The sequence below is a fragment of the Oncorhynchus mykiss genome, chromosome 8 (genome assembly GCF_013265735.2).
Source record: "Oncorhynchus mykiss isolate Arlee chromosome 8, USDA_OmykA_1.1, whole genome shotgun sequence".
NCBI lineage: Eukaryota > Metazoa > Chordata > Actinopteri > Salmoniformes > Salmonidae > Oncorhynchus > Oncorhynchus mykiss.
In genome coordinates, this window is record NC_048572.1 from 22,291,416 (window position 1) to 22,579,773 (window position 288,358).

At 42.6% G+C, this 288,358-nt stretch overlaps 11 protein-coding genes, 2 long non-coding RNA genes and 1 pseudogene across 21 annotated transcripts in view; 8 read left to right on the top strand and 6 right to left on the bottom strand.

The window, feature by feature from the left end:
• Window positions 1-848, top strand: part of LOC118965501 — a 3,978-nt gene extending 3,130 nt beyond the window's left edge. The window contains exon 3 of the long non-coding RNA XR_005052835.1: window positions 1-848. This exon is cut by the window's left edge and continues 338 nt beyond it. This is a non-coding gene — a long non-coding RNA (uncharacterized LOC118965501).
• Window positions 849-18,965: 18,117 nt separating this feature from the next.
• LOC110529612 (sterile alpha motif domain-containing protein 12) lies at window positions 18,966-24,190 on the bottom strand. 2 transcript variants are annotated; one of them, XM_021611968.2, is made up of 6 exons: window positions 24,059-24,190; window positions 23,387-23,430; window positions 22,576-22,628; window positions 21,874-22,018; window positions 21,144-21,281; window positions 18,966-20,353 (listed from the first exon to the last, which is right to left on the bottom strand). In XM_021611968.2, exons 4-6 carry the CDS (start codon window positions 21,992-21,994, stop codon window positions 20,337-20,339), a joined length of 276 nt encoding a protein of 91 aa, XP_021467643.1. In that variant the 5' UTR covers window positions 21,995-22,018; window positions 22,576-22,628; window positions 23,387-23,430; window positions 24,059-24,190; the 3' UTR covers window positions 18,966-20,336. The 2 variants fall into 2 exon arrangements, with proteins under 2 accessions (XP_021467643.1, XP_021467642.1); XM_021611967.2 differs by lacking the exon at window positions 22,576-22,628 and having other exon boundaries at window positions 24,059-24,187.
• Window positions 24,191-27,077: 2,887 nt separating this feature from the next.
• Window positions 27,078-111,610, top strand: LOC110529613 (scavenger receptor class A member 5). Its single transcript, XM_021611970.2, has 9 exons — window positions 27,078-27,371; window positions 30,053-30,171; window positions 36,418-36,549; window positions 82,904-83,578; window positions 85,265-85,345; window positions 86,024-86,131; window positions 90,680-90,745; window positions 102,056-102,244; window positions 108,401-111,610. The coding sequence occupies exons 2-9, from the start codon at window positions 30,060-30,062 to the stop codon at window positions 108,532-108,534; spliced, it is 1,497 nt and encodes a 498-aa protein (XP_021467645.1). The 5' UTR covers window positions 27,078-27,371; window positions 30,053-30,059; the 3' UTR covers window positions 108,535-111,610.
• Window positions 111,611-114,749: 3,139 nt separating this feature from the next.
• Window positions 114,750-118,442, top strand: LOC110529615 (lymphokine-activated killer T-cell-originated protein kinase homolog). Its single transcript, XM_021611972.2, has 7 exons — window positions 114,750-114,909; window positions 115,200-115,390; window positions 115,478-115,617; window positions 115,782-115,951; window positions 116,581-116,710; window positions 117,682-117,855; window positions 118,048-118,442. Exons 2-7 carry the CDS (start codon window positions 115,212-115,214, stop codon window positions 118,266-118,268), a joined length of 1,014 nt encoding a protein of 337 aa, XP_021467647.2. The 5' UTR covers window positions 114,750-114,909; window positions 115,200-115,211; the 3' UTR covers window positions 118,269-118,442.
• Window positions 118,443-118,588: 146 nt separating this feature from the next.
• LOC110529614 (N-acetyltransferase ESCO2) lies at window positions 118,589-124,989 on the bottom strand. Its single transcript, XM_021611971.2, has 11 exons — window positions 124,684-124,989; window positions 124,009-124,050; window positions 123,003-123,906; window positions 122,786-122,873; window positions 122,630-122,693; window positions 122,325-122,475; window positions 122,085-122,216; window positions 121,789-121,878; window positions 120,493-120,636; window positions 119,815-119,999; window positions 118,589-119,603 (listed from the first exon to the last, which is right to left on the bottom strand). The coding sequence occupies exons 1-11, from the start codon at window positions 124,827-124,829 to the stop codon at window positions 119,471-119,473; spliced, it is 2,079 nt and encodes a 692-aa protein (XP_021467646.2). The 5' UTR covers window positions 124,830-124,989; the 3' UTR covers window positions 118,589-119,470.
• A 7,933-nt stretch (window positions 124,990-132,922) lies between these two features.
• On the top strand, window positions 132,923-134,233 carry LOC110529616 (annotated as a pseudogene).
• Window positions 134,234-155,299: 21,066 nt separating this feature from the next.
• On the bottom strand, window positions 155,300-168,169 carry LOC110529617 (scavenger receptor class A member 3). The gene is made up of 8 exons (XM_021611973.2): window positions 167,995-168,169; window positions 167,750-167,859; window positions 163,454-163,489; window positions 163,125-163,169; window positions 162,455-162,574; window positions 159,230-159,310; window positions 157,724-158,767; window positions 155,300-156,660 (listed from the first exon to the last, which is right to left on the bottom strand). The coding sequence occupies exons 2-8, from the start codon at window positions 167,754-167,756 to the stop codon at window positions 156,215-156,217; spliced, it is 1,779 nt and encodes a 592-aa protein (XP_021467648.1). The 5' UTR covers window positions 167,757-167,859; window positions 167,995-168,169; the 3' UTR covers window positions 155,300-156,214.
• Window positions 168,170-182,549: 14,380 nt separating this feature from the next.
• On the top strand, window positions 182,550-187,141 carry LOC100136120 (clusterin-1; the record flags this gene model as incomplete). Its single annotated transcript, NM_001124418.1, is given in 9 exon segments — window positions 182,550-182,624; window positions 182,626-182,680; window positions 182,797-182,945; window positions 183,122-183,292; window positions 183,497-183,935; window positions 184,028-184,159; window positions 184,495-184,721; window positions 186,373-186,548; window positions 186,675-187,141. Coding segments are annotated over 9 exon segments (1,410 nt in total). The 3' UTR covers window positions 186,688-187,141.
• Window positions 187,142-190,364: 3,223 nt separating this feature from the next.
• On the bottom strand, window positions 190,365-205,003 carry LOC110529618 (ralBP1-associated Eps domain-containing protein 1). 4 transcript variants are annotated; one of them, XM_036985042.1, is made up of 19 exons: window positions 204,828-205,003; window positions 201,095-201,218; window positions 199,524-199,717; window positions 199,134-199,293; window positions 197,544-197,677; window positions 197,004-197,169; window positions 196,663-196,726; window positions 196,263-196,417; window positions 195,986-196,104; window positions 195,411-195,491; window positions 193,350-193,437; window positions 193,027-193,125; window positions 192,804-192,876; window positions 192,511-192,709; window positions 192,082-192,255; window positions 191,901-191,987; window positions 191,659-191,798; window positions 190,846-190,951; window positions 190,365-190,676 (listed from the first exon to the last, which is right to left on the bottom strand). In XM_036985042.1, the coding sequence occupies exons 1-19, from the start codon at window positions 204,885-204,887 to the stop codon at window positions 190,608-190,610; spliced, it is 2,292 nt and encodes a 763-aa protein (XP_036840937.1). In that variant the 5' UTR covers window positions 204,888-205,003; the 3' UTR covers window positions 190,365-190,607. The 4 variants fall into 4 exon arrangements, with proteins under 4 accessions (XP_036840937.1, XP_021467652.1, XP_021467650.1 ...); XM_021611975.2 differs by having other exon boundaries at window positions 190,366-190,676; window positions 197,613-197,677; window positions 204,038-204,947; XM_021611974.2 differs by having other exon boundaries at window positions 190,366-190,676; window positions 204,038-204,947.
• Window positions 205,004-205,029: 26 nt separating this feature from the next.
• LOC118965502 lies at window positions 205,030-206,857 on the top strand. The gene is made up of 2 exons (XR_005052836.1): window positions 205,030-206,343; window positions 206,435-206,857. It is a non-coding gene; the product is annotated as an uncharacterized LOC118965502 (long non-coding RNA).
• A 5,599-nt stretch (window positions 206,858-212,456) lies between these two features.
• LOC110531077 (costars family protein ABRACL-like) lies at window positions 212,457-214,947 on the top strand. The gene is made up of 2 exons (XM_021614353.2): window positions 212,457-212,517; window positions 214,190-214,947. Exons 1-2 carry the CDS (start codon window positions 212,457-212,459, stop codon window positions 214,420-214,422), a joined length of 294 nt encoding a protein of 97 aa, XP_021470028.2. The 3' UTR covers window positions 214,423-214,947.
• Window positions 214,948-215,428: 481 nt separating this feature from the next.
• On the top strand, window positions 215,429-220,614 carry LOC110529619 (headcase protein homolog). Of its 4 annotated transcripts, none has more exons than XM_021611978.2 (4): window positions 215,429-215,852; window positions 217,838-218,932; window positions 219,712-219,866; window positions 220,119-220,614. In XM_021611978.2, exons 1-4 carry the CDS (start codon window positions 215,693-215,695, stop codon window positions 220,281-220,283), a joined length of 1,575 nt encoding a protein of 524 aa, XP_021467653.1. In that variant the 5' UTR covers window positions 215,429-215,692; the 3' UTR covers window positions 220,284-220,614. The 4 variants fall into 4 exon arrangements, with proteins under 4 accessions (XP_021467653.1, XP_021467654.1, XP_036840938.1 ...); XM_021611979.2 differs by having other exon boundaries at window positions 215,430-215,852; window positions 217,841-218,932; XM_036985043.1 differs by lacking the exon at window positions 215,429-215,852 and adding an exon at window positions 215,875-216,225.
• Window positions 220,615-241,740: 21,126 nt separating this feature from the next.
• Window positions 241,741-270,914, bottom strand: txlnba (taxilin beta a). 2 transcript variants are annotated; one of them, XM_036985045.1, is made up of 10 exons: window positions 270,774-270,914; window positions 262,564-262,899; window positions 260,707-260,798; window positions 259,907-260,077; window positions 255,030-255,224; window positions 245,979-246,098; window positions 245,477-245,551; window positions 243,361-243,453; window positions 243,055-243,150; window positions 241,741-242,972 (listed from the first exon to the last, which is right to left on the bottom strand). In XM_036985045.1, exons 2-10 carry the CDS (start codon window positions 262,883-262,885, stop codon window positions 242,091-242,093), a joined length of 2,046 nt encoding a protein of 681 aa, XP_036840940.1. In that variant the 5' UTR covers window positions 262,886-262,899; window positions 270,774-270,914; the 3' UTR covers window positions 241,741-242,090. The 2 variants fall into 2 exon arrangements, with proteins under 2 accessions (XP_036840940.1, XP_021467655.1); XM_021611980.2 differs by lacking the exon at window positions 245,477-245,551 and adding an exon at window positions 245,590-245,664.
• A 12,790-nt stretch (window positions 270,915-283,704) lies between these two features.
• On the bottom strand, window positions 283,705-286,097 carry cited2 (Cbp/p300-interacting transactivator, with Glu/Asp-rich carboxy-terminal domain, 2). Its single transcript, XM_021611981.2, has 2 exons — window positions 285,862-286,097; window positions 283,705-285,576 (listed from the first exon to the last, which is right to left on the bottom strand). The coding sequence occupies exon 2, from the start codon at window positions 285,566-285,568 to the stop codon at window positions 284,840-284,842; it is 729 nt and encodes a 242-aa protein (XP_021467656.2). The 5' UTR covers window positions 285,569-285,576; window positions 285,862-286,097; the 3' UTR covers window positions 283,705-284,839.
• Window positions 286,098-288,358: the final 2,261 nt, after the last annotated feature.

Sequence of the window (288,358 nt, forward strand, 5' to 3'; positions counted from 1 at the left end):
TTGGATCCACTGTGGGAGTGTACATACAGTGCTGCTGCCTGATGAGAGAGCCGTGTGAAGCTTCCTTTCACTTGTGACAAAGTGCCCACTTTCATCCCTCCTTCACTCTACACGTGTGAGGCTTTTTAGCAGGTCCCACAACTTCATGAATGGTAATGCTGGGCAGGTCCTGCTTAATCAGGACGTGGGAGGCTGTAAGCGAGGCTGATTGGCAGTGAGATTCCCATAGGTGTGGGGACCCTAGCCTGTGGTCTACCTGCTGTTGCTTCCTGATTGCTTACTATATACTCTCAGTGGGACAGCGAGAACAACCTTCCCTGGAAACAGAGAGTCCTTCTGGCTTAACACCTGCCCTTGTTGCTGCTCATTTGATACAATCCAGTGAAATTGTGTTTACCAACAAGACAAGCAGGACTGAGAAAGAATATTAGTGCACACACAATTAATAGACACTAAATGTTTTAAATAGGCCTAAACATAGAATATATATGTTCATGGTTAATGGTTAAGAAATGTGCATGCAGGTACACTATATTTAAGACCAGAAAGAATTACAGTGCAACATGATTTCACAAATGCACTGCTTGAGTCTGAGGTTACTATTGAGGTTTTTACAGTCTTGAACATTTTGTTGTCAAGTAAACAATAATGGACCAATTGAGAATGTTGTTGTCTTGTCTCGCAGAGTATGACAGTGCAAAACCCATCTTTAATGGATGGGCAAAAGACTAGAATATTTTAGGACTGTAAGTCAAGACAGAGTGCCGATGTTTAAACTGAATTACATGTGGATTGAGTGGCCTTTTATCAATGCAGTTGTTCTGTTGAGATTCTTCTGGCAGTCTCCTGAGTTAACAGATTATTAAAAACAAAGTACTGTAGCAGCTTGGTTCCTGTGTGTCTGCCTGAGTCTTGACCACATACGTATCCCTCATGAAATATTGATCTGCCTGTCATCCATTCCTCCCAACTCTTTTCCTATTAGCTGTGTAAAAAAAGTTAAGAGTACACTTACGATTTGAGAGGGGTAGAGAGAGAGAGAGCGAGAGAGAGAGAGAGAGAGAGAGAGAGAGAGAGAGAGAGAGAGAGAGAGACAGAGAGCAGACAGAATGTTGATGAGATATGTTCCAGGAAAACAAGTCTTTGATTCATCAAGGCCTCCAGAGTTCTGGTGATAAATAACAGCTTCAAACTCAATACAAATATTTCCTTTATCCCTTTATCAAAACAACACTGGTTGACTCACTAATACACTATGTTAATATCATCTCTCGCTGGCTTCTTTTGTTAGAAATCACATCAGACCAGCTGAGTTCATGACTCCAACATGATTGGACTTTTCCATTTGAGAATGGTGAGCTCAGGAAGTAAGGTATCCAATTTCTGGTTGATCTGGGATGTCATTTACACTGGCTTTGACAAGTATCAGACTGGGCAAGAGTCAAGCTGCAACCTGTTCTTTTTCCCTCTGCAGGTGTGATATTGTCTTCTGATAGGGACCAACCCATACCCAGTGCCATGTTATTTGGGGAATTGTAAAAGAAGGTTCCACATAGTTTTTTGGTTCTTGAAAGGTGTGTGTATATAAATAATCAGTAATCAGGGATCACTCTCATTTGACTCAAACTAGATGGAAAATCAATGTTCTCAGTTACACTGTATGTATTTGTTGTTTTAATGATGCACCCAGATTGTCAACCACACATCATAAAATGACACAAATATCCAACAGCCGTTTGTGGCCAAATACAGTACCTACATCCTTTTGTTCGGATATACTTGATTAATGGATTTTTGAGTATTCACATCAGTGAAATAATGTACTGTTTTGTTTTAGGGCCATCTACTTGTATACAAAGTCATGATATTCACCATAATTAAGATTAAAAAAACAACTAGACTAAAAAGCTAGACACTCTTCATCCAGAGAGCTTCATATACTGTAAGTAGGGTAGCACTGGCAGCACAATATCCTATCAGGCAAAGGATAAGTCAGACATACCCCTTGTTGAAGTGAGGACACATACAGAGATAGGGCAATAGGCTATCTGAGGCTGGAGTGCAGATTACATGAACAGAAAAACAGAATTGTTTTGACATGACAAGCTGGTTGTAATGCCGCACTGTCACTTCTGTAGCGCTCTCCTGTAATTGACCTTCACAGTCAAACCCCAGATGGTCTGTGAGAGATGGAATGCATTATTACCCCCTGCCAGTCAATTTAGCACTTTGGAGACTGGTGTTTGATAGCACTAAAAACAACACATCCTTAGTCGCAACCACACGGATGCCATCAAAAACGGTATAATAGGCAAAGCAAGTAAACCATATGCTGAAATGAAGGTAAAAGTGACAGAAAACATGAAATGATGTGCTGCATTTGAATGGTGAAGTATACAAACAGTACATCCTCTATTCTGTTCTGAAAGGTAAACTACTCTAACGCAGAAAATAAGCATTTCTCTTCGCAGCTGTACTTTATTATCAGGAGTTAGAGTGTGTATGGATACGCTGAAGCTGTGAGCTTACTGCATTACAAGGAGCATCAGGGTACTTCTCGCCTCTGTTGTGCATAGCGTCCTGGTGCATTACAGCCATGGTGTAAATTGATTTCTCGTGTTGCCACCGCTGGTGCCAGTTGGGGAGAAGAAGCACCATGTCGAGTGACTCACAACATATTTGGGTCAATCAATATCAAGAGCAGGACCAGCTCAGAATACAGTCCCTAGAGTGGTGTCCTTTAGCTCTCCCAAGTAAATGTCAGCATACACCAGGGTGCATCACTCAGTCCAGGAAGTATCAGGTGGTGTAGTGAAAAATATCAACCATGAAGTAAACAAGACATTTCCATGCCTGATGATTCTAAATGTATCCCATTTTGTGGTGAATAGATAATTAACTTAAACACCTACAATCTGTGAGGAACCTACACTCTTGTCAACCGAAAACTCCCAAGACAGCAAAAGCTAAATCTTTGTTTTTTTGTATTTTTGCCAATATATTGCTTCATCTTTGTGCTATTGCCAGTTAAATATTGTTGTTCAGTGATTATTGATGATGGTGTGGTAGAAGATATGGTTACTGTAGCTATTGCATGCGTCGTTCAGAGATTTCATAATAAATTCCAAATTCACAGCTATAAAGGGGAGCTTCATATAGCTGCCACTCCAAATTAAATCAAGCACTGGTGAGTGTGTCAATTGAAAAGAAGGGTAACCTTCATCCTCAAACAGCAGGCTGCCATTAGAAACAGACACAGCATTCTCGTGAAATAATGACACTCATTCAATCTAATAAAATGAGAATCGCAGGACAGGGAAAGACAATGCCTTCTTCTAAGAGGTACAGGGGTATTGTCACGCTGGTATAAAGGATTTTGGAGACAGGCGCAGGAATACACAACAGGGGTTTTTAATACACCCAAAATAAACCTTGTTGAAAAACAATAAAACAATATACAGTTGAAGTCGGAAGTTTACATACACTTAGGTTGGAGTCATTAAAACTCGTTTTTCAACCACTCCACAAATTTATTGTTAACAAACTATAGTTTTGGCAAGTCGGTTAGGACATCTACTTTGTGCCTGACACAAGTCATTTTTCCAACAATTGCTTACAGACAGATTATTTCACTTATAATTCACTGTATCACAATTCCAGTGGGTCAGAAGTTTACATACACTAAGTTGACTGTCTTTAAACAGCTTGGAAAATTCCAGAAAATTATTTCATGGCTTTAGAAGCTTCTGAAAGGCTAATTGACATACTTTGAGTCAATTGGAGGTGTACCTGTGGATGTATTTCAAGGCATACTTTCAAACTCAGTGCCTCTTTGCTTGACAACATGGGAAAATCAAAAGAAATCAGCCAAGATCTCAGAAAAAATTGTAGAGTCTGGTTCATCCTTGGGAGCAATTTCCAAATGCCTGAAGGTTCTACGTTCATCTGTACAAACAATAGTACGCAAGTATAAACACCATGGGACCACGCAGCCGTCATACCGCTCAGGAAGGAGATGCTTTCTGTCTCCTAGAGATGAAGGTACTTTGGTGCAAAAAGTGCAAATCAATCCCAGACCAACAGCAGAGGACCTTGTGAAGATGCTGGAGGAAACGGGTACAAAAGTATCTAGATCCACAGTAAAATGAGTCCTATATCAACTTAACCTGAAAGGCTGCTCAGCAAGGAAGAAGCCACTGCTCCAAAACCGCCATAAAAAGCCATACTACGGTTGCACTTGGGGACAAATACTTTTTGGAGAAATGTCCTCTGGTCTGATGAAACAAAAATAGAACTGTTTGGCCATAATGATCATCGTTATGTTTGGAGGAAAAAGGGGGAGGCTTGGAAGCCGAAGAACACCATCCCAACCGTGAAGCACAGGGGTGGCAGCATCATGATGTGGGGATGCTTTGCTGCAGGAGGGACTGGTGCACTTCACAAAATAGATGGCATCACGAGGAAAGAAAATTATTGTGGATATATTGAAGCAACATCTCAAGACATCAGTCAGGAAGTTAAAGCTTGGTCGCAAATGGATCTTTTCAAATGGACAATGACCCCAAGCACACTTCCAAAGTTGTGGCAAAATGGCTTAAGGACAACAAAGTCAAGGTATTGGAGTGGCCATCACAAAGCCCTGACCTCAATCCCATAGAAAATTTGTGGGCAGAACTGGAAATGCGTGTGCGAGCAAGGAGGCCTACAAACCTGACTTGTTACACCAGCTCTGTCAAGAGGAATGGGCCAAAATTCACCCAACTTATTGTGGGAAGCTTGTGGAAGGCTACCTGAAATGTTTGACCCAAGTTAAACAATTTAAAGGCAATGCTACCAAATACTAATTGAGTGTATTTAAACCTGACCTACTGGGATTGTGATGAAAGAAATAAAAGCTGAAATAAATAATTCTCTCTACTATTATTCTGACATTTCACATTCTTAAAATAAAGTAGTGATCCTAACTGACCTAAGACAGGGAATTTTTACTAGGATTAAATGTCAGGAATTGTGAAAAACTGAGTTTAAATGTATTTGGCTAAGGTGTATGTAAACTTCCGACTACAACTGTATATAGCATGCATCATAACAGCTGCACCAACGCATAGGTACATCACCAACGGACATTGGAACAATAACCAACAAGACAGAGGGAACAGGGGGCACATATATAACATACTAATCAGGGGACATGGGAATCAGGTGTGTGTAATCAGACAAGAGTCGGGGGTTGATGATAATAAATCCCGTTCAGTGAAGATTAGAAAGACCTCCGGAACTGGTGAACAGAATGAGCATCAGTACCGCGGGGATCCGTGACATTGAGTTGGTTCAGATGAGGGTCGTCTCAGAGTGCTCAGCTTCAGATGGATGTTCTTCTCTCTTATCTCTGAAAGGCCCCTTCAGCACAACAACATATTTCAAATTAAACATATCTAGCAAGTGAAGAGGTCACAGTTTTTATTTTGTGATTTACTTCTTTCAAAGTGGTGGAAGTTCTGTTTAGTATGCAGGTTGACATTTATTGTCATGAGTCTTGCCCTAGAGACAGAACTGAATGATTTCCTCTTAGATAGTCCAGATGCATATTCAAAAGTGGCTATATTGTAGTTGGTCTTAATTTAAGATCAGGTTAGGCATTAAGGTTAGCAGTGTGGTTAAGGTTAGGGTTAAGGTTAGGTTTAAAATCAGATGTTATGACTTTGTGGCTGTTCCAGATAGTGACAGCCATGTAGAGTTGCCTCCAGAACAAGATTCATGACTGAAAAATGCTGACCTGCATTTAGAACCCCCTAAAGAAAAGTAATACATTGTTTGTTACCCCTGACTCAAACACACGACACAGCTCCCTTGGGCTTATGGTCTTATATGTAACCCAACTACTGTATTTAATGTTAATATAATATTCAAGGTCCAGTTACCGTTAGACTAGACGTGAATTTGGGAATGAACTGAGATCTGAAAATGTACAACTTTGTTCAATGGATGTGATGGATTAATATGAAGTTATTGACAACCACCAAACCAATAACTTAATAAATGAAGACTTCTATTTAAAGCATATAGGGAGTAAGCACTTTTCACAAGTCTATGAATTTATTGTGTGGTGTGGCCACACTTCATTAATAGTATTGAATGGCTACTGAACATGTTACAGGTATCACAGGTATCTTACTTTTAAAACACTGCCAGTATAGTGTGTCAATGAGTTCATCTTTGCGCAGACACGCGTTCTGTCAAGTTGAAAAACTGGGCCTGAAAAAACACAGCACCTTCTAAGCATTTAATTTTCTCTATTTTATACCCTGTTTAATGTGGTGCAGATCAATTATATGCTGCAGGTGTTCGGATAACAGAACCTTAATTATTTCTACTAACTGCCCTAGCATGATTATCTTTCATTGTTGACTTGGAGAGTAAGTCATCTGCGGCCCCTCTGATAATGATGTAAAAAGTCATAGGGAATTATAGTTGTAGTAATATCCAAAGATAATAATATCGAGACAGCAACAGGTCTGAAGAAGAATTCATATGACACGATAGGTGTAGATCTATGTTTTAAAAAGCTGGTCTGGTAATCTCGGTTGTTCAGATGAAGATGGTACTGTATGTTTGATCAAATTTAGGGAACTACCCTGTCAGAACATACCCACTGGGTACACACTGGTTGAATCAATGTTTCCATATCATTTAAAGCAAATGATGACGAACCAATGTGAAATAGACTTTGAAATGATGTCTGAGCCCAGAGGTATTCTGTTTGTGAACACAAATGCCATCTCCAAGGAGACATTTTCCATTTTTGAAATGAAGATACAGGATACTGTAGATATTTACTTTCAACGGTGCTTGTCAATTTCAATTGTGAAAATCATGCAGCCTACCATGCAGCTCTTTACACACTACAAGTTGTATGGTTGCCCAGCAGCATAGGAAGATGAAAGCTGTAGCCAGACAACTTCCATCTGGCCCCACCAGACAAGTCCACGGCACGTGTCTCTCTCCTGCTCAGTAAAAAGTACTGGGGCCAGCACAGAGCCCAGCGGTACCCCTGGCCAACACCCGTGATCCAGACACCCATCTCTCACACTCCCTGGGAGAACCTGGACACTGCCACAGCTCCACAGCTTCCAACACCTGGTCAAACTGCATGGCCTTTCTGCAGGGAGTCCCAGCCTGGATTTCCTGAAATGTTTATATTTATTCTGGGTTAAAGGACTGTCTTGAAATGTTTCCCAGAATTTTGTCATTGTACAGGCCTGTGCTGATTATCTGTGTTTCAATGTTCTTACTGCAGTGGGGAGTCAAGTTGATGGTTTTGTGCAGTAGGCTACTTATAATTGCATTGGATGCTGGTAACCACTGGGAAAACATATTTCCACATGCTCTTTATACATATTGTAGGCATGTATGTATTATGGATGAAGCAATAGCAGTTTCTCTCAAACATTTGACTGGGCTCTGACAAAATAGTGAAAAATCAGGTCAGAAAAACTTGAGCTCAACTTAACAGAAATGTTATATTTAGTGTATGAATCTAATAGTGGCTGCATCAAACATTGCCAGCTGGATGCTACTGAAAAAAGACTGTTGTATTAAGCAGAAATATTGAGAGTAAGAAAAGAGTGTGGCATTGAACCAAAGATATAGCTACAGATGTAGGATCTTCATTTGATCACTGATTTGTTGAAGAAAAATGTCCTGTACAGCAGGAAATGCAAACTTGTAGTGTATTCAACGTTTAAAAAGGCTTCTAAAGTTTGTAATTTCCACTTCTGAATGTCAGACTTGATTTGCCCTGACGCAAAATGTACCAACCCATAAAAAAATATCCATTATAATCCACATTATAATTCACCTTTCCTGTTGCTGCAGGATTATTTTCCGGCTGTAGCAAACTGGCTCAAATTAAGTTCCTACATCTATAAGTATTTATTCTTAGAATGTTTTAAGAGCCAGTGAGTCTTAAATTCCGAGAGTGGATTATTTTTTCAGTACAAAGGCCTTTTGTTCCAGATAACACTGAGAGCTGCTGATGCTAGCATAGCCCCTCATATCCTAACTGGAAGATGGAAAGTGATTTGTGTTGGGGTGGAGGACTCCCAATGTTTGATGCTGTGACACTTTTTATCTTCTTGCACAGGACTGTCAGGACATCAACATGGTTGTTTGTCAGACTGTTTTTACATGTGGAGATGACCTCTTACGACTCGATCCTAACCTAAGAAAATGTGCTGCACTAAATGTTGGTTCAAACCCAGTTTCAAATGCCTTACAGTGTATTACTTCTTTGTATCCCATTGTGATCACTCTGCTTTGATATGGACACTTATCAGTGGAAATGTTCTCATACTGAGTCATGAAAATTAAGACATAAGAATCAAGACTTCAAGAATCAAGACTTGGTTTTATTCACTGCATTAATCCAAGTAAAACATTTGGACACTTGACTTAAAACAGATGACCACTACATCTTGTGTTTTCTTAATTTCATGTTAACCAGACACTTGGTCCAAAGGGATGTCATCATTAACAGAAACGAGAGTTTCTGATCTCACATATCCCCTCAGAGCTCCAGTGGGATGATCACAGGAATTTCCAACAGGATATGCAAGATTATACTGGTATTATTACAGTCTGTTCACAAGGGTGATATGAGCAGGATCATTTAATCCATGTTCTGTATTCAATTTAAAGTACAACGCCCTATCTCTCACTCTATTTCTCTCTATCTCCTCTCTCTCTCTCTCTCCAGTGCAATCCCTCTTCACCAGTCGTGAATAGTTATCTTCATTCTGACAACTCAGCTTGAATTAAGCTCACCCATTCTCATCAGCATGCCCCCTCTTGACAAGGACATTAAGTGCTATATCCCTTGTATGACAGGTCTTGAGGATTGATTTTTATGCCCTATGAAGGCAGTATCTCTTTCATATCAGACAGGAGCTGATTCCAAAGTTCAATTTTCAGTAACAAGAGATACTGAGAGAAGATCATGTCTCAGACTGACAGAATCATTCCAGTGCTGTCAAGAAACTTATGGGAATGAAATTGAAATTCTCCCAAACACAAAACTACTCAAAAACTCAAGACATAGACAGACATTGGACCCAAAAATATAAGAATTTGAGAACTGTGACATCATCCAGACTATTTCTATCATCATTCAACAAGATATACAATTTTCTAAACATCTCCATAAAGATATTTGCTACTAAGGACCAGACCCTCTATACTAATTGTAAAATCATTGGAAAATAAAACACCCATATCACTGTATCACAGCATCAGGGCACCAATTACCTCCAACACTTTACAACTTGTCACCCTGTCACCGTACATTTTTCAAACCCTCCTTTCCCCAGTGCAAAATGTATAGCATATGATGTGCTTCATTGACCAACCCCTGTAAAATGTTTATGCAATGTCATGTGAATGGCACACTCATATATTTTTAAATGAGCTAGTTTGCAAACGAGAATCATTAAGGAGATATCCATATTATGCATTCAGGGAAGCAATGCCGAAAATATATAGCCAGACATATGTATGATGGGAAAGATTGATGATAAGACTTGATAGCGGAAGAGCTATAAATATTTAAAGATAAAGCCAAACAAATTCTATGTTCATGTTGCATGGCTTTGAACAGGTTGTATAGACATTATTTTATAAGATAGACTTTCTTTTATAAGAGTTTGCGAAATATATATCTTTACCAGAGGCTTTCGTTTTTCTTGATATAGACAGACACAGGACATGCCAAGCCAATGATAATTTAATATTTCTCTATCAGAACTTTTGCAAGGCTTTGCAACTATAAATTACTACAACCAAATGAGCCAAGGCATCGCTGCCCTGAAACCCTTTCTCCCACAAGCCACTGCAGCCACCTGCAGATGCTCTCACACAATCAGTTTGAACACAGCAAAGATAAATCAACTGCCAAAGATCCATTGATGTCAGGAAAATAAATTGCCCTTGCCTGCGTTTTCAGGGAAAACTAATTTTCCTCACCCCGGTAATAAAGTACACGGTAGTTTGGCCTCGCTGGAAGCTTGCCCATCAGACCCAGAGCTGTGTACCTCATTTGTCTTGACAAATGGATATATTCAATAACAGGCCGCGCTCTTTAACCTGGAGATAGTGTGCAGACTGCTGCTAGGTGCTCTCTATGCTAATAAAAGTACCAATGTCTTGTTTGATTGCTTCCTTCCATCGTCAATTATTTGCCCCTCTCCTTTCCTCTCACCTGGAGTGAAGGTTTGACTGAATGCATGGATGACTTGCCAATTACTCCACATTAATCACAGAGAACCCATCGAACCAATGGGGATATGGAGGCCATTCCGAATGTCTCCTGGAGTAACTTGATTGGCTCCCCACAGTAATTCAATCACCGTGCTGCCTTGCAGCAGGAATTCTATAAGAATTTGAAGAATCCTAATAAACACCAAATTAAGGAATAGGCGGTGGGCAGTAGCAAGCTGTCTGCTTTAGCTTTCAAGATGATCTATCTCTGTCGAGGGAGGAACTGGTTTTTACATATTGTGTATATGTATTTATTCTGAACACAGTTCCGTTTGTTGCCAATGCCAATTCTTGCAAATGTTTTCAAAATACTTACTTTTATGGTCGCTAGCTGGACAGACAAATACTGCCAGGTACTAAACTGTAAACGAATCAAAACTCATTACTATCCATGCTACCATCTCAGCTGATCACGTCTGCCAATCATGCTATCCAGTACCTAAGGTAGTAGACAGCTGGTAGACAGCTGGTGACTACAAATATCTATAGGACAAGTAGTGTAAAGCTAATTCAGTCATCAAGGCAGGACAGGACCAACTAATTTCCTTCTAACAAATAAGAAATGCCCCATTATCTTTGCCAATAGTTGGAGTAGGATGATTGCAGAGCACCCTGCCTCAGACTGCCAGGATGTTCATTTTCTAGCTCACAAACTACATTCCTTTGCTGATTTATTTTATTCATTTTTGCCTCTCAATTTTGTCTCACATGATCTAATCAGCTATGCTGTGTCCTGCTCCCAGAGATCAACCAAGTGCTATTCACCGAGCATGGGCTGATTCCCTCACCTGTGAGGAGAACCATGCTATTGCAGTGTGAACTAGCCCTGCTGTCACTGTTTAGACATTGGGACCACATATGCATTTGCCTGTTGTCTTTTCTTTGTGGATTTTGTCTTACACCGTCTAGTGCATTTTAAAGTTGAAAAACATCCACTACAGATAGACGGGCTTGTTTGAACATCTTTATTCATTGTCTCTCACTTTTGTCTTCCATGATCTTTTCACCAAGTCCTGCAGTTTGAACTAACTCTGCCGTCACTATTTAAACATGGAGACCACATACTGCCTGATGTCTTTTCTTTGTGGATTTTGTCTTACGAAGTCTAGTGCGGGGGGGGGGGGGGGGGGGGACACAATTACAAATCATTTGTAGACTGCAAACTGACTGCAAGAAAGGGAAAGTTGTACAACCTAGTCAGTTGTACAACTGAATGCCTTCAACTGAAATGTGTCTTCCTCTGAATCAGAGAGGTACGGGGGGCTGCCTAAGCACAAATAGATATAATAGATATAATATTTGACAAAAACATAATCATTTCAAACCTTGCTTATATTTGCATTAGATCATGTGTGCCCCATGTATTCCCATGCTTGGGAATAGATTTCCAAAATGATAATCACTTGGAGCTGACTTACTGGGAGGGTTTTACAATTTTTATGTCCAACAATTAAATTAAAAAATGTATATATTTATTTTTTTACCTGGGGGGCCAAATAAAACCACGCCAGGGCCTGCAGGCCGCCTATTGGCATTTTAGAGTTGAAGAACATCAACTACAGATACACGTGCTTGTTTGAGCATCTCTTTTTTTTTGTGTGTTTTTAAAAAATTTTATACCCCTTTTTCTCCCCAATTTTGTGGTATCCAATTGTTTAGTAGCTACTATCTTGTCTCTTCGCTACAACTCCCGTACGGGCTCGGGAGAGACGAAGGTTGAAAGTCATGCATCCTCCGATACACAACCCAACCAAGCCGCACTGCTTCTTAACACAGCGCCATCCAACCCGGAAGCCAGCCTCCTCAGTGTCGGAGGAAACACCGTGCACCTGGCAACCTTGGTTAGCGCGCACTGTGCCCGGCCCGCAAACAGGAGTCGCTGGTGCGCGATGAGACAAGGATTTCCCTACCGGCCAAACCCTCCCTAACCCTAACATACAACATTCATGTCTCAATTGTCTCAAGGCTTAAAAATCCTTCATTAAGCTGTCTCCTACCCTTCATCTACACTGATTGAAGTGGATTTAACAAGTGACATCAAGAAGGGATCATAGCTTTCACCTGGATTCACCTGGTCAGTATATGTCATGGAAAGAGCATGTTTAATACACTATGTGTATATCAATGTTGCAGTCCAGAAATGAGAGCATTACCATCTATGCCAAATGCCTGGGCCTCTGATGGAGACTGTAGAACCCATACTTTAGTATTCCCACTTCTCTCGTATAGGATCGAAAGGATTCCATCATGTTCACTCACCAATGTAGCTGACCGATGTAGTGCCTTAGCAGAATTCAATCTAACGCTTGTGCGGTCCAGAGACGAGAACTCTGTGAGTGAACATGGTGGAAACCTTTCGATCCTATACGAGAGAAGTGGGAATACTAAAGTATGGGTTAAATCCACTTCAATCAGTGTAGATGAAGGGTAGGAGACAGCTTAAGGAAGGATTTTTAAGCATTGAGACAATTGAGACATGAATGTTGTATGTGTGCCATTCATAGGATGAATGGGCAAGACAAAATATTTAAGTGCCTTTGAACAGGGTATGGTAGTAGGTGCCAGGTGCACCGGTTTGAGCGTGTCGAGCGTGTCAAGTTTTTCACACTAAACAGTTCCCTGTGGAACACTTTCGACACCTTGTAGAGGTGCCCCGACGAAACCACTTGCACACACAATGTCATATACGCTGTCTGCCATCTGCCCAGTACAGTTGAAACCGGGATTGTTGGCGATAGCATGGAAGGTATGCCCAAAGACAGTACAGTATGAAGATTGGCAGAAACTGCTTCTCCAATAGAAATCCCTGATCACACTCGTAGGAGATGTCATGGCGACGTTTGCTAAGCGCGGAAATACATTATCAGGTCAAATCGTAGTCTCGCACCAAACTGTGCATGTGCAGGGCTTCAAATCAAAGATGGGGCAGCAGCGTAGCCTAGTGGTTAGGGCATTGGACTAGTAACCGAATGGTTGCAAGGGCAAATCCTCAAGCTGACATGGTACAAATCTGTCATTCTGCCCCTGAACAAGGCAGTTAACACACTGTTCCTAAGCTGTCATTGAAAATAAGAATTTGTTCTTAACTGACATGCCTAGTTAAATACATTTTAAAAAGGCACAAATGAAAATGTGTCACTTTTACTAGGTTCGACTAATAACATGTTCATCTACTTAAGACATTAACTTGAATCCAGGTGGTGCCTTTAGATTTTAAGAAAATTAACAACTAAGGAAGAATTTTACATTTCTCTCATTGACTTCTCAAAACCCAAACCCCAGCCTGCTTTGTCTGTTTCAGAAGCGTTACCGGAAGTCTTGTGATGTTGTGCCTCTGGCTTTAGAAACTCTGTGGTATGCCTTTCATTTTCTAGGCAATTCAGGGCCAAATTAATTCAAAATGTGCAAGATGTAAATTCTCGGTAGGCCTACAGTATGGATGCATTGGCCTCGTTTATTTTTTCAGATGCAGTATCATACGTTCATATACTTTCTCTCATGTGGAGGACAGTAAGTAAATAAATAGAAGCATGTGAGTTCTGAAATGAGAGGATATTTGTTAATTTCACAATTAAATGAATTTACAATCTAATTCTACAGTCCTCAATGTACACATCTTGATTTCGTAAGCATGTACACTCATAGAAAATCGATTAAATATTATTTCCTATCTTGTTGCTCCAGAGTGACAGTTTGGGTGGAGTAAAACCTGTTACAGATGTAGAATCTTAATTTAATCACTCTTTTGTTGCTGCAAAATGTCCTGCATGGCAGGAAATTCAAACTTGTGAGTTTTAAAAAGGCTTCTAAAGTTAGTCATTTCCACTTTGAAATGTCAGACTTAATTTGCCCTAATGAAAAATGTATCAATCCTTACAAAAATGTCCATTAAATTTAACCCACGTAATAATTCACATTTCCTGTTGATGCAGGATTATTTTCCTACTGTAGCAAACTGGCTCAAATTAAGATCACACATCTGTATGGTGGTTGTTCTGTTATAATGCCACTGTCTCTCCACACCATAAACCATTGCTCCTTTGTCTCTGCTGGGAGAGCATTGTTAAAGCAGACACTCTCTCTGTATGTTAACACACACACACGAGCACTCACAGACATGCACGCACACACACACACACACACACACACACACACACACACACACACACACACACACACACACACACACACACACACACACACACACACACACGCACACACACACACACACACAGACTTTCCATCCATGGAACATTATGTATCTTTCTGGAAACAATACGATATGAAACCATCTTCCATCCACCAAATCAAGGAAGAGAACGGGAACTTGAACTTGACCTTACAGATGACTGGTGGGAGGAGGACATTCTTAGGCTTAGAATTCTTGCATAGAATTAATTTCACCAAGATGAAACTTGGTAAGTTTTTCCCAGACAGAAATGATACATGTGACAGATGCTCAGTGTCCACCGCTGACCACACTCATATGTTCTACTCATGCCCTAAGCTGTTGGAGTATTAATCATCCTTTTATTCTACTCTATCCAAAGTTCTCGATGTCGACCTGCAGCCTTCTCCTTTGATAGCTATATCTGGAGATCCAGCTGTGCTGCCCACTCTCAAAAGTAAAGCAGTTGTTTGTTGTAGTGTTTGCTTCACTCACAAATGTTTTATTTAATTGGAAATCCTCCAAACCAACCACATCATAATTGGAAATCATCATCCTGGTTGAAAGACCTACAGTAATGTATTTTCTTAATTTACAAAAATGAGAGGATGCACTGATAACTTTTTCTTGAGATGACAACCTTTCATTTCATTTTTTGACCACTCACGCCAACACGGAGAGGGAGGTATGTGATTTGTTTTTAGATTATTTTCAAATTGTTTGTGCTCTTTTTCTTTTGATTGTTTGTTTCTTGGTTGGTCTTGTTCTAATAAAAACAATAAAGCATTATACAGTTGAAGTTTACATACACCTTATTAACCAAATAGATTTAAACTCAGTTTTTCACAATTCCTGACATTTAATCCTAGAAAAAAATCCCTGTTTTAGGTCTGTTCAGATCACCACATTATTTTAATAATGTGAAATGTCAGAATAATACCAGAGGGAATGACTTATTTCAGCTTTTATTTCTTCCATCACATTCCCAGTGGGTCAGAAGTTTACATACGCTCAATTAGTATTTGGTAGCATTGCCTTTAAATTGTTTAACTTGGGTCGAACGTTTCGGGTAGCCTTCCACAAGCTTCCCACAATAGGTTGGGTGAATGTTGGCCTATTCCTCTTGACAGAGCTGGTTGAACTGAGTCAGGTTTGTAAGGCCTCCTTGCTCCCACACGCTTTTTCAGTTCTGCCCACACATTTTCTATATGATTGAGGTCAGGGCTTTGTGATGGACACTCCAATACCTTGACTTTGGTCCCCATATGCAGTTGCAAACCGTAGTCTGGATTTTTTATGGCGGTTTTGGAGCAGTGTCTTCTTCCTTGCTGAGCGACCTTTCAGGTTATGTCGACATATAGGACTCGTTTTACTGTGGATATAGATACTTTTGTACCTGTACTTACAGCATCTTCACAAAGTCCTTTGCTGTTGTTCTGGGATTGATTTGCACTTTTTTCGCACCAAAGTACCTTCATCTCTAGGAGACAGAACGCGTCTCCTTCCTGAGCGGTATGACGCCTGCGTGGTCCCATGGTGTTTATACGTGCGTACTATTGTTTGTACAGATGAACGCGGTACCTTCAATTATTTGGACATTTCTCCCAATTTTTTCTGAGGTCTTGGCTGATTTATTTTGATTTTCCCATGATGTCAAGCAAAGAGGCACTGAGTTTGAAGGTAGGCCTTGATATAGGTCCACAGATAGGCTAATTGACATAATTTTAGTCAATTTGAGGTGTATCAGAAGCTTCTAAAGCCATGACATCATTTTCTGGAATTTTCCAAGCTGTTTAAATGCACACTCAACTTACAATATGTAAACTTCTGACCCACTGGAATTGTGATACAGTGAATTATAAGTGAAATATTCTTTCCTTATTCAATTGTTGGAAAAATTACTTGTGTCATGCACAAAGTAGATGTCCTAACCGATTGGCAAAACTATTGTTTGTTAACAAGAAATTTGTGGAGTGGCTGAAAAAAAAGTTTTAATGACTCCAACCTAAGTGTATGTAAACTTCCGACTTCAACTGTATATTTGCACGTACAGTATGTCAATAATTGTAAATTGTTTCCCCTAAAATGTCCATTGAGAAAAAAATATTTGTGAAAATGATTTCACTCAGGCTCTATGGGTTGTTATCTTGTGATTGTATGGTGTGACTAACACATTGGTCACCAATGTCAGCATTATTTCTTTGCCTTAAAACACATTAGCAGGGAACAGATGAAATGAACCTAAATACAACAGCTTCCTGGCATGGCCTCTTCAACCTCAATATCACTTCCAGGACTGTTTCCACTGTTTATTCTCTCTAATCCAAAAAATGGATGCATCTCATGCCCTGCCACTAACTAATTTCTATATCAGAATGTATTGATCCTTTTCTTGCAGTTGCAGCTATGAATAATTTACAAGACAGTGACAAACACTCTGCAGTGGCGTCAGATGGATGCACTGCTGGTTGGCTATGGCTGGCGGTGGATAGGGATGGGATGTACTACCATTTCTATAAACGCAAACACAGCAAACAGGGAGCGAAGGGAAAAATGCATAGTTGTGCTGAAAGTGACGACGTTCAGCCCCTCACAGGCAGCAAATAATTTAATTGCAAGGGATATGTCATTACTTTGTCTGTGGTTTTTCCTCACACACTTTCAAAGACAAGGGAACTAATTGGTTCATTATTCTGAAAGGCGCCCTGTCATCCTTTCCCCATTCTAAAGTCTCCCCAACCCCTGGCTGCCTGTCTGTGTGACCGATAGGCATAAGTAGTGTCATTAGAGTAAGAGAAATGTCTGTCAGGTTGAGATTTAAGGCCCACCTCTTCGATGAACCTCCCCAGGTATCCCATTAGAAACGCATCTCTAAGGCGGTGTTGACCCAATGAAGTCATGATCAACACGCACAAAGACCTATAATGGCACTCCTCTGATAGTCTGTCCGTCTCAGTGGCAGAAGACAATTTGTGAGTTGTATGCTCTGCCGTGCAGCCGTGCAGAGCATACAGTACATCGCCTGAATTAAGATTGTTACCTGAGCAATAAGATCATGTCATAAATTTAAGATAGGAAATACATATCTTTGTAGCTGGATAATGAAGAATCAGTAAGTTATAACCCTTACTTGACACCTGGTTCGAGTAACCTTAAACGTTCAACTAAAATGAGAATCAGAAAGTCGTGAAAAGTTCAACCAACCCTTAATAATTAAGTAGTTGCTAAAAAGCTTCCCTCTTTTATCTGCTGCCTACATTAATGATTGATCCAGTGGTGCAGACAATAGACTGGAGATGCATTATGTCTTGGCAGAAGAAAGTATAGATTTTAGCCAACAGAGTGTCTATTAGATATGGAATATAACACAGACCAGAGACTCCACCACAGGAGGTTGGTGGCACCTTCATTTGATACGAGCCCGTGTGGTAATGGCTGGAGAGGAATCAGTGAAATGGTATCAAATACATCAAACACTTGGTTTCCTTGTGCTTGATGCCATTCCATTCGCTCCGTTCCAGCCATTATTATTAGCCGCCCTCCCCTCAGCAGCCTCCACTGGACTCCACGTTAACAAAACCCTGATTGCATTCTTGAACTGAAATTTGAGTAAAATATAAACAAGACAAAGAGGTTGCAGAAACCCCCCCTATAACTTGTTATTTTGGCCAGGAAATTTTACTGAGTCTAGTTACAATAAAACTGTTAATACCGAGAATGTATCTTGCTGTATGTTAGCTCCACTTAGCAGTCCATTGTAGTCCTTTCTCTTTGTTCAACCCATCATTTGTTGCATGCCAAACAACACAAAGTTTGGTTCCATGTTTCTTTTTTTCCCATCTCTTTGGGTCAAAGGCATGATTTGCTAACCTTTGGAATATTCGGGAAGCCCTCACTGTCATATATGATTAAGTGTCTCTCCCCGAGGTATATTTACATTTAACGTGAGTCAGCGCTTTCCTGATGCACCATCGCCCTGAATGGAGGAAATCAAATGCCATGCATCTCTGAGGGACATTAATCAGCCTGTCTAATTTGGTGTGCCCCCCACTGGGACTCTAGAGCCACAGGCTCAGCACTTGCTAATGTCCATGGAAGGTGAGGAAATGTAAACAGTCCTTTTATGGGGCACATCAGATTCAGCATGCCAGGCCTGGGCTGGGCTTTTCAGGAGCTGGATTACTGAACAAAGAAAAAAAAGCAATGTTCCCCTAGAGGTGTTACTTTCACTGAGCAATGTGTTTTTGCTTGCTTTCTGCTGTCCTCTGTTTTCTGGCTGCCCTTTAAAAGTAGGAGGAGATTTAAAGTTTGGGTTGTCTGACAAGTGTGTGTGGAAGTGGGATGATGTATCGTGACGAGTCATGTAATAGAGACAAATGGACATTGTCTGAGGGCACCAGTGTGTCTCTCAAGATTTAGGCCACTGGCTGATTCTACACATTGATTTTTATATAATTATCAGCGAAGACAATTATTTCAAATGAACAATGATCAGATTTGGTCTTTATTAGCAAATATGAGCTGTCAGGTCAGACTCATGCACTAAATAGGGTTCATCCACAGATTCACCCACTAAACACCCTCGTGACATTTCATCCTCATCTCTTCACTGGAGTAACTTGTTTCTCTCCTGTGTTCTAGGCTGGATAGCAAATGGATGTCTAAACATAGCGTTTCCTGTTTATGAAAACATTACACTATAATACAGGTATAGTGGTTTGGAGTTGAACTGCGTTGTATGCTTTGCTAAGGTACTGTTTGAGCTCAGATTTGACAGTCCTGCAGTTTTTCATGTGCATGTAGTGTCTAATGAAACGTGCAGAACCTTAGGGATGCACCAAAATACTTCAAACTGGAGCAAACAAACGTTATCATTATACAATGGACAGGACATTTACGTCTGGGGAGGAATTTCTCTGAGGAAGGAGGATTTGAAACATAAAAAGATTTTGTATTTGCAAACGTAGCCCTTTCATTTGCTCCACTTAATATGCAAAACTGTTATCTCTGAGCAATTTAAGCAAGCACATGATTACACAATGAACTGTTTATATGAATGTGTTCCCGGAGCAAATAAAATAGGATATATCTGCATAGAGTACATTCCTAGCTGGGTAGTCATACTGGAGGGATTCTATGCGTAGTTGTGTTCCATTTAAAGATTTGCTAGACATTGCATTGTATTTGACAGACAGAAAAACTGCTGACGTCTTACAAACATGAGGTGTGGAGCAACAAAAGCTAAATAAAGACGAGTTTCAGTCAGACACAACATTCCTACTCCAACATAAAACTATATAAGCAAATACATAAAACTTTAAAGCCATTTTGTCTCTGCCAGAAATTTCCCATTAAATGATCCTATTATGTTCCCTGTGTAGGGCCTAATAGGTTTGAGCAGCATTTGGGTTGTTATCTAAATTATGGCCATGTGTCCCTGCATTAAACTCAGGACTAATTTACTTACTCTCCATTCTAATTCACACAGGGTCTCCTGAGAGTAATATAACAGGCCATTAGCTAGCCAAATCACTGCTTGGTATGGGATTGCAACATTTAGTCCAGATGAGGGATGCACTGTATCCCCTGTTCAAGTGGGGAATGATGTTCTCCCTCTGCAATAGCTGCCACATAGTGTATTGAGTATTGTGAAAAATAAGACCACAAGAGCAGCGCAGAGCGAGGGGTAAGGGCTTGATTCACAGACGTGTCAGTAAAACTACAACCATGCCAAAACCAATCTGGCCGCCTTCTTCAGGTCAATGACTACTGAAAGCAAATGTATTTTTTCTTCTCTAGTCCTCCACACCGTAGATGGACTAAATAATGATATCTCAGACCTCTTCTTCTGTTATAGTCATGAAGAGAAACACTCTAGAGAACGAGAGATAAAAATACATTTGGTTAAAAATACATTTGAAATATGCAAGCATACGTACCACATTGAACGAAGACCATTGTGAATTTATTGTATCTATATTTTGAACTTGAACTTGTTTAATCTATAGCTATCTTGTATCCATGCCAAACAAAGCCAATTTAATTATTTTATTTTCAGTTCAGTTGAATAGTACTGTTCATCTGAGGTTTTCACCTCTCTCTCTTCTCATTCGATGCCAATCTATTCTTGGCAGGTGTCTCTAAGCTAGTCCTCTTGCTGAAATACATGTCTGTCAATCATGTTGGCTGATAATGCAACCTCCTGTGAGTGACTTTGGGTATATAGGCTACACTCTTCCAAAAAGGTTCCTAAAGGGTTCTTTAGCTGTCCCCATAGGATAACCTTTTTTGGTTCCACGGAGAACCCTTTTTGGTTTCATGTAGAACCTTTTTGCTTTCCATGTAGAATCCTCTGTGGAAAGGGTCCTACATGGAACTTAAAAGGTTTTTACCTGGAACCAAAAAGGGTTCTTCAAAGGGTTCTCCTATGGGGACAACCAAAGAAACATTTTAGGTCCTAGATAGCACCCTTTTTCTAAGAGTGTACAAGTGAACTCCTGAAGCCATCTAAGAGGACACAGTAGATGTCTGTCCCTTTCTGATGCAGTTTTAGATAATAAAGTAAAGTTAGGTTTTCACCAGAGAAGAAGTCGTTGATATTGGCTACAACTGAATTCCTGATGAAGTTTAAAAGGAGACGGTAGAATGGATGTTTGTTCCTCACCAGAGAAGATGTCGTTAAGGTTCTCAAGTTCCTCCTGGACCCTGAGGAGAAGGATGTCCAGTAGGATCTCCTGAAGATGCTCCACCTCCACCCCCATCCTCTCCAATTGGTGTTCACCCATCCTCAGCAGAGCTCGGCCTGGGGAGGGACAGAGCAAGAAGGCAAGAGAGGTGGTGAGGGGAGGCTACTAGAGAAGGAAGCAAAATGATGCCAGTCAAATAAGGCTGGGAGCATGGATTTCAAATTGAATGGATTTCATATTACATGATGAACTTGAATTATGGGTCAAATTCCATTCCTAAATTAACTTGAATTCAAATGGACTTAGCCCACGGTGGGCAAAACTTCTGTCCCAGGATTTAAGCCTAAGGACATAAGGTTTTATTACTCATACAACAGTTGTTTTTCTGCATGTTTTTGACAAGGATTTCCTGATGCAACATTACAACAGTACTGACTGCGAATGAGCTGTGTGGGTTGTAGAGGTTTGACAGTAACTGGGAAGATTAATATTCCAGGTCATTATGTGGGGTCCAGAACTCTCTGCAGGCATCCGTTACTTATACAGTACAGGGCTGAAGTAAGCCTGGGATAAAATATCATATATATTCACTTTAAAAATAATAATAATAGCAGTCTATTAATGATGACTGATGTACATGAATATACTGTAGGTTGTTTTGTACTAAGGCAAGATTTGGTAAGTAGAAGAGCTACTGAAGATAGCTACCGGATATGTCATGCTTGAAGATGGCCACTTGGAGGACACTCTTTTGGTTGGGGTACTGCTCCTTGACCCAGTCAAACACATCCACCACGGTCCAGAGGGAGACCCTTTTGGGGAGGCTCATTCTGGTGTTATTATCTGGGCTGCACTGTATATGTCAGGGAAGGAGAAAGTCAGAAGTATCTAGTATAAATCTGAGACTATGCATCCCTTACTTATATACATTTCTCAAAAAGTGGCAATGACAATTTGAAGTTGATTAATTATGCAATATCTTAGGGAAAAAAAGCAGAATACTGCAGTCGTTAATGTTATGAGATGGTTGCTTTTGTATGTCAAATTCATTATAGTACTATTTCCTCAGCCATTTCCCTGGGGCTAAGCCAGTAACTTTTATAGAGCTGCATCAATGTTTATTTGGCCTTTACATGCTGTGGGGCACTGTCTTGTTTTTGCCATGTTGGAAATATAGGAATGTTTTACTGATTTAATGAAGAGACTAATCTATGATGTTGGCAGGAACGAGCTCCCATATGAGTAATTACTGGACAGCCAGACGAGACAGTGAGAAACCTTTCATTAAGAGGACAGGAAAAGCAGGAAATCTCTCCACTTGTATATTAGTAAATATTCCACTTGTCTTTTCCTACTAGTGCTGTCTTTGCTGATAACTTAATTACTACAACTGATATATCGTTGTCTCACCCAGCTATCTTGAGATGAATGCTCTAAATGTAAGTTGTTCTGGATGAGAGCATCTGCAAAAAGACTCAAATGTAAATGCCTGTTTTTACTGCCTATGCAAAGAAAGCTGTAAACACTGTATGAAATGTTGCAGTAGGATCTGTTCCCAAGAGCTAGGGGCTGTGGGATTAGACTTTGACATCTGTACACAAACCACAACACAACATCATGTATAAAACATAATCTCATCAGAGAAACACCTTTATCAGTCTTGCTGCTTTCCAGAAGAATTGCATCACCATCTTCCTGATCAAACCCACATGAAACCACATACTCTGACCCAGTGCATTTCTGACTGGTGTGTGTAATTCAATGTTCTGCGTGATTCAAAGATGAAGTGGAGAGTATTCAATTCCTTACAATACATCCTGGATTAATCACATGACACTGGAGAGACGAGATCTAAGCTGTGAAAAAGATATCCTGTGCATATTGACCATTACTCCCTACCCCAAATCTCGGACCGGACGGACCGGACGGAGTATGAGGCAACAAGGTTTAGAGTAAATGTCACTGAAGTTTAAGACTCATACCGAATCAAATATTACATCAAAGTTTTAGCGTAAAGCGCTGCGAGACTAGAATGTTCTAGGAAAAAGGTTCAACAAACATTGTATGGTGCGTGGAATAAAGACAGAACGAGACAGCAAGATAAAAGGAAGGAAAATGAGAGGAAGTTGATTAATCTCTCTGAGAGGAGGTCATCAAAGTCAAGTGCATAGGTGCACCTTGCTCAGCTAATAAATCAAACTTGCCAAGTAATTTAACAAACCTTCAACAGCTGTTGTTTGCAGGCCTACTCATGTTTTGCTGGACCTGGGTAAACAATAAGTATATATCTTATGGTCAGAAACATGTGCCCAACGTGACAAATACACCATCTTGTGGTGATATATAATACCACAGAACATTCTAACTTCCCATATTCTAGTACTCATGGTCATTTCAATGACATTATACTGTATAATCTTTAAAATTCTACACAGGTATACATTGAATTAATGATATAACTTTATTCCAGGTATGGTTGTAATTTGTATTTATATTTTGCTGCACACCATACTGTATGCTAGTCAGTACGGTAATAGTAGCCTATGCCATTCACAGGAAGTGTACTGCACTGAGGGAAATCTGTTGATAAAGACAGACAAAGGGACAGAAAACTGTTGAAACTAATCGGTAGCCTATTCTATTGTAACTATGTATTTACTAGTACTACTACTATAAACTCTACTGTAAATGCTACCACGTCGCATTTGTAAGTAAGCCTAGCGCAGGTAAGGCACACTTTTGTAGTCATTGTTATTTCCTGCCTTCGTATTATTCACTTAACTTATATGCACTAGACTTGACATTCATGATAGTAAAAGTAACATTAATAGCTATTGTAGTGTTTAGTCAAGTACAGTTAATCGTTTTATCGGCAGTCATATCAGCCTCTTACCTGTCCCATTGTGCCCAACCCTTCCTGTCTCTGAGTCAGCCAAGCCAGCGTGCTGCCGTGGTTGTAGGCTGGGGCTGGTTCAGTGCACAGCTGGCTGGAGGAATAACCACTACTCGGGGGCTCCCTCGTGTGGAAGGAACTCTTCCTAAAAGGTGATCTTGGACCACAACCATTATCATCCAAATAAAATCAGATTTCATGCAGAGGGAATAAAGGTATTTCATGACGACCATGCTTCATTTAGGCTATGTATCTACTCGGCCTACAGAGTCATGTTTACAGCATAAGCCTAAAGACATTAACATTAGGTTATTTTATCTCTTTTGAGGGCTTTCAAAAAGAATAGTTCATTATTTTTCCTCAGAAAATATAGACCTATCCAGTTGCTATTTTAACATGTAAATCTTGGTGGGGCAAAAAAAAGAAGAAGTTTTTAATGCATGCCAGCAAACCCATTACACAACACAACACAACACTAAACAATACATTAATTGCACTATAACGTTGACAAACGGTGCTCATACACTGTTAGGGCCTACATAAAGCTGTCCCAACAGCAGAGTCCCAACAGCAATCCCAACACCTTACCACTGCTACGCTGGCTATCAGCAGAGCCTTGTCTGGCAGCCAAACAGTTAATTCAGCCTCATTTACTGCATTAAAAAAAACATAGCTGATATGGCTGATTTGCCAAAACAAATGTTGTTTCTACTGACAATTGAGATGTACTAACTATGGCATAAGGGGACGACGAGCAGGTAAGAGGCAATCCGTAATTTCGATTAAGACATTAATGAGCGAACTAGGACGGACATATTCAATATAGCTATTTGTTCAGCACTTTTGAAATGTACAGAAACAGAATTCAGAACATGGGCTGTTCTTACAGTGTTCTCCCTGTACACCAAGTCAGAACTGTAGGATAAATAAAGGGGCATATAAGCAGACAATGAAAGCTCTTACAATATTTGATGATTACATTTCTATAAAACAGGCTATAGTCTACATGTGCACCACCAAGTCAGAACTAGGCAATAAAAGAAAATCACGGCCGGTTGTGATACAGCCTGGAATTGAACCAGGGTCTGTAGTGACACCTCTAGCACTGAGATGCGGTACCTTAGACTGCTGCGCCACTCAAGAAAGGAAAGGGGACCCAATTATTAGGGTGAGGCACATGGGCTATTAACAGCTATTAACACATTATACACTTAGTATTACTTTCTTAGCTACAGTATACACATATCCCTGGCATATTACATCATTTATGCAGCAGCATAAAATACATTTTTGGACTCACGTTTTTGTGCTGTGCTCACTTCAAAAGGAAGGTGGCCGGTGGTCCTTTGTGGGCAAATTCTGTCATCAAACTTTGTCATCAAAGTCTGGAATTCTCTGGATTTATGGTGCTTTCAAAACAACTGGGAACTCTGAAAAAAACAAGGTTGAATCATGATGACGTCAGGGATCTTCAGGTCGGAGCTCTAGAGAGGCCCTAGTTCCAGACTTGCAATTCCGAGTTGGGTGACTGTTCAAAACATATTTTCCCAGTCAGAGCAATAAAAAAATCTGAGTTCCCAGTTGTCTTGAACTCACTGAAGTCAGATTTCCTAGCTCTGAGCTAACAGTTGTTTTGAGTGTGGCAGAAGTCATGCTGGATTGACACCTTGAACAATGTTGAATGTTTATTCTTGGACAAGAGACCCTTAAACCCAGACTTGGGACCACACACACACTCCACTGAATAGCAGACTAATGATTGCTTTGCAATGCTTGCAGTTAGCCACTGATTCCTTCCAAACCACTCATTGTTGAATTTACGATTTCCAACTTGTTGTGTAATCTTTATGTCCAATGGCCGATGAGCACCGATACGTTTTATCTATCATTTCTCTTCATTATTTCTCTTCATATGACAAGGATTAAAAAGGATTTGCCAGTAGATTGTCAACTTGATTCATGATGATGACTGCTAGCTTGCTAGCTAAGATTTTGAAAGTATGATGTTGACATGATCAGTCCAATCAAAGCTGCTGTAGATATAATGTGATATGATGTCATATTTATCTGTGGCCAATGACCTTGAGCCTTCTTGGATGGGCACTTCTAATGTAACTATGGCAGCACCCAAAGGGCTTGAATTTTCTATCTCTACCCTTAGATTTAAGGTAGTGTCCCCATGAGTGACAGAACACTGAGCCAATCACAGCACAACTGGAGAACATTACCAACACTTACGCTCCATATTTTCCTCTGGCTGCACCACCACCACAGAAAGGACTGATAGGTTGAAACACCTGCATTTTGAAGCAGCCTTACTCAAGAAAGCAAAAAAGAGACAAAGTTTGTATGCAACTTTGAAAAAAACAATGTTTGCAAACCGATATGTGACACTTATAAATGCCAAAATAACATGCAAAACAGCCCCCCCCCCCCCCCCCCCCCCCCCCTCCCCCAATAAAAAAAAAACGGTTTGGACACATACTGTGCTCATTCCAGGGTTTTTCTTAAATGTTTCTATTTTCTACATTATAGAATAATAGTGAAGACATCAATACTATGAAATAACGCGTATGGATCATATAGTAACCAAAAAAGTGTTAAACAAATCTAAATGTATTTGATATTTGAGATTCTTCAAAGTAGCCACCCTTTGCCTTGACGACAGCTTTGCAGACTTTTTTGTTGCTAGAAAGGTGGAGCGCGAAATGACGGGTCGCCACTGGACCTATCTATAATATATGTCGTTTATCAGGAATTAGTATAGGAGGGTAGTTTGGAGCTTGCAACCAAAGCATTTCACTGTTCGTGACATTACAACTTTGAACTAGTATTTATATAAGATCTGTAGAGATGGAATGCACCTTTTCTGTTATGTACCATGCTTAAATGCTCAGAGGAGGGCGTATTTGTTCAAAAATCTGTACAAGTTTTACCACGGTACATAATTTATACTGGACGCTGCCCTGCCCCAGGCGTATAAATACAGCAACTAGATACTATATATAGAATGAGGTAAGAATGCATCTAGTCAGAGTTGTCCAGGCAGGGGTATTAGCCACATCGTAGTCTCCATGCCTACACTACACTTTTAAAAAGGGATTAATTCACCCAAGCATCACAGACTGGCTGGTGCACGGATCTCCACGCTGCGCTTATCTAGCTACTGGGAGAGCGAAACTTGAGTGAACTGTTTTATGTTGAAAGGAAACGTTTATTGAGATGCCATTGGGAAAACATGCACCCTTTTTAAATTGAAATTAGAGATGAGACATTTGCATCTGTTATACTTTTTAGTCACAACTTTGACAAGGTGAGTGACAAACTTTTCCAAATGGTCCGTCAATTTGTGTAGTCTAGTTTTGTTACCTGTTGTGTGTTCATTTGAAGACATCAACAAAGTGAACCTGAAATGCATTTATCCCCGAAAACCTTTTACATTCACTTGATTATGTCCATAGATAAATCATGTTCAGTATTTTTGCATCATGACCTTGAAATTGCACTACAAAACGAGACAATTCTGTTGAATGAATTTTGAATTCCCACAAATAGAAATTAGATGGCCCCAAATAATGTAGCAATAATATAATTCAGATGCAATTATGGAGACGCTACAGTAGCGTCTCCATAATGACATCTGAATTATATTATGGCCATATTATTTTACACCTGTGCTCTGGTATCCAATTGAACCACAAACAAATGAGTCTGTTCCTTGTTGACTTAATGCCAAGAAAATGCATATCCGAAAGTTTTTGTTTTTATATTTCTCCACTCATGGGTGAAGTGTCCGCGCGTTTAATTAACTGGGAAATGGGTTAATTCCACACGGACGGATGGATACGGGATGTCTCTCTATAAAAGCTCCCGCTCATGTGAGACCTCTGAGACCACACCGCTGAGCTCTGCTGACATCGTGCACTCACTCCACAGAGAGGCCACTCAGCTGTGAGGTACGCGCTGGGCCATTGGACATTTTAATTGTTTTCTCTCCTTTAGATTCGGTCACCATCCGTGTGTGGACGTTCTCAGCGTGTCTAGTCTATGTCTATTCAGACCTTCCTGGTTGGCAGAGAGAAGGCAAACATTACTATGGCATAGTCAAAAATCACAGTGTGGGCTTTTTTTGTCACAATGATGGATGGAGGGCTTTATCCTCTCCCTTTGCCTTGAGACTTTATTTTTCATGATACACAAAGAAGTTTCTCATGGAGATTGGACATGCTCATGTGTTTGTTCCTGTATCTGAGGAGACATCACATGTCTCACTCATTGCCAGGTAGAGCAATACCATGGAAGACGTTTAAAGTAGCTTCCAATTCCAAAGGAAAGATGTCTGGAGCCTACCACTGCCCTGCCTCCATGGAAAAACACAGTGGTGTGTGAGAGATGGCAGGATGGCTTCCTGGGCATTGGAAGGGATGTACTTTCTCAGAAGTTTGCATTGGGTGACAATGATCAGCGGTGGTGATCACATACAGGTTTCCTAGCAGCCTGGTTCGGTAATAGCTGTGTCTGCCCGAAAATGTCAACTGACACTCCCGCTGCTTAATGAAAAAGTCCAGATTGAGCTCCTTTTAATGACTTGGTTCAACAGTCCCACATCCGTCTCTGTATTTCACATTATATTCTCTATTACACGGTTAATATTGACCTATTCCCAACTGATGTCCAAACTACACCGTTTTCTCAGGCATAGCATACTGTAAAGGCACTTTAATCCCACATCTAGGAGATTATTTGTTTTTTTTATAAGGGTCGAATTTCTTGCCTGCTGCTACAGGTTCATATTGTAAGGGGAGGGGTCCATAGGTCTGCCTGAGCTGTGGCCCAGGAATGTGGGGGAGCATCACTCTCTCTCTCACACAGCTGTTCAGCTAGGAATGTTTACTGTCAGCCATTTTATCTCTTTCTCACTCATAGACCACAGTCAGATTTATGGCACTAGATGGCAGCACAGGAGGTTTTGGATCCTCTATATACTTGTCATGGATTAATATAATTCAATCCATGCCACTTGCATTATTGTTAGAGGCTCTGCTGTTTGCTTTAAAGAGAAAAGTTCCGAGTTTGGTTTTGTATTCCATGCTGAGAAGATAATAAGGTAATAGATCGGTAAGAATACTTGTGGAGCTTTGCCCTCTTGAATAATGTGTAGTAGTCTGAGAGACAGGGATACAGTGCTTGACCTATGACCCTACCTCCACACTTCAACTTCAAGTTAATAATGAATGCCTCAACACTGACAGGCAGCAACATTAGTGGTCTGGGGATGATTTAAAACAGGATTTGAAATTGACACTCAGTCATGCCTCATAAGAAACAGATCAGATAGACTTAATATGATAAAAAAGACTGGGGAGAAATGCAGCTTGATGGAATGGGGGGGGGGGGGGGGGGGGCTTTGCTTTATATTTTGGGCTGTAATTATATGTGCCATAACAAATGTGCTATAACAAATTAACAAATACTTACATGCAAATACAGAACTCATATTGTTGTCTTTGTAAGAATATGTCGAAGATAAATACACAATGCAGAGACAAGAGTACGAGAATAGAACTAACGATCAATGGAAATGAGGTTGTATTCTGTAATAGGGAATTATTGATCAATGGTTCAGAGACATGGGAGGAATATGTCTTCTGAAATAGGATACTTGTTATTTGGTCATGGGCAGGTTTTATTGCAAGGAATTCTAATTGGTCAACCACAGGCTAGGACTGGGTTATAAAACTACATGCTGTTCCTTTGTTCTGTGGAGAGAGATTCACTGGAGAGAACCACAGGAGAGAATCACTGTGAGAGCATCACCAAGGACAGGGGAGAATGACCATCTAATTCCCCGTATGATTTGTCCTCTTTGAATAAACCTATTTTCCTCCCCCTGATTTGCTTTAGAGTTTGTGTTATTGAAAAATAACATACATTGCTAACATCTTACATATTGCTTTGGTCACATGAAAATAATCTGTTTTGTCCTCCCTACAGTTCCTGAATGGAGAATAAGGCCATGTACCTGAGTACATACGAAGAGAGGGAGAACGGATCCTTTTATGAGGAGGGCTACGATGGCAGAAACCTATCAAAGCTCAACCTGTGTGAAGACGGTAAAGGAGCCATTTCCCTTCTTGTCCTGTATAAATCCTTGCCCCTTGACCTTTCACACATTTGCCCAGGGGCTTATGGTCACCCTCACACATTCACACACACAGCATACTATCAGCACTTAGTGCTTTTTTCACCACCTGCTGGGTAAGGGAAATCTGTAGACCCCAGGAGTCAGATTTCTCTTTCCCTTTTCCTTATATTTGCAGTTACAAGCATACCTCTAAAAAGGCCATGACCAAATCGGCTCAAATCGTCTTTGAATTCTGCCATTGATGTAAGAACTAATTTTGTGCCTCCATATGTGATGTGCTCATATTTCAACTCATGGAGTGATGCAAGCAGAGTCCCTTTCACCCTACTTGGTCATGGCCTTTTTAGAGGATATGCTTGTAACTGCAAAGGTAAATATAGGAAATCTGAATATAGGGAGTCTGCCGAGTTCTCTCACTCAGCGAGCGGTCAATAAACACTAAGTGCTGATAGTATGTTGTGTGTGTGAGTGTGTGAGGGTCTTGGGCTTGGTCAGGTGCAGTTGAACAAATCAACTGTACAGTGTTCACAAGTTAGGACCTCCGGCATGCCACACTGGTGGGAAATGCTTATCCAGCCTTAACAGTGATATGGTACAAATTCAGTTGGCTTTTACTTGTCCAACTCAACTAATCTGTCCCTAAACTGCCAAGCATACTCACTGTAAACATTCAAGGATCCTGTTGCCATCACAAAACCTCTTAAAAAAAGCCCGGCTGAACATGCAGCCACATAATGCCACATTTACTTGTGTTCTTTGGTGTTCTGTCCAATGTATTACAGCGTCTATGTCTTAATGTTGCAGGAATTTTTAAAAGTAGAAGTTCTGTTCTGCTCCATGTCTATAAATATTCATTCTCTCATTGCCTGATGTCAGCTTGTGTTTAGACTTTATTGACCCCTACGAATGTCTAAGATAAGTAAATATTGTAATGTATATTGGCTATATCAGGGTGAATGGTAATGGGATACAGTGCCTTGCGAAAGTATTCGGCCCCCTTGAACTTTGCGACCTTTTGCCACATTTCAGGCTTCAAACATAAAGATATAAAACTGTAATTTTTTGTGAAGAATCAACAACAAGTGGGACACAATCATGAAGTGGAACGACATTTATTGGATATTTCAAACTTTTTTAACAAATCAAAAACTGAAAAATTGGGCGTGCAAAATTATTCAGCCCCCTTAAGTTAATACTTTGTAGCGCCACCTTTTGCTGCGATTACAGCTGTAAGTCGCTTGGGGTATGTCTCTATCAGTTTTGCACATCGAGAGACTGACATTTTTTCCCATTCCTCCTTGCAAAACAGCTCGTCCTCAGTGAGGTTGGATGGAGAGCATTTGTGAACAGCAGTTTTCAGTTCTTTCCACAGATTCTCGATTGGATTCAGGTCTGGACTTTGACTTGGCCATTCTAACACCTGGATATGTTTATTTTTGAACCATTCCATTGTAGATTTTGCTTTATGTTTTGGACCATTGTCTTGTTGGAAGACAAATCTCTGTCCCAGTCTCAGGTCTTTTGCAGACGCCATCAGGTTTTCTTCCAGAATGGTCCTGTATTTGGCTCCATCCATCTTCCCATCAATTTTAACCATCTTCCCTGTCCCTGCTGAAGAAAAGCAGGCCCAAGCCATGATGCTGCCACCACCATGTTTGACAGTGGGGATGGTGTGTTCAGCTGTGTTGCTTTTACGCCAAACATAACGTTTTGCATTGTTGCCAAAAAGTTCCATTTTGGTTTCACCTTCTTCCACATGTTTGGTGTGTCTCCCAGGTGGCTTGTGGCAAACTTTAAATGACACATTTTATGGATATCTTTAAGAAATGGCTTTCTTCTTGCCACTCTTCCATAAAGGCCAGATTTGTGCAATATACGACTGATTGTTGTCCTATGGACAGAGTCTCCCACCTCAGCTGTAGATCTCTGCAGTTCATCCAGAGTGATCATGGGCCTCTTGGCTGCATCTCTGATCAGTCTTCTCCTTGTATGAGCTGAAAGTTTAGAGGGACGGCCAGGTCTTGGTAGATTTGCAGTGGTCTGATACTCCTTCCATTTCAATATTATCACTTGCACAGTGCTCCTTGGGATGTTTAAAGCTTGGGAAATCTTTTTGTATCCAAATCCGGCTTTAAACTTCTTCACAACAGTATCTCGGACCTGCCTGGTGTGTTCCTTGTTCTTCATGATGCTCTCTGCGCTTTTGACGGACCTCTGAGACTATCACAGTGCAGGTGCATTTATACGGAGACTTGATTACACACAAGTGGATTGTATTTATCATCATTAGTCATTTAGGTCAACATTGGATCATTCAGAGATCCTCACTGAACTTCTGGAGAGAGTTTGCTGCACTGAAAGTAAAGGGGCTGAATAATTTTGCACGCCCAATTTTTCAGTTTTTGATTTGTTAAAAAAGTTTGAAATATCCAATAAATGTCGTTCCACTTCATGACTGTGTCCCACTTGTTGTTGATTCTTCACAAAAAAAATACAGTTTTATATCTTTATGTTTGAAGCCTGAAATGTGGCAAAAGGTCGCAAAGTTCAAGGGGCCGAATACTTTCGCAAGGCACTGTATATGATATACATGACGCCATACAAAGCACCAGCGTTTTTCTGTGGTAGGTTTATTTACATGAATTATTTTTCACAGGAAAACTAGTGTGATTTAGTAAGCAGACAAATTCAACTGAAAAATGTCAAATTACCCACCCTTTATGTGACATAACTTCCAAATGGAAATGTGTGCTTTAAGTCTTGCACTTTCACATTTTTTCACACTAACATTTGCATCCTGTAGCACAAACTAAAAAAAGTTCTGGGACAATGTAAAGTCCTTGGAGAATAAGAGCACCTCCTCCCAGCTGCCCACTGCCCTGAGGCTAGGAAACACTGTCACCACCGATAAATCCACTATAATTGAGAATTTCAATAAGCATTTTTCTACGGCTGGCCATGAATTCCACCTGGCTACCCCTACCCCGGTCAACAGCCCTGCACTCCCCACAGCAACTTGCCCAAGCCTCCCCATTTCTCCTTCACCCAAATCCAGATAGCTGATGTTCTGAAAGAGCTGCAAAATCTGGACCCCTACAAATCAGCCAGGATAGACAATCTGGACCCTCTCTATCTAAAATTATCTGCTGGAATTGTTGCAACCCCTATTACTATGCTGCTCACCCTCTCTTTCATATCGTCTGAGATTCCCAAAGATTGGAAAGCAGCCGCGGTCATCCCCCTTTTCAAAGGGGGAGACACTCTAGACCCAAACTGCTACAGACCTATATCTATCCTACCATGCCTTTCTAAGGTCTTCGAAAGCCAAGTTAACAAATAGATCACGACCAATTCGAATTCCACCGTACCTTCTCCGCTATTCAATCTGGTTTCAGAGTTGGTCATGGGTGCAACTCAGCAACGCTCAAGGTCCTAAACGATATCATTACTGCCATCGATAAGAGACAATACTGTGCAGCCATATTCAACGACCTGGCCAAGGCTTTCGACTCTGTCAATCATCACATTCTTATCGGCAGACTCAATAGCCTTGGTTTCTCAAATGATTGCCTCGCTTGATTCACCAACTACTTCTCTGATAGAGTTCAGTGTGTCAAATCGGAGGGCCTGTTGTCCAGACCTCTGGCAGTCTCTATGGGGGTGCCATAGGGTTCAATTCTCGGGCCGACTCTTTTCTCTGTATACATCAATGGTGTTGCTCTTGCTGCTGGTGATTCTCTGATCCACTTCTACACAGATGACACCATTCTGTATACTTCTGGCCCCTCCTTGGACACTGTGCTAACTAACCTCCAGACGAGCTTCAATGCCATACAACTCTCCTTCCGTGGCCTCCAACTGCTCTTAAATGCTAGTAAAACTAAATGCATGCTCTTCAACCAATCGCTGCCCGCACCTGCCCGCCCGTCCAGCACCACTACTCGGACGGTTCTTATTTAGAATATGTAGACAACTACAAATGCCTAGGGGTCTGGTTAGGCTGTAAATTCTCCTTCCAGACTCACATCAAACATATCCAATCCAAAATGAAATCTAGAATTGGCTTCCTATTTTACAACAAAGCATCCTTTACTCATGCTGCCAAACATACCCTCGTAAAACTGACGATCCTACCGGTCCTCGACTTCGGCGATGTCATTTACAAAATAGCCTCCGACACTCTAGTCAACAAATTGGATGCAGTCTACCACAGTGCCATCCGTTTTGTCACCAAAGCCCCATATACTACCCACCACTGCGACCTGTATGCTCTTGTTGCCTGGCCCTCACTTCATACTCGTCACCAAACTCACTGGCTCCAGGTCATCTATAAGTCTTTGCTAGGTAAAGCCCCGCCTTATCTCAGCTCACTGGTCACCATAGCAGCACCCATCCGTAGCATGTTCTCCAGCAGGTATATCTCACTGGTCATCCCCAAAGCCAATTCCTCCTTTCGCCGCCGTTCCTTACAGTTCTCTGCTGCCAATGACTGGAACAAACTGCAAAAATCACTGAAGCTGGAGACACATATCTCCCTCACTAGCTTTAAGCACCAGCTGTCAGAGCAGCTCACAGATCACTGCACCTGTACATAGCCAATCTGTAAATAGCCCATCCAACTACCTCATCCCCATACTGTATTTATTTATTTATCTTGCTCCTTTGCATCCCAGTATATCTACTTGCACACTCATCTTTTGCACATCTACCATTCCAGTGTTTAATTGCTATGTTGTAATTACTTCGCCACCATGGCTTATTTATTGCCTTACCTCCCTTATCTTACCTTATTTGCACACACTGTATATATACTTTTTCAAATGTATTATTGACTGTATGTTTGTTTATTCCATGTGTAACTCTGTGTTATTGTATGTGTCGAACTTCTTTGATTTATCTTGGCCAGGTCGCAGTTGTAAATGAGAACTTGTTCTCAACTGGCCTACCTGGTTAAATAAAGGTGAAATATATATATATATATATTTTTTTTAAAGGCACGAGGTCTACGTTTGCACTGCTTAAATATGTAATGACCTCTACATTTCTATACAGTCCATATATTTGAACAGTTCAAACAGCTCTGTTTTCTTTAGCCTTAAGAAATGGTGTACTTCTGCTAGAGCGGCCCTTCTGCAAGGTTGTTGTTCACACAGAATCCCAGCAGCCACAGCATATGTGCAGCACAGATCCATTGCATGTCTCTATGGACATGACATCACCTGTATTGGTACAATTGAAACCACCGTGCTGTAGGGCTGCAGAGCAGGCTCAAGACTGTTTATGGAAAATCGGTTGAGGGCCTTCTCTTCTAGAGACGTCTCCTCTGTGACTTCAGAGCTATATGCTCCACAGAGAGAAAGAGAGACAAGGAAGGATTGGGGGGGGGGGGGGACTACTCATTTTTAGTCTTGTGGCTGGGATTGCTTGCCAGGAGAACATAAATGAAAGTGTGTAAAACTTTCCCCTTGGTCTCTCTCAGGGCTTATGTCTCCTCCGAAATAAGACAATGTGCTTCATGACCTAATAGCATTAGACACTTTGGAATTTATATCAGATTCCTATTGGACTGAGATCTTCTTAGCCTGAATAATGATGTCTTCTGTCACCCTACTTCTGGGCCTATTTGACCAGCAACGACAGTTTAATCCAAATAACTTCCTCACAAGCAAATGACACATACAAAAACTCCCAACTAGAATGCCACAATGACAGTTTTATGTTTGACCTGGACAGTGTGTTAAGGGGTTAAATTACCGATTGTAGCTATTATTGCTCTGTATCTGTGTGGCAGCCCTGTGATGTACAGTACGGTGCAGCGGTGACCAATAGATCTCAGGCCAAATGCCAGACATGCAGACTTTGTTTTGACCCTCATGCTGACTACAATATCAGCCCAGTGAAGAATCAAGGCTGCCAACTCGCTACGTCAGTACTAATAGAACAATAATACAATCATTTGGGGGGATTTTTAGCACTCATAAAGTCTATGTTATGAGAGATGGCCGCAACAATGCAACAAGTCATTCAGTTGACAGTCAGGCATGCATTTTTATGTTGGACCTTTTCATCACTGCATAAGAATATTATCCTCATGACATTTTATCCTCATTTCATACAGCTTCTTTTATCCTCATGGCCCCTCAATTCAGACCCCCTCTAAGAGCCCTTGTATCCATCTTTGTCTTCCAATTCTAAAGAGATGTTTTCTTTTCAGCTGTTTCTGCCAAGAGGAGAAGAAAGCCAGACAATTGCTGCAGCCACCTGAACTCCCTGTCTGCCATCAAGTATGCCATCGTGTCTCTATACATCTTGGTACTCCTGAGCATCTTTGGCCTCTGTTTAGCAGGTAAGTCAAGTCACTTGAGTTACAAAGCATGTTATTGCCAAGCAAAGGGTTTATATACACAAACCACATCAGCTCTATCTGGCTGGTTGAGTGAAATAAGATAAATACCTTATTGGACACTGTCAGTGTTATTCCAGTTCCCAAGAGGTGGATATATTATGCTATTCTTTACATTTTTCTCTGTGAGATCAAATGTGATTGAACTCAACGACATACACTATCTGAAGCGGGTATTCTGGTTGACTTGAAGTGAAAAACAGAATGAGTTGAGATGTGTTCAGTCCTTAAGTTCTTCAACTGAAATTTCAAATTGTTAGTGCATCTGGTTTCACTTGAGAACTCTGGTCTTCAGCCGTTTGCAACGAATGACATCAGTGATCCCACAAGATTAAGAATGAATGGGAAAACCTATGGCTACTGCCACATTTTAAACAGTTAGTCTGTCTCAGGAAACACATAAGGATTGTGCTTTGCAATTGTACTTCACTTTAAACATAAGTGACTGCCTATTTCAGTTTATGGATTAAGAGACATTTTTGTTTTTTTGAGAAATTTGAGAAAAGCCATTTCTTTGTACATTTGGAGAGTGTAGCTTGAGACCAATGAAAGCAGTAGGAAAATCAGCTTTTAGTAAAATCAAACAGACTGTAGCTTTGATTGTCGACAATGGCATTGGCAAAGGCCTATAGAGTAGTTGTAACATTCTTGGAACAATACATTTTTCTTAAGTAACCAACCTTGACATATGACTAAGGTTACCTGAGACATACTGTAATCCTCATCTTTAAAAGTTATGGTGCTGAAAGATGGCTACACTTCCCTATGGTATTTCTCAGTCATGTACCTGCCTCAGTGCATTACTTATGTGACATTGTGGAGAGAGAGGCCATGTGGATGGATTTGGCATGCAGAGACTGACAGGAACCTGTTTCCAATACTCCACTGCCCCTGGAGGGACTCCGCCATGGCCATCTTGGCTCTCACAAGGTCCGTGTGTGTGTGTTGTGGTTGAGGAGAAACTGGACTCCCATCAACACGTTCAAGAGAGCTCGCCCACGGTGCTGCCTGGCGGCTGAGGCCCTTTCTTCCCACTCCTGGAAGTTGTGTCGTCAGGTAATGCAGTGCTGCAAGGTCTGTAGCCAACCCTGAGAAACAGTCATCAATCAGTCGTGACAGAGCTATGCCTAGAGCCTTTCCACCTCAGCTCCAGGCCTGGGTCTTTGTGTCTGGGGAGGGATGTCTATAATGTGACTTGCCCGGGTTAGAATCTATGCCCTGGTGACCTTTGGTGTATCAGACCTGGGAAACACCTTGGTGTTTTAGTTAGATGTGAGCAGCAGGACTAACATAAAGGGAAGTGATGTGGAGTCAATGTTTTGACAGGTCTTTCAAAACGAATAACCATTCTGGTTATCGTTGTGTATCGCTGGCTTTGTGACACATGGCCATAATACATTTAAAGCTAGAATCCTTAAAGCTGAAACGCACATGTTCGTTTGGGATATTACAACAAAGAAGTTACTGCAAACCAATGGCGTTCGGGGCCATTTAAGATGGAGGGAGGATGATAAATGTTTTATGAGTATAGCTTTTTTTTCTATTACAGCATATTGGATGACTGATTGGGATGACTCCATTCACCCAGTTGAATGTCACATCGATAGGTTTAGGTTACTACATGATACTGCTTATTCTCTGTCCCCAACGCCCTAGGCGACCAGTTTTGATAGCCTTCAGCCGCACCCTCATACTACTCCTTCTCTGTTCCGCGGGTGATGTGGAGGTAAACCCAGGCCCTGCATGTCCCCAGGCACCCTCATTTGTTGACTTCTGTGATCGAAAAAGCCTTGGTTTCATGCATGTCAACATCAGAAGCCTCCTCCCTAAGTGTGTCTTACTCACTGCTCTAGCACACTCTGCTAACCCTGATGTCCTTGCCGTGTCTGAATCCTGGCTCAGGAAGGCCACCAAAAATTCTGAGATTTCCATACCCAACTATAACATCTTCCGTCAAGATAGAACTGCCAAAGGGGGAGGAGTTGCAGTCTACTGCAGAGATAGCCTGCAAAGTAATGTCATACTTTCCAGGTCCATACCCAAACAGTTCGAACTACTAATTTTGAAAATTACTCTCTCCAGAAATAAGTCTCTCACTGTTGCCGCCTGCTACCGACCCCCCTAAGCTCCCAGCTGTGCCCTGGACACCATTTGTGAATTGATCGCCCCCCATCTAGCTTCAGAGTTTGTTCTGTTAGGTGACCTAAACTGGGATATGCTTAACACCCCGGCAGTCCTACAATCTAAGCTAGATGCCCTCAATCTCACTCAAATCATCAAGGAACCCACCAGGTACAACCCTAACTCTGTAAACAAGGGCACCCTCATTGACGTCATCCTGACCAACTGGCCCTCCAAATACACCTCTGCTGTCTACAACCAGGATCTCAGCGATCACTGCCTCATTGCCTGTATCCGCTACGGAGCCGCAGTCAAACGACCACCCCTCATCACTGTCAAACGCTCCCTAAAACACTTCTGTGAGCAGGCCTTTCTAATCGACCTGGCCCGGGTATCCTGGAAGGACATTGACCTCATCCCGTCAGTTGAGGATGCCTGGTCTTTCTTTAAAAGTAACTTCCTCACCATTTTAGATAAGCATGCTCCGTTCAAAAAATGCAGAACTAAGAACAGATATAGCCCCTGGTTCACTCCAGACCTGACTGCCCTCGACCAGCACAAAAACATCCTGTGGCGGACTGCACTAACATCGAATAGTCCCCGCGATATGCAACTGTTCAGGGAAGTCAGGAACCAATACACACAGTCAGTCAGGAAAGCTAAAGTCAACTTCTTCAGGCAGAAGTTTGCATCCTGTAGCTCCAACTCCAAAAAGTTCTGGGACACTGTGAAGTCCATGGAGAACAAGAGCACCTCCTCCCAGCTGCCCACTGCACTGAGGCTAGGTAACACGGTCACCACCGATAAATCCATGATTATCGAAAACTTCAACAAGCATTTCTCAACGGCTGGCCATGCCTTCCGCCTGGCTACTCCAACCTCGGCCAACAGCTCCCCCCCCCCCCCCGCAGCTACTCGCCCAGATGTTCTGAAAGAGCTGCAAAACCTGGACCCGTACAAATCAGCTGGGCTTGACAATCTGGACCCTCTATTCCTGAAACTTTCCGCCGCCATTGTCGCAACCCCTATTACCAGCCTGTTCAACCTCTCTTTCATATCGTCTGAGATCCCCAAGGATTGGAAAGCTGCCGCAGTCATCCCCCTCTTCAAAGGGGGCGACACCCTGGACCCAAACTGTTACAGACCTATATCCATCCTGCCCTGCCTATCTAAGGTCTTCGAAAGCCAAGTCAACAAACAGGTCACTGACCATCTTGAATCCCACCGTACCTTCTCCGCTGTGCAATCTGGTTTCCGAGCCGGTCACGGGTGTACCTCAGCCACGCTCAAGGTACTAAACGATATCATAACCGCCATCGATAAAAGACAGTACTGTGCAGCCGTCTTCATAGACCTTGCCAAGGCTTTCGACTCTGTCAATCACCGTATTCTTATCGGCAGACTCAGTAGCCTCGGTTTTTCGGATGACTGCCTTGCCTGGTTCACCAATTACTTTGCAGACAGAGTTCAGTGTGTCAAATCGGAGGGCATGCTGTCCGGTCCTCTGGCAGTCTCTATGGGGGTGCCACAGGGTTCAATTCTCGGGCCGACTCTTTTCTCTGTATATATCAATGATTTTTCTCATGCTGCGGGCGATTCCCTGATCCACCTCTACGCAGACGACACCATTCTATATACTTCCGGCCCGTCCTTGGACACTGTGCTATTTAACCTCCAAACGAGCTTCAATGCCATACAGCACTCCTTCCGTGGCCTCCAACTGCTCTTAAACGCTAGTAAAACCAAATGCATGCTTTTCAACCGTTCGCTGCCTGCACCCACACGCCTGACCAGCATCACCACCCTGGATGGTTCCGACCTTGAATATGTGGACATCTATAAGTACCTAGGTGTCTGGCTAGACTCTAAACTCTCCTTCCAGACCCATATCAAACATCTCCAATCGAAAATCAAATCAAGAGTCGGCTTTCTATTCCGCAACAAAGCCTCCTTCACTCACGCCGCCAAACTTACCCTAGTAAAACTGACTATCCTACCGATCCTCGACTTCGGCGATGTCATCTACAAAATTGCTTCCAACACTCTACTCAGCAAACTGGATGCAGTTTATCACAGTGCCATCCGTTTTGTCACTAAAGCACCTTATACCACCCACCACTGCGACTTGTATGCTCTAGTCGGCTGGCCCTCGCTACATATTCGTCGCCAGACCCACTGGCTCCAGGTCATCTACAAGTCCATGCTAGGTAAAGCTCCGCCTTATCTCAGTTCACTGGTTACGATGGCAACACCCATCCGTAGCACGCGCTCCAGCAGGTGTATCTCACTGATCATCCCTAAAGCCAACACCTCATTTGGCCGCCTTTCGTTCCAGTTCTCTGCTGCCTGTGACTGGAACGAATTGCAAAAATCGCTGAAGTTGGAGACTTTTATCTCCCTCACCAACTTCAAACATCTGCTATCTGAGCAGCTAACCGATCGCTGCAGCTGTACATAGTCTATTGGTAAATAGCCCACCCATTTTCACCTACCTCATCCCCATACTTGTTTTTATTTATTTATTTTTCTGCTCTTTTGCACACCAATATCTCTACCTGTACATAACCATCTGATCATTTATCACTCCAGTGTTAATCTGCATAATTGTAATTATTTGCCTACCTTCTCATGCCTTTTGCACACAATGTATATATAGACTCCCCTTTTTTCTACTGTGTTATTGACTTGTTAATTGTTTACTCCATGTGTAACTCTGTGTTGTCTGTTCACACTGCTATGCCTTATCTTGGCCAGGTCGCAGTTGCAAATGAGAACTTGTTCTCAACTAGCCTACCTGGTTAAATAAAGGTGAAATAAAATTTAAAAAAAAATAAATACAAACATTTTCCCTAAAGCCATCATGAGGTTGCTACAACCTAGCCTATGAATGGCGAAAAAAAACTTTCCAAGCCAAAACTTCATAAATGCTAAACACAGCCTACATTGTTGTCACCATATTAGCTAAAGTAACATCAACGTCAACATAGCTAATAGAACTAACACATTAGTACGTATACTATACTGATACGTATTATCTATTATCTATCATTTCTCTTCATTATTTCTCTTCATATGACAAGGAAGGATTTGCCAGTAGATTGGCGACTTGATTCATGATGATGACTGCTAGCTAAGACTTTAAAAGACTTTGAAAGCTACTGTACATATAACGTGATTTGACGTCATTTTATCTGTGGACAATGACCTTGAGCCTTCTTGGAAGGGCACTTGTAATATAACTCTATGGCAGGACCCAAAGTGCTTACATTTTGGATGTCTACCCTTACTAAGGCCTCAAGCTTGGCGATGACATAGTCTCCCCATGAGTGACAGAACATTGAGCCAATCACAGCGCAATGCTCCTATTTTCTGCTGGTTCGTCCCACCACCACAGAATGCACTGAACTAGGCTGAAACACCTGCATTTTCGAGCTGCCTTACTCAATTATATTTATTCTTTATATTGTTTGCAAACTAATATGTGACACGTACAGTGCCTTGCGAAAGTATCCGGCCCCCTTGAACTTTGCGACCTTTTGCCACATTTCAAGCTTCAAACATAAAGATATAAAACTGTATTTTTTGTAAAGAATCAACAACAAGTGGGACACAATCATGAAGTGGAACGACATTTATTGGATATTTCAAACTTTTTTAACAAATCAAAAACTGAAAAATTGGGCGTGCAAAATTATTCAGCCCCTTTACTTTCAGTGCATCAAACTCACTCCAGAAGTTCAGTGAGGATCTCTGAATGATCCAATGTTGACCTAAATGACTAATGATGATAAATACAATCCACCTGTGTGTAATCAAGTCTCCGCATAAATGCACCTGCACTGCGATAGTGTCAGAGGTCCGTTAAAAGCGCAGAGAGCATCATGAAGAGCAAGGAACACACCAGGCAGGTCCGAGATACTGTTGTGAAGAAGTTTAAAGCCGGATTTGGATACAAAAAGATTTCCCAAGCTTTAAACATCCCAAGGAGCACTGTGCAAGCGATAATATTGAAATGGAAGGAGTATCAGACCACTGCAAATCTACCAAGACCTGGCCGTCCCTCTAAACTTTCAGCTCATACAAGGAGAAGACTGATCAGAGATGCAGCCAAGAGGCCCATGATCACTCTGGATGAACTGCAGAGATCTACAGCTGAGGTGGGAGACTCTGTCCATAGGGCAACAATCAGTTGTATATTGCACAAATCTGGCCTTTATGGAAGAGTGGCAAGAAGAAAGCCATTTCTTAAAGATATCCATAAAAAGTGTAGTTTAAAGTTTGCCACAAGCCACCTGGGAGACACACCAAACATGTGGAAGAAGGTGCTCTGGTCAGATGAAACCAAAATTGAACTTTTTGGCAACAATGCAAAACGTTATGTTTGGCGTAAAAGCAACACAGCTGAACACACCATCCCCACTGTCAAACATGGTGGTGGCAGCATCATGGTTTGGGCCTGCTTTTCTTCAGCAGGGACAGGGAAGATGGTTAAAATTGATGGGAAGATGGATGGAGCCAAATACAGGACCATTCTGGAAGAAAACCTGATGGAGTCTGCAAAAGACCTGAGACTGGGACGGAGATTTGTCTTCCAACAAGACAATGATCCAGAACATAAAGCAAAATCTACAATGGAATGGTTCAAAAATAAACATATCCAGGTGTTAGAATGGCCAAGTCAAAGTCCAGACCTGAATCCAATCGAGAATCTGTGGAAAGAACTGAAAACTGCTGTTCACAAATGCTCTCCATCCAACCTCACTGAGCTCGAGCTGTTTTGCAAGGAGGAATGGGAAAAAATGTCAGTCTCTCGATGTGCAAACTGATAGAGACATACCCCAAGCGACTTACAGCTGTAATCACAGCAAAAGGTGGCGCTACAAAGTATTAACTTAAGGGGGCTGAATAATTTTGCACGCCCAATTTTTCAGTTTTTGATTTGTTAAAAAAGTTTGAAATATCCAATAAATGTCGTTCCACTTCATGATTGTGTCCCATTTGTTGTTGATTCTTCACAAAAAAATACAGTTTTATATCTTTATGTTTGAAGCCTGAAATGTGGCAAAAGGTCGCAAAGTTCAAGGGGGCCGAATACTTTCGCAAGGCACTGTATAATGCTAAAATAGCATGCAAAACAGTCAAAACAGGCAAGTCCACTCCCAAAAAGTATATATAAATATACAGTATATACGTATTTTTTGCTAAAAATGTGGGGCTCTGCCCCACCAGCCCTGAATGACAGGTCCCCACTGCACGCTCTATAGAACAGCAAAATATGTACTGCAAAAAATTATTGGATGCTCCTTTTTTCCGTTTTCATCAACAAAACAAAAACAATAACAAAGACACTGGAGGCAAACAGTGGCACTGTTTCCCCAAATGCGGAATCTTACTTTAAATCCAATTTAGAATTATACTGTTGTTGCCTAGAATGATTTGGAAAATTCTAGAGCATCTGAAAGGAATCAGGCTCTTGGTATTCATGGCTGAGAAATTATATCCTAGTGACCAATTTAAGATTAATAAAGTAATGTTTCACTGTTAGATTCTAGCTCTATAACCCAGAGATAACATGCAGTGTTGGTCAGTAAACCACACCTCAGCATTATTAGTAATGAGGGAAGTTCCCGGACACAGACTTAAGCCCTGTTGGGTTGGTGAACAGCGGGAATCTAGATGATTAACTCTTTGTGTAATCTCTACGGAATTTCACACATGCCTTTCCAACTCTTCCCATCAGGACCATAATAACTGAAGTTCTGTAGGTGGATATAGGTCTAGGCAAAGCCAAGGCATTACTGGAGCCAACATGCAATACCATTGACATAATTTGAAAAGGAAGACAAAATCATGGGAGACAAACACTGTCGTGGAGGTATTTAGAAATGTATGGTTTAGCATAAAGCTAATTTAAAAAGCAATCAAACAGAGCTTTCAAATAGTCCCTCTGAAATGAAACGTGGATCATTAGAGAGGGTGAATGAGACTAACATAACATAATGACTGCTGTGGAGGGGTACATTTCACAGGGACCCTGCCAAGTTTCCAGTGTGAACCAACACCCATCCATTTTTTAATCCACATTTGCTTTTCATTTGTGTTCATTTGTGAATATTTATGAGGTTTCGCTATATGACCTGGGCAGGGCTCTGCTTCAACCTCCTAGCCAGCACATTAAATATCCAGGCCTGACATCTGAACCTTTAATCCATGCTTTTAGATAGATAAGAGAGAGGGGTTATATCACTCCATATTTCAAGTCATTCCGATGTACTCGCTGACCCATGCTGAGAGATCACAGCCCTGTAAGGTCGGAGAAGGCACGGCATGAATACAGATCTGAACACTGTGCTCCCGTATCAAAGGATGTTCTCAAACTTTCCATAGACCGACTGTATTGGTACACCTCTGAATGGCTGTTGCAGCTGTTAAACAGTTGAACAGTTTACATACAATCAAAGTCATCTGCTACTTAGTAGCATTAGTATAACTACACATTACTCTGACAATCACAATAACTATCACCCTACTTCTCAGGAATTGAGATGGGATGGAAGAGCCGAGGACAGTAAGGAGGGAACAATGGAGAGAACAGAGAAAATAGAGATACAACAGTTAGATTAGCCTAAATCTCAGAAGCTGAGCAGAGCAGTGAATAAAAATAAAAGCTTTTTTTGTTTTGTTTTATGGCTACTCGGCACATGATGTTGAGAGTGTATGAGAAGTGAGTTACCCAGCTAGTGCTTAGTTTCCAGTTCAAAATGAACTCCCAGTGGGAACTCCCTGATTATGTCTGGCTCTCTCAGCTGCCTGATAGGGCTTAACAGTGTTTCAGAGTGTTCCAGTGAGTTTAACAAACTTTGGGATCCTTGCACTCAGTTATATAAATGCTGCTGTGTGCATGGAAAGCAATTGCACTTTTAATCCTCCATGTTTATGAGTACAATTCAAAGACTTGTTTGGCCAATGTTCCTAGATGTGAAGGAACCGGTGCAGTGAAGAGGAAAAAAATGTCAACCCAAAAGGAGTATGTCACTGAGAACATGTATTATTTTAATGAATCACTGTGCTCATTCCCACTGTCAATAACTAATAGTGAAGAGAGGCAGGTCCCTATTCTAGGTACATAACTAATGTGTAATTTTTTGAATCAGAATTTACTACTATTTCTATTTCAATAGCAAAACAAATTGCAGCTGCTTTAAAAAAAACTTGCTACAGGAGTCTGTATAAATGGACCCTATGACTCATAATCAAGTGGTGCCTAGTTAATCAACAAGCTATGTGAGCTATAACCCCTTTACAGTTGGTGGATGTTTCAAAACATGAAAACACCAGGATTTGCTGGAAACCAAAGTGGTTTATGGGTTATAAAATAACCACTCCCCAAACCTTTTCCTGCGTAGTCTTGTTCCAAATGCCTACAGGTCATTTCTACAAACAATATTAAACAAACCAGAGAAACCTGTTCATTGTTTTAAAGGCCGACTAGTAGCCTAGTCACAATGGACTTGGACACATACTGTACACATTATTTGGGTCATGATACATTAATTTCCAATGTATTTGAATGTACAGTATGTTGACTAATTTGAATGCATACAGAAACTGATAATATATATATATATATATATATATATATATATATATATATATATATATATATATATATACAGTATATTTGTGTTTTATTTCACCTTTATTTAACCAGGCAGGCCAATTGAGAACAAGTTCTCATTTACAACTGCGACCTGGCCAAGATAAAGCAAGGCAGTGAGACAAAAACAACGACACAGAGTTACACATAAACAAACGTACAGTCAATAATAAAGAAAAATAGAAAAAAATCTATGTACAGTGTGTGCAAATGTAGATGAGTAGGGAGGTAAGTAATAAATAGGCCATAGAGGTGAAATAATTACAATTTCGCATTAATACTGGAGTGATAAATGTGCAGATGAGGATGTGCAAATAGAGATATTGGGTTGCAAAAGATCAAGAGGGTAAGTAATAATATGGGGATGAGGTAGTTGGGTGTGCTATTTACAGATTGGCTGTGTACAGGTACAGTAAGCTGCTCTGACAGCTGATGCTTAAATTTAGAGAGGGAGATATAAGACTCCAGTATCAGTGATTTTTGCAATTCGTTCCAGTCATTGGAAGCAGAGAACTGGAAGGAAAGGTAGCCAAAGGAAGTGTTGGTTTTGGGGATGACCAGTGCAATATACTGCCAGAAGTCTGGACAACAGGCCCAACGATTTGATACACTGAACTCTATCTGAGAAGTAGTTGGTGAATGCGGTGATTGAGTCAAAAGCCTTGACCAGGTTGATGAAGATGGCTGCACAGTACTGTCTTTTATCAATGGCGGTTATGATATCGTTTAGGACCTTGAGTGTGGCTGAGGTGCACCCATGACCAGCTCGGAAACCAGATTGCATAGTGGAGAAGGTACGGTGGGATTTGAAATGGTCGGTGATCTGTTTGTTAACTTGGCTTTCGAAGATTTTAGAAGGCAGGGCAGGATGGATGTAGGTCTATAACAGTTTGGGTCTAGAGTGTCTCCCCCTTTAAAGAGGGGGATGACCACGGCAGCTTTCCAATCTTTGGGGATCACAGACAATACAAAAGAGAGGTTGAATAGGCTAGTAATAGGGGTTGCAACAACTTTGGCGGATAATTTTAGAAAGACAGGGTCCAGATTGTCTAGCCCAGCTGATTTGTAGGGATCCAGATTTTGAAGCTATTTCAGGACATCAGCTGCCTGGATTTGGGTGAAGGAGAAGCAGGGGGGAGCTTGGGCAAGTTTCTGCAGGGGGTGCTGAGATGTTGGCCGGGGTAGGGGTAGCCAAGTGGAAAGCATGACCAGCCGTGGAAAAATGCTTATTGAAATGATCGATTATCGTAGATTTATTGGTGGTGACAATGTTTCCTATCCTCAGTGCAGTGTGCAGCTGGGAGGAGGTCCTCTTATTCTCCATGGACTTTACAGTGTCCCAAAACCTTTTGGAATTAGTGCTACAGGAAGCAAATTTCTGTTTGAAAAAGCTAGCCTCAGCTTTCCTAACTGACTTGAGTATGTTGGTTCCTGACTTCCCTGAAAAGTTGAATATCGCGGGGGCTATTCGATGTTAATGCAGAACGCCACAGGATGTTTTTGTGCTGGTCAAGGGCAGTCAAGTCTGGGGTGAACCAAGGGCTATATCTGTTCTTAGTTCTTTATTTTTGGAATGGGGCATGCTTATTTAAGATGGCGATGAAAGAAAGCACTTTTGAAGAGCAACCAGTCATCCTCTACTGACGGGATGAGGTCAATATCCTTCCAGGACACCCGGGCCAGGTCGATTAGAAAGGCCTGCTCGCTGAAGTGTTTTAGGGAGCGTTTGATAGTGATGAGGGGTGGTCGTTTGACCGCGGACCCATTACTCAAGCAGGCAATGAGGCAGTGATCGCTGAGATCCTGGTTGAAGACAGCAGAGGTGTATTTAGAGGGCAAGTTGGTCAGGATGATATCTACGAGGGTGTCCATGGTTACGGATTTAGGGTTATACCTTGTAGGTTCCTTGATAATTTGTGTGAAATTGAGAGCATCTAGTTTAGATACTCATGTTTCAGCTGGGCAGCAGTGCAACTATTCTGCCCCTGCATCTGGAGTCCTTTATGGGAAATGTGTTTTGCATGGTGTCCAACAAACATTCCTATGAACAAGGAGATTGCCCAATACATCACCTTTCAGAGGAGCTGATTTCTAAATAGCATTGACACTTCATAGGTGTCCAGGACAGAAGAGGGGAAGGTTGACCAACACTGAAAAAGTAGACCTTTGAGAACGGTAGATAAAGTTGGAGAGTAGACCTAGGACTACCAAAAATATCTGTATTTTTTTTATTCCTGCCGCAACCATGATGCGAGTTTATGACATAATGGTAATGGCATTTCACTATAAACTGTGCCCTGCTAAAGTCCTCTTGATGTTTTGTTTACATAATTTCTATCTGTAATTTTGCCAACTACCACAGAATTTTTTTCCACATCCCATTTTTGGCTCAATGTGATAATGTACTCTATATAGTGTGTGTCAGGGCCTGCCTGGCATATGTCTGACATCTAAGAGATTTAAAAGAGCAGCATTTTAATGTTGAGCAGGCCCAGTTCCATGTGGAGATACTGAACCTCATCCATTTGGGTAAATAGATAGTCAGAGAGACACTCCTGAGAGAGAGCATTCAACAGGAAAACCTTTTTGCTCTGTCATGATGGCCTCACAGTCATTTCTATCCAGATGGTTATGTTGATGCATTAGTTGGAAATCCGTTGACTTGATTTAGTTCTACAGGCTCAACACCAGGTTAAGATGCTCTGAGGTTCAAATCTAATTGTATATGTCACATGCGCCGAATACAACAAGTGTAGACCTTACAGTGAAATGCTTAGTTACAAGCCCTTAACCAACAGTGCTTTAAGAAGTTAAGAAGAAACATATGTTAAGCAAAAACTACATAAGTTGAAAAATAGAAAATAAAAGTAACAAATAATTAAAGCGCAGCAATAAAATAACAATAGTGAGGCTATATACAGGGGGTACCACTACAGAGTCAATGTGCAGGGGCACCGGTTAGTCGGGGTAATTGAGGTCATACGTACATGAAGGTAGAGTTAAAGTGATCATGCACAGATAATAAACAGAGAGTAGCAGCAGCGTAAAAGAGGGGTCTGGGTAGCCCTTTGATTAGCTGTTCAGGAGTCTTATGGCTTGGGGGTAGAAGCTGTTAGGAAGCCTTTTTGGACCTAGACTTGATGCTCCGGTACCGCTTTCCGTGCGGTAGCAGAGAGAATAGTCTATGACTAGGGCGGCTGGCGTCTTTGACTATTTTTAGGGCCTTCCTCTGACACCGCCTGGTATAAAGGTCCTGGATGACAGGAAGCTTGGCCCCAGTGATGTACTGGGCCGTACGCACTACCCTCTGTAGTGGCCGAGCAGTTGCCATACCAGGCTGTAATGCTCTCGATGGTGCAGCTGTAAAACCTTTCGAAGATGTGAAAACCCATGCCAAATCTTTTCAGACTCCTGACAGGGAATAGGCTTTGTCGTGCCCTCTTCACGACTGTCTTAGTGTGTTTGGACCATGATGGTTTGTTGGTGATGTGGACATCAAGGAACTTGAAGCTCTCGACCCGCTTGATTACAGCCCATCAATGTGAATGGGGGAGTGTTTGGCCCTCCTTTTCCTGTATTCCACAATCGTCTCCTTTGTCTTGATCACGTTGAGGGAGAGGTTGTTGTCCTGCCACCACACGGCCACACAGGACTGAGCACGCACCCCTGAGGGGTCCCTGTGTTGAGGATCAGCGAGGCGGATATGTTGTTACCTACCCTTAGCACCTGGGGGTAACATGTCAGGAAGTCCAGGATCCAGTTGCAGAGGTAGGTGTTTAGTCCCAGGGTCCTTAGCTTAGTGATGAGCACTGAGGGCACTATGGTGTTGAATGCTAAGCTGTAGTCAATAAATAGCATTCTCACATAGGTGTTCCTTTTGTCCAGGTGGGAAAAGGCAGTGTGGAGTGCAATAGAGATTGCATCATCTGTGGATCTGTTGGTGTGGTATGAAAATTGGAGTGGCCAATCATGACCAGCCTTTCAAAGCGCTTCATGGCTCCAGACGTGTGTGCTACGGGTCAGTAGTCATTTCGGCCGGTTACCTTAGTGTTCTTGGGTACTGGGACTACGGTGGTCTGTTTGAAACATGTTGGTATTATAGATTTAGTCAGGGAGAGGTTGAAAATGTCAGTGAAGACACTTGCCAGTTGGTCAGCGCGTGCTCGGAGTACACGTCCTGGTAATCCATCTGGCCCTGCGGACTTGTGAATGTTGACCTGTTTAAAGGTCTTACTCACATCAGCTATGGAGAGTGTGATCACACAGTCATCCGGAAACAGCTGATCCTCTCATGCATGCTTCGGTGTTACTTGCCTCGAAGCGAGCATAGAAGTTATTTAGCTCGTCTGGTAGGCTCGTGTCACTGGGCAACTCGTAGCTGTGCTTCCCTTTGTAATCTGTAATAGTTTTCAAGCCCTGCCACATCTGACGAGTGCCGGAGCCGGTCTAGTATGATTCCATCTTAGTCCTGTATTGACGGTTTGCCTGTTTTGACGGTTTGTCGGAGGGCATAGCGGGATTTCTTATAAGCTTCCGGTGTTAGAGTCTCGCTCCTTGAAAGCTGCAGCTCTACCCTTTAGCTAAGTGCGGATGTTGCTTGTAATCCATGGGTTCTGGTTGGGGTATGTATGTATGGTCACTTTGAGGACGACGTCATCGATGCACTTATTGATGAAGCCAGTGACTGATGTGGTGTACTCCTCAATGCTATCGGAAGAATCCCGGAAAATATTCCAATCTGTGCTAGCAAAACAGTCCTGTAGCTTAGCATCTGCTTCATCTGACCACTTCTTTATTGACCGAGTCTCTGGTGTTTCCTGCTTTAGTTTTTGTATGCAAGCAGGAATCAGGAGGACAGATTTATGGTCAGATTTGCCAAATGGAGGGCGAGGGTTATTTTGTACACGTCTCTGTGTGTGGAGTAAAGGTAGTCTAGAGTTTTTTTCCTCTCTGGTTGCACATTTAACATGCTGGTAGAAATGAGGTAAAACGGATTTGAGTTTCCCTGCATTAAAGTCCCCGGCCACTGAGAGCGCAGCCTCTGGATGAGCGTTTTCCTGTTTTCTTATGGTCGTATACTGCTCATTTAGTGCTGTCTTAGTGCCAGCATTGGTTTGTGGTGGTATGTTGACAGCTACTAAAAGTACAGATGAAAACTCTCTTGGTAAATAGTGTGGTCTACAGCTTATCATGAGATACTCTACCTCAGGCGAGCAAAACCTTGAGACTTCCTTAGATTTCGTGCACCAGCTGTTGTTTGACAAATATACATGGACCGCCACCCCTTGTCTTACTAGAGGCCACTGTTTTATCCTGCCGAAAAAGCTTAAAACCCACCAGCTGAATGTTATTCATGTTGTCGTTCAACCACGACTCAGTGAAACATAAGATATGACAGTTTTCAATGTTGGTATGATATACTTGATCGTAGTTTGTCTATTTTATTATTGATTGATTGTACGTTCCCCAATAGGATCGATGGTAAAGGTAGATTACCCTCTTGGCTCCAAATCCTGACAAGGCCCCTGGATCTTTGTCCACAATACCTCCGTCTGTTTCTCCTGCGAATTACGGGGATGAGGGCCTTGTACTTGGATGAGGGCGTCTGAAGTAAATCCTTCCCGTCCGACAGTATGGGATGAGTAATCTCTGTCCTGATATCTAGAAGCTCTTTTCGGTCATACAGAAACATCATGTACAAAATAACCTACAAATAAGGCGAAAAAACATACACAATAGCACAATTGGTTACGGGATCTTAAAACGGCAGCCATTTCCTTTGGCGACATTATTCTTAATCAGGAATGTCCTCATGCAGTCAGACCTGAGCTGATATTGTTTTTATGTCTAAGCAGTTTTGAGAGATCAAGATCAAGCAGTTAGACATCAAGGCACCACTCATTGTCCATGTTTTATAGTCATAATGATCTGGTCTGTTTACTATACCATTGTTTAGCTCTCTGCTCTTCAAAATCAGAGTTGTGTTATATTTTCCTCCCTATTCTTGGACTTCAAAGCTTTTTACCCCTCTCCGCTATACTGTCTTTGTATGTTTGGATGGACACTTTTATCCTTCTGTTGAGTGTAAAGGACCTGATATAGATACAGACATCTACAGTAATGTAGGCTTAGGCTATTGCTAATCATTGGCATCCACAAACAATGTTTATAAATGCCCTCCAACCCCTGTGGATTAATAAATGTTATGTGGCATGATTCTCTACCCCAGGATTACGTTCCTGTACACAGTGCTGTACCTCTGTTTACCCTATACATTTTAGTAATGTTTTCCATTGTATGTAACCACTCAAATTTGTGCCAATTTTTGGTTCGTTGGAAGTGGGTTGTTGGAAAAGTTGAAGGCTACTGATTTTCAAGACCTAAAGACCTAACGATTTAGACCAATGAAACCGCCTGCCTCTTCTGTATGATGTATCAATAACTGCATTGAGGACGTTGTCCCCACAGGGACTGTATGTACACCACTGTTCAAAAGTTTGGGGTCATTTAGAAATATCCTTGTTTTTGAAAGAAAAGCAATTTTTTGGTACATTAAAATAACATCAACTTGATCAGAAATACAGTGTAGACATTGTTAATGTTGTAATTGACTATTGTAGCTGGAAACGGCAGATTTTTTATGGAATATCTACATAGGCGTACAGAGGCCCATTATCAGCAACCATCACTCCTGTGTTCCAATGGCACGTTGTGTTAGCTAATCCAGGTTTATGATTTTGAAAGGCTAATTGATCATTAGAAAACCCTTTTGCAATTATGTTAGCACAGCTGAAAACTGTTGTTCTGGTTAAAGAAGCAATAAAACTGGCTTTCTTTAGACTAGTTGAGTATCTGGAGAATCAGCATATGTGGGTTTGATAACAGGCTCAAAACGGCCATTAATAAAGAAATTTCTTCTGAAACTCGTCAGTCTATTCTTGTTCTGAGAAATGAAGGCTATTCTGTCCAAGAAATTGCTAAGAAACGGAAGATCTCGTACAATGCTGTGTACTCCTCCCTTCACATAACAGCGCAAACTGGCTCTAACCAGAATAGAAAGAGGAGTGGGGGGCCCCGGTGCACAACTGAGCAAGAGGACAAGTACATTAGAGTGTCTAGTTTGAGAAACAGACACCTCACAAGTCCTCAACTGGCAGCTTCATTAAATAGTACCCACAAAACACCAGTCTCAACGTCAACAGTGAAGAGGCGACTCCAGTATGCTGGCCGTTTCCAGCTACAATAGTCATTTACAACATTAACAATGTCTACACTGTATTTCTGATCAGTTTTGTGTTATTTTAATGGACAAAAAATGTGCTTTTCTTTCAAAAACAAGGATATTTCTAAGTGACCCCAAACTTTTGAACAGTGGTGCACATACTCCAACCAGAAGCCATGGACTACAAGCAACATTCACACTGAGCTAAAGGGTAGAGCTGCCGTTTTCAAGGACCGTGACTCTAACCCATAAGATTATAAGAAATCCCACAATACCCTCCGACGAACCATCATACAGGCAAAGCGTCAATACAGAACTAAGATCAAATCATACCACACAAGCTCCGACACTGCTCAGATGTGGCAGGGCCTGCAAACTTTTACAGACTACAAAGGGAAGCACAGCCGAGAGCTTCCCAGTGACACGAGCCTACCAGACGAGCTAAATAACTTCTATGATCACTTTGAGGCAAGTAACACTGAAGCATGCATGAGAGCATAAATGTTCCGGACGACTGTGTGATCACGCTCTTCGCAGCCGATGTGAGTAAGACCTTTAAACAGGTCAACATCGGTTGCATCACTGCCTGGTATGGAAACTGCTCGGCTTCCGACCGCAAGGCACTACAGAGGTTAGTGCGAACGGCTCAGTACATCACCGGGGCCAAGCTTCCTGCCATCCAGGACCTCTATACCAGGTGGTGTCAGAGTAAGGCCCTAATAATTGTCAAAGACTCCAGCCACCCTAGTCATAGACTGTTCTCTCTGCTACCACATGGCAAGCGGTACCGGAGCAACAAGTCTAGGTTCAAGAGGCTCCTAAATAGATTCTACCCTCAAGTCATAAGACTCCTGAACAGCTAATCAAATGGCTACCCAGACTATTTGCATTGCCCCCCCCCCCCCCCCCCCCCCACCTCTGGAACTCTGCTGCTACTCTCTATTATATCTATGCATAGTTACATTAATAACTCTACCTACATGTACATATTACCTCAATTACCTGGGTGCCTGTGTGCCCCCGCACATTGACTCTGTGCCAGTACCCCCTGTATATAGCCCCGCTATTGTTATTTACTGCTGCTCTTTAATCATTTGTTATTCTTATCTCTTACTTTTTGGGAGGTATTTTCTTAAAACTGCATTGTTGGTTAAGGGCTTGTAAGTAAGCATTTCACTGTATCTTAAAACTGCATTGTTGGTTAAGGGCTTGTAAGTAAGCATTTCGCTGTAAGGTTACCTGTTGTATTTGGCGTATGTTTTTGGCGCATGTGACAAATAACATTTAATTTGATTTGATGTTATGTATGCAGGATATGATCTGGTATGGGCACTGGGCGCTGGGGCTTTCTTGGCCAAGTGTGTGGAGTGCAAAAGAGTAAGTAAAACTGTAGATCACAGTTGCAAACCTCTCTCCTTACTCATAACCGCACTGCTGGCCAACAAAACCACCAACTGTCAGATTAAATGAAAATCTGTGGTCTGATGCGAACCTTGTAAATTTCCATTAACTGTGACCAGCTAGAAGGGCACAACTTAGGAGACATTCAAATCCAGTCAGAGTTCTTGGGGAAATAGTGAGAAGCTGAGCTTAGCATAATCACAAAAAAGTTATCTAGGACCATATTTGCATACTTCATATAACAGAGTACAAGATAAAAATTCACATGAATCAAGAACACGTGTCATACCTAGGTTATCCATAGAATAACTTTCTCAGTATGTAATTCAAACCACAAATCAAGCCACTCCTCGGAGCTCAAAGAGAACCTCAATAGTACTGCCACACCCAACTATTGGATTTATGTGCTCATTTGCAATTTATTTCTTATTTTTACGTGTTTATACTTGATATGTGTGAGAAGTGAACTTGCATATGTGCTTCATAAACAGTCCAAAGATGACAAAGATTTTCCGCAAACATGTGTAGCTTGGCAACAGAGTTAAAGCCTTGGCTGGAACCCTCTCTTGTCTCCAAGAGCCCCTTCTTGCCCGGTTTCCTTCAATTCTTCTCTGGAAAAGCCCCTTTAATGAAGTTCTAAGCTGATGTTGAAGTTCTAAGCTGACGTTCAGGCTCCTCTGCGCCCAACTCATTACAGACAGGGATTCATCTTTTGGGTACCTGTTGGAGAAGTCCTGCTCCCTATAGGCTCACTGGGAAGTTATGAATACATCCCCATTCAGACAAAGAGATAGTTAAACAGTGTGTCAATTAACATTTTAACCCTAATTGGTTTGGCCCGTTGCTGGACTGTGCACTTTGCAGCTACTAGCTGTTATAATGAGTTGTCCCCATGTGCTGAATTCATTCCACCCAGAGTGCTTTGTCATCTGTTCTATTGAAGATAGCCAGGGGTAAGTGATGAAAGAGCAGATAAGCTTAACTCTTTTTCCATATCTGGACTGGATTTGGTAAATGTTGATAATAACTTCCTTTCAATATAAAGTTAGGTTGGGAAGTGTTGATTGAATCTTAGTTTTTCTTTGGCTGTCGGTGGTCCCTCCTAACCGATCGGGACAAAACCCCTTCATGTCAAGAGGTTTAGAGGAAAGACACTATTCCACTTGACACCAAGTCGCAGCCAACTTTCAAGGACCCCAAGTAGTTCACAACAGACAAGTTTTTGAAAAATGTCAGGCGCTATTGCTCAGGCTCTGCCCGCCAAATAACCCAGCGGTGTTATTGATATAACTTTCCACAAATGACTACAGTGATTCTAGAAGTCTGCACACTCAGATGTCACAGCAGGCTTACAAAATGTAAATAAAAAAAAATATTTATTTTCTTTCACCTTTATTTAACCAGGTCAGTTGAGAACAAGTTCCCATTTACAACTGCAACCTGGCCATGATTAAAAAAAAGCAGTGAGACAAAAACAACAACAAACGTACAGTCAATAACACAAAAGAAAAGAAAATATAAAAATCTATGTCAAATCAACTCAAATCAAATCAAATTTTATTTGTCACATACACATGGTTAGCAGATGTTAATGCGAGTGTAGCGAAATGCTTGTGCTTCTAGTTCCGACAATGCAGTAATATGTACAGTGTGTGCAAATGTAGAAGAGTAGGGAAGTAGCAATAAACATTAAATAATTACAATTTAGCATTAAGTAGAGATACTGGGGTGAAAAAGAGCAAGAAGGTAAGTAATAATATGGGGATGAGGTAGTTGGGTGTGCTATTTACAGATTGACTGTGTACAGATGTACACAGTGATTGGTAACCTGCTCAGACAGCTGATGCTTAAACTTAGAGAGGGAGAAACAAGACTCCAGCTTCAGAGATTTTGCAATTTGTTCCAGCTATTGGCAGCAGAGAACTGGAAGGAATGGCAGCCAAAGAAAGTTTTGGCTTTGGGGATGACCAGTGAAATATACCTGCTGGAGTGCGTGCTATGGGTGGGTGTTGCTATGGTGACCAGTGAGCTGAGATAAGGCGGGGCTTTACCTAGCAAAGACTTATAGATGACCTGGAGCCAGTGGGGTTGGCGACGGATATATAGTGAGAGCCAGTCAATGAGAGCATACAGGTCGCAGTGGTGGGTAGTAAATGGGGCTTTGGTGACAAAACAGATGGCACTGTGATAGACTACATCCAGTTTGCTGAGTAGAGTGTTGGAGGCTATTTTGTAAATTACATCGCCGAAGTCAAGGATCGGTAAGATGGTCAGTTTTACGAGGGTATGTTATAGATTTATAGATTTAAGTAAAATTCCTCTGTCTAATTACTTTGTTTACTCGTGGTTCAAAGTTGTACACTTGTGGGACAGGCGGTAGGTAGCCTAGAGGTTAAGAGTGTTGGGCCAGTAACTGAAAAGTTGCTGGTTTGCATCTCTGAGCCGACTGGGTAAAAAAATCGGTTGATGTTCCTTTGTGTAAAGCACTTAACCATAATTGCTCCTGTAAGTCGCTCTGGATAAGATTGTCTGCTAAATGACTAAAATGTGATAAAGCTCTAGTGTTGACAGACCATGACTTAGAATATGCCTTCGCCCTCTGAATTTCAACATTAGTAGTACATAGATGGAAGGTTGGAAAAATTAAGGGATAAAAAATAAAGGGAACACTAAAATAACACATCCTAGATCTGAATGAATGGAATATTCTTAATAAATACTTTTTTCTTTACATAGTTGAATGTGCTGACAACAAAATCACACAAAAATGATCAATGGAAATCAAATTTATCAACCCATGGAGGTCTGGATTTGGAGTCACACTCAAAATTAAAGTGGAAAACCACACTACAGGCTGATCCAACTTTGATGTAATGTCCTTAAAACAAGTCAAAATGAGGCTCAGTAGTGTGTGTGGCCTCCACGTGCCTATATGACCTCCCTACAACGCCTGGGCATGCTCCTGATGAGGTGGCGGATGGTCTCCTAAGGGATCTCCTCCCAGACCTGGACTAAAGGATCCGCCAACTCGTGGACAGTCTGTGGTGCAACGTTGGTGGATGGAGCGAGACATGATGTCCCAGATGTGCTCAATTGGATTTAGGTCTGGGGAATGGGCGGGCCAGTCCATAGCATCAATGCCTTCCTCGTCGTTGTCGGTGATCAGGCCTACCACTGTTGTGTCGTCAGCAAACTTAATGATGGTGTTGGAGTCGTGCCTGGCCATACAGTCGTGGATGAACAGGGAGTACAGGAGGGGACTGAGCACGCAACCCTGGGGAGCTCCAGTGTTGAGGATCAGCGTGGCAGATGTGTTGCTACCTACCCTCACCACCTGGGGGCGGCCTGTCAGGAAGTCCAGGATCCAGTTGCAGTGGTAGGTGTTTAGTCCCAGGCTCCTTAGCTTGGTGATGAGCTTTGAGGGTACTATGGTGTTGAACGCTGAGCTGTAGTCAATGAACGACAATTCAACGGCTCAGACACAAGAGGTATGTGGCAGGGTCTACAGTCAAACACGGATTAAAAAAAGAAAAAAATCCCAGTCGCGGAACAGGATGTTTTGCTCCCAGACAGACTAAACAACTTCTTTGCTCGCTTTGAGGACAATACAGTGCCACTGACACGGCCCGCTACCAAAACCTGCGGACTCTCCTTCACTGCAGCCGACGTGAGTAAAACATTTAAACGTGTTAACCCTCGCAAGGCTGCAGGCCCAGACGGCATCCCCAGCCGCATCCTCAGAGCATGCGCAGACCAGCTGACTGGTGTGTTTACGGACATATTCAATCAATCCTTATCCCAGTCTGCTGTTCCCACATGCTTCAAGAGGGCCACCATTGTTCCTGTTCCCAAGAAAGCTAAGGTAACTGAGCTAAACGACTATCGCCCCGTAGCACTCACTTCCGTCATCATGAAGTGCTTTGAGAGACTAGTCAGGGACCATATCACCTCCACCTCCACCCTACCCGCCACCCTAGACCCACTCCAATTTGCTTACCGCCCCAATAGGTCCACAGACGACGCAATCGCAACGACACTGCACACTGCCCTAACCCATCTGGACAAGAGGAATACCTATGTGAGAATGCTGTTCATCGACTACAGCTCAGCATTTAACACAATAGTACCCTCCAAAGTACCCTCCATAGTACCCTCCCTGTGCAACTGGGTACTGGAATTCCTGACGGGCCGCCCCCAGGTGGTAAGGGTAGGTAACAACATCTCAACCCCGCTGATCCTCAACGCTGGGGCCCCACAAGGGTGCGTTCTGAGCCCTCTCCTGTACTCCCTGTTCACCCACGACTGCGTGGCCATGCACGCCTCCAACTCAATCATCAAGTTTGCAGACGACACTACAGTGGTAGGCTTGATTACCAACATTGATGAGACATCCTACAGGGAGGAGGTGAGGGCCCTCGGGGTGTGGTGTCAGGAAAATAACCTCACACTCAACGTCAATAAAACAAAGGAGATGATTGTGGACTTCAGGAAACAGCAGAGGGAGCACCCCCCTATCCACATCGATGAGACAGTAGTGGAGAGGTTAGAAAGCGTACACATCACGGACAAACTGAATTGGTCCACCCACACAGACAGCGTGGTGAAGAAGGCGCAGCAGCGCCTCTTCAACCTCAGGAGGCTGAAGAAATTTGGCTTGTCACCAAAAGCACTCACAAACTTTTACAGATGCACAATCGAGAGCATCCTGTCGGGCTGTGTCACTGCCTGGTACGGCAACTGCTCCGCACACAACCGTAAGGCTCTCCAGAGGGTAGTGAGGTCTGCACAACGCATCACCGGGGGCAAACTACCTGACCTCCAGGACACCTACACCACCCGATGTCACAGGAAGGCCATCAAGATCATCAAGGACAACAACCACCCAAACCATTGCCTGTTCACCCCGCTATCATCCAGAAGGCGAGGTCAGTACAGGTGCATCAAAGCAGGGACCGAGAGACTGAAAAACAGCTTCTATCTCAAGGCCATCAGACTATTAAACAGCCACCACTAACATTGAGTGACTGCTGCCATACATGTAAAAAATGTATCACTAGCCACTTTAAACAATGCCAGTTAATATAATGTTTACATACCCTACATTACTCATCTCATATGTATATACTGTACTCTATACCACCTACTGCATCTTGCCATCTTTATGTAATACATGTATCACTAGCCACTTGCATCATCTGTGGATCTGTTTGGGCGGTATGCAAATTGGAGTGGGTCTAGGGTTTCTGGGATAATGGTGTTGATGTGAGCCATTACCAACCTTTCAAAGCACTTCATGGCTACGGACGTGAGTGCTACGGGTCTGTAGTCATTTAGGCAGGTTGCCTTCGTGTTCTTGGGCACTGGGACTATTGTGGTCTGTTTAAAGCATGTTGGTATTACAGACTCAATCAGGGACATGTTGAAAATGTCAGTGAAGACACCTGCCAGTTGGTCAGCACATGCCCGGAGCACACGTCCTGGTAATCTGTCTGGCCCCGCAGCCGTGTGCATGTTGACCTGTTTAAAGGTCTTACTCACGTCGGCTATGGAGAGCGTGATCACACAGTCGTCCAGAACAGCTGATGCTCTCATGCATGCCTCAGTGTTGCTTGCCTCGAAGCGAGCATAGAAGTGATTTAGCTCGTCTGGTAGGCTCGTGTCACTGGGCAGCTTGCTGCTGGGCTTCCCTTTTTAGTCTGTAATAGTTTGCAAGCCCTGCCACATCCAACGAGCCTCGGAGCCGGTGTAGTATGATTCAATCTTAGCCCTGTATTGACACTTTGCCTGTTTGATGGTTTGTCGCAGGGCATAGCGGGATTTCTTGTAAGATTCCGGGTTAGAGTCCCACACCTTGAAAGTGGAAGCTCTACCCTTTAGCTCAGTGCGTATGTTGCCTGTAATCCATGGCTTCTGGTTGGGGTATGTACGTACAGCCACTGTGGGGACGACGTCCTCAATGCACTTATTGATAAAGCCAGTGACTGATGTGGTGTATTCCTCAACGTCATCGGAACAATCCCGTTTCAGTCTGTGATGGCAAAGTAGTCCTGTAGTTTAGCATCTGCTTCATCTGACCATTTTTTTATAGACCGAGTCACTGGTGCTTCCTGCTTTAATTTCTGCTTATAAGCAGGAATCAGGAGGATAGAGTTGTGGTCGGATTTACCAAATGGAGGGCGAGGGAGAGCTTTGTACGCGTCTCTGTGTGTAGAGTACAGGTGATCTAGATTTTTTTCTCCCTTTGGTTGCACATTTAACATGTTGATAGAGATTTGGTAGAACTGATTTAAGTTCCCTGCATTAAAGTCTCCGGCCACTAGGAGCGCTGCCTTTGGGTGAGTGGTTTCCTGTTTGCTTATTTCCTTATACAGCTGACTGAGTGCGGTCTTAGTGCCAGCATCTGTCTGGTGGTGGTAAATAAACAGCCACGAAAAGTATAGCTGAGAACTCTCTAGGCAAATAGTGTGGCCTGCAGTTTATCTCAATATACTCTACTTCAGGCGAGCAAAATCTAGAGACTGCACAGCGAAGAGCTGCTGACAAATGCAGGAAAGTGCTGTTTGAATGAATGCTTACAAGCCTGCTGCTGCCTACCACAAAGAAATACAAGCCTTAGGTCATTAATATGGTAAAATCGGGAAACTATCATTTTGAAACAAAACATTTATTATTTCAGTGAAATACGGAACCGTTCTGTATTTTATCTAACGGGTGGCATCCCTAAGTCTAAATATTGCTGTTACATTGCACAACCTTCAATGGTATGGCAAATTAATTACTGTCTTCACACAGTTCGCAACGAGCCAGGCGGCTCAAACTGCTGCATATACCCTGACTCTGCTTGCACAGAATGCAAGAGAAGTGACACAATTTCCCTAGTTAAAATAAATTAATGTAAGCAATTAATATGAACTAAATGCGCAGGTATAAAAATATATACTTGTGTATTGATTTTATGAAGGGCATTGATGTTTATGGTTAGGTACACATTGGTGCAACGGCAGTGCTTTTTTCGCGAATGCTCTTGTTAAATCACCCGTTTGACGAAGTAGGCTATGATTCAATGACAAATTTACAGGCACCGCATTGATTATATGCAACGCAGGACAATACAGTGGGACAAAAAAAGTATTTAGTCAGCCACCAATTATGCAAGTTCTCCCACTTAAAAAGATGAGAGAGGCCTGTAATTTTCATCATAGGTACACTTCAACTATGACAGACAAAATGAGAAAATCACATTGTAGGATTTTTTATGAATTTATTTGCAAATTATGGTGGAAAATAAGTATTTGGTCACCTACAAACAAGCAAGATATCTGGCTCTCACAGACCTGTAACTTCTTCTTTAAGAGGCTCCTCTGTCCTCCACTCGTTACCTGTATTAAAGGCACATGTTTGAACTTGTTATCAGTATAAAAAACACCTGTCCACAACCTCAAACAGTCACACTCCAAACTCCACTATGGCCAAGACCAAACAGCTGTCAAAGGACACCAGAAACAAAATTGTAGACCTGCATCAGGCTGGGAAGACTGAATCTGCAATAGGTAAGCAGCTTGGTTTGAAGAAATCAACTGTTGTAGCAATTATTAGGAAATGGAAGACATACAAGACCACTGATAATCTCCCTCGATCTGGGGCTCCACGCAAGGTCTCACCCCGTGGGGTCAAAATGATCACAAGAATGGTGAGCAAAAATCCCAGAACCACACAGGGGGACCTAGTGAATGACCTGCAGAGAGCTGGGACCAAAGTAACAAAGCCTACCATCAGTAACACACTACGCCGCCAGGGACTCAAATCCTGCAGTGCCAGACGTGTCCCCCTGCTTAAGCCCGTACATGTCCAGGCCCGCCTGAAGTTTGCTAGAGAGCATTTGGATGATCCAGAAGAAGATTGGGAGAATGTCATATGGTCAGATGAAACCAAAATATAACTTTTTGGTAAAAACTCAACTCGTCGTGTTTGGAGGACAAAGAATGCCGAGTTGCATCCAAATAACACCATACGTACTGTGAAGCATGGGGGTGAAAAAATCATGCTTTGGGGCTGTTTTTCTGCAAAGGGACCAGGATGACTGATCCGTGAAAAGGAAAGAATGAATGGGGCCATGTATCGTGAGATTTTTTTTTGTTGTTGAATTTTTACCCCTTTTTCTCCCCAATTTCGTGGTATCCAATTGTTGTAGTAGCTACTATCTTGTCTCATTGCTACAACTCCCGTACGGGCTCGGGAGAGACGAAGGCTGAATGTCATGCGTCCTCCGATACACAACCCAACCAGCCGTACTGCTTCTTAACACAGCGCGCATCCAACCTGGAAGCCTGCCGCACCAATGTGTCGGAGGCTACACCGTGCACCTGGCAACCTTGGCTAGCGCGCACTGCGCCCGGCCCGCCACAGGAGTCGCTGGTGCGCGATGAGACAAGGAGATCCCTACCGACCAATCCCTCCCTAACCCGGACGACGCTAGGCCAACTGTGCGTCGCCCCACAGACCTCCCGGTCGCGGCCGGTTACAGTTAATGAGCCTGGGCGCGAACCCAGGGACTCTGATGGCACAGCTGGCGCTGCAGTACAGCGCCCTTAACCACTGCGCCACCCGGGAGGCCCGTATCGTGAGATTTTGAGTGAAAACCTCCTTCCATCAGCATGGGCATTGAAGATGAAACGTGGCTGGGTCTTTCAGCATGACAATGATCCCAAACACACCGGCCGGGCAACGAAGGAGTGGCTTCGTAAGAAGCATTTCAAGGTCCTGGAGTGGCCTAGCCAGTCTTCAGATCTCAACCCCATAGAAAATCTTTGGAGGGAGTTGAAAGTCCGTGTTGCCCAGCAACAGCCCCAAAACATCACTGCTCTAGAGGAGATCTGCATGGAGGAATGGGCCAAAAAAACAGCAACAGTGTGTGAAAACCTTGTGAAGACTTACAGAAAACGTTTGATCTCTGTCATTGCCAACAAAGGGTATATAACAAAGTATTGAGATAAACTTTTGTTATTGACCAAATACTTATTTTCCACCATAATTGGCAGATAAATTCATTAAAAATCCTACAATGTGATTTTGTCTGTCATAGTTGAAGTGTACCTATGATAAAAATTACAGGCCTCTCTCATCTTTTTAAGTGGGAGAACTTGCACAATTGGTGGCTGACTAAATACTTTTTTGCCCCACTGTATATATATTATCAACCATGTGTAGTTAACTAGTGACTATGTTAAGATTGATTGTTTTTTTCATAAGATAAGTTGCTGGAGGAAACAGGTACAAAAGTATCTATATCCACAGTAAAACGAGTCCTATATCGACATCAGCTGAAAGGTTGCTCAGCAAGGAAGAAGCCACTGCTCCAAAACTGCCATAAAAAAGCCAGACTACAGTTTGCAACTGCACATGGGGACAAAGACCGTACTTTTTGGATAAATGTCCTCTGGCCTGATGAAATACAAATAGAACTGTTTGGCCATAATGACCAGTCGAAGAACACCATCCCGACCGTGAAGCACGGGGGTGGCAGCATCATGTTGTGGGGGTGCTTTGCTGCAGGAGGGTTTGGTGCACTTCACAAAATAGGTGGCATCATGAGGGAGGAAAATTATCTGGATATATTGAAGCAACATCTCAAGACATCAGTTAAAGTTAAAGCTTGGCCGGAAATGGGTCTTCCAAATGGACAATGACACCAAGCATACTTCCAAAGTGGTGGCAAAATGGCTTAAGGACAACAAAGTCAAGGTATTGGAGTGGCCATCTCAAAGCCCTGACCTCAATCCTATAGAGAATTTGTGGGCAGAACTGAAAAAGCTTGTGCGAGCAAGGAGGCCTAGAAATCTGGCTCAGTTACACCAGCTCTGTCAAGAGGAATGGGCCAAAATTCACCCAACGTATTGTGGGAAGCTTGTGGATGGCTACCCAAATCAATAAATGTATGTAGTGATAAAGTGACTACACATAGATAATAAACAGCGAGTAGCAGCAGTGTAAAAACAAAGGGTGGGGGGTGTCAATGTAAATGGCTTGGGTAATGTCTCCGGACTTGCACAAATTACCTTGTTATTTTTATTTTTTTTACCTTTATTTAACTAGGCAGTTAAGAACAAATTCTTATTTTCAATGACGGCTTAGGAACAGTGGGTTAACTGCCTGTTCAGGGGCTGAACGACAGATTTGTACCTTGTCAGCTCGGGGATTTGAACTTGCAACCTTCCGGTTAGTAGTCCAACGCTCTAACCACTAGTGGTTACCCTGCCGCCACAGTAAATTACTATCTTGTACCCCCGCACATTGACGGTACCGGTATCCCCTGTTTATAGCATCGTTATTGTTATTTTATTGTGTTACTTTCTTGAACTGCATTGTTGGTTAAGGGCTTGTAAGTAAGCGTTTCACTGTAACACCTGTTGTTATTGGCGCATGTGACAAATGAAATAGATTTGATTTAAATGCTTAAGGATACAACGTAAATCCCATGAGACTCTTTTCCTCACATCCCCACCACTGTTACTGCAGCCTGAGTACAAGTTAACGCACCGTTTCATATGTGCGTGACTCTGAGAGCCGAACACAAATTGAAATGGGTTCCAGGCTCGTCACAGTCTACACACTCTGACATGCTGAAAACAAGAGTGACTTGACACCCTGTGACAGCGCTCACTGCTGCTAGCCGTATTAACAGAAAGACAAGATGGTAATGTCTCAGTGTTTTTTAAATTTGCAACTCTAATAGTCCTCTCCGTGTGTCTTCTTGACCATGGCACTTTGGAGTGGACGCAGACTGAGTCAGCCCAGAGAGCCACCCTGTAAATGTCATGTCAGTATGTACTCCCCATGGCTCACATTGTTGTTTGAATTGGCAGAGCCTGGGTGAACCTGTATATTTTCCTTGGCTGTCGCTCAGAGCCCTATAAGAATCTGAGATCCCTTTGATTTGTGCGTGGGCTGCTTCTTGGCCAGTCTGTGACACTGTGGATGAAAGAGACGAGCTGGTCTGAGCAGGATCCAGGATGGACGTCTCTCTGCCCTCCACTCCCAGAGACAATGGTCCTATTGTGGGGTGGGTGTGATGGCTGAGCCCTGGGGCTGGGTGGGCCTCCTGGACCCAGCATGGGAGTGGAGGCCTGGGTGATAACGTAGTGGCACAGGATGCTACTGGGCTCTGGCCTGGTGTCTACTCAAACAGTCTGACACTGTGTCCTCATCAGGAAAGAAGACAGCTGTTGTGGGCCTACTGAGTGTCCCTGCCAAGGCATAGCTAGACCAGACCAGAGCTGGGTGGACAAAGTGTTTGATTCTCCCTAGAGAGGCCTCTAGTGATGTCAAAAATACCCAAGCCTATGAATGGGATTGGAACTAATCTGTGTGTCCGTCACTGGCTAGAGAGTACTTTCTAATATGCAGGAGAGAGACGATGATGGAGAAAGAGTTTCTCTGAGTTCGTAATGATTTCATCAGGCCGGCAATCATGTGTAAATCTGCTTCTTGTTAGCTAGACACTGTCAAAAACATACTCACATTCCAGTTCTTTCAATAAATGACTCATATAGGATAAAATTATGTTGACTCGATCTGAGTGTGATACTGCATAAAGTTTGTTTCATTAATGACAGAGCCTATGCAGAACCCAGAACCAGTCCGAGACAGAACAGCCAAATGTGAGGAGTGGGAGACTGTCAGGGCTGATAGGGCTTTACAAAGGCAACGACTGTCTGCAGCACAAAGACTCTCAGCGCCTGTCCTGCTCTGCCCTGCCCTGCACAGTGTCTGTCCCTGTTAGGGTGATTCTCTAAAATATATGCCTCTAAGCCCTAACCATACTTCTTTTACCTGGTCGTCTTTTAAGGTTCCCTTTATCTTAATCAATTCCATATTCTTTGACAGATGCCTGCAAATATTTGTGTCCTGCCTCTATACACATTCAGAGAGAGATGAGAGAAATTGATGTACAATACTATTTGCTTGAATTTTGTAGTGGTTGTCTTGCCTGTGTGTATTGCCAGTGGTACCCACTGAGAATTATCCCACTATGAATATATATCACATCCTCGGGGTATTTCTTATAAAAAGCTGATTGACAAAGACAGCCGAGGAATGCACTACAAATGATAATATTGGCAGTTTAATGATTCAATGAGATTTACTTCATCCATGAGAAGATTCCAGCTGCAGGAATGTAAACAGTTGTCCAGCTTCAACAGCCACAGCAATCACTCAAACAGCTTGTTCTCCACTGACATGAAGCAGACACACATAACTCAACATAACACAAGAAGCAACGTATCACTCGTCCTTGTGAACAATGCTTTGTAGGATATACTGTAGCTCAAACATCTAACTTTAACTGTATATATTGGATGGCTCCATAAGCGTGTTCTGATGTTGCAGTATGTAGAGTGTGGTCTAACAGTAACTGGTGTAGTATGTGAATTTGATTTTTTCCTTTAAACTCAGCAATAAAAGAAACGTTCTCTCACTGTCAACTGCGTTTATTTTCAGCAAACTTAACATGTGTAAATATTTGTATGAACATAACAAGATTCAACAACTGAGACATAAACTGAACAAGTTCCACAGCCATGTGACTAACAGAAATTGAATAATGTGTCCCTGAACAAAGGGGTTGGTGTCAAAATCAAAAGTAACAGTCAGTATCTGGTGTGGCCACCAGTTGTATTAAGTGCTGCAGTGCATATCCTCCATAAGGACTGCACCAGATTTGCCGGTTCTTGCTGTGAGATGTTACTCCACTCTTCCACCAAGGCACCTGCAAGTTCCCGGACATTTCTGGGGGGAATGGCCCTAGCCCTCACCTTCTGATCCAACAGGTCCCAGACGTGCTCAATGGGATTGAGATCCGGGCTCTTTGCTGGCCATGGCAGAACACTGACATTCCTGTCTTGCAGGAAATCATGCACAGAACGAGCAGTATGGCTGGTGGCATTGTCATGCTGGAGGGTCATGTCAGGATGAGCCTGCGTGAAGGGAACCACATGAGGGAGGAGGATGTCTTCCCTGGCACACACAGCATTGAGATTACCTGCAATAACAACAAGCTTAGTCCGATGATGCTGTGACAAATCAAATCAAATTTATTTCAATAGCCCTTCTTACATCAGCTGATATCTCAAAGTGCTGTACAGAAACCCAGCCTAAAACCCCAAACAGCAAGCAATGCAGGTGTAGAAGCACGGTGGCTAGGAAAAACTCCCTAGAAAGGCCAAAACCTAGGAATAAACCTAGAGAGGAACCAGGCTATGAGGGGTGGCCAGTCCTCTTCTGGCTGTGCCGGGTGGAGATTATAACAGAACATGGCCAAGATGTTCAAATGTTCATAAATGACCAACATGGTCAAATAATAATAATCACAGTAGTTGTTGAGGGTGCAGCAAGTCAGCACCTCAGCACCTCAGGAGTAAATGTCAGTTGGCTTTTCATAGCCGATCATTAAGAGTATCTCTATTAGAGGTCGACCGATTATGATTTTTCAACGCTGGTACCGATACCGATTATTGGAGGACCAAAAACGCCGATACCGATTAATCGGACAATTTTTATTTTATTTGTACTAATGACAATTACAACAATACTGAATTAACTCTTATTTGAACTTAATATAATACATCAATAAAACAGGACACGCTAGATAATATCATCAACCATGTGTAGTTAACTAGTGAGTATGATTGATCGTTTTTTATAAGATAAGTTTAATGCTAGCTAGCAACTTACCTTGGTTTACTGCATTCGCGTAACAGGCAGTCTCCTTGTGGAGTGCAACGAGAGAAAGGCAGGTCGTTATTGCGTTGGACTCGTTAACTGTAAGGTTGCAAGATTGGATCCCACGAGCTGACAAGGTGAAAATCTGTCGTTCTGCCCCTGAACAAGGCAGTTGAACCCACCGTTCCAAGACCATCATTGAAAATAAGAATGTGTTCTTAACTGACTTGCCTAGTTAAATAAAGGTATATAAAAAATTAAATAAAAAAAATAAATAGGCAAATTGGCGCCCAAAAATACTGATTTCCGAATTTTATGAAAACTTGAAATCGGCCCTAATTAATCGGCCATTCCGATTAATAAGTCGACCTCTAATCTCTACCGCTTATGCTGTCTAGAGAGTTGAAAACAGCAGGTCTGGGACAGGTAGCACGTCCGGTGAACAGGTCAGGTCAAGATCTCTGCCACGGCACAACCCAAGGGAGGGCGCCAACCCAGACAGGAAGATCACGTCAGTGACTCAACCCACTCAAGTGACGCACCCCTCCTAGGGACGGCATGGAAGAGCACCAGTAAGCCAGTGACTCAGCCCCTGTAATAGGGTTAGAGGCAGAGAATCCCAGTAGAGAGAGGGGAACCGGCCAGGCAGAGACAGCAAGGGCGGTTTGTTGCTCCAGAGCCTTTCCGTTCACCTTCACACTCCTGGGCCAGACTACACTCAATCATATGACCCACTGAAAAGATGAGTCTTCAGTAAAGACTTAAAGGTTGAGACCGAGTCTGCGTCTCTCACATGAGTAGGCAGACCATTCCATAAAAATGGAGCTCTATAGGAGAAAGCCCTGCCTCCAGCTGTTTGCTTAGAAATTCTAGGGACAGTTAGGAGGCCTGCGTCTTGTGACCGTAGCGTACGTGTAGGTATGTACGGCAGGACCAAATCGGAGAGATAGGTAGGAGCATGCCCATGGAATGCTTTGTAGGTTAGCAGTAAAACCTTGAAATCAGCCCTTGCCTTAACAGGACCGCTCCAGACCATGAGGGACCCTCCACCTCCAAATTGATCCCACTCCAGAGTACAGGCCTCGGTGGTCCTTCCACGATAAACGCGAATCCGACCATCACCCTGGTGACACAAAACCGCAACTCGTCAGTGAAGAGCACTTTTTGCCAGTCCTGTCTGGTCCAGCGGTGGTCGGTTTGTGCCCATAGGCAACGTTGTTGCCGGTGATGTGAGGACCTGGTGAGGACCTGCCTTGCAACAGGCCTGCAAGCCCTCAGTCCAGCCTCTCTCAGCCTGTTGCGGACAGTCTCTGCACTGATGGAGGGATTGTGCGATCCTGGTGTAACCAAGCTGTTGTTGTGGCCATCCTGTACCTGTTCCGCAGCTGTGATTTTAGGCTGTACCGATCCTGTGCAGGTGTTGTTACACATGGTCTGCCACTGCGAGGATGATCAGCTGTCCGTCCTGTCTCCCTGTAGCTCTGACTTAGGTGTCTCACTGTTCGGACATTGCAATTTATTGCCCTGGCCACATCTGCAGTCCTCATGGCTCCTTGCAGCATGCCTAAGGCACATTCACGCAGATGAGCAGGGACCCTGGGCATCTTTCTTTTGGTGTTTTTCAGAGTCAGTAGAAAGGCCTTTTTAGTGTCCTACGTTTTCATAACTGTGACCTTAATTGCCTACCGTCTGTAAGCTGTTAGTGTTACGGTGCGTGAATGAGGACCCAAAAGCGAATCAACTTAAACAGAGCTTCTTTAATTACCAAACATAGGTAGGCTCAGATGGACCGGCAGATTCCGACAGGACAGGACAAGGTTACAGCAAACATGACGACAGTCTGGTTCAGGCATGAATGACACAAACAAACAAGAATCCGACAAGGACAGGAGCAGAAACAGAGAGAGATATTGGGACCTAATCAGAGGGAAAAAAGGGAACAGGTGGGGAACGGGGTGAATGGGTAGTTAGAGGAGACAAGGGACAGCTGGGGGAAAGCGGGGGAGAAAAGGTAACCTAACACGACCAGCAGAGGGAGACAGGGTGAAGGGAAAGGACAGAGACAAGACAACATGACAGTACATGACAGTACCCCCCCACTCACCGAGCGCCTCCTGGCGCACTCGAGGAGGAAACCTGGCGGCAACGGAGGAAATCATCAATCAGCGCACGGTCCAGCACGTCCCGAGAGGGAACCCAACTCCTCTCCTCAGGACCGTACCCCTCCCAGTCAACTAGGTACTGATGACCACGGCCCCGAGGACGCATGTCCAAGATTTTACGGACCCTGTAGATAGGTGCGCCCTCGACAAGGATGGGGGGGGGGGGGGGGGGAAGACGAGCGGGGGCGCGAAGAACGGGCTTAACACAGGAGACATGGAAGACCGGGTGGACGCGACGAAGATATCGCGGAAGAAGAAGTCGCACTGCGACAGGATTAATGACCTGAGAGATACGGAATGGACCAATGAACCGCGGGGTCAACTTGCGAGAAGCCGTCTTAAGGGGAAGGTTCTGAGTGGAGAGCCAAACTCTCTGACCGCGACAATATCTAGGGCTCTTAGTTCTATGCTTATTAGCAGCTCTCACAGTCTGCGCCCTATAACGGCAAAGTGCAGACCTGACCCTCTTCCAGGTGCGCTCGCAACGTTGGACAAAATCCTGAGCGGAGGGGACGCTGGACTCGGCGAACTGAGATGAGAACAACGGAGGCTGGTACCCGAGGCTACTCTGAAAAGGAGATAGCCCGGTCGCAGACGAAGGAAGCGAGTTGTGGGCGTATTCTGCCCAGGGGAGCTGTTCTGACCAAGACGCAGGGTTGCGAAAAGAAAGACTGCGTAAGATGCGACCAATAGTCTGATTGGCCCGTTCTGCTTGACCGTTAGACTGGGGGTGAAAGCCGGAAGAGAGACTGACGAAAGCCCCAATCAAACGGCAAAACTCCCTCCAAAATTGAGACGTGAATTGCGGACCTCTGTCCGAAACGACGTCTGACGGAAGGCCATGAATTCTGAAAACATTCTCGATGATGATTTGTGCCGTCTCTTTAGCAGAAGGAAGCTTAGCAAGGGGAATGAAATGAGCCGCCTTAGAGAACCTATCGACAACCGTAAGAATAACAGTCTTCCCCGCTGACGAAGGCAGTCCGGTGACAAAATCTAAGGCGATGTGAGACCACGGTCGAGAGGGAATAGGAAGCGGCCTGAGACGGCCGGCAGGAGGAGAGTTACCGGACTTAGTCTGCGCGCAGACCGAGCAAGCAGCCACGAAACGACGCGTGTCATGCTCCCGGGTGGGCCACCAGAAACGCTGGCGAATGGAAGCAAGCGTACCCCGAACGCCAGGGTGGCCGGCTAACTTGGCAGAGTGAGCCCACTGAAGAACGGCCAGACGAGTAGGAACGGGAACGAAAAGAAGGTTCCTAGGACAAGCGCGCGGCGACGGAGTTTGAGTGAGTGCTTGCTTTACCTGCCTCTCAATTCCCCAGACAGTCAACCCGACAACACGCCCCTCAGGGAGAATCCCCTCGGGGTCAGTGGAGGCTACTGAAGAACTGAAGAGACGAGACAAAGCATCAGGCTTGGTGTTCTTAGAGCCCGGACGATAAGAAATCACGAACTCGAAACGAGCGAAAAACAGCGCCCAACGCGCCTGACGCGCATTAAGTCGTTTGGCAGAACGGATGTACTCAAGGTTCCTATGGTCAGTCCAAACGACAAAAGGAACGGTCGCCCCCTCCAACCACTGTCGCCATTCGCCTAGGGCTAACCGGATGGCGAGCAGTTCGCGGTTACCCACATCATAGTTACGTTCCGACGGCGACAGGCGATGAGAAAAATACGCGCATGGGTGGACCTTGTCGTCAGAGAGGGAGCGCTGAGAAAGGATGGCTCCCACTCCCACCTCTGACGCGTCAACCTCGACAACGAACTGTCTAGAGACGTCAGGTGTAACAAGGATAGGAGCGGATGTAAAACGATTCTTGAGGAGATCAAAAGCTCCCTGGGCGGAAACGGACCACTTAAAGCACGTCTTGACAGAAGTAAGGGCTGTGAGAGGAGCTGCCACCTGACCGAAATTACGGATGAAACGACGATAGAAGTTCGCGAAGCCGAGAAAGCGCTGCAGCTCGACGCGTGACTTAGGGACGGGCCAATCAATGACAGCTTGGACCTTAGCGGGATCCATCTTAATGCCTTCAGCGGAAATAACAGAACCGAGAAATGTGACGGAGGAGGCATGAAAAGTGCACTTCTCAGCCTTCACAAAAAGACAATTCTCTAAAAGGCGCTGGAGGACACGTCGAACGTGCTGAGCATGAATCTGGAGTGACGGTGAAAAAAATCAGGATATCGTCAAGGTAAACGAAAACAAAGATGTTCAGCATGTCTCTCAGGACATCATTGACTAATGCCTGAAAGACAGCTGGAGCGTTAGCGAGGCCGAAAGGAAGAACCCGGTATTCAAAGTGCCCTAACGGAGTGTTAAACGCCGTCTTCCACTCGTCCCCCTCCCTGATGCGCACGAGATGGTAAGCGTTACGAAGGTCCAACTTAGTGAAAAACCTGGCTCCCTGCAGGATCTCGAAGGCTGAAGACATAAGAGGAAGCGGATAACGATTCTTCACTGTTATGTCATTCAGCCCTCGATAATCTATGCAGGGGCGCAGAGACCCGTCCTTCTTCTTGACAAAAAAAAACCCCGCTCCGGCGGGAGAGGAGGAGGGGACTATGGTACCGGCGTCAAGAGCTACAGACAAATAATCCTCGAGAGCCTTACGTTCGGGAGCCGACAGAGAGTATAGTCTACCCCGGGGGGGGGTGGTTCCCGGAAGGAGATCAATACTACAATCATACGACCGGTGTGGAGGAAGAGAGGTGGCCCTGGACCGACTGAACACCGTGCGCAGATCGTGATATTCCTCCGGCACCCCTGTCAAATCACCAGGCTCCTCCTGTGAAGAAGAGACAGAGGAAACAGGAGGGATAGCAGACATTAAACATTTCACATGACAAGAGACGTTCCAGGAGAGGATAGAATTACTAGACCAATTAATGGAAGGATTATGACAAACTAGCCAGGGATGGCCCAAAACAACAGGTGTAAAAGGTGAACGAAAAATTAAAAAAGAAATGGTTTCACTATGATTACCAGAAACAGTGAGGGTTAAAGGTAGCGTCTCACGCTGAATCCTGGGGAGAGGACTACCATCCAGGGCGAACAAGGCCGTGGGCTCCTTTAACTGTCTGAGAGGAATGTCATGTTCCCGAGCCCAGGTCTCGTCCATAAAACAGCCCTCCGCCCCAGAGTCTATTAAGGCACTGCAGGAAGCTGACGAACCGGTCCAGCGTAGATGGACCGACAAGGTAGTGCAGGATCTTGAAGGAGAGACAGGAGTAGTAGCGCTCACCAGTAGCCCTCCGCTTACTGACGAGCTCTGGCCTTTTACTGGACATGAAGTGACAAAATGACCAGCGGAACCGCAATAGAGACAGAGGCGGTTGGTGATTCTCCGTTCCCTCTCCTCAGTCGAGATGCGGATACCTCCCAGCTGCATGGGCTCAGCACCCGAGCCGGCAGAGGAAGATGGTAGTGATGCGGAGAGGGAGGCGACGGAGAGCGCGAGCTCCTTTCCACGAGCTCGGTGACGAAGATCAACCCGTCGCTCAATGCGAATAGCGAGTTCAATCAAGGAATCCACACTGGAAGGAACCTCCCGGGAGAGAATCTCATCCTTTACCTCTGCGCGGAAACCCTCCAGAAGACGAGCGAGCAAGGCCGGCTCGTTCCAGCCACTGGAGACAGCAAGAGTGCGAAACTCAATAGAGTAGTCTGTTATGGATCGATTGCCTTGACATAGGGAAGACAGGGCCCTGGAAGCCTCCTCCCCAAAAACAGATCGATCAAAAACCCGTATCATCTCCTCCTTAAAGTCTTGATACTGGTTAGTACACTCAGCCCTTGCCTCCCAGATTGCCGTGCCCCACTCACGAGCCCTTCCAATAAGGAGAGATATGACGTAGGCGACACGAGCAGTGCTCCTGGAGTAAGTGTTGGGCTGGAGAGAAAACACAATATCACACTGGGTGAGGAACGAGCGGCATTCAGTGGGCTCCCCAGAGTAACACGGCGGGTTATTGATTCTGGGCTCCGGAGATTCGAAAGCCCTGGAAGTGGCCGGTGGATCGAGGCGGAGATGGTGAACCTGTTCTGTGAGGTTGGAGACTTGGGTGGCCAGGGTCTCAACGGCATGTCGAGCAGCAGACAATTCCTGCTTGTGTCTGCCTAGCATCGCTCCCTGGATCTCGACGGCTGAGTGGAGAGGATCCGAAGTCGCTGGGTCCATTCTTGGTCGGATTCTTCTGTTACGGTGCGTGAATGAGGACCCAAAAGCGAATCAACTTAAACAGAGCTTCTTTAATTACCAAACATAGGTAGGCTCAGATGGACCGGCAGATTCCGACAGGACAGGACAAGGTTACAGCAAACATGACGACAGTCTGGTTCAGGCATGAATGACACAAACAAACAAGAATCCGACAAGGACAGGAGCAGAAACAGAGAGAGATATTGGGACCTAATCAGAGGGAAAAAAGGGAACAGGTGGGGAACGGGGTGAATGGGTAGTTAGAGGAGACAAGGGACAGCTGGGGGAAAGCGGGGGAGAAAAGGTAACCTAACACGACCAGCAGAGGGAGACAGGGTGAAGGGAAAGGACAGAGACAAGACAACATGACAGTACATGACAGTTAGTGTCTTAACGACCATTCCACAGGTGCATGTTCATTCATTGTTTATGGTTCATTGAACAAGCATGAGAAACAGTGTTTAAACCTTTTAAAATGAAGATCTGTGAAGTTATTTGAATTTTTACGAATTATCTTTGAAAGACAGGGTCCTGAAAACATGACGTTTCTTTTTTTGCTGAGTTTATTTTAACAATTAAAGTACAGTGAAATTCTTATGTTCTGAGCTCCAATAGTACAGATTTTTTTTTAAAGAAGTGAATGAGACAATAATAAGAATAATAGTAATAATAATATATACACATTTACAACTGTGGTAATGATATGTCCATTGGGAAGTGGGGGCAGGGTAAGTTTCTTTCGGGTGGAAGGCACGGAGGTAAGTGAGAAGTGAATGAAACAATAATAAAAAATGCTCAGGTGAGAGTGCTCAGGTGTTTAGGGGTTTCCGTTGGTGCTACTACGGTGGAGAGTCCAGACCAGGTCTCCACCGTGCGCATTCCCCCTGAATATGCCGATTTGGCTCTTGCATTCTCTAAAAAGAAGGCGACTAAATTACCACCTCATCGACGTGGCCATTGTGCAATAGATCTCCTGGTAGACGCTGCACTTCCCAGGAGTCACGTGTATCCCCTGTCACAAGCGGAGACGGTGGCTATGGAGACATATGTCTCCGAATCCCTGCGTCAGGGGTACATTCGGTCCTCCACTTCACCCGTCTCCTCAAGTTTCTTTTTTGTGATGAAGAAGGATGGAGGTTGCGCCCGTGTATTGACTACCAGGGTCTAAATCAGATCACGGTGAGGTATAGTTACCCGCTACTACTCATAGCCATGGCGATTGAGTCAATGCACGGTGTGAGCTTCTTCACCAAACTAGAACTCAGGAGCGCTTACAACCTGGTGCATATCCGGGAGGGAGACGAGTGGAAGACGGCTTTCAGTACCACCTCAGGGCACTATAAGTACCTCGTCATGCCGTACGGGTTGATGAATGCGCCATCAGTCTTCCAAGCCTTTGTAGACAAGATTTTCAGGGACCTGCACGGCCAGGGTGTGGTGGTGTATATTGATGACGTTTTGATATACTCCGCTACACGCGCCGAGCATGTGTCCCTGGTGCCCAGGGTGCTTGGTCGCCTGTTGGAGCATGACCTGTACGTCAAGGCTGAGAAGTGCCTGTTCTTTCAACAGTCCGTCTCCTTCCTAGGGTATCACATTTCCACCTCAGGGGTGGAGATGGAGAGTGACCGCATTTCAGCCGTGCGTAATTGGCCGACTCCCACCACGTTAAAGGAGGTGCAGCGGTTCTTAGGGTTTGCCAGCTACTACCGGAGGTTTATCCGGGGTCAGGTAGCGGCCCCCATTACCTCAATGCTGAAGGGGGGCCCGGTACGCTTGTAGTGGTCAGCTGAGATGGACAGGGCCTTTAGTCACCTGAGGGCTCTGTTTACCTTGGCTTATCCGTGCTGGCCCATCCGGCTCCCTCGTTGGCGTTCATAGTGGAGGTGGACGCATCCGAGGCTGGGATAGGAGCTGTGCTCTCTCAGCGCTCAAGTACGCCACCGAAGCTCTGCCCCTGTGCCTTCTTCTCGAAGAAGCTCAACCCAGCGGAGCGAAACTATGTTGTGGGGGACCGGGAGCTGTTGGCTGTCGTCAAGGCCTTGAAGGCGTGGAGACATTGGCTTGAGGGTCTAGACACCCTTTTCTCATCTGTACTGACCACCGCAATCTGGAGTACATCCGGGCAGCGAGAAGACTGAACCCTCGCCAGGCAAGGTGGGCCATGTTTTTCCACCAGTTTTGTGTTTACTCTTTCCTACAGACCAGGCTCCCAGAACATTAAGGCAGACACATTGTCCCGGCTGCATGACACAGAGGAGCGGCCCATGGATCCCACTCCCATACTCCCCGCTTCCTGCCTGGTGGCACCGGTAGTGTGGGAGCTGGACATGGACATTGAGCCGGCGTTACGTGCAGAGCCTGCTCCCATCCAATGTCCCACTGGGCGTCTGTACGTCCCACCTGCTGTTCGTGACCAGTTGATCGGGCCCACATGTCACCCTCCTCTGGTCATCCCGGGATCGTTCGGACAGTGCGCTGTTTGAGCGGGAGGTACTGGTGGCCTACTTTGGCTAAGGACGTGAGGGTTTACGTTTCCTCCTGCTCGGTGTCAGACCACGTGTAACCATGCCAGCCCAGGACCTCCACATCCGGCTTCTTCACCTGCAGGATTGTCTGAGACCAGTCACCCGGACAGCTGAAGAAACTGTGGGTTTGCACAACTGAAGAATTTCTGCACAAACTGTCAGAAACCATCTCAGGGAAGCTCTTCTGCATGGTCATCGTCCTCACCAGGGTCTTTGACCTGACTGCAGTTCAGCGTCGTAACCTACTTCAGTGGGCATATGCTCACCTTCGATGTCCACTGGTATGCTGGTGAAGTGTGTTATTCACGGATGAATCCCAGTTTCAACTGTAACGGGTAGATGGCAGACAGTGTTTATGGCACGATAATGCACAGCCCCATGTCGCAAGGATCTGTACACAATTCCTGGAAGCTGAAAATGTCCCAGTTCTTCCATCACCTGGATACTCACCAGACATGTCACCGATTGAGCATGTTTGGGATGCACTGGATTGACGTGTATAACGGCGTGTTCCAGTTCTTTATTTCCTTATATGAACTGTAACTCAGTAAAATCTCGGAAATTGTTGCATATTGCGTTTATATTTTTGCTCAGTGTATATACTATATATGCAGTATATATACATGTTGTGGCAAACCTTTTCAAGGTTACGAGCGTTTGTCACAAATTAAGTGTGAAACTGTCACCAAATCACCCCAGAATGAGAGTTATGGGGACAGTACCTGTGTGTTTGTTTCTCCATCCTGGTCCACCCAGGCCGTAGGCAAGGTCAAGGATAGCAGGGTTTGGTACACAAATCGGGTTCTCGGTAGGTCCAGGTCCAAACGCCAACAGGTAAGTCCAAAACAGTCCAGCTCATACACGGTAAATCCATCCCAATATCTATTGTCTCTTTCTCTAGGGTTCATAGATCCTTCCAGCCCTCTTTCTCTCCCTTCCTGGTTTTTCTTGACCCTTTATCTGTGGGTCGGCTCCACCTTCTGAGGGTTCCCCTTGCTTCTGGGACTTGTAGTTTTGGCAGTCGGCCATTTTGTGATCTGTAGTTCTGATCGGGGTGGCCATTTTAGTGATCGGGCAGAGCCTGTTTATTAGTTCTGCTCTCACATATCTGCCATGTATCACTCGACCCCCTTCTTTGCCACAATGTATATATTAATACCATTTTGTTGTTGCTCTGTAATACTGCTACCCATCTATCCCATTTTTTGAAGTTGACTTTAGCTAGCCCAGATAAGTTAAAATCTCCCAACCTCATTACTAGCTACCAAGAAGTCATTTCAGGTTATCAATCAAATTAGAGTAGCTAGCTTGTCTATCTAGCTTAGCTGGCATGCCTACTGCCAAGTTTGGTAGATTTTAGAAAAGGAAGCAATAACTTACTGAATAAGACTCACATTCCTTTCAATCTTTTACTGAGATTTTAGCAGAGATACAGAGAAGCATATATTGTTCCTTTCAAAAAATAATCTCCAGTCAGGAGGATATAGACAGCTCAAGAGGTATGCTTAGATATGCCCAGACATTTTACATTGTGATTATGGGTAGATTTCAGGTGTTTGAAAAATGCAGAATTCTCCAACTTCCTAGCCCCCCTCCGGACCATCCCCAGCCATCCTAATGTTCTTTGTGCCGCCTCAGTTTTTTTGGGCTGCATGACAACCCTGATGAGGACCATGCTTAAAACAGGATGGATAATTAGCTATGCACACCCCCCACCCTCTCCCCTCCCCCTACAGCTCTAGTTGCCCCAGACTCATGGTTCTCCAGGAACTAGTTAACTTTATCAAGCCAATCATTGTGTTTATATTATTGTTAGTTCCAGGTCATTTGGTCATAGGGCCCTAACGAGCTGTGGTGGGTATGTTTTGGTTTTAGATTTATAGTATATCCACTGGCAGAGTAGGTATGTAGCTGAAATAGTTATAGTTCTTTATTGAGGTATTGATATTATTCTTGTACAAAACATAATGAAAAAGTACTATAGTATAGTATGGTCTAAATACTGTAATATTATTATATTTACATACTGTAGTATTTACTGTAGTGTTTTTGCAGACATGACTGTAGTATTCTATAGTATTAAGTAGTGTTTTTGTGGACATGAATGTAGTATTCACTGTAACGTCTCTGTGGACATGACTTTAGATGCCATAGTACTCACTGTAATGTTATTTCGGACTTTACTGTAGTATTCACTGCAGTGTATTTGCGGACGTGACTAGTATATTACAGTATTCACTGTAGTGTTTTTGCAGACATGACTAGTATACTATAGTATTCACACTAAAGTTATTACAGGCATAAATGTAGTATACTGTAGTATTTTTGTGGACATGACTGTAGTATGCTGTAGTAACCTGCAGTCTAGGATTGGCTAAAATGGCACAACTACCAGACTACACCACTCACTGTTTAATGAGGGGAAAACCACAACCAGAACATAAGACTCGCAGGTTCGTGAAAAGCCACCTATTGAGTTGGTTCAATAGTTCTGAGCAATGCAATGAGCAATGCAATGGACCAGACAACAATTGTAACATCTAAACGTTAGGCAGGTTCTAGGCCCATTAAAGGGAAACAGCACAGAGGCATATATAAAGAACAAGCAAAGTTTATTAACGCCTAGACGATTAGGTTTGTTTGTCTGACAGATAAATAACACTTTAACAAGAGTACACCAAAAGGACTTCATAGATCTGTTGCTTCCTCTGAAATGCAACTGTGCTTCCACAGAGACTCAGCTGACCATGAGTAAATAAGCATTTCACTGTTAGTCTGCACCAGTTGTTTACGAAGCATGCAACAAATACATTTTGATTTGACCAAGTTCATTATGTTGTTTTGTAGTTAGAGGAATAGAAACAAAGTCAAATTGATTGTATGATTGTACAATTGAATACATGTTTGTGTCAAAAAAATGGACATACATTTACAAATGTAAGGATATTAAACTCAAAAGATACCCAAAATATGAACAGAGCGATTGCTGAGTTTATTTGTCTGGATCAAGTGCCATTCTGTGACTTTGGTTAATACGCCATCTTTTTGTTGTTGTTGTGGTATCGTTTTGGTATTGAGTATAGTGATGGTATCGAGTATCGTGATACTAAACCTGGTATCATATCGAAGTCAAAATTCTGGTATCGTGACAACACTAGAGTGTGTAGTATAGTATTCTCCAGTACACTACAAAATGAAAATTATAAAGTAAGCACTACATGATTGAGGGATACTACAGTGTGGGGTATAGGATTCCACAGTAAACTACAAAATCTAAATTCTAAAGTAAGCTCTACATGATCTAGGGACACTACAGTGGGGGGTATATGATTCTACAGTATACTGCAGTTTACTACCTCATTCTGTAGTATGTACTATAGTATTCTATAGTACAGTGTAGTACTTTTTTGTGGGAGAGGACATCAGTTCTTATTGACAATAACACACTTCCACTAGGTGAAAAGTCCCTGCATACTGAACTCCTAGGACAGACACAGAACATTAACTATTTTATGAAAAGGCTTGTTTAAGAATCAAAAGCTACGGTTGGTAATCAGGAACATGCATTGGGTGTGGGGATGTGAAATCCAATAACAGGAAAAGCAGAGGAGCGTGGCCTGTATTTTTCAGCCTCCTCTCCTCTTTAACTAGTTTGAGAGCAAACAGCTGACGACCACCTGGTTCTAGAGATGGTCTTGCACAGTGACATCCTGTAAAACCACATGATACACCCGGACAGCGAGGCCTCTGGGAATAACAGGTCCGCCACCACACCCTCACAGGGATGTTTTACACATTGACTCTCCATATATTTTACAGACTCTCCCGTCTTCATGGTAGGTAGTCCAGTGGAGGAATGGGGTTGTTGACATCGCCTGCTGGCTGTGTCGATGAGCAGTCCAGTTTACTGGTCACCACACCCGTTTGCAATTTTGTTTGGCTCTAGTGCAAGGGTAAATGTTGCATGGGCGATTTTGAAATTCATACATTAGATATCCTTCGGGGAATTGCTGTGTTATCTTGTGTGGGTTCCTGAGTCCTCTGTGTTATCTTGTGTGAGGTCTGAGTCCTCTGTGTTATCTTGTGTGGGTTCCTGAGTCCTCTGTGTTATCTTGTGTGAGGTCTGAGTCCTCTGTGTTATCTTGTGTGAGTTCCTGAGTCCTCTGTGTTATCTTGTGTGAGTTCTTGTTACTGTCCTGGTAGAGCAGGGACAGGTCAAGGTCATGTGAAGAGCCACAGTGAGTTCGGTTCCTCCAAGAATGAGGGATTGAATGCTAAAGGAGGACAGACCTTCACCTACTCTATATTCACCCCAGTCCAGAATCCCACATCTCTTCTTAATTTATCCGTCTGGGAAACAAATCCATCTGTTTTGGTTTTGTGCTTTTTGGCACGTTGCCACGTTACTCTTCAACCCACATTAGAGCCGAAGTTGCCGTCCGTGAATTCCTGATTAATAACAATTAGGCTTATCTACGTGTGGAAATAACATACTGTAAGATAGACTGTCATTTTGGAATGAGAAAGTCTCTGTAGTTGAGTGCCAGCTTATTTTGGTTTTCAGCTCATTAACTTTCTGAACAATGTAAAATGAGAAGTAATGTAAAGTCTCTTTGTGCAACCATGTAGCAAACATTTCCCTCATATTGAAATAATTAAATTAGTTCTGGTCCACAACACACACATAGGCAACAATTGTTTAATAGCCGTGGAGAGGGATGAGAGGGATTTTGAACATGTGCGCTGGGAATTGGCCATTTCCTTCCATTTCCCCAACATTCTCTTTTTCTCAGATTGAGCAACATCACTTTTTTTTTTACATAAGGGTCTCGAACGTATAAGAGAGGATGTCGTCATTGCAGAGCTGAGAGGATTTAGTTTCAAAATATCTCTCTGGCTGACTGCACTGTTACCAAGGAACTTCACTCCAACAGAACATAAACCTTAAAAGCCTTGTTATAGAGGTTGTTTAAAATAGATCACTTCTCTTTCCTTTCCAAAGACATTAACAACAAACAGTCATTGCCAATGGTATAAAAAAGATCACGACACTATCTTGCTGTTTTAATAGTAATACTGTAGTATACAACTCTAGTGTTATTAATCATCATCCCAGTGACAATTAAGTGATCCAATGCGGTGGATTGCATTGATAAATGTTCAGGAGCCATTTTCTGTAGTAAGTGTTGTTGATCTGTAGCATATTCTATCTGCTATGGAGATGTAGGAGATGTATAATTGAGCCTGTCATCTTTCTCCTCTCTTCCATGTGTCCTCCTCAGTGTCCAGGTCCCAGATGTCCTCAGAGAAGCAGGAGGCACTGATGGAGAACATGACCCGTATGGAGGACCGCTCCCGGGAGCTCCAGCAGTCCCTGGGCGACATCTCCTCTCAGGCAGACCTCTTGGAGAACATCTGGAAGTTGGAGAGCCTGTTTCAGAACCACAGTGAGTCCTTAAAGCAGCTGGGCCGGGCAGTGAGCAGCCTGGAGAGGGATATCAGGGATCTGCAAGGCCATTGCCAGTCGACAGACAGCACCGTGGAGCAGCTGGGGGACCGTGTATCCGTCCTGAACCGCTCCACCCAGAGGAACGTGAGTGGGCTCAGCAACCAGCTGGCCCATGCCTCGGTCTCGCTGCACAACCACGACCTCCTGCTGAGGAGCACAGCAGACCAGGTGAACCAGCTCAAGGATAGGCTGGAGGAGGTTGGCTGGACAGTCGGCTCAGTCAACCACACGTTCACCAGCGACATCAGCGTCCATCACCTAAAGATCCAGGACCTGCAGGTGCAGATCAGCAATGCAAGCCATGATGCACGGTACATGAGGGAGACACAAGTGCACATGGAAGAGACACTGAAGAATGAGGTAGAGATCCTCAGCACCATCACAGAGGACCTGAGGCTCAAGGACTGGGAGCACTCCAATATCCTCAAGAACATCACCTCCCTAGAAGGTAACGGCCCATCACTGATCACTGGCTAGAATGAAGTTTATGTCATGATTAATCTCCCTATGAATCCTGAGCTCCTTACACGATGGTTAAGGAATATGTGAGATGAAGATGTTGATGTTGTATTGAGACTTGCTATCATACTCAATGACTTTCCTGGTTAAATAAATGTCAAATAAGTATGTCATGATGTAATGTTAGCAGGAAGTAGACAGAATTCAGTGATGTGAATCCATGCCAAATAAGACTTTGAATCAGAATCTGACTGATATTGTATGTGAATGGGACAGTGTTTTATTTAGGCTGGAAACAATTGTGGGTTACATTTAGAAGCCTCCAAAACCAAGGAAATCAGCCCTGTCATTTGTTCCACTGCACATCCCATTTGCTTGTCATTAAGCATGGGTTTAGCCAGGAAAGCTCCACACCTTGTCGTGGTAATTGGTATTTCTGGCCTGCCTCCTCTCCCTCCCTTCATCACTCCATCCCTCCATCCCAATGCCTTTAGCTTATGTTTCATGCATACCTTCCAATTTGGCAGTGGTGAACAAATGAGAAGGGGAAGAAAACACAAATGTAAGCATAGTTGAGAGGTGGATCAAGAAACTGTGATGTGTTGGTCTGAGGAGAGCATGGAAACATTTATAATCATCACACAGCCTCTTGATTAACAGGAATGACCTCAGGAGTGACATGTTTGCTGTTTTAGTGAAGTGTCTTCTGGCTTGGAGGATCACTGTGTCCATTGCCTTCATTCTCATGGAAATGTAATTGTCATAATTTAAACATTGATCTCGCGCTAATTTCATTATTCACCAGTGGTGAAACAAAATAAGGAAACTTGAATGTTATTTTAATGGATCCTTATATAAATGGTTGTCCTTAGTGTAAAAACAATATCAGCCACCTTAAATAGCCTAAACATGTTTGCTTTTTTAAAGCATCACAGCTTCATCAGAAAGCCAATGGTTTAAATAATCTATCTATCAAGTTGATACCAAATGTCTCAAAACTGATTGCATTGCAGGTGTTTTCCCTTGACATGCAAATAGGGCCCTCATACCCTCATGGAGTATGTTTGTTTGTCTTGAGCATTCTTAATTGAATTAATAGAAGACTGTTAAGAAGTGATGAGTGATATCATTGGTCCTACTACTAAAACAAGCCAGTCAACACCAATTAAGTGGAGTGGTTTTCCCTTCAGACCCTACAGTGTGATAAGACTTCCAAGTTTAACTTTCAACCCTGACTTGTCATTAGCCACTACTTTATGCCAGGACAGTATCTTAGGATCTAAGGAGCAGCTCACATTATGATTTGAAAGGCTACTTTGAAAATGTCAGTCGGACAAAACAAGACTAATGTCTAACTTTTCAATTGTGGTTCCATTGTGGTGTACCTTGGGAAACGTGGTTTCCGTTGTGGCCAAGCTGATTCTACAAACAAATCTGATGTCAGTTAACTGGATCCAAGTAAAAACAATTGTTGGATGATGTCCGTTAACCATGTTTCAGACTCAGATTCTGCCTTGAGCTCCTCTGCTTTAGTCTGAGGGTGTGGTGAAACATGAATGACATACCAAGAGGAATTACACAACTTCAGTAATCATATTGTCTTCATATTACAGTATATTCATCAGTTTGTTATGTCGGGATCAACTCAATGCTTTAATGAGGTTGTTTTCCACAGGGCCTCCAGGACCAAAAGGTGAGAAGGGCGATGTTGGGCCACTTGGGGCCTCTGGTGTGGCAGGCCTCATAGGGATGAGAGGTCCGTACACTGTACAGTACTGTCATTTGTCCTATTCTAGCTTTCAACATACATGACATTCTTCAACCATTTTTCAACCATGTCCTCGAAACGTATCTTACTTTAATTGGCCCGGGTCACGGATTATGTAGCCTAAACCCTGATAGAAATATATTTCCAAGAAGAATGCTGAAAGCAATCCTCCCTTTAGGAGCATGGAACATGTTCATTTGTTATAGCCACCCAGAACACTCCTCCTACCACATTCAAACTATCAGTCAGTCCACTATCCTACTTATGAAAGAGTTGGTTACTACAGTATACCTTGTTAGTAATGCAGCGACTATATCTTCAATTCTTGATTCATCAGGGGTTACTTAGTGAACACGACCCTCTATGGTTCCAAATTCATAAGTCCACTCTGTCTACTAGCAACCTAATGACAGCCCTCCAACTGGGCTCAAAGCATCCTCTGAAATGTAGCAGGGGCATTCTTTGAGATAGTCTTTCATTACATAATTAAATGGTGAATAAAGAAAGAGAACATTGGAAAATGTTATTATGGCATGAAAGCGGACCATCTTACTCAAATATTCGTATAAGATAGGCTGTTTGCATTCTTTGAAACGCATTTCAGATATCCTGTTTGAAAAGAATTGGGAAAATAAATCCAATGCTTTGTTTATGTACCCCCGGCAGGTTTTACAGGAGAAAAAGGATTCCAGGGTCCAAGGGGACTAAAGGGCCCGAGCGGCCATGACGGCCTACAGGGGGAGAAAGGGGATATGGGACCCGAAGGGCCCAAAGGTATGTCTGATATTAGTACTGTCTGACAACTGTAGAGCCATTAGTTAAACTAACATCTGTTCCTCGCTGCCTCTTTGAACCTGCTGTCAATGGTTACATCTATCTCCCTTATCTTTTAAGCTCAGGCTTCAGAGAGGGCAATGGATGCTCAGGGTCTATTCCATCTGATTTACTACAGTAACAGTCAAAAGTTTGGACACACCTACTCATTCAAGGGTTTTTCTTTATTTTTATTATTTTCTACATTGTAGAATAATAGTGAAGACCTCAAAACTATGAAATAACACATGGAATCATGTAGAAACCAAAAAAGTGTTAAACAAATTAAAATATATTTTATATTCTTCAAAGTAGCCACCCTTTGCCTTGATGACAGCTTTGCACTCTCTTGGCATTCTCTCAACCAGCTTCATGAGGTAGTAACCTGGAATGCTTTTCCAACAGTCTTGAAGGAGTTCCCACAAATGCTGAGTACTTGTTGGCTGCTTTTCCTTCACTCTGCGGTCCAACTCATCCCAAACCATCTCAATTGGTTTGAGGTCGGGTGATTGTGGAGGCCAGGTCATCCGATGCAGCATTCCATCACTCTCCTTCTTGGTTAAATAGCCCTTACACAGCCTGGAGTTGTGTTTTGAGTAGCCATGCTGGTTAAGTGTGCCTTGAATTCGAAATAAATCACAGACAGTTGTCACCAGCAAAGCACCCCCACACCATCACACCTTCTCCTACATTGTTCATGGTGGGATCCACACATGCGGAGATCATCCGTTCACCTACTGGGCATCTCACAAAGACACGGCGGTTGGAACCAAAAATCTCAAATTTGGACTCATGAGAGCAAAGGACAGATATCGTCCTCGTGTTTCTTGGACCAGGAAAGTTTCTTCTTCTAGTTGGTGTCCTTCAGTAGTGGTTTCTTTGCAGCAATTTGACCATGAAGGCCTGATTTACACAGTCTCCTCTGAACAGTTGATGTTGAGATGTGTCTGTTACTTATTTGGGCTGCAATCTGAGGTGCAGTTGAGGCTGGTAACTCTAATGAACTTATCCTCTGCAGCAGATCTGGGTCTTCCTTTCCTGTTACGGTCCTCATGAGAGCCAGTTTCATCATAGCGTTTGATGGTTTTTGCGACTACACTTAAAGAAACTTTCAAAATTCTTGACATTTTCCACATTGACTGTCATTTCTCTTTGCTTATGTGAGATGTTCTTGCCATAATATGGACTTGTTTTTTTACCAAATAGGGCTATATTCTGAATACCACCTCTACCTTGTTACAACACAACTGATTGGCTCAAACGCATTAAGAAGGAAATCAATTCTACAAATGTACTTTTAGCAAGGCACACCAGGTGACTACAAAGGGTGGCTACTTTGAAGAATCTCAAATATAAAATATATTTTGATTTGCTTAACACTTTTTTGGTTACGACATGATTCCAAATGTGTTATTTCATAGTTATGATGTATTCACTCTACAATGTAGAGTAATAGTAAAGAATACGTGGTAAAAATAAAGAAGAACCCTTGAATGAGTAGGTGTGTCCAAACGTTTGACTGGTACTGTATATCTTCATGCCCTCTGCCTCCCCATCCTAACCCAAAGCAGACCTTCCTTATCAGCTGAACCGCCAACCTAAAACCTAGCAGACAGAAATGTCTCCCTACACCATAATAATGGAGGAAAGCCATGTCCGGTTTTTAGTTGGTCCAACCTTAGCCCTGAGACCTGACTGTAGACGCTGATGGTGCCTAGACATCATAGGAGTCTACAGCCATGTCTCAGGGCTAGTCCAACCTTGCTTCTAGGAAGCTTTTTCATCCTTCGTCACCTTGTGTGTTGGGAATCAGAACTTGTTTTGTAATCAGATACTCCTCTCACACATATGATTTGAGACACAGTGCCTTATTGTATTGGTCATGGATTTGACTATCCACAATGGACTTATTTTATTTCTCTATGCAAACCAAACAGCTGGATCAGTTTAGTTTGGCTGAACTGTCCGGTGCTGGAGGCTCAAACCCCTGTGATCCAATAACATTACGATTGGATGTGGGTGCTCTGCACTCTCTATCTGCCCTGTCCTCCCAGCCCTGTTAGACTGACTCACTGTGACTACAACACACATAGCACGGGGTTAGATAAATACGAAATAAAATAACAAAGGCACTTAGCCTTTTAGTAAAGCTTGTAAAAGCACCCTTGTGGAAAAGGGAGAGATGTTGTGTGGCCTGTTAAAGTAGGCCTTTCTTAATGCATGTTTTTCTGTGAGTTAGAGCTGTGTTTGGCATTGGGTGTTTGAACCAGAGTAAGTGTCTAACATTTCCTGACCACCGCACACATTACTATGAGGATGTGGTCAGCTCAGAGCAATACCCAACAATTGGTGGTTCTGTTTGGGTGCCACTGCCATTGGACACTTTCCTGTGATTTTGGATCTGAAAATACAGGAATTAAACGTGGGATAACAGTCACTTTATTACAGTAACAGCTCATAACCACACCTTGTGGTTTAAAACTTGTAGTTACGGAGAGATGTTCCCACAGAACTGAGTGGTCGGAATTTTAATATTCCATCAAAGGCATATCCAGAGTTTGTTATTTTTATGAATATTCTACAAAAAAAAGTTGACAGTACCATAATGCTCATTTTTGTCTTATTGTGTGGTGTCCTCTATAATCACGGACATAAACTTCTGGTACATATCAAAATACAACCAATCTTAATTTAGTGGAATTAAAGATTGAATTTGACTGATTACTTCATTTCCCACTGCCTCTCTCAAGTTCAGACAGTAAATTAAATGTATGGTGCTAGCACACTTGTAACAATCAAGACTTTCAGATGAAACTGCCAGGCTCCAGAATGTCCCTGCACCCACACTCAGATCCTCATCAGATCAACATCAGATGCCCTCTTCAGGACACAAATGTGTCCAAGGAGGATCTTCTTTTAAAAACATTTCTAAGACTGTTAACTGGCTTCAAGTAGTAAAGCCAGAAAGACGCCATAAAAGGTCTCTCTGCTCACTCTGAAAGAGGAGCTGCAGGACGACTGTGCTTTCAGCCTCTCAACCCCAGCGATTTTTCATAAAATCCTTTAATCGTTAAATTGATGTTGTCTTTTGCTCTGACTCCTTTTTGTCTTTCATAATATGGCATACAACCCACAGACAGACAGATGAGTTGCCTCAGACAACGAGCGCAGAGCAACAAACGAAACAATAGTCCACAATCATGGATGTCGCATCACAGAGAATCAAGGACATATGTGTTCATGTTTACTTTTGGAGAAACATACACCTCACTATACTGTATTTGCTGTCTATACTGTATTTTTCTTTGTGCTGTTTTTCTAGTCCACTTCAGCAAAAGCTGAAGATTCTGTAGTTCACAAGGAGGTTGTCCTATAATTGTTAAGTCTAATGACAAGGTGCTTACATTTAGTTTGTGGGTCTTCAGTTCACGTTACAAGATTATAAGGTATCCAAAGGGAAATTGAGTTGAGGGATGTCTAAAATCAGACCTGAGGTTGGTTCAGCTGTCTTTCCTCGCAGTGTGAAGTGGACTATTTTAGAGTTACTTTGTTCCCCCAACCATGGGAAAAAAGATAATCTCACAAGTATTCTTGTCTCAAAAGTGGAGGTGGCACCACAGGTCCCAGAGTGGTGTGGTGGGAAAAAAAATCTGGGTCCGTAGTTTTTCCTGATCTAGTAACCTAACCAGTTAAAACTCTGACCTTATATGGTATGACGTGATTAATCAGTTGTAAAAAGGTTTAATACGGGCTATGATGGGACCAGAGTTTTTCTGATCTGGTCACAAGGTTTTAAAAAACTCCTGGAAAAACTACTGGCCTTGGGGGTGATGAAAACCCTGTCAAACTTCAGCAACCTTGTACTTGTACTTGTTCATATGAATTATATTTTAAAGAAGGGGGTTTCCTAAACAGAGACACAGAGAAAGCGCAGGAAAGTGGAAAGCGCACCTTGAGTTTTGTGCACGACCTCCAATTCCCGTGAATCTGATTGGTCAAGACACGCAAAGAGCCTGCAGCAACACTCTGATGTGAAGGACAGAGTAATTGTGCACAAATCATGAGGCAAATTTGCCCCTCTTTTTAACGCTTTGCATCAATATATTTTATTAAACTAAATCAAAAGTGGTGTGGCACTACCACACCTGATCTAATAGAGCTATGGCAAATGCCACCTTGCCACACTTTTTTCAGCGGCCCTGCTCAGAAGTATTCCAGGAAGGCAATATGGAAACCTCAAACCATAGCCTAGCTTTAGGCCTAATCCAGGCCCACCTACACAAAGTCAACCATGACAGAGTGAGAGGGCAATATTTAGAAGAGAAATAGCATGTGGGAAGGTTCTCTAGGAACATCATACTGATCTTGTTCAACAGGATCATCCGTTTTACTTATTTCCAGTTTGAATTTGTAGTTACAGGTGTGAAAAGTGAAATATTCATCTGTGCGTCTCCTAAAGTTTCCACTGGCTGTAACACAATGTTTTGTTGTCTGTCTGTCCTTTCCAAGGTAACAGAGGAGACAGAGGACTGAAAGGCGAGAAGGGAGACCGAGGTGACCGTGGTGAAAAAACAGGTGAGACCAGTGAATAGTGAAGAGTTATGGGATTGCTGATGCTCATCATCCTCTCAATGATGTTGGTCCATTGTTATCTGCATACATATCTGTAACACTGCTGCATCGTAAAATTGGTTATTGTAATAGGTTGTAGTAAAACACAGGTAGGTTACAGAATTGAACCCTAACTGACCTACCAATTATTGTTTACTGCTGTTCAGGGGGTGAAGGAGTGCAGAGTGTCTTTTGAGGCCTGCTATCTTTCTGTTTGGCTTTAGAATGCAGTTTGCACCTTTCAAAAAAACATTTCAAAACTCAGCACCAGAGCTAACGTCACATGCTGGTGTCAGTCTAGTGTGTTCATCACTCATTTACATGAGTAGGTGTAGGTTCTCACCTGGCACACACGCATCACTTGTAAACAGGGATGCCAAAGGATCAAATAGAAAAATAGACCATTTCATGGACCGAATCACAACAGGCATACATCTCTGCTCTACTTGTACATGGAATGCTGGTGGTTGGTGGGAAGCAGTGGTGTCACAATGTGTAGGTTCCCGTAGTGAGACGAAGGTGTGTCACAGCTCAGAACCCTTGGGGCTCTTTGAGTTGGGGATCGCGCTCCCCAGTCCCCTGGGTCATTAATCCTCTATCTCGCTTGATGTTTACAATGTCACAACTGACAACCATGTTTTTTTGGGGTGGCAGGTAGCCTAGGGGTTAGAGCATTGGGCCAGTAACTGAACGGTTTCTGGATTGAATCCCCGAGAGGATAAGGTAAAAATCTGTCGTTCTGCCCCTGAACAAGGCAGTTAACCAACTGTTCCCCGGTAGGCCGTCATTGTAAATAAGAATTTGTTCTTAACTGACTTGCCTAGTTAAGTAAAGGTAAAATAAAAAATAAATACAAATTATCCTAGAAGGCTGAGGGTTGTGGCTGAAAGTTGGGGGTGAGGGTTGGGGCTGAGAGCTGGGACTGAGTGTGGTGCTGAGAGCTGGGACTGAGGGTTGGGGGTGCAATTGGACATAAAGCCCCTAGCTTGACAAGCTATAAAATGTCAGGTGCTTTAATGCTTGCTTGGTAATTGTTGCCATAGCATTGCCTTTCACCTTCACACCTCTCAGAATGGGGGTACCAAACTTTGATATGATATCCCAAGAGTCCACAGAAACTGGAGTAAGCTTGGCTTTGACAGATCATTTTTGCAGGACAGCCACAAGCTTCAGTCTCCACATTTGAAGTGTCTGCCTACACACACACACGCACACACACACACACACACACACACACACACACACAAAATGCACAGCATGGTCTTAGTTCATTAGTCCAGAAATGTTGTTGCAAAGGGCCAAACATCGGTTCCCTGCCAGATGTTGTAAACTGTTGCTCTAAGATCAAGGTTCCCTTCCTCTCCTCTAAGAGTAAGGAGGAAAGAGTAAGGAGGAAAGAGTAAGGAGGAAGGTGTAGAGCATTTGGTGGAAGTTTTGTACGTCCTTTTTCTTCTGTTATTGTTTATGCCCTGATTATATGCATTTCATGCACAAACCAAGTTAGATATATTTTTTTCCCAGAGTATATTTTAATGATGAAAAATACCCAGTTAAAATTGCAGTTTTGATGACATACAGCATTTCAAAGTGAGCCAGTTTTCCATTCTGCCAAATGCACTTTTGACAATGTGCCTGTTTTTATAAGGTATTGACAGCATGGTTTTTAGTGCTCTTTCCCTTAGGACTTAACCAATTGGCTCTTTTTCTAGAACAAATAGTTTTGTTGTGAAACTGTAGAGAGATGTCAGCAGCATGGTGCTAGAAAAGGGGAAGTACTGGCTTTCATTATGCGGTCGTCTGATCAATTAGCTGGACTTTCACAGGCTCTGCTAAGAGGTTTTCTGTTGGATGTATGATTATGTCTCGAGTAAAGTCTTAACAAATTTCTGTCTGAATTTCTAATGACAGCCTCATGAGGCCTCACAGCCTCATGCTGTCCTCATGGTAGGTAGGTAGGTCTGTACCTGGCTGAGATGTGTTTTTCATTAGTTATTTGGTTCCAGGTCTCCAATATTGGGCTTTATGTGCAGGGGACCTGTAATATGACATCCTGGCTAGATCTAGCATTTCCTCTCCTTCCTATTCTTCCTAAATCTGTTCTCCTCTCACATTATGGGGGACAGGAGGCCCTTCAGATCAGCCTCCCACTGTGTGCGTGCTGAGGGAAAGGGACTCCTGCTGTCTCGGGGGGCGTGCGCACACACACACACACACACACACACACACACACACACACAAGAGGATGACGACATTGCCCACACATAACCCTCTTTGTACAAGGCAGAAAACAGTCCAGCACAAACACATACAGTGGAGGTGACCTGAGAGGAGATAACGTCAGAGCAGTTACGATAGCTCATAGACTGGACCCTGTGATAGCCATCTCTAGGAGGTGAGGTCTTGCATATGAAACTCCCTTAAGGACTACAGGCAGGGGCCCATCCAGGGGTTGAACACAGATTGTGTTTGCCTAACTAGTAAACTGATAAACACATTTACAGTTGAAGTCAGAAGTTTACATACATCTTAGCCCCAATAAGTTGAGAGCTCCTGGCAGAGCTGGTGTAACTGAGTCAGGTTTGTACGCCTCCTTGCTCGCACACGCTTTTTCAGTTCTGCACACACATTTTCTATAGGATTGAGTTCAGGGCTTTGTGATGGCCGCTCCAATACCTTGACTTTGTTGTCCTCAAGCCATTTTGCAACAACTTTGGAAGTGTACTTGGGGTCATTGTCCATTTGGATGACCCATTTGCAATCAAGCTTTAACTTCATGACTGATGTCTTGAGTTGTTGCTTCAATATATCCCTATAATTTTCCTCCCTCATGATGCCATCTATTTTGAAGTGCACCAGTCCCTCCTGCAACAAAGCACTCCCGCAACATGATGCTGCTACCCCCGTGCTTCACGGTTGGGATATTGTTCTTCGGATTGCAAACCTCCCTCTTTTTACTCTAAACATAATGATGGTCATTATGGCCAAACAGTTCTATTTTTGTTTCATCAGATCAGAGGACATTTCTCCAGAAAGTAAGATCGTTGTCCCCATGTGCAGTTGCAAACCGTAGTCTGGCTTTTCTATGGAGGTTTTGGAGCAGTGGCTTCTTCCTTGCTGAGCGGCTTTTCAGGTTATGTCGATATAGGGCTTGTTTTACTGTGGATATAAATACTTTTGTACCCGTTTCCTCCAGCATCTTCACAAGGTCCTTTGCTGTTGTTCTGGGACGGATTTTCACTTTTCGCACCAAAGTACGTTAATCTCTAGGAGACAGAACACGTCTCCTTCCTGAGCGGTATGTTGGCTGTGTGGTCCCATGGTGTTTAAACTTGCGTACTATTGTTTGTACAGATGAACATGGTACCTTCAGGCGTTTGGAAATTGCTCCCAAAGATGAACCAGACTTGGAGGTCTAAAAAAAAATTCTGAGGTCTTGGCTGATTTCTTTTGATTTTCCTATGATGTCAAGCAAAGAGGCACTGAGTTTGAATCTAGGCCTTGAAATACATCCGCAGGTACACCTCCAATTGACTAAAATGATGTCAATTAGCCTATCAGAAGCTTCTAAATCCATTTTCTGGAATTTTCCAAGCTGTTCAAAGGCATAGTCAACTTAGTGTATGTTAACTTCTGACCCACTGGAATTGTGATGCAGTGAATTATAAGTTAAATAATCTGTCTGTAAACAATTGTTGGAAAAATTACTTGTGTCATGCACAAAGTAGATTTGACTTTTGACCGACTTGCCAAAACTATAGTTTGTTAACATGAAATTTGTGGAGTGTTTGAAAAACGAGTTTTAATGACTCCAACCTAAACTTCCGACTTCAACTGTATTCAATGAAAGCCTGAAGGGTTTAACAAGAGATGTTGAGGTCTTTATTTTCAGACATACAGATCTCAATCAGAGATTACTTATAGAGTAAATGCTTGACCAAGTAGACAAACTCGACATGGGAGATTGTTTGTTAAATTGTCCTTATTCTGCAATAGGCTACAGCACAGTTTATATTCTATCAATGCATAATTTCCAATCCCCCATATATGTATTTTTTTGTAAATATACACTACCGTTCCAAAGTTTGGGGTCACTTAGAAATGTCCTTGTTTTTGAAAGAAAAGCAAATGTTTTGTCCATTAAAAGAACATCAAATTGATCAGAAATACAGTGTAGACATTGTTAATGTTGTAAATTACTATTGTAGCTGGAAACTGCAGATTTTTTATGGAATACAGTGCCTTGCGAAAGTATTCGGCCCCCTTGAACTTTGCGACCTTTTGCCACATTTCAGGCTTCAAACATAAACATATAAAACTGTATTTTTGTGAAGAATCAACAACAAGTGGGACACAATCATGAAGTGGAACGACATTTATTGGATATTTCAAACTTTTTTAACAAATCAAAAACTGAAAAATTGGGAATGCAAAATTATTCAGCCCCTTTACTTTCAGTGCAGCAAACTCTCTCCAGAAGTTCAGTGAGGATCTCTGAATGATCCAATGTTGACCTAAATGACTAATGATGATAAATACAATCCACCTGTGTGTAATCTGTCCATAGGACAACAATCAGTCGTATATTGCACAAATCTGGCTTTTATGGAAAAGTGGCAAGAAGAAAGCCATTTCTTAAAGATATCCATAAAAAGTGTAGTTTAAAGTTTGCCACAAGCCACCTGGGAGACACACCAAACATGTGGAAGAAGGTGCTCTGGTCAGATGAAACCAAAATTGAACTTTTTGGCAACAATGCAAAACGTTATGTTTGGCGTAAAAGCAACACAGCTCATCACCATGAACACACCATCCCCACTGTCAAACATGGTGGTGGCAGCATCATGGTTTGGGCCTGCTTTTCTTCAGCAGGGACAGGGAAGATGGTTAAAATTGATGGGAAGATGGATGGAGCCAAATACAGGACCATTCTGGAAGAAAACCTGATGGAGTCTGCAAAAGACCTGAGACTGGGACGGAGATTTGTCTTCCAACAAGACAATGATCCAAAACATAAAGCAAAATCTACAATGGAATGGTTCAATAATAAACATATCCAGGTGTTAGAATGGCCAAGTCAAAGTCCAGACCTGAATCCAATCGAGAATCTGTGGAAAGAACTGAAAACTGCTGTTCACAAATGCTCTCCATCCAACCTCACTGAGCTCGAGCTGTTTTGCAAGGAGGAATGGGAAAAAATGTCAGTCTCTCGATGTGCAAAACTGATAGAGACATACCCCAAGCGACTTACAGCTGTAATCGCAGCAAAAGGTTGCGCTACAAAGTATTAACTTAAGGGGGCTGAATAATTTTGCACGCCCAATTTTTCAGTTTTTGATTTGTTAAAAAAGTTTGAAATATCCAATAAATGTTGTTCCACTTCATGATTGTGTCCCACTTGTTGTTGATTCTTCACAAAAAAATACAGTTTTATATCTTTATGTTTGAAGCCTGAAATGTGGCAAAAGGTCGCAAAGTTCAAGGGGGCCGAATACTTTCGCAAGGCACTGTATTTACATAGGCCTACAGAGGCCCATTATCAGCAACCATCACTCCTGTGTTCCAATGGCACGTTGTGTTAGCCATTCCAAGTTTTACATTTTAAAAGGTTAATTGATCATTAGAAAGCTCTTTTGCAATTCTGTTAGCACAGATGAAAACTGTTGTCCTGATTAAAGAAGCAATAAAATTGTCCTTCTTTAGACTAGTTGAGTATCTGGAGCGTCAGCATTTGTGGGTTCGATTACAGGCTCAAAATGGCCAGAAACTAAGAACTTTCTTCTGAAACTCATCAGTCTATTCTTGTTCTGAGAAATGAATGCTATTCCGTCCAAGAAATTGCCAAGAAACTGAAGATCTGGTACAATGCTGTGTACTACTCACAGAACAGAAAAGCGCAAACTGTTTCTCTCCAGAATAGAAAGAGGAGTGGGAGGCCCCGGGGCACAACTGAGCAAGAGGACAAGTACATTATAGTGTCTAGTTTGAGAAACAAACGCCTCACAAGGCCTCAACTGGCAGCTTCATTAAATAGTACCCGCAAAACACCGGTCTCAACGTCAACAGTAAAGAGGTGACTCTGTGATGCTGGCCTTCTAGGCAGAGTTCCTCTGTTCTTTTCCCCATCTTAATCTTTTATTGGCCGGTCTGAGGTATGGCTTTTTCTTTGCAACTCTGTCTAGAAGGCCAGCATCCCGGAGTCGCCTCTTCACTGTCCGCTGTTGACGTTGAGACTGGTGTTTTGCAGGTACTATTTAATGAAGCTGCCAGTACATTTTAACAAACTGAAATATGACATTTCCATAAGCAATCTGACCCTTTACTCAGTACTTTGTTGAAACACCTTTGGCTGCGATTACCGTCTCAAGTCTTCTTGGGTATGATGCTACAAGCTTGGCTCACCTGTATTTGGGAAGTTTGTCCCATTCTTCTCTGCACATCCTCTCTATCAGGTTGGATGGGTATTGTCGCTGCACAGCTATTTTCAGTTCTCTCCAGAGATGTTTGATCGGGTTCAAGTCCGGGTTCTGACTGGGCCACTCAAGGACATTCAGAGTTTGTCCCGAAGCCACTCCTGCATTGTTTTGGCTGTGTGCTTAAGGTTGTTGTCCTTTTGGAAAGTGAACCTTCGCCCCAGTCTGTGGTCCTGAGCACTCTGGAGCAGATTTTCATCAAGGATCTCGCTGTACTTTGCTCTGTTCATCTTTCCCTTGATCCTGACAAGAAGTCTCCCAGTCCCTGCCACTGAAAAACATCCCCACAGCATGATGCTGCCACCATCATGCTTCACCGTAGGGATGGTGCCAGGTTTCCTCCAGACGTGATGCTTGGCATTCAGTTTCTATCTTGGTTTCATCAGACCAGAGAATCTTGTTTCGTATGGTCTGAGGGTCTTTAGGTGCCTTTTGACAAACTCCAAGTGGGCTGTCATGTGCCTTTTACTGAGGAGTGGCTTCCGTCTGGCCACTCTACCATAAAGGCCTGATTGGTGGAGTGCTGCAGAGATGGTTGTCCTTCTGGAAGGTTCTCCCATCTCCACAGAGGAACCCTGAAGCTCTGTCAGAGTGACCATCGGGTTCTTGGTCACCTCCCTGACCAAGGCCCTTCTCCAACGATTTCTCAGTTTGGCCAAGAAGAGTCTTGGTGGTTCCAAACTTCTTCCATTTAAGAATTATGGAGGACACTGTTTTCTTGGGGACCTTCAATGCTGCAGTAATGTACCCTTCCACGGATCTGTGCCTCGACACAATCCTGTCTCGGAGCTCTACGGACAATTCCTTTGACCGCATGGCTTGGTTTTTGCTCTGACATGCACTGTCAACTGTGGGACCTTATATAGACAGGTGTGTGCCTTTCCAAATCATGTCCAATAAATTGAATTTACCATAGGTGGACTCCAATCATGCACCTGAGCTCAAATTCAAGTCTCTTAGCAAGGAGTCTGAATACTTATGTAAATAAGATATTTCTGTTTTCTAAAATCCTGTTTTCATTAGTCATTATGGGGTATCGTGTGTAGATTGATGAGGATTTTTTTATTTTGTCCATTTTAGAATAAGGCTGTAACGTAACAAAGTGGAAAGAGTCAAGGGGTGTGAATACTTTCCGACTGCACTGTATATATTTCAGGAAATGTGCATCGTGAACTCGTACACATTGTTAATACGTAAATAGAATGCACTATTTCAGAAAGTGACCTACCTCTTGCATGTCAATTTCAGACTGGGTAGAATTGATGTTCGCAATCTCCTCATATCTGCAAGTTTAGCCAATGACATAACACCTTATTGACATCTGACTTGAACCAACCAATAAAAATACATAAACATTTAATACATAACAACCCTGTTACACACCTACAGCTGTATGGCTGTTTAATTTTAGTGATAATACAGAAGGTATGTGTATCTCTGGTTTGGCCTTGTAGGCTATAGAGCTGGATTAGGCATTTAGAAGAGCTTGGATTTCTCCTTGTTAGTTCTGCTACCTACTGTAGACAGACCATTGTCCGCTTTGCTCTGTTAATTACTCTGCCAATGTGACCCTGGCTCTGGCCTATCTTCATCACACCCCCATCAGAGATAACTTGGATATGCTTTTCTCCAGACAGATTGAAGTTTCCTGAGCCGTTACCAGAGTAATCCCTAATGACAAAATGAAAGTTCTGGCTACATGTCTGTAGCAGACACGTTTTCAATCTGCCAGATTCTCGGCGTGTCTCAGGCCAAGAGTAGAGCAGAGCTCAGGCTCAACATCTGCAACACATTATTGAGATGTTCCTGTGTTCTTCTCGAGTCTATCCTCCAGATTCATATTCAGCCATTTGGAGCCCAACGTTATTAATCTCTTATTAAGGTAAATAAAAGCTAGTTGAGTCAGAGTACATTTTTCAATGAGAGGTACTAATCATTTTCAACGCCTTCTCCTGCCCCGACAAGACCACAAGGCAAATTTCACTTCAATCTTGTTAAAAGTGAGGTTTTGTTTTGTTTTATTTTCACAGTAATGGAAAAATAACAAAATTGACAAAGTTAAAGATGTTTGGCTTGTTGCTCCATATCAGATGGATTTATTAGTCTACATGAAAATGACAAACAATGCTTTAAACAAACTTGTTGAAAAAAAAGCATGTGTTTACTAATTAAAGACAATAACCATGCTGGGCCCTGTTTCCTACAAGCATTTTAATACTAAATTAATTGTTAGAACCTTCGTAGGAGCATCGTTAAATGTCTGAGATGATTCCCAAAACCATCGTTATTAACGTTGCACTTGAAAACGCTCAAAATCCAACGCCTGGCTCAGACCATTCGTACAACTGTTAAGTGGGCTCCCGAGTGGTGCAGTGGTCTAAGACACTACATCTCAGTGCTAGAGGCATCCCTACAAACACCCTGGTTCCATTCCAGGCTGTATCACAGCGGTCTAAGACACTGCATCTCAGTGCTAGAGGCGTCACAACAGACCCTGGTTCGATTCCAGGTTGTAGCACAACTGGCCGTGATTTGGAGTCCCATAGGGCGGTGCACAATTGGCCCAGCATTGTCTGGGTTAGGGTTTGGCCGGGGTAGGCCGTCATTGTAAATAAGAGTTTGTTCTTAACTGATTTGCCTAGTTAAATAAAAGTTAAATAAATCATTAAAAGCTCATCATTAAATTATTTTTCGCCCTCAGAATATCTCCGCTAATCATAGAATCACATGATTTATCCATCTCTCTGTGACCGCCGATAACTTCAGAACAAAGTTGACTACAAATGCAAAGTTGCCAATGTCTTTGCAATTTATACAAACAAGAGACGTATAAAAGATGCTCCAAATGAAACCAAGTCATGGTAAAAATGGTTAGAATTATAGGAACTTAGCTAGTGCCATGCTCTTATGAACTGAACCACATACAGGATCACTACGATACATACGTAAGTACAATACTGTAGTGCTGGCCATCCAGTCACGTTTGCTCACGCACAACACGACAATCCCCAGAATGCAATACTGTAAAATACAATACACGATTACAATACAGGTGGATGATATTTTTGTATATGTATATTAGGATACCCATTAGCTGAAGTCAGTGGTGACAGCTAGTCTTACTTGTTGATGTGTGCAGAGGGTCCCTGGTTCGCGCCCGGGTATGGGCGAGGGGACGGTCTAAAGTTATACTGTTACACCGACACATGACGAAAATTACATTACAGACAAAATGCTTCACAATTTATTGCCATCCCCATCAGCGAACCACCCTCCTTCAGGCCATGGATGAGGCATGCAATGATTTCAATCCAGACCTATGTTAGACTTAGATTCACAAGGCCAATAGTTTTTTTCCCACGAGAATGAACATATTTTTCTGTGACTTTGATGAAAACCTATGGACAAATGATCAAGACAAGGCTCAAATTACTGCCTGCTAAACAATTTTTCTTTCTTTAATTTCTTTTGTTTTGATTACATTGTGAAAGATGCCTTCAATGATCACACCTTTGATCACACATGGGATAGAAATGATGGAAATGTGATGTTTAGTCATTTTTAATGGGTAGTGCTAGTGTAATACTTCATGTGAAAACAGTGTAATGTACTGTCATTTACAATACTGTAGCATACTACATTCAAAGGACAATTAACTGGTTGTTAAAAGAACTACCGTTATATTTATTTTTTGCTTTGGTACTATGTTCACAAGTATGTGTTGAATTTTCTAAACTTCAAACTGGTAACACTTGTAACACAGCCAGTCTTACATTCAAAACCTTTCACTGTGCATTCTTTTTGTTTGTAGACATCTCTCACCAAATATATGTTTAATGTGAAATATAATGAATACATTGGTTCTTTCTTTTTTGGGGGTGGGACTTTCTGGATTGTTTGCGTGTTGGTAATGTATTGTATTGATATTGTATCACCGCACTGTAGGAACTAGAAACATAAGCATGTCACTGCACCTGCTGTAACATCTGCTAATCTGTGTACACAAACAATGCATTTGAATTTGATTAGTTACATACAGTACATCTCTGAACTAGTCAATATCAGATTTTTTTTTTCAATATACTATGAATTTAAATCATATTAGTCATCATCATAGCAGTACTTTTGAGGATACAGTTGATCATATTTATGTTTCTAATTTACAGACATACGTTTTCATGATGTAGTTCTCATAATCTGTACTAGACAAGCGAGTTGGCATGTTAAATCTACAGGTTTACCAAACGGTTAGGTGATCATCAATTAAGAGCAATTAGGTTAAGTAATAGTACGAGTAGTAGTACTCTTTAACAAAAGAGAAAAGAATCATCAAAAGTCATGTGAGAATTGCATTGTGAAAGGTAATTACTTTATATGAACATGTATTGCAATGTGAAACATGTATTTCTAGATGAAACACTGATTAAGTTTGGTGAAAAAGTGACTGTATGATTTTGTGTGTTATACCTAATCAATTGAAAATGTGCTTAAAGTTTTGAAACAAGTGCTTTTTGAGTTTTGTACTAACAGTTGTGAAAATGTACAACATACTTGAGGAAATTGCACCAAAACAATAAAAATGTACAAGATGTAATTATGTTGTGTTTTGGTGATTAAACCAACGTGTGGTGAAAGATGTCTACAAACAAAATTAATGCACAAAACTAATACACTGAGTCAAGCCATCTCAACCTTATCTGTGGTCTATGAACCCCTCAGTATTCCTTGTCTAACCACCAGCCATGTCTCTCTCTCCTGCTGTGTGTGTGTGTGTGTGCGTGCGTTGTGCATGTGTATTTTTCAGTGGACGAGACACTGGTGAGACTGGTGAATGGATCAGGCCCTCACGAGGGGAGAGTGGAGGTGTTCCATGAGAGGCGCTGGGGAACGGTGTGTGACGACGTCTGGGACAAGAAGGACGGTGACGTGGTCTGCAGGATGCTTGGCTACACAGGGGCCTTCGAGATCCATAAAACAGGCCGGTTTGGACAAGGTAACCCAGCTAGCACATTTGGTTCCTTTGAAGTTGTGGGAATGTAAGTTGAGCTTTACTTTACTTTACTGACTTCATTGTCCCCATGGGGAAATTTTGTTGCAGTGTCATGTACACGTTTAAAGTGGCGTTTAAGTACAAAACAAATTGACAATACAACTTTCATAACAATTACAGTACATACCAATAAAAATAAACTAGCCTGCTGGCCTTACTGAGTTGATAGTTGATCAGCCCGAGCTATTTCGGAGGGATATCACACCTGGCACAAATGATTGTCTAGCTTTGTTTTTCCTGCCGAGGGGTGCCCTACATCTGCATCCAGAGGGGAGTAGTTCAAAGTCCAGGTACACGGGGTGGCTTGGGTCAAAAATGATTTGGATTTTGGGTCTAAAATGATTTAGATTTTTGGTTTCCCATTAGTTCTGAGAACTGAACGGTAAAACTGAAGGTTTTTAAACGTTCTGAGAACAGATGTAAATATGTTGCCTGTTCCTGGAACGTACATTTTTAGGTTGCAGGGAGGTTCTGATAACGTTTTACTATGGTCCCCTGAAAGTTTTCCCCTGAGGTTTTATTAACGTTCTGAGATTGGAAAAGATAGGTTACTTTGAGAATTTTGAATAACTTCCTTAAAAAACTTTCACTGAATGTTTCAATAAGACTTTATAACACTGCTAGATTAGTTTGAGTTAACTGTTTTGAACTCCAAACACAGATAGGACACATGGAAATTAATTAGGCATTAATCATGCAAAAACATTTCTTTATTATTGTGGCATGGCATCAGTGAGATTCAAACCTTTGATCTTCTGTTCTCTAACCATGGAATTAGCTCACTGTGCCACCAGGATGGAGCTAGCATCAGGAGTTGTAACATAAATTATTTTCTCATCGTTTCATTCTGAACAAAACCATTTTTCTTTTTGTTGTGTTCCACTGTTCCGACCTGCAAAATAAAGTTTTGAACTGGTTCGAATGCCAAAAATTATATTGTTCTTTCTGTTCCTTTTTAAACCTCTGAAATCATTTTTTTTTTTAAATTACATTAGCTCGAGATTAAATTACTTCACCAATCAGTGCAGATTGTGCAGCTTGCTATGGAGCGGGCAAGCTATAGTTATTTTAGCCTAAGCAGCCGATAGTGCCTGGGTGCTATCAGCTGCCTAAGCTATAGTTGTTTACGTGCACAATGGACCACCAAGTGTAGTGAGCGAGATGCGACTGAAATTTTGCAGGTGGGGAGAGAGTGAGAGAGTGGAGGAGGAGGCTTGGCTTGAAGTGCTGGGTATCTTGTCATGACATGCATTATCTGAATTAGGCCTACGAAGGAGAGGCTTCTATGGAGGAACTTTGAATGTCTTTGAACTTCCGAGAGCTAGCTAGCTAGCTAACTGCCTTGTGTGTGCAGAGAGGCACCAGAATTTAAAACAGTTAATAAATCCAATGTGAAACGTGATAACTATAATGCCCGTAACTAGCATTGGAAAAGGTCATCCATTCTTCTCCAATTATACATCTCTCCCTAATTTCTGAATCACGCTTGTAATTTCAGTAGGCTACAGTTGTCACGCCCTGACCGTAGATTGCTTTGTATGTTTCTATTTTTAGTTTGGTCAGGGTGTGATGTGGGTGGGTATTCTATGTTTTTGTTCTAGGTTTGTATTTCTATGTGTTTGGCCTGATATGGTTCCCAATCAGAGGCAGCTGTCAATCGTTGTCTCTGATTGAGAACCATACTTAGGCAGCCTGGTTTCGCCCTTGAGTTGTGGGTAGTTGTTTTCTGTCTCTGTGTTTGCACCAGACAGAACTGTTTCGTGCTGGTCTATTTTTTGTTATTTTGGTCTTATTTTGTTCTGAGTTTAATAAATATGAACACTTACCATGCCGCATATTGGTCCGATCCTTCCTACTCCTCCTCAGATGAAGAGGACAGCCGTTACAACAGTAGCTTAAGCTTTGGAGGGGGAGGGGCACGTTGCCTACACACGCACACGTACTGGCCAATATTTTCAGCTAGCAGGCAGACACTGGACTAAGTTTCTAAGTGACAGAGTGAGGACTTTGGCATAGGCACCATGTTGTGTTATTTGTGGGACAAAAACAATATGCCTGGAACGTAAAACAATGGCATTAACTAGTTACCATGCTTTTAAAATAATGGTTCTGTTCTGGAACAGTATAGATCACTTTCGTTCCCATTTCTGATTCTGTTCATCAAATGTTTTTGTTCATTTCAGGTTTTCTGTTCTGTTCCCAGAAACGGTTCCAACCCCTGGCTAGCATGCCATGTTTTTTTTACTCATACAAAGCAATTGATTTTAGTCTATTCAAACAGACCCCATTTCATAGGAAACAAGCTCTCATTCAGATCAGGGTCATTTAGTGGACCTGAACACACTTAACAAGATAGAGAATAGAGAGAGTTTTGTTGACGCTGAGAAAGGAATGTATATGTTTTTAAATAACATTCTTAGAACGTTCCTTGAACGTTACTAATGTTTTCTTGTGGTTTTTACATTTTACAGAAAGGTTTTTTCATGTTCATGAACATTACTCAAAATAGAACCATGAGGAAACTGACAGAAAACATTATGCTAAATACTAAAATTCCCATTGAAGAACGTTGTTTCTTAACGTTCTCAGAACAAATTGAGAACGGAACATTACTTTAAATAGAACCACGAGGAAACCTGGTGGAAACGTTATGCTTAAAATATTGAAATTCCCACAGGAGAATGTTGTTTCTTAATGTTCTCTGAACTATTTGAGAACATTATTTTAAATAGAACCATGAGGAAACCTGGTGGAAACATTATGCTTAAATATTGAAATTCCCACAGGAGAACATTGTTTCTTAATGTTCTCTGAACTATTTGAGAACATTCCCAATGTCAAGCCAGTTGGAGAACATTCATAGAACTGTAATGTAATCCAATGTAAACATGTTTGAACTTTTCGGAAACGTTCTGTTAACGTAATGAAATACCAAGAAAATAACGGTATTTTGTCAAGTTCCTTAAATGCTCCAAAGCCAAACTACTATCCTGCACAATTCCCAGAACGTTGTGGGAAGGTTGTATGCAAAATAACCATAGGACAACCACACTCTCACCAAGCTCTAAGAAACATATGGTTCTCAGAACATTATGTGCTAGCTGGGAAGCCACTTTGCAGTTTATCTCCATCTAGTTAGGAACTAACTACAGTACAGACTGTGATAAATGTGTTTCAGGGTGTTGGATTATGATTTTTATCATTTGTTTTTGTAATTGTACTTTTTTATGGTGGGTATTAGTGCACACAGCAGTAGAATACTACTGAGATTCATATAAGTTTATATGGAAAAATCATAGGAGCCAGATGCCATCAAAAAAGTCCCAGTGGTAATATCTGTTTCCTCTATGACCTTTTTTCAACAACTACCATTACATCACACACACACACACACACACACACACACACACACACACACACACACACACACACACACACACACACACACACACACACACACACACACACACACACACACACACACACACACACACACACACACCTCTGTTAGGTCCAATCAACATATTATGGTGTATTAATATTATTTGTTTCTGGGAATACTTATTCCAAGAGCCATGCTTTAAAATGTATTATAATTCACATTGGCTTTTGAGGGCGTATGTTATTTGAGGACGAATGAAACAATTGTAAATGTGTCTTTCATAGACCCCATTTGTGAGGCTAAGTTTTCTTTTCAAGTTTGCTTCATGTTCATGCTGCACTCAAGATGTTTCAGTTATTCAATGTAATGTAGTTGGTTGTGCTACGACTCAATGTAATGTAGTTGGTTGTGCTACGAGTCGGCACGTTAGCACTTTATGGTGCTAAATGTGGTAGAAAGACCTTTGAGCAGAACTCTGATCATACACACTGTGTTTGCCAACATTCGAAGGGAAAATATTGCTCACACCTAAAGTTCAAAATGTTTCTGTGAACAAACGAATAGAGTAGATAGACAATAGGCCAGGCCTTCGTGATTGTGGTCCGTCCTCGACAATACCGTTGGTCATAAAGTATATGGAAAACAATATGGTATGATATTTACTTACACATCCTGTTCTTAAACATGAGAGGGACAGGACTCATTTGAACATTAGGGATAATACTTCTTTGGAGCCAAGACACACAACGATAGATAACATTGCTGAAATTGAGACATTACTACCAAACAACACAAAGAATTCTCATTACAGACTTCTATTTGTACGCTATATCAGACCAGCACTGACGTTAAATAGTTTTGATGGTCTAGTCTGCTGGCTCCAACTAGAGCAGGATATATTGATGTTATATTGGCCTCTAATGGTCTTTCATCAAGTCTGTCTATGAATCCTCTCACCCCGTACACAGCCTCTGATTGGTCTATGGAAGGAAGCCCTCATGCATATCTGTAAACTCTCATCATAGAGTAAAATAAATGAACGTCTGATTCAGGTTTATAAAAACCATATTGTGCTTTTTGTGCTTGTTATTTTGTCAGCATTCAAATATAACCCTGATGAAACCTGATTCAAATGTGGAGTAAGACAGACATGCTTATGCTAATGTAACTTTGTGGGAACCTTTGTTGGGACAGAGACATTCATATGACATATTGCATCTTAGAAACATATATTATGTGGATTGGTTTGATATACTGTTTATCTGTGCGGTTTTCTTGCATGTATATTAGACCTTGTTGTTATAGATCAAACCAAGTTGGGTTATGTTAGGCATATATTTAAGATCCTATGTCTTTGAATTATGTTAGTGAACTTATCAAACCTGCTTATTTAGCAAGTAAAGTCATTTAGATCCCAAAAAGAGCACAGTGGTAGAACAATAGACAGAGTGTAAAACCATCCAGCCCTCAAGCACACAAATGCATTCCCATCAGATTTACATACTGATTGATGACGTGACCTTTCTTCTCAAAGCGCATGATGAATTCATTGTCCCAAGTCTACCATTGTAACTCCAAACTCATCATGAACAATGGAATTCCTAAGGTGCCTTTATACATTGTATATTCATTTTGCACATCATTCTTCAGACAGCAACAATTCATTAAGCCATCCCGGAGATCTTGACTGGGTCTTGAAATAATTTTAATTTGGATCAAGAAGCAGGCCCTGGGGGGTGTTGTCATGTTTGTTTGTCGGCCTCCCAGCTCTGTCTTCAATGTAATTGATACAACAATAAACCCAGTTTCAGACAGAGGTTCCATGCCGGAGGTCCCCTCTGGTGGTGCTTAGCTACCCTAGCTGATGCCTGTGGACGGGAGAAAGGAGAGGCTTGCTCCAGTCTCCAGAACTTCTGTGTTTGTGGAGACACGGCGTGCTCTCATCCCTCTGCCAGATATCTGCCTCACATTAACGCTTCCAAGAGCTCTCAGAGGAGACTCGTGTGATGAATTACTCAGCAGACTGAGGGGCTAGGAGAGATAGGAGAGGAGCCTGAGTATGGCCAGACTAGTCTCTGCTATCACAGTATCTTCACTTGAGATAAAGGCTATGATTTGAGAGAAAGAATAGAACATCAGAGACTGATACTTGGCTGGCCCCATGCAACTCTCTTTTTAACATCAGCTATCAGAGCAGCTAACCGATCACTGTACATAGCCAATCTGTAAATAGCACACCCAACTACCTCACCCCCATATTATTACTTGCTGTTTTGCACCCCAGTATCTCAACTTGCACATCATCATCTGCACGTCTATCACTCCAGTATTAATGCTAAATTGTAATTATTTTGCCTCTATGGCCTATTTATTGCCTACCTCCCTACTCTTCTACATTTGCACACACTGTACATATATTATTTATATTGTGTTATTAACTGTACGTGTGTTTATGTGTAACTCTGTGTTGTTTGATTTTGTCACACTGCTTTGCTTTATCTTGGCCAGGTCGCAGTTGTAAATGAAAACTTAAAAAAAATATGAAAAATGTCTTTGAAAAAATCCTCTAAATCCCTCCTTTATAATCTCAGTTGAAAACCATATGTTTCTGTAAGTACTGGAGTGACCTGCACTGTCAGGTAAATCTTGACTAAAGTGTTTCCTCTCTCTCTATCTCTATCTCTGTCTCTAATATATTGCCCTGTCTCTTTCTACAGGTACTGGGCTCATCTGGATGGATGATGTGGCCTGTGTTGGGAATGAGGACACCATCCACCAGTGCAAGTTCTCAGGCTGGGGCAAGACTAACTGTGGGCACGTGGAGGATGCGGGGGTGACATGCAACACCTAACACCCACCATTTTAACTCCCACTGAGTTCAGTTCTAAACTGCAGAGTTAAATTGCAGATGACAGGCAGCGTGAGGCAGAGCAGAGGGGCTGCATTCTGACGCCCTACACCTACTGACTGCTGTGGGCAACTGATTTGACTTCAGACCCCTTTAGGGCCTCATGGCCGACTTTGTCTAAGTAAAGTATGTTTAACAATAGCTGAACTAGATTCAGTGCCTATAAAGGACCAACTTAAAAAATGGTCAGTCACAAATGTTTGTCCAATTGTTGACAGATGACGCGATTACAAAGAAAAGAAAGGGAACTAATGCCATTTGAAATAGGTGTATGGCTTGGCCCCAGTACGATTGATTGGCTTGTGTCTGTCGATTTCAACATTTCTGTCTGTGGAAGCAAGCATTGTTTTTTTTATCATCATGACTTAGAGTCTCTCTCTCTCTCTCTCTCTCTCTCTTTCATTATTCTCCCTTCAACTGGCTAATTTTGATTATGTTAGAGTGCAGCCAAAAATGCCTATTTCTTCATCGACAATTGCAGGGGCGGTTTGGAGACGTAACGGTTGGTTTATGTATGGAAACCAGGACTAAAGTAAGACAAATTACAGCCCTAGATGGCTTTTTATATTTTGGGAACATTTTTATGCAATTGTAAAACATGCACAACGACTTGAGGTTTATCACAGGAAAGGAAACAGGGAAATATAGATTATTGTGTGAAATAAGCAAAACCAAACGCTGATGTAATACACTTTCAAATGTAAATCAAGTGTTTCCATGAGCATGATATCTTTTATCATAGATTTCTGTAGATGAGCCTAGACAAATATTGCTTTGGGATAAGCAAAGATATGTGCTGAGGTCCTGAGGACTAGGTTTGATATACTTTGAGACACATAAATCTGGACTATCTCTCAGTTTTTCATTTGAAGCGTGGAAGCAGCTCCCCTTTAGACATGGTCCTCACTTTCATCCACTGAGGTTCATATTCCGACAAGTGCTATTGAGGTGTTATAGAGTGCCATAGAGCAGTGGAGGTTGGTGGGAGGAGCTATAGGAGGACGGGATCATTGTAATGGTTGGAATGGAATAAATGGAGTGGTATCGAAGAGGTCAAACATATGGAAACCACATTTTTGACATTTTTGACACATTTTTGACATTCCTTTATACCATTCCAGCCATTACAACGAGCCCATAGCTCCTCCCACCAGCCTCCAGTGCTATAGAGTGCTATAGAGTTTTCTGGTTCGAATACCTGAGCCGACAAGGTGAAAAATCTGTAGATGTTCCCTTGAGCAAGGCACTTGACCTTAATTTGCTCCAGGGGAGCCGTACTACTATTGCGGATCCTGTAAAACAACACATTTCACTGCACCTTTCTGGTGTATGTGACTACTGTCAAAGATAACACCTTACCCTCTTTGTATATTTTCATTCAGATTGGTAATGCTTCCCTCTTGGGAAAGAAACTATAAACAAATATTTTCTATTGGAATTCTTCAGAATTATTTTCACAGAAAGAAATTATTCTGGTTTTGTAGAAATACATATTCCTGCAGTATGTGATCATTACTATTATAATCCACTCTCAAATATTCAACTAGGGTGCAGTTAGTCTGTGAACATAGAGGTAATTGTTGCATGGATCTTCAACTGTTCTGTAAATTCATCAGTCATGCAATGCCTTTTCAAGTACAAGGGAGCAGCCTGCACACAATTTTGATTTGTATAACAGGGACCACAAACCCAAGTTCCCACTTTAGGAACATACTATCAAATACCAGGATGCTATAATTGCCACAGAATGTGAAGTCGAGATTGGTTGATTTATTATACCATGGTACCCCTGTAACTCTAACCAACACTTTTATTGGACAAGATTTAATAAAGGACTTTTGAGGAGTGTAAATATCTGTTTATCGATTGTGCTGGTCATAACACCCGGCCCACATGAAAAAATACTACAGTTTACTATAGAATACTACAGCACTTACTATAAAATTCTGCAGTAAACTGTAATACTGTAAAATACTATACTACACTGTAGCATCCCTCGATCATGTGTGGTAGTACTTACTAGAGAACGTTGGAATATACCGTAGAATACTATAGTAAATACTACAGTATTATCTGCAAAGAAAACACTGTAGTAATTACAACAGTAATGTCCGCAAAAACACTACAGTCGGCAAAAACACTAAACTTTTTAAAACTATATTAAATACTACAATATTTAATTAGCATATACACTGCCCATTCCCCTCGGTTGTCACTAGTTACCACAGCCGCATAGCATTTTAAGCCCCGCCTATTTCTACAACTTATCTTCTTAAAATGTGATTTTAAACCCAACCGTAACTTTAACCCTAACCTTAAATACACTGCTAACCTTATACCTACCTTAAATTTAGATGAAGAATCTTTTTTTTTTCATCCATTTTTTATGTTATAGCCAATTTAGACTTTGTGGGTATGGTAACTAGTGGAAAACATTCCCTTCCCCCATATTCCAATTTGTTCCACCCACAAGTGAGAAACCTACATGCCAAGTATAGACCATATATTGTGTTACCCACAGATGATAGAAAAGAGCAGAAGTGCTGAATTATCTGTTTAGACCCCCAGTCTCAACTACATACAGGTAATTGAAAACATGATATTTTTAGTACTTGTCCAGTAGATTTCCTCAAGGACAAAGCCTCCACTTATGTCAAATATAATAAAACAAAAACATTATAGTAAGTACTACAGTAATCTCTTTAAAAAAACACTACATTAAAAACTGTAGTATATACACTAGTTTTATTTTACTACAATAATTATACGATAGTTAACTGTGAATATACAGTATACCACAGTAAATACTACAGTGAATATTACAGTAAAGTCTGCAAAACACTACAGTGAATACTATAGTATTTATACCATAGTATAGTATTTTTTCATGTAATTTGAAATGTTTAAATAAATACAGTGAATATGTGACAATATGTCATATGTTCATTAGATAATACTACTATTTCTTGCTGATAAAAAAAAGATAATGTACTGTTGAAAGAATAAAATGGTATTAATTTGTTTGTGTGGACATTAATTTTTATTAAAATGAGGTTAGAGGCAATTCAGTAGAAAGCTAGGTAATCCTATCTCATACTATAGTTACAGTAGGGTTTCCCAAACTTGATCCTCGGGACCTCAAGGGTTTTTGCCCTAACAGTACACAGCTGATTCAAATTATCAACAATTGATGATTATTTTAATTAACTGTATAGTCCAACGGCAAAGCCAAAACGTGCACCCTTTGGGGTCCCGAAGACCGTGTTTGTGAAACCCTGCTGTAGCTACATCAAGAAAACAGGTGAAGATGGAGAGAGGAAGTTGGGCATGGCATCTCTGGATTGACAACTGAGAAACAATTACGTTAAAAGTGATTCCACATGGAGGACGGATATAGAAATGACTGCTGGAGAATCACCTGATCACTTCAACATATGGTGAGCCTAGGGCAGGGGAAGGAAACAGTGTTCCTGGAGTGCTGCAGGTACTGCAGGATTTTGTTCCAAATAGACACTACACCTGATCAACTGAGCTAATTGATCAGTTCAGTGATTGCCTAAATTGAACACACCTGGTTTCAGGTCAGTTACATAATAAACATGAAGTCCCTGCGGCACTCCAGGACTAGGGTTGCCTACCTAGAACAAAGACCTTGAATCACGAGTGAGGGGAAGATGCGTTTAATCAACATGTTTGAACTTTTATTGGGGGATTTTTTTATTTTAAAATAAAAAAATATATATTGTATGCAGGTAATAGCATTTATTGGGGGATTTTTGTGTTTTTTTTATTTTAAAATTAAAAAATATATATTGTATGCAGGTAATAGCACTTATTCATTTTATCATATCAAATGTTTGGGTCTTTGGTACACCGAGGTTCTTACACTCTGATTGTGGGAGTCTTTAGCATCTGGAACTGTATCAATCTATTTTCTACCCTCAGTTTTATGTCAAACACAGACAAACAACACCGAGTTGTTTATTTGAGGTATGACATGAGGACAATATTTGTTAAGGGATATTTCAGTGGAATTCACAGATGGACAAAGGAACCATTTGACTCTTATCCTCTATTGTACCCACAAGGCCTCTCTGGCGTCAACATCCATGACTGTCCCATTGAGTCAGCTCTGTATGAGAATTTGAAATGACAATCTGTGAATCTATTTACAGGGATTTTGTGCAAGGGGTAGTGGGCTCAACAACTATCTCTTCAGTTCATTTATGGAAAGAAACCACATTGTTCAGAGCAGACTCACATCACATAACTCTGAGAGAAAGGGCAGTTCCAGCAATCAGCACTACTTGACGTGTAACTTTAAAAAATGAGTATATTCCAAGGCTGCACTTCGAACTGCTACCCCAGAGCCCTCCAGAACTCCCCCATATTCCCATGAGTATTCTGGACAGGATCAACACTATAAGAAAGATTTGACAGCCGCTGTTTGCTATTGTAAACTAGCAAGAGTTATCGGTGGCCTTTGGCCTGGATTTCCTGAACAGTCTTCCATCTCCTGTGTCTGAATGCTCAGATGAAGCTGCTGTTGGAACACGCACATTCTGTTGACATGTCCATATACAGAATTGATTAACATATGCACACTGGATATGATCCAAATTAAAGTTAAACAATAAGCAAGAAATTGTCAAAATGCAGTTGATTATTCAAGTAAAACCATGGACAAATAAACCATGTATGCAGAACAACATTTGACATTGAAAACATGCATGAAGTGATTAAATTGTGGATTTCCCCAATTCCACCCAATTTGAGCAGAGCTGAGGACAGCTCTTTCTTCCCCTCCAGAGCCCACACTGAGGTTTGACCAAGGAACACATATGTCTATAAAAACAACCAAAACATGTAGCAACAATGCACTGTCTTCATATTAAACTATGTTTCTACAATATAGTGCTGAATGAAAGAGGGAAAACAACTAGGGTATTGAAATGGTTCCCACCTGTGATTAAACAGAATGCAGTACCACCTGGAAGGGCAGTATGGCTGGGGCATGGTCTGCCCATTGCTATGGGGATGTCGTGTAGCTATGAACATGTGGAGAAACTGGGTAAGACACGTGTGCCTCAACTGTGCTTGGGATCATTTCAGACACACATGCAGGCTGCAGCAGACATCTGCTCAAATGAGGCTGGTTAAATAACAAATTAAACAGGGGATTTGTCCCTTGATCTGCAGAAAATCTGGATATCTGTTCTGCCACTAGAGTCCAGGGTTTGGGCCCCAAACATGAAAATTTAAGATAAATAAACTTTTTTTTAACTTGCGTAAACAGTCTGTGAGAGAGTGCAGAACATTTGCATACCCAAAGCTATCTTTTCTCCCCTTAGAACACACACCATATCAGTCAAGAAAAAGACACACGTGCATTGAACATAATTGTGGTTTATAAGAGAGATAAACAACACGGGTTTGACAAGTTGGCTCTGCATGAATCTCACATTTCAGTGCACTACAGTAGGCCTTCATTGATTTGGAATCTGATACTGTATATTATGGTACCACAGGACCATCCTCCTTGCTCAACACACCACTGGTGGTCACATCTACCTATTTATAACCTGTGGTCATGACATGCACTATACGTTTGTAAGATGTTTAATGTAGGTTAAAGCACTTTGGTGCATCTACATATACCCACCATCCACATAGACTGAAGGTCCACACAAACAACATACCTCTCTATTTAGCTCCTATGCCTGCCCTCTGCTGGTGTAATACATGTATTTTACTTGCATGCATATATATATATATATATATATATATATATATATATATATATATATATATATATATATATATATATATATATATATATATATATATATATTTTATCAAACCAGAAGCACCATTAGCTACATCATGACATTATATTATACACCAGTGTGTCCATGCCACTGACCTGTATTTCAAATAGTTGGTGGGCTCAATCTGAGCAGTGGAGGCTGCTGAGGGGAGGACGGCTCATAATAATAGCTGGAACGGAGCAATTAAGGTGCTACCAAACTCCTGTGGCTCAATCACTGTATACATCTATGGGCTACATATTCAGAGGGGGTGGGTTACAAATGCGGAACACACATTTCGGTTGAATACATTCAATTGTGCAACTGACTAGGCATTCACTTTCTCTTTTCATTACATATTTTAAAACGCTTTTTCATTTGACAGACGTGCCGTTTGTCCTTCTAGCGCGCCTGTACTTGACCTACGTAAACAATTTTTGAACGAAGGCTGGGCGCGTTTTCTGCAGGTTTTGTGATGAAGACATAGCTAGTAGCTACAAGACAGAAATTGGTAAGAAATAATAATGAGTGAATTTATCCCATTATGATTTAGTTACATAAAACGATCATAATCGTACGTTTGAGTAAATTAGCATGATCGCTAACTTTGGGTCCCTGCGATAACGTTAGATCACTGACGGTTGTTGAAGTTAGCCTAGCAGAATATGTAACTAACTGTTAAGGTATTACCGTCTATGAATGGGAAAACGTTCGCCTAGATCAGTGGCCTAGCCTTAGATAACACGTTAGCTAGCCAGTCAGCTGTGCTAGCATTGAACAATTATTTTACATCTGTCACAGATCTAGGAAAGAATGGATTCCACTATTGCCAGAGATGTGAATGGATTCAAGACGCCCTGCAAACCAGACAGGGTGAAGAGCCTTCTCTCTGGTAGCACTGCCAGTCCTAGAACTCCCATAACCATCCCTGCCTCCCCTTTCATGAAGAAACTGGGATGTGGAACTGGGGTGAATGTGTATCTCATGAACAGGTTTGTTTTGTTTAGCTTCTTCAATGTCACCCATGGTTTTGGTGTGTCACGAGTCATGACCATGTTCCCATGTGCTCGTTTTTTTAGAGTTGGTAAACTGAACCTGTCTCCATGGGCTGTCAAAAAGATCAACAACAAATGTGCCTCAAAGCAGGTGGGTGTCTACCAGAGACGACTCTGTGACGAGGCAAATATCCTGAAAGGCCTGCAGCACCCAAACATTGTTGGTAAGAATGAAAATGTTTTTTATTTTTTTACAGTGTAATGACCTATACTCTACATGAAAAGGGTTACCGTACTTGTACATATTATAAAGATTGTGTTGAACAAATCCCAGTCCATGCAATATTTGGTTCTTGATATCTGTATTAACAGCCATATGATTTGACAGGATTCCGTGCCTTCACCACTGCCAATGATGGCTCTAAGTGCCTGGCCATGGAGTATGGTGGGGAGAAGTCCCTGAATGACCTGATAGAGTGGCGAAGAGAGGAGGGCCTGAAGGCTTATCCAGCTGCCACCATTGAGAAAGTGGCCTTGCATGTGGCGCGTGGCCTACAGGTAACCTCATACTCATCTTTTGAACCCAGTTTACACCTGGTCTAGGTCCGGAAGGGGTGGGTAATTGAGCGTGCATGTAAACAGAAAGCTGTAATACCAGGAGTACTGTAAACTGTATAGGCTTTGATGTGATTATACAGATAGGCTAATTGATATGGATGGCCTTTATTCATTTCTCATGCTTTGGGGAAGTCGGCAAATGTAATGTAAGCAAATGTAATTGAAGATTGCTTTTATACATTTTCCCCAACTCAATCCTCCTCTGATGTGAATACAGACATGTGGTGAAGGGTCTTTGAGTTCCTCCTCTATTGGTGTTATTACAAAAACAATTTGAGGTTCACGATTTCAAATGTTCTGTAATCCCCTGAAGGGGTGTTTTTTTTAAGTGTCATTGCTGAGTGTAGATATCTTTAATTCATTGCCTAGCTATGACCAAATAAACTTTAAAAGCCACCATGAGAATCCCCTTAAATATCAATGTTCCTGTTTTCTCTTTCCCTCTCATTGTTCCCAGATGCTTCATGTTATTCCATCTTTTAATGCGAGTCAAACACATGACTGTACAATTGTTATAGAGGTATAGGAAGGAAACACTGAAATGTATATATTTTTTCCACTTTCTCCAGTACCTTCACAACGAGAAGAAGCTATTACATGGCGACATGAAGTCTTGCAATGTTGTCATCAAGGGTGACTTTGAGACTGTCAAAATCTGCGATGTGGGAGTCTCCTTGCAGTTGGATGAGAATATGAAAGGTAGATGTCACCATCTGAGCTGAATACATCCAATTAAACACTATGAAAAATAGGCATTACTTGGTATTTTGGTCGTTAGGCCTCGTTTCCCCATGTTGTCAGACAACCTGCCCTTTTCACTGTTAGTGTGAACCTGAGAAATTAGTCTGGTGTAAACCCTAATTATACTTTAACAAAGTACATTCCTACTAGCCTGGTTTAGGACTCTGGGAGTAATGCCAAACAGCTGTTGTTCCTGCAAAGTAGCCTGTAGATGATTTTCACAATGTTGCACGCATTCATGTCATGAGCCTAATGGAACAAATACCAAGGGCTTTCTTATAAACACAGCCTGGGAATTCATGGTAGTGATGCTGTAGGGAGGGGTATAGAGTAACAGGTGGTTTGCCATGTAAACAATGCCTGTTTTCATGAGGTCATGGAACCTCTCAATGAAAAGGACACAATCAATACAAGTGTATGTATTCTTGTATTTCAGAAATAGGCTTTAGGCCTAGGCAAAAGTGACTCATTCCGGGTGTCAAGTGAAATGCAATAAGAGTTTAGTTTACCTCAAACCAAATGCAGAAGAGCTAGAACTTTGTTTAATGCACATTAATCATTTTATATAGACTAAAATTGGTAATAGTTTCACCCTTTCATGCAGCTTGCTTGTAAATGCTTTGAGCAATGTGTGATTAATTATAGTTAAGAGATGTTAACACTGGCAAGAAAAAGGAAAGGGGATCAAAAATGTTTACAATATCTCCATTTCTGTTACTTAGGCTTCAAAGCAAATACATTCCTCTTTATTCTTCAATAGTTTCTTAAACATGTTCCCAACTTTAAGATCTTTACATTCTATTTTGGGATTTTCTGAGAACCACAAATAAACTGTTGGTCAAATATAAGAACTCCCAATATGCCTAAAAACCCTGGCTTCAATCACTGTATAACGTGTTTAAACCTATTCCTGTTTCTGCCTCTCTCAGTGAGTAACCCCAAAGCAGAGTACGTTGGCACTGAGCCGTGGAAGCCCAAGGAGGCTCTGGAAGAGGGAGGCGTGATCACGGACAAGGCAGACATCTTTGCCTACGGACTGACCCTGTGGGAGATGATGACTCTGGCCATGCCTCACTTGGAGATTGAGAACAGTGAGGAGGAGGGTAAGGAGAGTTCTCATACTCTGGCTGTATTTGAATCTAGAGCTCTTTTTAAAAGGCTATTTCTCTTACGTTAACTTGTTTTCGATAATTACTTCATAAGATCTGAGATTTGTCACTGTTTGTCAAACAATATCACTTGCTCAATGATTGCTTAAATATAAAAGTTTATTGTAAAATTACTTCTCTTTTTAGATGTCTCAATGGATGAGGATGACTTTGATGAGGATGCTTACTATGAGAGGTTGGGCACCCGACCGGCGCTGGACTCTGAGAGTCTTGGGGGAGCCTACCAGAGAATGGTGGAGCTCTTCTGGCTCTGCACGGAGGAGAATCCACAGAAACGCCCGTCGGCTGCCCAAATAGTTCAGGTTCTGGAGTCCAACATGCAGGCGGACGTCATTGTCATAGACTGATCAGTTAGACTAGTCTCATCTTATTCAAACCATACTGTAATGTTGACTAGTCTTGTTTTCGTATCCAGAAACCTTTCCTGTTTGTCTTGACTTGTATGTATGCAATGTACTGTACTCTTAGGTGAATTGTAGTAAACAAAATGTCTCAGTAAATTTATAAACAATTTAAAGAAGCTGCTTTTCTAAAGACTAATACTTCAGCATTTTAGTAGTGTCATGTGTTCATGTCAAACTGATGTGGGCATACATTGTGCAGCACAATCTGAAACTGAAGATGTAATGTAAAATATAGGAAGGAATTCTCAGTTGAAGCAGTCAGATTGTTAATGATCATGCAGTTAAATTAATATGCTTAGATGCTCATCGTCATTAAGACTAGCCTGACTGAAATTGTATCTTTATCAACTTAACTGTTATACACTGAACACATGCAACATGCACAAAGCTTCTCTCAAATTTTGTGCACAAAGGTGTTAGGTGAATGGATTCTCAAAGGAGAAATTCTGACATGTGGCATATTAAGAAGCTGATTAAACGGCATGATCATTACACAGGTGCACCTTGTGCTGGGGACAAGGCCACTTTAAAAGGTGCAGTTTTGTTGCAACACATGTCTCAAGTTGAGGGAGTGCACAATGGCATGTTGACTGTAGGAAAGTGCACTAAATCTGTTTCCGGGGAATGTCAATTTCGCTACCATAAGTACCAACCGCTATTTCGCTACCATAAGTACCAACCGCAGACCAAATGTAACTACACCAGCCCAAAATCTTTGAATGTTGCGTTTTTATATTTTTGCTCAGTACAGATATTTAGCTCACAATGCGTTTCTGTAAGTAGCAGCAGCACACAACGGTTAGTTCTATTGCTGACAAACTACTCTACCCAAAATGCACCTGTTTCACTAGAAGACCGCAGCATGACATGTATTTTCCAAGAAATTGTGATTCTGAAGTGTGATAAGAGGTAATGATTTTATTCAAACTATGTAGAAGAGATCAATCGCCATCTCTTCAAAGTAAGTTACTACATATTGTCCAGTTTAGCATTCTCTATGAAATGGGCTTTAAAATGTGTGATTAGAAATGATGGATGTATGTCCATTTAAAAGTGGTGACGGTAGTGTGATAATGTAAATGTATATTTTCCTACGTTTAACACACTCATTAAAAGACCAAAATATGTCAAATGTAATTTCAGCCTTAACCAATGAAATTGTAGACCATAAACGCAGGCGTCTCGCAGTACTTTGTGGCGAACAGTTTGCCATCTGGGGTAGGGTCAGAGAAGGCGATTTCCTCCTTGGTCAGGTGGCCCCCATACATAAAGGAGTTTCTGAAATGACAGAAATACATTCATTAAAATGGGATATGACCTTTCCTGGTTAAATCAGGAATAACTCAGTTTATATATCACTGAAACGAATGCACCCTCAAACCAGTAGCTATCCACATTTTCCATTGTTGTGCAGACCACATCCCTTACATTAACAACATCCATTTATCTCAAGTCGTTAGCACTACCCAACCTGTAATAATTCTCTTACCGGACGGTGTCGAGCATCCTTGTGGCGATGCCCTTCCTACGGGCCAGGCTGAACACCCAGATACGGCTGACCCCACAGATGGCCTTCTCTGGGGTGATAGAGCAGCACCAGACCCTGTGGTGCTCCATGAAATCCTCCTTGGTCATGTCCTTAGTCTGCTCTGGCTGCTCCAGCACTCTGAAGCCCTGGAAACAAAGGTCAAGATAGCCCAATCATTCATCAGTCACTCAGCTAAATATCCCTGTAAGATAGCAATCCACTCACCAACAACACCTAGTTAGAAAGTGAGAATAACCAACCAAGTGTGTTTACAAAGACTTGATTGAATCTCCTTGAGAACTCCCCTATTGGTAGTTATCTGTCATATGTGCTCTGCCATGAGGCATCAGATGACCATCCCGTCACTGGCCCTCATGAACACAGAGTTGACAGCAGAAATGACCGTGCACTAAAGCTCACGTCTGATTCTATCTGAGCGTATATTAGTTAATTTCTTGATAAATCAAACTTCATCTTTCGCAAGCACGCGACCGGAAATTAACATTATCACAGGCCTTTACGTCACCATAGTCGGGTAAAATACTCCTGATCCATTACTGGAAAACCTACCATGTTTGGAGCGTGACACATTTGAACAGAGCGAAAAAGTTTAGCAGCACTGGAGAAAATAGATTTTACCTGTCGTATGTGCTCTGCAATGAGGCAGCCGACAACCATCCTGTCACTGTTCACAAACAGATAGGTTTTAGCCTGGCTGGGGCAGCTGAGGGACACTTGCTGGAAGCCCAACTCGTTGTCAGCAAGTTGCCTCACATCTTCTGCCTGATAAACATTAAGCATGAACAAGTGGGTTCAGAATTCCATTCACACCAAATGCATAAACACAAACTGATGTGATTGATACAGTTGTGGAAAAAAATATTGGCATCCTTGCACTTTTCTTAAATAATTCACAATTTCTTCTAAAATAAGTTGAAGTTGCAAACTTTAGTTCCCCACACCTCAACATTGCAGAAACAATTTTATTTTTGTAAACTTAAGTTTACAATTTTAAATTTAGAAAATAAAGACAAATGGCATGGACAAAATTATTGGCACCCCAGCTAGTACATGGTTGCACAGCCTTTGGCCAAGATAGAAGCATTTGTTGGCAGTTGTTCATCAATGAGCTTGCTGGACCATTCTACTAGCAATTTGGCCCACTCTTAAGCAGCAAACCGCTCTAATTCTTCAATGTTTGAGGTTATGCCCTCCACCAACTGCTGTTTTCAGCTCTCACCATAGGTTATAGAAATGACAGAACAGTCCAGCGCTTCTTGAACCAATTCTGTGCTTTTGATGTGTGTTTGGGGTTGTTGTCCGGCTGGAAGACCCACAACCTTCAAAAAGGGCTTCAGAGTGCTGGAGCAGCCAGAGGACATGACCAAGGAGGATTTCAGACCGTTTTTGGATTAAACATTGCAATCCAAAACACATTTATAATCTGCTGAACAGAGGCAGCTAAGCAACCCCACAGCATTATCGAAACCTTCCCCATGTTTGACTGGGAGGATGGTGATCTTTTCTTTGAATGCTTCATTTGGCCGTTGGTAAACATAGGAACACTCTGACCGAGGAACATCTAAGCCTTATTGAACTTCTCAATAACCCACCTAAACAAGCCTAAATCCTGGGGAAATATTCTGTGGACCAATTAAACACAATTAAAGCTCTTTGGCAATAACGATCAGCGTTTACTGACGACCAAATGAAGCATTCAATGAAAATAACACCCTCCCTACAATCAAACAAAGGGGAGGTTTGATAATGCTGTGGGGTTGCTTTGCTGTCTCTGTTACTGTGGGCCATGAATGTGCGCAAGGAGCTTTGTAGACCAATGTTCAACCCAGGGTCCAAAAACTGTCTCTGATGAAGGTTGTGGGTCTTCCATTTTAGAAGAAAGGGAATTATTTAAGAAAAGTGCAAGTACTGTACCTTTCTGACAGCGTATTTTGGATCATCTGGTAGAACCAGAATGATTTTTCCATCCCAGAAATCTGCTACCACCCTCTCTTTCTTCCAGCCCTGGGAACGAGAAGGAAACATTGATTAAGCAGCCGTCAGAAATCAAGAGAGAGAGAGAGTGGTCAGTTACATTTTCCCCCCACTAAACCATGGCAGAGGATTTGGCTAAGCTTTTGTGGAAAAAATAATGAGCCACTCTAAAAGCAACATCCTTAGGGCAACTTGTACACATCAGTAGGAGGGAGGAAACGCCTGGGCGTACGCACCACAAACGTAATACTGTCCAGAAAACGCTTATGGAACTGTGTGTGCTGGAAGTTATCTTCCAGGCTGTCTGCACTGTAGATCATGCCACATGACCCACACGTGGTGGCCCCAAACTGCTTCTGGCCTGCATCCTGAGGTAAACACAGAGCATTAGCAGAGCTCACAGATGGCAGGGAGCGAGGTTACAGTCATCATCAACATTTCCATCCATTAATCTGTCCATCAAAGGATTTACTTACAATGATGAGTTGATCATCAGCCTCAGCCTGTTTATTCATATCTCTCTTCTTCCTGGCTCTTCTCTCTTTAGCAGCAGAGGGAATGGGGTGACCAAGGGAAGAGGGGGTGCTGCAATTCATTGGAGAGGCCTGAGCTGCTTTCCTCTGGGGCCTACAGGGAGAAAATAAACATTATAATAAATGCATATACACTCCCGTATACAGTGTTACAACTACTTGACCATGTGCGAGACTGTAAATAATTTCCTCCCTGGAGGGCAGTAAACCATTTTAGCTGAAAATAAACAGAAGTGGTTTTTGCCTACCTCTTTGATTCAGATCCAAAGATTGTACACACAGCTGAGGATTCTACAGAATCGGCTAAGGAGTCTAAAGGGGAGAGAGAAATCATAAATGAAAAAGACATTTGATTTGAAGTAAAAACATATGAATGATAATTGACCAATGACAAAAAAAACTACCTTTGACTGGACTGCTGATACAGGTTAATGGGCTAATATCACTGAGATCAAACACTGCATGAGAGCCTGCATCCGTGATAAAGTCCTCCTACAAACAGTGAAAGAACAATATATTAAAATGTAGTATGTCTACACTATGCTTTGTTAATTATTTCCCCATGGGATTAACAGACATTGAGATTCAGGCTAAACACGTTTCCAGTGATATACAGCTCACATGAGTGTTTATTTCTGGGGATCCTGAACATGTGGGAGACAAAGATATGTTTAACACAATGCTGACATCCTTGCTCATGCCATATTTCTCTGCTATAGCTCTGGGTGAGAGGGCCTCAGGTGACCCTGGACTCTTTAGCAAATCCTGGACACTGGGTGGAGACTGCAGCTCTTCCTGCAGTTTCTTCACTACAACAGCACATCGCTTTGGAGATGGGGCTTTTTGTTTTTTTTCTTGTTTTCCCTCTGACGCATGAACCAGAGCATTTGTTTTCTCAAAACTCAAAGCTGGCTTGGTAGATTTCAGGGCAGACTTTTTGTACATGGAGGCTGGCTTTTTTCCTGTGCTGAAAAAGGCAGCCCCAACGAAGATCTTAGGCTTGGGCTTAGACTTTAAACCACCGAAGGTCAAGGGAATGCCTTTTTTCGGCTCCACTTGCTTTGTGCTGGTGGGTGCTTTAGGCTTTGAGGAATTGATCAGGCTTGATTTGAAGTTGCCGTTTCCCTTTAAGCCAGTCTTCATTCTGTGTACATCGGACACTTTCTTGACCTTATTACTGTTAATCATCCTCTTTTTCTCAGCATCCGTCAGTATTCCATACGGATCCACAGTGGTCAGCCTTGGCAGTGATTTGGTCTCATTCAGCATCTTCCTCTCCAGGGGTGTCAGGTACAAAGGATTGCGTTTACCATAGAAGGACCCTGTAACCACAGCAGGCTGGAATGGAGAGGCTCTCTTCTGAGCAATCTTTAGGGGAGATGGAGCTGGTGATCTCTGAGGGGATGGGCAGTTCTCCTTCTCCTGGTGTCTGGCTGACATCTTCTTTAGTGGAGACTGGTGCAGCCGGGGTGACTTTCTTTTCAGGGGAGATCCTCCATCCTTGACAGGCCTTTCGGCTGGGCGACTACAAATGTTGTAGTAGAATAATATGGATGTTAGTCAATGTTATATGCATGATTGATTGATTTAACAAATATGATGGACTAATGCACATCTTGTAACGCACCTGTGCTTCCTCGTAGTACTAGGCATCATGTTTCTAACTTCACTGGAAGAATAAATAGCATCAGTAAATGAACCATGCATAATCAGTTAGCATAACAACAATAATACATTATAATTGAAATGCAAACATAATGTAATTTAAACACTGAACAGTTATTGTTAAATATCTTGACGCTAAATATTTGTGAAGATAGCAGTCTCTGCCAGCCAGGGTTCAGTGGCTGAGTGAATAATATTTGGAGGGATCATCATGGATTGCCATAAATACCCAGCTACAACACTGTCTGGCAAACATACCAACGTTAGTAGCTAACGTGAAGTGATCAAACTTGCCAGCAACTTTTTACCAAGAGGTTACTAAACTAATTTTAGGTAGAAGTTTGCTAGATACTCGTTTTTGTGCCTGACAGGATTCTTAATTTAGCGTACAGAGTTGAAGTGCACACAGGGGTGTATTCATTATGCCTGTTTTGCAACAGGAACCATTTAAGTTTTGCTACGACGGTAGGTCCCTCGCAGTTTCGCTGTTTGCGGTCCCGATTGGTTCTTAAACGGTTACAAAACGTAATGAATACACCCTAACAGTAGCTGACTTTCAAAATCAAAACGTCATGCCATCTAAACACTTTTGCTAACTGACTTTAATCAAATACATTGTTTTTTCACAAACACATACCAAGCAGACGTTATCCACAACGTAACAAAGTTAGAAAGTTGTGGAACTGTGGTTTGTTTGCCACAACCAGCGTTCTGTTTCCCCGCGGTTCTTTCACAGACTGTTTTGAATAGCGCGCGCCTCTTTGCAAAACAGTTACCCAACATCACTTAAGCGGAAACAGCGACGACTTCCGTGTCAACTTTCAGCACAGTTATCACGAACTCTGTGCTTATCTCGTTATGATGCACATGTATTTTCAGGTTTGAAAAAGTTGCTTCCATTCATGCAGGATGGTGTTTTACTCACGAGTGCAGGTGAGAAGCTGAGCTTGTCTTTTAGCTGGCTAACCCGTACATAGTTAACGTTAGGTAGTTAGCAGTTGAGCTAACTAGAGAATCTTCTTGAATCGTTTTGTTAACTAACAACGTTTGATGTCTTGTGAGAGAGCTTTCATGTCACATACTCAAAATAGTTTGTTTTTGTTTACATTCAGGCCAACAGTTCAGTCTGCCTTCTCCCTACAGTTTTCAGCCATTAACGTTAGTTTCGCCCACGACTGGCTCATGTTAACTACAATCCCGAAGCTGTTTTAACGTTTAGAAACGTCAATAATCATAGTTTGCAATATGGCATTTGAAACATATGTCCCTTTGATCAGCGAGAAAGACTCCTTCAAATTAAAAAAAGACACACTTACTGTAGCAGTCATACACAGATCCATGTCTGGCTGGGGCAATCCCATCTTCCAGCTGCTCCCCAGAGCACATTTGCTCATTACCGCAGGGCTGACAGTCTAGAGCAGACCGATAAGGTTTGTGGGGACCAGGAGACCCTGAGACGGTTCATACCGCCTCCTCAGGCCCCGGGTCCAAGGCAGACGGATTGTTGCCACCCACCTGCACCCGAACGACGGTGGAGTCCATCTCCTGCCCCATCGCCTTGTGCTAAGGGTCGACAGCGGGGAGGGGCACATCGTGAGGTGAAGCAACAGCTTGTTTTTCCCACGTGGGTCTTCCCTGGTTTTTGCAGAGGTACTGGGTAATTTATCCCTCACCGGGTTCCTATTCCTAAAAGCGGGTCACGACATAAGCTCTCCCAGGGCTCCGTGGCCTTGTTGGCTTGGCTGAGCTTATGGCTTGTCTTTGTGACAGGTGTGATGGTGTCCACCGTCACCGCCATTGGGACGTGCTTAGGGGACCCATGCGCTCGGGGTGCCAGAGGAGAGGCTGGCCCCGGCAGGTCATCTGACACACCCTTCCTCTGCTTCTTCTCCCGGTCTCCTTCTCTGGGCTCTGGGACGTCTAGCGTCTGTACGCGCAGCGCACGTACCTGGCATCCTAAATGTGGCAGCAGATATGCTCTTGAAGGAGGGCCCGCCACCTTGGGACTGGAGCCTACATCCCCAGGTGGTGCAGCACCTGTGTGACAAATTCGGAAGGGCGCAAGTGGACCTGTTTGCCTCCTTGGACAATGCACACTGCCACCTGTGGTACTCCGTGTCGGAGCCACCAGGGGCTCTGGGCTTGGATGCTCTGGCTCACAATTGGCTAGGGCTGGAGCTTACGCATTCCCCCCTTTTCCCCTGATCCAGGCTGTGCTGGACAGGACCAGGATGGCAGAGCATCGTCTGCTGCTGGTGGCCCCATACTGGCCCAGACAACCCTGGTTCAGCCTTCTCCTGTCCCTGTTGTCTGGGACACCTTGGCAACTTCTTGGCAACTTGGCACTCTGTGGCATCCGAGGCCGCACCGCCTCAGTCTGTGGGCTTGGCCACTGAACGGCACCAATGGTCCATGTTAGGACTACAGGAGGGTGTAATGAACACCATGCAGAGCGCAAGGGCGCTGGTTACAACTGCGGCATACCAGTTGCTCTGGCGGTTGTTCTGCTCTTGGTGTACTGGTATTGAGGTTGTGCCCGAGTAATGCTGGGTGCAGTAATGTCCTCCAATACCTGTAGTCTCGATTTGATGAGGGTTTGGCAGCCTCTACCCTGAGTGGGTATTTGGTTGCTATATCTGCCTGCCATGTGGAGTGGATGGAGAAGCCATAGGGGCGCCATCCCTTGGTCTCAAGGTTTATGAAAGGGGTTCGTCCCGTGCATCCAGCTAGGACCCGCTCAATAGCGAGCTGGGATCTGGATGTGGTATTGGCAGATTTGACAAAGCCGCCTTTCGAACAGTTGGAGTCAGCATCCCTGAAACACCTCTCTATGAAGGTGGTTTTCTTGGTAGCGATTACTTCCATGAAGAGGGTGAGTGAGCTCCATGCTCTTTCAGTAAGTTTTGAGTGCTACCGGATGGACCCTGTGGGGAAGAGTATATCTCTCTGCCCCAACCCTTCATTCCTCCCGAAGGTTCTGTCAGACAGACATGTGAACATCTCTTTTTATCCTGTCTGCTTACGACCCCCGGCAGTGGCGGGGGGGTCTGGGCCTCCCTCCGGCATGCTGTGCCATGTGAGGGCACTGGCTGCCTATGGGGAGCGGACACGGTCAGTGAGAACAACAGACCAGCTCTTTGTCTCACTGGATCATGGACACAATTACGACCGCATACTGCCTGGCTGGCAGGCCAGTGCTGGGATCTGTGGTGGCACATTCAACATGAGATGTGGCTGCGTCCTGGGTTCTACTGAGAGGAGTGCCCCTCGCTGATATCTGTGCTGCGGCCAACTGGGCTTCCTCTTGCACCTTTGCAAGATATCGGGTAATGTGGCACCTCCCTCTGCGGTTGGTTCAGCGGTCCTGGGCTTCGCCTCCCCTTCCGGGGACTGTGCCGGGACCCACCCTTCCACATTGACGGCCCCAGCGTCTTGGTCCCGCTCTGGGACTTTGACTCTGGCTTGCCAGGTCCTTCTAGCACCGACTAATCTGGTACTGGTATACCAACATATTGCAGTGATCCAATATAGTGAAACATAATGAAGGTTACGTATGTAACCACGGTTATGTGAACTATATGGATCACTCCAATCCTCTACGGTGCTAGAGGCGCCTTAAAAATTATGTTGAGAACATGTGTCGTGGCGATGGTGTCTATAAATAGGGGCAAACCCCAGCCGTGTCACTAGTGTACACAGAAGTAAATCTGTAAATCTTCACCTCGGATGTATCCCTCCGCTGCAGAGTGATATCAATATATTGGAGTGATCCATATAGCTCACATAACCGTGGTTACATACGTAATCTTCGGTGTACATGCTCCTAAAAAAAACAACGAGGAGATGGGAGAGGCCGGACTTGCAGCGCGTTGAGTGTCACAAATAGAACAAATTTATATTTTAGTGCTTGCCCACGCAAGATACTCGCTGACGCAGGTGAGCAATGTGGGTGCAATAAGTGAATAACATGTATATGTACATTTATTTTGCAACGCTCGTACATGAGCGGTGTGGTCAGCATGTTATGCTTCACGGAGCAGAGCTGTTGTCAAGGAAGTGAGTTTGTGTTTATACAGGACCTCCCGCCCGCCCCCACCTACCATCAATCAATCATGTCAATGCGGAACTATACTGAGCCCACAGCATTGTTTAAGCAGTTTTGGGAGGCGGTGGGCACACAGGACATTGGTACAGAGCTAAATTTGGCCTCTGCGTGCCTCTGGAGGCTCTGCAATTGCGTCACACCCTCCTTACGGAGTCTCCGACCACATTTTCATTTTCGGATCAAGCATAAATTGGCTCTTACGCTTACGCACAGGTTTACTGAGCACGCTAGATTGCTAATTAGCATATGTGGTCGCTGCTTGTCTGTTTACCGTAAACAAGCGCTGTAACATGGAGATATGATCGTGTGGGAAAACTAACACTATCAAGGTGTGTATCAATTTAACCTTTTTGTTTGTTCAAAATAATTTATCACTGATATGAAAGATAAGTTCCTTATGCTTCCAAAACCAAACCACAAGTGACGCGTGTTAATGGTAAGATTAACGCTTCGAAAACACGGACTGCGTCATTGCATCACTGCTGCATAACATTTTTTGCGCACCTAGGCAACTATACTGATGCAGGTACCTTTTGCAAATGGTCGCATGCAGTTGGACACATGGAGGAGAGAATCATTTTTGCAGTATCCTCAAAACCGTGTCTCTTTGACACAACTGCTGACAGCTACAGGGACATAAACACAAAAAATGCTGCTTGGAGACAAGTGTCCACGGTAGTAGGATTGCCAGGTCAGTTTAGTAGTGAGCTTGTGCTAGATGTGGCTAGCAGCGTTAGCTAGCTAGCTAACCTAGCCAATGAGGTGTATGTGAAAGAAATAGTCAAATAAATTATGCAAGTTACTACCCTTGATAACTTTCCCAAATAATCATGTGTGAAAGAGTGTGAGTTTGTATGCTAGATTAATAGAAATGGTAGATACTACTGTACCCTGATAATTTGGTCAGATAACAGTGTGTGTCAGTGTACAGTAGGTGACAAGTCCATGATAGCTATCTAATAACTATAGTTATGCTAGGTAATGGTTTGGCTTATCATGTTCATGTCTATGTAGAAGAAGACTGTAGGAGGAAGTGGAGAGGACTCAGGGACAGGTATGAGAGAGAGAGAGAGAAGGGCAGAGAAAGAGAAGAAGAGGTCTGGGTCAGCAGCCTTGGTGCTTCTGCGACATTCTTTCTTTTCTGGATCCATTTATTGTGGCTAGGGCATCGAGTGGCAATTTTACAGCCAGACCCTCTACTACGTCATCCACAAGTGTTGTCGCCACCGGTGCATCAAGACCCTCAACGTCACCTACAAATGCGACCATCACCTCCACCGGTGGAGTGAGACCCTCTACAACATCATCCACGAGTATGACCACTACCGGTGCAGCCATGGAAGATGATGAAATGGAGGAAGCACCTCTGAATCTAGGACCACCTGAGATTATTATGAACCTCACGGAAGTGACCACTGAGGACCTCGTTGAACAGGATGTGGCCGTGGAGAGAAACAGAGAAACGAAGAGCAACAACATCACACCAGGCGTCATCGGAGGTACCAGCCCCCAGATCCAATCAACTCATTTCAGCAGAGGCTCCTCCAAGCAGTCGAGCGGGATGCAGCCCAACCTGATGATCACAGGAAGGAGACCCTCTTTGCCATGAGCCTGGTGCAAACACTGAAGAGGCTGCCTCAGCAAAGAAAAGCAACAGTCAAGGTTAAAATGTATCAGCTGCTTTTCGAAGCCGAGTTCAATGGTATGTTTTTTTCTCTCCACATCACAGGTAGTGTCATAAGTTTGCGACCAGTGAAGTAAAGTAGGTCATTTTTACAGTATAGTCATGTGGGTTAATTGGTATTTCAGATCAAAGTATTAATATGAGGCAAATGTATAGCTGTTGTTTCTGGGTTAGAAAATATCCTAAAACAGTTTGCTGTCAAATATCTGCCTGTCATATTCATCTTTTGATCTGAAATACAAATTCCATGAGTAAACAGCAAGTATTACCAACTTTACCACACTGTTCCTATATTTATGCCACTAACGACACTATACAAGCAGTATTTAGTTAACATAAATCTCACCTTTTATGGTGTCATTATGTTAAGCTTGTATGTGTTGTTTTTCTCTTCCCTTCCAGAGATGGAGTCCAATTTAACAGACAAGCTCACAGGAAGGACAGGAAGAGGAGGAGTTGACTGGTTGTTGTTTTGACCTCCCTCATTGTACCTTTCTTTTCACACACGTCAGTTCTGTTTAAATTCAGTCAATTCATAAAGTAATTTGTTTATAAAGTCTTAGGATAGCATTCATTATTAGTTTTACATAGATTTCTGAATTGAAACTCATGCAGAGTTTTCACAGATGCTCTTGGTCTCTTACAAGACTAAAGGTCAATATATTTCTTTCATTTAAAACCACTTGAAAACCAGGGTGTTGAAACTGTTTGTGAAGTTATGTTCCATCGACTGGTCTGCGACGTCCAGGGGCCATTTGTTTGTTTAGCTGTGTTATGGCTACATATTATTCCCTTTTTCTCAGAGACAGACAAACACACCTCAGATCTCCAGTGCCCTGCCCTCTCTCTCTTTATGGCCATGTCTGAAGTTCCCCTACTACGTCTAGGCTTTATGAGTAGTCCCTGTATCGGTCTGCAGTTGTGCCAAAAATACATGCTCTTGCTGTTCTCTTACAGATTACAGGCTACACATTCATTTAAAAACTTCTCTCTTTTTTTTGTACACGCATGCACACACACCTCTTTCAATAGTTTTATTTTTTAAAACATTTTTACAACTCACATACCTGTCATGTTCTTTCCTGTACTTGAATACTTATTAAATTATGTTTTCATAGTCAGTTGTTTCAGTTGTTTATTCATATCTAATTTAGACTTAATCTGCTTATTTATTCCCTACACCTTTGCAGATCTAAGACAAGATGAAAGTAAAAACACATTCTCTTCCTAATTAGTTTTTTTTCCCACCTATTTTGTCAGACCAGTGAACATGGTGGTAAACTACTATTTGTATGGTTAGGTTACCTATTCCCTTTGTTATCATACTAACTGTATGTCGTATAACCTTAATTAGTGCTCCCGCTCACCTGGTGTACCATGCCAGGTGTGTATAATACTGACGTGAATGGGAGAGGGGAGGGGTTAAGGTGTGGTCTTTACTCCCAAATTTCACTTAAATATAGCTTCCAAATGAAGAGAGACAATGATACATAAAGTAATCTGGGGGGGAAATGCAATTTTATGGACAACGCTGGATGGTTCTTAAAATAACCTGTGTGTTAGGAGGCTCTTAAAAGAGCCGTTTCACTCCACGGCATACTGCCATGGGACTTCACCTGCTGGCGATGAGAAGTAGGTGGTCAGCTTCTCCCTCACCTGGAGTGCCTGTCTGGGGGTGTTGCTGGCACCTGTCCTGGTGACATTTTTTATTTATTTTATTTTACCTTTATTTAACCAGGTAGGCAAGTTGAGAACAAGTTCTCATTTACAATTGCGACCTGGCATCAGGAAGGGGACCATTTGGCGTGCCCATCGCCATCCAGAGCGGCTCCTGGAATGACCTCCGCAGGTAGTTGTGGAGAACACATGTGGCCTTCACGCAGGCATCGACATTTGAGGGGCTGAGACCAAGCATTCTCCGGTACATTCTCCACTGGGCTGCCAGAATCCCAAAGGTGCATTCAACAACTAACCTTGCCCTGGACAGTCGTTTGTTAAAGATCCTTACAAGCTTTGGCAATGGCAGCTGGCGTCCAGCGTAGGGCCTCATGAGGTTGGGCCTTAAAGGGAAGGCCTCATCACCGACGAAGACGTGGGGAACAGGTCCCAGTACTATTTTCAAGCGATCTTCAGATGCCGTAGCCAGTATACACTTATGCAAAATAGTGAGAATTATTGTAAGTTAAGAAATCTGCAGTATTTCTCAAGCGATAAAATGTGCATGAAAACAAATATCGTTGAATGACAAACACTTCATTGAGAATCCCTGATGTTGACCAGTGACCGAGGAAGGGGCGTAGACTTCGGTTCCGAACTTTGTCTTGCCTCAAGAAAGAATGTGTGAACGAACAGCCCAAAAAAACCTTCCGACCTGTTTCGGAAGGGAAGCATGCGGACTACTTTACTTTACACAGGAGGCATGTCCGACCCTAGTTCGGCTGTAATCAAGCGGGTCGGATCTGACTACCCAGCTTACTTTCGGCTGCTTTCTCACTATTAGATGAAGATCTCATCAAATATGGATGGCCTGAAGACATTTGGTGAGAAACTCATATCTATTTCTTCTTGTAACTCAAACCATGAAATACATTATTAGGATTTGAACATTTGATGAGTCCGACCGTTGGTTCTATGTATACATTACTCTATGTAGTGTTGAAGAATATCCACCAGGTGGCCCTAGAGCTAGGCTAATAGTACAGTAGTCCTATATCAGCTAATAGTGCTGTGGTAATATGCATGTTATTGATTATTTTAGTGTGGAGGTGTTATTGCTTTTATAATAGTAATTGTATTATTTCCACAGGTTTCATGTGGATAAACTCTCTTCTGCCCATGTGTACCTTAGAATGCCTAAGGGACTGACAATTGAGGATATTTCCAAGGAAGTCTTGATTGACTGTGTACAGCTTGTGAAAAACAACAGCATCCAAGGTAATACATTGAGTGGCCCGGTGAGTTTGATTAGAATAATATAATAGTAATGTAGAAACCTCCTCCAGGAAACTTTGATCCTTTTAACTCAGGATGTAAAATGAACAACTTCAATGTTGTCACCATGGGCCAACCTAAAAAAAAACAGGGGACATGGATGTAGGCCAAATAGGTTTCCATCGGCACAAGGAGGTCAGTGATTTCTCTCTTCTGGCAAAATGTATCTGTGTAACTTTCGGATCTATTTGGCTACTTTTATAGGTCTCAGCTTTCATTGTCAATATATTTTTAGTTTCTATTGGTGTTCTATTTGAGTAATATCTATGAAATGATCATTTAGAATATGTCTACTGTTTTGTAGATTAAGATTGTGGCAGTAGAGAGGAAGATTAATGAGATTGTGAACAGGTTGGAGAAAACAAAGGACGAGCGATACCCTGATCTGGCAGCAGAGAAAGAGTCCCGAGATACGGAAGAGAGAAACGAGAAGAAGGCCCAGATACAAGATCTGAAAAAGAAAGATAAAGATGGCATAAAAAAGAAGAGAGCTGGATGAGCTCAAGTAAGTTCCCTTATCTCTGTCCAACCCTAGCTACATCACCTCTCTTCATCTGTCATCCCAAAACACTGTGAATAGTATGATAAACTCACACAGTAATTGTCCATTAATAGCAGTTATTCTTCGCTGATGACGAGTGACAATATGACAACAACTGAGGTGAGTTGATTAACAATCTAAACGGATGTGTAGTCTGCTTCTTTCAGAAATAGACTGGCATATTAATTGGTTATATGACAGTGTGTTGTAATATGACCGTTATGTCTGAAATGTATAATTGTATCTTTTTCAGGATGGAAATGATTCGGATGACTTCATGTAAAAGGACAATATCGGACATACTCCACCACCTGCAAGTAAACATTGTTGGGTTGGGCCCTCACTGTTATAACGGACAGTGCTTTGACATTGTATATAGATCGATAAACTTGCTACTGTATTTTTGGAACAGTACGTGTGCCAATTTTGCTAAAATTTCAGGACTCTCTGAACAGCCTGGTTTCCCGACACTTCTTGAATTTCAAAGGATAACATTCCAACAGCATTGATCTCTTGCAGTGAACATCCTCTGCTTGACTGACAAGAGGGTAACAACAACCCCCGATTCCTCAGAAAACTGCTGCCAACGATTTAGTCTTGGGACGGTTCAGTATTGTTGCATGTTGACCTAATGATATGAATTAATATATGATTTCCTGACCAGTATGTCTATGGGGGAAATTAAATGAGTATGTACATTTTTAATTATAATTTACCTGGCCAATGCTGCAGACGTTGTCCTGGCCAGAGACTGGAACATGTGAATTGTGTCCTCGTGAATCCATGCATAAGGTTTGTCTTGGATGTTTCTTTGAAATTATTGAAAGATTGCTGACATTGTGAATAAAAATCACCTTTGTTTATCAGCTCAAAGTTAAATTTTAAACAAAAACTGAACTGCCCATAAGGGATGTTAATTGCGCAGTTCATTATTGAGACAATATGTTGACATAGCTTTGCTAATGAAGTGGGATGTGTAATGAATGGTTTGTGCTGCTTGAAAGTTGAGAGAATGGGTACCACCAGCTTTCTCCTTCCTGGGTGATCAGAGCTGGGATTGAATTGACACATGCTGGTTTTTCAGTATAAAGCGTGACATCTCTATTTCTCAATGCTGTGTGTGGATGCAGCTGTGGTTGACCTCTGGTCCACATCACACAGACTGAAACGCATGGAGCAGGTTGAGGCACGAGGAGTGTGTCCGAATTAGTTATTCTGGAGGACTTGCATTTCATTTGACATCTGCGTAAACAATTTCACTCCAAACAACCTCTAAAAGCAGAATAAAATGCCTTTGCTTCAATCTGCATGTGATTTGCTTGCCACTACATGAATAAGACTGGGTTATTCTCAGTGACAGGATGTCATATGTAACTATAGGCTCTGGTCTGTGTTTATCAACCAACTGTTGACTATGCTTATGTCACATGCCAGTATTATTTCAAGGACTGGAACATAGTGTACGAAGGTTGTTTCATGGATGAGGCATTTAGATATTTTTCAAGTTATGAACTGTTGAATAAAAGCATGCTGTTGAAGTTATAGCTGACCTGACAGTTGGTTGTGTGTTTAAACAAGGATCTTATCACAACAAGCATACGTGGGGCAGCTCATGTTTGAGTTCTGATTAGAAGTAGCCTACATTGTACCGTTCCTGGAGAAACTGACCTACTGTAACGTGTTAGAAGACCCTAGGTAACAGTTACAGTACATTACCACATGGGATCCCGTATGATTGATGAGTGATTATGGTTTGGTTGGTTAATAATGATATTTGTGGCGCTGACATCGGTAACCCTTTCTCAAGAGATTTACTGCCTGGGTAGCACCAACTTGAGCTGTATTACTGTAAAAAGAAGCCAAAGCCGTATACTTTTTAAGTATTGTGGCAGTTCAGTTGCTCCTTTGCAAGGGAGTCATTGAGAGTTCAGCCAGAATTCCATATTCTGGTCTCATTTTATTAGTTCTGTTCTAGTCAATCCCAGAAGAGGTCCCAGTTATTTCTGTAATGAGATTTACATAGATGTACAGCTTTGAAAGAAGAAAATCATGTTACACCCATTGTAACAACATGAAACCTAAAATTCACTTACATTTACCTTTACATTATTTCACATTTTGGGATTCCATTTTCTTTAGGACCACAAGATGGCAGATTGTTGCGTGTTTCAGGTGCATGTCTATTATGGACCAATAGCTGTACTAAATATCACAGTTATAATCTATCCTCTTTGGTCACTGACATGTTAAGGGGCAGTTAGATGTTTTAAAAAATGCCCCCCCCCCCATCCCAAATATATATATTTTTAAAACAAAGACCACCCCTACTGTAAAAAAAATGTGCACACCCTCCCCCTCATTGAATTAACTCAAAATAAGGTTTACAACGACAAATAATAACTGTAGCGACCTTGTGTTTATAAACACGGATATAAACTTTGCCACTTAAGCATGCAGAAGGCTCACTCTCCCTGCCTGTTTCATTTACACTACTATCAGAGCCGGCTGCAGACAATGATCAGCCTATGCAAATCATTTTCCATCAACAAGTTTGTGCCAATGCACCACACAACCAATAAGTAAAGCATACAGACTTAGGGTGCTTCAATATCATGGTTTACGTTTTCAACACCACAATCAAATAGACTATGTCAATGTCGACAAACAGATGTTGGTGAAAGTCTAGATTTGAAATAAAATGTCACTAATTACTGTTTCAAACCATGTGAGATATTTTACCTAATGGTGTCACTCTAAGAATGCGGGGGATTCTTATGACATTGCCTGTACAGGACCCAGAACAACCACTCAGAGTGTTACAGGTTAAATTACAAATATTTACCCTATATTGAAGCGTTAGGCTCTAGGTGCACGAGGAATAGCCTCACGGATTGGAGACGAGCCAGAGCCTGTTAAGCTTTCCTGAAGAACTGGGTCTGCTGGGAGCATATGTGGCCACAATATTAGAGGACGACTTTGGAGAGTGATGATCTGATAAACTGGAGAGTAGACCCACAGCTGATCAGAATGGAACAGGGCTTTTGCACCATTATTCAAATAACATTTTCACCGCAGCCTAGAATTTTATACTCACAACAATACAATTATTCATTGCATTGTGGTGTTCTAGGCTAGTCTTGGTATAATAATTGTATTATTATAACGGCTTTCATCGGAAGAAGAGGAATCGTCAGACCAAAATGCAGCGGGATACGTGTTCATCTTTATTATAAGGAACTGAATACAAAAGGAAAACCCGAAACAGTCCTGCAAGGTGAAACAAACACTAAACAGAAATACAGCTACCCACAAGTAAAAGTGGAAAAACAGGCTACCCAAGTATGATTCCCAATCAGAGACAACGATAGACAGCTGTCCCTGATTGCCAACCATACCCGGCCCGAAACATAGAAATACATAAACCTAGACATACAAACCTAGAATTCCCACCCAAATCACACCCTGACCAAACAAAAATAGAAACATACAAAGCAATCTACGGTCAGGGCGCGACAATTGTCCTTAAACAAGATCAATAGGGGAGTTTTTTGGAGTGGGGTGTCTCATGTCTTCACTGTTCTTTCTTACACACTGAAGCACTTGGCCTTTCTGCTGCCTATCAGCTATTACTATTTGTTGTGGGTATATATATAGAAAATTGATGCAACTTTGAATGATTTCTTGTGAGGTATGATTGCTAGTTAGCCTATTGAGGAACTCGACAAACAATCCACCTACCACTATTGTCACTATGAATGGTGGATAGAGGGCAGGATAGACAGACTGGTATACTGACCTGTGTTATAGTAATAGTTAGCACGCGGAAATGCGTAGATCGGGAGGCAGAGCTGGTGAGTCCAGGGCATATGGTGGATCGGCTCAGACCCCAGGAGCAGGAATACATAGTGTCCCTGGGACAGGACACTCGGGGGTGAAGTCTGGGTAGTCGCTCCCGATGAGGTTTGCTGTGTCCCCAGTCACGTCGGGGGTTGAGTCCAGCGGCAGCAGGACCAGGACTGGAGCTGGATTAGGTGGTGCATGCTGGGCAGGGTCATCCTGGACACCCCGAATGGGACCCAGAGCTGTTACTTGGTCAGTTGAGGCTGTATTGTCAGCAGCTGGTGACAGTGGTGTGGCTGAACCCAGGTCAGGGCTGCACCGGTCATCGGAGGTAGCAGCAGACCGGTTCGGTGCTGCTGGAGGGTCCCCTAGTGCAGGACCAGGCAGAGAGTTAGAGGCAGACAGGTAGTTCTGGCTGGTGATGATCTGGTGGCAGTGAGGAATAGGGTACAGTCAGCAACATAGGCTCACTGCTGTGTGGCATAGGCCATCTTAGCGGGGGAGAGGGTTCCCTCAGACTCCACAGCAGTGGAGGGGGGATCGGGAATGACATCTGGTATGGGTCTCCATAGCAGGCAACTCCTGAGGACCAGCGTCGGCCGAGGACATAACATGTCCCTGCCCAATCTCAGTCGCAGCCATGCCTGATAACGGTGCTGGGGCTGGAGAGGCAATATAGTCAAAACCATTGGTCACAGTCACACCTGGGAAGGAGGCCAGGCCCTAAGAGACAACCCCTTGCTACTGTCCTCCATATGACTGTCCCATGATCTCCTCTGCCACCCTCTGGAGAGGGCTCCCCTGACAGGAGGAATCCTGGGATCTGGTCCTCTGCTGCACAATGCAAAGAACACTCTATATTCTGCTCAATATGGGCAAAACGTGTACTCCATACAACGTAGGCAGTGATGACCACGGTGCTGCAACTCCCTGGTACTCCAATGTAGAAATATAATCCACCCGCTTGGTTGTTGGGGATGTGGCCCCACCTGGTGCTGAGTAGTATCCCACAGGTGGAGGAGAGGGGCCATAGGCTCCAGAGAGGGGGGTATAATCCACATACCATACTCCACTGGACCGCAGGTGGGCAGTGTGGAAAGTACCCTGTGTGGTCTCTGTGGGACCCCATATTGTAATGGTGTCAGCAAAGTCACAAATCCATGAAAGAGAGCGACGCGGCTCTACGTATTTTACTTGTTTGTGACTCACTGACACCGCCCACGTTCATAGGGGATTAAAGCAGCCCAACAGTTAACACACAGGAACTTTATTTAAACACACTGAGGAAGATGAATTTGGGCATGAAAAGTGGGAAAGGTTGTAGAATAATAGTGGTTCTGTAATGGACAGAAACAGAGGTAGTGAATACACACATACTGAATGCAGACACAAAGGCACAGATACAGAATCTTACAGAATTGTATAGGGACTGTATAGATTGCTATAGAGGACTGTATAGATTGCTAATGCCACTTGCAGAGTATTATACCACACAGTAAACTCAGAGGAGCAACATGCAATAGTAGTAACTGACCATGAAGAACAATATACAGTGTCACACAACTCACTTTGGGCATGTACTCCATCTCTCAAGTCCAGAGATACGAGTGAGTCCAGTTGTTGATGGGCAGAGACCAAGATGTTGCTTTTTGCCACTGCTTGAGGGAGATTGCAAGTGTTGTGTACCCTGCAGAGTCAAGAGGATGGGCAGATGTCCAGCCCCCTAGTAACCTCCTGAACAACCTATCAGGGCACAGGTCATTCAGGTCAAAGAGAGTTTGAGAGGCATGTTTAGGGACCTCTAGACTCTCAGGCAACAATGTTGTGAGGTGCTGATAACAGTCACCGGCAGGGAAATTGTAACCGCCAAAACCCCTTGATATAGACGCATGCAAGCAGATGACGAAATTTGGCTAGGATGGAATAAATTATGAAGTAAAAGCTACATTTCGAACTGTCCCTAAGTGGTATAATTTGTCATTCATTGATTTGATTTGATCAATAATCAAAGTTGATGTCGGCTACAGATTTGTTTGGTCAAGGTTTCTCTTCAATATTATCTCACAGAGACATGCGGCTATAGGCCTATGTTTTCCTCATGCACTGCAAGTCGGGATTTCAATTTTTTTTAAACGTTTGTCTTGTTTTGTCATAAATGAGTAGGTCGTGTTAATTCAGACGGGAAGATAAAAGCAAATTGGTGTCTGGTTTTCCTACTGGAGAACTTTTTTTCCCCGTTTGTGACTGACAAAACAAGGAATTTTGGTGGATAATTAGTTAGTCTCTGGAGCCTGTGTTTTGTGGAGAAAAACAACTTTTTTGGTGGGGAAAATGTAATTTGCGGGGGAGGCAAAGGTTACCCAAATCAAACAAAATAATAGTTTGGCAGTGACATTCTGAAAGTAAAGCACTATACCAGGACAAATGAGGACAGACTACCAGGGATCATATCCAGTTCTGTCACAATATAGTTTCATTTCATATTTATGAGAAAAACAGCAAATATCCTGCCAAAGGCCCTATGTTTCCCACACCTTTGGATTCAGTGCTCAGAGCTCTTTTCCTAAACTGAAGTTTAACTTCAGGACCCTGAAGGTAGCCCTAAATCCCTTACAAAGCTTTTTCAGGTCTGAATCTACTGTTTTTCCCACAGTACATTTAAGAGGGTACATTTCAAAAGAGCTAGCCTACACAATATAGACATGGCGCACACAAAGGTGATGGAGGCCTGTCCTGAACATAAAACGAAGGAGTTATTATGCGGAGGAGGGCGTCGGCTATACTGGCAGGACATAAGGCCACGATGGAAAGAAGGGCCTCTGAATGCTGCCACTTCTGATGGTCCTCTCCATATGGAGACGGCAGGTTTTTGTGTTTATTGGAAATATGCAGTCATCCTCTCCAGGAGCCCACGGCATGACCCTGCCAGAGCTCAAGCTTCATCTCCATCCCAGCCCAATTCTCACAGAACCCAAGCACAGTGCAGCGTTGGGGTGAAGAGTGGAAACCTGGCTCTGCTAATAATGACCAGAGAGAGCGTGGGAGCAAATTGTTCCTCATTTGCTTCGGTGCCGTACGGTAGTGAGGCAGATGCTTATGTGCTTTATGGCTGAGATTTAGGGCTGGTGGTTTTCCGGACCTAGATTAACCCTGTTCCTGGACAGAAAAGGCATTTTCAATGGGGATTATCAGAAACTGGGTCCAGGATACCAGCCCATACAGTACATTTATTCAAATGCTGTACTGCTTTACCACAGTGGGGCCTATACTCAGCATGGAGCTCCCAACTCCTGCCCATGTGGCCCATTTGTATAACTCCTACCCTAAACATTTTTGCTTTGTGGATGTATTGGCATCCATTTATCGCTATAGCTAGGCAGTCCTGTCATTTCCTGTTTAGAGAGAGATGAGGAAAGTTTCCCTAACTGTGGCTGGGGAGCCCATGGTGGCTTCTGTCAGCTATGCTTTACCCCCATGCTGGTCATAATAACATATTCCTGTGGATGACAGGGCAGAGGCGGGAGCCGGGAGGACCACACACCTCCACGTATAGAGGGTCTGACTCTGGAGGGCAGACTGAGCTGTACCAACTACTACTGACCCGAACAGCTGGAGCCTCCAACAAAAGCAAACAAGGCTGTAAAATGCAGAGTGGGGGTGCTCACCTTGGAAAGGAACCCCTCTGGTGTAAGGAAACAGCCTCCACATGGGGGGTGATTTGAGCACCCCCACAAGAAGATGGACTGTGTTTCTCCACAGATGACCACTGTGTGTAAACTACCCAGGCAGGGTATAAAGGTCAGGGCTCGGTGCGTATACTTCAATTAACTACTATTACCAAGCCTCTTTCTGTGTATTTGTGCATGATTGTTTGCATGTATGCAAGCAAGCACAGCTATTCTGAGATTGTGTCCATGTTTTTTGTGCATGTAAGGGATTTTACAATTAATCCACAGGGCACACGCTGTTTTAATCAATGTTTCCACCTCATTTCAATGAAATTAGGTTGAGCCAATTTGGAATAGACAAATTGACATCTGACACCAACGGGAACATGTTTTATTTGTTTATATCCTTTGTAATTTCTTGATATTTATATTTATTCCAAAAGCTTTTGCCTTCACAGCTGCCATCAAACAGAACCCATCTCACTATCTGAGAGGATTGTACCATAGTTACAAGCAGAGTTCCCTGTGGATTTACCTTCAGCACATTTCACCACGCCAGCAGCAGGATATAGGCATCTGTAATCTGTGCACCAGCAGGATGGCCATCTCACCTACCCAACCTGCACCTCTCACAGGACAACAACAAGGATTCCTCCAGCTCCTCTCACCCATCCATGAGGCTTTTCTGAGCCAACAGTTAAATTACCTCAATAAAACGTATTTATGCATTGATGTATTTTCCGTCCTCCTTCAATAAATGCTGTATTTCAGATCTTTTAATGAGAGGAACTCGGTTAGTGTCATTTCTACAGACTTGGTTCAGAGCATTGCCTTTCTGGATCAAAAACTGTGGATGCATTTATTCACATATTTGCACATTTTGAGACAATAGCAGCAATCACTCCCACCAGCCCAGAATAATGAGATCTAATGTTGTGCAACAACCCCAGCATCCTCTATCTTTTATAATGTAGGAGTGCATATTTGAATAATGACTGTTTAGTGTTGATGGTGGGGGTGCTTATGCTGAGCATCTGGGTTAGGAGGACTGAGTCCCTGCCACAGGAATCCACAATAAATTCCAGCCATGTTGTGATGCCCTTCATCCGTCCAAGATCACTTAGCTCACCCACCATCTCCTGCCTTCCACTCTGACATCCTTTAGGGTAGGCGACTCTGTGTCTTGGAAGTGAGTGGAGCCACAGGGAATAGTGAGAAACAACAGGACTGTTTAAAAAGCCTTGTGAATATTTTGCACAACTGAATTCTCGTTTACCACATAGAGCATGTTTCTTTATAAGGATTCCCCCAGAGACAACTTAAGTTAGAGTTGGGTTCCCACATACTGCATACCAAGGCCCCCCTAAAGAGTGACTGTCTACATGCCAAAGAAAAGCCAACTCTGAACTGTCTGTGTTTTCATGTTTTATCCAATGACATAAATAAACCACAATTAAGCTGCACAGCTATCATTGTGGTGAAGCCGACTGTCATAATTAGAGGCGTTTCGTTATAATCGTCTCTTCATTGTTGAAGAGAGTTTATTTATTTGTAACCATTATCATTTGTGTCATGTTATCATTTTTCTTGGAGGCCTGAAGTTGAAATAGTTTTACACTAAATTGTCTAGGGATTTGGGTTCTGGCATCATTCTTCACTTCATGTCGTTATTACTTCACAAAAAATGCTGTGCAAGGCAGATACTGTACTGCAGTTGGAACTGTGTTATTTTCGTGAAACAACATATTTATGCAACTTCTTGTTGATGATGATTTTACAATTTGAAGGAAACCACTATATGTACAGCATGGCCATGCTCCCATGACAGTTTAAAGTGTTGATAAGACTTGTCTGAAGACTTGTCGATATACTTATTTGGGCTGGACATCAGCAAACAACACTATCAACGTGGGACGATTATTTGTGTGTACTGTAGTCATGTACATTGTCTGCTTCCCACATGTTTCTCCTCTGGCCGTGTGAATGTTTCCCACAAGTTGATGGAAAATTCCTGACACTATGTCAACACGGCGAGGTCCTTGTTCAGTTAGTCTACAATTCTTACATGACAGTGGCCTATCAGAACGAGCAGCACATCTCAGACACACGTGTATTTAGAATGCTATCTTCGCCTGAGCTCCCCTGTTTACCGCAGGAGCTCTGGGAAATCTCCAGCTCCAATTCCATTTGAGACCCATCACTTGTCAAAGAGTTGTAATAATGTCACAATATCGAGGAAAGCCGAGGATTAAATGTATTCTGTTTCACACAGCCCATTACTTTAAGAGTAATGTACACTGAGTATACAAATAATAAGAACACCTGCTCTTTCCATGACCAGGTGAATCCAGGTGAAAGCTATGATCCCTTATTGATGTCACTTGTTAAATCCACTTCCATCAGTTTAGATGAAGGTGAGGAGAAGGATGCTTAAGCCTTGAGACAATTGAGACATGGATTGTGTGTGTGTGTCATTCAGAGGGTGACAAAAGATTGAAGTGCCTTTGAACAGAGTATGGTAGTAGGTGCCAGGCGCACCAGTTTGTGCCAACAACTGCAACGCTTCTGTGGTTTTCATGCTCAACAGTTTCCTGTTTGTATCAAGAATGGTCCACCCCCCAAAGGACATCAAGCCAACTTGACACAACTGTGGAGTCAACTTGAGCCAGCATCCCTGTGGAACGCTTTCGCCACCTTGTAGAGTCCATGCCCCGACGAATTGAGGCTGTTCTGAGGGCATAAGAGAGAAGGTGTTCCTAATGTTTGGGATACTCTGTGTATGTATGTACTCTCTGTATGTATGTATGTGTGTGTGTGTGTGTGTGTGTGTGTGTGTGTGTGTGTGTGTGTGTGTGTGTGTGTGTGTGTGTGTGTGTGTGTGTGTGTGTGTGTGTGTGTGTGTATGTATATATGATAATACACTGCTCAAAAAAATAAAGGGAACAGTAAAATAACACATCCTAGATCTGAATGAATGAAATATTCTTATTAAATACTTTTTTCTTTACATAGTTGAATGTGATGACAACAAAATCACACAAAAATTATCAATGGAAATCTAATTTATCAACCCATGGAGGTCTGGATTTGGAGTCACACTCAAAATGAAAGTGGAAAACCACACTACAGGCTGATCCAACTTTGATGTAATGTCCTTGAAACAAGTCAAAATGAGGCTCAGTAGTGTGTGTGGCCTTCACGTGCCTGTATGACCTCCCTACAACGCCTGGGCATGCTCCTGATGAGGTGGCGGATGGTCTCCTGAGGGATCTCCTCCCAGACCTGGACTAAAGCATCCGCCAACTCCTGGACAGTCTGTGGTGCAACGTGGCGTTGGTGGATGGAGCGAGACATGATGTCCCAGATGTGCTCAATTGGATTCAGGTCTGGGGAACGGGCGGGCCAGTCCATAGCATCAATGCCTTCCTCTTGCAGGAACTGCTGACACACTCCAGCCACATGAGGTCTAGCATTGTCTTCCATTAGGAGGAACCCAGGGACAACCGCACCAGCATATGGTCTCACAAGGGGTCTGAGGATCTCATCTCGGTACCTAATGGCAGTCAGGCTACCTCTGGCGAGCACATGGAGGGCTGTGCGGCCCCCCAAAGAAATGCCACCCCACACCATGACTGACCCACCGCCAAACCGGTCATGCTGGAGGATGTTGCAGGCAGCAGAACGTTCTCCAAGGCGTCTCCAGACTCTGTCACGTCTGTCACATGTGCTCAGTGTGAACCTGCTTTGATCTGTGAAGAGCACAGGGCGCCAGTGGCGAATTTGCCAATCTTGGTGTTCTCTGGCAAATGCCAAACGTCCTGCACGGTGTTGGGCTGTAAGCACAACCCCCACCTGTGGACGTCGGGCCCTCATACCACCCTCATGGAGTCTGTTTCTGACTGTTTGAGCAGACACATGCACATTTGTGGCCTGCTGGAGGTAATTTTGCAGGGCTCTGGCAGTGCTTCTCCTGCTCCTCCTTGCACAAAGGCAGAGGTAGCGGTCCTGCTGCTGGGTTGTTGCCCTCCTACGGCCTCCTCCACGTCTCCTGATGTATTGGCCTGTCTCCTGGTAGCGCGTCCATGCTCTGGACACTACGCTGACAGACACAGCAAACCTTCTTGCCACAGCTCGCATTGATGTGCCATCCTGGATGAGCTGCACTACCTGAGCCACTTGTGTGGGTTGTAGACTCTGTCTCATGCTACCACTAGAGTGAAAGCACAGTGCCTTCGGAAAGTATTCATAGCCCTTAACTTTTTCCACATTTTGGCCTACATTCAATACCCCATAAAGTCAAAGTGAAATTTGTTTTATTATTATTATTATTAGGAGGGTGTTCCTAATGTTTGGTATACTCAGGGAAGGAAGTGCATGCAGGGAAATCGGCCTCCACTGGAGTACATATAAACATCCGTGTGAAGTTGTTTTGAGACCTTTGTTTTGCAGTCAGGCCGTCTCTCAAGTTTTGCAACAACTTTATAGTGGAATCTTGAGTGCTCAGTCATTCCTCGCTTTGTCTCTCCTGATTGTCTGGCTCGTATGAGCTTTGGGTGTATTCACAATGTTCAACCTTTACAATAATAATAATAACATGACGTTACCACCACCCATAATAGTACAGAGAAACACACAGCTGTCTTAACAGATCCTGACCCCCTTCCCCGCGCTGCTGTGGCTCCATCTGGGTGGCGTTAGCCCGCCTTGCCAGTCATGGCCCTCCCCTCCCCATGGGCTCCAAACAGGCAACCACAGATGATGAACTCAGCAGAAAACGCCTGGGAGGAGGCGGGAGAGGCCCAGACCCCGAAGCTCTATCCAACACTTCCATTCTTCCTAAATTGCTGTGAGGAGGAGGCCTCTTGGATTAGTGTTCCCACAGTTGTAGTGTGCACAGTAGTGAAAATCTACCCGCCCAATGTCTAGGATCAGGAACGGCACAAACACAAGCAGATATTAACAAATTACTAATTGCTATCTAGCATCAGATAACCACTGCCTGTGGTGGTGGTGGTGGTGGTGGTATGTTCATCCAATTGACTTATTCTTGTTACGTAACCTACAGTTTTTTTTTAACGTATGTAATTGCTAACATCCCCCTTTGATTGAGTTGCCATATTGAATCAAGGTGCCACTGCTTCACTGTAAAGCAGGGACTCATTTCTAAAGTCTAGCTGGACTTTGTAAGGTCTGCATGCTGGAGAGACATTGTTATTCTTAAGACAAGGAAATGAAGAAGCAATTTACAGAGCACTCCTCCCATGAACTCTGGACGGTTTTTGTGGATTCAGGACCATTTTGAGAGCAGGGGGAAAATGTGAATCATTCTTTGTTTAACTTGAACAGTCCTCACATGATACTTGATTGATATTGTTTCACAATATACAACATGTTTAGACTGGAATGCATAGTATGGTTGCATGTCTCACTCTCCATTGCCCACCCTTCTATTGTGGAGTTATCAGTGGAATATGATTTTGTTTGGTGATGGGATTTATGTCTTTGACCTGGCTCAGGGTGTGCATACCTTTCAGAAATAATCCTCTGGTTGCATCGTCCACAATCCAGACCGTGAGAATATGAATAATCAAACCAGTGGAAAACAGTAGGGAATGCATGCCTCTCCTGACAGGAGGGGAGTAATAGGATTGAGGTATGCAAATTAATGTCTGACTTTTAGTCCGCTAAATCCTTATCAAGTAAACCAACAGCATCTACCTATAACATCTAACAAAAAAAGCTCCATTTTGAGAAAGGTCTTATTTGAGGCGCACTATATTTTTGTGGTTTTATTGTATCTCAACTTTTGGAAGACTTAAAAAAAAATAATCTTGGAGGACAAGTAATTGACAGTAACTTGGAGCGTCTTTTAGTGAAAACACTTGCAAGTTCTCAATACAGGAATAAACAATTCTTTAATTTGTCATTTATAATGGTATTTAATAACTGGGAATATTAAATTATCATGACTTTTGATGCATATGTTTCTACATTTGTTATTGAAAGGAAGGGCACTTGGAAACCATAACGTTTAAGAAGGGGTAAGAATAGAGTGGTCCAAAGTCAATGTTTTGTAGCTGAACTGTGGAGTATGGTTAGCAATATGACCTGACCAAAGAAAGACCCTTCCAAGATGTCTCCCAGAGTGTAGAGCAAATGTAAGCCATGTGGGTCCAAACCTAAGCGGAAAATTAGAGACCACTTTTGGACAACCTGTTTAGACGAAAACATGTCACTGCAAAATTACAATGAAAATAGGTTCATTCACTACGAGATTGAGCTATTTGGTCAAATTGAATGTTAGAGTTTCTTGTTGAGGATAAGTGGGTGCCCTTGTTCACAGATCATAACAACGTAAACAAAACATATCGGCTTTCAGAGCATGAAATTACAGGACTATTTTCCTGCAGCTTGGTAAAATAAGAAAAGTCATTCCAAATGAAATCAAATATTTATTTTACAGTGTCATTGCTCTCAAGTACCCAATTACATAGTGATAATAATAATGTTTGACACATTGTTTATTAGACTTAATTAAAATAAGCATTGAAACACTATGCACTCTGCGTCTTGTTATTTCAATCTGTAATAAAATATATAAATGGAGAACTAAATGAAAGTATTATCTATTTGTTTGTTTTCATGACAGAGAGAACAATATAGGTATCTAATGATTAAAACCATATGTTTGGAGAGATAGATAATACTTTCATTTAGTTCTCCATTTATATATTTTATTACAGATTGAAATAACAAGATGGTCAGAGCACATAAGAATGAACCATTTCCAGTCTTTGGCAGTGCTATACATACGCTGACTTCTTTGTTTTTCCTTGTTGTATTTTTGGGACGTTGCTTCAATATTCCAATTTGGCACTAGGGATTTGCATAGAGTGATGCAATGCTTATTTCTCTCCAAAAATATGGTTTTAATCATTAGAGACCTATATTGTTCTCTCTGTCATGAAACGCAAACAAATAGATAATACTTTAATTTAGTTCTCCATTTATATATTTCATTACAGATTGAAATAACAAGACGGTTTATGTCTAAATAACAAGACCGTCAGAGCACATTTAGAACCTCTGAGGACATTCTGCAGCCGTAGCTTTTCCTACAGCTTTAAGAAATAGCATTGGATACTGTAATGAGGGTCGACCCTTGTGAAATGCTCAAGTTCAGAACGGTCACAGTCCTCTACATGTGTGGTTTCAGTCAGCTAAAGGGGTCATAAAATTTAAGCTTAGCTGGAGTGTAAATGTCACTCAAACAGGGTAGGTCTCTGAGTACACAAGGTGAAATATCCTGCCACACAAGATGAAATGTCCTACTCTGAAATACCATTGGACTGAAGGGACCTTTGACCCACAGAGCTAGAAGAGGAGGTAGAGGAACCATTAGGATTGTGCTATGTTCTCAATACTTCCAGTGAGAACATCTAAACCATGTATTATAGACTACAATAGGAGTCCCATTGCTCTTACAAAAAATCACCAGCATACAGTAGAATGATGCCGTTCTCAATCTCTGTCATGTCTTATGTACAGACTTTCTAAAAGCGTTGACTCGACCACTGTTTGATCAGCTTTAATAACGCAGGTCTCAGAACAGTCTATTTAAACAGCTGCACCTGTAATGGGTTCCATTGATGATGTCAGATTCCAGGTAAGGTAGTGTCTCCTGATGTTTCTGTCACCTCCCTCAATGGCCAGACTGGATATGACATTATGGTAGGGATCAATCCCTGGAGTCTCTATGACACAAGACTTGTGAAAATAATCAACGTACGTATCTCACTAATAATAGCAGCAGGTGAGAATGTGTGATGTAAGAGAGAAGAAGCGAGGTGGATCCAAGTATCTGACACACATTGTGTTGACATAGTGAAATATACCATGCCTGATCCTTGATAAATTCAAAGGTTATTCTGTGAGACATATCAGTCAGCATTGATATAATCTGATGTGTTTTTGTCAGTGTCCAAAACAGACATTTGTCTTCTGTCAGACTGTGTGAATGAAAGTTATTATTGGTAGAAGGCACATTTCAGATAGACAATAACCCATTGTCAAATATTTAATGGTCACGTTATTGCAAGCTTGTAAAGTTGCCATTGTGACTTGGATTGGCAAGAGTGACTGCAGGTGTCGCTTCCCCTATTTCAGCCTGCTCTCTGGTAAACAGTGATCCATTGGAGTGTGTTAAAGGAGAAAATAATTAGCATGTAACTTTCGGCAGTCATTAAATCCACTTCTCAGGTAGTCAAGTACCATGTCATGCTACCCCTGTTGCAACCGGGTTGTCAATGGCATTTGGAAAACTTAAATAGGAGGAAAGAACTTTTACCTTTGCAGAGACAGCTGCTGTACTATGCACAGGAGTGAGAAAATACATGTGTGAAATGTATTCCACCTGGAGAGAAAAAACTTGGCTCTGCTTCCTGACTGAACATCTGGTGCAGTTTATTCTGGCAAGCATTGTGTTTTTCACCAGAGCAAAAGCACAACGCCCTCTTACTTTTCAGTTTTTGTGTTTGAACTGAGAATTAGAAAGAAGTAATTTCTTTTCATTCAACAGCAATAATCTTTATTAAAGAAATTGGAGAACTTAAAGGCCCAGTGCAGTCACAAATGAGATTTCCTGTATTTTATAAACACTATATATACAAAAGTATGTGGACACCCCTTCAAATTAGTGCATTTGGCTATTTCGGCCACACCCCTTGCTGACAGGTGTATAAAATCGAGGACACAGCCATGCAATCTCCATAGACAAACATGGGCAATAACTGTTAGTCCGGAGCTTCATGAAATAGGTTTCCATGGCCGAGCAGCCGCACACAAGCCGAAGATCACCATGTGCAATGCCAAGCATCGGCTGGAGTGGTGTAAAGCTCGCCGCCATAGGACTCTGGAGCAGTGGAAACGCTTTCTCTGGAGTGATGAATCACACTTCACTATCTGGCGGTCCAACGTACAAATCTAGCTAAATTCTTGCTTGATAAATTGCTCATTTCTTAGAAGCTATTTTTGTTTCTTTTTACCACAACAGTTAACTACAACAGAGATTGTTTATTTTATTTTTTATTTTACCCCTTTTTCTCCCCAATTTCGTGGTATCCAATTGTTGTAGTAGCTACTATCTTGTCTCATTGCTACAACTCCCTCACGGGCTCGGGAGAGACGAAGGTTGAATGTCATGCGTCCTCCGATACACAACCCAACCAGCCGTACGCATCCAACCCGGAAGCCAGCCGCACCAATGTGTTGGAGGCTACCTGGCAACCTTGGCTACTGCACCCAGCCCGCCACAGGAGTCGCTGGTGCGCGATGAGACAAGGAGATCCCTACCGACCAATCCCTCCCTAACCCGGACGACGCTAGGCCAATTGTGCGTTGCCCCACGGACCTCCCGGTCACGGCCGGTTACGGCAGAGCCTGGGCGTGAACCCAGGGACTCTGATGGCACTGCAGTACAGCGCCCTTAACCACTGCGCCACCCGGGAGGCCCAGGTACTAAATTGTTACTCAGAAATTATTTGATATTGAGATAAAAACGGCTGCATTGGATTTTTAATAGAAATGGATTATCCTGTGTACCCCCGTCATGGCAATATTTTCCTCTTTCTCTCACCCCCCATGTATTGTAGGGCCCACACAGTGTAAGAAGGGACTCTGATATGCTGTAAAATATTGCATAAGAAATGGTCACCATATGTCTCCTTGTGAGAAATGGTCACCATATCTGTCTCCTTGTGAGAAAAGGGTCACCTTATCTGTATCCTTGTGTTACATGCAGCTGTTATTCCAGACTGACGATAAGATAGTGTTTTTCAGAAAAGACAGAAATCTTATAAAGCCATCTATTGACACTTGGCAACTGATAGTGTAATGTGCATTTTCACAACCAAAAACATCCTGCCAGCACAATAGTATACTATGTCAGCCTAAAGCTAGCTAGTAGGCAATGGCATGATGATGATATTCCAATATGGCTGTCTTAAAATCCAGGACTTTTACTCTTGTCAACAATCACCCGGCAGCTGACAGCTCAGACCAACACTTGGCTGTGGTATGTCACAGGAGCTCCACGCTCATACCTACAGATGTACACATTATGTAACTTTCCATCGCTCGTACTAGTCCTTCTCACTGACTTTTATAGTGGACTTTTACTTTTACCTCCATGTGAAGTTACTGTTTTTCATGGCTGGTAATTGTATCCATGGAGCGTTATGTGTCTGTCTGTCAGGGGTTGGAGGAGCGGTCCAGTCCGGTTGTCAGCCAAGCCAGGCCAGCAGCGTGACATGGTGTGGTGGTGGTGGCATGGACCTGCTGTAAGCTGCTGTAAGCTAAAGGCCTGTCTGCCAGCTGTAGACACCCAGACAGAGGGCCTTTTTTTCCACCACGCAGTCAGCAGACACCAAGGGTAAAGGACAGCCATTAGCTCATAAAGAGGCCAAACAATCCCCAGGTCTGTTTTCCCAGCTAGCAGCGGCCACATAACGAGACCAAGGCAACCAAAAACAAGTTTCACTCATAGTCGTTACTCATTAGTGAATGCAGTCTTGCAGTTTGGTGAAAAATAATGCAATAGATTATGGTAATTGAGGTGGCTCGTGGAAATAAGTGTAGGATCTCTTTAATGAGATGACATCACATTTTTCATAATTTGAGACTGAGGGTTTAGAGTTATGCACATTCAATGGGGCCAAATAGCAGTTATTGTTCAACTCTTTCAGTACAAGGGAAACTGAAACCAGTGAAATGGTGCTCAAATGACATGTTGACCCCGGGCAAATAATCTGCCCTCATATATTTTGGGCTATTCATGGAAAGTGTATTGGTGAAGAGCAGAGTGTATCTGGGGGTTCAGTTGTATAGACGTGTCTTAGATGCTACAGATGGGCCTGTGAAATGAGTGTGTCAGCAACAGACAGCAACTGTGACCCCAACAATACGCCTGGCGCCAATACAATAAATATTATATGGAGCAATTACTCTCTGCAGACCTCATAGTTTACCGTGCTTTGCATTAAAATGTTGTTATACAGTTGAAGTCGGACGTTTACATACACTTAGGTTGGAGTCATTAAAACTCGTTTTTCAACCACTCCACAAATGTCTTGTTAACAAACTATAGTTTTGGCAAGTCGGTTAGGACATCTACTTTGTGCATGACACAAGTCATTTTTCCAACAATTGTTTACAGACAGATTCATTTCACTGTATCACAATTCCAGTGGGTCAGAAGTTTACATACACTAAGTTGACTGTGCCTTTAAACAGCTTGGAAAATTCCAGAAAATGATGTCATGGCTTTAGAAGCTTCTTGGTTAATTGACATCATTTGAGTCAAGTGGAGGTGTACCTGTGGATGTATTTCAAGGCCTACAGTGAGGGAAAAAAGTATTTGATCCCCTGCTGATTTTGTACGTTTGCCCACTGTCAAAGAAATGATCAGTCTATCATTTTAATGGTAGGTTTATTTGAACAGTGAGAGACAGAATAACAACAAAAAAATCCAGAAAAACGCATGTCAAAAATTGTATACATTTATTTGCATTTTAATGACGGAAATAAGTATATGACCCCTCTGCAATACATGATTTAGTACTTGGTGGCAAAACGCTTGTTGTCAATCCCAGAGGTCAGACGTTTCTTGTAGTTGGCCACCAGGTTTGCACACATCTCAGGAGGGATTTTGTCCCACACCTCTTTGCAGATCTTCTCCAAGTCATTAAGGTTTCGAGGCTGACGTTTCGCAACTGAAACCTTCCGCTCCCTCCACAGATTTTCTATGGGATTAAGGTCTGGAGACTGGCTAGGCCACTCCAGGACCTTAATGTGCTTCTTCTTGAGCCACTTCTTTGTTGCCTTGGCCATGTGTTTTGGGTCATTGTCATGCTGGAATACCCATCCACGACCCATTTTCAATGCCCTGGCTGAGGGAAGGAGGTTCTTACCCAAGATTTGACGGTACATGGCCCCGTCCCAACCGTGAAGTACAGGGGTGGCAGCATCATGTTGTGGGGGTGCTTTGCTGCAGGAGGGACTGGTTCACGTCACAGAATAGATGGCATCATGAGGGAAGGAAATTATGGGGATATATTGAAGCAACATCTCAAGACATCAGTTAATAAAGCTTGGTCGCAAATGGGTCTTCCAAATGGACAATGACCCCAAGCATACTTCCAAAGTTGTGGCAAAATGGCTTAAGGACAACAAAGTCAAGGTATTGGAGATGCCATCACAAAGCCCTGACCTCAATCCAATAGAAATGCGTGGGCAGAACTGAAAAAGCGTGTGCGAGCAAGGAGGCCTACAAACCTGACTCAGTTACACCAGCTCTGTCAGGAGGAATGGGCCAAAATTCACCCAACTTATTGTGGGAATCTTGTTGAAGGCTACCCGAAGCGTTTGACCCAAGTTAAACAATTTAAAGGCAATACTACCAAATACTAATTGAGTGTATGTAAACTTCTGACCCACTGGGAATGTTATGAAAGAAATGAAAGCTGAAATAAATCATTATCTCTACTATTATTTTGACATTTCACATTCTTAAAATAAAGTGGTGATTGTAACTGACCTAAGAGGGAATTTTTACTAGGATTAAATGTCAGGAATTGTGAAAAACTGAGTTTAAATGTATTTGGCTAAGGTGTATGTAAACTTCTGACTTCAACTATGTCATTGGAGTATACACTGAAAGTAACAATATAATTAAAAAGTGTCATTAAACGTTCCAGTGTATGTTTGCTTTAATGTGCTTTATTTACGGTAGCGGTTAGTTATTGCAGCACTCACAATGTTTTTTTGTCAAACTGCAATGATAAGATCCATGACCAGTTGAGGAGGGCACAAACATGGTAATCAAAGACAGCATCTGTGTGACTGAGCATAATGCTGGCTCCACATTGACTGTCGATAAAACTGTTTCTGCCCAAATATGCAATTTTTAAAGACGCATCAAGCCAAAATCTTTCCCTACACACTGTGACTGATTTATGGTTGTACATGTGGTAATGGTTTTGAAAAGCTGCTGGAGGTCATATATCTTGTGGCAGCTTGCACACCACATGTGCCAGTAACATGTGAAAGAGAAGCCATTTTAACACAGAGTCTTTTACACAGCCAGCCATTGAAATCAGACACACCTTCTCAAATTTAAACGCTGCAGTCTTTTCATATTGTCATCAGGTTTTAAAGCTTCTTCATTTTACAATCTGTTTCCCACTGTAATATTGATGAGGCGAAAAGCTAAAGTGGTGGAATCCCTCTACACATTGCAAATCCGTATAACCACAAAAATATGGGATTTTTGGTGGATTTTAGGCGACGTTTTTTGTTAAAGTTCACGTCCCTTAGATCTCACGAGACCTTGCATGTTTCAGAGAAGACAGACTGGCAGTGAGGGAATTAGAAAACTACTCAAGTAAAAGAGAAAGTCACCTAGTAAAACACTACTTGAGTAAAAGTGTAAAAGTATCTGGTTTTAAATGTACTTAAGTACAGTGGTGGAAAAAGTACTCAATACTTAATATTAAAGGGAAATCCACTCAAAAAACAAATTTTTGTATTTTTTTCATTAGTCCATTGTTGATACAAGGCCAAAATGTGTTGCATGTCAACAAACTGCTGACATACAAAGCATGTTGGGACTGTATCAACAGGGGACTAATGAAAACATATACCAAAATATTGTTCCTTTATGCAAACCAGACAGCACCATTTTCTTTATTTTTCTTTATGGACAGACAGGGGCACACTCCAACACTCAGACCTGATTTACAAACGCATTATTTGTATTTAGTGAGTCTGCCAGACCAGAGGCAGTAGGGATAACAACATGTTATAACAACATGTTATATTGATTGATAGGTGTGTGAATTGGACCATATTGCTGTCCTGCCTGAGCATATTTGAAATGTAACTAGTACTTTTGGGTGTCAGGGAAAATGTATGGAGTAAAAATAACATATTTTCTTTAGGAATGTATTGGAGTTAAAGTAAAAGTAATCAAAAATATAAATAATGAAGTACAGATACCCCCAAAAAACTACTTAAGTAGTACTTTAAAGATTTTTTTTTACTTAAGTACTTTCCACCGATGGAGACTACATGTTACCAGCACGTCATTTGAAGCCATAATATCCACAGCTAATATTCTGTGCGGAATATAGCCCAAACATCTTGGACTGACTAGAACCCTTATTGACTCTCCTGGCAGCTACATCAGAGCCTTCTACCACACATAGATTGATAGTTCAAAATAGGTTTACATGAACCTTTTAAAGTTCAAATATGTTGAAGAATAGCAGAACTTGTGAGTGCATGATGTCAATACACTTTGGTGAAGTAGAACGGTAGCATTTATTCAACATCTATAAGAATGACACAAGTATACAAAAATAGCGTCTCTTATCATTTGAACTTTTTTAATGTTTTGTATTTGCTATTAAAATACACAGATCATCACACAGCTCTGATTATGTGCGGAGATGAATATGAATGGAAACACAACAAAAATGATGTATATTACCTACACTAGAAAATCTGAAAACACTTCAATGTAACATGGCAAATTGTTGGCATAAAACCAAAAATACATCTTGTAAAAATATCTATATTTCAAAACCGTACCTTTTAAGTCATTTAGGAAATGTTCAATTACTGACTAACATACAATACATCCATAATTGTGTACCCAGGCAGACACCTTTGGTTCTTCAGCAATTTCATTCATCCCTTACCATTACACTCTATGACCTGTTGAATCATCTCAACTTCAGTCAGTGTTCAGAGAACCTGCTCCGAAACATAAAAGATACAAAAGCAAACACATAACAAATGACTGTAGTTTCTACACTTTATAAAACCAAAAGTGCCATTGAATAGAATTTTACGTGTTAATGTTTCACAAATTAGTGTAAAAATCTATTGTTATTTAACTACCCTCATGAAAGTGCATGGCATTGTAAACCTAGATCTTTATGAAGCCCCCAGGGTAGTGCTGTGGTTCCTTCAAACATACATTCAGCTGTATATGATACTGACAACTTGCAATGCATCTTTTTAAACTCAAGTCTTCTTGTTATCAATGTCTCCTTTATACCTGAACATGGGCTGTGTGTATATGCTCAATGGTGTGTCCATTGAATGTCCAAGGAAAAGAATGGAGTAACATGAAGGGGAACGCTTGAGAGTGAACTCTTCCATGCTCCATTCATTCCATCCTCTTCAATCATCCTCCATCCCTTTGCCAGGTTGCCAGTACTTCCCCACGTCCAATGGAGGCTCGTCCTGTCCTTGTTGTGATCAGACACCAGAGGCCCCTCAAGACACCGTGTCTGGGAAAGCTGGCAGATCTGGTTGGCCAGGAATTCCGGGAGGCCCGTGTGGACCAACAGGCCCAGGCTTTCCTCTTGGGCCAGGCAGCCCGTGGATCCCTGGGAGCCCTGCTTGGCCCTGTATTCCCAGTGGCCCTTTGGGACCTGGTATTCCATCCTTACCAATAGTACCCATGTCTCCCTTCTCGCCTCTCTCGCCACGTGGACCTGGTTGACCCAGAGAACCCTTCACCCCTTTGACACCCACTCCGCCTCTGGCCCCTGTTGGTCCTGGCTCCCCCTGAGCTCCTTTAGGCCCGATAGGGCCCTTCTCTCCCAGAGGACCACGGTTCCCTGCTGGGCCCTTGTCTCCTTTATTTCCTGTCAGGCCAACTGGACCTTTGCCTCCTCCTTCCCCTCTGTTCCCCTTTGGACCAGGTGGGCCCGGTGCGCCTGTAAAGAGAAGAGTAGTGTTAGTGAGCACAGGTGACAGCAGTTAGGATACAAAATGCATACAAAAAAGATAACATCTGAAATGTACTTAGAATTTCCATAACCTATCTGCAATGCCATACAAATTTCAAACATATTGGAAAGATACAGTATCTTTGACAACCGAAAACCATGAAAGCAGGTCTCACATACAAAACATCAATAGATACAGTACATACTCAAGAGCCTTTCAGTTAAAGATGTTCTATACAATTCTGTCAACAAAGAGTATTGGGTATTGATCATAACTCTAAATGCAGACTCTGTCATGAAGAGGAAGACATAATGCATTTGTATTGGTACTGTCCGACAGTGAGCTTATTTTAGCTACAGTGTCAAGGCTGGCTTTCCCATCACTCCATCAAACTATATATTAACCCTTAGCTTATCATCTTTGGTGACCTCAATGTCTATAATCCTCCAATTAACAACACAATACTTCTAATAGGCAAAAAAATTCATATTCAAAACGTAAAATTCTAAATCTCTAACAACCAAACCGTTAAAAAAAAATGTTGACACCAATTTATCCTTGAAAGTACAATTGCTTTTCTAGTTAAAAATATAATAAAAATATAATAAAAAAATGAACATTGTCCTCAGTTGTTATGGTTGTCTTGTCATTAATTGTATTTTTCTACAATTTGTAAAAATAAATATAATCCACTTCAATCAGTGTAGATGAAGGGAAGGAGACAGGTTTAATTGTCTCAAGGCTTAAAAATACTTCTTTAGACATGGATTGTGTGTGTGCCATTCAGATGGTGAATGGGCAAGACAAAAAAATGTAAGTGCCTTTGAACGGGGTATGGTAGCAGGTGCCAGGACCACCGGTTTGTGTCAAGAACTGCAATGCTGCTGGTTTTTCACAGTAAACAGTCCACCACCCAAAGGACATCCAGCCAACTTGACACAACTGTGGGAAGCATTTGAGTCAACATGGGCCAGCATCTCTGTGGAACACTTTTGACATGTTTTAACAAAAGTGCATTTGGCAATGACATCAAAAACATCTCGGCTGTACCTTTGAGAATGGTGAAGTTCTGGATGAGCTGGGTGTGGTGCGTGTCCACTAGCTTCATCTCCTCCATGACCATGGACAGGTTCCTGGCGTCCACATCTAGACGGACGCTCAGCAGCATGTACTGCTGCCTCAGGGTGACAGCCAGGTGCATCAGTAGCAGCACCGTGTTGTTCAGGTTCTGCAGGTCCTCCGTGTGGCTACCCATCCGCGTCTGGCATGACGTGCTCTCGATGTTGATGTACTTGTACATGCTCTGCACGTGGCTCACCGTGGCGTTGATGCTGGATGAGATGGTGTCGATCTCCATCTCGATGGAGTCCATGCGAGCATCCAGGGTGATGAACCTCTCGCCCGTCCGGTTCTGGTAGTACTTGGAGTGGTATTGGAGGTCGTGCATGTTCTCCTCGTGCTCGTCCATGAAGGAGGTGACATTGTCCAGCTGCATCTGCAGGTTCATCACCTGCAGGGTGAGGTCGTGCACCATCTCCGAGCTCATGCTGATCCTCTGGTGCGTGGCCGAGATCCCACTCTGGATGCTCCTCACCGTCTGAGTGGTGGTGCTTGAGTTGGACTTCAGACCGCTCAACACCCGGCTGTAGTTCTGCCAGTCCACCGTCATCTTCTGCAGGACCAATGTCTCCTCATTGGTCTTCCTCTGCAGGGCGTCCATCCACAAGGAGTTGAGGGCCACCGTGGTATTGACCTGATTCACCGTGGCCTTGAGGTCATACTGATCCTGAGACAGAGTCTTCATGCTCTCGTCCGTCTCGGTGATGACCGCCTTCCAACCGTCCACCTGGTCTAAGTAACGCTCCAGGGACTGGTTGATGAGCCTGATGGACACAGAGTAGTTCTGCATGTCTCGGGTCATCCTGCTTCTGGCTGCCTTCAGGGTCTGCTGGGTCTGGGAGGCCTGATCCAGGACCTGCTCCTGTCCCAGGATCATTTTCTGGAGATCCTCAAACTCCCTCTTCAGCCTACTGATCTCCTCGCTGAAGTGGGCCATGTCGAAGCAGTCAGAGCAGTTTCTGGTAGTGCTGAGATCTGGGTAAGAAGCGATAACAATGTTATGATGATCAGTTCATTGATAACTTAGCCAAGATCAGAGTTAGCTATGTGTCAATTCTAGTCGACTGAAGTACACGGAAGCTGCAGTGCTTCCATAAATGATGGGCCAATGGAGGCAGCTGTAGTAGGTCATTGTTGAAGTCATATCCTGAGCTCTGTCTCTTCGGGGAGTTGACACAGCACAAGAGGCAGGCCATTAAGCTTGAAGAGCAGATCCTTATTTGCTCAGACTTCATACTCAATCACCCATACAGTTACACTCAATGGGTGACATATTTTAAACAGAGACAACTCTTTTGGCAAAATACATATTTTGGAAATCTGCAGAAATGTCCACTATTAGTCATTGTTTACTTCTTGACTTTTCTGGCAGCAGCCACATTGGGAGGCGCTGCTTGCACAGCACATGTTGTCACATGATTAATAACGCTCTCTCACCTTGTATACTTTGCTGGACCTTAGTAATCTTCTTATGATAAAAGGATTCCTCTTCTGATAAGTTGTCGACCTTCCTAAATACTGATAAGACAAAGATCATTATGTAAATTAGACTTTCAGAATAATGAGAATGGAGGTTCCTCTCTATGTAGGTATTGATACAGACTTAATACATGTGTTAAGACTAAGACCAAAATGAAGTTAGAGTGACAACACCACTCCATTGATAAAGAACCTTGCTCCGAAACATGCCAGCACTCAGCAATACACATCATTGAATGGAATTAAGATGCCGTCCTGAACCTTGTTTTACAATAACAACAACACAGTTTGTTTCCATTACAAAGTACAGAACAAATAATGGAAATGGTTTGTACAGCAGGTTACTTCCCAGTCAACTATATTTCCCAGAAGAACAACAACCGTGCTTAAGGCACACTTTTAAGGACTCCTTGTTGCATATAATTTCCTAATCCTTGACTCTTGACTCTTAATAACAGTTGTGTCATCGTCTGTTTTTGCTCACAAGCGATTCCATATGTCCTCTACATACCACCTGTTATAGTGCATTAGGTCTCAGGGACGTTGATTTTACACAGCCTCTTAACAGTAATTGGCATTCTCCTGGTGTACTGGTGGACTTGAACTTCTTATTATAATCATGTCTGCTAGTTAGAGAGAGGTTGGTTAGGTTCTACTGTGAGTTTTTTGTTGTTATATAACACAAATTCTTGGGGACTCTGAACAATGCAAAACAGATGTGCTGCATGATAAGGACATTTCTACATTTATAGGTCCATGTTTTTGTTCTCGCTCAATGTTTGGGGAGTTTTAACCAAACACAATTTTGGACATTTCACAATTAAAGTTTACAGTGCTTTGTTCTTGTTTTGTTTTGCCTCAGTATTGCTGTGCTCTGCGTTGACATGAACTCAAGCAGACCCTGCTCCAGCCAATAAAATACGGTGCCATGGTGGTGTTGGAATCCCAGCCCTCTGTATCAGTGCTCTTGGAATTACACAAGAGCCCTAAGGGAGCTCTGGGCTGCTGTGAAAAAGAGATGTAGCGTTTTGAATCTCAATAATATTTTTGCCTAAATGCAAGTAACATCTGTAAGCACTTAAAACGTTGTCAGACAGGTAAGAAATGGCAAATCAGATTGAAGTTGTGTGTTCATTCGATCCTTGTTGGAAATTAAATGGCCCTTATATTTTAAAGAAAAAACCCGCAAGGCTTGAACCAAATCTCCCTCTCAGCTGTTAGTGTACAACATGGAGCACATTGTTAAGTCAAGCATGACTAAAGAGAACAGATTCTGATTGTGGAGGAATGCCGGATGATGTGGAGCTTGAAGTGATGCACACATAATACCTGCAGGAACTCCACGTCCCGGCCTTAAATGGCTAATTCAACAATCTGGATTTAATACAGCTTTATTAGCCTTAGTTATTATACTGAACAAAAATGTATATACAACATGTAAAGTGTTGGTCCCATGTTTCATGGGCTGAAATAAAAGATCCCAAAAATATGCACAGAAAGCTTATTTCTCTCAAATTTCGTGCACAAATTTGTTTAAATCCCTGTTAGTGAGCACTTCTCCTTTGTCAAGATAATCCATCCACCTGACAGGTGTAGGTGTGGCATATCAAGAAGCTGATTAAACGGCATGATCATTACACAAGTGCACTTTGTGCTGGAGACAATAAAAGGCCACTCTAAAATGTTGTCACACAACACAATGCCACAGATGTCTCAAGTTTTGAGTCAGTGTGCAATTGGCATGCTGACTGCAGGAATATCCACCAGAGCTGTGGCTGGAGAATTTAATGTTAATTTCTCTACCATAAGCCGCCTCCAATGTTGTTTTAGAGTATTTGGCATCATGTCCAACCGGCTTCACAACCGCAGACCACGTGTAACCATGCCAGCCCAGTACCTCCATATCCAGCTTCTTCACCTCCGGTATCGTCTATGACCAGCCACCCGGACAGCTGATGAAACTGTTGGTTTGCACAACCAAAGTATTTCTGCAGAAACTATCAGAAACCGTCTTAGGGAAGCTCATCTGCGTGCTCGTCATCCTCACTAGGGTCTTGACCTGACTGCAGTTTGGCATCATAACCGACTTCATTTGGCAAATGCTCACCTTCAATGGCACGCTGGAGAAGTGTGCCCTTCACGGATGAATCCCGGTTTCAACTGTACTGGTGGGTGAGTGGTTTGCTGATGCCAATGTTGTGAACAGAGTTCCCATGGTGGCGGTGGGGTTATGGTATGGGCAGGCAGGCATAAGCTACAGATAACGAACACAATTTCATTTTATCGATGGCAATTTGAATGCACAGAGATACCGTAACGAGATCCTGAGGCTCATTGTCGGGCCATTCATCTGCCGCCATCACCTCATGTTTCAGCATGATAATGCACGGCACCATGTTGCAAGGATCTGTACACAATTCCTGGAAGTTGAAAATGGCCCAGTTCTTCCATGGCCTGACATGTCACCCATTGAGCATGTTTGAGATACTCTGGATCGACAGTGTGTTCCTGTTCCCGCCAATATTCAGCAATTTCGCACAGCCATTGAAGAGGAGAGGGACAGCATTCCACAGGCCACAATCAACAGCCTGATCAACTCTATGCGAAGGAGATGTGTCGCGCTGCATGAGTCAAATGGTGACCAGATACTGACTGGTTTTCTGATCCACACCCCTATGTTTTTTTTTAAGGTATCTGTGACCAACAGATGCATATCTGTATTCCCAGTCATATAAAATCCATAGATTAGGGCCTAATGCATTTATTTAAATTGATTGATTTCCTTATATGAATTCAGAAAAATCTTTGAAATTGTTGCATGTTGCATTTATATTTTTGTTCAGTATATATAGCAAACCCAACCAAAGTCGGTGGTGTAAAAGTGGGCCCAACAGCCCAAAGGGGCAGGAATCAGGGAGGCTTTTCCAAGTTCTCTCGGTGTGATTCAATTCAACTACTATTACGGACACATTATTCCAGGGATTAAAAACATGAATACACATTTTCCTGTATCCTAGTGGCCTTGCAATCATAATCCTATAAAAAACACAACGTGGAAAACAATAACTATTCACATTTGTACAATACAAGCTATTAACAGACTCATAAATGTCCCTGGCATGGAGGATAACCAAGAGCATAACCACTGTACTGGAACGGTGGTGTAATATCATAGTTACTCACCTAGTGATGCCAGCACTGCCACTGCTATGATCAGGAAGACAAAAAAACCGTAGAGCACTTTGACGGCCAGCTGCAGAGAATATGTCTTCTGGCATTTCACACAGCCACCTCTGGTTCTTCCTGCAATCAGAAGCATGGGGCTCTAGTCTCTCTTACATAACATCAGCTGGTTAGAGGGCAGAGAGGAAGGGAAATACCTGTCTTAACCCTGACACTGTGTGGATTGTGCATTACTAATTACTGAACTAGCGTCTGGTTTTGGTCAGCAGAGCTGCTGAAGTTGTGTGGAGAAGGACTAAGGAGGGATATCTGAAACAGATGTACAATGCACGCATATAAACAAAGCAGTGATCACAAGTGTACTGTATGAAGACACACGCAGATCTTTACACAAACACAAACAAGGTACACACATAGCCCAATGTGCACACAATACGCCCTAGATGGATATTCTGCCGTTATTGTTCAAAGTGTTGCTGTTGTTAGGGGACTTTGTCGTAGACTTACGACTAACATCAAAACAATACTCAAAACCACTCCATAAAAAGAGAGTGCCATCTCGATTGCCCCAAATAAGTCTTGCTTGCCTAGCCACATAACAAGGCACATAAACAAAAATGCATAGCAATAAAATGTCTGTGTGTGGTAGAATTTGGGCCATGTTTCTCACCTCTAAAGGAAGGCATCTCTTCTTCCTCCCCAGTAAGATCCTCCTCTGACAAGCAGAGAAGAAAAATGAGTCACTGTTATGGAAATGCCTGATACCATCACACACCTCAGCTCATGCCAGCATTCATTCACTTTTTACTTAAACACAGCTTCCTACTGGGCTCCTTAACCCTCTCCGTAATCCAACTACTTCCACCATACAGACATGCAATAGTACAGTAGGCCTACTAGATTTTCCAAAGCCAGGATATCAACAAACAGATTTGTCACACCATTCTGGCCCAGGACTAGAGGATAGTTCAGGAAACTGACATGCATGTTTATCCTCACCTTTAAAGAGCTGGTTCTCGTATCCGGAATAGCTTTCTGGAAAACAGATGGAGAGACTTGAAATGCATGTTCACAGATTAAGGTCAATAGTCTATAACTTGAAGCTTTCTTGGGGGAACAAGTCACACATTTTATTACAGTGCTCAAAAATGGCTAAATACGAGGCGAAATTGAATACGCCCTCGCAGCCACCTCTACCATCCAAGACACAAAACATTCAACTCGGGGCTCAATATGAGTGTGAGATCATACTTGGCTGCCATCTTATAGAAACATAATTATGCGAATTGAAAAAGAGATTGTTTTTGTCAGGTAAGTATGTAGGAGCTGTCAGATAAAGGGCCCCAATAGCAGCACAATATGATACACCAGAGTGAGGCTGAGTGTGTGTGTTGCTAGCTGGGCTGGATGTAGTGGCGTCACCCATTTCCACTTCAATGTGGTAGAGGGGCCAGTGGGACACAGCAGACTGATGCCAAAGAGAAGTGTCAAGCCAAGACCTGAATCTGGATTGAATTTGGGTTTAAATGGCTTCTTGCTGTGCCCAAATGAACTGGTAATGCTGACATAATAGAGCTATAACGTTACTGTATCTCATTTGCTGTACCACAGTGCATACCTGTACACTGGACCTTCAATTGATTAATGATCATCTGAAGGATTACTGAGGTTTGTAGCCTAAAATTGCTCATACCATTAGAGTCCACAGCTCTCTTACTGAGGTACAAGAGCCCCAAAAGTAAAGAACATCACTCAGTTGAGTCTCTGTTCAGTGTTTTTCGTCACTGTCTTTTCCCCTTAATATTAAATTCAGCTGATGATGCTGTATTTTTCCAGCTCTGGAGATTTCATCTCTGCTGTGCTGTGCTGTGCTTTGCGTGCAGTGTGAGAGGAATGCAGTGAACTCTGAGGTGAGGGTGTTTATGTGTGCTGCCTGCTAGAGCAGCTGAAGTCAGGCCAGATGAAGAGGCTGAGTCTGAAATGCTGAGATGTGCGGACCAGTGAAAGAGAGCGAGAATGGGTCTGGAATGGGCCCAGCTGCCTGCTGCAGGCCTCAGACTTCACATTTCCCTTTCAGCCATACAGATGGCTCTAAGCTTAACCTGGGCCTCCACTGCTCTCCCGGCTCTGCCAACGGAGGAAAGGATTCGGCCGTCCTGCCCTCCCTGTCTAAAGCCCCGCATTACCGTCGTTGGAAAACATGACCCTCAAGTCAATCAGGAACTCTAGGTCTCCAACCTACACAAAGGAGAGCAGACCACTGCCTGCCTGCGAGGCCACGGAAGCACTTCACCAGCATAATCACCAGACGTGTTTTTAAGATAGAATCAGGCACGCAGTTGAGGGCACTATTGGTCAGTGGTCATTAGAATGGAAAGCGTTGAAAGTTATTTAAATGTGGTGGGTTTTACGTGTATGTAGAGCCAGCGTTCCATTGCAAATATGAGCACAGGTGCATTTGGAGGAAAAATCATCATGAATGGAGTGTCCTCTCCAAAAACGTTGTAATACAATAACATATATGCTGGGGGAGGGACATTTCTGAATAGTGTCTCCAGCAGGTATGTCCATCAGATCTTCTTACTAAGGTCGGTCATTCTTGCAATGCTAAGCTAAGAACCCAAGTAGCCACGTTGAATGTGCATAAACATCAAGCTTACTCCACTGAAAATATAATCACCCCTACCTATCATTAGTTTTTCAAAATATATCATTTGGAATGTGTATTTGATTATATGTTCTCTGTTTTAACAGTGTATACTGTATATAAAGCAGTGACCATGTAACCAACCCTCTGTCCACTGTAGTACTTGCCAAATATACCTCTCAGGTTCTGTGCTATAGTTCTTGAACTGTGGTAGTGTGTTAAAACCTCTCATGAACTGAAAGTAATGAAAATAATCTTTATTAGGTTTAAATAATCATCCCAATACTTCAAGCATGCCTCAGCTACAACTATGGAGACAATTGAATTTCAACAGCCGACAAACTTGTAAGCGGTGAGAAATTGACACAGCGCTGTATGGAGAGGATTAGAGATGGAAAACATTCAGAATGTTTCAGTTCTTAGGCAATCGTTTTGACTCTAAGAAGGAGGAAGCAATAGGGTTCATTTGTCTCACGGCCAGATGTCTTACAGTACGTAGCCACCCACATGTTGAGCTCTGTCAAAACACCTCGGCAAGAACATTAGAGGCAGTGACTGCGTGACATACTGTAGTCCTCTTCGGTGCTTCTCAAAATATAGTTGATTATTTGTAACCGCATGCACATGAATACCCACGTAGTAGGTGGGAGGGTAAGTTTGACAAGCTGGCTAATAATCGAGTTGTCACATGTTAGGCTAAATAGTCAAATGATTTAATACTGTAACCTAAGAAAGGGTCTGGAAGAGAGGTCCATACAGAACTGCTGATAAGGCAAGGCCAATGTTGACTGCCTAAAGATGGTCAAATGATGACACCCTAGGGAGAGGAACTGGAGTCAGTAAAGTGGGTTCTGTTTCCACAATAGGACAGCCACTTAGTTGGCTGACCCATATCTAATGATGCTATGACTGTATTATAGGCTATAGTCTAACCTGACACCTCCATCAGCATGACATTGCCCAATGTTTCTATTCCCAGTGCAGTTGTTCTGCATATTGAATCATCACCAATGTGCATGTAAAATACACAGTGAACAAAGAGAAGGTCATTGGTCTTTCAGTCTGTCCTCCCACGCTCATTGTTGTTGTGAACTTTAGGCCACACTGAGCAAGAACATGACACCAGTCAATTCCCTGCAAGTCTACAAACCTCAGGATTTGTCAATGCTTGTGGTTACCTTACTGTGTTCCTTCTTAGGTTTACATTCGGCAGTGGATTTTTGAACTCTACACTTACAGCAATCTCCTCATATCAACCTAGAATATGTAACCCAGAGCTTGGATTCCACACACATTTAGATGTGGCGCAGGGAAAATCCAGATTAGTTTGACTATTGAGTACAAGCTTTGGCTCAAAAGGTTATGTTGTCCTGTCTTTTAACAGAGGCAACGGGCAATCCATCCTCCACATGAACAAATGCCAAGACTGAAAACAAATTCTATAGTGGACTGGTTGAAATGTCCCCTTGAATGGAGTTCACTTAAAGCTTTTAACATGAATACCTAAAACCCTAAACCCAAGAGACACGAGATGGGGCTCCAGAACCAAAGGGGCCTCAACTAATAAAGGCAAGTGTCTTCACAAGCCACTGTTGACATCCAACTAGCCAGCTAGATGAACTTACAAGGGAATGCGTGGTTCCTTTCAAAGCAATGAAATGCCTGGAATGTGTTGATCCAAATGGTCTTGCTCCAAGTTATGGAGAAATGATCACAAACACCCCCCTTTACTGTGGTTCATCTGTACTGGAGTGAGAGAGTTGACTAGAATTCAAATTATACTATAAACATGCCCTCGTTTTCTCCAGGAAAACGCTTTGGACATCTCATGATAGAAACAGACTAGTAATACTAGTAATAAGGGTCTTGTTCTGTAGTCTAATGAACTTCTCTCTTGCAATCACAGTAGTTTTCTATAATAACAACCTTTCATTGTCATGTGCCAAATAATTCTGACTGAATGTCTATGTCGAAGGAATACATTTGTCTTTCCAGATTAGAGGTGCTGTGTTAAACAGTCCTATTCATATACTTGTATGGCAGTCTGTGTCTCCAGTCTTTCTACTTTACTGTACTATATGAGCCAACCACACACCTGCTGCTTCCACTACAGAGGTGCCTCCTTCCTGTTTTAAATTAGGAATGTGTCAGACTGCATGTTTTGAGCTCTAATGGAGCACGCTCCTAACAAGACAAGAGGAGACCTCCTACCTGTGTGTTCCCCTGTAAATACCTCAACACTTAATAAGACCTTCAAAGCTAAAGCCATGTCGCTACTCCCCAATTCTCCAAGAGGACTCCTCAGATTTCTCAGCCTCTTCAAAGCTCCTTAAGAGTCTTATTTCATGCATTGTTGACAAAAGTTAGTATTCACATGTTATCCTTTCAATAGGGCTCCAATAAGATCTTTAAAAGAAGCCCAAAAGCAAATGTGTGGCTGCTGAAAATGGAGAGCTTTTGAAAAGGGTGGATGTTCCACATCATTCTCACTGGATCCTGAGGTACTGGTCTTAAAAGCAAGCTGTCTGCATATTTGTGTGCAACTGGTGCACTTTCAAGTCTCCTACATAATATATTATATTGCTCCACAGCAGGCAGTAGTCTGAAGTCTAATACAGCATCAACAGAGAATAATCAAAAGCCACTACCTTTCATGGTGATTCTTCAAGGCAGCTTTGGTGAGGATGTGAAGAAGTTGTTGCCCGGACAACAGCCTCTGACTGTCCTAGTCTCTCTTCTCTGCAGAAAAAGTCTCCTCCTGGACAAGTATCGGAAGAACAGTGTCAGTCATCCATAGAACTTACTTGTTAATTTACAAGTGCTATATTTCCAGCCAGACGTTTCTCTAAACAACTAGAGTAGGAATTCTTCAGGCATGGGCTCTCTCTCTTACCAGCAACTTCTCACTTGAACTGCAGCTCACATACATAAAACAGTCTAGCTCTATTAGTGCATGGAGACTACTCGGCTACATGCTACAGTTAGTCTGCTTAAAAGCAGCTGCTCCTCCTGCCTCTCTCCGTCAGAGCTAGAAGAAACTAATACCTTGGACAGTAACCATCTGCAGCTTGGGGAAACATGACTAGGAGAGAGGGAGGGACGGAGAGAGGGAGGGAGAGAGATGGACAGGGGGACTGTGAGAGGGGAAGAAGAGGCAGGGGAGGAGGGTGCACAGAAAGTCCGTTCTGCAGCTCAAGCTAATTGCTAACAAATGTTTTAACATGGAGGAATGGGCACCTTTACTCCCTATGGCCTCCCTCCGCTGTTTAAAATGAAATACTTTTCTCCATGTCTGACATGTCAGGGGTAATTCATGTCCAGAAGAAAAGAGGCAAACCTCAAGTCATTTCAGAAACCATGTCGTTGAATGGTTATAGACCACTTTAGAAGATAAACATCAGCTTAATTTACTTATGATACAATGTATCCCTCAATTTGTCATGGAGTGAGATGATCTGTCAGTAGACTTATAACGTCACATTGGATTTTCAACCCAGCCTTACTTACTTACATCGAATACAAACCCTTACCTTTTATCCTGATTATGAGGGAGGAAAGTACATTTGCTAAAATTAAATCACCAACAGTCCTCTTTGATCATTGTGCAGGGACATTGCATATTATATTGGAATTTAAATGGAATAGTTTCTCAGTATGCAGCTTCCTAATTAATGACAAATACCACCTAATTACCCTCCATATGGGTGCATTATTAGCCATGGGTCATGCAATGCCAACTATTGTATCAATTATTCCCAACAATGATGTCATGATGCTATAATGTTAGCAGGATGAACTCTTGCACCAGACCAGAGGAAGAGCAGATGCTTCTCTGTGAACCATATGGGCAGTAGTCACATCAACAGTCACCAAGACACGGATGACTGAGGAAGTACAGAGAGGATCTGGACAGGGCAGGAGGAAGTTATCCCATCACTGAACAATTTTAAGATTATTACTCTAGCTAAATGAGCTCATTTTTCTCTCTCCTCTAATTGAACCTTTTAGTTGGCTCCTTCTCTCCTGGTACCTCAGGGCCCATACAGAGTCAATTATCTAGTTGCTCTAATGGAGTCCATCTATACGTTCCAACAGAAACCCTTTCATTGCTTTTGTCCACTTTGGTCCATTCTCAACATATTTTTGTGATTGTTTTAGTCTTATTCTGCTCTACTGATGTTTTTCAATATGCAGTGACTGTACAAAATGTTGTGACCTTGGATGGGAATCATTACCAGCCAGTAAATCAATGGATGGATAAGCATTGCAAGATGCTCAAACAATCCTTAGTTTGGAAAAGTTTCTGAAAGCAATTTGTTTCTTAAGAAATGGATTCCAGCTCGATTTGATAAAGCTCCATCTTTAGAACATGAGCTGAGGGAGATTTCAGAAAGAGAAAGCGTGCGAGAGCGACAGAGACAGTTGCATGATTAAAGACCACGGACGTGTTTTTCCTTCAATCGCATAAGCACAAGGTAAGAGGTTGTTCTTTCCCCGCTGTTAAATGGCCTCTTGGCTTGGAGTGTTACGGTGCGTGAATGAGGACCCAAAAGCGAATTAACAAAACAGAGTTACTTTAATGACGAAAACAAAACGTAGGCTCAGACGGACAGGCAGATTCCGACAGGACAGGACAAGGTTACAGTAACACGACGATGGTCTGGTTCAGGCATGAATGACACAAACAAACAAACAAGAATCCGACAAGGACAGGAGCAGAAACAGAGAGAGATATAGGGACCTAATCAGAGGGAAAAAGGGAACAGGTGGGGAACGGGGTGAATGGGTAGTTAGAGGAGACAAGGGACAGCTGGGGGAAAGCGGGGGAGAAAAGGTAACCTGACACGACCAGCAGAGGGAGACAGGGTGAAGGGAAAGGACAGAGACAAGACAACATGACAGTACATGACAGTACCCCCCCACTCACCGAGCGCCTCCTGGCGCACTCGAGGAGGAAACCTGGCGGCAACGGAGGAAATCCTCGATCAGCGCACGGTCCAGCACGTCCCGAGAGGGAACCCAACTCCTCTCCTCCGGACCGTACCCCTCCCAATCAACAAGGTACTGGTGACCACGGCCCCGAGGACGCATGTCCAAAATCCTGCGGACCCTGTAGATGGGTGCGCCCTCGACAAGGATGGGGGGGGGGGGGGGGAAGACGAGCGGGGGCGCGAAGAACGGGCTTAACACAAGAGACATGGAAGACCGGGTGGACGCGACGAAGGTATCGCGGAAGAAGAAGTCGCACTGCGACAGGATTAATGACCCGAGAAATACGGAACGGACCAATGAACCGCGGGGTCAACTTGCGAGACGCCGTCTTAAGGGGAAGGTTCTGAGTGGAGAGCCAAACTCTCTGACCGCGACAATATCTAGGACTCTTAGTTCTACGCTTATTAGCAGCCCTCACAGTCTGCGTCCTATAACGGCAAAGTGCAGACCTGACCCTCTTCCAGGTGCGCTCGCAACGTTGGACAAAAGCCTGAGCGGAGGGGACGCTGGACTCGGCGAACTGAGATGAGAACAGCGGAGGCTGGTACCCGAGGCTACTCTGAAAAGGAGATAGCCCGGTTGCAGACGAAGGAAGCGAGTTGTGGGCGTATTCTGCCCAGGGGAGCTGTTCTGACCAAGACGCAGGGTTGCGAAAAGAAAGACTGCGTAAGATGCGACCAATAGTCTGATTGGCCCGTTCTGCTTGACCGTTAGACTGGGGGTGAAAGCCGGAAGAGAGACTGACGGAAGCCCCAATCAAACGGCAAAACTCCCTCCAAAATTGAGACGTGAATTGCGGACCTCTGTCCGAAACGACGTCTGACGGAAGGCCATGAATTCTGAAAACATTCTCGATGATGATTTGTGCCGTCTCTTTAGCAGAAGGAAGCTTAGCAAGGGGAATGAAATGAGCCGCCTTAGAGAACCTATCGACAACCGTAAGAATAACAGTCTTCCCCGCTGACGAAGGCAGTCCGGTGACAAAATCTAAGGCGATGTGAGACCACGGTCGAGAGGGAATGGGAAGCGGCCTGAGACGGCCGGCAGGAGGGGAGTTACCGGACTTAGTCTGCGCGCAGACCGAACAAGCAGCCACGAAACGACGCGTGTCATGCTCCCGGGTGGGCCACCAAAAACGCTGGCGAATGGAAGCAAGCGTACCCCGAACGCCAGGGTGGCCGGCTAACTTGGCAGAGTGAGCCCACTGAAGAACGGCCAGACGAGTAGGAACGGGAACGAAAAGAAGGTTCCTAGGACAAGCGCGCGGCGACGGAGTGTGAGTGAGCGCTTGCTTTACCTGCCTCTCAATTCCCCAGACAGTCAACCCGACAACACGCCCCTCAGGGAGAATCCCCTCGGGGTCAGTGGAGGCTACTGAAGAACTGAAGAGACGAGATAAAGCATCAGGCTTGGTGTTCTTAGAGCCCGGACGATAAGAAATCACGAACTCGAAACGAGCGAAAAACAGCGCCCAACGCGCCTGACGCGCATTAAGACGTTTGGCAGAACGGATGTACTCAAGGTTCCTATGGTCAGTCCAAACGACAAAAGGAACGGTCGCCCCCTCCAACCACTGTCGCCATTCGCCTAGGGCTAACCGGATGGCGAGCAGTTCGCGGTTTCCCACATCATAGTTACGTTCCGACGGGGACAGGCGATGAGAAAAATACGCGCATGGGTGGACCTTGTCGTCAGAGAGGGAGCGCTGAGAAAGAATGGCTCCCACGCCCACCTCTGACGCGTCAACCTCGACAACGAACTGTCTAGAGACGTCAGGTGTAACAAGGATAGGAGCGGATGTAAAACGATTCTTGAGGAGATCAAAAGCTCCCTGGGCGGAAACGGACCACTTAAAGCACGTCTTGACAGAAGTAAGGGCTGTGAGAGGAGCTGCCACCTGACCGAAATTACGGATGAAACGACGATAGAAGTTCGCGAAGCCGAGAAAGCGCTGCAGCTCGACGCGTGACTTAGGAGCGGGCCAATCAATGACAGCTTGGACCTTAGCGGGATCCATCTTAATGCCTTCAGCGGAAATAACAGAACCGAGAAATGTGACGGAGGAGGCATGAAAAGTGCACTTCTCAGCCTTCACAAAAAGACAATTCTCTAAAAGGCGCTGGAGGACACGTCGAACGTGCTGAAGATGAATCTGGAGTGACGGTGAAAAAATCAGGATATCGTCAAGGTAAACGAAAACAAAGATGTTCAGCATGTCTCTCAGGACATCATTGACTAATGCCTGAAAGACAGCTGGAGCGTTAGCGAGGCCGAACGGAAGAACCCGGTATTCAAAGTGCCCTAACGGAGTGTTAAACGCCGTCTTCCACTCGTCCCCCTCCCTGATGCGCACGAGATGGTAAGCGTTACGAAGGTCCAACTTAGTGAAAAACCTGGCTCCCTGCAGGATCTCGAAGGCTGAAGACATAAGAGGAAGCGGATAACGATTCTTAACTGTTATGTCATTCAGCCCTCGATAATCTATGCAGGGGCGCAGAGACCCGTCCTTCTTCTTGACAAAAAAAAAACCCCGCTCCGGCGGGAGAGGAGGAGGGGACTATGGTACCGGCGTCAAGAGCTACAGACAAATAATCCTCGAGAGCCTTACGTTCGGGAGCCGACAGAGAGTATAGTCTACCCCGGGGGGGAGTGGTTCCCGGAAGGAGATCAATACTACAATCATACGACCGGTGTGGAGGAAGAGAGGTGGCCCTGGACCGACTGAACACCGTGCGCAGATCGTGATATTCCTCCGGCACCCCTGTCAAATCACCAGGCTCCTCCTGTGAAGAAGAGACAGAGGAAACAGGAGGGATAGCAGACATTAAACATTTCACATGACAAGAGACGTTCCAGGAGAGGATAGAATTACTAGACCAATTAATGGAAGGATTATGACAAACTAGCCAGGGATGGCCCAAAACAACAGGTGTAAAAGGTGAACGAAAAATCAAAAAAGAAATGGTTTCGCTATGATTACCAGAAACAGTGAGGGTTAAAGGTAGCGTCTCACGCTGAATCCTGGGGAGAGGACTACCATCCAGGGCGAACAAGGCCGTGGACTCCCTTAACTGTCTGAGAGGAATGTCATGTTCCCGAGCCCAGGTCTCGTCCATAAAACAGCCCTCCGCCCCAGAGTCTATTAAGGCACTGCAGGAAGCTGACGAACCGGTCCAGCGTAGATGGACCGACAAGGTAGTGCAGGATCTTGAAGGAGAGACAGGAGTAGTAGCGCTCACCAGTAGCCCTCCGCTTACTGATGAGCTCTGGCTTTTACTGGACATGAAGTGACAAAATGACCAGCAGAACCGCAATAGAGACAGAGGCGGTTGGTGATTCTCCGTTCCCTCTCCTTAGTCGAGATGCGGATACCTCCCAGCTGCATAGGCTCAGCTCCCGAGCCGGCAGAGGAAGATGGTAGTGATGCGGAGAGGGGGGCAACGGAGAACGCGAGCTCCTTTCCACGAGCTCGGTGACGAAGATCAACCCGTCGCTCAATGCGAATAGCGAGTTCAATCAAGGAATCCACGCTGGAAGGAACCTCCCGGGAGAGAATCTCATCCTTTACCTCTGCGCGGAGACCCTCCAGAAGACGAGCGAGCAAAGCCGGCTCGTTCCAGCCACTGGAGGCAGCAAGAGTGCGAAACTCAATAGAGTAGTCTGTTATGGATCGATTGCCTTGACATAGGGAAGACAGGGCCCTGGAAGCCTCCTCCCCAAAAACAGATCGATCAAAAACCCGTATCATCTCCTCCTTAAAGTCCTGATACTGGTTAGTACACTCAGCCCTTGCCTCCCAGATTGCCGTGCCCCACTCACGAGCCCGTCCAGTAAGGAGAGATATGACGTAGGCGACACGAGCAGTGCTCCTGGCGTAAGTGTTGGGCTGGAGAGAAAACACAATATCACACTGGGTGAGGAACGAGCGGCATTCAGTGGGCTCCCCAGAGTAACACGGCGGGTTATTGATTCTGGGCTCCGGAGATTCGAAAGCCCTGGAAGTGGCCGGTGGATCGAGGCGGAGATGGTGAACCTGTTCTGTGAGGTTGGAGACTTGGGTGGCCAGGGTCTCAACGGCATGTCGAGCAGCAGACAATTCCTGCTCGTGTCTGCCTAGCATCGCTCCCTGGATCTCGACGGCTGAGTGGAGAGGATCCGAAGTCGCTGGGTCCATTCTTGGTCGGATTCTTCTGTTACGGTGCGTGAATGAGGACCCAAAAGCGAATTAACAAAACAGAGTTACTTTAATGACGAAAACAAAACGTAGGCTCAGACGGACAGGCAGATTCCGACAGGACAGGACAAGGTTACAGTAACACGACGATGGTCTGGTTCAGGCATGAATGACACAAACAAACAAACAAGAATCCGACAAGGACAGGAGCAGAAACAGAGAGAGATATAGGGACCTAATCAGAGGGAAAAAGGGAACAGGTGGGGAACGGGGTGAATGGGTAGTTAGAGGAGACAAGGGACAGCTGGGGGAAAGCGGGGGAGAAAAGGTAACCTGACACGACCAGCAGAGGGAGACAGGGTGAAGGGAAAGGACAGAGACAAGACAACATGACAGTACATGACATGGAGAGCAGACATAATATTATAATCACTAGGATGATCTAACAATATGCATGATGTTAGCCCCTATGCAAACAGCTTCAATCAGCATTAATTTAAACACTTTCATCAGGTTATTTATCAATTTAAATAGAACATCCCCTCTGTAGTTGAGATTAATAAACCAATGTGTTTTAAATGTATTTGCATTGCTGTTACTGGGGCAGCCATTTTGTAAATAGCCTACATTCCAGTTTAATGAGTTTATTATGAGAGGCCCTATGTTTCAATCCATAACAGATTAAATCAACATAAAACTGCTATCAAATAAATAGCCTGGCCACTGATTAATGGGAAAGTTCATGACTGGTTTGATTTGTCAGTGATGCAGAGAGAGGCCATATTGGCTAGAGTTTAGAGGATGCTATTTTTAACACGTTTGTGTATACTTACACACAGATGTTGAGGCCTGAATGTTTCTAATAGCAGATGTAATTCAGCTGTTTGGAAGAATATCTATTAACCCTATCAGTCCCGAGACCCCAGCAAAAATCAGCTTTTCATTTATTTATCAGACTTTCATTTATATTTGCAGCCCTTATATTTAGCCTCACATTGTTTTACCATTTTATTTTCAGGACACCAAGTATAACACTTTGACATAAACAGTTGCATTCATGAGTTTTATTGGCAATAAGGAAAAAGCAAAGCAAAATCCTGTTAAAAATGAATTCATGTGAATGATGTATGTACAGAAATGGTTTGCTCACTAGGAAATGAATATCCAACAAGTCAGTGAAAACTGTGTGGAGTTGGTGACTGCAACTTTGTGAGCTTATTACGGTATTATAGACACTATGTCCTGGGGTTTCCTATGATCTTCTATGTAAGAGAACCCCTTACCTGCTAACGACTCTTTTGAGCATCATATGACAAAACATGTTAAATGTGCGTGAGGTTTGTAGCTCAAACCATTCGGACTTCAGGATCCGCCCTTGTATCACAAACACCCCTCTAGCTCAGCCTCCTGTTAATCACACAGACTAAAGCAGAAGAAATACACAAAGTCGAAAACGCGCAGGCGTCACGGTGGGACTGTAGCAGTTAATGATGTTTCTAAAGGTCAGAACGCTATCACCTTTAGGTTTAAGACCAATTACTGAAGTTATGTAATGTAAACTCCCGAGTGGCGCAGAGGTCTAAGGCACTGAATCACAGTGCTTGAAAGTCACTACAGACACCCTGGTTCAAATCCAGGCTGTATCACAATCGGCCGTGATTGGCTCAGCGTCGTCCGCGTTTGGCCGGTGTAGGCAGTCATTGTAAATAACAATAAAGGTTATAAAAAATACACTATGGAGGAAACTGTAAATGTGGGACTTTGACTTCCAATGACGTGATGTTATGCAGTAGTACTGTAGGCTGCATTACAAACGCAGTAGTACTGTAGGATACATTACAAACGCAGTAGTACTGTTGGATACATTACAAACGCAGTAGTACTGTAGGATACATTACAAACGCATAGTACTGTAGGATACATTACAAACACAGTAGTACTGTAGGATACATTACAAACGCAGTAGTACTGTAGGATACATTACAAACGCAGTAGTACTGTAGGATACATTACAAACGCAGTAGTACTGTAGGATACATTACAAAAGCAGTAGCTGGTAACACAATATTGAGCTAAACTGAGGACATGTGGATCTAAAGATTAAGCGTGAATATCAAGTTAAGAGTTGTGATGAATGAAAGGCGCATAATTACTTCAAGAAGGACACTTTGATCTCAATGCCAAACTTCAGAGACTGCTGAAACAAATGGCCCATGCAGTCAATTTTAACGGGGCAACATGAGGGACTAGGCAATAACCCACCTGATTTAAATGCCTTGGCAGATAAAACACAACAGCGAGAGAAACAGACGTCAATTTAACGTCTATTCCATGTTGGTTCAACGTAATTTCTTAAAATGACATGGAAACAACGTTGATTCAACAAGTGTGTGCCCAGTGGGTTTCATCTTCTAAAACTTAACACCATGCCACAAGAACCTATGCCAAGAGCATTATTCAAGTTTGTTTATATATTATCTTACTTCTATGCTTAAAACTGTTGTGTTAAGTTCATACCCACATTCAAAATATTAAAGAATCTATATAAAACGAGACAAATTGAGGTCTTGTTGCTAGGACACTCCAGCTGTAATGTCCTGGACAACTGAACTTTTACCTTTCCTCTTATTTGAAACCACAAATCAGCCCTTGGGAGACTGCCGACACAGTGCCAAAGTATGAGTGTGTACAGTGCCTTCAGAAAGTGCACAGACCCCTTCACTTTTTCCACATTTTGTTATGTTACAGCCTTATTGATTCATTAAAAATATCATCAATATACACACATTAACCCATAATGACTTTGCAGAAACAGGTTTAGATATTTTTGCTAATTTATTTAATAAAATAAAATAAATGAAATATCACATTTACATAAGTATTCAGACCCTATACTCAGTACTTTGTTGAAGCACCTTTGGCAGCGATTACAACATTGAGTCTTGGGTATGACGCTACAAGCTTGGCACACCTGTATTTGGGGAGTTTCTCCTATTCCTCTCTGCAGATCCTCTCAAACTCTGTCAGGTTGGATGGGGAGCGTCGCTGCACAGCTATTTTCAGGTCTCTCCAGAGATGTTCTGTCGGGTTCAAGTCCGGGCTCTGGCTGGGCCACTCAAGGACATTCAGAGACATGACCCGAAGCCACTCCTGCGTTGTCTTGGCTGTGTCCTTAGGGTTGTTGTCCTGCTGGAAGGTGAACCTTCGCCCCAGTCTGAGGTCCTGAGCACTCTGGAACAGGTTTTCATCAAGGATCTCACTGTACTTTGCTCTGTCCATCTTTGCCTCGATCCTGAATAGTCTCCCAGTCTCTGCCGCAGAAAAACATCCCCACAGCATGATGCTGCCACCACCATGCTTCACCATAGGGATGGTGGCAGGTTTCCTCCAGACGTGATGCTTGACATTCAGGCCAAGAGAATCTTGTTTCTTATGGTCTGAGAGTCTTTAGGTGCCTTTTGGCAAACTCCAAGCAGGCTGTCTTTTACTGAAGAGTGGCTTCCGTCTGACCACTACCATAAAGGCCTGATTGGTGATGTTCTGCAGAGACGGTTGTCCTTCTGGAAGGTTATCCCATTTCCACAGAGGAACTCTAGAGCTCTGTCAGTGTGACTATCGGGTTCTTGGTCACCTCCCTGACGATGGACCTTCTCCCCCGATTGCTCAGTTTGGCCTGGCGGTCAGCTCTAGGAAGTGTCTTGGTGGTTCCAAACCTCTTCCATTTAAGAATGATGAAGGCCACTGTCTTCTTGGGGACCTTCAATGCTGCAGACATTTTTTGGTACCCTTCCCCCAGATCTGTGCCTCCACACAATCCTGTCGCGGAGCTCTACGGACAATTCCAACAACCTCATGTCTTGGTGTTTGCTCTGACATGCACTGTCAACTGTTGGACCTTACATAGAGAGGTGTGTGCCTTTCCAAATCATGTCCAATCAATTGAATTTACCACAGGTGGACTCCAATCAAGTTGTAGAAACATCTCAAGGATGATCAATGGAAACAGGATACATTTGAGATCAATTTCGAGTCTGAGTACTTATAAGGTACTTATGTTTTTTATTTTAAATAATTTGCAAACATTTCTAAAACCCTGGTTTTGCTTTGTCACTATGGGGTATTGTGTGTAGATTTCGGAATTATTTTGTATTTATTTAATCAATTTTCTGAATAAGGTTGTAACGTAACAAAATGTGGAAAAAGTCAAGGGGTCTCAATACTTTTCGAAGGCACAGCAAATATCACCCTAGCAGTTATTCAACATTAGGGCCCAGAACTTGTTATTCTCTGTGTGTTTTGGATGGGATGCAGCCAGGAATCTAGTTATGCCTTTTCTTCCTTTAGATAATTTCAATTCTGAATGAGCTTATGTAATGATCATGCGTCACAGGAAAAAATAAAGCATGGTCATAACTGCAGACATCTGGTCACTGGCCTGACTGTAGAGCTCAGCTTGGCAACAGAACAATTAGGGCATGAAGTAACAGATTTAAATCTGCAGGGCTCATTAACCAACCCTTTTATAACCTTCCAGAAGCAGCAGGTTCCCACTCTGAACACAACATTCCCGTAAATACCTGTGTTTGGTTGAGCGTTTGTGTGAGCCTGGAGCCTGGGACTGTTGTGTTTGAGCCAAGTGTGGGGATATGCTTCGAAATAGAGCTACAGAGTGTTACAGTAAATGTGTGCTCTTATTTGGCTGATGCCAATATGATTTGAATGGGACTCATTTTGCACTATCCTTTTGTGTGTGTATACTGATGCACCCAAGTTAATCATTTGTTCAGCCGTGAGTCATGGGGATGAGTGTTAATGTAAAGAGCAATCATCCTTAAAGTACCCTCCCCCAAACTTGTTTACTGACCCACACAGCACACACAATCCTCCCTCTATTTGGTTTGTCTCCCAGCAGCCATGCAGAGAGAAGCTAGAGGGGGGTTAGTGACACACAGTGCAACACTGCCCACTTCTGGCTGCTTCATGGCTCAGCTCCCAGCTATGACCGGAAATTACACAACTTCTGGAAAAGTCCAAAGCCACAGGGCATTATATGGGAGTGAATCACAGTGCCAACATCACCGCTAGGTCATGTATAAATACCTAGCAACGGACAGCCCCACTGCGCTTCATCCACTCTGAAGAGGCAAGATCCACAGGGAGGTGAGTGGTCCTCTGCTGCCTGTGAGAAAAATGGTGTCTCGTGTTTCAGAGTACCAGCCCTGTGCGCAGATATCTTTTGCTGCATATTAAGATAGGTTTATTGTTGGAATGCTGGATTGCTCTTACCATTTCTACCTGGGGATCAAGCTTTTATTGTTGTTTATTATCAACTCTTGACCTTGCAGAAATGTTGCAGTGATGGGACTGTATTTCCTGATTCTTACTCATGGGTGACCTCTAGTATCAACACTGCTATTTCTGCCTGAGAATGACCCAGATATGTACTAAGAATATCAAAACATTTTAAGGTTGAAAGCTTTATTCAACACATTTGCTATAAAGAATGTACACATTTTGATAATTTAGTTCAACATATTTTGCTCAAAGGCACAAATTCGCTCTGAGTTATGGAGAGTTGTTATTGGGTTGATATTCTAGCTGCGCAGGGCAAGTTTGAGTGAGATGGACAGAGTAGACAGTAATCAAGTCTGGACACTGCAGTTCTCTGACCCCATGTTTTCCGCTATTAGGAGGGTATTAAAATGTGCAAATCCATTCTAATACAAGACTCAGTCCATCTGCGTGATAGATCAGAATTCTGTGTTCTACTTTTGAGTTCTATAAATAGAGTTCTGTTTTGTCCTGCAAGTACTTTTGGAGCAATTTATGAGTAGGAAGTTGTTAACTATTGTTATTGACTTGTTTTTCTCCCATTATTATTGTATTTTAGAACAACGTCCATTTTCTAGGGTTTGCAGGCTGACAAAATAATCTGTCCCAGATCCATTTGTTAGAGGCAGCTCTCCTCCCACTCCATGGGAGAAGCTTCAGTAAAGACCCTCTGGAGAGGCCATGCAGCTGTCTCAGTGGTCCTCAGAGAGGAATCTCAAGTGTCTCTGCAGACACCAGCTGGAATCAGAAATATTATTAGAATAAAGAATTCAGAGGGACTTCATGGTTCTTACATAACCACGCTAGGTGTTTTAGTTTGGCAAAGACTCATCCTCTCTAAGTGTTTTCTTATTCTATATCAGTGGCACAGTGGTCTAAGGCACTGCAGTCCCTGGATCGAATCCAGGCTGTATCACATCTGGCCATGATTGGGAGTCCCATAGGGCGGCGCACAATTGGCCCAGCGTCGTCTGAGTTTGGCCGGGGTAGGCCGTCATTAAATAAGAATCTGTTCTTAACTGACTTGCCTGGTTAAATGAAGGTTAAATAACAAAAACGAATGCTGTTTGGAGTCTGATCATATGTGATGATGCCTCATTTGAGACGTCCTTTATCCAGCCAGACAAGTATAATGTGTAAGTCTACAGTCCTCAGACTGAAAATGTCAATAATATTTTCCAGAATTTTATCCACCCAGACCTGTAAAACAAAAAAGGCTACTAACAGTCATGTGACTGAACATGTCAACATTATGACCTCCTTCAATGGTGACATTTCCATTGAATATCTGGTGCAAAAATTGGACAGATGTGTCATTATTTCTCCAAATTAAGACTACTTTTTTTGTTTCTCAATGATTCCCTGTTTTCTTGTATATTGCACAGTGAGTGTTAAATACACAAGGGATTATAGGGCTGCCTGGAATATTCACAGAGATTAGTGGAGAAGGATTTGTGTTTGTACTTTCCTCCTGTTGGAGTGGAACAGAAACAAACGTTTATCTGTCAGATAAATGTCTCCTAATCCTCACATTGTATCCATGTCTACAGGGCTCTAGGAGTCTAATGTCTATACTTATATTAACAAAATTAAAAAAGTATCAAATGTGACAAAGGTATATGATGTAATGCAGATTAAACACACTGCATCCTTTGGATAAAATTTGCTAACGTCAGAATGTTCTCGTGGTATCCAATTAGTACGGTTACTGTCTTGTCTCATCACTGCAACTCCCATACGGACTCGGGAGAGGCGAAGGTCGAGAGCCATGCGTCCTCTGAAACACAACCCAACCAAGGTTCTTGACACAACGCACATCCAACCAGGATGCCAGCCGCACCTAGCGGCCTGGTCAGAGGGCACTGCGCCCGGCCCGCCACAGGAGTCGCTAGTGCGCGATGAGACAAAGATATCCCTTCCGGCCAAACCCTCCCTAACACCGGACGATGCTGGGCCAATTGTGCGTCGCCCCATGAGCCTCCTGGTTGTGGTAGGCTGCGGCAGAGCCTGGGCTTGAACCCAGAATCTCTGGTGGCCCGGGAGGCTGCTGTGTCACACTTAGGGTTGCAAAGGGAAGGTATATTACTGGAAACTACCAGAAATGTGGTATCTTTCAAGGATTTTATGTAATCTATCACAAGATATCTAGTGGCCTTTTGGGTACTTCAGATTTTTACAGGAGTCTAATTGTCTCTTGCCCTCTGTGTGACCTTATCACATGTAAAATATATGAAATAATTAAATAAGATGATATTCAAATAAAAAATGTCATGACAAAGCTGTAAAACATTACCATCAACGTAGTGAATACCATTGGTTTTTAATATGAGGGTTTCAGCATGAAATATCCTTTATATTATATTAAATATTATATTATTTTACACACTTATTTATTTTATTTTACTACTTTGTTGTCCATGTTTTTTAATCAAATGATGAAAAAAGTCAATAGTTGGAAGAGTTGCAACTATGGACTTGCCATTGTCGGTTAGATGCTTTTTTTCATTAGTCAGTCAATTTTCTCTTGAACCATATGTTGTATCTACTAGAAACTCATGGACAATATGGACACAGATGTAAAAACATATACTATATATAAATATTTTTTTAATGATTCAAGTATAAATTACCAAAGTTACGATAGATTGCCATAGATTCTCTCTTAATTACCAAAATTACTGAAGATTCCGGTAACTTTGCAACCCTAGTCACACTATTATCATTATTAGATGTGCAACATTACCCTCTAGTGGATATAATCAACATCACAACAACACCAAGGTCAGAAGTGAACTATGAGGTCATTTTGCAGTGCTTTTCATGAGGTGTAATCATTACATCCAAAATACCCTCAGCCCCAAGTAGCTTCCATAGGCATCCCCCCCCCCCCCCCCCCATAAATGTATTAGATTTAGGTTTGCCAGTGATATTGTATCATGTCTGTTTTTCAGGTTTGTACTGCATCAGTCGCTTGATATATGAGAAAAAGTGATGATGAAAGCATTAGGGTCAATAGTGGGCCTTGCCTTGCTCCTGGTCTCTGCTCAGTGTCTACTGCCTCCATCCAAGGACGATCTAAGCCGTAAGTCATCTGAGAACAAAACATTTTTTAAATACCGGTAAATTGTATGATGCGGGATGTTCTGTCCATTGGAGTCATTTGGAGATTTATTTTTAAGCAACGATTCTTATTGGCAGAGATTTCCCTCCTCGGAATGAAGTACCTGGACAAGCAGATAGAAAATGCTATCAGTGGGGTGAAGGAGATGAAGACAGTGATGGAGAGGTCTGGAGAGGACCATGAGAAGTTCCTGAGTGCCCTGGAGAAAACTTCACAGCAAAAAGAGGTACAGTGTATTTGAGCATCATACTGTACATGTTGAGCTTTGGTCACTATATTGGCCCCCCCAAAAAATCAGTGATCAACTTGTACATTTTGTATGCAATTCATCACCTTATACAGTTTCCTGGGTGATTACAGTAGTTCCCAGCCACTGACCCTGTTTCTGTGCTTGTTTGTCAGGATGCTCTGAAGGCAGCTCAGGAGATGGAGACGAAGCTGAGTGAGGAGCAGGAGGTGTGTAACGGCACCATGCAGTCTCTGTGGGAGGAGTGCAAGCCCTGCCTGAAGAACACCTGCATCAAGTACTACTCCAGGACCTGCAGCAGTGGCGCTGGACTAGTCGGCAGACAGGTATCGCCTCAACTACACAGAACTATCATCAATCAATCTCCACATTGGTTTGCAATTGTAACTCAAATATGTTTTGTGAGAAATACTTACACAGGGGTGTGCAGTACAAAAGCACATGATCAATGTGCTTAACTATTGTTATACAATCCTTCCAAATAAAATAGGTTACTGTTGTACTAGCTGCTTTCTCCTGTTTTCTCTCAGCTGGAAGAGGTTCTGAACAGGACCTCTCCATTCTCCATCTGGATCAACGGGGAGAACATGGATGTTCTGGAGCGAGAGGACCAGGAGCAGAGCTGGAGGTTCCAGAATCTGGAGGAGCGTTACTCCAACGTGGCCGATGGGGTGGACAGCATCTTCACTGACAGCATGAGGGTGTTTGACCACATGCGCTCCCTCAACCCTCCCATGTTCCCCAGCCCCTACCGCATGCCCAGCATCTGGGGTCAGGGTGAGAGGGCCAATGAGAGAGCAAAGGCGGGCGAGGTGCATTCCCGTGTGGTCAGGTCCCCTCTGAAGGACCCAGACTTCCATGGGTTCCACAACATGTTCGCTCCCATGATGGACATGGCCTGGAATATCTTTGGCTCCATGGGGCCTTTCATGGATGCAGATGCTAACTTTGACATCAACCCCTCAGAGGGTATGCCTCAGTCCTAATTAAACAACTGTTATTAGACCATAATATGATGTGAAGAGTCACATAAAATTACCTTTGGGTCTTTTTTTCCACAGAGGGGAGTGTGAATGAGGATGTTGTTGTGACAAAGCCTTCCGGTATGACCTGCAGAGAGATACGTCGCAATTCTGCTGGCTGCATTAAACTGCGAGGAGAGTGTGAAAAATGTGTAGCGATCCAGGATATTGGTAAAGCCCTTCAGATTTGTCTTTTCTCTTTTGCAACATTCACATAACCCAAGTGCTTCATAACTCAGAGGTCAGAACAGGTCTGAACAAAAGCAAGCAGGATTATCCTTGGCACTGACATCACAGGGAGTAGCATTCATCATGCAACATGCACTGGCTTGTACACCTACATTTTCAAGTCTCTATGATACCACAAAGCCATGCCTTGGCTGAATCAAGTATAATAAGTTGCTATTACATCACACCAGAAGTTGCTGACATAGGGCTGAAGGGACAACAGCAACCCTGTTGACTATATAGTTGTGTATTATATGAATTGATGTTCTCTCGTCCAGACTGCTCTGGGAAGAAGCCTCTGACTGGTCCTCTGAAGGAGGAGCTGGAGCAGGCCCTGGCCATGGCTGAGAAGTTCACCCAGGAGTACAACAAGCAGCTGAGGAGGTTTGAGGAGAAGATGTCTAACACATCCAGCCTGCTGGACCTGTTCAGCAAGCAGTTTGGCTGGGTGTCTGCCCTGGCCAACAATACCGACACCAAGGATGGAATCTTCAAGATTGAAACAGTGAGACTCCATAGTCTGCATGGGGTTTCTTTTACTAAAGTATTTCTTTTTATCATGGTCTTATGAATAGACGTACAGTTGAAGTCTGAAGTTTACATACACCTTAGCCAAATACATTTAAACTCAGTTTTTCACAATTCCTGACATTTAATCCTAGTAAAAATTCCCTGTCTTAGGTCAGTTACAATCACCACTTTATTTTAAGAATGTGAAATGTCAGAATAATAGTAGAGATAATGATTTATTTCAGCTTTCATTTCTTTCATCACATTTCCAGTGGGTCAGAAGTTTACATATACTCAATTAGTATTTGGTAGCATTGCCTTTAAATTGTTTAACTTGGGTCAAACGTTTTGGGTAGCCTTCCACAATCTTCCCACAATAAGTTGGGTGAATTTTGGCCCATTCCTCCTGACAGAGCTGGTGTAACAGAGTTAGGTTTGTAGGCCTCTTTGCTCACACACGCTTTTTCAGTTCTGCCCACACATTTTCTATAGGATTGAGGTCAGGGCTTTGTGATGGCCACTCCAATACCTTGACTATGTTGTCCTTAAGCCATTTTGCCACAACTTTGGAAGTATGCATAGTCACTGTCCATTTGGAAGACCCATAGATGATGCCATCTATTTTGTGAAGTGCACCAGTCTCTCCTGCAGCAAAGCACCCCCACAACATGATGCTGCCACCCCCGTGCTTCACGGTTGGGATGATGTTCTTCGGCTTGCACGCCTCCCCCTTTTTCCTCCAAACATAACGATGGTCATTATAGCCAAACAGTTCTATTTTTGTTTCATCAGACCACAGGACATCTCCCCAAAAAGTACGATCTTTGTTCCCATGTGCAGCTGCAAACCATAGTCGCTTTTTCATGGTGGATTTGAAGCAGTGGCTTCTTCCTTGCTGAGTGGCCTTTCAGGTTATGTCGATATAGGACTCGTTTTACAGTGGATATAGATACTTTTGTACCCGTTTCCTCCAGCATCTTCACAAGGTCCTTTACTGTTGTTCTGGGATTGATTTGCACTTTCGCACCAAAGTATGTTCATCTCTAGGAGACAGAACGCGTCTCCTTCCTGAGCAGTATGACGGCTGTGCGGTCCCATGGTGTTAATACTTGCATACTATTGTTTGTACAGAGGTACCTTCAGGTGTTTGGAAATTGCTCCCATGGATGAACCAGACTTGTGGAGGTCTGCAAGTTATTTTCTGAGGTCTTGGCTGATTTCTTTAGATTTTCCCATGTCGTCAATCGAAGAGGCACTGAGTTTGAAGGTAGGCTTGAAATACATCCACAGGTACACCTCCAATTGACTCAAATAATGTCAATTAGCCTATCAGAAGCTTCTAAAGCCATGACATAATGTTCTGGAATTTTCAAGCTGTTTAAAGGCACAGTCAACTTAGTGTATGTAAACTTCTGACCCGGAATTGTGATACAGTGAATTAGAAGTGAAATAATCTGTCTAAATAATTGTTGGAAAAATGACTTGTGTCATGCACAAAGTAGATGTCCTAATCGACTTGCCAAAACCATAGTTTGTTAACAAGAAATTTGTGGAGTGGTTGAAAAACGAGTTCTATTTACTCCAACCTAAGTGTATGTAAACTTCCCACTTCAACTGTATGTTGAAATGTCTTGATCTCCTCCAAGGTCATGTCCAAGGACACGGAGGACCCTGAGAAACCAGGGGACACCAACGTGTCTGTGCAGCTGTTTAACACCCCTGCCATGACCTTCAGTGTGCCTGGAGACATTACCTGGAACGACCCGAAGTTCTCAGAGGTGGTGGCACAAGAGGCCCTTGACCGCTACAAACAGACAACAGTGTGAGTTCTGCTCTATTACTGGACAAATAATATTGCAAATCAAACCAGGCTTTATTTATTATTGTTCAACTGCACCATGTGACAATGACAAGAAATGTATTTTAACTTACGTTATTCCCTTCCCAGAGTGGTGAAGTAAACATCTGGAGGGCACCAATGTTCAGGACAATTTCACAAGTCAACTATAAGAGAAGAGAATAGAAGTGAAAGCTACGTCCTCATCATTGTTGATATTACAAGTTATTGTATTCCTATATGTTCTGTGTAACTAGAGTTCATCCTGCTATAAAAAACCTAACTAGAAATGGTGCACCAAGTCCTGTTGGCTTGAGGAGAAAGAAGAATATAGTACTAATGTTACCCTTTGAGTAAAACTGATCCTTGTTTCAAGTGAATTGCAACTTTTTATTTTGTACTTTGTCCTCGTCTGTCTGCATCATTTCCAATCCCCCCTATTTTTTTTGTGAATATATATACTGGGGCAAAAAAAGTATTTAGTCAGCCACCAATTGTGCAAGTTCTCCCACTTAAAAAAGATGAGAGGCCTGTAAATTTTCATCATAGGTACACTTCAACTATGTCAGACAAAATGAGAAAAAAACATCCAGAAAATCACATTGTAGGATTTTTAATGAATTTGCAAATTATGGTGGAAAACTTTGGTTATTGACCAAATACTTATTTATCTCAATACTTTGTTATATACCCTTTGTTGGCAATGACAGAGGTCAAACGTTTTCTGTAAGTCTTCAAGGTTTTCACACACTATTGCTGGTATTTTGGCCCATTCCTCCATGCAGATCTCCTCTAGAGCAGTGATGTTTTGGGGCTGTTGCTGGGCAACACGGACTTTCAACTCCCTCCAAAGATTTTCTGAGGGTTGAGATCTGGAGACTGGCTAGGCCACTCCAAGACCTTGAAATGCTTCTTATGAAGCCACTCCTTCGTTGCCCAGGCGGTGTGTTTGGGATCATTGTCAACCTGAAAGACCCAGCCACGTTTCATCTTCAATGCCCTTGCTGATGGAAGGAGGTTTTCACTCAAAATCTCACGATACATGGCCCCATTAATTCTTTCCTTTACACGGATCAGTCGTCCTGGTCCATTTGCAGAAAAACAGCCCCAAAGCATTCTTTGTCCTCCAAACACGACGAGTTGAGTTTTTACCAAAAAGTTATATTTTGGTTTCATCTGACATTCTCCCAATCTTCTTCTGGATCATCCAAATGCTCTCTAGCAAACTTCAGACGGGGCTGGACATGTACAGGCTTAAGCAGGGGGACACGTCTGGCACTGCAGGATTTGAGTCCCTGGCGGCGTAGTGTGTTACTGATGGTAGGCTTTGTTACTTTGGTCCCAGCTCTCTGCAGGTCATTCACTAGGTCCCCCCGTGTGGTTCTGGGATTTTTGCTCACCGTTCTTGTGATCATTTTGACCCCACGTGGTGAGATCTTGCGTGGAGCCCCAGATCGAGGGAGATTATCAGTGGTCTTGTATGTCTTCCATTTCCTAATAATTGCGCCCAGTTGATTTCTTCAAACCAAGCTGCTTACCTATTGCAGATTCAGTCTTCCCAGCCTGGTGCAGGTCTACAATTTTGCCAGAAATCTTGCTTGTTTGTAGGTGACCAAATACTTATTGTCCACCATAATTTGCAAATAAATTCATTAAAAATCCTATAATGTGATTTTTTCTTCTAGTAAGTCCTATTTTTTTTCTTCTCATTTTGTCTGTCATAGTTGAAGTGTACCTATGATGAAAATTTGCACAATCGGTGGCTGACTAAATACTTTTTTGCCCCACTGTATATACACACACACACACAGTACTCGTCAAAGGACACGCCTACTCCTTCCAGTTTTTCTCTCTCCTTTTGTGAAGACATCAAAACTATGATACAACACATAGGGAATCATGTAGTAACAACAAAAAAAAGAGTTAAATCAAAATATATTTTATATTTGAGATTCTTCAAAGTAGCCACCCTTTGCCTTGACATATTTTCCCCTAACCCTACCACCTCTCTCCTAATTTGAGTAAACGAATGGACACCACTTAGGCGTCTACTTCCAGCTTATACACTACATACCTTTTGCTTGAGAAATGTTACACCTGGGGAGAAGTTAACTTGTATGTCAGACTGGAATGCATAAATTGATAGTGTTAAAAATGCAGCAATATACACATTTGTAAGTTCTTCCTTGAGTCAAATGAGCAATAAAATAAATTAGACCTGGTAAAAAGGCAGTTAAAATATTGTGCAGTTTTTATTTTGTGTAAAAATCACACAGCTGCTAGTTCATTCTGCAGAGATACATCCATGCAGTTAAACATCTATGATCACACAGCCATAATATAAGCAATTAAATAGAATATTTGCTGTTAGTCAGCAATTAATGCAAATGTACATATGAGATCAAAAGGTGTGTATCATATACAATATACAACATACCCCTTATACAGTACATCAACCTGAACAGCAGGGAAAAGAAGGCTCAACTTGGTTCAATACAGGGAGAATAGAATAAAGTGGAAACCTGAACGCCAGGAGTAAGGCTTTTGAAGACAGGTTAAGAAATTAAGAAAACACAAGAAGTTCCAGAAAAACAAAAAGACAGTTATACAAGGTGTAGATACCAACACAAATGTCAGACTAGGTAAGATACCGTATACAGGTAGAAATCAAGTGGTTTGTATTTAAGCACTGTCTTCATTCTAGATAAGAGCATGAACAACATGCGGGGGGTGGACAAAAACAAAAAAACAGGGGAAAAGTGCAGTCGTTTCATTCTGGTCTCGCTTCCATAGTTGGTTATCATATCTCACAGGGAACCTTGTGTTTGGGGCAGGACTGATTCAATTTATGTACCGTAAGAGGCACAGGCAGCGTCAGCATGAGCAACTACAGAGCCAGGAGCAAAAACAAAAAGGTGGTCTGTCATCTGGGGGTCAATCACTTCACATAGTAACACAGCTCATTTTGTTACAGATTAAATTGCAGCAGACTAGTGGAAGAAAAAAATATACATACACACTCATTTCATCATGCCGTTTATGTAACCATTGCGTGCCCAAATAAATCCAAACACACACCATACATACAGCACACATGTATACAGAGACGCACATGGACAGAATAGCCCTCCGCGTAGCGGGATGCTGTAATAAACTGGAACATGAATTCATTCCTGTCACATGATCAGTCCAAAGCACTCCAGGATAGAGAGTCATCTCCTGTAGACTCCTCACAATGCCTTCACTGGCATGATTATCTGTCCTTGACAGGTCCCAGGAGACCAGGCCCACACACAGCACAGGCAGACCCCAGAGTGCTCCTCTACTGGACACTTGTCATCATGGGGAAGAATGAGGGAGGGAACTCAGCCTTCAATACCCCATGACTCAAGTTCCAGTTCAGTGCCTGTCAGTCTGGCCCCGGGGCCTGTGATATAGTATAAGGAATTGACGTCCAGAATAATCTTTGCTATTTCTTTGATAAATAAAAGTGCCAATATTTGTAACATTCCTATCCCAGCCCCTTTGGAAAGACTGTTCTGTCTGATGAGGGCGAGTCAGGGTGTGTTGTTGCAAACCGACCGTCAGTCCGACCGACAGGCGGTCAAGTCCGTCAGTCAGTCAGACCGACCGACCGTCCGTCCGTCCGACAGACAGTCCGACAGACAGACCATCAGGCAGACCGTCCGACAGACAGACCATCAGGCAGACCATCAGGCAGACCGTCCGACAGACAGACCATCAGGCAGACCATCAGGCAGACAGTCCGACAGACAGACCATCAGGCAGACCATCAGGCAGACAGTCCGACAGACAGACCATCAGGCAGACCATCAGGCAGACCGTCCGACAGACAGACCATCAGGCAGACCATCAGGCAGACCGTCCGACAGACAGACGGTCGGTCAGTCCATCTGGTTCCCACAGAAGAGACAGCAGAATGCAGAGGGAATGGACAGCGGAGATAACATGTGCATCACACAAAAGGCCCCTTCAGGTCTCTCCTATCTTCTCTCATGGACTTGTCCTCCTCACACACACAGGTTACAAATGGGAAAATGGTCTGAGCTGTTCCAGTTGAACCTCCAAAGATATCCTCTCTTCTAGTAAGTCCTATGAATTAAAAACAACAAGATAAACAATCCTCAAACGAGGACGAAAGTTTAACCTTGTTAAAGGCTTGGATTTTGTGAAGATAACATTTTCCAAAATAAGCATCAGGTTCATTTTAGTAACAGAATAGCTAGCTAGCATGCATGTATTATTGTAATCACTCCTATACCTTTAGCTGTTGCTGTAATTCACTGTTGAGTCTGGCCAAAACTGTGTTGGTTTCCTTGTTTCTTCTGATAGAGGCTTGAATTGCTTTTTTATCCTTACCAACAGACCTGCAAAAAGTATTCAAGAGAGTTTTAAGTTCGTTACTGATGTTAACTACGGAATCTAATGTATAATCAACAACCACAGACCAGTCACTATTCAGATTTACTATGTGCCCGATGTCACAAGAAGGCCAAAAAGATCATCAAGGACAACAACCTCCCGAGCCACTGCCTGTTCACCCTGCTATCATCCAGAAGGCAAGGTCAGTACAGGTGCATCAAAGCAGGGAACGAGAGACTGAAAAACAGCTTCTATCTCAAGGCCATCAGACTGTTAAACAGCCACCACTAACATTGAGTGGCTGCTGCCAACATACTGACTCAACTCCAGCCACTTTAATAATGTAAAAATTGATGAAAAATGTATCACTAGCCACTTTAAACAATGCCACTTCATATGTTTACACACCCTACATTACTCATCTCATATGTATATACTGTACTCTATACCATCTACTGCATCTTGCCTATGCCCTTCTATACCATCACTCATTCATATATATCTTTATGTACATATTCTTATTCATTCCTTTACACTTGTGTGCATAAGGTAATTGTTGTGAAATTGTTAGGTTAGATTACTAGTTGGATATTACTGCATTGTCGGAACTAGAAGCACAAGCATTTCGCTACACTTGCATTACCGTCTGCTAACCATGTGTATGTGACAAATAACATTTGATTTGAGATTCCTTTGAAACCCCTGTTCCTACCTGGGAATGGATGGCAGTGTAGCTAGAACAGTGGCTATGACGTTAGACTTCGGGGGGAGGGCTTCATCCTGGAGTTCGTCCTCAGATTTCAGTCTCCGGCGGACAGGTTTGGGTGGGGGGGCCATGATGGACCCTTTGGCCTGACAGGAAAAAAACAAACCCGCTGTATAAATCATCTGAACAAATGAGGACATTTAGGCCCCCAGTATTGGCATCATGGTCTCAGTAAGTCCACTACTTACAGAGTTCACAGTAGCTGCAGCTCTCTCTTCCTGGTTGTCAATCTTCACAGTTCTCAAAGGCCCAGCCCCTTCTGTAGACTTCTCTACCTGTGAACAGAGCACACACAGTCTCAGTCTGTTTTCTTATAACAGAGCACAGCTGATAGAACATGTTCTGTATTATACTGTATGTCTGACTCACTGGCAGACTCTCTGGGTGCTTCTCCCCGTCGTCACTGGGCTGATCTGAGGCAGCGAACGCCTGGAACTGACTGAAGTCAGCGAAGTTGGGCTGCTCTGGGATCTGCTGGGGCGAGGTAGTGGAGTGAGCTGCCAGGCCCTCATCCGAGCGATGCCCACTATGAGGACCAGAGGTCTGGGGACAAAGGGGATAAACAGAGTTCAGACTTAACACGGCACGTTGAAAACTGAACACAACCTTTAACTGGAGAGTACATGGTCAATGACTGTAGTCTGTGTAGAGTGAATAGAGCGTATGGACAAGAAAAGACAAAGGGAAGAGATTTCAGCATTTCAATGTGTATATTTCCTATAAAAAAAGACTACCCAGAGGTGGCAACATCTCTTCTGCTATGAGATTGACTTTCTTCTGTCTGTATTGGCTTTCTACCTGTGTGGGTAGCGGCCTAGGAGGTATGGCTGGAGGACAGGCCACGACTCCGGATTGCTGTGGCCCTGTGGGGTGAGCGGCAAAGTTTCTGTTCATGTCTAGCGAGGAGGAGCGGGAGTGGGAGGCGTTGGGCCTGGGAGGGGGTGGTGGGGGGGCAGCCGCCACCTTTAGACCTTCAGGAGAGGTCCCAGAATTAGACCTACAACCCAGACAACACGGCTAGTGAGCTTACTGTTCAAAAGCGCTTCAATAAACAAAGCATCTATTATCTCTAGACATTGAGACTAACTTACCTTTGTCTTGTTACAACACTTGTAATTGGGTCTTGATCTGAAGTATATGAATCTGAACTGCTATAACCATCACCTTTAGTAAAGAACATTAGTATTCTGTTTAACCAATCCTCAAGGAAATGCCATATAATTATGGTCACATGACATGTTCTACAATAGATTTACCTACAAACTGCAATAGTCCTAGGTTCTTTATGATAATGGAACATCCCTTGACACTTACCAGAGTTAGCTGTTACAAACTTCATAGAGGTGGCAAGCTTGGTTTCTTCAGAAAGCTCAGGTGGTTTAGCCATCAGGGGACTGGTAGGATGTGTGTGGTCTGCAGGAATGAGAAAGAAAACAGTAAATTCCATCAACAGTATATATATATATATATTTTTTTAAACAGTTCTTAAAAGAAAAGGGTACAGTGCATCCCTTCACCACTCCCAGCCAAATATGTGAGAGTTGCTAGTTGATGGAGTCTCAAAAGTGAACACTGCTTTAGAGGACAGAGCTCAGTGTATGTTTAAGCGCTGTTATCATATGGGGAAACCATCTTACCACTTCCGGTTCTCTTCAGCTCCATCTCTTGCATATGGATCTTGCTTGGGGTCATGCGGATGGGAACAGGGTGGACAATAGCTGTATCCTGTAAGGACAAAGGTTTCTTGTTTGATCATTAGCTCACAATAATAATGCCTTAAGGAATCTATCCATTCCCTTTGACTGTAAAGAGAACTTTCATACTGTCAGAACAGTTTATAAGGTTAGAAAAGGCTTACAGTGGGGCAAAAAAAGTATTTAGTCAGCCACCAATTGTGCATGTTCTCCACTTAAAAAGATGAGGCCTGTAATTTTCATCATAGGTACACTTCAACTATGACAGACAAAATGAGAAAATGACGTTGTAGGATTTTTAATGAATTTATTTGCAAATTATGGTGGAAAATAAGTATTTGGTCACCTACAAACAAGCAAGATTTCTGTCGCTCACAGACCTGTAACTTCTTCTTTAAGAGGCTCCTCTGTCCTCCACTCGTTACCTGTATTAATGGCACCTGTTTGAACTTGTTATCAGTATAAAAGACACCTCTCCACAACCTCAAACAGTCACACGCCAAACTCCACTATGGCCAAGACCAAAGAGCTGTCAAAGGACACCAGAAACAAAATTGTAGACCTGCACCAGGCTGGGAAGACTGAATCTGCAATAGGTAAGCAGCTTGGTTTGAAGAAATCAACTGGGAGCAATTATTAGGAAATGGAAGATATACAAGACCACTGATAATCTCCCTCGATCTGGGGCTCCACGCAAGATCTCACCCCGTGGGGTCAAAATGATCACAAGAACGGTGAGCAAAAATCCCAGAACCACACGGGGGTGAATGACCTAGTGAATGACCTGCAGAGAGCTGGGACCAAAGTAACAAAGCCTACCATCAGTAACACACTACGCCGCCAGGGACTCAAATCATGCAGTGCCAGATGTGTCCCCCTGCTTAAGCCAGTACATGTCCAGGCCCATCTGAAGTTTGCTAGAGAGCATTTGGATGATGTCATATGGTCAGATGAAACCAAAATATAACTTTTTGGTAAAAACTCAACTCGTCGTGTTTGGAGGACAAAGAATGCTTTGGGGCTGTTTTTCTGCAAATGGACCAGGACAACTGATCCGTGTAAAGGAAATAATTAATGGGGCCATGTATCGTGAGATTTTGAGTGAAAACCTCCTTCCATCAGCAAGGGCATTGAAGATGAAACGTGGCTGGGTCTTTCAGCATGACAATGATCCCAAACACACCGCCTGGGCAACGAAGGAGTGGCTTCATAAGAAGCATTTCAAGGTCCTGGAGTGGCCTAGTCAGTCTCCAGATCTCAACCCTCATAGAAAATCTTTGGAGGGAGTTGAAAGTCCGTGTTGCCCAGCAACAGCCCCAAAACATCACTGCTCTAGAGGAGATCTGCATGGAGGAATGGGCCAAAATACCAGCAACAGTGTGTGAAAACCTTGTGAAGACTTACAGAAAACGTTTGACCTCTGTCATTGCCAACAAAGGGTATATAACAAAGTAGAGATAAACTTTTGTTATTGACCAAATACTTATTTTCCACCATAATTTGCAAATAAATTCATAAAAAATCCTACAATGTGATTTTCTGGATGTTTTTTTCTCATTTTGTCTGTCATAGTTGAAGTGTACCTATGATGAACATTATAGGCCTCTCGTCTTTTTAAGTGGGAGAACCTGCACAATTGGTGGCTGACTAAATACTTTTTTGCCCCACTGTATATGCGTGGCAATTATGCAGATTTAACAAACCAGAAGATATGGGAAAGATATTTCATACTGCTATAATTTATCAAATAAATAGCCCAGACATTGACTTGCCTAGTTAAATAAAGGTCAAAATAAATCAATATATTGTAGAACCCAATATCATATTTTTCATATGGGACAGAAAGTTGAGTATCCAATAAGCTAAGCAAGCAAAATCACATTGACACCTCCGCTGTGGCAGATTCAGCAGAATTAAGTACATGCACTCTAAGAGAGAGATCAAGGGGCCAAGGGTTAATATTATCATTAATACAGAAACAGGCAAACTAGGTGATTGACTTACAGGGTCAGCTGGTGCAATGTTAGAATCAAATTGGGTCAGAGTTTGTGAGCTGGAGGAGCGTTCACTAAAAGTCTCCCACTGCTAGAGACAAGAGCAGAAGTACATCAGCACCACAGGCATCTCAATGGATCGTCACACACAGGATGATTCCAGACCCAGTTACAAACCCCACTGCTCTCCCACAGGAGGGGTGATGAACTACATTTATCATCACATATCATCCATTAGTAATAGTGAGGAGGGGGTGGATATTGGCTAGAAACTGGTTAGTGATAACTAGATAAACAGAAATGGAGCAAACTGACTTTGGGACTGATAAGAATATCAACAATTGCAGCTTTCTGACAAAACATATACAGTATATAAATTAGTAAGTACTAAGTGGTGTTTCTCAGAAATGGAGAAGAAAGGTACTGAATCAGGAAAGTCCTGCAAGAGGATAGGTACTAACACCTCACAATGGAAAGGACCGTATTGATCATTTCATTGAGAAGTCATTTATAAAATGCTGGAAAGGTAAAAGTTCAATAATGTCCTTTTCTACAGTGATAACATGGGGTGGTGCTGTGTCCAACCTCGTTGCCCTGGTTGAGATCAGGCCAGGTCTGGTTGAGTGAGGGCATGGGGGACTTGTTTGGGGTCACCTCCACGGGGGAGCCCGAGTAGCCGACGTCAGGGGCCTGGTCTGGAACCTCTAGAACATGGAACATTTATACCATCAGGATGACTGTTCCATTCAATCACACTTATTTCTTTCCGTGTTTCATAAATCAACTGTCTGCAGCAGATGGTCCCCGGGGCAGATTTTGACAGATTCAGAATATGGAGCAGTAGGAGAGTACGAGCTATTACCTGCTGAGTCATCCAAGTCAATAAGCTTTGGCATAAGACTCTCTGGCAGCTTTTCGGGAAGGTCATAGCCATTTTTCCTAGCAACAACAAGATGAAATGCAGCACAGAACTCATCCAGTGTCAACGCCCCGTCTTTATCAAAATCCGAAAGTTCCCTGTAATGCAAAGAATGTGAGAATATTTATTTAAACCCACTCATGCATTGCAATCTGCTGGAATCCCTTGTGAATTCACCAACTGGTAGCCAAATTCATTAATTGAAGAGGAGTTACCGAAGGTTATATTTTCCATTCTTTGATATAGCTTCCTAGATTAAAACTGAAGCAGATATCTAATGATAACATATGAGCTATGGGGAACATCTCAACTAAAGCCAATAGCACACCTTCTAATAACTTACCAAATGTGGGACAGTTCAAGAATAGGTAGCTTTGATTTAGTGAAAAACTCTTTTGCGGCAGAACCTGTAATATAGACAAAGGGGAAAAGTCAGTTAGTGATAGGCCAATCATTGTAGTGTAACAGCCAGAGTCCCTGTAACCTTTAAATGGGAACAAGTGTAAAAGGTGGTCTCAAACTAGGGTTGCAAAATGTCCTTAAATTCCCTGGTTTGTCAGAAATCCTGGTTGAAGATTCCTGATGTTCTGCTCATTCCAAGAATCCTCCATCCAGGCTTAATGGAAAACCTGGACATTTTTGGAAAGTTACAACCCTATTCTAGACAAAGATCACTCTACTTACCAGGAATGAAACCGTTGAGGTCGGGCTGGATGGTCTTGAACTGATTGATGTAATACTGCCTCTGCTCGTCCGTGATTTTCCAGGGGTCGTCATAACCGCTACTGGACTGTCTTTGGATTTCATTGGCTGTAGTAATAGACGCAACCGTTCGTATGGAAGAGTTCTCCTAAAGGCAGCAAAGTGAAACATTTAGAGGAAAATAACAGATTGAAACAATCCTTTGGAAGAGCTGTGATAGTACTAATAGGTAATGAATACACAGACTGTGGGACGATGGGAAATAAACAGAAGAGTATCAGAAGAGGATTTGCAAGTGTTTGTTTTCAAATACCTCAACCCACTTACAATGAATCTTGCTCATTTGGACACAGAACTGTTCCTGATTTATTGTAGTGAAATATGTATTTTTATGAAGGGGAAACTGAAGCCATCAAAAAACAGCATATAGTGAAGTAGGCTAGACAAGAAGTTAAGATAAAGCTCCATCTCTGCCTTTAAGTGAGAAAGATGACAGGTCCATGGAAGCATTTGCTGCACTACCTGGACCGGCGAGAGATGCATTGGTGGCATTTTGCTGGAGGAGGGGGGATAAGTATCTTTCAAACTGACCCAGCTTTCCTGAACGGGGGGAGGTGAGTGGGCAGACCACATCCCATCACCTACCACCACAGGTCCTATGGAGAGAGGATAGTTACACAGCCTCAGACAGTGCTATTAGATTACACAAAGATTGTTCTAGCAACAGTAGAGAGCATACTCAAGAACTGTTGAAGGACTGGACTACAGAGAGACAGTGCGGTGAAGAAGTATTTGCCCCATTTTTTGATTGTCTCTATTTTTTGCATATTTTTGATACTGAATGTTATCAGACCTTCAACCAAAACCTAATATTAGATAAAGAGAACCTGAGTTTACCAATAACAAAATGTATATTTGTTTTATTTAATAAAAGTTGTTCAACACCTAATTCCCCTGTGTGAAAATGTAATTGCCCCCTTAAACCCACAGATATCCCTGAGTGTAAGCATGAAGTGCTCATTTCAAGTCGTGCCACAACATCTCAATTGGGATTAGGTCCGGACTTTGACTAGGCTATTCCAAAACTTCAAATGTGTTGCTTTTTAACCATTTTCATGTTTATTTTAATTATTCATCTAGGCAAGTCAGTTAAGAACAAATTCTGATTTACAATGACGGCCTACCAAAAGGCCTCCTCCGGGGACAGGGGCTGGGATTAAAAATAAAAATATCTAAATATAGGACAAAACACACATCACGACAAGAGAGACAACACAACGCTACATAAAGAGATACCTAAGACAACAACATAGCAAGACAGCAACACAGAATGGTAGCAAAATAACATGGTAGCAGCACAAAACATGGTACAAACACTGGGCACAGACAACAGCACAAAGGGCAAGAAGGTAGAGGTGTGTTTTGGATCATTGTCTTGCTACATGACCCAGTTGTGCTTCAGCTTCAGACGGGTGGCCTGACATTCTCCTGTAGAATTACCTGATAGCAGAATTCATGGTTCCTTCTCTATTAAGTCAAGTCGTCTAGGTCCTGAGGCAGCAAAGCATCCCCAAACGATCAAACTACCACCACGCTTGACCGTTGGTATGAGGTTCTTACTGTGGAATGCAGGGTTTGGTTTTCAACAGACATAAAATGGGACCCATCTCATCCAAAAAGTTGACTCGTGTTTGCCAAAAAGCACCTGGATGATCATCAAGACTCTTGGAAGAGTGTTCTATGGACAGATGAGTCAAAAGTATAACTTTTTGGACGACTTTGCTCATGAAATAAGTACGTAATTTGTTATTTATTCACTCAGGTTCCCTTTATCTAATATTATGTGTTGGTTGAAGATCTAATAACATTTAGTACAAAAAAATATGCAAAAGTAGCTACAATTAGAAAAGGGGCAAATACTTTTTCACAGCATTGTATGACATCAACATCCTTGTCAGGAGACAAACCAGTTCTGTTTATTGGCTGAACCTCTCATTTATTTAAGACATGCAAAAGTTACAGGATGGTGAACGTCAAGACGCATTATTGGACATCTCCATCGCCAGATTGTCATCTTCGCAGAGGATACAGTTTGCAGAGTAGAGTGTGTACCTGATTGTACTTCTCTGAAAGGTGTCCAGACAGCACCTGCCACCACCACAGGAGGTCTCTCTACGTTCCCCCCGCTTGCCTGCCGTTTGTGCTTTCTCCAGGCATGAGGCGAGGTGGGAGGGGACTGGTGGGGAGATACCACTGGGGATGTGGTGTCGGGCTACAGAGGGGTAAATAACATTAGATAAAACGTATGTCTATCAAAGTTAGATCTGTCTCAGTTTCCTAAAAAAGAATAATACAAATTGGTTTGTATCAAATAAATGTTGATTTCCTTGCCTTTTCCAACATGTAGGCTATATCAAACTTTCACCACTATTGAAATACCAGCTCTTATTGAGCATGATATCTAAACTACTTCTCCAGGCGGGAAGAATTATTATGACTGACCTGTGGTTCTACTGTGGGCACACAGGGCTGGATGACCTCGTGGGCAGACACCTTCTTGACCTGCCCTCGGCCAGGGGGTCGTGGAATCACACCCTGGTAAGGCCCCTGGTTCTCCAAGTCGGGGTACATGGCTGTGTGTCTGGCCTCCTGCTCATTTTTGGCCACAACAAAGCGAGGCAGAGGCAAGTCCTTGACTGTGGATGAAAAACACTGCTAGATAACAGCACTACCTCAAATTCCCTCCAGCTAGTTGTCTTGACGAGTCAGTTGTTGTAGTCTAGCATGGCTTATCACAACAAAAGTGTTGATATTGAAAACCAGATCAAGTTAAGTATTACAAGATTGACAACGTGTGTGTGTATAATATATATCTCAAAGGTGCTTTACAAAGCTTGATGTAGTCATATAACAATTCTAGTTGTTTTTCTTTGTTTGAGTTAATGTGTGTGTTTTCATGTCTTTTTGTAGTTTGTCAGGGTAATTGCTTGTGTGTGGGAGTGATTCTTTTGTTAGTTTTTTCTTGGTTTGTTTGCTTTTGTGTGTCCACCAAACTGGGGTAGTGGGCTAAAAGGGTGGGGTGTTCTCGGGGAGGTGTGGAGGGTAGTCTGGGGGACCATGAACCTTTACCTCCCACTTTCCTATTGTGGTTTGAAAATAAATACCAAACACAGGACAAAAAAAAGGTGGTGGCTAAAAAAGACGGGGGAAAAAACCTGATGTTCATGTTCTGAAGGGCAACTTGGAGTCTTTTCCTCCAATCTCACTGGCCCAGCCGCCCGTTTGGGTTGTGCAATTTCCTGTTGACTTAAGTCTCTATTCTTCTCTTGTATCTTAACCCTACAGGGATGCCTTTATTTCCTGCAAATGCTCACCAATGCTCTATCTCTGAACCATCCATATATTTGCATCCTGTTGCTTATTAATAGACAGATATGAGACTTGGGTGAGCCTCCCAAGTGATGCACATATCCTCCATGTTTTGACAGTATACTACACATTTAAAAACAGCTCATCTCTAGGGAGCAAATTCAGTTCAATACCAAAACATACCTTATTTGTATTTTAGGCCCATGTGTTAGGGCTGTGACGATACCAGTTGTGATATTTGGTCATTAATGATGTTTGTTTCCAACATTGTGTCTGTTTTCCTAAATAAGTTAAATCTGCTTTGTGTTTTGTTAAATTGCCACGATAATAACGAGTATCGCGATATTGGTATTGTCTCGGCCCTACTGTGTGTCCATTGATTCAAATGGGAAACCTAGTCAGTTGCACAACTGAATGCAACTAACCCAACCCCTCTGAATAGGCTAGGCTATCTGAGTAGGCTATCCTTATTCCATCTTTGAAGTTATGCAATCAGCTCTCCTGTTGCAACGTTTGAAGTCAAATAAATGCCATTGTATAGTCATGTGTTCTTTACTACTGTCCCTTCAATATCAGCAGGTTGATTTTAAATATAACCAGACCGAAGGCAAACAAAGATTTAAACATTGTCCGGTGCTATACCCTGCCTCATATTTTAGGGGTCCATTTCTAATAGTTGGAGAATTCTAGACATGTTTACTCACCAGAATTGAGGCTCTCTACCCGGAGAGGCAGTCCAGACTGGGCTACAGCGATGAGTTTCAGTGCAATGTAAAACTGGCTCCTTCCAAAATGGCCCAGGCGAGTGGCTCCACAGAGCTCTGTTATCTGAGACAACAAAATATTACCAACATCAGTCTGTAGTGATACAAACTCATTCTGTTAATGCACTACTGTTTTGTGCCAAAATGTTATAATGGGGAGAATGCTGCAGTCTCTCGCAGAGAAAGTTCCAAGGACATTGCTTCCTAACACAGGAAGACAGTTGTTGCTTTGCGTGCTTACTGAGAAATGTGACTTGTGTCTGCACAAAATGGTCTGTAATGTCTAAAAGGAACATGCACTATCTGAATATGGAGAGGTGTACGCCTTTAGCATTGCAGTGCTATAGGGTAAGACCAACGTTGGTAAAAAATGATGCTACCAGCCTAGGCCTAGTGAGTCAGCATCATTTCAATGTGAAATAGGCGGTCAAACTGACAGACCCAGGAAACATTTCACATCTCAGATTTATGGATCATGTATAAAGCCTATTCTTCAGTATACTAAACAACCATAGCAGAAACTATTAGTCTTGTGTTTCTGCAGGAGGAAGAAATCATGGCCCAAAAAAATAGCAAGTTAATTATGTACACCAGGACAAATGGCTTAGGAATTAGACTGAGCCGGTCAATAACTGACACTTCGAATGAAAGACAGCCCAGAAATCCTTCAACCGTGACAGTAATGTTGATGTCAGCCCAGAAATTGATAATAGCACGAATATACAAAGAAATAGGCAAGCTGAACAGAACTATGTTCAAGTAACTCAGTCTGTGCTACAACGCACATTCTACTGACTTTACATCTTGGATTTGATAAATCATTCAAATGAGCACTTTGACCTTTGGATAGGTCATTATCAACAAACCGTCACAATAAAGGTGCAGCACTTTCGATTTGCCTGCTGGGGGGAGGGGGGGGGGGGGGGAAGGGATTGTAAAATAAATGTTAACTACTTGGTTGTAATATTATCACCTCTTGAAGAGCATAGAATGACATTTCTGATTATTCCATGCAAAACAATTTGCATATTCGGCTATAGCTAAATGTGCACCTCTTAAGGAAACGGAGCCTACCGTTATTCCTTAAGGTCCAAGGAACTTATTTTCTGAGTTAGACTGGCTCTTGCAGCCCAAACAACCAAATTCTCCATCTAAAACATGAATCGATTCTCAATTGTGATAAGTGTCTAGAAACATAAAGCCCTTTACTTTCATTTCAAATAAAAAATGCTAAATACTCACTAACCCTATAAAAAAGGTGGGTATTAATTTAACCTTTTCTTTATTATTTCTCGCTGATATTAAAAGATACCGTACCACAAGTGATGCATACTAATGTTCATCCCAAGCTTCTGGGTTCTTAACAAAACACCCCAGTACAGAAGAGGCCTTCATCCAATGAGTCTGATGTGTAGTGTAATGTCATGGAAATGAGAGTCATGATCAGGAGCTAATTTAGCTCTATCAGAGTTATACAACAAGTAACTGCATGTTAATCATGATCAGTAAACATCAATTGATCATGTAATTTCAGATATGTTAGGGTAGTTTCACAATATCTCTCAATATTGGCCACCATCAATTGGATATTTGAGTGATATAAAAGTGAACTAGACCTGTCAAGTATGAGTGGTTTAGGTTAATTTCCCATCCTTTGTGGGCTCTGCATGTCAAGCAGAAGGGATGTCTTTGCCGATGTACTGTTAGTTGATAATTTTTACCTGGTAAGCTACCGGTATAAACTTTGTACACTTGGCTAAACATAGTGGTAAGTAGAGGTAATGTACTTTTTTCTCCAATCAACGTAGGCCAACCTAGTGAAGTTGGCTATCATTATCACATTTTTAACATTGCTTTTAAGAGTGTTTAATCACTATTGGTGCTAACAGACATGATAGGCTTCATTGATTGATGGACCATGACAAATTGGCTAGCTAGCTAATAACATGTTTGACTACACATTTAGCTACATACCAAATTGATAGGCTACCCTCACTTATCTGAAAATACATGATCAATGGATGTTAACTGATCATGATTAAGCATGCAGTTAATTGCTGATTAACTTGGATGATAGAGCTAAACATTTGGAATAATCGGAAATGTGTATATCAAGAGGTGATGATAGTTATAACATTTATTTAACAATCCCTTGAAAAACGACACATAGCTGGGATCCTGAGTGGCACAGTGGTCTATGGCATTGCATCTCAGTGCTTGAGGCGTCACTACAGACATCCTGGTTCGAATCCAGGCTGTATCACAACTGGCCGTGATTGGGAGTCCCAAAGGGCAGACACAATTGGCCAAGTGTCATCTGGGTTTGGCCGGTGCAGGCAGTCATTGACCTGTCTAGTTAAAGGTACATACATACACATATTACACACACAATTGTCGTTAATAGCAAAAGGTGGGGGTCACATTACCCCCCAGCAGCCAAATCGATCGCTCTGCACAGATAACGACCTATATAATCAAGGTAATACAAATTAGATTGTGTCCGTTTAATATGGACAATATTATTGTAAACTTTGTATCCAGTCATCAACTGCACAAGGAAGGAAGTGGGCTATCGACTGTTAGGTAGCTAATAATTAAAATTGTAAGACTATCAAGCAGAAAGATAGCTAGAAGAACATTGGAAATAAATATGGTGCTGAAAGAACATGTCTATTAACATCAGTTTGCCCATGTAGATAATGTAATGCTAGCAACTTGCTAACTTCCTCTGGGTAGCATACTTGGTTAGCAGTTAGCAAAGTGAAAAGGGCTTTGCAACTGGCTAACGTTAGAAGGTGTCTTGTCACGTTCACCAGTCAACAAGCACGCCAGATACAATAAATCTCTATCACACTTCACATATTGATACATTAGCTAGCTTACCTGCAGGACAACCTCACTGGGTAGCTGGGCCGCCCGGAAAAGATCAAGAACTTTGCCGTTGGAAGCCACTTTCTTGGTGTTGTCCGTATCGCAATAAACGAACAAATCAGAGTAATACTTCTGCTCCACATCAGTTAACGTTAAACTTTCCATTATGGCATCAAAAGTACGCGATCAGCAGACTAATTTTGTTATCCTTGTGATAACTGGACTCAACAAGGCGAGAGGAGCGACGTTGCTGGTCAGCTTTGCTAGTTTCTCAGCTTAGCTAAATACTACTGTAACTAGCTAGCTATGGCAAGAAGGGTTTTCTTTTTTTATTTCACCTTCGTGAATGTCCTCAGAAACTAGCCTAGTAGCAATATTACGTGCCGACTAATTAGAACAATGACTTATTTCGGATAATTATGTATGAATTTATCAATCAATAAAATGTGAGTAAATAATGACTGACGTTGCTACCAACGTTAGCTAAACAAGCTAGCTATATGATATTAGCAGGTAGCTTAACTAACAACGTTAGCCTGAAGTCAGCAGTGCCAGTAGTCAACTTCCGAGAATGGAAGTCGCTATTGAACAGTAAATCAACCGGAATTCGAGTTCTTCCGGTTCTATTCCGTTACCGTATGTTGTTTCAATCAATTTAAAATCTTTCTTAATTATGTTAGAAGTAAAGTTTCAGGGTCTTTTGGCTCTTTCCTCCATCAGCCAGAGCCGCCATTCCTATACCCCGTGATGTCATCGTACAGACGGTGAGAGTCAGCGCGTGTCTGCAAAGCAGGGGACTAACCGTGTCCCGGATGAAGGATGTCAACCATAGAAATATAATGAATAGAACGGATCTCCCCATTCAATTCAATGGCCTTTTGTCATTTGACAAAGTCCGTCCTTAGCCCTCTCTTCCCCGTCCTCTCTCCTCCATAACCCGGAAACCGATAAGTGTTGTGGTCGAGGAGTTGTTCCAATTCGTTTGTAGGCAAACGGAAGACGGTCCTCCCCTCCTCGATAGCCTCCTTTTGGTGAGGAAGCAGAAGTGTATCCTTCTCAGAACAATTTAGAAATCTGCCACACCCCCTTTGAATCAGTTATTGTTTTATCGAAGGAATGCACGCAAACATGTGTTACTTATCATTTATTTAAAAAATGTCCTGCACAACTAGCTACATTTGTTTTAATCACTTTATACATCTATTTTGGGTTTTCACCCTCTAAACTTCATAAGTGTTGGAGAAGGAGAGTCTCATTTCATACAAGTACATTTTCGTCCACTTTCCCCTCTCCTGGCTGCCTCTCCTTTTCTCAATTGGTTTGCTTAATTCCTGCGTCCTTAATTCCTGCGTCCTCTCTCCAAGGTAATCGAGGCGAGGGAAAGTGGACGAAAAATTAGATTGCATTTGGATTACTGTTACAGTGCTATTTGGGTTATTAATTGGATTTGTTCGGACATTTCTTAATTTCTTTCTTTTTACATTGTGTGTATTGTTTTGTATTGCTATGTTTTACTACACTGTTGGAGCGAGAAACACAAACATTTCGCTGCACCTGCGATAATGTCTGCAAATCTGTGTAAGCTACAGGTAGGGTTCTGCTTTTCTTTTCTTAGTCAACATTGTTCTTTTTATTTGTGTTCTTGAACATAGCCATGTTTCTTTGTGTTCTGGAACGTAGCCCTGTCTTTCATTTTTGTTGATTGATTTCACCTGTCTTCGGTCTCATCAGTTCCCTATTTAGTTCAGTTCTTTCTGTTTGTATGATTGTGAGGTTTTGTTTGTTTTTGACCATTGCCTGCGACCATGATTCCTGCCTTTTGCATCAGACCGTGGCCCTCAGTTCACCTCATTTGTATGGAAATAATTCATGGAACACCTGGGGATCATGGTCAGTCTCCCCTCTGGGTACTGTCCTCAAGCTAATGGACAGGTGGAGCAGGTTAATTAGGAAGTGGGCAGGGTCCTGAGGTATTACTGTCAGGACCGGTGGGGGAGTGGGTGGGTTTTTCCACCTTGGGCTGAGTACGTGCCGCATTCCCTCCGCCACTCCTCCACTAACCTCACCCCAATACGCACTGGAAAGGCGTATCAGCCGGCCTTGGCAACCCAGCCAGACTGAGGCCCCTGCGGTGGACAAGTGGTTTCGGCGCGCTGAGGAGACCTGGAACGCTGCGCACACTCGTCTCCAGTGTGTTGGCACAAGAAACAGACCGACCGCCACTGCAATGAGGCGCCTGTTTTCTCTCCAGGCGACCAGGTCTGGCTCTCCACCTTTAACCTGCCCCTCCGCCTACCCTGCCGGAAGCTAAGTCTTTGGTTTGTGTGTCCGTTTTTAAAGTCCTGAGGAGAGTTAATGAGGTAACGTACCATTTGCAACTCCCTGTTGACTTTTCATGTCTCTCCTCAGGCTAGTGGTGCCTGGTCCCCTCGCTGAGGCTGGACCCAGTGACGCCCTGCCTCCTCCTCTGGACATCGAGGGAGGTCAGTGAAGTCCTGGATTCGAGGCGTCAGGTGGGGTGTCTCCAGTACCTCATCGACTGGGAGAGGTACGGCCCAGAGGAGTGGCGACGTGTTCCTGCGGTGGACATCCTGGACGCTTCGCTGAGCAGGGTTTTTCACCATTGGCGCCCTGACTGACCCACACCTTGTCCCTGAGGCCGGTACTCAGGTCTGTCTTGTCTCATTACGCACATCTGGTTCCCCCTGATTTAGTGTGCCCTCTCTTCCCCATTGTGCTTTTTTTCTTCATTGGTGTTGAGTTCCTTTGCTCTGTTGTATTGTGCACTTGTTATTTTAAATGGAGAAATAAAACCCCTTATTACGTCTCCTATCATTATACAGCATTAATAGTTATTGTTGATGGCCTTCATGAGAGAGAATTACGTTGGGGGATTATGTAGATTACATTCTCGATTCATTTAGTTACACTTAACTGGTTAGACCAATAGACGTATAAAGAGGGGTTCCTGCAGATTCATTAAGAGTGTGGTTCGATGTGACCGTAATTGCTTGTCACCATAATTACAAAGTCAGTATAAATTCCTGACAATAGTCTAAATGAATCGAAGAACACGTCAGCTTTTGCCACGATTTTACTAAAGTAATTTTACATCTAGGTAACATGTTTGCAGTATTTCTCAAGTAAAAAAATGTCTTATGTAGATGCTTGGCAGGTCTGTTTCACTGTTTCCATCAAACTTTTGTGTAAAGTATGTGGGATAACATTTCATGACAGGCCTGATGGAAACATTTTGGAGGAACTTTCAAAATGTTGCCAAAACAAAATAGGCGAGAAGTTGGGATAATTGTCTAAAATAAATCATGCAAGGGCTGTCGGTGGAACGCTTGGTTATATCAATACCCTTTATTTTTTATTTTTTTTAATGCAGTTTATCTGCGGTCAACTGGTATTTTGGATGCAGAATAACTGCAGTGTACTTGTTGCAGATAAAAGGCTGTGCGTGACGTAGTGCACACATTTGCAGTTAAATTCAGTTTGGTGGAAACGCCACTGGTGGGGAAATGCTTTATGCAGATGTTAGAATATTCGCATGAAATCTGAAATGTCACCAATTGGATGGAAACCTCGCTAATAGCGATGTTCCTATTAACTTCTGTGATTTTGTGTTTTCACGACCTTTATAAAGTTCGCATAGAAAATACAATTGCCTGCTAGGGTGCATTTCCAATGAACTATCTTGTGTCGCTAAAAACATTAGCATTCTATGGAAACTTTCTAAATGTCAACATTATAAAAATCACTTGACAAGTTAATGGAAACAGCGATTATCTATTCAACGAGTGGATTTTTCGAATAGAGGATGATTGCCGAATAATTTGAAAGGTACACGTGACGTCACCGCGCAACTATAAAGATCCACTCCACATTGCATTCAAAATGTCTACTGCTTGCAACTAAAACATTTAGTTTCTCTTTGAAGAATGCCTGAATTGCGTCACCTTTCTTTTCTGGTTGGCAAGTTAATGTCACGGACCGTGTCAATACATTGGCACGTGAATAATTAGAATGTGTACTTGTGTAATAAATCAGTGACCGCATGTATGCCCTCCCACCTATCTGTTTCATGTCTCATGTAGCCTTATTTGCCACATTCTAATTATTCACGTGCCAATGTATTGACACGGTCCGTGACATTAACTTGCCAACCAGAAAATAAAGGTGACGCAATTCAGGCATTCTTCAAAGAGAAACTAAATGTTTTAGTTGCAAGCAGTAGACATTTTGAATGCAATGTGGAGTGGATCTTTATAGTTGCGCATTGACGTCACGTGTACCTTTCAAATTATTCGGCAATCATCCTCTATTCGAAAAATCCATTCGTTGAATATATAATCGCTGTTTCCATTAACTTGTCAAGTGATTTTTATAATGTTGACATTTAGAAAGTTTCCATAGAAAATAGACGCAATAATTGCCTGCTAGGGTGAGTTACCTGGACGCAAAAGCCAGCATGGATAGTATGCAATTTTAATATTTGCCATATTCTAATAATTATCAGTTTCCGTTATTTGTCGCAATAACAAAACTGACAGAAAAATCCACCCCTGTCAAACGGCTAACATTTTAGTCGATCTTTAGAAAGATTGTCCTATACATCTGCCGTTTCCTTTAGGCTACACCTAATGGTGTAGCGACGTCGCTTTGGTCAAATAAACCTGGGTCAATGGAAACTTAGTGCCGGTGTGTTCTGCGGATGGAGCGCAATCACCGCAGCTGTTTATTCCGCAGCTGTTTATCGGGTATGCGTGGGCATTATTCAAATCCAAAACCCAACCATCAAGTAAGTCCTGACGAACTCTTAATGAAATATCACAAAACCCAAAACCTTAACCGTTTAGATTATATTGACTTCATGACAAATTAACCTACTTGCACTTTCTAGTCAATTTTTGCACTGGAATAAATGTTTCTGACAAACATCGCTGTCACATGCCGTTCAACGAAATAAATTGGTTCTCGAGTTCAGGTCTGCTTTATTAATGCAGATGCAAATTACTGATATATTTAATCAAACATCACACGAAGCTACTAGTGGTGCTCAAATTAATTATGAAAAGGTTTCTGAGATGGGCTATTATCTGTCAGTGTCTAGCAATCTTCACCCTGTCCTTTTTTAGAGTCAACACATTTATTGCCCATCAACAACAGAAGCATGTGTTAGTCAGTGATGTACTATCACCAGTAGAATGTCAGAGGCTGTTGTTGACCAGGCCTGAGAGGTTCATTAGGTGCAGTTCAGGAGTATGTGGGGCAACCTAGGACTTTATAAACTGTTATTGTTTCCCTTGAGGATAAGAGGAAACTAACCAAGAACATATCAAAATAAAATGTTATTGGTTCCATACAATGGTTAGCAGATGTTAATGTGAGTAGCGACATGCTTGTGCTTCTAGTTCCGACAGTGCAGTAATATCTAACAAGTAATCTAACAATTCCACAACAACTACCGAATACACACAAATCTTAGTAAGAATGGAATAAGAATATGTACATATAAATATATGGATGAGCGACGACTGAGGGGCATAGGCAAGATGGTATAGAATACAGTATATACGTATGAGATGAGTAATGCAAGGTATGTAAACATTATTAAAGTGACTAGTGATCCATTTATTAAAGTGGCCAATGATTTTGAGTCTATGTAGGCAGCAGCCTCACTGTATCAGTGAAGGCTGTTTATAGTGATTGCTGTCTGATGGCCTTGAGATTGAAGCTGTTTTTCAGTCTCTCGGTCCCAGCTTTGATGCACCTGTACTGACCTCGCTTTCTGGATGGTAGCAGGGTGAACAGGCAGTGGCTCGGGTGGTTGTTGTCCTTGATCTTTTTGGTCTTCCTGTGACATCGGGTGCTGTAGGTGTCCTGGAGAGGAGGGGGTTTGACCTCGGTGATGCATTGTGCAGACCGCACCACTTTGGAGAGCCTTGTGGTTGTGGGCGGTGCAGTTGCCGTACCAGGCGGCGATACAGCTCGACAGGATGCTCTCAATTATGCATCTGTAAAGGTTTGTGAAGGTTTTAGGTGACAAGCCAAATTTCTTCAGCCAACTGAGGTTGCATTATCTTCAAAGCAGGCAAAGGTGTTTAATTTATCTGGAAGCAAGCCGCCTGTGTCCATGACGTGACTAGTTTTCTTTTTGTAGTCTGTAATTGCCTGTAGACCCTGCCACATGCGTCTGTCGTTGAATTGCGACTCCGCTTTGTCCCTATACTGACATTTCGCTTGTTTGATTGCCTTATTCCCAGTCATCTTTCTAAGGTTAAATGCAGTGGTTCGCGCTTTCAGTTTTGCACGAATACTGCCATGTATCCATGATTTCTGGTTAGGGTAAGTTTTTAGTCAAAATGGGTACATCATCTCCAATGCCCTTCCTTATAAACTCACTCACAAATCAGTGTATAAATCAATATTATTCTCTTAGGCTGCCCGGAACATTTCCCAGTCCGTGTGATCAAAACAATTTTGAAATGTGGATTCCGATTGGTCAGACCAGCGTTGAATAGTTCTAGTCACAGGTATATCCTGTTTGAGTTTCTGCCTATAGGACGGTAGGAGCAAAATGGAGTCATGGTCGGAGTTGCCGAAGGGAGGGCGGGGGAGGGCCTTGTATGCATCACAGAAGTTAGAGTAGCAGTGATCCAGTGTATTGCACGCACAAGTTCTACAGACAATATGCTGATAGCCTTGTTCTCAAATTTGCTTTGTTAAAATCTCAAGCTACAATAAATGCAGCCTTAGGATATATGTTTTCCAGTTTGCATAGAGTCCAGTGAAGTTCCTTGACGGCCGTCGTGGTATCGGCTTGAGGAGGGATATGCACGGCTGTGATAATAACCGACGAGAATTCTCCTGGGGGATAATATGGTTGGCATTTGATTGTAAGAAACTCTAGGTCAGATGAACAAAATGACTTGAGTTCCTGTATGTTATGATTACACCGTGAGTTGTTAATCATGAAGCATACACCCCCGCCCTCCTCCTTCCCAGAGATGTTTATTTCTGTCTGCTCGACACATAAAGAATCCCGGTGGCTGTACCGACTCGGACAACATATCCTGAGAGAGCCATATTTCCGTGAAACCGAGAATGTTAAAATCACGGATATCTCTCTGGAAAGCAACCCTTGCCCTAATTTAGTCTACCTTGTTATCTAGAGACTGGACATTGGCGAGTATTATACTCGAAAGCAGTGGGTGGTGTGCACGCCTTCAAAGTCTGACCAGGAGGCCGCTCCGTCTACCTCTTCTGTGGCGATGTTGTTTTGGGTCGGCCTCTGGAATCAGATCCAATGTCCTGGGTGGTGGTGCGAACAAAGGATCCGCTTCGGGAAAGTCGTATTCCTGGTCGTAATGTTGGTAAGTTGACATCGCTCTGATATCCAATAGTTATTTCCGGCTGTATGTAATAACACTTAAGATTCTCTGGGCTAACAATGTAAGAAATAATATATAAAAAACTAAATCTGCATAGTTTCTTAGTGACTAGAAGCAAGGCAACCATCTCTGTCGGCGCCATCATGCTAAACAAGGTAGGTGCTATCTGGGATTCTTGGGATGTCCCAACTCTGACTTTACCCCATTTGAAATGTAAAATAGTTACGGTTAGGTAAGGGTGATGGTTAGGGTCACATTTACATTTCCCAAGGGTCCCAGATAGCAATAACAAGCACAACTTCGATAGTGTTTTCTTCTCAAAGTTGCCGGGATGTCACATGTCCTACTTAGGCCATTACATTTTTTGTTAACCAAATTCAACACTCATTGTCCTCCATACAAAAACTATTTGCTTGGTAAGCGGAAGAAATGGCACTTGCTGGAAAAGACAGATTTTGGGCCGAGTTATCCCTCTTGCTTTGCCTCTTCCTCTCTGTTTACGTTGTGTGGTTCAAACAAAAACACCCTATTGATTGGTTGACAATGATGAATACCACAATGTAGGACGAAGTTGAAGAGCAACTGCAGAAACTTTCAGTCGACTGCATTCAACTTCATGACCTATGATCACATGATTTTTATAAAGTTCATGCAGTTGACATGTACTGTAGGTGCAAGTCGAAAAATGTTTATCCCCATAATGCAACACACTTTGAAAGGCCGTGACACAAAAGTGATCTCTTCGAATGTGCCCATAATTGCAGCTTGTTACAATGTGACACTGATTTGTTTCTTCTGCTGCTGTAGACCATTTAGCAACAATGTAGTCTATCTTTAAAAATACTTTGTTGGAATATCCTGTATTAATAAGGTACCATACATTATAATAATACAATACAAGGAATGTTATGACTTAAATGTCTTCATTATGACACCCCTCCCATTATTCTCCCTTGCTATTGATTTTGGCTTCTGGGAACACCTGTATAATATTGGCATGTGACATTATACACTTTGTTGTACTTCTAGGGACAATGACGGTTCAACATGAAGTATCTCTGCTTATTGTAGAGATCCAACTGTTTGCCAGTAAAAATAAGTCTAATCTAGTATTACAGTGCACGTTGTTTATAACAATAACCAATGCAAAAATCAAACAGATAGTAGTCAATCAATCTGTCAATAGACACTATATATACAAAAGTATGTGGACACCCCTTCAAATTAGTGGATTTGGCTATTTCAGCCAACCCTGTTGCTGACAGGTGTATAAAAATTTGCACACAGCCATGCAATCTCCATAGACAAACATTGACAGTAGAATGGCCTTACTGAAGTGCTCAGTGACTTTCAATATGGCACTGTCATAGAATGCCACCTTTCTAACAAGTCAGTTCGTCAAATTTCTGCCTTTCTAGAGCTGTCCTGGTTGCCTGTAAATGCCGTTATTGTGAAGTGGAAACGTCTATGAGCAACAACGGCTCAGCCGCGAAGTGGTAGGCAACACAAGCTCACAGAACGGGACCACCGAGTGCTGAAGCACGTAGCATGTATAAATTGTATGTCCTTGGTTCCAACACTCACAACAGAGTTCCATACTGCCTCTGGAAATAACGGCAGAACAATAACTGTTCGTAGGGAGCCTCATGAAATGGGTTTCCATGGCCATGCATCCGCACACAAGCCTAAGATCACAATGCCAAGTGTCGGCTGGAGTGGTGTTAAGCTTCCCGCCATAGGACTCTGGAGCAATAGGACTCTGGAGCTTCACCATCTGGCAGTCCGACAGACGAATTTGGGTTTGGCGGATGCCAGGAGAACGCTACCTGTCTCAATGCATAGTGCCAACTGTACATTTTTGGTGAGGGAGGAATAATGGTCTGGGGCTGTTTTTGATGGTTCGGGCTAGGCCCCTTAGTTCCAGTGAAGGGAAATCTTAACGCTACAGCATACAATGACAACATCAGTGCCCGACCTCACTAATGCTTGTGGCTGAATTGAAGCAAGTGCCCTCAGCAATGTTCCAACATCTAATGGAAAGCCTTCCCAGAAGAGTGGAGGCTGTTATAGCAGCAAAGTCAGCACCAACTCTATAATAATGCCCATGATTTTGGAATGAGATGTTCGAAGAGCAGGTGTCCACATACTTTTGGTAATGTAGTGTACTTTGCAAGACAATCTGTTAAAATAATAAAATCACCAGGGATAGGTGGTGTGATTCCTGCAATAGGGGATGCACTGTATTTTAAAACCTCTACAATTCTAGTACTGGGGTGTAATCAAAGTCTGCACACTGTGTGGATTCCCAGAATCATAATGCTATTAATGAGATCTGTAATTAATTAGTACAATAAAAGTACGCGTATTTAGTCTTCATTTGGACACTTGCTCTTTATCCTCAGGCAGTGCAGCAACTGTTTGTGAACTCCTCTCTGGCTGTTCCACCTCATATTAGCTCCACTACCTCATGCTCTCTCCTGCTGTTGAAAATCCCCTGGCTTTCATATTTGTTTAGAGCCATGCTTCCTCTTTTTTGCTCCTCAGCTGACACAGCCTATTTGAGTGTATTGTTTCAGTATGATCCACTGTTTATCTGAACGGTATATATAATGATTAATGTTTCTGAATGTTTTGGTGGGGAGATGGAACTAGGTGGGGAAGCCTTGCCATTACCATGCAGTGTTAGTGGAAACAACAATGTCATAGACATTCACAGGAGCTTTAGGAATGTTGATTTCTCCTTACTAAACCCTGCTTTGTTTTACACATTCAGATGGACAAACTAGTGTCAAATTTGGTGTTCTGTTCAATGCCTATAAGTGCACCAATATCTTTGAGGCTTTGGTTGTGATTCTGAGGGCTGCCAAGATCTTTCTGAGGGCTGCCAAGAGGAAAAAGATCATCGCTTTTGAAGGGGAGCTGCTCCTGCAAGGTGTCCATGACAATGTTGATAACCATCAGCTTCATTCTTGTAGGAGTGTGTTATCATTATTCAGGTGATAAGTCAAGCGTTTCTTTGAGGCTTTACTATTACATCTACCAGGGATCATAAATCAACATTTTATAAATTCTTAGGACTACAAATATTGTATTTCTAGGGGATGAAATACGTAGACTTCTTAGGAAACAACTTCCTGCTGTTTTATTAACCCTTACAGGAATCACTAAATGGCAAATTAATTGATTGTTTAAATGGTAATTTTGCTACCTCGTGTGGAACTCCTTAGAAAAACTAAGATAGCAAGTGCTTCAAGAGAGACCTTTGCACATACTGCTTTTGCAAAAGCCTCTCTTGAAGCACTTGCATTTTAGTTTTTCCAATGCATGGTGCTACTGTTATTCAAGGAAACACATACTTAGTATTGTGCTCTGGTAGGAAAGAAATGTGAAACTTGATATGGGAAGCAATTGTAATTCTTCAAGGAAATGGTTAGAAAAATAAATAAAAACAATGACAAATTTAGCATTGTACAATTTCTCTGAACTAATACAATGCATTTACAGTATGATCATTATCAAACTTCATCAAAGTGCAGTTCCTTTCCAAAGTTCATCATTGTCTTATAATGGAAATAATACATTCCTAAGAAAGCAATGGGGGGGTTCTGACGATGGTGAATAAAGTACAAACCTTTACTTTGCAGCCTGATTATTAGCCCAATACAACAGATGCATTGCATACATCTATCTTTTTGTAGCCTTATGCTGTGTTATTACATTGCACTCTGCCTCTACTGTATTATTGAAGAACATTTGTATTCATGAAAAGGATAGGAGACCATGCAACTGCATGTGTGCAAGTCTGCACTCAATCAATCTATTGTTGGCAAAGCCATAGAAGATTATGACTGCAACTGTAGCCTCAGATAAACCAGATAAAGCATTGACTTGATCCTGAGGTATTACCGTGGATTCCCCTTCCTACCAGGCCCCTTTACTTGGGACTCCCTTGCTAGATCTAATTATAACTTACAGCAATGGGTCGGGGGGCGGGGCCGTGTTTCGTCATGGAGGCAGGAGGAAAACAGAACAGCGCCTGACCGATCTACATTCAAAGCAGGAATCAAAACAAGAAACGGACACGCCTTCTTCGTAGGTTACCTTTGCTGTCACAACTGCAGAAATCTAGATGGTGATATAGCTGCAAAAACAGTACCACCAGCAATCAAGAAGAGAGAATCAGTTAATTTGAAGTGGGATTCAAATGGAACCCGCAGAAATGTCAGACAGTCGATTATAGTTTGAAATTATTCATATCAGGATCAGTAAAATGCCCAACCAGAAAAGCAACAAGGGGAAGAGAAATAAACGCACTAATAGTAGTGGAGATGAGCAAGAAAATGGAGCCAGTGCTGCCGCAACAGTGGGAGCACCAGGGGTAACAACCTTATTGGGTGCTACAGCTGCACCGTTACACGAGCATACAAGTGGTAAGTGTGAAATTGTCAAAACATGCGTGACAAGTTATTGCAATGGATTTTATTGCATACGCACTAGACGGCAAGCTTACGTTGCTTCACATATCATTGTTGTCATCGACTGTACCTAACTCACGTGTTATTGCTTTATTGGCGACTAGAATTATACATTGGTAATTTAATGATGCGTTGACATGGAGCTCCATGCACTGCCATATCACGACGCACACATTCAGCCTGGTCTCTTAGACTAGAGTAACATAATAAACGTATATCCGGGAAACGTCAATGAGTACGTTAAGTTACCTTTGGTAACCGCCCTACATAAGACCGAATGTTTTTTTAGGCGGTAAACGAAAGTAAAGTGATTGGTCGGGGTGGATGGGTGAGCCTATAACGCAAACATGTAGCAACTCAAAGTTGCGTGTTTGAATCTCATCACAGACAATTTTAACTAATTAGTAACTTTGCAACTGCTTAGCATGTTAGCTAACCCTAACGTCTAACAACCCAAAGGTTACGTGTTCAAATCTCATCATGGCAACTTTAGCATTTGAGCTAATTAGCTTTGCAACTACTTACTACTTTTTAGCTACTTTGCAACTACTTAGCATGTTAGCTAACCCTTCCCATAACCTAGTTAACGTTATCCATTTAGCCACCTAGCTAACATTAGCCACAGCAAATTGGAATTTGTAACATACTATACACCTCAAATTCGTAACATATTGAACAAATTGCAATTCGTAATATATATGAATTGTAATTCATAACATCATTTTAAGTGGTTGACGGACATTCACAAATGATACTAATTGGAGTGTCCTGGATTTGCATTTGTCTTAGTATGATATGTTTTGTATCGTATGTATTAATTTGTGGATGTCTATCATCCATTTGGTATTGTATGTTACAAATTGAAATTCGTACAATATGTAACAAATTTGCTAAATGTATCATATTTGACAAATTCCAATAGTTTTTGGCTATCGGTAGCTAGGTGGCTATGTGTCTAACGTAGGTTATGAGTTAGGGGAAGGGTTAGTTAACATGCTATGTATTTGAAAATAGCTAAAAAGTAGTGAGTAGTTGCTAAAGTTGTCCGTGATTAGATTCGAATATGCAACATTTGGGTTGGTAGACATTCGCATTATACGTCTACCCACGACGAGCCAACCTACTTTCATTTTTGCCTTAAGTAACCTTCTGTCTCATGTACCCATACCAAACGTAACATATTGTACAATTTTACTGTACTGGTTTTACATTTACTATGTGATGTCTAGTCTGAGACCAGGCTGATCTAGAACCTGAAACGGTTCTTCAGCTGCCTGAAGAACCGTTTTTGGTTCCAGCTATAACTCTTTTGTGTTACATGTAGAACTGTTTTGGGTTAAAAGTAGAGCCCTTTCCACAGTTCTCCTATGGGGACAGCCAAAGAACCCTTTTGGAACGCTTTTTCTATGAGTGTAGTGCTTCTTTAATTACTTAATTAAAGGTCTCCCCTGAATCGTTGAAGGCCACATTTTCATTAAATCTATTCATTGGACTACTTTCCCACTCACTTGGCTGTACTGATGGGTTTCCCTGTCTGATGTGTATTCAGATGGCCTTTCTCAGTGATCCATGCTCAGTGATGATGGCTCTTATGTTGCAAAATAACACAGATTCCATTAGCATTCTTCTTATTTTTGAATATTCACACAGTCCATTACTGTTTAATGTTAAGTTCCAGACAGGCTCTGCGTTGATGTTTCAGTCCTGAGTCGTTCACCAACAGCATGGAATATTTTCAACATTGCATTCACAGGAGTTAGTCTTTACAGCATGAATTCAAATCTATTATGTTTAATATCATTTTGTTGTTCTGTGATATGTCCAAAGTGAATTTTGTGCCTCAAAAGCTCATGTTTGTTTTTATTTTCAAGTCATACTTCATATGAAGATGTTATAATATATTTTTGAGTGATATAGTAACTCTTTTGTTTTGTGTTCAGCAGAAACCCCCTGTGCCACCCCTCTTGTGTGCAGTCTAGCCAGAGACATTGACCTTGAGAAGGATGACTATCAACGTGTAGTGTGCAACAGTGATAGCTGCCCCTATGGCAACTGGATGCACTTGCAGTGCTTCTACGAGTGGGAGAGCAGCATCCTGGTCCAGTTCAACTGCATTGGAAGGGCCCGCAGCTGGAATGAGAAGCAGTGCCGGCAGAACATGTGGACTAAGAAGGGATACGACCTGGCCTTCCGCTTCTGCTCCTGCCGCTGTGGCCAGGGCCACCTTAAGAAAGACACAAACTGGTACCAGGTGAAGCGCATGACAGATGTAAAGAAGAAGATCCCTCTGGAGAAGAGCCTGGGGAAGTTGAGCAGCCTAACTGGAGCTGGAGGGGGTGCATGTGGAGGTGGGTTGGATCTGCCTGATGATCCTAAGAGGGGCAAGTTACATGGGGGCAGTAAACTGGCTCACAGAGCAAGTCAGGAGTTGCCTCGCCGACAGTCAGTGGATCGGCAGAACTCTCAAGAGAGGGGACACGTAGGGCTGTTCTGTGCAAGCAGCCTGGGGCCCCGCTCACCCTCTGAGTCCCCGGGCCAGTCCCCTCCGTTAGGCTTCTCCTTCTTCTCCCCGCCCGCCTTCGCAGGGCCCCGCAACTCCCGGCACCTGGGGGAGTTCCTGAAGAATGCAGTGCACATGGATAGCCACCGGAAGCACATGCTGGCAAGCGGCATGCTGGGTCGCGGAGGCCACCTGGATCACACCATCTTACCTCTGCCCAGACTCACCCTGGGGGACAACCCAGTGCAGTTCCTGCGAAGGCTGGACCTCACAGAGCTGCTGACCCACATTCCCAGACACAAGCTGAACACCTACCACGTACGTATGGAGGATGATGCCCAGGCGGGCCAGGGAGAGGACCTGAGGAGGTACATCCTGTCGGCTCTGAGCGCCAGCCACAGGAACATGGTCAACTGTGCCCTGTGCCACCGCACCCTGCCTGTCTTTGAGCAGTTCCCCCTGGTGGACGGGACCCTGTTCCTGAGCCCCGCTAGACATGATGAGATTGAGTACGATGTGCCGTGCCACCTGCAAGGTAGGCCTGCGGAACAATGTCTGTCTCTGAGGAACTGAATTTGAAACACTTAAGCTATCAGGTTCAGCAGACAGCCAAAACATTGCACATGCCTCATAAGTATGTTGTGATAGGCTACAAACTCAAAAATTGCTAACGGAAAATGGCATCACTCTTGTTTGATATTCTGTGGACATATTTTCCCACAAACAGTCTCAGGAAACCTGTAATTACAACATTGAAAATGATTGCCTTGGTTCCGAGCTTCCTGCTGAGGTAGAAAAAATGTGTACAGTGAAAAGTTCAAGCTTACTGTTGACAGCTGATAAGGTTTCAGGAGCTACAGTATGTGGCTGCAAGCAAATTATTTGGACTCAAAAGGTGTATGGTGGGACAGACAAAGGTGTTCAGAATAATAATTTTCATAATTTATTATTCTGGTCTGCATATAGGGTGTTATCTCTTGCATATATTTAAGATGAGAACACACCATAATAAACATGGCACAATACAATTAATGACTTTAATTGAGAAGTAAATGAAATGATTATGCCACATGAATGTGATCAAGCATATCATACATATCAATCAAGTCAATCTACCCAATTTTCCACGAGCAGCTTGGTAGCTATTCACCACATGGATATGAATTAAAACTGGATGGATGATGTTGCTTTGATCTTCAGGCTTTGATATGCATGATTAATATGCGTTACAATGAAATCCTTTCATGCATGTATTTTTCACGCTGTAGGGCTTATTGTAGATTCTATTAAATAACTATTGTCTCTCTTGTGAAGGGAGGCTGATGCACCTGTATGCAATCTGTGTCGACTGTCTGGAGGGAGTCCACAAAATTGTCTGTATCAAGTGCAAGTCCAGGTGGGATGGGAGCTGGCACCAGTTGGGGACAATGTACACCTATGATATACTGGCTGCGACGCCATGTTGTCAGGTGAGTAGGCCATCACATCTTTTTCTTCTCATGAGGAGTTTGAAATTAATTTGGGGGTCAGTGTCTGCATGGTCAAGGGTCGTCATTCGGACATGGCAGGCTGCCATAAAGTAACTTCATGGGCCATAGTCCGAGCAAAATGGAGGTTGTGTTGTGGCTACATCTCTTGCTATCAATTAGTCTCATTGACATTATGAATGGCAAAGTCAACTACTGCAGATCCATAGCCATTTCCTCTCTTTGTGCCCTTAGGCCCGTCTGAACTGCAAGCACTGTGGTAAGCCAGTCATAGATGTCAGGGTGGGGATGCAGTACTTCTCAGAGTACAGCAACGTGCAGCAGTGCCCCCACTGTGGGAACCTCGACTACCACTTTGTCAAGCCATTCTCCTCCTTCAAAGTCTTGGAAGCTTATTGACAAATGTTGTGCATGTATGCTAGTGCTGTTTCTCTTGTTACATTTTTTTTTAACTTAGGCAACTTAATTTTGAGCCTTGAATAATTTTTTCTGGGATTCAGTTTTTGTTTTCTCTTTTTTTAATGTATAGAAAGAATATGACTCCACTAAAAAGTTCCAAGACAACATCTACATGATTTCAGAAAAAATTATATTCATAAGACCTTAAACGGTTTGGAGCTGTCTGGCACTTAAAAAGACGAGCAACACATATACTGTGACAAGTGAATGTATCTGTAGGTCAAATTGCATTTTTACAAAAAATCTCTAATAAAGGAGAGAAAGAAATGTTGCATGTTCTCGTTCGTCATAATTGGCAAACAGCAAAGAGTCGGTCGAAATTAGTACATTTTAAATGATACTATGAATCTCTTTGGTTAATGCTTGGCTTATTGGTGCACAGTGATTGGTACATATTGAAGGTGTGTAGTGACGAAAATCTAACCCCCCCCATACTGTAAAAATAATTGCACAGCCTCTCATTGAATTCACTCACTCAAAATAATGTTTAAGATCACAAATAACAATAACTGTAGCAACCCTGTGTTTATAAACGTGGATATTGACTTTACTACTTAAGCATGCCTTTGTGGCACAGTCGATGCCATGCAGGGCTACAGGCCAGAAGGTTGAGGGTTAGCCGACCACCACGGATGAGCTCACTATTTGAACAAGGAGAGTGATGAAGTGCTGCATCAGATAACTGGCCTCCTCAATCATCCGACCTCAACCCAATTGAGATGGTTGGGGATGAGTTGGACCGCAGATTGAAGGAAAAGCAGCCAACAAGTGCTCAGCATATGTGGGAACTCCTTCAAGACTGTTGGGAAAGCATTCCTCATGAAGCTAGTTAAGAGAATGCCACGAGTGTGCAAAGCTGTCATCGAGGCAAAGGGTGGCTACTTTGAAGAATCTCAAATATAAAATATATTTTTAATTTAACACTTTCGGTTACTATATGATTCCATGGGTTATTTCATAGTTTTGATGTCCTCACTATTATTCTACAATGTAGAAAATAGTCCAAATAAAGAAAAACCCTGGAATGAGTAGGTGTGTCCAAACTTTTGAGTGGTACTGTATATACTCACCCTAAAGTTACATTAGTAGCCAGCAATGTTGCTGGGGCTGGAGAGGCGGCATCCTTCTGATGTACTATGACTGTCCCATGTTCTCCACTGCAACCTGTTGAAGAGGGCTCCCCTGACTGGGGGAAGCCCGGGATCTATTTTTCTGTTGCCATAATGTGAAGAAGCCTCCGTTACATCCTGCTTCATACGAGCAAAATGTGCTTCCTGCACACAATCGGAAAAGGGAAAACCATACAACGGATGCAGAAATGTGGCTCTCTGGTAGTCCACCCATTGGGGTGTTACTGCAGCCCCACCTGGTGCTGAGTAGTATCCCACAGGTGGAGGAGAGGGAACATAGGATCCATGCTGCACCGTCCTCAAGCGTGGGGTTTCCATAGGCTCCATAGAGGGGGTATAATCCACATGGTAGTAGTACACTGGATACCGCAGAACCATACTCCACTGGACCGCGGGTTGGCAGCGTGGCAATTACCCTGTGTGGTCTCTGTGGGCCGCCATACTAAAGGAAAGGGGGATACCTAGTCCACATGTTTTAAGCAGACCACCATAGTGCCTGTGCCCAAGAACACTACGGTAACCTGCCTAAATGACAACCGACCTGTAGCACTCACGTCTGTAGCCATGAAGTGCTTTGAAAGGCTGGTCATGGCTCACATCAACACCATCATCCCAGGAACCCTAGACCCACTCCAATTTGCATACCGCCCAACACATCCACAGATGATGCAGTCTCTATTGCACTCCACACTGCCCTTTCCCACCTGGACAAAAGGAACACCTATGTGAGAATTCTATTCATTGACTACAGATCAGCGTTCAACACCATAGGGCCCTCAAAGCTCATCAATTAGCTAAGAACCCTGGACTAAACACCTCCCTCTGCAACTGGATCCTGGACTTCCTGACGGGCCGACCCCCAGGTGGTAAGGGTAGGTAACACATCCGCCACGCTGATCCTCAACATGGGCCCCTCAGGGAGGAGGTCAGAGACCTGGCCGGGTGGTGCCAGGACAATTACCTCTCCCTCAACGTGATCAAGACAAAGGAGATGATTGAGGACTACAGGGAAAAGAGGACCGAGCATGCCCCCATTCTCATCGACGGGGTTGCAGTGGAGCAGGATGAGAGCTTCAAGTTCCTTGGTGTCCACATCACCAACAAACTAACATGGTCCAAGCACACCATGACAGTCGTGAAGTGGGCACGACAAAACCTATTCCCCCTCAGGAGACTGAAAATATTTGGCATGGGTCCTCAGATCCTCAAAAGGTTCTACAGCTGCACCATCGAGAGCATCCTGGTTGCGTCACTGCCTGGTATGGCAACTGCTCGGCCTCCGACCGCAAGGCACTACAGAGGGTAGTGCGAAAAGCCCAGTACATCACTGGGGCCAAGCTTCCTGCCATCTATACCAGGCGGTGTCAAAGGAAGGCCCTAAAAATTGTCAAAGACCCTAGTCATAGGCTGTTCTCTCTGCTACCACATGTCAAGCTACCAAGCCCCCCCCCCTCCCATCTACACACCACTCTCTGCCACTCTCTGTTGTCATCTATGCATAGTCACTTTAATTAACTCTACCTACATGTACATACTACCTCAACTAACCGGTGCCCCCGCACATTGACTCTGTACCGGCACCCCCCCTGTATATGCTGTTATTTTTTTTACTGCTACTCTTTAATTACTTGTTACTATTTATCTCTTCTTCTTATCCAGATTTTTTGAAACTGCCCTGTCGGTTAGGGGCTTAAAATTAAGCATTTCACTGTAAGGTTGAAATACTTGTTGTATTCGGCGCATGGGACTAATAAAATGTAATTTGATTTTGATTTAACCCAACCCCTCTGAATCAGAGAGGTGGAGTGGGCTGCCTTAATCGACATCTACATCATCGGCACCCAGGGTATATTGGCTTGACTGCCTTGCTCGGGGGCAGATCAAAAGATTTTTACCTTGTCAGCTCGGGATTCAAACCAGCAACCTTTCAGTTACTGGCCCAACGCTCCTACCCTCCAGGCTACCTGCTGAGGTGTCAGCAAAGGCACAAATCCAGTTTCAAGGACCATGAAAGAGAGAGCACTAAAAAAATGCAAATTATATCCCCAATTTTCATTTTCGTCAGGGTGTGTAAATAAAGTTCCCTGTATGTGTTAACTCTTGGGGTGCCTTATTCCCCTCTAACTGGGGGCGGTGTCAGTGGGTCACAGGTCAGCAAATACATGGAGCCTGGTCGCTCTCTTTCAAGTACACTCGTAACAATCTAAGCATTATGATAATTCTATTAGATCAAATAAGCCTCACATATCAAAATAACAATTCATGTTTATCTTGACTAAATTCGACACTCATTGCCCCCAAACAAAAATTCCTTGCATGCTTAACATAGATAGATTTTGGGCAGACAGAGCTTTTGCTTTGCCTCCCTCTCTCTGCCTGAACCAACTGTCACTGGTTTAAACTATGATAGAGAGGTGGGGGTGTTCGTTTCATTTGGAATAAGCTTTTCTTTTCATATTTACCACTATCAGTACCAAATGGCATTTTAAACAAATAAGGGAATGGTTCAATTAGAGACCCCCCCCCCCAAAGTTTGACTTATGTTGCATTTTGGGGAGCTCCTGTTTTCTTCTGGGGTTTGAGCCCCCTTTGGCCTCCTGTAATTTGCACACTGAACAGATGTTTATTTGCATTTATCAAATGGCGTGGCGGTGCACAGTTTGGATGCTAGAATTATATTTTGGACGAACATGTGCAGTTAGCCTTGAAGTAGCCTAATCTGATTAAAACTTTGACTGGTTGTGTTTATGCCACACATAAAAAGGTAATACATTTTATATTTAGGCTATATTGAAGCGTTCTAGGTGAGTGAAAAATAGCTACTTGGATCAGAGAGAAGGCAGTGCAACTTTAAGCTTTCCTGAATAACTGGGCATTCAGAAAGTATTTATTGAAATGAAATACAGAAATATCTAATTTACATAAGTATTGACACCCCTGAGTCAATACTTTGTAGAACCAACTTTGGCGGCAATTTCAGCTTTGAGTCGTCTTGGGTACTGTATGTCTGTATCAGCTTTGCACATCAGTGGCGTGTATTCATGGCTGTCAAGGGAAGGGAAAAATACATGTAAAAAATATTTTGTCTCTCTGTTTCATAATTTTACTTAAAATCGCAAGAGGCGGAATGTATCTCACTGGAGGAAGCACCCGAGCGAGCAAAACAGCGCCCCTCTTTCTCAGTATGTTTAGCCCACTTATCTGAGGCTGTCTGGTCTTAAAGAGTATGACATCGTTGTCGCCCGTAGCATTGAATGCAAGGGAGGCGAGAGCATTTCGCCTCCCTTGATCATTTAAAAATAATAATAGCCAATCAGTGTTGGCTAAACTGAGTGAGCTCAAATGTGAATGGTCCTGATACACAAAAAAAAAGTGTCACGGGAAGCCAGTTTGGATTTGACTTGACACCAATCACATCACATCAAAAGCAGAATGTAGAGGGGAATAAGGCACCCCAAGAGTTAACACATACAGGGAACTTTATTTACACAACTGTTGCATCTCGTTGTTTTTTCTACTTGCACGCACGCACACTCAAATCAGCACCATCGACAGCCACATCATATTTAGCTTACTTTGATTCGATTCAATTGTTTTTGGTATCTTAAAGTTGTCACCGTATTAAACTAAGTGCAGGTGATTTGATGATGTTGAAATGTGGCTGGAATAGTGCAGGCAGCACCTGTTTTCTTTTCCACTTGTGGGAACTCACCATGTTTCTAAGTCAATGGTTGTTTAGTAGTCCGAAACATTAACTTGCTTGACCAGGCTGTAGGTCATGAAACTGTTTGTTACATGCAAAATGCTTTGTGGACTTCACCGGACAGATGTTGCTCTCCGGTATTGTGATGAAACAAAGGTGTGGTGGAATTTATTTTTCTACTGTGTCTTATAATAAAAATAATAAAATGTTACCCCTTTTTCATCGCTGCAACTCCCCAACAAGCTTAGGAGAGGCAAAGGTCGAGTCATGCTTCCTTCGAAACATGACCTGCCAAACCACACTTTTTAACACCCACTCGCTTAACCAGGGAGCCAGTTGCACCGTTCAACTGACGACCGCAGTTAGCCTGCAGGCGCCTAGCCTGCCACAAGGAGTTGCTAGAGCGCAATGAGCCAAGTAAAGCCCCCCCGGACCAAACCCTCCCCTAACCCAGGTGACGCTGGGCCAATTGTGCGCAGCCCTATGGGACATCCGGTCATGACCAGTTGTGACACAGCCTGGGATCAAACCCAGGTCTGTAGTGATGCCTCAAGCACCGCAGTGCCTTAGACCGCTGCACCACTCGGGGGGCCCTACTTAAAAGTATTTTTTACGTAAGTACTTTTCACACCACTGATGAATGGTGGAAAGAGGGCAGGAAAGATACAGAAGTTAGACTGGTGGACTTTATTGATCTGTGGTATAGTTAGTGTGTGGAAAAGTATAGTGCATAAGGATGTACCAAAACACTTTTATAGGGAAGGCTCATTCAAGGCAAGCAGGTGAGGAAATTTGCCTAGGATGGAATAAATGATGTATGTAGTAAAACCTGCAAATGGTCAAATGTAAACCAGAGAAAAAAGATACCACCCTCCCCTTTGCCCAATTAAAAAAAAAAACTATCTGAAAAGGATGAATGTAAATCAGGGAGAGAAAAAAGAAACACAACCCCAAAAAAGTTAGACAACTGTTCCCTATTTTAAAATTTAGAATGAGACATCTCTTGCTCCACAGTGACATAGGGTGCATGCCAGGCAGCAGGTTGTCAGCCAGCCAGCCTGCCAGCTTAGTGGAGTCTGCCACTAGCATAGTCTGTATCCCCATTGAGACCGTGTCTGTGCCTTGATCTAGGTTAGGCAAAACTAAACATGGCGGTGTTCGCTTTAGCAATCTCACTGGAATAAAGACCTCCTTTCCTATCATTATTGAAAGAGATTGTGATATCTCACATCTCAAAATAGGGCAACTTAATGTTTGATCCCTCACTTCCAAGGCAGTTATAGTCAATGAACTAATCACTAATCATAATCTTGGTGTGATTGGCCTGATTGAAACACGCTTAAGCTTGATGAATTTACTGTGTTAAATTAGGCCCCTCCTCCTGGTTACAATAGTGACCATATCCCCCACACATTCCGCAAAGGTGGAGGTGTTGCTAATATTTCTGATAGCAAATTTCAATTTTCACAAAAAAAGACAGTATTTTTGTCTTTTGAGCTTCTAGTCATGAAATCAATGCAGCTGACTCAATCACTTTTTATAGATACTGTTTACAGGCTTCCTGGGCTGTATACAGCGTTCCTGACTGAGTTCCCTGAATTCCTATCGAACCATTTTTGGTGACTTTAATATTTGTATGGAAAAGTCCACAGACCCACTCCAAAAGGCTTTCAGAGGCATCATCGATGTCCAACATGTCTCTGGACCTACTCACTGCCACAGTCATACCCTGGATCTAGTTTTGTCCCGTGGAATAAATATTGTGGATCTTAATACCTTTCCTCATAATCCTGACCTATTGGACCACCATCTTATTACGTTTGCAATCGCAACAAATAATCTGCATAGACCCCAACCAAGGATAATCAAAAGCCGTCCAAAGATTCCTAGAATTCCTCCACCTACCCAAGGACGTCAGAGTACAAAAATAGGTTAACCACCTAACTGAGGAACTAAAAGTGGCAGTAATAAAGCCTCTCTTGAAAAAGCCAAACCTTAACCCAGATTTTTTTTTAAACTATCAGCCTATATCGTATCTCACATTCCTCTCAAATGTTAATAAAAAGCAGCATCTCACTGCCTTCCTGAAGACAAACAATGTATACAAAAGGCTTCAGTCTGGTTTTAGACCCCATCATAGCACTGAGACTGCACTCATGAAGATGGTAAATGACCTTTTAAAGGCGTCAGACCAAAACTCTGCATCTGTCCTTGTGCTCCTAGAACTTAGTGCTGCTTTTGACACCATCAATCACCACATTATTTTGGGGAGATTGGAAACCCTAATTGGTCTATAAGTTCTGACCTGGTTTAGATCTTATATGTCGGAAAGATATCAGCTTGTCTCTGTGGATGGTATGTCCTCTGACAAATCAATTGTAAGTTTCGGTGTTTCTCAAGGTTTCGTTTTAGGACCGCTATTGTTTTTACATCTTGGTGATGTCATTCGGAAACATAATGTTAACTTTCACTACTATGCGGATGATACACAGCTGTACATTTCTATGAAACATGGTAAAGCCCCAAAATTGCCCTTCCCGAAAGCCTGTGTTTCAGACAAGGAAGTGGATGGCGGCAAATGTTTTACTTTTAAACTTGGACAAAACAGAGATGCTAGTTCTAGGTCCCAAGAAATCTTTGTTGGATCTGACAATGTAACGCCCTGAGCTGTTTCACCTGTCCTTGTGCTTGTCTCCACCCCCTCCAGGTTCTGCCCTTCTTCCCCACTTATACCCTGTTTTTTTATACCTATGTTTTCTGTCTGTCTGTGCCAGTTCGTCTTGTTTGTTCAAGCCTACAAGTGTTTTGTGTCTCAGCTCCTGCTTTTTCCAGTCTCGCGTTTCTCGCCCTCCTGGTTTGGACTCCGAGCCCACCTGCCTGACCACTCTGACTGAGCCTGCCTGCGGTCCTGTACCTTTGCTCCTACTCTGGATTATCGACCCCTGCTTGCCTTGACCTGTCGTTTTCCTACCCCTCTTGTTACAATAAAAAAATTACTTCTACACAGTCTGCAGTTGGGTCTTACCTGAAACCTGACAGACAATTACTCTTGGTTGTACAGTCGTCTCAAATAAAACTGAAAGACCTCAGCGTTACTCTGGTTCCTGATCTCTCGTTTGACAAACATTGAATATTTCAAGGACAGCTTTTTTCCATCTTTGTAACATTGAAAACAATCAGAAATGTTGTCCTAAAATGATGCAGAAAAGCTAATCCATGCTTTTGTCACTTCTAGATTAGACAACTGCAATGTTCTACTTTCCGGCTACCCGGATAAAGCACTAAATAAACTTCAGTTAGGGCTAAATACAGCTGCTAGAATCTTGACTAGAACCAAACAATTTCATCATATTACTCCAGTGCTAGCCTCCCTACACTGTCATCCTGTTAAGGCTAGGGCTGATTTCAAGGTTTTACTGCTAACCTACAAAGTATTACATGGGCTTGCTCCTACCTGTCTCTCCGATTTATGCCACAGTCACAAGATGTATGCTACAGTCCTTATTGTCCCTTGAAGCTCAATTGTTATGGAATGGTCTGCCTATCCATGTGAGAGACGCAGACTCTGTCTCGACCTTTGTCTTTATTGAAGACTCATCTCTTCAGTAGGTCCTATGATTGAGTGTAGTCTGGCCCAGGGGTGCGAAGGTGAAGGGAAGGGCACTGAAGCGACAAACCGCCCTTGCTGTCTCTGGCTGGCCGGTTCCCCTCTCTCCACTGGGATTATCTGCCTCTGACCCTATTACGGGGGCTGAGTCAATGGCTTACTAGTGCTCTTCCATGCCTTCCCTGGAGGGGTGCATCACTTGAGTGGGTTGAGTCACTGTCCGGGTTCGTGCAGTGGGGGAGATCCTTGTGGGCCATACTCAGCCTTGTCTCAGGGTAGTACATTGGTGGTTTGTGGATATCCCTCTAATGGTGTGAGGGCTGTGCTTTGGCAAAGTGGGTGGGGTTATATCCTGCCTGGTTGGCCCTGTCCGGGGGTATCGTCGTACGGGGCCACTGTGTCTCCCGACCCTTCCTGTCTCAGTCTCCAGTATCTATGCTGCAATAGTTTGTGTCTAGGGTTAGTGTGTTATATCTGGTGTAATTATCCTGTCTTATCCGGTGTCCTGTGTGAATTTAATTACTTCGACCTCATGGCTTGATTTTGCTCTGATATGCACTATCAACTGTGGGGCCTTATATTGACAGGTGTGTGTGTGCGACTTTCCAAATCATGAACAATCAATTAACTTTACCACAGGAAGACTCCAATCAAGTTGGAGAAACACCTGAAGGATGATTAATGGAAACAGGATGCACCTGAGCTCAATTTCGAGTCTCATAGCAAAGGGTCTGAGTACTTAAGTGTTTCTGTTTTTTATTTTTAATACATTTTTGAACATTTAAAAAAAACGGTTTTTGTTTTGTCATTATGGGGTATTGTGTGTAGATTTTATTTTAATCCATTTTGGAATAAGGCTGTAATGTAACAAAATGTTGAAAAGGTGTAGAGGTCTGAATACTTTCTGAAGGCACTGCACACTGAGTGTACAAATCATTAATAAGGACACCTGCTCTTTCCATGACATAGACTGACCAGGTGAATCTAGGTGAAAACCATGATCCCTTATTGACGTCACTTGTTAAATCCACTTCAATCAGTGTAGATGAAGGGGAGGAGACAGGTTAAAAACTTCTTGGTGACAGGGGGGCAGTATTGAGTAGCATGGATGAATAAGGTGCCCAGAGTAAACTGCCTGCTACTCTGTCCCAGATGCTATTATGTTTATATTATTAGTGGTATTGGATAGAAAACACTTTGAAGTTTATAAAACTGTTTGAATGATGTCTGTGAGTATAACAGAACTCATATGGCAGGCGAAAACCTGAGACAAATACAACCAGGAAGTGGGAAATCTGAGGTTTGTAGTTTCATTTAAGTGATTGCCTATCCAATATGCTGTGTCTATGGGGCCAGATTGCACTTCACAAGGCTTCCAGCAGATGTCAACCACCTTTAGAAAGTTTGAGGAAGGGTGTTGAATAAGAGCTGTTTTAACAAGTGGACTAGGCTGAGACCAATCAGTTGGTTACTGCGCGGTCATGCGGGTAATGAATACGCTATTGTCCGGTTGGAATAGTATTGAAGATTTATTGTAAAAAAAAACTAAGGATTGATTGTAAACATTGTTTGACATGTTTATTCAAACTGTAATGGAACTCTTTTGATTTTTCATCTGGATTTTGCGCTTGCGCATTGTGCCTTTGGAATAGTGAACTAAACGCGTGAACAAAACGGAGATATTTGGACATAAATATGGACGTAATTGAACAAAACAAACATTTCTTTTGGAAGTGGGAGTCCTGGGAGTGCATTCCGACAAAGATCAGCAAAGGTAAGTGAAGATTTATAATGCTATTTATGACTTTTGTTGACTCCACAATTTGGCGGGTAACTGTATGGCTTGCTTTTGTGGCTGAACGCTGTTCTCAGATTATTGAATATTGTGCTTTTGCCGTAAAGCTTTTTTGAAATCTGACACAGCGGTTGCATTAAGAACAAGTGTATCTTTAATTCTATATAAAACATGTATCTTTCATCAAAGTTTATGATGGGTATTTCTGTTATTTGATGTGGCTCTGCAATTTCTCTGGATGTTTTGGAGGCATTTCTGAATATGGTGCCAATGTAATCTGAGGTTTTTGGATATAAATATGATCTTGATCGAACAAAACATACATGTATTGTGTAACATTGAGTCCTGGGAGTGTCATCTGATGAAGACCGTCAAAGGTTAGTGATTAATTTTATCTATATTTCTGCTTTTTGTGACACCTCTCTTTGGTTGGAAAATGGCTGAATGCTTTCTGTGACTAGTTGCTGACCTAACATAATAATATGTTCTGCTTTCGCCGAAAAGCCTTTTTGAAATCGGACTCTGTGGTTGGATTAACGAGAAGTGTGTCTTTAAAATTGTGTAAAATACTTGTATGGTTGAGGAATTTTAATTATGAGATTTCTGTTGTTTTGAATTTGGCGCCCTGTAACTTCACTGGCTGTTGGCGAGGTGGGGCGCTAGCGTCCCGAACGATCCCAGAGAGGTTAAAGAAGGATTTCTAAGCCTTGAGATAATTGAGACATGGATTGTGTAAGTATGCCATTCAAAGGGGGAATGGTCAAGACAAAGATTGAAATGCATTTGAATGGGGTATGGTAGTAGGTGCCAGGCGCAACGGTTTGTGTCAAGAACTGCAACGCTACTGGGCTTTTCACGCTCAACAGTTTCCTGTGTGTATCAAGAATGGTCCACCACCCAGGACATCCAGACAACTTGACAACTGCATTGAACTGCATTGAAGTACAACATGGGCCAGCATTCTTCTGGAATGCTTTCGACACCTTGTAGAGTCCATGCCCTGACGAATTGAGGCTGTTCTGACTGCAAAAGAGGGGGTGCAACTCAATATTAGGAATGTGTTTTTAATGGTTTGAACTTGGTGTATAACTTGTTAACAGTTACCCATTCCTAAGAGTGAGTACTATTTTAATAGTAATGTTAAATAATACACAATGGCTGTTAAGCCAATTATATTTTGACTGTTGCCTCCTGTTGAAGTTTATTGTGATGGTAATGATGTTTGTTTTTGATCATTATTTGGCGGAGGTTGCTAGCTACAGTGGTATCTTCAACCTAGCCCAACTTTGAGCTAGTGTACGCTATCTTGACTTGCTATAAAGTTGGAGAAACAAGTTGAGGAAAAAGTAACTAAACAAAGCATGTTTTATCACCTGAAACAAAATATTTATTCTGTCTGGGGAAAAAAATGTCATATTTTACAATCTTCCAAAATAAATGCGATATCTGACAAGAGGGCTGTCCTCTTTCTTGCGTTAGAGACAGTAAACTTTCCGTTCAATAGCGGGCAAGATTCTGTGATAACATGGGTAGCTGGTATTCTGGGACTGTCCCGGGACCACTTCACATTTCCTGAAAAAATACAATTACAAGACCTGAGAAATTACAACATTTTCCCAATGTCTCACTAATGCAATTCCACAAAATACACAACAGGGTGCTCTTCATGGATGAATCCCGGTTTCAACTGTACCGGTCAGATGGCAGACAGTGTGTATGGCGTTGTGTGTGGGCGAGCGGTTTGCTGATGTTAACATTGTGAACAGTGTGCCAGTGGGGTTATGGTATGGGCAGTGTGACGCCCCTCCCACTCTGTTTGCTGAATTCTTTCTCTTTGCTCTTGTTTTCCTTAATAGGATGTAGGTGGGCGGAGCTGGGAGGGTCATCAGCTGTGTCCCGGGTATAAATGCATCTTTCCCTCATTCATTGAGGAGACTCTCTCCACGCAGACACACTGTATTTTTGGTTCTGGCTTGTTTGTTTTGGCACCTCTCAACACCCCTCATTTTCACCATCTATGCACGCAACCACTTACTTACACTAATGACTACACTCACCATTGTTAATTGTAAATGGTTTACTTTATTTAATAAATATATGTTTTGTTATTCCTTATCTCCACTTTGTCTCCCTCTTTGTTAATAAGGGCTACAAGCCGGGTTCGTGACAGCGGGCATAAGCTACTGACAACAAACACGATGGCATTTTATGATCTGTGCACAATTCCTGGAAGCTGAAAATGTCACAGTTCTTCCATGACCTGCATACTCACCAGACATGTCACCCGTTGAGCATGTTTGGGATGCTCTGGATTTACGTGTACGACAGCGTGTTCCAGTTCCAGCCAATATCCAGCAACTTCACACAGCCATTGAAGAGGAGTGGGATAACATTCCACAGGCCACAATCAACAGCCTGATCAACTCTATGTGAAGCAGATGTGTGGCGATGCATGAGGCAAATGGTGGTCACACCAGATACTGACTGGTTTTCTGATCCACGCCCCTGTGACCAACATATCATCCAAGATGGCGTAGCAGTGCAGACGTGTTTTGTTTGTCCTCTCGTGTACTTTTGTCTTTTTTCATCTATTTTTGTAGATATTTCAATTTTATTTTCAATCTCTTCTCCATTTTAGTTAAATTATACTTTCCGGTAACCTGCCTCACCCAATGTGATACGGATCATCCAAGATGGCGTAGCAGTGCAGACGTGTTTTGTTTGTCCTCTCGTGTACTTTTGTCTTTTTTCATCTATTTTTGTAGATATTTGAATTTTATTTTCAATCTCTTCTCCATTTTAGTTAAATTATACTTTCCGGTAACCTGCCTCACCCAATGTGATACGGATCTGCTATTATTTTTAATTTCTAGACCTTATAGCAAGAACCACCTAGCCATCAGAAGCTAATTAGCTACAAGCTATTTAGTCATTGTTAGTCACTACTAGCGGCCTTTACCTTCTGCACAGGTACCAGCCCTTTTTTTAGCTTGGATAATACTCGCCAGCCTACCAGTAACGGACTGTCTCCATTACAACGCCGGATTTCTGCCGTAATCCCTGGACCATTCTCCTGATCTTCACAGCTAGCTAGCACCCACCGAGTTACCCAGTACCGAAGCTATCCCTGAGGCTCACCTCCCGGCCTACTCAGTTGTTCACCCGGACTCCACCCAAACACGGCTAAAACACACTACTCCACTGGATCCTTGCCGTAAGCTCTGGACCTTGGCACCGGATCACCGCTGCTACCGAGCGCCTATAGTGGCTAACACCCCTGCCCCGAAGCTAGCACCGGTTAGCCGTGAGCCAGGCGCATCTCCCAGATCGAAAACTAAATTACTACAACTACAATACCTCTTTCGCCATCTGGCTTGGATCCTTAGTCGACACGGCGCCCTGCCACACCACCATGACAGGTCTGCCGACGAATAATCCATCCACTGTGCCTTCAACCGGCCTCCGTCGGACGTGGGAGCAGACGCTTCTACTAGCCCCGGGCTACTAACTTTAAACGCTGTGTCGCTCGCGTGCTAGCGTAGTAAAGACTACTCCGCGGCTTCCCTGTCTCATCTATTGTTGCCCCATGGACCCTATGACCACTTGGCTACATAGCTGATGCCCGCTGGACTGTCCATTAATCACAGTACTCCATTCTGTTTTATTTATTTATTTGTTATTATTATTTTTTTATCTGTTGGCCCCAGCTGCAAACTCAGGCTCTGTGTGTAGTTAACCCTGTCTGTAACCCTGACCCTGTCTGCCCATTCATTTCCATTTTACCTGTTGTTGTTTTAGCTGATTAGCTGTTGTTGTCTCACCCGTTGTTGTCTTAGCTAGCTCTCCAAATCAACACCTGTGGTTACTTTATGCCTCGCTGTATGTCTCTCGCATATGTCAATATGCCTTGTATACTGTTGTTTAGGTTAGTTATCATTGTTTTAGTTTACAATGGAGCCCCTAGTTCCACTCATTATACCTCTGATACCTCCTTTGTCCCACCTCCCACACATGCGGTGACCTCACCCATTATAACCAGCTTATTCAGAGATACAACCTCTCTTATCATCACTCAGTGCCTGGGCTTACCTCCGCTGTACCCGCACCCACCATACCCCTGTCTGCACATTATGCCCTGAATCTATTCTACCACGCCCAGAAATATGCTCCTTTTATTCTTTGTCCCCAACGCTCTAGGCAACCAGTTTTGATAGCCTTTAGCTGTACCCTCAACCTACTCATCCTCTGTTCCTCAGGTGATGTGGAGGTAAACCCAGGCCCTGCATGTCCCCAGGCACCCTCATTTGTTGACTTCTGTGATCGAAAAAACATTGGTTTCATGCATGTCAACATCAGAAGCCTCCTCCCTAAGTTTGTTTTACTCACTGCTTTAGCACACTCTGCCAACCCTGATGTCTTTGCCGTGTCTGAATCCTGGCTTAGGAAGGCCACCAATAATTCTGAGATTTCCATACCCAGCTACAACATTTTCCGTCAAGATAGAACTGCCAAAGGAGGAGGAGTTGCAATCTACTGCAGAGGTAGCCTGCAAAGTTCTGTAATACTTTCCAGGTCTATACCCAAACAGTTTGAACTTCTAATTTAAAAAATGAACCTCTCCAGAAATAAGTCTCTCACTGTTGCCGCCTGCTATCGACCCCCCTCCGCTCCCAGCTGTGCCCTGGACACCATTTGTGAATTGATCGCCCCCCATCTAGCTTCAGAGTTAATTATGTTAGGTGTCCTAAACTGGGATATGCTTAACACCCCGGCAGTCCTACAATCTAAGCTAGAGGCTCTCAATCTCACACAAATCATCAAGGAACCCACAGGTACAACCCTAAATCCGTAAACATGGGCAACCTCATAGACATTATCCTGACCAACTTGCCCTCCAAATACACCTCCGCTGTTTTCAATCAGGATCTCAGCGATCACTGCCTCAATGCCTGTGTCCGCTATGGGCCTGCGGTCAAACGACCACCCCTCATCACTGTCAAACACTCCCTAAAACACTTCTGAGAGCAGGCCTTTCTAATCGACCTGGCCTGGGTATCCTGGAAGGATATTGACCTCATCCCGTCAGTCGAGGATGCCTGGTCATTTTTAAAAGTAATTTCCTCACCATCTTAGATAAGCATGCCCCGTTCAAGAAATGCAGAACCAAGAACAGATATATCCCTTGGTTCACTCCAGACCTGACTGCCCTTGACCAGCGCAAAAACATCCTGTGGCGGACTGCAATAGCATCGAATTGTCCCCACAATATGCAACTGTTCAGGGAAGTCAGGAACCAATACACGCAGTCAGTCAGGAAAGCAAAGGCTAGCTTTTTCAAGCAGATATTTGCATCCTGTAGCTCTAACTCCAAAAAGTTTTGGGACACTGTAAAGTCCATGGAGAACAAGAGCACCTCCTCCCAGCTCCCCACTGCACTGAGGCTAGGTAACACGGTCACCACCGATAAATCCATGATCGAAAATTTCAAAAAGCATTTCTCAATGGCTGGCCATGCCTTCTTCCTGGCTACTCCAACCCCGGCCAACAGCTCCACCGCCCCCGCAGCTACTCGCCCAAGCCTCCCCAGCTTCTCCTTCACCCAAATCCAGACAGCAGATGTTCTGAAAGAGCTGCGAGACCTGGACCCGTACAAATCAGCTGGGCTAGACAATCTGGACCCTCTCTTTCTAAAACTTTCTGCAGCCATTGTTGCAATCCCTATTACCAGCCTGTTCAACCTCTCTTTCGTATCGTCCGAGATCCCTAAAGATTGGAAATCTGCCGCGGTCATCCCCCTCTTCAAAGGGGGTGACACCCTAGACCCAAACTGTTACAGACCTATATCCATCCTGCCCTGCCTATCTAAAGTATTCGAAAGCCAAGTTAATAAACAGATCACTGACCATTTCAAATCCCACTGTACCTTCTCCGCTGTGCAATCTGGCTTCCGAGCCGGTCACGGGTGCACCTCAGCCACGCTCAAGGTCCTAAACGATATCATAATCGCCATCGATAAAAGACAGTACTGTGCAGCCGTCTTCATCGACCTGGACAAGGCTTTCGACTCTGTAAATCACCGTATTCTTATCGGCAGACTCAATAGCCTTGGTTTTTCTAATGACTGCCTCGCGTGGTTCACCAACTACTTTGCAGACAGAGTTTAGTGTGTCAAATCGGATGGCATGTTGTCCGGACCTCTGGCAGTCTCCATGGGGGTACCACAGGGTTCAATTCTCGGGCCGACTCTTTTCTCTGTATATATCAATGATGTCGCTCTTGCTGCGGGGGATTCCCTGATCCACCTCTACGCAGACGACACCATTCTGTATACTTCTGGCCCTTCCTTGGACACTGTGCTAACTAACCTCCAAACAAGCTTCAATGCCATACAACACGTGGCCTCCAACTGCTCTTAAACACTAGTAAAACCAAATGCATTATTTTCAAACGTTCGTTGCCCGCACCTGCCCGCCCGACTAGCATCACCAGCCTGGACGGTTCCGACCTAGAATATGTGGACAACTATAAATACCTAGGTGTCTGGCTAGACTGTAAACTCTCCTTCCAGACTCATATTAAACATCTCCAATCCAAAATCAAATCTAGAATCGGCTTTCTATTTTGCAACAAAGCCTCCTTCACTCACGCTGCCAAACTTACCCTAGTAAAACTGACTATCCTACCAATCCTTGACTTCGGCAATGTCATCTGCAAAATAGCTTCCAACACTCTACTCAGCAAACTGGATGCAGTCTATCACAGTGCCATCCGTTTTTCTACCAAATCACATTACCACCCACCACTGTGACCTGTATGCTCTAGTCGGCTGGCCCTCGCTACATATTCATCGCCAGACCCACTGGCTCCAGGTCATCTATAAGTCTATGCTAGGTAAAGCTCCGCCTTATCTCAGTTCACTTGTCACAATAACAACACCCACCCGTAGCACATGTTCCAGCAGGTATATCTCACTGATCATCCCCAAAGCCAACACCTCATTTGGCCGCCTTTCCTTCCAGTTCTCTGCTGCCAGTGACTGGAACGAATTGCAAAAATTGCTGAAGTTGGAGACTTTTATTTCCCTCACCAACTTTAAACATCAAACTATCTGAGCAGCTAACCGATCGCTGCAGCTGTACATAGTCCATCTGTAAATAGCCCACCCAATCTACCTACCTCATCCCCATACTGTTTTTGTTTTATTTACTTTTCTGCTCTTTTGCACACCAGTATCTCTACTTCGACATCATCATCTGCTCATTTATCACTCCAGTGTTAATCTGCTAAATTGTAATTCTTTGCTACTATGGCCTATTCATTGCCTACCTCCTCATGCCTTTTGCACACACTGTATATAGACTTTCATTGACTTGTTTATTGTGCTATTGGTTTGTTTATTGTTTACTCCATGTGTAATTCTGTGTTGTTGTCTGTGTCACAATGCTTTGCTTTATCTTGGCCAGGTCACAGTTGCAAATGAAAACTGTTTCTTAATAACTAGCCTACCTGGTTAAAGAAAGGTGAAATAAAATAAATAAATATGCATATCTGTATTCCCAGTCATGTCAAATCCATAGATTAGGCCCTAATGCATTTATTTAAATTGACTGATTTCCTTATATGAACTGTAACTGTAACCCTTTTGATTGGGACAGCACCATCACACTGTTTTGAGACAAGCGTGGGGGACTTCTCTAGATAAATCAATCAACGTCAGATCTTCGTTTTCACTGAATCTCCGTTTGGATATTTGGTAACAATTAGGCTGGGGAAATGTTAGCTGTGTTGAGGTGAGTACTAATGATCATCTTTATTGTAGTTTGCTCACATATTAGCTGATCAGAACATTTAGCTAGCTTGTTATACAAGTGGGTTTTGCTCTTCACTCGCGTTGTAGCATGTCCTGCTCCCGACCAAAAGCGTGACTTGTCTGATAATCAACCAATCAATCGATTTTGTTTCATCGAATATCTGTCTGTATATTTGGTTAATTGATCACTGGCTGGACAAGTGGAAGTGGTAGCTCATTTATTTGTTTTCTCAACTATCGCTGATTAGAAACATTTAGCATGCAATAATGTATCCTAAATCAAGTGTATTATTTATCTATTGACTCACGTAGTAGCCATATATATACCCTAGGCTATTTTCCTATCGTCCCAATCCCACTGAAACGCAAAATCTTGACTCATGTCTCGCATGAAAATTCGTAACTTTATTCTGTAACCCATAGGTTGCATTATTAAAGCACGTCTGGGCTATGCATGTCAAAACACAGCTATAACATGTCCCCTGCTTCTCTGCGCCGTCTCGTATTGTTGCCGATATGAGAGCTCCGGTGGAGAATGTGTGATCAACAAACTATATGAGAGTATATATGGATATTTATTTTACGAGTTAGTCCCCGTTAAGATACCTTGATATTTAAACAATTTGCTTTCCATCTCCCCGTTATTCATGATCTGATATACTATCTGTATAACCAAATAGTAGATATGTCATTCGTTGGAGGTTATCTAGCAAGTTTAGGAACTTTGGCCATTTGACTTTTGTTTAAATCAAATTTCAAATCAAAATCAAATCAAATTTATTTATATAGCCCTTCGTACATCAGCTGATATCTCAAAGTGCTGTACAGAAACCCAGCCTAAAACCCCAAACAGCAAGCAATGCAGAAGCAATGCAGGTGTAGAAGCACTTTGTATGATTTGTATGATTTGTATGATTCGACAATGCTGTGGCCTTCTCGGGGTGCGCTCTGTGTCGAGATATCCTAGGCCTCATGGTGAAATGTGATTAATTAATTGAGGAACATAACGCTCTGGATGTTGAACGGCCTTTTGAAATTCACAATGTCATTTGCGATCAAAGTTAGTTAATTAATCAATTAATCATTACTAAATCACAGTTTCACTTGCTGTGAAATCTTTACACAGTTGCGCAGCCAAGAAGGCAATGTGGAGCAGCGACAATCTTATTTTGGGAGAACATTGAGTGACCTTATCTTGGTTTAAACGTTAAATTGGCATTTCTATTTTTTACGGTATTTCCTGGGACTTCCCGGTATTGCAATTTGGCAGATTTTTGGGAAAATATGAATCTCTAATCCGCGAAGACGTACGATGTAAAATGTCATACTTGTTGGTGCTTTCAGGACAACTGGGAACTCAAAAAAATAAGGTACAATTATTTTTCCCCAGTCGGAGATGTTTTTTTTTTGCGAGTTCCCAGTTGTCTTGAAGTCGGACATTTCCGAGTGTGCGGTTTAATTAAGACTTCATCCATAGGTGCGTTCAGTTCGCATGAACGTTTGCTACGTTGCGGAACGGTTTGTTCAGAACAACACATTTCCCCAACACGTTCTTGTAAATTCTTGAAACGATTTTGAGGGAAGTTTGCTCCTGTTTGGTGGTTGTGGCTAGAAGCAATGCAAGACGTATTTAAAGGGCAATGGCCATGCTGACAGCGTTCGACAAGCCAACCCCTCGCACTTTTTTCAACTGGTCGTTCAGTACAGCAACTTTCTCGTTCAATTGAACATCTCAGAACGTAAACACGTACTGAAAGCAGCCCATGTTCCACTATCTCGTTCAGTTTCCATGTGAGTGAACCGAACCCAGACTCCCTGCTCTCACTTCACTGTCAATAACTGCTGATGAAGCGGGTTTAGGGGATATCTTTTATCCGATATCTAAAGTCAGGAAAAGGGGGCCAGCCTGAGAGCCGTTGGGCCAGTGGTTAGAGCCGTTGGGCCAGTAACCGAAAAGTTGCTGGATCGAATCCCCGGCTGGCAATGTAAAAATATGACTTTCTACCCTTGAACAAGGCAGTTAACCGTCATTGTAATTAAGAATGTGTACTTAACTGACTTGCGTAGTTAAATAAAGGTTCTAAAAAATGTTATGACTAAATATTTGGCATGGGCAACATGAACATGTGGTGTCTGGAGCTGTAAAAAAAGTGGATACCTATTTTAATATTCACCCTTCAGGCTAAAATTAATTATATAGGCTGTTGGTAGATACATTAATCTCTAAGATTCTGACTGTATGAAGTGCAAACTCTCCTAAAATATGAGGTATGCAATTAATTTATTCCACCAACATTTTCCCAAGACTGTTAAAGTTGATGTGAGTGTTTCTAGACATACTGTATCAATCCAGCATGGGATTCAAAAATGAGAGGAATGTCAGTATGAGTGTTTTGGTGAAATTTTGAATGGGTTTCAAAGGCCCCATCTGGTGGCCACAACAATGAAGTGAAATATAACTGTGACCGGAAAGCTTTGAAGAACCTCTGCCATACTCTTCTTGAAACAGGTTTTGGAATTACGTGTAGCCTGTTTCCCTACCAATTTGTATGTTTGCAGGGTCTCTTTCTGCCTGCTGACTGATGATTCCTATAGGTTGGTGGTAGTATGATCATACTTTATGACATTGTCAGTTTCTTCATTAAGTGACAGCCAGGTCCTTTTGTCCTTTACTCTAGTTCATAACAGTATAAATTGTTTTCCATTTTTGGCGTGCAATCTGCTCAACCAGTAATACAATCCAGAACATAAACATGATATTCACAGGGATCGGTAGCAGGTCTAATTTGTTTTCCCTGTGGCACTCAACACTGATCTGTATTTATTAAAAACCCATGGTCCTCTGCACTATTATTATCACTCATACATTAGTGCTGTCCTCAACGGAGTCGCAGATGGCGTTGCTATGGCGACTCAGTGCCTGTCAGTCTAATGTCCTGTTGTGTCCTTGGTGGAGGAGAGTTTGTGTAACTCAGTTATTTTGCCAGAACACAGACCGACCACGGCCAGGCCATAACAACCCACTTTGTGGATAGAGACTGTCTGATACAGATTGTGTTAAAAAAGGAAATGTGCACCGGATGGGGGGAGTGTTGCCATGGAAACTACTGTAAGGATCCATCTCTAAATCATTGTGAATGACTGGCCAGTTAACTTTTAAGCAAATAGTTAACAATCCATATAGATAAGACATTAGTCAAAATAAAAAGGGACTTGAAATCAATATCAGGCCTTTATCTAGATATATGGGTCCATCTTGCAATATTTGGTCATATAAGGTTGGATATGAGATGTATATTGCGTAAAACAGTGTGATGGGTCTAAGCAATACATTCCAAAGAGCACAGGCATGTCTACATAGTCTACAATTAGATATTTATTGAAGTTACATTATAGGGGTTCAGATGGAAAAAGTCAAAAAAGACAGTGACTGTTCTGATGCTATTTGCGCAAGGCAACATTCGGCATTGGAAAGTTTTGAGGGTGCATTGTCCTGAATAACCTTTCTACCTATTCTTTGGTTATGCAGTAAATCTCTGTCTGTCCTCATCTGGTATACGACTTAAACATACTTCTACTGCACACCACTTCAGATAAAACAGTATATAGACAAACCAAGTTGGATTGGATATCTCAACTCAACCATAACACGAGGCACAGGGACTATAGTTCTAACGCTCACAAAATGACACATTCGTCGGTTCAGCTAGTCTTAATTGCATTCTTCTTTTTTGGCGTCTGCTTCTTGGCGGAGGGCTCTGGCTGTTTTGGGGTCTCTGGCTGGACTGGGGCAGCCATCTCTGCCTGTGCTGGTGCCTCCACCTGTGCTGGTACCTCTACTTGTGCTGGAACCTGTGCTGGAGCCTGTGCTGGTACCTCTACTTGTGCTGGAGCCTGTGCTGGAGCTTGTGCTGGTGCCTCTGTTTGTGCTGGAGCCTCTACCTGTGTTGGAGCCTGTGCTGGTGCCTCTACTTGTGCTGGAGCCTGTGCTGGAGCCTCTGCTGGATCCTCTACTTGTGCTGGTGCCTCTGCCTCTGCTGGAGCCTGTGCTGGTGCCTCTACTTGTGCTGGAGCCTGTGCTGGAGCCTGCGCTGGTGCCTCTACTTGTGCTGGAGTCTGTGCTGGTGTATCTGCATATGTTGGTTCTGGTTCCTCTGCATGTGCTGGTGCCTCTACCACTACCTGTACTGGGGCCTTTGTTGGTTCAGGGATCTTCTGGGCCTCAGCAGGTTCTGTAGACTCTGGCTCTTCCTCGCTGTCAGAGTCATCGTCATCATCGTCTCCTGTAGACGGGGCCAGTAGGGAGGCTGCGAACTCCGCCAGCCTGTTCTGCTCAGCCCTCAGACGGGCCATCTCCTCTGTCATCTCTGGCTCCTCAACTATGTCCATGAGGCTGTGGACTGGTTCAGTGGCCACCTCCTGTGTCTCGTCCTTGGGTGTCCCCTCGGTGGCGTCAGGCGTTTGGCGAATGCCTTTGATCTTGGAGTACAGGATCTTCCTCTCATCCTGGAGTGCTCGGCAGAGCCTCTCCAGCTTGTCAATCTTCACGACGAACATCTCATACTCATTCTCCTTCACAGTCCTCTGTGGAAAAGAGAGTCTAACTTGTTGTAGCGCATTTGAATAAAGTCTAACACTATTGCATGTGTTATAGATGAGTATTTACCTCTTCAATCATCTCCGAGAGAGCCTTGTTAGTGCTCTCAAATCTGGTCTTCCAAACATTCGACTCTTTATCAAGTTTTTTCATCTTCTTTGTCATCTATGAAGCAAAATGTTTGTTGGGTTAAAACGTATCTGAAAATGTAACCATCATTCTGAATATGATTAATATAGAAAACAGTCCCTCCAACATAAAGCTGTTTTCTCATTTCAGAATTATGTCGACCTTATATTACCTCCATGCACTTGGCCCTAAAAATAAACAGTACATTTAAAGGAAGGATGATTTTATTTTAAGGATGCCACATACCTTCTCCATTTCATTTTTGAAGCTGGCGTACACATCGTTGCTCTTAGACAACGTAGTCTGGAACTCTTCAAACTTCTGGGAGTACAGAGCAAGCTGCAGAAAAACAGAGGGACAGTCAGGAGAGAACTCCAGAAATTGATTTCACATGTAGCATTCATATGCATCAATTCACCTCATGAACAATCAGATCTATGCTTTGAGCCTTATTTGACCCAGAAACAAATTTGTTATACTTTAGAGGGAGAGGAGGTGTGGTGAGAGGAAGAGCCAGCCGGTTTCACCAAACATTTAGTCATTCACGACTGACTCAAATATGTATATTTTCCCTGACAAACAAGGTCACGCATTGTTGGTATGCCTTGCCTGGTTTCTTCATTGCTTCAGGGCCTAATTACAGAGCATTGCATTCCAAGTCCTAGGGCCCTCGGTGTGAATGCTCTACACTCAGCTGGCCAGGCGGCCTCCCTGGGCTTCCCTTTAGCAGTCCTCTGCTCAGTGTTGGCAGAGCTATGTTAATGAGCAGCTCTATAAATGTTTCAGTGGCAGTCGGTCCAGCTAGAGTTAACAGGCTAATCTCCAGAGGCCCTCAGGGGAAACCACATCGCACACACCGCCAGTCTCCCGTATTCAAACCTGTCTATCTGCTAGCAATCCCGTTGAGATCAACCGTCTTTATTTGAGAGTTACTGTTTTGGAACAAAAGCAAAACAACTGATTTGACATGCGCTATAAAAGAGGAAAGGCATTTGCTTGGTTATGTGTTGTATTTCAGAAAAGCTCACTTGATACAGATCAGTTTCTGCCTCACGTCTTTCGAATAGATTTTTCTTGCTGGCTGCACTGCTTTGGCCGTTTCCTTGTGTGATCTAAATCTACGCCTGGTATCGTAGAGACAAATAAGGTTGACATTCCTAGTTAATTGGATTGGAAATATGACATGGCCTGGTACAAATACATGATGAATCATATTGTCACGCCCTGATCTGTTTCACCTGTTCCTGTGATTGTTTCCACCCCCTCCAGGTGTCGCTTATTTCCCCCAGTGTATTTATCCCTGTGTTTCCTGTCTCTCTGTGCCAGTTCGTCTTGTATGTTAGTCAAGTCAAACAGTGTGTTTTTCCCGTACTCCTTTTGCTATTCTCTTTTGATAGTCTTCCTGGTTTTGACCCCTGCCTGACTCTGGACTACTTTCCCGCCTGCCTGATCATCCTGCCTGCCCTGACCTTTATTCTGCCTGCCCTTCGGTACCTTTTGGATTCTGATCTGGTTTTGACCCTTTTGTCTGTCCACGACCATTCTCTTGCCTTCCCCTATTGGATTAATAAATACTGCCTCCTGTGTCTGCATCTGGGTCTCGCCTTGTGTCATGATTATATAGGTACTGAAATACAGTATTAACATAATTTGTTTTATTGTTACTTTGTCATTTGGGAGTCAGGGTAATGTTTCTACTGAGAAAACACAAGGCTTTAAATAATGGCAAGGTTTCTCTGCAATTAATTATAACCATATCAACTGTCAGCTATAATTTCTGAATCCAGCAGGGAAGCATTTATCTTTGTGCGTCAGACCAACTAATTTCATTGTATAATTTGCTTGCACCCATACAATAATTGTGCCATATCCAATAAACATAGCAATTGCAATTGTATCATAATTTTATAATTGAATGATCAATGATGCTGGAGTATGTGGTACTGTGTGGCATTGCATCACATTTTTTAATATTCCCATGATGCTGTGTCATCCTGTTGGTTCAGGAAGAGGGAGTTTCTCTTGCCTGCTGCTATCATGGGAATTATGGCTGCTCTGTACAGTACAGCTAACAAATTTTCAGCTGACAAAGTAAGTACCAAGTACATCAAGCCATATAGCCTAGTTATGAGAGGAGAATCTCATTTTTGATGGTCACTTTTGCCATGGTGAGGATATTGAAAAACATTACTATAGATCCAAATGAACTTAATACAGTATATACTGAAATATTAGTTGTCTTTAACACACATGGAGCACTCCAGAGGACCTTAATGGTAGGATTGGACTTGCCTTTCATAGACTTAGCCCTGAAATAAATGTAGTGAATAAGGGTGTTTGGCACCACATTGGATATATTCACCTGAGCCTGCATGACAGTCTCTTGCTCTCTCAGAAGTTTAGCTTGTAGTTTCCACTCAGCTGCATGTACCAGTAACTGGTTAAAAACAAAACACACGTAAAGCACACATTTACCTTTTTCTTCAACTGCAACTCTTGCTCCTTCAATGTGTAGCATTTCTTTGTTTTGTCAATTGCCTCCCTAAGCAGCTAACAACAGAGACAGTGGATGGTTACAATACTCATTTCTGTGAGCATCACATGCACAACAAACATGATTGGTTGTAAACTTAATACTGTTTATTAGACAAAAGTTACTCAACTATATTTACATTGCTTTACAGTACTTTGTGGGTAAGGTCAGTAAAAGTTGTGCTCCTGTGTGGCTCCGTTGGTAGCACATTGCACTTGAAACGCCAGCATTGTGGGTTTGATTCCCATGGGGGACCAGTCTGAAAATGTATGCCCTTGCTCTGGATAACAGCGTCTGCTAAATGACAAAAAATGTAAGTACAATGACTCACATATTCCTTTTCTCTCTTGTGCTTCTCCTCTGCCTCCTGCAGCTGTGCATTAGCTTGCTCCAGTTTGGTATCAGACAGCTTCTGCTGCAGGTCGTGGTGCTTGAAGATCTTCTCCAAGCTCTGAGTGATAGACAAGGTGAGATGACACACTAGATTAGACACTTAGTTTTAAGAAGGGCTTCTAAGACATTCTGTACAGGTTATGAATCCATCCATTAGGATACATTTCTCTAAAACCACCACTGCCATCCTGTCTGTCTATGAGAAATTGTCATTAACATGTTCCTTGAAAAGTAATTAAGGCCATTGTTGTTTGCGCACAGTATTTCATTGGAAAGTTCAGACACGTTTTATGATGCCTGAGAAAACAGACAAAATAGTGGGTGGAGAACTCGTAAAACCTGGGACTTGAATTACAGTTTCACAATTAACAGGAGGACAAATGCAAAAGCCTTATTATATATATTTTTTAAGTATTGTCTTTTTCAGGATTACATTTGTCATTTTAGCAGACACTCTTATCCAGAGCGACTTACAGTATAGTGAGTGCATATATTTTCATACTTTTTCATACAACCCTCTCATAAAGGGATTATTATTATCAGGGCACAAATTCTGATAAGAAAACTGACCCCAGATTAGTTCAATTAGGATAAACAATTGTTTCTATAGATATTATTTATTTTTACGCATGAGACTAATCTATACTGCACAAAAATATAACAATTTCAATAATGTGACTGAGTTACAGTTCATATAAGGAAATCAGTCAATTGAAATAAATAAATTAGGCCCTAATCTATGGACTTCACATGAGTATGCGGGGGTGCAGCCATGGGGGACCACTTGGCATTCAGGCCCACCCATTGGGTAGCCAGGCCCAGCCAATCAGAATTAGTTTTTCCCCACAAAAGGGTTTTATTACAGACATAAATACTCCTCAGCTCCCCTCCACAACCCCCTCAGACAATCCCACAGGTGAAGAAGCCGGATGTGGAGGTCCTGGGCTGGTATAGTTACATGTGGTCTGCAGTTGTGAGGCCGGATGGACGTACTTCCAAATTTTCTAAAACAACATTGGAGGCAACTTAGGGTAGAGATTTTTTATATCCCCCCCCCCCCCCAATTTCATGGTATCCAATTGGCAGTTACAGTCTTGTCTCATCGCTGCAACTCCTGTACAGACTCGGGAGAGGCGAAGGTCGAGAGCCATACATCCTCAAAAACACGACCCAAACTAGCCGCACTGCTTCTTGACACAATGCACATCCAACCCGGTAGCCAGCCGCACCAATGTGTCAGAGGAAACACCGTACACCTGGCGACCTGGTCAGTGTGCACTGTGCCCAGCCCAACACAGGAGTCGCTAGTGCGCAATGAGACAAGGATATCCCTGCCGACCAAACCCTCCCTAACCCAGACGTAGCTGGGCCAATTGTGCACTGCCCCATGGGCCTCCCGGTCGCGGCCAGCTGCAACATAGCCTGGGCTCAAACCCAGAATCTCTGGTGGCACAGCTAGCACTGTGATGCAGTGCCTTAGACCACTGCGCCACCCGGGAGGCAGGGTAGAGAAATTAACATTCAATTCTCTGGCAACAGCGCTGGTGGACATTCTTGCAGTCAGCATGCCAATTGCACATTCCCTCAAAACGTGAAACCGGCGCTGTGGCATTGTGTTGTGACAAAACTGCACATTTTAAAGTGGCCTTTTATTGTCCCTAGCACAAGGTGCACCTGTGTAATGATCATGCTGTTATAATCAGCTACTTGATATGCCATACCTGTCAGGTGGATGGATTATTTTGTCTAAGGATAAATGCTCATTAACAGGGACATAAATAAGAAATAAGCTTTTTGTGTGTATGGAGCATTTATGGAATACATTTTTTCAGCTCATGAAACATGGGACCAACACTTTACATGTTGCATTTATATTGTTGTTCAGTGTATTTTCTTTACTATGGCAAATAGCCATATGTGTAAACAGTGTGGAATAATCCACAATTTCTCTGCCAAAAGGAGAACATTTAATGTCCATCTGGAAATGAATCCATCTCAGCATTTAGCCAACTATCAAATGTCAACTTGTGTCCATTTTATGCAACTGCTGATGTCAGAATGGCTTGTTCATTATTGCAATGTGTGGTTCTAATCACTTATTTTAATAGGACACATTAGATGTTATTTGGATGTCAAATAATCACATCTCTTTCTGGCACGCTGCCTCTTAAGTGTTTATGCTGACTACAACCAGCAGATGGCACTTGAGACAAATTACTAAAAACTCCACCAGTAAAAAAACAACAAAAAATAAATAGGACATTTAAATCATGATGGTTTTTTACACACCATTCCCAGCTGTGTATGTGAGCAGCAAAAGCAGCAGCAGCCTCAGTGGCAACCAACTGCATGGCAGATCCTGGCTTTTGTATGTCACTTCAGGCTTGTCCTTTCCTTTCTGATGTGTTATATTGTATTTGTTATGGATCCTGCCAAGGCAGCAGCTACTCTTCCTAAGGTCCAAAATAAGGCAGTTATACAGTACCAATCAAAAGTTTGGACACACCTACTCATTCAAGGGTTTTTCTTTTTTTGTACTATTTGCTACATTGTAGAATAATATTGAAGACATCATGAAATAACACAAATTAATCATGTAGTAACCAAAAAGGTGTTAATCAAATCAAAATATATTTTAGATTCTTCAAAGTAGCCACCCTTTGCCTTGATGACAGCTTTTCACACTCTTGGCATTCACTCAACCAGCTTCATGAGGAATGCTTTTGAAGGAGTTCCCACATATCCTGAGCACTTATTGGCTGCTTTTCCTTCACTCTGCAGTCCAACTCAACCCAAACCATCTAATTTAGGTTGAGGTCAGGTGATTGAGGAGGCCAGGTCATCTGATGCAGCACTGCACAACTCTCTTTCTTGGTTAAATAGCCTTTGCACAGCCTGGAGGTGTGTTTTGGGTCATTGTCCTGTTGAAAAACAAATAGTCCCACTAAGCGCAACCCAGATGGGATGGCGTATCGCTGCAGAATGCTGTGGTAGCCATGCTGATTAAGTGTGCCTTGAATTCTAAATAAATCTGACACACCTTGATATGTTTCACCTGTCTTTGTGGTTGTCTCCAACCCCTCCAGGTGTCGCCCATCTGCTCCATTATCCCCTGTATATTCATACCTGTGCTCTCTGTTTGTCTGTTGCCAGTTCGTCTTGTCTCGTCAAGCGTATCAGCGTTTTTCCCGTACCCCAGTTTTCTCGTTTTCCCGGTTTTTACCATTATGCCTGTCCTGACCCTGAGCCTGCCTGCTGTTCTGTACCTTGTGACACTGCCCTGGATTACTGACCTCTGCCTGCCATTGACCTGTCGTTTGCCTGCCCCCTGTTTTTGTAATAAACTTCTGTTACTCTGAACTGTCTGCATCTGGGTCTTATCCTGAGGTCTGATAAAATCACTGACAGTATGACCAGCAAAGCACCCCCACACCTTCACACCTCCTCCTTCTTGCTTCACGGTGGGAACCACACATGCGGAGATCATCTGTTCACCCACTCTGCGTCTCACAAAGACATGGTGGTTGGAACCAAAAATCTCAAATTCTGACTCTTCAGACCAAAAGACAGATTTCCACTGGTCTAATGTCCATTGCTTGTTTCTTGGCCCAAGCAAGTCTCTTCTTCTTATTGGTGTCCTTTAGTAGTGTTTTCTTTGCAGCAATTCGATCATGAAGGCCTGATTCACACAGTCTCCTCTGAACAGTTGATATTGATGTGTCTGTTACTTGAACTCTGTGAAGCATTTATTTGGGCTGCCATTTCTGAGACTGGTAAATCGAATGAACCTATCATCTGCATCTTCCTTTCCTGTGTCGATCCTCATGAGAGTCAGTTTCATCACTGCGCTTGATGGTTTTTGCGACTGCACTTGAAGAAACTTTCAAAGTTCATGATGACTTCATGTCTTAATGTAATGATGGACTATTTGCCATAATATGGTCTTGGTCTTTTACCAAAATTTACCAAATCTTCTGTATACCACTCCTACTTACCATTTCTCCAAAAAGTTTGATCATTGTCCCCATGTGCAGTTGCAAACTGTAGTCTGGCTTTTTTAATTGCCGTTTTTGAGCAGTGGCTTCTTCCTTGATGCCTTTCAGGTAATTTTTTAAACATTTTACCTTTATTTAACTAGGCAAGTCAGTTAAGAACAAATTCTTATTTTCAATGACGGCCTAGGAACAGTGGGTTAACTGCCTGTTCAGGGGCAGAACGACTGATGTCCGACCTTGTCAGCTCAGGGGTTTGAACTTGCAACCTTACGGTTACTAGTCCAACGCTCTAACCACTAGGCTACCCTGCCGCCCCATGTCGATTTAAGACTCGTTTTACTGTGGATAGAGATACTTTTGTATCTGTTTCCTCCAGCATCTTCACAAGGTCCTTTGCTGTTGATTTGCACTTTTCGCACCAAAGTACATTCCTCTCTAGGAGACAGATCGCGTCTCCTTTCTGAGCGGTATGACGGCTGTCTGATGGTGTTAATACTTGCGTACTATTGTTTGTACAGATGAACGTGGTAACTTCAGGCTTTTGGAAATTGCTCCCAAGGATGAACCAGACTTGTGGAGGTCTACATTTTTTTCTGAGGTCTTGGCTGATTTCTTTTGATTTTCCCATTATGTCAAGCAAAGAGGCACTGAGTTTGAAGGTAGGCCTTGAAAAACATCCACAGGTACACCTCCAATTCACTCAAATGATGTCAATTAGCCTATCAGAAGCTTCTAAAGCCATGACGTCATTTTCTGGCACAGTCGACTTAGTGTATGTAAAATTCTGACCCACTGGAATTGTGATACAGTGAATTATAAGTGAAATAATCTGTCTGTAAACAATTGTTGATAAAATTACTTGTGTCATGCCCAAAGTAGATGTCCCAGCTGTCTTTCCAAAACTATAGTTTGTTAACAAGAAATTTGTGGAGGAGTTGAAAAACAAGTTTTAATGACTCCAACCTAAGTGTATGTCAACTTCCGACTTCAACTGTACATGCACATACCCACATATATATATATATAAACATTCATACATAAAACACATATATATATATACATACATACACATACATATGCACATATATACACATTTTTTGGAGTATACCTTCCTTTTCTATTCCCCGTAAACCCAACCACCGCTCCCCAAATTGAAGTAAACTAATAAACAATAACACTTAGGCTTCTACTTCCAGCATATACATACTAAACACATTTTATAGACACAATCTATTTTACAATAGTTCTATTTTGTTTGTTTTTAGTCCTGGCCTTCCTCTATTTCTGAGGTCCACCCAGTGCGATTTCTATTTGCCATATATTTTTCAATTGTGCTGTGATGCTTCACAAATTACTGAACCTTTCTATTCTCATAGTTTCTGAAGATTGTAAATTAAAGATAAACATTTTGTTAAAATAATTATTATATTATTGATCGATTGACTATGACTTTTCAAATCACCAAGTACTGCTATCTGCAGCGTTAGCGCTAGGTAAGTATTGCAATTCTTCAGCCGTTCCTGGACCTGTGACCAAAAACGAGCTACACATCGACAGTAACAAAATAAAATAACAAAATAAAGGTGTTTTATCAATTAGTATATTTGAGTTTAACCACAATATTTGTTGTATTATTTGTTCTGCCTTTTCAGGTGGATTAAACTGAAATTGCAACCAACTTTCTATGGCTTGTTTAAAAAAGAACGATATTTTGGCGATGTTTTCAAATAACCGAAAGTGAGCGGTTGTAATCTGAATAAAGGGATAATGGCCATTCTTGAAACATGTGGTGTGTAACGAGTGCGCTGAGAGTCGGGATGCAAGTTCAAGGAGTGAAACCATTTAATTCATAAATGAACAAAACAAGAAACACAAACAGCGCACCGACATGAAACAGGAACAGAAACAACAACAACAATAACGACTGGGAATGAAACCAAAGGGAGTGACATATACAGTGGGGCGAACAAGTATTTGATACACTGCCGATTTTGCATATTTTCCTACTTACAAAGCATGTATAGATCTGTAATTTTTATCATAGGTACACTTCAACTGTGAGAGACGGAATCTAAAACAAAAATCCAGAAAATCACATTGTATGATTTTTAAGTAATTAATTAGCATTTTATTGCATGACATAAGTATTTGATCACCTACCAACCAGTAATAATTCCGGCTCTCACAGACCTGTTAGTTTTTCTTTAAGAAACCCTCCTGCTCTCCACTCATTACCTGTATTAACTGCACCTGTTTGAACTCGTTACCTGTATAAAAGAAACCTGTCCACACACTCAATCAAACAGACTCCAACCTCTCCACAATGGCCAAGACCAGGGAGCTATGTAAGGACATCAGGGATAAAATTGTAGACCTGCACAAGGCTGGGATGGGCTACAGGACAATAGGCAAGCAGCTTGGTGAGAAGACAACAACTGTTGGCGTAATTATTAGAATGGAAGAAGTTCAAGATGACGGTCAATCACCCTTGGTCTGGGGCTCCATGCAAGATCTCACCTCATGGGGCATCATGAGGAAGGTGAGGGATCAGCCCAGAACTACACGGCATGACCTGGTCAATGATCTGAAAAGAGCTGGGACCACAGTCTCAAAGAAAACCATTAGTAACACACTAACCCGTCATGGATTAAAATCCTGCAGCGCACGCAAGGTCCCCCTGCTCAAGCCAGCGCATGTCCAGGCCCGTCTGAAGTTTGCCAATTACCATCTGGATGATCCAGAGGAGGAATGGGAGAAGGTCATGTGGTCTGATGTGACAAAAATAGAGATTTTTGGTCTAAACTCCACTTGCCGTGTTTGGAGGAAGAAGAAGGATGAGTACAACCCCAAGAACACCATCCCAACCGTGAAACATGGAGGTGGAAACATCATTCTTTAGGGATGCTTTTCTGCAAAGGGGACAGGTCGACTGCACCGTATTGAAGGGAGGATGGATGGGGCCATGTATCGCGAGATCTTGGCCAACAACCTCCTTCCCTCAGTAAGAGCATTGAAGATGGGTCGTGGCTGGGTCTTCCAGCATGACAACAACCCGAAACACACAGCCAGGGTAACTAAGGAGTGGATCCGTAAGAAGCATCTCAAGGTCCTGGAGTGGCCTAGCCAGTCTCCAGACCTGAACCAAATAGAAAATATTTGGAGGGAGCTGAAAGTCCGTATTGCCCAGCGACTGACGGATTTCAGAAGAAAGTTATTTGTTTCTTGCCATTTTGAACCTGTAATCGAACCCACAAATGCTGATGCTCCAGATACTCAACTAGTCTAAAGAAGGCCAGTTTTATTGCTTCTTTAATCAGGATGACAGTTTTCAGCCGTGCTAACAGAATTGCAAAATTATTTTCTAATGATCAATTAGCCTTTTAAAATGATAAACTTGCATTAGCTAACACAACGTGGGACGGCAAGGTAGCCTAGTGGTTAGAGCGTTGGACTAGTAACCAAAAGGTTGCAAGATCAAACCCCTGTACAAATCTGTCGTTCTTCCCCTGAACAAGACAGTTGACCCACTGTTCCTAGGCCATCATTGAAAATAAGAATTTGTTCTTAACTGACTTGCCTAGTAAAATAAAGGTTAAATTAAACATGCCATTGGAATACGGTGACCTTTGCTGATAATGGGCATATGTAGATTTTTAATAAAAAATCTGCCTTTTAAGCTACAATAGTCATTTACAATGTCTACACTGTATTTTCTGAACTATTTGATGTTATTTTAATGGGCAAAAAAATTGCTATTCTTTCAAAAACAAGGACATTTCTAAGTGACCCCAAACTTTAGTGTGTACATTTTCAAGAAGTGTGGATCATCATTATATGGACCTTATAGGTTAATGAGCCATATCTGTGTATGGCCCAATAACAAATTTAACATCATCCATCTACCTTGAGGATCTGTTTGGACAATGTGCACATTTGGATCAAAATAATGGCTAATTATTATCATCACCCCTTTTGAGTTTCTTTCCCCATGGGAGAAGTATATTTGGCCCCCCCCAGTCCTTTTTCCACACAACTCCATCTAAAATTGTTTCCTGTAAACAATAGATATTATATTCCTTCTCTTTTAGCCAGGTAAATACTGATCGTCTTTTCTTATTATCTGCTGAGCCTTTACAATTATAACTAGCTACACTTATTTAATGAGACACAAGTTTAAATTCTATTCATCATAATATATGTTTATAATCGTACTATTAAGAAGTAACATGATGATTGAGTGTCTATGCAGCTGTACCATGATATTTGCATTGCTACTAAGTAAAGGGTCACTACTTTGAAGAATCTCAAATATAAAATATATTTTGATTTGTTTGGTTACTACATGATTCCATATATGTTATTTCATAGTTTTGATGTCTTCACTATTATTCTACAATGTAGAAAATAGTAAAAATAAAGAAAAACCCTTGAATGAGTAGGTGTGTCCAAACTTTTGAATGTTACTATACATTTGAAAAACATTACAATACAAAACATTCGTAACAAATTTCACAACATATTAAGTGTGTTTTTTTGTGATTACGCTGTATATGACATGCTATAGTGTCACTCAATTAGTGAGATTCAACCTTAAAAAGGGTATGAATTTGTCATGTATACAGCACAAATAAGGAGCCCTTGCCGGCTATATCTCTAAGTATTGATGTGAGTAGGAAGCAATAATAGATTTAAGCATAGCAGCGGGAAGTAAGGGTGCCCCCCAGCACCCCCACCTCTAAACATCTTCCTGCGGCCAGCCATGCCTCTAAGTGTCTCTGAGTGTCTTTATCTGACTCAACTCTTTTGTCACAGCTATCTCACTCAACATTACATACAAGTGTTCATTTCCTGTAGATTAATCATCATCAATAACGTCTTTGGTTATCAAATGACTCTCTGACTGGAGCCTGCATGCATGGGGTTAGTAGGCCGGGGATGAGGGTGTACAGATTTACAGACATGTAACAGTGAGGTTAAGTGTTCCTGTCGTGTACCTCCTCTCTCTGCTCATACTGGCTGATGATGTGTTTGAGTTTGTCTGCCAGGTTGGTGTTCTCCGAACACAGCTTGTTGTTGCGGTTACTGTGCTGCTCGATCTGAGCCTGGATGTCTGTCAGCGTGCTCTGGAAGTGAGTGGTGATCTCTCTGCGCTTCTCCTCATCCTCACGACAACGCGCAAGGGTCTCCTCCTGAGGGAGAGGGATGGGGAGAGGGAGAGAGAGAGAGATACATTCAGACTTTAGTCAACCTCCAACACAACCCTCTCATAAAGTTGCTGGGGTCAGGTTTGTGAAATGCCAGTTTCCAGACTTAGCTTACTGAGAAGCAAGCCAAGCATTGCCAGAGTTTCTATATTAAGACATGGCTGTTTATTTTACAAATGACACAGGCGTAAGCTCCCACATGGGAAATGTAACTCAATTCAACCTGCAGCTAAGTGCTCAAAGACAGAGCTCCTACCACTGAAGTAGCAAAGCACATTAACGCCACTCCTCCTCAGACTCTGCTACCAGATGACAAGACATGATGTTCCACATTGAACAGCTGTCACATTCCCATTCAAATCGGCACATTTTGATTCACTTTGCATGTACTAACAATGTTCATTTTTGCATAATGATTGCTGCATATCAATCGTTTATACCCAATAGTCAAATGATAACCCTAACTCTACTTCCAACCTGATTTCCTTTTGACATTGAAATGTGAAGATGTTAGAAGGAAAGAGATGGATGTGTCAAGGCTTTAGAGCTCTAGCCCATCAGGGGAGGGCCGCGCCCATCCTCTGCTTGTGCCTCTGAGCCTTTTTCTCTTGCCTTTGATTTATAGTCGAAGGGCAGATGCCACAATAGACCAATGAGACCATCCCTCTTGTCAGAGAGCCACGACACCGGTGCCCTGTGTCTGAGGGGTCTCCTCCCAAGGCCTGAGTGTGAATCACACACACACTAATACACACACACGGCGCAGTGTGGCAGTGAGAGACAACAGAGGTCCTCCAAGTGTAGAGAGACGGGGTGTCCAATTACCTCCCCAGGGGAGAAGAACAGGAGATGAAATACGTCCCCGAGGTTGTGTAAGTGGTACACAATAGACAGGATACTGATCCAGTGAAAAAGGTCAATTTGTTTACAGATCATTGAGCATTATGCCATTAATGACCAATAGGGTGATTTATAAATGATTCATAAACAAATCAAATGCCAATTTAATCATACTGTGTACATAATTGTTGGCTGTGAATCAAAGAATACGTGAAACTGGGTTCAGTGATGCTGAATTAAGGGATAAACGTAATCAAAACCGGAGATTTAGCTGAAGAGGTTTCACATTAAGAGAACTAACAGCAGTGGCAACACAATATAAATCTTTGATTATGCTAAACCTGCAACCTTTGCTTAAGCATGTGGCCAAATTAGGTAGTGCTATTGGTCATGGACTTTCTTTGAAACCTTACAGACAAACTGCTTATAATGGGATGACAAAAAATGTGTCAATCTATTATTTATAGATGTAACAGGACACTCAAGCATGTAAGGGCTAATTGAGCTATGACCCTCTCACATTGAGAGCACTCTGACTCAGGGAAGAGAGTCAAGGCCTTTTGGAAGTGGCCCCTTTAGCCATCTAACTTTTAGAATGAAAATACCAGTAGTTTAAGAAACAAAATCAAATGTGCAGTGGACAGTAACATTTTCTCTCTCCTGCATTTGATGTCCTATTTCACTCATCAAGTCTATTTGAGTTTCAATACTCACAGCTACCAACAGTGAGACATCAATAGATCAGTTGATTAAACATACAGTAAGAGGCTGGTAGATTGTTGCTCTGCTCCCCTGCTGTGTATTGGAGTCAACTAAAGGTTGACTCCAATACAGGAACAGTTTGTACATACAGTACCAGTCAAAAGTTTGGACACACCTACTCATTCAATGTTTTTTCTTTATATTTTACTATTTTCTACATTGTAGATTAATAGTGAAGACATCAAAACTATGAAATAACATATATGAAATCATGTTGTTACCAAAAAGTGTTAAACAAATCAAAATATATTTGAGATTCTTCAAAGTAGCCACCCTTTGCCTTGATGACCTACATTGGCCCTTCTTTGGCCCTTCGTGTTAACAATCCTCCAGACGAGCTTCAATGCCATACAACTCTCCTTCCGTGGCCTCCAACTGCTCTTAAATGCAAGTAAAACTAAATGCATGCTCTTCAACTGATCGTTGCAAGCACCTGCCCACCCGTCTATTATCACTACTCTGGACGGTTCTGACTTAGAATATGTGGACAACTACAAATACCCAGGTGTCTGGTTAGACTGTAAACTCTCCTTCCAGGCTCACATTAAAACTCTCCAATCCAAAATTAGAATCGGCTTCCTATTTCGCAACAAAGCATCCTTCACACATGCTGCCAAACATACCCTCATAAAACGGACTATCTTACCGATCCTTGACTTCGGCAATGTCATTTACAAAATAGCCTCCAACACTCTACTCAGCAAATTGGATGTAGTCTTTCACAGTGCCATCCATTTTGTCACCAAAGCCCCATATACTACCCACCACTGCGACCTGTATGCTCTTGTTGTCTGGCCCTCGCTTCATATTCGTCGCCAAACCAACTGGCTCCAGGTCATCTATAAGTCTTTTATTGGTAAAGCCCCGCCTTATTTCAGCTCACTGGTCACCATAGCAGCACCCACCCGTAGCACACGCTCCAGCAGGTATAGTTCACTGGTCATCCCCAAAGCCAACTGGCCACCTTTCCTTCCAGTTGTCTGCTGCCAATGACTGGAACGAATTGCAAAAATCACTGAAGCTGGAGACTCATATCTCCCTCACTAACTTTAAGCATCAGCTGTCAGAGCAGCTTACAGATCATTGCACCTGTACATAGCCCATCTGTAATTAGCCCACCCAACTACCTCATCCCCATATTGTTATTTATTTGTTTTGCTCCTTTGCACCCCAGTATCTCTACTTGCACATTCATGTTCTGCACATCTATCACTCCAGTGTTTAATAGATAAATTGTAATTATTTTGCCACTACGCCCTATTTATTGCCTTACCTCCCTAATCTTACTTAATTTGCACACACTCTATATAGACCTTTCTATTGTGTTATTGACTGTACGTTTGTTTATTCCATGTGTAACTCTGTGTTGTTTGTGTCGCACTGCTTTGCTTAATCTTGGCCAGGTCGCAGTTGTAAATGAGAACTTGTTCTCAACTGGCCTACCTGGTTAAATAAAGGTGAAATATATATATATATATTTTTTTTAAATGACAGCTTTGCACACTCGTGGCATTCTCTCAAACAGCTTTATGAGGTCATCATCTGGAATGCATTTCAATTAACAGGTGTGCCTTGTTAAAAATGAATTTAATCAGTTGTGTTGTGACAAGGTAGGGGTGGTATACAGAAGATAGCCATATTTGGAAAAAGACCAAGTCCATATTATGGCAAGAACATAATGACAGAGAAACGACAGTCCATCATTACTTTAAGACATGAAGGTCAGTCAATCCTGGAAAATGTCAAATGTTAGCATTTCTTCAAGTGCAGTCGCAAAAACCATCAAGCGCTATGATGAGACTGGCTCTCATGAGGACCGACACAGGAACAGAAGACCCAGAGTTACCTCTGCTGCAGAGGATAAGTTCATTAGAGTTAACTGGGCCTCAGATTTCAGCCAAAATAAATGCTTCACATAGTTCAAGTAACAGACACATCTCAACATCAACTGCTCAGAGGAGACTACTTGAATCCGGCCTTCGTGGTCGAATTGCTGCAAAGAAAACACTACTAAAGGACACCAATAATAAGAAGCGAATTGATTGGGCCAAGAAACACAAGCAATGGACATTAAACCGGTGGAAATCTGTCCTTTTGTCTGAAGAGTCCAAATTTGAGTTTTTTGGTTCCAACTGCTATGTCTTTGTGAGACGCAGAGTAGGTGAATGGATGATCTCTGCATGTGTGGTTCCCACCGTGAAGCATGAAGGAGGAGGTGTGATGGTGTGGGGGTGCTTTGCTGGTCACACTGTCTGTGATTTATTTAGATTTCAAGGCACATTTAACCAGCATGGCTACCACAGCATTCTGCAGCAATACGCCATCCCATCTAGTTTGCGCTTAGTGGGACTATCATTTGTCTTTCAACAGGACAATGACCCAACACACCTCCAGGCCATGATGGTATGAAGGCCAGATTGGGAATTTAGCCATGACACTGGGGTTAAGTAGAACTTTCTACTTTGAAGAATCTCAAATATAAAATATATTTTGATTTGTTTATAACACTTTATTGCTTACTACATGATTCTACATATGTTATTTCATAGTGTTGATGTCTTCACTATTATTCTACAATGTAGAAAATAGTAAAAATAAAGAAATACTCTTGAATGAGTAGGTCTGTCCAAACCTTTGACTGGTACTGTATATTAAGACATTTTGTAGCATTTTTGTTCATTTTGGTCTTTGGTAAGAGTTTTCGGCTGTTCATACACACAAACAATGTTCTCAAGGCAAGCTGAAGTTTGGAGCCAAAGTCTACGCCATTTCATCTGTCATTGGTCAACAGTAGGGATTCGTCAATTAAGTGTTTGTTGTCATTCAATGATAGACAACTCATTTTCATGCACATTTTGTTCACCTGAGGAATACTGCACCAAACATCTTAGTTAGATATGTAAAATTGCACGACTAAGATCTCCTCTGTGAAAACGTCAAAATTAATGACAGATTTCTTGAGTTATTTTAGAGCTGAGCAGTGAGCATCAACCCACCTTCAGGGTCTTGAACCCATAATGTCGAGTAGATTAGTGTAGTGATGGAGCCGAACAGTTATCACCCACCTTGAGGGTCTTGTTGTGCCTCTGGAGTTCCCTGCAGAGGCCCTCCAGTTTGCTGTGGGCCAGGATGGCTCTGCTGTGCTCGTACTGGAGCTGGTCCCTCTCCTTCCCCATGTGGCCCTGCTTCTTCTGAAGGAACCTCAGCTGCTTCTGCTCCCCTCGACGCTCCTCCAGCTGTGGACCATGCAGACAGATGTGACATATACATTGCACTGCCTTTCAGCCTCTGCCCTCTGTTCAGACTTGGGCTGTCTAAGCTGCTTTTGGCTAACAACCGACTGGGTGACTAAAATAATAAAAACATGTCCTAAGAGGATTTGGTATGGCTGGGTGGGTAGATGGGTATATATTTGTTTCATCTCGACATCTCTTTAGGTTTGTCTCTTTCTTTTTCCTGGTGATACTATGCACTGTATATGTAGGAACTGTCCAATTACTACACATGAAGTAGACTGGTAGGCGATGTCTTTGGTAATATTATTCAAAATGCCTAGTGTTCCTGATGTTGCCTTGTTGAGTAATTACAGAGCCATGTTGTAGCTAGCTGTCTTATTATGGAATATGGCCTTTGCGTTCATATTCGCCTTTGCAGCCAGAGGCGCAGAATATTTAGGTCATCACGGTACGAGACTGAACCACTTTCAAGATCTCACTAGGCACTCTCTGTTTTCCCTGTTGATTCATGTGTGCTTTTATTTGTTTCCTTTTAACTTTCCCTGGTCTGTTTTATTGCTGCTGGTTCCTGCTGTGCTGAAAGACTCTACTCTCTGGTGTGCTGATAGAGGGGAGAAGAGAACACTCACCAGTTCGGCATACTTCTTGAGTAGAGCATCCAGTTTCTCTTCTGGCGTGCACAGCTTGTTCAAACTTTGCATTAGAAGCGTGCCCTCCTTTCCTGTGTGGATAGAGAGAAATCATGTAGTGTTTGTTTCCATTTGGACAGGCACTAGAAAAAGAAAGATGAAAAAAGGCCAACAGGGATCATTCTATAAATGGTTTCAAAATAAATACTTTTCTGAAGCAATTTCCCCTGCATGAAAGCTCTTGCATCTTGACACCTATGGCTTTGGAAAAGCAAATAAAATCAAATGGCTGAAAATGCGTAACCAAGATTTGTATTACCCTCTGTTGCTGGCCTGGTTTCATGTTGAGGCAAAGAAACTATCTCCAACATCTGCTATTGGTTAGAAAATACACTTTGTGTTGCTCTGAAGCAGGCCTCTCCCCATAACTTGTGTAACCTGTCCTCAAAACACAGTCTGAACATGGCACAACCTGGATGGATGTTGAGATACAATAACATGACACTTAACATGTCTACTTGTTCCTTTGTGGATAAGCAGTCATGATTTTAAATGATCTTGCCCACTTATACAGTAAGTCTTAGATTCAAAAGAAGATGAAGGAATGCATCCTCTGACTATATAATAATAATTTGGTGGATGCTTATATTTGTTCTATTTCAAACATTTACAAGTGTGTATTATACGCATGTGTGAATTTGATTCATTTTTTTGCATATCCCAACTCCCCCTGAGAGTAGGGTCATGGCCATGGTCTTCCATTGTTAACAGTGACTCCTGAGCAATTAAGGTTAAGTGCCTTGCTTAAGTGCACATTGACAAATGTTTCACCTTGTCAGCTCAGGGATTCAAACGAGCAACCTTTCAGTTACTGGCCCAACACTCTAACTGCTAGGCTACTTGCCACCCCATTTACAGTGAACAAAAATATAAACACATGTAAAGTGTGTTGGTCCCATGTTTCAGGACAGAAATTAAATATCTCATAAATGTTCCATACAAAAGCTTATTTCTTTCAAATTTTGTTCACACATTTGTTTACATCCCTGTTAGTGAGCATTTCCCCTTTGCCAAGATAATCCATCCACTGGACAGGTGTGGCATATCAAGAAGCTGATTAAACTGCATGATCATAACACAGGTGCACCTTGTGCCGGGGACAGTAGAGGGCCACTCTAAAATTGTCAGTTTTGTCACGCAACACGTCACAGATGTCTCAAGATTTGAGGGAGCGTGCAATAGGCATGCTGACTGCAGGAATGTCCACCAATTTAAATGCACAAAGATGCCGCAACGAGATCCTGAGGCCCATTGTGAGGCCCATTTGTTTAAGGTATCTGTAATCAACAGATGCATATCTGTATTTCCAGTAATGTGAAATCCATAGATTAGGGCCTAATGAATTTATTTTCATTGATTGATGTCCTTAAATGAACTGTAACAGTAAAATCTTTGAAATTGTCGCATGTTGCGTTCATATTTTTGTTCAGTATATATTTGAAGTCAATGAAAACTATTCTTAAGCGCGATATACATCATTATGTATCCAATAATTTATTTTAACACATGTTCTGTCAATTGAATGCTTGTTGAGTGGTAACTAGAATACCTCCTCTTGTCTATCTCATTAGCACACTGCCCCGTCTTTGCGCTCACAGATACTGTTGTCGGACAACAACAGATTATAGCATAGCTGTGTTGAAATACAAAACCATTCTGCTGCTGAATGTAAGGTTGTGGGACTTGACTATGTTTTCTAAATATATCAAAGTGTTAATGTTGTCTTTAAAAACAAAACTGCACAATCCAAGTAATGCATGAGGAAAACAAAACATTGACCTCCCTAAATCCACCTACCTAAGCCTTTCAGCAACTTCTTTGCATCCTTGCCCGTGCTGGTGTTCTTGGCGGCTGTGACTTCATCAGCTTCCTCTCCGCTTGCCTCCTCTTCCACCTTATCCGTTTCCAGGATGATGCACTGTTTCTCTATCAGGCTGGCTGCGGAGCCATAGGTGTTGATAATTTCATCCAGCCGATGACCAAACTCCTCCATGGGGTCCATGTGCTGGCCCTCCTGGGGTAGAGGGACCGGGGTCTCTGCTGTGACTGGGGACGGTGGTGGAGTCACACTGGTCTGGGCTGGGATGACCTCTGCAACAGACTGGACGTTGATCTCCATTCTCACAGATGTGGCTGAGAGGGGACAGAGATATAGGATGTTAGATGTCCTGTATATACAAAAGTCTGTGGACACCACTTCAAATTAGTGGATATTTCAGCCACACTCGTGGCTGACAGGTGTATAAAATCGAGCACACAGCCATGAAATCTCCATAGACAAACATTGGCAATAGAATGGCCTTACTGAAGAGCTCAGTGACTTTCAATGTGGCACTCTCATAGGATGCCACCTTTCCAACAAGTCAGTTCGCCAAATTGCTGCACTCGTAGAGCTGCCCCCGTCAACTGTAAGTGCTATTATTGAAGTGGAAACATCTAGGAGCAACAACGGCTCACACAAGCTCACAAAATGGGACCACCGAGTGAATTTAACATGTAAAAATCGTCTGCAACACTCGCTACCGAGTTCCAAACTGCCCCCAGAAGCAACGTCAGCACAAGAACCATTGGTCGGGAGCTTCATGAAATGGGTTTCCATGGCCGAGCAGCTTAAGATAACCATGCACAATGCCAAGTGTCAGCTGGAGTGGTGTAAAGTTTGCCGCCATTGGACTCTGGAGAAGTGGAAACACGTTCTTTGGAGTGATGAATCACACTTCACGATCTGGCAGTCTGACAGACAAATCTGGGTTTGGCGGATGCCTGGAGAACACTACCTGCCCAAATCATAGTGCCAACTGTAAAGTTTGGTGGAGGAGGAATAATGGTCTGGGGCTGTTTTTCACGGTTTGGGCTAAGCCCCATAGTTCCAGTAAAGGGAAATCTTAACATTACAGCAATGACATTCTCAAAGATTCTGTGCTTCTAACTTTGTGACAATAGTTTGGGAAAGGCCCTTTCCTGTTTCAGCATGACAATGCCCCCGTGCACAAAGTGAGGTCCATACAGAATTGTTTGTCAAGGTCGGTGTGGAAGAACTTGACTGGCCTGCACAGAGCCCTGACCTCAACCCCATCAAACACCTTTGGAATGAATTGGAACGCAGACTGTGAGCCATGCCTAGTCGCCCAACATCAGTGGCCGACCTCCCTAATGCGCTTGTGGCTGAATGGAAACCGAAAGTCCCCGCAGCAATGTTCCAGCATCTAGCGGAAAGCCTTCCCAGAAGAGTGCAGGCTGCTATAGCAGTAAAGGGAGGACCAACCCCATATTAATGCCCATGATTTTGGAATGAGATGTTCGATGAGCAGGTGTCCACATAATTTTGGTAAGGTAGTGTACTACTACCCATGTGGCAGATACGGAGACACATTAGAAAACTAACAAAAAAACGGACAACTATACTAATAATACTAACTATACTAAAAAGGTACCTGTGTAATAGTGGTGCACGGGATGACTCATATCCGCCGGGTGGACGGTTTTAGGGTCATTCAGGTTTGAATAAAGAGAAGCAATGCCTTTAAAAAAATCCATAAATGTATAATTATTGGGCAATTTATATAGGCTTCATTGAGGCTTTTCTTTCACTATTTTAGGCTATCTGGTATTAGTGCATAAGCCTAAACTTCAGGGCTGTAAACGCATCAAATAGCCTACACAGACAATCTCCAAATAATGCTTTTGAGAACGGGTAGAAAAACTTAACGTCAATCGCAGGCAAAACGGACATTGTCCAAGTTTAATTCAATAAAACAAAAGCTGGGAAAGGAGAGTTGAAAATAATGAGAAGGGAGGGCCAGAAAAGTAATGTTTGTAAAATATTTGGTGAAGTGGTAAAAGAGGATGAAAGCCTTGCCAGCGCTATGTTATGTCATGATTGTGAGGCGCTAAACAAATCTGACAGTCACAAGACGGGACTTCAAATAGGCCTATGGCATGTCAAGGGAACAGTAGCATACTGTTTAGATTGGTTAAATGAAAACTGAAATATGGCATTGACTAATCAGAATAACCTACTGTTTTTCTGGCAAACTCCAAAGTCCTCTGATAGTACTAGCCCCGTGCCAATCGACATCCCTGTGTTTTGAGAGAAATGGCTGAGTTTGACAGGTAGCCTATTGCTCATGGTTTGAGCATGAAAACAATAACTGATTTGATGATAAGGACAGATGCTTTGAGACGAGAAGCAAGTACAGGGAGTGAACATTTAATTAATAAACAGACATAAAATAGGACAGAAGAGCGTCTGGACATGAAAAACATAATGACATTAATGCTGACACGGGGATGAAACAGAGGAACAGACAGATATAAGGAAGGCAATCAAAATGGGAAGGAGTACAGGTGAGTCCAATGAAGCGCTAATGCGCGTAATTAAGGTGACAGGTGTGCGTAATGATGGGCAGTCTGTCCCCTTTGAGCGCCAGGGAGGGGGAGCGGGGGCAGGCGTGATACCTGGGCGAGGCGTAGAAGCCCAATGAGCCGACTGAGGCATGGGAGGCTGATGATCCAGCTGAGGCGTGAAAGCCTGACGAGCCGGCTGAGGCATGACGTGGGATGGGAACCTGCCGAGGCAACCGAGGCAAGAAAACCTCTCGAGCCAGCTAAGGCGTGGAAGCCCGACGAGCCAACTGAGGCCCCCCGGCTCCATCGGCAGTGGCTCCCGGACCCGACGTTACCAATAAAAACAAAAGCAAAAACTCCCTGATGCTTCAAATTGTGGTGTCAGCATTCTGTGAGGACAGGCACTTGGAGACGAGAAGCAAGTATAGGGAGTGAACATTTAATTAATAAACATATATGAAGCAGGACAGGAGAGCTTCTGGACATAAAAAACATTAATGCTGACACGGGTATGAAACAGAGGAACAGACAGATATAGGGAAGGCAATCAAAACGTGAAGGAGTACAGGTGAGTCCAATCAAGCGCTGATGCACGTTAAGAAGGTGACATGTGCGTAAAATGATGGGCAGCCTGGCGCCCTCGAGTGCCAGGAAGGGGGAGCGGGAGCAGGCATGACATCGATCAATTTAATGAAGTGCATAGCCTACAGTTGATGTCGGAAGTTGACATACACTTAGGTTGGAGTCATTAAAACTCATTTTTCAACCACTCCACAAATTTCTTGTTAACAAACTATAGTTTTGGCAAGTCGGTTAGGACATCTACTTTGGGCATGACACAAGTAATTTTTCCAACAATTATTTACAGACAGATTATTTCACTTATAATTCACTGTATCACAATTCCAGTGGGTCAGAAGTTTACATACACTAAGTTGAATGTGCGTTTAAACAGCTTGAAAATTTTTTAAAAAATGATGTCATGGCTTTAGAAGCTTCTGATAGGCTAATTGACATAATTTGAGTCAATTGGAGGTGTACCTGTGGATATATTTCAAGACCTACCTTCAAACTCAGTGCCTCTTTGCTTGACATCATGGGAAAATCAAAAGAAATCAGCCAAGACCTCAGAAAAAAATGTAGACCTCCACAAGTCTGGTTCTTCCTTGGGAGCAATTTCCAAACGCCTGAAGGTACAACGTTCATCTGTACAAACAATAGTACTCAAGTATAAACACCATGTGACCACGCAGCCGTCATACAGTGCAGGAAGGAGACATGTTCTGTCTCCTAGAGATGAACGTACTTTGGTGCGAAAAGTGCAAATCAATCCCAGAACAACAGCAAAGGACCTTGTGAAGATGCTGGAGGAAACAGGTACAAAAGTATCTCTATCCACAGTAAAACGAGTCCTATATCGACATAATCTGAAAGGCCGCTCAGCAAGGAAGAAGCCACTGCTCCAAAACCGCCATAGAAAAGCCAGACTACTGTTTGCAACTGCACATGGGACAAAGATCGTACTTTTTGGAGAAATGTCCTCTGGTCTGATGAAACAAAAATAAAATTGTTTGGCCATAATGACCATCATTATGTTTGGAGGAAAAAGCGGGAGGCTTGCAAGCCGAAGAACACCATCCCAACAGTGAAGCACAGGGTGGGTGCTTTGCTGCAGGAGGGACTGGTGCACTTCACAAAATAGATGGCATTATGATGTAGGAAAATGATGTGGATATATTGAGGCAACATCTCAAGACATCAGTCAGGAAGTTAAAGCTTGGTCGCAAATTAGTCTTCCAAATGGACAATGACCCCAAGCATACTTCCAAAGTTGTGGCAAAATGGCTTAAGGACAACAAAGTCAAGGTATTGGAGATGCTATCACAAAGCCCTGACCTCAATCCTATAGAAAATTTGTGGGCAGAACTGAAAAAAGCTTGTGCGAACAAGGAGGGCTACAAACCTGTCAGGAATGGTGAAGTTTAAATGTGACTTTAAATGTATTTTTGCTAAGGTGTATGTAAACTTCCGACTTCAACTGTATATATAAAGGGCGTACATGTATACACTTTCACGTTTAATGCGAATAAATTGAATATCCCCAAATGCATCATAAAGAAATATTGAGCCTATTTAATGCAACCCTTGCTGTTAATAGATCGCAAATCAGCATACAACAGAGCTAAATGTTTTGAACAAGTTCACTTTCTCATCCATAGCCTAAAAACGCACATCAAGTGCAAGTTAGCTCTTTACATCACATCTTAAGGCTGGGGGCATTTAGAATGTCATCTACTGAGGATAGCTAAAATATCCTAATGATTATGATCACACTTCCCCAATTAAAATAATATTGGGACACCATACCAAAGAGGGTTTGGTATGGTTTAGAAATGTAATAATAACTCATGCAGAATTAAGCATTTCTTGCAGTAAAATGATGCACCAAATGTAGGCTAAATTTGGACTTGGGAACAGGAGTGGAGGAATATGATTTCTTTATTTCTGCATCATGAGAGAATGCATTGCCCAGTTGGTGCTGTCTTTATCATAAAAGCTGATTTCAACCATGTGAAATATGCATCAAAGCTGAACTGAAACCTTATCAGAAACCTTTTTTTGTCATCCGCGAACGATGACAGAGAACTTTACCTAAGTCAACTAGATTGAAGAATTCATTCTATGGCAACCAAAGATAAGCTATATGTATCTAATTATAGACAAGTTGACTATCAAATAGCCTACCAAAATGTCAGAAATTATAAGCAGAAACAAATCTAAATCAGGGAGCAACAACAAATTCTGCACCCCTTGTCATAAAATCGTTCTGCAGTCTTTGACTGTGCACATTTTCAGGTCAGGCATGGGTGTGGGCCTCAGATTTTCACTTTAACACATATAGTCAAGCAGTTGCTGATGGGTTATTAGCAATTGTAGGCAGGTGCGCGTGACCGCTATCTGTGTTTTTTATGACATTTTTTATTGAACCTTTATTTAACCAGGCAATTCAGTTAAGAACAAATTCTTATTTTCAATGACGGCCTAGGAACAGTGGGTTAACTGCCTGCTCAGGGGCAGAATGACAGATTTGTACCTTGTCAGCTCAGGAATTTGAACTTGCAACCTTCCAGTTACTAGTCCAACGCTCTAACCACTAGGCTACCCTGCCGCCCCAATGATGTCCTACCAAAAGACAAAAACCTCCTGCGGGGACGGGGGCAGAGATATATATTTTTTTATATAGGACAAAACACACATCACAACACTACATAAAGCTACATAAAGAGAGACCTAAGACAACAACATAGCACGGCAGTAACACATGACAACACAGCATGGTAGCAACACAACATGACAACAACATGGTAGCAACAAATGGCATCAGCACAAAACGTGGTACAAACATTATTGGGCACAGACAACAATGCATCACGCGAAGCAGCCACAACTGTCAGTAAGAGTGTCCATGATTGAGTCCAGTTTTAGTGTTTTTTTTCAGCTTGTTCCAGTCGCTAGCTGCAGCGAACTGAAAAGAAGAGCAACCCAGGGATGTGTGTGCTTTGGGGACCTTTAACAGAATGTGACTGGCAGAACAGGTGTTTTATGTGGAGGATGAGGGCCGCGGCAGGTATCTCAGATAGGGGGGAGTGAGGCCCTAGAGGGTTTTAGAATAGGCATCAACCAGTGGATCTTGCGACAGGTATACAGTGGGTTTTGCGACTGGTATGATGTGTCCTATAAGGAGCATTGGTGGCAAATCTGATGGCCGAATGGTAAAGAACATCTAGCCGCTCGAGAGCACCTTTACCTGCCAATCTATCAATTACGTCTCAGTAATCTAGTATGGGTAGGATGGTCATCTAAATAAGGGTTAGTTTGGCAGCTGGGGTAAAAGAGGAGTGATTACCATAGAGGAAACCAAGTCTAGATTTAACCTTAGCCTGCAGTTTTGATATGTGCTGAGAGAAGGACAGTGTACCGTCTAGCCATACTCCCAAGTATTTGTATAAGCTCTAAACCCTCAGAGGTGGTAATCACACCGGTGGGGAGAGGGGCATTCTTCTTACCAAACCACATAACCTTTGTTTTGGAGGTGTTCAGAACAAGGTTAAGGGGAGAGAAAGCTTTCGGACACTAAGAAAGCTGTGTTGTAGAGCGTTTAACACAACATCCGGGGAGGGGCCAGCTGAGTATAAGACTGTATCATCTGCATATAAATGGATGAGAGAGCTTCGTACTGCCTGAGCTATGTTTTTGATGTAAATTGAGAAGAGCGTGGGGCCTAGGATTGAGCCTTGGGGTACTCCATTGGTGACAGGCAGTGACTGAGACAGCAGATGTTCTGACTTTATACACTGCACTCTTTGAGAGAGGTAGTTAGCAAACCAGGCCAAAGACCCCTCAGAGACACCAATACTCCTTAGCCGGCCCAGAAGAATGGAATGGTTTACCGTATCAAAAGCTTTGGCCAAGTCAATAAAAATAGCAGCACAATATTTCTTAGAATCAACAGCAATGGTGACCTGTGTACCACTTGCTTAAATCTAAAACAAAATCTCCAAACTGCAATATCTCTTTGTTAATCTAAAAGATGAACATTTTCTGAAAGAAAACTCAGAAATGTACATTTGTAATATTTAATCTGATGTTTAAGCTTCTCTTAGACCGAATACTAGGTATAGTATTAATTCTCAGTAAAGTAACTTTCAGTCTGATGCATGTGGAACAAATCACTGTGGGTGGTGAAAAATAGCACAAAACCCAATAGCCTGTCAGGAGTTAGGAAACAATACCAATGTGAGGATTTAAATCTGCCCTGTCACAAATAGACCTCAGGCCCAGCAGCCTCCCTTCCCACTTCTCTATTTGATTTAATACAGAATTAATTTAAAGCATCCAGAGGTTGTTTATCCCTCAGCTCTATTGCTACATGACTGCTCCCTGCTTATCAGGATAAAATTAGCCCTAGTCCCCCCCCCCCCCCTGCAGCCCCTTTCCCTCTCCCACCCTCCCTGCTTCCAGCGGGCAGGCACATGGCACCTGTTCCGAGGCCTCACTCTATTTTAGGAGCCTCTAAATATGGTCAAGCTATTTGTTATTCCAGCCACGTATCTGTTGATGTCGATGACGGCACTTTTAATGTAGAAGTGTGAAAAACGCAGTTGACATTATGTTCTAAATGTCTACATTATTCGTTGTTAGCTGATAAAACATCTGATGAGATGACATATATATTTTTAAAGACAATGTGTTTCAGTTGATGATTTTGAATAGATCATAACCTCCTCTGATAATGTTGAATAAACAACACAAATAAAAAAAAACACTGAATAATTCAGTGCGACTTCAGACCAAACTAACACAGGAGAATACTTCACCACCAACTCAATTCACCATAATGATACAGAATAGTTAGCTTTACACTACATAAGTTACACATGTCACACTAGCACAACACATTTGTCACTATAATCCGAAGGTAACGCCAAAGACAACTCATCAACTTTGTCACCACACATCATGAAGCGGTGTTTTACTAATCATCAGAACTAAACAGGGCAGATAGACATAGCTCAAAGAAAAGTCCACCAAAAACTCAAACTTGACATAGAATTTCTGTACCTGAACAGTGTGTAAAAGTGTTTGGGAAATCCACTTACCAGGTCCAGGGGATAGAAAGAGAAAAGTGAAGAGGGTCCAACAGGACTCTGGTGACTGAGGCAACAGCTGTGACAGGCAAGCCCCTCAAAATAACTTCCTGCAACTCAACTCTGCTCACATCAAGTGGAGAAGCTGTCAGCGTATGGGGGGCCACAATAATAGCCTTTCTGATCAGGCTTTGCTGGAGGGCAGCTCAAAGGCCCACCCTTGCCTGTCCTTCCTGGAATCTCCAGGGGCTGTTTTTAAAGAAAGGTTTGGTGCAGTTTTACCGTGCAAGTTTGGATTGTCTGGTTATTATAGCTCTTGTTTAGGGCACTGAGTTTTTCCTGACCATGTCACATAGATGGCTCATAACTAGGGCCCAGTTTTTCTATATATACAAAAGTATTTGGACACCCCTTCAAATTAGTGGATTCGGCTATTTCAGCCACACTCATTGCTGATAGGTGTTTAACATCGAGCACACAGCCACGCAATCACCATAGACAAACATTGGCAATAGAATGGCCTTACTGAAGAGCTCAGTGACTTTCAACGTGGCACCGTCATAGGGTGCCACCTTTCTAACAAGTTAGTTTGTCAAATTTCGCCTTGCTAGAGCTACCCCAGTCAACTGTAAGTGGAACACCTAGGAGCAACAACGGCACAGACGTGAAGTGGTAGGCCACACAAGTTCACAGAAGGGGACAGCCGAGTACTGAATTGTCTGTCCTCGGTTGCAACACTCACTACCGAGTTCCAAACTGCTGGAAGCAAAGTCAGCACAAGAGCTGTTCGTCGGAGCTTCATGAAATAGGTTTACATGGTCGAGCAACCGCCATTGGACTGCAGTAGAAATGCATTCTCTGGAATGATGAATCACGCTTCACCGTCTGACCAATGAATATGGGTTTGGCGGATGCCAGGAGAATGCTACCTGCCCGAAGGCATAGTGCCAACTATAACGTTTGGTGGAGGAGGAATACTGGTCTGGGTCTGTTTTTCATGGTTCGGCTAGGCCCCTTAGTTCCAGTGAAGGGAAATCTTAATGCTCCAGCATACAATGACATTCTAGACAATTCTGTGCCTCCAACTTTGTGACAACAGTTTGGGGAAGGCCCTTTCTTGTTTCAGCATGAGAATGCCCCCATGCACAAAGCGAGGTCCATACAGAAATGGTTTGTCAAGATTGGTGTGGAAGAACTTGACTGGCCTGCACAGAGCCCTAACCTCAAACCCATCGAACACCTTTGGGATGAATCGGAACAGCGACTGCGAGCCAGGCCTAATCACCCAACATCGGTGGCTGACCTCACTAATGCTCTTGTGGCTGAATGGAAGTAAGTCCCCGCAGCAATGTTCCAGCATCTTGATTTTTTATGCACATGATTTTGGAATGAGATGTTCGATGAGCACATAATTGTGGTCATGTAGTGTATCATGTGGTCATGATAACCTCCTCCCCTGGCCCTAGTTAAAGCTTATGTTGTGTTGCGACTGCTGTAAAAACGGCCATGTCTCATGTTATATAGAAGTATTTAATAGAGCTGTTTGTAGGACTCATACAAATGTGTATACATTTAATCCAATGGAATATATGATGGACATCAGCTATCAACATTTACAGGAGGCAGCCAAAATGGCACTGGGCCATCTAAATGACCTCTTTTTAATTAAAACTTTTATGGAATGACTCCCGATGATGAGCATTTAACTGCTCCAGAGTGCATTTTGTAACTGCGTTGGCGCCCTGATTTACCACCAGCTGCAACACTACTTCTACTTCTTGCCAAGTCATAAATGTTAATTATTTCATTTCATGGATTTCATGTGGAAGCTTTGCCTCTGCACCATCTATTTCATAGGCCAGCACTGAACTGTATATTTAAAAGAAATGTAGCTACTGACCCCGAACCCTCTATATGGTCAAATTCAATGACTGGCTAAATGGCAACTCAGATTCATCTGATTGATGTGGATTGACTGAGCAGAAGAATATGTTGAATCCTACTGCTGGACTGGGATTAGAATCCTAAATGTAATTATTCAGAACATGATTGAGGTGGCCAGGATTGGGGTGGGGGATGGGGCACTATCTCAGCAGCTTGACAGTATGTGGAGGTTGATAGTGAAAGCCATGGCTTGTCTGTTGTACTGCACAGTATCCTACTTCGCTAGTACCCTACGTTCAGGCCATGCTCAAACCCTACACACTCAAACCCTGCACCCCAACCCAACATACATATTTTTAAAGTCTTTCGTGAACTCACACTCCCACTTGAATTTTCCCCCCCTACTAGCTCTGACTTTGCTGATAACTACTTTATTGAGGGAACACTTACTTCCCATGACTGTGACATGTGGTTGTCCCGCCTAGCTATCTTAAGATGAATGCAGTAAGTGTAAGTCGTTCTGGATAAGAGCATCTGCTAAAGGACCACAAATTAAATGTACAGTGTATTTGGAAAGTATTCAGAAGCATTGCATTGTTCTTGAAAGTTTAATTTAGCTATCAATGAAGACGTGTGGAAAACAACGGAACTAACGACATGCCACACTGGCTTTGAGTAAAGCCAGTGTGTATATGTATGCGGATGACTCAACACTATACACGTCAGCTACTACAACAAGTGAAGTGACTGCAAACACTTAACAAAGAGCTGTGGTTAGTTTCAGAATGGGTGGCAAGGAATAAGTTAGTCCTAAATATTTCAAAAACTAAAATCATTGTATTTGGGACAAATCATTCACTAAACCCTAAACCTGAACTAAATATTGTAATGAAAAATGTGGAAATTGAGCAAATTGAAGGGACTAAACTGCTTGGAGTAACCCTGGATTGTAAACTGTCATGGTCAAAACATATTGATACAATAGTAGTTAAGATGGGGAGAAGTCTGTCCATAATAAAGCGCTGTTCTGCCTTCTTAACAGCACTATCAACAAGGCAGGCCCTACAGGCCCTAGTTTTGTTGCACCTGGACTACTGTTCAGTTGTGTGGCCAGGTGCCACAAAGAGAGACTTGGGAAAATTGCAATTGGCTCAGAACAGGGCAGCACAGCTGGCCCTTAGAGAGCTAACATTAATAATATGCATGTCAGTCTCTCCTGGCTCAAAGTGGAGGAGAGATTGACTTCATCACTACTTGTATTTGTGAGAGGTTTTGACATGTTGAATGCACCGAGCTGTCTGTTTGAACTACTGGCACACAGCTCAGACACCCATGCATACCCCACAATACATAACAACAGAGGTCTCTTCACAGTCCCCAAGTCCTAAACAGACTATGGTAGGCGCACAGAACTATATAGAACCATGACTACATGGAACTCTATTCCACATCAAGTAACTCATTCAAGCAGTGCAATTAGATTTAAAAAGAATATAAAAATACACCTTATGGAACAGCGGGTACTGTGAAGCAACACAAACATAGGTACAGACACATGTATACAAACACACAATAACATGCGCACTATACACACGTAAACATGGATTTTATGTTGTAGAGAGCCCGGACTTGAACCCGATCGAACATCTCTGGGGAGACCTGAAAATATCTGTGCAGTGATGCTCTCCATCCAACCTGACAGAGCTTGAGCGGATCAGCAGAGAAGAATGGGAGAAACTCCCCAAATACCAAGCTTGCCAAGCTTGTAGCGCCATTTATTTATTTATTTTCTTCAACCTTTATTTAACTAGGCAAGTGGCCTCTGTCGTGACGTTGCTATCATTAATGCGATGACGGCTATTCATTGAATAATTACATTCCACGTTCAATTATTATTATTATTATTAATCATATATAATTAATCATATAACAATTAATTAAGTAGTAATCTGCGGCACCACGGGGAAAGTATTTTGAACGAGTTACCGTTTCCCGAATTAACTAAAATATTTGAATATCTTGATATACTCTCCCGTCATCCATCAATCATTTGCTCCTATTTCAGTCTGAACGTCGTAATATCCTATAAATCTGCATGAACCCTAGTCTCCATGATGCTTACACAAATTGGCTTAATTGTTTATTTACTAACTAATGAAATAATCACAAAGGAATACATAAACACACACACAGTATAGTATTGAATATTAACATAATGCAATGAAAAGTCCCTAGTGGACTAACCCAATATGATGGCTGGTTACACAACGAAAGGGGGTGGGGAACAAAAGTGCAGGAGGAGGAGAGACAAAGGAATTCAGCATACAGTTGTATAATATGCTCATCGTAAATGTGGATATTTAGCACCCTAACAACCGCTCATTTGGATTTAGGATTGCAACACATATTTACGCTTGTATGTCTTTGTTGTCTCTCTCTGTTGAAAATGCCCGATCAGTCTGTGGAGTCAGTCAACAGAAATGATCTGGTTGTGTAAGTCTCTGGTTGTCCACCAGAGGTCACCATGTCCTTTGTAGTTGTAGTAGGTTGGTCTATGAGTGTCTGTTAGGACAGATCTTCCAGAGGTGTACCACGTGGTATTCAGCGGGCCTCGTCCTTCACTCTGTTTGTTTAGAATAGATACCCTAGAGATACCTATAATGGTGAGAGGAAATTGTTCTTTGTCTCGTCTTAAATCGAGTTTCCTAGGCTAACAGCTGCAGACTGAATGTTCCTGTGTAGTCTTCTTCTTTGAGAGAATTTCAGAGGGTCTTACCATTTTCTGGTATTGTAGTTTCAAACCATTTTGCCATATCCCGCTCGCGCTGTAGTTCGACTGGTCTTTAGTTTTAAACCATTTCTCAGCAGTGTAGCCACCTCTTCACGCTGTCTGGTCTGGTAGAAATGTTCTTCTTCTCTGTTGAAAGTTTCAGAGTTTCTAACCATTCGTACCTTTCATCGGGCACGCTTGTCTAATGTAGAGTCTAACCATTTTAAACGTCCGGCTTACCGTCCGTATTCTGGTCTGTAGAGATTCAAACCATTTCTACGTGTGGATGGTCCTCACGTTCTCTGGTCTAATGTACATTTTGTTAGCTGTCCTTTTATGCCCTTGTCTTGGAGGGCGGTTCCATCACGCTGCCACAAGGTCTGTACTCACATGTGCGTGCTTACTGACTGGGTAAAACCTTACATTAAAAACAATTATCTCATTTAGAAGGCTAAAATCACATTTCATCTTCTCACAAATAGTTTCATATTTAATCATATAAGTTCCACAACATTTAGATGTAACTGGGACATATACAGTTGTAGAGTTACCGTTATTTGGTTATACCGTCCTTAATAATATCACACAACAACAACTGATCTGACATAATTGTTCTTTAAGTCCCTCCCGACCAATTCCCACATTCTTTGTATTGGGAATATTGTCTCAAAGTTCAACCTTTTGATGTTACAGTACTGCAAAGTCTCTCTCTGTTGTAACAAAGGGATTTTTTTTTTTCAATTTCTGCAGAGTGGGAGAGAGAGTTCCTGCAAGGTATTTACGACAGTCATAAAACTGGCCAACTTCCCCCCCTTCCTCTCTGGTGGTGGAGTAGGGGCTCTCGCTGATCCTCACTTAGGAGGGAAAGTTATGACACCTCCATCATACCCAAGAAGACTCAAGGCTGTAATTTCTGCCAAATAAGCTTCAACAATGTACTGAGTAAAGGGTCTGAATACTTATGAAAATGTGATATTTCAGATTTTTTTTATTATTAGCAAAGATTTCTAAAAACCTGTTTTTGCTTTGTCATTATGGGGCATCGTGTGTAGATTGATGAGGGACAAAAAACGATTTAATCCATTTTAGAATAAGGCTGTAACGTAACAAAATGTGGAAGGATCTGAATACTTTCTGAATGCACTGTAGCCATCAGCAGAGAGCATCAGAAAATCTACCTAGCCAGCATTCACATGTACTTGCTAATGCGAGATAATTGCTATAGCAATACTGATCTTAGGGAGGCCATCAGTCTGTATAATGGGAAATATAACTCTCAATGTCCTCCATGGATTTAGTACTTTATAAATGTCTCACTAATTACAACACACACACACAGAGAGAGAGAGAGGGAAAGAGAGAGCGAGAGAGAGATTTTTACATTGCGCTCAAGGCTTAATTATATCAATGAGTGCTTGCAGCTCAATTGTTTATAATGTCCTCCACCTCAAAGAAAAGACGTTCAACAGAGTCAGAGACCGTTCCATCCTGAGTAAGATGTATTGGTAGACAGCAAATTAACCTTGGTTGTAGCTTTTCATCTATACTGAACAAAATTATAATTCAATATGTAAAGTGTTGTTCCCATGTTTCTTCATAAGCTGAAATAAAAGATCCCAGAAATTGCCCATGTGCACAAAAAAGCTTATTTCTCTCAAATGTTGTGCACAAATGTGTTTACATCGCTGTTAATGAGCATTTCCACTTTGCCAAGATAATCCATCCACCTGACAGGGGTGGAATATCAAATAGCTGATTAACAGCATGTGTAACCAGTGTGAAATGACTAACTAGTTAGCGGGGTGCGTGCTTATAGTGTTTCAATCAGTGACATCACTCACTCTGAGCCCTTGAAGTAGTTGTTTCCCTTTCTCTGCAAGTTCCGTGGCTTTTGTGGAGCGATAGGTAACGATGCTTCGAGGGTGACTGTTGTCGATGTGTGCAGAGGAGCCCAGGTAGGGGCGAGGAGAGGGACGGAAGCAATATTGTTACACATGATCATTCCACAGGTGCACTTTGTATTAGGGACAATAAACGTCCACTTTAAAATGTGCCGTTTTGTCACACAACACAATGCCACAGATGTTTCAAGTTGAGGGAGTGTGCAATTTATATGCTGACATCAGGAATGTCCACCAGAGCTGTTGCCAGAGAATTGAATCTTAATTTCTCTACCATAAGCTGCCTCTAATGTCGTTAGACACTGGCCTCACAACCGCAGACCAGGACCTCTGATTCCGGCTTCTTCACCAGCGGAATTGTCTGAGACCAGTCACCCAAACAGCTGATGAAATTGCGGAGTATTTCTGTCTGTTATAAAGCCCTTTTTTGGGGAAAAACTCATTCTGCTTGTCTAGGCCTGGCTCCCCGGCCCATAGATTAAGGCCAAATATATTTATTTCAATTGACTGATTTCCTTGTGAACTGTAACTTAGGAAAATCGTTGAAATTGTTGCATGTTGCATTTATATTTTTTGTTCAGTATAGATTTAACATCACACTTAACCATCTTTCTGTCAGATTGATCAAAGGCGTTTGTTATATTAAACTGATTCAATGTATCGGGAGCCCAGAAACAAATGAATGTGCTATAAATAAATATGATACATTATTTATTTATGTCAAAAGTCTCTGTAATAGACCAGAAACTATTAAGTATCTGTGGTTAGTTTATTCATTAACAAAATCTATTATGTCTTCCATGTACTTTTCAGAAGGTTCCTTTCATCTTCGCTTTGCTCCGACTGACACTGTATGACAAGATTACTTACTGCTAGGCACCAGTATAATTGGCACAATCAAACATTCCGTAGTCAACTGTGGACCTGCTCCGTCTTGCCAACTCATATTCCAGTGCTGCAGTAGCTGTTATAAAAGGTAGGATACCCTGAGTGCATGTTACATAAGCAACAGAGATCTAAAGCATTGCTTTAATTTGACCCAAGGTGACTCTTTCCTTTTCATGGAGTTGAGTTGGAGTCCTGCAGTATGTGCAGTGAATTTGTAAGTGAAGCGCAAAGAAAGCTTTGTGGTATGATTTCAGAAAAACTTTGGGACAGAAAGCAATTGCTTGTTTAAATCAAACATACTGTAGACCAACAATCAGATGATCCGACCATGAAAGCTGACTATATGTTTGATCTGGTATTTCATGTATTGTATCTCCACTGGTCTTAGATGTGGCATATGTACATGCTTTTTCATCTTTGGGGATTTTATACTGTGTATCTCTCTTGATCAATGTCAATCTACATTCTGTTTCTGTCTCCTACAGCATTACAGGCCCTAGCTGCTCCTCTCCTCCTCCTCTCATATCAGATTCATTGTTAACCAAGACACTCTCCTGCTTTAACACTCCAGAGAACCTGAACATGTCATTAAAGAAAGATAAGTTGGAGAGATACACTGTCAAGGAAGTCAGTGGAGTGTATCTTGTATGTGCAAGATGAAAGTGGCCCTGTTACGCAGTTCTACATGTGTATTTTGAATGTAAAACTCCTCTGCAACGTGACTCCTCTCCAACATGATGCCTCAGAAACAGAATGTAGATTGACATTGATCAAGAGAGATACACAGTATAAAAATCCCAAAGTTGAAAAAGCATGTACATATTTGCCACATCTAAGACCAGTGGAGATACAAAACATTAAATATTGCTGGTGCTGGGTACAAATAGAATTAAAGGCAACCCAGAGGGATCTGTATTATCCAAGGTACTCTCTCTCACCTTGGGATGGAAAGAAGAAGAGGCATAGTGCTCCTCCTGAGCACTATGCCTTCAGGGTGAGAGAGAGTACCTTGGATAGTGCAGATCCCTCTGGGTTGCCTTTAATTCTATTTGTACCCAGCATAATCCATCAGTTTCCAAACAGTGGCAGGGTTAGGGTGTTGAAAGTACAGATTGGTTCTTTAAATGGTGGTGATTAAGTCTTCAACAAAAAATCTGTGCACACCTGTGAGCAAAATTAATCACAAAGCATTTAGCCTTTTTTAAGGACAGGTAATTGTATTCCTTCTACTAGAAACTGTAAACATACAAATCAGGGCTTGTTTGCACACCCAATAAGGTGTAAATGGCACACAGATTGACCAGCAGAGCAATAGCTATGGTTTTTGGCATAATGATACTCCTCTTCACTGTAATAATTAATATACAGTGCATTCGGAAAATGTTTTCAGACCCCTTGACTTTTTCCACGTTTTGTTACTTTACAGCCTTATTCTAAAATGGATCAAATAAAATCAAATTCCCATCAATCTAAACACAATACCCCATAATGACAAAGTGAAAACAGGTTTTTAGAATTTTTTGCTTATGTATTAATATAAAAACCAGATATATCTTATTTAGATAAGTATTCAGACCCTTTGCTATGAGACTCAAACTGAGCTCAGGTGCATCCTGTTTTCATTGATCATTCTTCAGATGTTTCTACAACTTGATTAGAGTCCACCTTTGGTAAATTCAATTGATTGGACATGATGTGGAAAGGCACACCCCTGTCTATTTAAGGTCCCACAGTTGACAGTGCATGTCAGAGCAAAAACCAAGCCATGAGGTCGAAGGAATTGTCCATAGAGCTCCGAGACAAGATTTTTGTCGAAGCTCAGATCTGGAGAAGTATACCAAAAAATGTCTGCAGCATTGAAGCTCCCCAAGAACGCAGTGGCCTCCATCATTCTTAAATGGAAGAAGTTTCAATTCCATTTCTGCAGAGTGGGAGACTCTTCCTAGAGCTGGCCGCCCGGCCAAATTGAGCAATCAGGGGAGAAGGGCCTTAGTCAGGGAGGTGACCAAGAACCCAAAGGTCACTCTGACAGAGCTCTAGAGTCCCTCTGTGGAGGTGGGAGGACCTTCCAGAAGGACAACCATCTCTGGAGCACTCCACCAATCAGGCCTTTATGGTAGAGTGGCCAGACGGAAGCCACTCCTCAGTAAAAGGCACATAAAGACTCTCAGACAATGAGAAACAAGATTCTCTGGTTTGACGAAACCAAGACTGAACTATTTGGCCTGAATGCCAAGCGTCACGTCTGGAGGAAACCTGGAACCATCCTTACAGTAAAGAATGGTGGTGGCAGCATCAAGCTTTGGGGATGTTTTTCAGCTGCAGGGACGGGGAGACGAGTCAGGATTGAGAGAAAGATGAATGGAGCAAAGTACAGAGAGATCCTTGATGAAAATATGCTCCAGAGTGCTCAGCACCTCAGACTGGGGTAAATGTTCACCTTCCAACAGCACAACAACCCTAAGCACACAGCCAAGACAATGCAGGAGTGGCTTCGGGACAAGTCTCTGAATGTCCTTGAGTGGCCCAGCCAGAGCTCAGACTTGAACCCGATCGAACATCTCTGGAGAGAACTGAAAATAGCTGAGCAGCAACGCTGCCCATCCAACCTGACAGAGTTTGAGCAGATCTGCAGAGAAGAATGGGAGAAACTCACCAAATACAGGTGTGCCAAGCTTGTAGTGTCCTACCCAAGAATACTAATAATTGCTGCCAAAGGTGCTTCAACAAAGTACTGAGTAAAGGGTCTGAATACTTATGTAAATGTAATATTTCAGTTTTTTATTAGTAATACATTTGCTTAAAACGATTTAATCAATTTTAGAATAAGGCTGTAACGTAACAAAATGTGGAAAAAGTCAAGAGGTCAGAATACTTTCCGAATGCACTGTATACTGAACAAAAATATAAACGCAACTTGTAGTTGTTGGTGTTGGTCCCATGTTTCATGAGCTGAAATAAAAGATCCCAGAAATGTTCCATATGCACAAAAAGTATATTTGTCTCAAATGTTGTGCACAAATTTGTTTACATCCCTGTTAGTGAGCATTTCTCTTTTGCCAAGATAATCCACCCACCTATCAGGCGTCGCATATCAAAAAGCTGATTAAACATCATGATCATTACACAGGTGCACCTTGTGCTGGGGTCAATAAAAGGCCACTCTAAAATGTCCCGTTTTGTCACACAGCACAAATCCACAGATGTCTACAGTTTTCAGTGAGCATGCAATTGTCATGCTGACTGCAGGAATGTCTAACAGAGCTGTTGCCAGAGAATTTAATGTTCATTTCTCAACCATAAGCCGCATCCAACGTCATTGGCAGTACATCCAACCGACCTCACAACAACAGGTCATGTGTAACCACGCCAGCCCAGGACCTCCACATCCGGCTTCTTCACCTGCAGGATCATCTAAGGAGGGGTGTGGGGTGGGGGTGGGGGGTTGCTGAGGAGTATTTCTGTTTGTATTAAAGCCCTTTTGTGGGGGAAAACTCCCTCTGATTGGCTGGGCCTGGCTCCCCAGTGGGTGGGCCTGGCTCCCAAGTTGGTGGGCCTATGCCCTCCCAGGCCCAGCCATGGCTGCGCCCCTGTGAAATCCATATATTAGGGCCTAATGAATTGATTTACATTTACTGATTTCCTTCTATGAACTGTAACTCAGTAAAATCTTTGAAATTGTTGCATGTTGTGTTTACATGTTTTGTTCAGTATAATTAAAGGGATTGCACAGCACACTTCACAAAGACAAGGGTCTCTATTGCTAACCTAGTGTATTGATGTGTCAATTTAGTTTTTTTTATAGTCAATGACACCAATTTCAGGAATTATTGCAATTTACTGATAACCCTTCAACTATTCAGTCTCTCCCTGCTAACAATTCAAGCTTCTTTTTAAAGTGTGTCCTCTGAATCCAATCCTTTCTTTGTTATGAAAGGGATGACTGATTTGGAAATGGGGGAAAAACTCAAGGACAATACAGGGTAGATTGCCTCTGGGATGAATGAGTCTCCACTTCAATATTCAGTAAAAATCTCACCTGGGACTCATCTCCCTGCACTTTTATTAGTCTCAATTATTGATTTAAGCCATGTTTAAAATTCTCTTCAAATTAACTCCCTGTAATAGATACATAAATTAGGAGTGAACAGTCAGTAGTATAATTGCCTTGGCTGAGAAACGGTTCAGGTCTCGTCAGACAGTGAGAGAGAGCTCAACAGATGAAGCCACTGAACATTAGCATGGTAAAGGTTAGACGCCTGCAGCGTAACATCTCAGGGTTCATTCTATAATCTCATTGAGTACTTCCTAGTGGCACTCCAGTCTCATTTTCACCTCATTTAACACCTGATTTACTTAACAAAAGGCACATCTCAATAGGTGGTCCAGGTAAGTCATGACATAGCACAAGTGGTGAGGGAGGGGGGGGGGGGGGGGGGGGGGGGTTCTCTGTTGCTCCTAAATTGTTCCTCAAGCACTTCCCATCAAACCAACTCCTTGAAGTTTGCAGTTGTGTCTAAAAGACACCATTTTGCTCAATTTTTTTTTTTTTTACCCTGTAGTGTGTGTGTGCTTTACTGTATTTATATCGCTTTTCAACAGTGAAATTTTAAAAATCACTGGAGGACGTTTGTATGTGTTTGGTTCCTCTCTCTCGCACCATTAAAGATCCATAGAAACAGGTATTATGGACTGAAAAGTCTAAAAGTTATTTCATAGTTCATTGTCATCCAAGGAAAGTGTTAAATCTTTTACATTTTTTTTCTTATTTACAGTTTGGTGAAAACAATAGGAGTGTACTTATTAACTAGCTTGACAATAAGACCGACCTTTTACAATCAGCATTCAATGGCAGTGCCTTCTTACATGGCATATCAAGCATAACTAAAAACAGTATCACATTAGATCATTGTCCAATATCTGCAGAGGTATCATTGTAAATAATAAATAACACAGGTGTGTTATCTTAGTTTCAAGGACAAAGTGAAACTCTCATTGCACTGTATTTCTATGCATGCATAGTTTCAATCACAGGGATGCAAAACACTAGACTTCTTTGTAATACCTATGTAATAAGTACTAGAATTGTTAGGTGGTTGGGTATTTTTAGGCTGTATGCATCATTAGTGGTTAGTCTCAGAACTACACTCTTAGAAAAAAAGGTGCTATCTAGAACCTAAGAGTGTAGTATTTCCTCACAACAACACTAACCGGGCACCAAAGACGTGGATGTCGATTAAGGCAGCCCCCCGCACTTTTCTGATTCAGAGGAGTTCGGTTAAATGCAGAAGGCACATTTCAGTTGAATGCATTCAGTTGCACAACTGACTAGGTATCCCCCTTTCCCTAACCACAACTTTGGGCCCATGTGAACCAAACTGAAATCTGAATGTAAAAGGATAGTTGTTTTTTGTCCTGCCACTATGCAAAAGTATGCAACAACAAACCCCACAAATTGAAAACACATGGAACGGATGCCAACACCCACAATCACACCATGTTCACTTCAGTAATGCACTTCAGCTGCTTTATTCATGTTTGCAAATTAAAATAGAATAAATTACAAAAATACTGTCCAACTTTCCTGGAAAGCTTCAACACAGTAGTATTGCCATGTATCGCATACACTAAATAAGCACAGTGGTGTCAATTCTCAGAACTGATGAGGAAGAAAACATCCTGTGAAATTATACTCTCTACCTTGATAACATTCCACACCATTTATTGTCCACAAAGAAAGGAGCAGGGGGGAGGGGGCCGGGTATTCAGGCAAGGAGTATCCTTTTTCCAAAGACAATATTTTGTCTCACTCTTTCTACCAGACAGGTCCCATTTAAGCATGTGGACAATACCCACACCTCAACACATCACTCCCTCTGTTATTGAAGGATCCACATCTCTCCTACAATTAACCTTTACAATAACCAAGACAGCCAAGTTCACTCACACCGCATCCTGGCTGGGATACAAGCAATGTTAGAAAGACATTTGCAGGGGAGAAGAGAAAAAAAACACAAGTTGCAGTTCTCTTCCATGATAGACAAATCATTTTACATTACAGATATCTGATAAGTATATCGCAACAAAATTTTACAGTATATTATTGTAGGGAACAATGACACAGCACTTGTCTAGAAGCATGTTTCTTAACCACTTAAGATCATTTAGAATATGGTTCATTTGCAATTCATAATAATTCAACATCTTCTGTCATCCAAAATGTTTGAATGAGGCAGGAAAATAAATATACCAAGCACACCATTGTACATCTCTATTTTCTTTGAGGACTATTCAAATAAGCAGACAGCTCTACTCTGGTAGGTTTCCTTGATTTCCCATGTTCAGTTGTTCAATTAAGTAATGATGCATTTCATGGATCTGAAGATTTTCCTTCTGACAGACTCGATTGAGATTGTAGTGCATTCCTACTCAAACAAACTCATTTCCATGATGTCTGCAGTGTAAGCCTATTACCTTCCAAATATTAGAGGAATTGATCTAGTATAGCCTACATGTTTGAATGGTTCTCCATTGGTATATTGCAGATCTCTCTCGAATGCTTGAGTTTAAGAGACAAACAGGAATGCTTTAAAGTCTGTTTGAGTAGATGACTGTATAAATCCACTTGCTGAGATTTAACAACTCACTCGGCTTGGCTGTTGCTTACATACGAAGTCTGTCATGAAATCAAACTCGTTCTGTCCTAACCACAGCTCAGGTAGCTCCTTTATTCGGTCCAGGCCCATCTCAATGACCAGAGACATCAAGACCTCCTCATCAATAAAGTCCGTGTCAATGACGTTGGGGGGCAGTATTGCAGCAGGCAAATGGTGCGCCTGTGGAGGCAAACTGGACGTGCTGTGTTTCGCGTTGCCATCTCTGAACTGTTGTCCTGTCCCGTTAAGTTGATGATTCGCAGGATGCAACTCATGCATATAATGATGATGAGAGGGATGTGTATGGTGGCTGTAGTACTGCGTGTTGAGCTTTTGTAACTGCATACTTGCTGCGAGCTGTCCTTGAGTGGGGACGGCGGCGGTGGGTCCCACAAATTGAGAGCTATAGCGCGCACCGGGAGGCATGTTGCCGTTTGGGTGTCCAGCGTTTACATTTACATTCCCCGAACCCACAGAATGTCTAATTCCGTGGTTAGATGTTACATTTCCCCCTCCGTAGTGCAAATGATCTCCCATAATACCAGTAGTGTAACCATGCTGCTGTTGCTGCTGCTGTTGTTGTTGCTGATGGTGTAATGGGTTCGAGAACTGCCCCATGCCCATTCTGCGTGCTGGGTGGTGATGGTGGAGACCATTAATAGCTTCAGGGAATCGTCCATGGTTCATTGCCATCATGCGGTCTACCATTCCCCAAGCTGTCACAAATTAAAAAATAAAATGTCATTTATATCGACAGGATAAGACAAACATCATTAGCTTATCCAATAAATTACGCACAATGAAAGTGGGAAGGATTATCACCCAGTAAATAGTCTTGCTGTTAAAGCCTACAAATTATCAAATTACAAAGTATTTAGAAGCATACTTCCCATGCAAAACATTAATATTAAACACTATGTATAAAATGTAACTGTACACTGGTTCACAATAATAACAGAGCTGCAAGGTTGTATCAAATGTCTCCGTGATATTGTAATTACTTTTTTTTCAGTGTATAAATTTCCCGCAGGTCACTCCTAGGCTGTTGTCCATACACAAAACTTGACTGGATCCCTTGGATGTGGTTCCGCTGTCAGCACAACACGAGTAACTATATCAGTCCAGTTTATGCGATATGTAGTCCCAACTCAGTGAACACTGTGCATTCTGAAAACCAAGATAGCGTACTTTCAACCTAAGCTCAGAAAAAAATAAAAAACTGTTTCAAGCGCCCTCGCCCAGTGCTGATATACTATACAACCAGTCATGGGCGGAGCGAGCCAAATCTTGAATCTGACGAAACGAAAGTCTGGATTCAGGATCGCAAAAAATGTGGAGCAGAGCCTTCGCCACCCTCCCGCACCAATCGCCTCCCGCGTTTACAGCAGAAACATCGAGGCACATTACCTCATTGCAGCTATTTCTGTTTAAGGCAAGAGTGGGAAAACATGAACTCACTTTTCACAGCTTTGGAAAGTTCAACATGCATAGAAGCTGTTCCCCAATTTTGCGCAAAGAGGTGAGAAAATGACCAAATGGACAGATTATTAGGCTATCTATTGACTCCTAAAACTGTTCAGGATCTATACATGTACCAATTCATAAAACTATATCATTAGGATACGCGTGGATGTGTTATCCACGAGTTTATCAACCTTCATAATTATAATTACAGAATCAACTATCCTGAATCATAATGTTAAGAATGACAATGAGATGCTCTGTTAAGGTAGGCTATAAGTATACAGAATACAACACTTTAACAGTGTAGATTTAATTTGTATTAATACGCGTTTTTATATCAGTATTTGACATTTCTGACATGTTGAGAGACACATGAATACAGTTGTAACAGTGGAAACAATCCAATGCTTTTGGAGCCTTTGCTGGTTCCATGTTTTATGAATATCCAAACGCCTCTGCAGGCGTGCGGTACGTGCGCCCTGCTCCTAGCGGTTGTCACCGATGTTTTGATCAGCCAAACTCATGCTCAGTGCTCTGTAAACAAACCTGATCACCTCAACCAATGTACTGTTTTTGCTTCAAACCTGACTATGCTCACTGCTGTGCACAAAAACATATCCTGTTGCTTCTCCTGAGGGTACAAAGCACATGCGGCTGCTGAGTGGAGGACAGCTCATAATAATGGCTGGAATGGAGCAAATGGAATGGTATCAAACACATGGAAACCATGTGTTTGATATATGTGATACCATTCCCTTGATTCGGCTCCAGACATTACCACGAGCCCGTCCTCCTCAATTAAGGTGCCACCAACCTCCTGTGGTACAAATAAAATACAATTTTATTGGTCACGTACATACACATGGTAAGCAGATGTTAATGTGACTGTAGCGAAATGCTTGTGCTTCTTGTTCCGACAGTGCAGTAATATCTAACAAGTAATCTAACAATTCCACAACAACTACCTAATACACACAAATCTAAAGGGATGGAATAAGAATATGTACATATGTACTCATCATTAAAGATATGGATGAGCGATGACCGAGTGGCATAGACAAGATGCAATAGATGGTATAAAATACATTATATACATATGTGATGAGTAATGTAAGATATGTAAACATTATTAAAGTGGCATTATTTAAAGTGACTAGTGATCCATTTAGTAAAGTGGCCAATGATTTCAGGTATGTGTGTAGGCAGCAGCCTCTGTTAGTGATGGCTGTTTAACACTCTGATGGCCTTGAGATAGAAGCTGTTCTTCAATCTCTCGGTCCCAGCTTTGATGCACCTGTACTGACCTTGCCTTCTGGATGGTAGCAGGGTGAACAGGCAGTGGCTCGGGTGGTTGTTGTCCTTGATGATCTTTTTGGCCTTCCTGTGACATTGGGTGGTGTAGGTGTCCTGGAGGGCAAGTAGTTTGTCCCCGGTGATGCGTTGTACAGACCGCACCACCCTCTGGAGAGCCTTGCGGTTGAGGGCGGTGCAGCTGCCGTACCAGGCGGCGATACAGCCCTACTGGATGCTCTCAATTGTGCATCTGTAAAAGTTTGTGGGATTTTAGGTGACAAGCCAAATTTCTTCAGCCTCTTGAGGTTGAAGAGGCGCTGTTGTGCCTTCTTCACCACACTGTCTGTGTGGGTGGACCATTTCAGTTTGTCCGTGATGTGTAAGCCAAGGAACTATCCACCTTCTCCAATGCTGTCCCATTGATGTGGATAGGGGGGTGCTCCATCTGCTGTTTCCTGAAGTTCACGATCATCTCCTTTGTTTTATTGACGTTGAGTGAGAGATTGTTTTCCTGACCCTACACTCGATTGCCCTCACCTCCTAACTGTAGGCTGTCTTGTTGTTGTTGGTAATCAAGCCCACTACTGTTGTGTCGTCTGCAAACTTGATGATTGAGTTGGAGGCTTGCATGGCCATGCAGTCATGGGTGAACAAGGAGTACAGGAGGGGGCTGAGCACGCACCCTTGTGGGGAACCAGTGTTGAGGATCATCGAGGTGGAGATGTTGTTTCCTATCTTCAC

Excerpts from the sequence above, each read along its gene's own strand:
- LOC110529612 (XM_021611968.2), bottom strand. The coding sequence starts at position 21,994 with ATGAGCCTCCCCAAAAGGGTCTCCCTCTGGACCGTGGTGGATGTGTTT. Across the intron at positions 21,282-21,873 it reads CTTCAAGCATGACATATCCG|GCCGAGCTCTGCTGAGGATG; the intron begins GTAGCTATCTTC and ends GTCCCTCCCCAG.
- LOC110529613 (XM_021611970.2), top strand. The coding sequence starts at position 30,060 with ATGGAGAATAAGGCCATGTACCTGAGTACATACGAAGAGAGGGAGAAC. Across the intron at positions 30,172-36,417 it reads GCTCAACCTGTGTGAAGACG|CTGTTTCTGCCAAGAGGAGA; the intron begins GTAAAGGAGCCA and ends TTTTCTTTTCAG. Across the intron at positions 83,579-85,264 it reads GAACATCACCTCCCTAGAAG|GGCCTCCAGGACCAAAAGGT; the intron begins GTAACGGCCCAT and ends TGTTTTCCACAG.
- txlnba (XM_036985045.1), bottom strand. The coding sequence starts at position 262,885 with ATGGAGATCAACGTCCAGTCTGTTGCAGAGGTCATCCCAGCCCAGACC. Across the intron at positions 243,454-245,476 it reads AGACTGTCATGCAGGCTCAG|CTTGCTCTGTACTCCCAGAA; the intron begins GTGAATATATCC and ends GTTTTTCTGCAG. Across the intron at positions 242,973-243,054 it reads TCTCGGAGATGATTGAAGAG|AGGACTGTGAAGGAGAATGA; the intron begins GTAAATACTCAT and ends TCTTTTCCACAG.
- LOC110529618 (XM_021611974.2), bottom strand. The coding sequence starts at position 204,190 with ATGGAAAGTTTAACGTTAACTGATGTGGAGCAGAAGTATTACTCTGAT. Across the intron at positions 197,678-199,133 it reads TTTCAGAGAAGTACAATCAG|GACCTGTGGTGGTAGGTGAT; the intron begins GTACACACTCTA and ends CTCTCTCCATAG. Across the intron at positions 197,170-197,543 it reads TGCATCTCTCGCCGGTCCAG|GAGAACTCTTCCATACGAAC; the intron begins GTAGTGCAGCAA and ends TGCTGCCTTTAG.
- LOC110529614 (XM_021611971.2), bottom strand. The coding sequence starts at position 124,829 with ATGTTGGGTAACTGTTTTGCAAAGAGGCGCGCGCTATTCAAAACAGTC. Across the intron at positions 122,874-123,002 it reads CCCCAGAAATAAACACTCAT|GAGGACTTTATCACGGATGC; the intron begins GTGAGCTGTATA and ends CACTGTTTGTAG. Across the intron at positions 122,217-122,324 it reads CTGATGATCAACTCATCATT|GATGCAGGCCAGAAGCAGTT; the intron begins GTAAGTAAATCC and ends TGTTTACCTCAG.
- LOC110529615 (XM_021611972.2), top strand. The coding sequence starts at position 115,212 with ATGGATTCCACTATTGCCAGAGATGTGAATGGATTCAAGACGCCCTGC. Across the intron at positions 115,618-115,781 it reads GCAGCACCCAAACATTGTTG|GATTCCGTGCCTTCACCACT; the intron begins GTAAGAATGAAA and ends ATGATTTGACAG. Across the intron at positions 115,952-116,580 it reads ATGTGGCGCGTGGCCTACAG|TACCTTCACAACGAGAAGAA; the intron begins GTAACCTCATAC and ends CACTTTCTCCAG.
- LOC110529617 (XM_021611973.2), bottom strand. Across the intron at positions 163,170-163,453 it reads CGAGAACCAGCTCTTTAAAG|AGGAGGATCTTACTGGGGAG; the intron begins GTGAGGATAAAC and ends TCTGCTTGTCAG. Across the intron at positions 159,311-162,454 it reads GGCAGTGCTGGCATCACTAG|TATTTAGGAAGGTCGACAAC; the intron begins GTGAGTAACTAT and ends TTGTCTTATCAG.
- LOC110531077 (XM_021614353.2), top strand. The coding sequence starts at position 212,457 with ATGACGGTTCAACATGAAGTATCTCTGCTTATTGTAGAGATCCAACTG. Across the intron at positions 212,518-214,189 it reads CCAACTGTTTGCCAGTAAAA|ATTCAGATGGACAAACTAGT; the intron begins ATAAGTCTAATC and ends TTTGTTTTACAC.
- cited2 (XM_021611981.2), bottom strand. The coding sequence starts at position 285,568 with ATGGTAGACCGCATGATGGCAATGAACCATGGACGATTCCCTGAAGCT.
- LOC110529619 (XM_021611978.2), top strand. The coding sequence starts at position 215,693 with ATGCCCAACCAGAAAAGCAACAAGGGGAAGAGAAATAAACGCACTAAT. Across the intron at positions 215,853-217,837 it reads GTTACACGAGCATACAAGTG|CAGAAACCCCCTGTGCCACC; the intron begins GTAAGTGTGAAA and ends TTTTGTGTTCAG. Across the intron at positions 219,867-220,118 it reads CTGCGACGCCATGTTGTCAG|GCCCGTCTGAACTGCAAGCA; the intron begins GTGAGTAGGCCA and ends TTGTGCCCTTAG.